This window comes from Rhinolophus sinicus, linkage group LG15, assembly GCF_036562045.2.
Source record: "Rhinolophus sinicus isolate RSC01 linkage group LG15, ASM3656204v1, whole genome shotgun sequence".
NCBI classification, from domain to species: domain Eukaryota; kingdom Metazoa; phylum Chordata; class Mammalia; order Chiroptera; family Rhinolophidae; genus Rhinolophus; species Rhinolophus sinicus.
This window is the reverse complement of record NC_133764.1, coordinates 18,051,720-18,304,465: the sequence shown is the minus strand read 5'-3', so window position 1 is coordinate 18,304,465 and position 252,746 is coordinate 18,051,720. Positions and strand designations below refer to the sequence as shown.

At 39.3% G+C, this 252,746-nt stretch overlaps 1 protein-coding gene and 1 pseudogene across 1 annotated transcript; both read left to right on the top strand.

Moving 5' to 3' along the window:
- Positions 1 to 45,699: 45,699 nt before the first annotated feature.
- Positions 45,700 to 46,268, top strand: LOC109447246 (small ribosomal subunit protein eS7; annotated as a pseudogene).
- A 58,687-nt stretch (positions 46,269 to 104,955) lies between these two features.
- Positions 104,956 to 248,536, top strand: NLK (nemo like kinase). The gene is made up of 11 exons (XM_019731400.2): positions 104,956 to 106,562; positions 185,252 to 185,381; positions 194,965 to 195,020; positions 221,405 to 221,511; positions 222,950 to 223,035; positions 226,777 to 226,986; positions 230,331 to 230,432; positions 238,329 to 238,415; positions 244,832 to 245,030; positions 245,947 to 246,040; positions 248,193 to 248,536. The coding sequence occupies exons 1-11, from the start codon at positions 106,105 to 106,107 to the stop codon at positions 248,245 to 248,247; spliced, it is 1,584 nt and encodes a 527-aa protein (XP_019586959.1). The 5' UTR covers positions 104,956 to 106,104; the 3' UTR covers positions 248,248 to 248,536.
- Positions 248,537 to 252,746: the final 4,210 nt, after the last annotated feature.

Sequence of the window (252,746 nt, the reverse complement as noted above, 5' to 3'; positions counted from 1 at the left end):
CTGATGACAGGAATTATATTTGGATTGGAATCTGCGTTTTGAGTCATTTCATCAAATTACAGCCCCATAACACCTGTCAAAAGAATAAATATGACAGTAATAGGCACGCTTCCTTTCAGACCCATCTATAATTATAATTGAAGAGAAGAATGCAGAATTTAAACTCAGAGCTACTGCCAGTATCATTCTTTGAAAATGAAATAATGCTATTTTATTAAATAGGCTCTCCCCACTCTCTCATGTTTAAAGCTAAAGTGCTTCTCTGAATTGATTTAAATACAAGTTTTATGTCCTGAAAGAAATAAAGATGAGTCTTTATCTTCAGACAAACCCCCTGTTCAATGATGCTGCTGATCTTCTCTCAGCTGATGTCTAAAAGGGAGTTAGGTTGTTAGTGGATAATATTGCTTCTGTTCACGTCTCTCTTCTCTAAGGCTTTTAAAATCTATTTGTAATGAAAAGGCTGATTTCCTTACACAGACAGACTCCATGTGTAGCTGATTTAACAGGACAACTTTTTTTTCTTCTTTTTTCTTTTCCTTCTTTTTTTTTCAAGGAAAATCATTGCTTCCTTGTGGCACCTGTTAATCTATTTTTCTCCTTTTAGGATAAGAGAAGTGGAGGATATTTCTTAACAGAAGTGGTTTTCAGTCTTTTCTCCCTTTTGTTTTTTCTTAACTCCCTGTAGAGTTTTCTCTCCCTTTTTTGTTTTACTTCTTCACCTTACATACTAGCCTTGCTCCAAATCAGGGGGGAGGGGTCCAACCCCTGAAATATACAGATAATTGCCTCAACCTTTCAATTTATTTTTAATATGTAAATTTAGACCAAATATATCTGAAAGATACAAATGAACCCTCATAACTCAGCCCTCTTATTTATACATGCATATTCAGGGTCACATCATTAGTGCAGATTCAATCAATAAGTCATTAAGCTCTTAAAACCCTTATTAGAAACACTCTGCAGTATCACCATCCATTCCTGTTTTCAGCCTTAGGATCACCTATTATTTTGAAGAAATTTCACAGTCCGTTCTTTGGCCCCATCTCCCTTTTGTTCCTAGATTGCTGTGTTCCTGCATCAGAAACATTGTTTTAATACCTAGATCTCATAAAATATTCAAGATGCAAGCTGTTCACTCTACCTCGGAGAGACGGCACCTTCAGAATCACTTGTGCCTCTTCTGTCTTGAGACAATTCCTTACAAACACCAAAGAAAAAAATTAACCCAAAGTGGGATAGGCTTGGACAACAATTTCCAATTTTTTTTCCAAGTCATAATGGTAACCTAAATATTTTAAATAATTGGATTATAATACCTTGAAGTTGACATTAACTTTAGGTTCTTACAACCTCAGTAGTAAAACTAAAGAATTCTTATCAGTCCAAACAGTCCCTAAAATGACACGAGGCTCATAATCTAATGAAAACCCAACCTTTCTTACTACTATGTCATTTTCCTTTATGCTGAAATTTTAGCAGTTGAATGCCCTCATGTCAGACAATACAAGATATTTACAGATAAATGGAATTAAAAACTTTACTTGAAGTATTTGTCACCCAAGAGTTGGCTGTACAGGGGACATATTCTCACAGGGAGTTTATCGACTTTCCTAAGAAATACATCACCACATTCTCTTGATTTCTGACATTATATCATTTAACCTGACAACTGTAGGTTTGTAACCAATATTTGTAGGAAAAGATACAAGTTTTGATACTTCTTCCAGTTTAAACCTGTTTTTAGATTTTAAAGAGAAATGATACATTTGCATCCCTGATTAAATCAGGTTATTGTCTCAAAGGTTGACCATGTAAATAATTCAAATTAATTCATCACTTACAATAGATTTAATAAGCATAATAAACACTTTGAAGAAAACACTTAGGACCCTCGGTCTGCCCTTGCTCTCAACTCCATTATCTCAGATTTCCCTGTGAACAGAATGAGTGGTACCACGTTGTTCTCTTCTATTCAAAATATGCAAAGTTGCTATTTACCAGTTTGCAATTTGCATGTCTCAAATCCTGCCAGCACACAGGGTGAGGGGTTTGGGGTGACTGGTGAATGTGTCAAAAGGGGACACCAGAGTAAAAATGGAAAACCCAATGAACAGATCTTCTCCACCTCAGGGTGCTGTAAAGCATAAATAACCCTCACCAACTACTGAAGATTTGTTTTAAGACAATGAAAATATTGGGTATAAAGATTATGTGAAATCTCAGACATCTAGTGTCTTTTTTCTTTAATTGCTGGGTTGAAGAAGGGGATGAGCAAGGATTTCAAGATTTTTTATAAAAAGGAGCACAAAAGAGAAAAGGGTACAATTGTGACTATTTACAGCATACTCTTAGAGAGTAATTTACAGCCTGGATTTTAAGGCTTCCTGGACCTCTGTCTTGTGTTACTTTCTGCAGCTCCATAAATCTAAACTTGCTGACTGGTAAATATCACTGTATATTTCTTATAGTAATATATTTACAGTGGCTACACATGAGACCACACCGATGATCAGACGTATGTCATTTCTGAATATGTCTCCACTTTTTCATCTCTTAAAAATATGCTCAATGTCTCATGATTTCAGATTATAAATAACATGCACACACACACAATTTTTTGTATAAATCACCTTTGAAATGGATTTTTTCCCCATAAAAAGTACAAGTGAATGCTGGATGTGTATATGGTGATATTAACAAAAGAGAGAACATGCTTGGAAACATTCTTCTTTGCATTTTGATAGCATTTGACTAACGATCGATCTGATCTGTTTAAAATAAACTTGCTCACAAAGTATAATTCTGTTTCCACTGACTACATCTGTGAGTCTTAAGACAGCCACGGGTAAGAATTAATGCTACAATTAATAGAAATGGAGACTACAAAATAATGAATATTAAATAGGATTATATGGAGGAAAAGGAGAGATAGAGGGGTGTAGAAGAGAAGAAGGGGGAGAGAAGAAGACAGAGAGAGAGAGAGAGAGAGAGAGAGAATGAGAAAAAGGAAGGAAGTTGTCCTTTTGGTGTTCTCCCACAGAGAAAGACCTGACACAGTTGAGGGAAGCAGCCCTTAACAAAGGGTCATCATTAATTAAGGGAAACCATGATTCATTTTGACCAGGAAATTAGGTGTCTGGTCAATCAAATATATAGTTAATAGTTACCTTGCATTTCAGTAAACATTTATTGAGATTCCTCCAAATGCAAATCTCCATGCAAAATCCTGTGTCATAGCAGAGTCCCCTGAACTCCCTCTCTCCCACTCCTGATCTCCTGTCCACTTTTTGTTAGAGGCAGATCTGATCTTGTCCCTGTCCTTTTTGAGGCCCCTGAATGGCTTCTCATTGTTCTCTGAATAACTACGCTAAACTTTTTTATCACATGCTACAAGACCCTGTAGGGTCTGGTGTCTTAGGCTTCACCCCATGTTCCTGGTCCCCTGCTGCAGCCAAAATGACCTTTCAGAACCTCAAATGCCCCATGTTCCTTCTACCTGCTCCTCCTCTAGCTCCCAACTCACAGGTCTCTTCCTCAACTTCCCTGATGCCCCCTGTCCCCACTTCCACTCGACATTGCAGCAGAAACCCCCTGCCCCCAGATAGTAGCCTGGAACTTTCTCCATGGCGTGCATCACAGTTTATAATGACTGTATCTACCATAGTTTGGATTCTCCCAGAAGACTCTAAAGCAAGGATTCGAAAACAAGTAGTTTATTTGGTAGATGATCCTAGAAAACACCCAGTAAAGGAAATGAGACCGCGAAGGGAAGGCAGCTCATAAAGAGAATCTTGCCCAGCAAGTCACCACCATGAGCAACTGAGCTTCATCCTGCTGGGGAACCAATATGGAACACACACCACTTATCCCATCCTAGAGTCATGAGAGCTGGGTATTTATACATTGATTCCTGTTAGTTACTGATTGAATGATGCTCTCAGGGGTGCTAAACCCCTGGTACTACTTCTGGCCTTCCATGCTCTTAAGCAAAGAGATTCAGATGCTGGCAGTTGTAAGTTAGCCATGTATACACAATGGTAAGGTTCAGGCACTCTGGGGGCGGTTCTGCTAATTACGTATACATTACATTTGCATATGCTATATTTTCATATGCTACATTTGCATACAATATATTTGCATGTGGCACATGCATATGTATGTATATTATCTTCCCACTACAGCCCCAGGAGAGCAGGGACTGAGTAGCAGTGTCTCTCGCCTGTGCTTTACTGTTGTCTACCACTAAAATCACTCCCGCTTACCAATACCCTAACTCCCTGGTTCCTCTCAGCCTCTGTCACTCTCACTGTAGATGAACCTACCATCCTTCTTCTCCAAGCAGGTTACTGTTGAGAAAATTACACAACAGAGCTGATGGGTTTTACTTTAAATTTATGATTCCAATTTGAAAGCATACTGAGGCTGCCTGGGAGGAAAAGGACTATTTCTCAGAACTCCCATAGCCCACCTCTACCCTCACTGTTAGCTGATGACCTCATAGAAAAGTTAGACACCCTCAGTCAAGAACTTCCTCCTCTTCTCACCACTTCTCCTTTCCTGTTACACTGAGGGAAGTTTCCCTCCACCTTTGAAAAACCAATTCCTCCACAGGTTTCCCTCTGCCTTCCTAAAATCTTTGCTCATATAGTTATCCCCTCTCTCCTCCTCCATTTATCAATTCTGTTCATTTTAAGCAACATACCAAAGTGGTCTAGAGACCTTGCTACTCCAAATGTGGTTTTCATGGACCAATAGCATTGGCCTCACTTGGGAGCGTGCGAGAAATGCAGAATCTCCCACCCCAGACCTGCAGAATCAGAATCCGCATTTAACAAGATCCCCAGGTCATCCCTAGACACATTAAAGATTGAGAAGCACCATGAAATTTTTCCACTCTCTGTCACCACCGAACTTTTATCCACTCATTCAACAAATGCTTATAGAACACCTACCAGGTACCAAGGAGCCTGTTAGGTTCTGGGGAATACAGAAAAATAAAACATTAGCATCGTTGTACACATGTGGTGTCCTAGTGGCAGAGAACCACAAAGAAAGGAAGAAGACATGAGCAGGTCATAAATAAGTTCTGTGCAGAGAAATAAAAGATGGCCAAGTGATAGTCACCAGATGGCTACTTTAGATCACTCCAAAGAGGTGACATTTAAACTGAGACCTAAATGACAAGAAGCCATCATTTGAGTTGTCTACGCTTCTTCATTCTTTCCCCCATTCACCCCTCAGGGGAAACAGTTGGCTTCCATCTTCACAGCACTGAACCTGCTCTTAACAAGGTTTCCGATGGCTTCCCTGTTGTCATACGTAACAGTTCCATCTCTGCCCTTCTCAGCATCCTTGGGTCAGCTGACTACACCTTCTTTCTTGAAAGTTGTAAAATGTAGTCAGTCACCTAATTAACCCTTTCCTTGCCATGCGTTGTTCAGTGTTAGCTCGTGTTAGAAAAAAAATTAAAGACTTTTCTAGGTGAGAGAAGAAAGGGCAGAGAAGATGAAGGGAAAGGAGATAAATGAGATTAATTTTATTCAAGCATAAACATGTAATTCCAAATTGGAAAAAAAATACATTTTATTTTATGATTTTTAAAAACCCTTTGTTATGTCAGATACATCTGGAAACAAGATAGATAACTGCTTTGATCCAGCTCACAAAGGAAAAAGCTGGTTCAACATTCCTTCCAGACCTGCCTCCCTCAGCCTTGTCTTAGCTCTCAGGGAATCTGGGCAGGAAGGAGAGCTGGCAGGGGCTGTGAGGCTTCCCACCAGACCACCAGTTTCAACTCTGTCCTAGTCCTGGAGGGAAGGTTGGTGCAGTGAGGGGTGTAGGGGTGGGGAGGAGGAAAATCACTTGCTGGAAACTACAGAACCTCACCCAAGAGATGGATGGAAGTTATTATTAGCCTGCTGATATATGGAAAGACCTAATTCGGCCCAGGGAAGGTGGCTTAGGGCTGTCAGAGCACAGTATACCAAAGTGTGGGTTCATAAATGTAGAGGACAATCTGAGTACTACATTTACCATACATGGATTGTCCAAACTCTTGACCTAGGTCTTTCTTTTTAATTACCAAATATGGTTCAGTCCATCAGGAGCACACAGCCCCCATGTTGCCCTAGCCCTGCCTGCTGAAGCTTGGTCCTGAGCCCACAGCAGTGATAGAACCACAACGCCCAATGCATGCATATGCCGTTATAGTCACTTGGTGCCCTATGTTTGAGGATCTCTGTCCACTGGATCCAAGCTCATCAGCACGTGGCTCTCTGTGGCTATGGGGATATGGCCAAAGGTAAAGAAAAACTCAGAGGTTGGGCCGGCCCAGTGGCTCAGGTGGTTAGAGCTCCATGCTCCTAACTCCGAAGGCTGCCGGTTCAATTCCCACATGGGCCAGTGGGCTCTCACCCACAAGGTTGCCGGTTCAACTCCTCGAGTCCCACAAGTGGATGGTGGGCAGCGCCCCCTGCAACTAAGATTGAACACGGCACCTTGAGCTGAGCTGTCTTCCGGATGGCTCAGTTGGTTGGAGCGCGTCCTCTCAACCACAAGGTTGCCAGTTCTCAACCACAAGGTTGCCAGTTCAACTCCCGCAAAGGATGGTGGGCTGTGCCCTCTGCAACTAGAAAACAGCAACTGGACCTGGAGCTGAGCTGCGCCCTCCACAACTAAGATTGAAAGGACAACAACTTGATTTGGAAAAAAGGCTTGGAAGTACACACTGTTCCCCAATAAAGTCCTGTACCCCTTCCCCAATAAAAACAAAAACAAAAACAAACTTAAGAGGTTCGGGGATCGTTACAGCTTCACAACATGGCCTGCCCCAATAACAGAGGACAGTAATAACATCAAAAGAAAATGTCTTATGACACATGGAAATTATATGAAATTCGTATTTCAGGGCCCATCAGTAAAGTTTTACTGGAACATAGCGATGCCTGTTCATTTACATATTGTCTGTGTCTACTTTTGTGCTACAATGGCAGAGTTGAGTAGTTGTGACAGAGACCACATGTCCTGCAAAGCCTAAAATATCTACTCTCTGGCTGTTTACAAAAAAAAAAAAAAAAATGTTTGCCGACCTCTGATCTACAGGAAACGATGCGGATGTTTCAGCCTGGATTCTAGGTCTTGCGTAATGAAGCCCTGATTTACCTTCACAGCATCCTCCATAGTGCTTCCTTTTACATTCCTCCTGTAACGGCCATGGTAAACTTCTTCACGTAAATTTCACGCTGTCCCACCTCTGTGTTTTCTTCCTGCTGTTTCCATCATCTGGAAACCACACCCAATACTCTCAATTTGCTTTGATGCCAATTTTCCCCAACCTGCAAGCAGGCCTTCCTGAATCTCTCAATTATAATTTATTTCTCCAGCCCCTTTTTTGCCCATAATTCTTTCTGTACTGTCTCCTGACACACCAGTTTCCTACTTTGCATTAAAATTATTTATGCACATGTTTTATTCCCCCACTCGCCTATAAACTCCTTGAAGAATGCATTGGCTCATTACAAAATTAGCATTCTGAGAACCCTTATTTGCATCACACATAAGATCTCTTGTCTTCAGCAAAAAGGAGTATACTTATGACACATATAATTGGCACTCATCATACAAATCAATGATAATGGGGAACAAGGGCAAGACGGTTAATTAAAACCTACAGCAAATTCCTCTAAAATTCATTTTTGCCTTCCCTATCGCTTTATCAATGTGATATACACGGGTTTGTATTAAATTCCCTTTCTGCATACTTTGTAGATGTGTCACTGCATTGACCATGAGTTCTGGGGGCAAAAAAATCAGAAGTGAATAATCCAGCAACTGAAATCATCAGGCCTCCAGTAATGGAAAGCCTTCGGGTCATTCTGTGTAGTGAAGCTTAGGAGCCTCTGAACTTTCCACTCCCAGGTCTCCATAAAGATTTGAATTTGTGTCTATGTCATTTGGAACTTAGACATGGAACAATAATCTTTTAGTGTGGCACTTGATGTTCAAAACGATAGATGAATTGAATATCAAAAAAGTAAAATAAAATAAAACAATCAAGTTCCCTGCACATAGGTTTCATTAGGCAGGCCAAAGATTCCATCACAAACATGAATTCAACAAGAAATGATAAGGAAATAAAATAAACATGAAAAGTAACCTTGCTTGCCAAAGCAACATATGTGTTTGGGATGATTCTCTGCACCCATGACTAGTGTACACAAATATTGTGTTAAGCCTCTCCTCCTAATAGCCTCATTTTTTACATGCTCTTCAGAGGAAAAAAATGTGATGCTAATTTAAGATGACTTATCCTGCTAAGCACATAAATAAAAAATAGTTCAGAATCCAGAACATGACAGAACTCCCCTTTCATGTCTAATTAAGTACTTTTAATTGGCAATTCAATTGGCAGACTGTGTATTTGGGGCTGGAGAGAGGAAGGCAGAACAGATCCCTAGGAAGATACAACGGAAAAGATGTGGGGCACGTGCAATTGCTTTATCGTATGTGATGCAGAAATGCGGTGTTAGGCATGAAAACAAGGCGACTATCTATACATCTGGGAAGGAATTCGCAGTGAACAGGGCAAATGCTAGAGGGTCTGATCATGATTATAAAATGTCATTTAGAAAGATATTTACATTGTTAATTAAGCAATGAAGCTGATAACTGCTACTCCGTAAATTGTGCTAATTACCTCAGTGCTTTGGAAGGTTTTCTAATCAGCCAGATCAATAGGCTGCTGGTTTATGCTAATAATGCCGTGTCATCCTCCTCCTGAAGTGCATTGCTTACAGCAGTCTGGACCCAGTACAGCTCCGCCCACTGTCCTGTGCTAGAGGCAGCCAGCATTCATCTGTCTGCCCACATCACAGTGGTGAGGCTGATGCCCACTCACCCCCAAGGCCCTCGGCAAGGAAATGACAATCCCACCATGCATTGCGTCTCCATCAATTGTTCAGGAGAGAGGCTTGAGCCTTTGTGCTCCATGAGATTTTTATGTGGCTGCAGCCCTGTTTTTTCCCAACAATTAGAAAGATCACATAGTCCTGAGAGATAAGGGCTACGAAGGAAGACCTAGATTCAAGTCTCAGCTCTGGCATTGACTTAGGGGTATGACCTTGAAGCAGGACATGCCAATTGTTTTGATGAGCCCAAGTAGGAGGGTCAATTCAGTTCAACTACCAGATGGACTTCTAGGGATTTTTTTGGTTTTGTTTCTCACCAAATTAAGTGATTGTTAGTATGAATCTGGTCTTTTGAGCCAGAGGAATCAAACTATGTCTCCCAACATATCATCAGCCTCTCTGGAACCCCAGCATGACAATAAAGGGTCTGAAATATGTAACAAAAGGCAAAGACAGCTCTCAAGTGTTCACCTGGCTCTTGGTCATCTATAAGGACTGGGGAGAGGGTGCATGAAGGAGACTGAGAAATAATTCATTTACTTTGTTGCAACCTATAGTTTCTATCCCCTTCCCCATCAAACCTCAAACAAACAAACAAACAAACAAACAAATCATCAGCTGGTAGCCAAAGTGGCCCGGTTTGAAAATTATTTGCTTTCTCTCTCATTCCTTGGTAGGTGTCCAAATGAATAGTCAAAATCTCACTTGGACAGTAACAGGGTAAAAAAGAGAATTACAATAGCAAAGGGCTTCGGTGATTCATGGGTTGATAAATCAGGCCCCAAAGAACTGAGAGTCGACTGCACGTGAATTTTAAGCAGCAGCTAAGGGAGGGCTTAGAGGTGGAAAGTCAAGGTGAGAGAGACGAAGCCTCACAGTTAGGGCTGGAAACAGCTAGGATCCATTTCTTCCCTTGAGAAGCAGAACTCCTTCTGTGTGCCTCTGCACGGGGCTCCTGAGCTTTCATCGAGAGCGCTGCAGTCCCTGCGGGCAGAACTTCTGAGTTCAAGGCCAGCTCCTGTGCTAGGCTTTGGGATGGAGCCAATTTGTTGAGTTGTTTCAGTGCTTTGATGTGTAAACTAATCATCTGTCATTGTGCTCTAATTAAACCTAAATAGTGCAATGGAGTTGCTGTCATAGAAGTCAGGGCCCTTCTTGGCTTGGGGGAGGGAGAGGCAGCGGCTGTCCACTGAAAGTAACCCCGCCCTGAGAGAGCAGAGAGCAAAGAAATGCCAGACATGAATATGAGAAAGAGCTGGAAACCTTGACTTGGTCCAAGAGGCTGAAGAAAATGTGACAAAGCAGGAACCAAAGCGGGTCTATGATCTCTTTCCTGGGTGATGTCGCCCTTAGCGTGAGCGTCTAGACATAACACGCTCGGGTCAAGTGTGTAATCACAAGGTGACCTTATTGTTTGCCATGGTAACAGACTTCTCATGGGCCTGTTGGCCTGGCATCGTCAAAATGTAACCCAGTGTCGTAAGGTAAATTTGAGTGATTTCCATCTCTACACCCAAACCAGATGACCAAAATGTACAAGAAGGGCAATTTCAGAACTCTTTAGAAAATGTCAATCCTCATGACTCTCCTCCCCCCCAAATATTTGCATTCTAACTCAAAAGAAGTGTTTCTAACATTCTGAAGGGGAGAGTGGGTCCTTCTTATGAAAGAGAACCAGAGGGAAGGGGAAGGGGACAGTGGTGGTGCATTGAAAGTGTGACTTTTGTCTTGGGAGTAGAGTCAATATGGTACCAGATCTGACTCTTCTCTGGCTCCAGTGCATCACCAGAGGGCAGGGAAGAGGGTGTTCATGTTCCTCGTTGCTCCAACATTTTGTGAGACCTCAACCCGGATAATGCTGATTTATCTGTGCTGTTGGCACAATGTCATTGACCAATCCCACTCCATAGACACAAGGTAATGGGATAATGAAAAAGCACTTCTCCTCACCCATGTATTACTTCAGCACTATTGACTGAGCATCTAAGTATAAGGCATGCTACAAGATCAAGGCTGTGCCAGATACAGCCTCTGCCGTGAAAGAACTCATGCCCTCAGAGGATGGATAAGATGACCACATACAATTCGACAATTGCAAGAAATTCAATAGTAAATGTACCTTAGACATTAAAAATAGGTCAAGCATATCATACAGAACTGTCTGGACATCTACAGTAAGGCAGTATAGGAAAAGAAAGGGTGGCAGACGCTGCAGCCACTGATCCCTGCCCTTCCCACACCCCTATATCTGCTCTCTCCTTCTCTGATAATAGAAATGTTAGCCTTAGATGGCTGACCAGATAAAAACTATCTTTCCTAGTCTCCCTTGTAGCTAGATCGGGCCATGCGACTAGGTCCTGGAAATGGGATGAGAAAGAATGTGATGTGTGTGCTACGTCCATGTTGCAACTTCCAAAAGAAAGCAGCCTGTCTTCCCTTTCCTCTGTGCCCCTTCCTACTGGCTCGAACACAGATGTGGTGGTGAGCCACCTTCAACCATGCAGATGAAGGTGACGTACTAGGGATGACAGAGCTACTAGCTAGCAGGATGTGGGTACCCCACACCATATCAGTTTGGACTGCTTCTACCCTTACTCTAACGTGGAAGTGATACACTATCTTGTTTTAATCACCAAAATACTGTCTCTTAGTGTTTTGGGTGTACCCCAATCAATACAGAGTGGTACAAATCAAATAACAGAGAGGTGCAGAGGAGAGGAAAATCATCATGAAAAAATTCAACTATTCAAAACAAAAAAATTTTTTTTTTTTATTAAGCACCTGTTATGTGCCAGGCATTGTTTTATCTCTGGAGATTCAAAAATAAATGAAGCAAAGTCCCTGACCTCAAGAAAGAAACACATGGGTCAGGCATTTAACATGGGCCTGGAAAAACCAGGTTGGATTTTAGTGGTGACGATGAGAGGTGGAAAAGAGGGGAGAAAAATCTATTAGTAGAGGCTGCCTCCTTGCCTGGCTTGCATTAGCCCCCCTGTCTGGAATGGCTACCTGGGAGGCTTTCCTCTCTCTCTCCAGGTCCTAACCATTCTTGCATGCACAGTTTAAAATCCCACCTTCTCTGGAAGATTCCGCGGATCCTCCGTCACTGTGACTCTGAAGGAATAACTCCAATGACATTGGCACCTAACTAGCGACACAAGGCCACATGTCAAGTTATGTTTGCATGATTGACTTCTCTCCCCATTTAGTTTAAATTCCTCCAGGGCTGGAATGATGTTTTCCGAAGTTCTGTGTATGCCGCTCTGCACATGGCACAGAGCCTGCAATTGGGAGCAGAGACCATTGTAAAAAGAACTTGCATTCTGGACTAAGGCTGACAGAAGTTCAACTCCCAACTGTTTGTGTGGGACCTTGAGCAAGTTACTTATCTCTCTGAGCCTCACTTTCCTTATCTATGCAAATAAGAATAACAGAACTTATCTGGAAGAATTGTGGTACCTACAGAATAAGACAATGTTTGTAAAAGTACCTCGCAGGGTGCCTGGCATAAAAAATTCATTTTCCTTTTTAAAATAAATATGTTTGTCCAAAAAATCCTTAACCCTGCACATGTTATATTATTTATTTGAAACCGCAATGCACATTCAGAATGACTCCATGCTGAGAAGTTTGGAAGATTCCAGTATGCAGAGCCTAAATTTAACTGACGTAAGTGTCAGGATCTCGGCCAGTGGTAATCAGGGGAGGTGTGTGCTGAGTGTGTGAGAAGCAGGTAGGGGGAATTTGCTGGTCCTTTCTGGACTTCATTTACAAAGTTGGCTATTTATTAAGCCTTTAAAACCTGCCAGATTGGACCTACAAAGCCAAGATTGTTGTCAGCAGGTCAAGCTAGAAAAATGGATCATCTTTGTCCTGATGCCTCCAAGAGGCATTTCTCTTATGGAGAAGGAAGATTGGGGCATACGGTAGTAATTGCAATTGCCTGGCCTTGAGTTTTTTTGTTTTGTTTTTTGTTTTGTTGTTTTTTTATAAACTTTTAAAATTTATTTTAAGTGTGTTTTTCCAGGCTCCATCAGCTCCAAGTCAAGTAGTTGTTTCAATCTAGTTCTCGAGGGCTCATTTCACACCGGCCCAGGTGGGGATCAAACCAGCAACCCTGGTGTTATGAGCGCTCTAACCAACTGAGCTAACTGGCTGCCCCATGGCGTTGAGTTTTTGATTCCTCCTATATACAGTCACCCTTCCCACTGCAAAAAAAAAAAAAAAACAAAGAAGAAGAAGAAGTCTGTTCCTGCACTGGTCTTCCCGATGTCAACAAATGGCACTACCATCACCCGGTTATCAAAGCCCAGAAGTCATCCTTTCCTCTCCTTTTGCCTCACTCCACTTCTGTCCTTCAGTAAGTCCTGTCGATTCTCGCCCTGATCTCTCTTGAATCCATCCTCTACTCTCCATCCCACCACCAACCTAGTCCCAGCCACCATTGTCTGTCCTTGGAGCCTTGCTACTCAAAGAATGGTCTAGGGGACCATTGGCTTCACTCAGGAGCTTGTTAGAAATGCAGAGTCTCAGGCCTGATCCCAGACCTAGGGAATCAGAATCTGCACTTTAATTCAAGATTCCCAGATGATTCATTTACACATGAAAGTTTAGGAAGCCCAGAGAATACAACAGGAGCCTCCTCACTGCTCAACCTCTCCTCATCCTACCTAACTCCAACCCATTGCTCTAGAACTAATTTGCCAATTCCCACACCACTCAATGTAATTATTTTACTCCACCCTTCTGCATGGCACAGGATTGAATTTCTAGTATCGTACACACATTCTTTCTTCTACAAGACAAAGACAAGATTTCTTATTTCATCCTCAAGCTGGGGAGGGAAGGTATTTAAGGCCATTTCATTGGGTGGGTGAGTGGGGGGGGGAACTCTTCTGAAGCTCCTGCATTTATGAAGGGGTTTCAGTTCTAACTCCCCATTTCAAGTAGGCCCAAGCCTTGTCCTCGACTCAGTACAGGCATGAAATCTCCAGCCCATATCCATTAGCGTTCATATTCTGGAAACTTCCTCTGACCCCACTCCCACTCCAAAGAGCCAGAGTCCACTGGGATCTTCCTGCTGTCTTTAACTTGTCTCTTACTCTCTGACCCAGGGTTATTTGGCTTTCTATCAAACTCAGATATATACTTCAGCTTAGTTTTATTTAGGTGTTTTTGTTTGTTTGTTGTTTGTTTCTTTAATGAAGGCATTTCTATGTATTTGTAGGAGGGAAGGGGAAGGAGTGGGGCTTTTATTAGCCCAACTTACCCTGTTACCAGCCAGAGCTATCTTTTTAAAACTGAGATCAGATTCTGCCATTCCTGTGTTTAAAACAGGTCAGTGGTTTCTCTTCATGATTAGGACAAAATCCAAAACCCTGAGTAGGCAATCTGGTCCCGGCCAACTCAGCTCTTCAGCGTTTGTGTCCAGACTTTCAGCCCTCCTTTCTGCATCTCCCAAGCCAAGGGCTTTCCAGGCTCAGGGCCTTTGCACTGGCTCTGACGTCTGCCCAGAAGGTTCTACCTCCACTTCACACAGCCGATTGCTTCTGCCCTTCAGGTTCCAGCTCTCAGATGTCCCCCTCCTGAGAGAAGCCTCCCTACCCCCTCTGCCCATCATATACAAGCTTCCTACCAAAATCACAAAGAGACAACTGCTCATCACAATCTATCATTACCTTGCTTATTTGCATGTTTACTTGTTTACTATACAATGTCCTCTCTGGGATGGAAATTCCATGAGGTCGCAGACCATATAGGCACCTGGCAGGTGCTTGTATTTGAGAAAAGAAGCTGTTGAAAGAGTTACGGTCTAAAGCTACACTGTCCAGTACGTCAGCCACTAGCTTCATAGGGTTTCTGAACACTCAAAATGTGGCTTGTCCAAACTGAGTGGTGTGTTCAATGCAAAATACACACTGGATGTCAAGGTCTTAAGATGAAAACAAGAATGTAAAATACCTCAATGATGAATGTTTAGATTTATTACACGTTACAATTGTAATATTTTGGATTCTAGTGTAAAATAAAATGTATTTTTAAAAATTCATTTCACCTTCTTAAAAGTAGAGAATTTTAATTGATGTATGTGGGTCACATTACATATCTACAGGACATTGCTAGTCTAACGGTGAAGTTCCTGGAACCGGAAATGATGGCAGGCATCATTTGAACTCACATCTCAGTTGTTTTCTCTGGTAACACTGGATGCTGTGGGGAAGCCCAGTGATTTGGGAAGCAATTCATTCAGCATTGAGCTGACAACTGAGCTCATTTCTGACTGTGTTGAGGGAAGGGCCATCCACTGGGGAAAAACAAACAGTCCCATCAGATTTTGTTCTTAATGCTACTCCTAAATGCTGATGACAGCCCTGCTGGGTCTAGCCTCAGGGGAAACAGTGGGGAACTGATTGACAGCCATTAAGAAAATGGAATTGAACATCTCCGATTAGACATCAAGGCAGAGTCTTTATCAAGCAAGCATCAGGCCTTGTCAGCTCTCTCCAGCTAGGCAGGAAGCACTTTGCTGCTTGTGATTATATGACAGTCGTTATCCTATTTAATATTTTCGGATTGGAATTGTAAAAAGGCATTATTGTGTACTACTTGCCATTCATTAACCACGTGGGCAAGTTAGTTAACCTCCACATCCCTCCATTTTCTCACATGTAAGATGGTGATAATAATTGTATCTACCTCACAGATTTGTGAAGACGAGCTCTCAGCAATGCACTTAGAACAGAGCCCAGCACACAGTAAGTGTTTGATGGAGATTAATTGCTGTTGTTATTATTATTGCTACTTATGTTTAATATGGAAAGTTTTATACAAAGAGCCTTTTTCCGAAGGCTCAAAATCTGAAGCTAACGCTGACAGATGTGCTCCTGTTACAGATACCAGGACCGGAAACGAACCCAAGCGGCACTCAGAGAGTTAGGAGAGTCAGCTTTATTATGCCAGCAGGCTCAGCGGGATGTTCCCAAAGACTGAGCCCCTAGCAAGGTTTTGAGCAGGTTTTTATGGGTTGGGGACTTCCTTGAGTTGGGGAAGGGGTAGGTATCGCCAGGTGATTGGCTCGGGGTGTGGCTTGGAGGGGGTCATGCGGAAGTGGGCTGGGGCTTAGGCTGGGGACTTCTCTCTATGCTCAGGTCACCATTTTAGGTCAGTTCCATGTGGCATGGAACCATTTTAGATCAGCTTCTCCATCATTTCTACCACCCCCACAAACCCAAGAACCACTTCTGGTGATGGGCCCGTCCTGAAATATTTTGCCAAAGGGGATTCAATCTAAGAATCCTTTGCTGCTATAATGGTCATTTATCATGTTGGCTGTCAAACATGCATTTCCCTTCTTAATAGTAGCCCGATTTTCTTTTGGGAATCAAAACTTCCCTCATTATCTATGGGTGGTAATTCCTAGCACCCTTCCCTCTGTAAGTCCAGCTCCTCTCTCTGTGTCCCGGTACAGAGTGGGGCAAGAATGTGACCTAAATTGCTCAGTTGGACGGATGTCCTCTTGAGCACTTCTCCTAAGGAAGGAGAAGCAATGTCCAGGTTAGTCTCTGAGGCCCAAGTGGGCTCACCAGGCTGTCCCTGCAGTGAGACCGTTACTAGGGCTCTCATGGTCCAATCCACAGAGCACTGTTTCCTGTGAGCTGCCCTGCCTCAACAAAACTCTTCTAATCCTGAACTTGGATCACTTGGGGGAAAGTCAGCTCCTGTTGTTTGCAACCAAAAAAAACCCCACTAATAAAATCCTTACTCCTCCCTTTTCTTTCTCCCCTGGTCCCTGCTTCAATCTTCCCTCCAGTGTCACCAGAATATGGAGCAAACTGGATGGTCAGAGGAGTTGCATTTCTATAATTTCTTTCTTCAGAGTTCAAGGATAAGAGAGCATTCCACAACCCATAAACATGGCAACTGAAATGTTATGACCAGAGAAGAGAGACAGAAGAGACCTGGATTCAAATCCTACCACTTCCTGTTTACATGACCTTGTACAATTACTTAATTTCTCTGATCATCTGTTTCCTCATATGTGTATGCATACACACACATTCACATGATTGTGAGGACTGGTAAGTCTGAAATCTGTAGGGAAGGCTGAAACTCAGGCAGGAGTTAATAATGGTGAGTCTTGAGGCAGAATTTCTTCTCTGGGAAATCTCAGATTTTGCTCCTCAGGCCTTCAGCTGATTGGATGAGGCCCCCCACATTATCAAGGGTAATCTCCTTTACTTAAAGTCAACTGCTTATAGATGTTAATTACATCTACAAAATACTTTCAAGCAACACCTAGATTAGTGTTCGTTTCAATAACTAGACACTATTGCCTAACCAAGTTGACACATTAAAACTATCATCAGGATCATAATAGTACTTTATATCCTTGAGGATTAAACAAGATAAATGCATGTAAAATACTTAGCACAATGCCAGACATTCAGTAGCTACTCAAAAGATGGCAGACTTATGTACCAAAATTAATTCAAAATGGATCAAAGACTTAAGCATAAGACCTGACACAATAAATTGCATAGAAGAAAACATAGGTACAAAAGTTATGGACCTTGAGTTCAAAGAGCATTTTATTAATTTGACTCCAAAGGCAATGGGAGTAAAAGCTAAAATAAACGAATGGACTATATGAAACTTAAAAGCTTCTGCACAGCAAAAGAAACCATCGACAAAATAAAGAGGCAACCAACTGAATGGGAGAAAATTTTTGCAAACAGTGCCTCTGATAAGGAGCTAATATCCAAAATATACAAGGAACTCATGAAACTCAACAACAAAAAAACAAACAACCCAATTGAAAAATGGGCAGAGGACCTGAAGAGACATTTCTCCAAAGAGGACGTACAAATGGCAAATAGACATATGAGAAAATGCTCAACATCACTAATCATCAGAGAAATGCAAATAAAAACCACAATGAGATATCACCTCACCCCAGTCAGAATGGCTATCATCAACAAGACAAATAGTAACAATAGTTGGAGAGGCTGTGGAGAAAAAGGAACCCCCATACACTGTTGGTGGGAACGCAGACTGGTGCAGCCGCTAAGGAAGGCAGTGCGGAGTTTCCTCAAAAAATTACGAATATAATTACCGTATGACCCAGCAATCCCTCTCCTGGGTATCTACTAAAAAAATCTGAAAACATTTATCCATAAATACAAGTGTGCTCCAATGTTCATTTCAGCTTTATTTACAGTGGCCAAGACATGGAAACAACCAAAATGTCCTTTGATAGATGAATAGATACAGAAGTTGTGGTACACATACACAATGGAACACTGTTCGGCGGTAAGAAAAGATGAAATAGGACCATTTGTGACAACATGGATGGATCTCGAGAGTATAATGCTAAGCGAAATAAGTCAAACATAAAAAGCAGAGAACCATATGATTTCACTGATATGTGGTATATAAACCAAAAACAACAAAAGAACAAGACAAACAAATGAGAAACAAAAATCCATAGACACAGACAATAATTTAGTGGTTACTAGAGGGTAAGGGGGGTGGGAGGTGGGAGTTGAGGGTCAGGGGGATCAAATATATGGTGATGGAAGGAGAACTGACTCTGGGTGGTGAACACACAATGGGATTTATAGATGATGTAATACAGAATTGTTCACCTGAAATCTATGTAATTTTACTAACAATTGTCACCCCAATAAATTTAAAAAAAAAATGACGGTAGACTTTATTATTAGAGGCAGGAAAAGATGTCATTCGTGCAATGTCCTGTGCACCAGGCTCTAATCTAACAAACAATTTACAAATGCTAACTCATTTAATGTAATCCCCTGACAACCCTAGAAGTTAGGTGGTATTATTTACATGAGGTACTGGAGGTCCAGAGAGGTTTGGTAAGTTGCCCAAGGTCCCACAACTTCACTATGTGGTAAGCCAGGATGCATGTAACTGTCCCACTGAATCAGGCTGCCCCCGAGTGGTCTCCCCAGCATGTACAACTCAACTACAGTTAAAATCCTGAGACAGTATGCTCTGCCTTGTCACTTGAAGTAAAACTCTACCAATCCCACAAACACGGCCAAATTTAGCTGCCAACACACATTAGAAAAATATTTTAGGGAGAACATCACACCCCTCCACACTGCCCCCTCCACTATCACCCCCTATCCATAATGATAAAAAGCCAACACCTTTCCATCTAAGAAAACTTGGCAGAAATCCCCCCACACATAAAGAATGGTTCCTTCAGCCCACTTCCATCAGGAGTGTCACACAACAAATGAACTTTCCAAACAAAGAAATGTTGAGTCAGAAATACAATCACTTGTTAATCGTGGTTTTTCTGGAATGGATGACTAGATAATATCCTAATCGAAAAACTGGAATCCCATTTGCGTTTAGATAAAGGCTTGTTAGGAAAGAGATGAGAATAAAAGTAGGCTCTAACACGATGGGTACCTCTCCCAGTCATGACTGATAGGGGCAGGCAGCCAGCAAGTCTAAAGCTGCCAAATTTTGGTCAAGTCCAGGACTCCATGATGCCCAATGGTGTCTACAAATTCTTTTACTATGGCCAGTCAGGGCATTCAAGCAGCTACCCTCCCGATTTGCAGTTAGCTGGAATTCTCTCTCGTAGCAGGTTTTTCTTTCTTTTTATTTTTTTTTATTTTCAAGAATGTGCTGGAAATTTAATAGTTGGTAAAACAGAGTGCAACGATAAAGATGTTTAAAATCAAGAGCCAAGGAGTTCTTAGCTATGACTGCTTTTATTTGGGCAGAAGTCAATTCCATGTGGCAGTTGTAAGATTGTAAACACATATCCCTTTTGGAATAAGAAAGACCCCACACAGACCACAGGCCATGCTTGGGTTCAACTGTGGAATACAGACATCTTATCGTCAAGTTCCGTGTTTTCTCTCTATCTCTTCTTGTTCCTCCCTGACATCAGGTTTTTTTCTATCCGCTCCAAAAACTGGACTCTGGAGGCCCCAAATCTAGTGATTGGGGTTGTCCAGTTGGGCGAATGGCTCTTCCATATGTGAATTCCAAAAGCTACTCCCCACTTCCGTACAAGGCAGCAGAGATTCATATTCCAGACCACGTGATCCCAGAGCCTAAAGATTAATCTAGTGGTGCTTGAATAATACTGGTTACGCCCTGGGGTTTGGCTTCTCTCTTGTCTTTATCTGTCAATGTCAGTGTCAAATTAGGGAGAGAAATGAAATAGGACAAGCCAAGGGCAGCCTTTCTGGGAGTTGTGCCAGGTTGGCAAGATGAGACAATGTGCTGGCAGGAGGTCACGACCGGGTCAGATGACAGAGAAAGAGGTGTGTACGGGGACAGAGTTGGTGCTTTGAGTCCAGACGAACAAGTTGAGGTCAAAGGTTGGGTAGATAAAATGGAGTCAGCGTTCAGAAATCCAAACTAAGCAGGAAAGGTGTGGGCTGAGCCTGAGATCCAGGCCAGTCGCAGAGAGAAATAATCAAAACGCAACCACACTTCTGGGGCCTGGGCATAGAAACAGAACACATTTCTCTGGTTTGCATCCCTGTCAACTCCTTCAGAGCCAAAAGGCCCCTGCAAAGACACTCCTATCCCACCTTCCAGTCACTTCCAGGGGTCCAGAGGGATTCTCAAGTTGGTGGCCTCTCAAATAAGTGCTATGACAAGCAGGAGGCCCTGGTTTTCCCTCTCCAGGCTCCTTTCTGCAAGGTTCCCTGTTGGAACTTCCACTGTCTTCACAGCAGCAAGCATATGCTTTCCTACCACCAGCTCCCTACATGTTGGACAAGCTGCCGCCAGCTGAACACTGCTGTCCCCCAGCCTGTGCCATGTGCCCGGACCACTGCAGTACCCTCTCCTGGGTCTTACCACTGCAGGCCATCCCTGCACAGTTGCATTTCTTTGCCTGAGGGCTTTCTCTGGTGGTGGGACCCTACTCTCCACACAACAGGAAGCACTGGAGAATTAATACCTCTGCTAGCCACTCCAGCAATGGCCCTCAACCAATGACTGAAGAGAGTAGGTATAACTACCCCAACTTCTTTATCCCTAAGACAAGATAACCTGAAGGTGCATGTTCTACCTACCTTGGTCCCCAGAGTTCCTCAGGAGAATTAAGTTCCAATTTCCCACAGTGGTAACTCCTTTAACGCACCTTTTGTTGACTACTTTCCCTTCCCTGTCCCACTTTCCTGTGTCTCTACTGGCATTTTCTGGACTCCTTCTCAAAGAAACTTCTTGCCCTTAAATGCTTGACTCAGTCTGTGCTTCTGGGTGTAAACCCAATGTAAGCCACCTCCCAGCTTATCCCGCTGTCCTCCCACTGTGGACTCTTCACACAGCAACCTGAGTGGCTTTTGATAACATCAATCAGAGCAGATCACGGCCTGGCTCAACACTTTTCAATGGCTCCTCCCTTATATCTCGAATCAAAAGGCAAGATCCGCTAGGCAGCTGGAAATATTCTCTATCTTGATCTGGGTGGGGGCTCTGTGGACACATACACATGGAAAACCACATCAAGTCGTACACTTAAGATGTGTCTCTACATAAGACGTGTGTAAATCATACCTCAATTTTAAAAAGTGAGAAAAAAGAAGAGAAAGAGGACTATCGACAGAGGAGGACACTGGGGTTTTCTTCTAGAACCAGCTCAGTTCCCACTTTAGGCCTAATATCACAGCTGCTGTGGACATTTGGCAGAGCAGAAAAAGCAGAAACGAACAAAGGCGATCACAATTATTTATGAATTACAAAGGGAAATGGTAACTTCAGAGTAAAGAAAAACCAAATAACCGAAGCTACTAGAGCAAACCAACATCCTGTGCCCACTGACGTGATGCACCAAGGACACCATATCACCTCAGGGATATTTGTGCCAAAAATGGATGACCTGAATCTGATCGTGAGAAAACGCCAGACAAGCACAAATGTGGTTACATTATACCACACAACCATTTTGAATCTTCAAAAATGTCAAGGTAAAAAACACACAAAAAGGCTGAGCAACTGTTCCAGATTAAAAAGACATGATAATTTAATGCAGTGAGTAATCCTAAAGGGATTATAGGCCTAGAAAAAGATCTATAGAAGACACTTTGCTGATAATTGGAAAAAATTTGAATACGAACTGTCGATGAGATAATACTTTTGTGTCAACGTAAAATTTCTTGATGGTGGTGACGTTCTTAGGAAACGTACACTGAAGTATTTAGAGTAAAAGGGACGTGATGACTCCAACTTGCTTTTTAGTCGTTTAGAAAAAAACGCAGAGAGAGAAAACAAATTGGGCAAAATGAGAACACTTGGTGAATCGGAGTAAAGATAATGTGGGAATTCCTTATACTATTTTTGCAACATTTCTGTAAGTTGAAAATTATATCAAAGCAAAAATTTATTCAAACAAACTAAATCAAAGCGTGACAAATTAATAAGCAAATCAACATCTGTCTGTATAAAATTTTTAAAAAATTAAATAAGGGGAGTATGAAGTATCTGTCCCTTTCCTTGTACCTTTGCCATGGAAGCAGAGAGCCAAAGCCAATTTTGTGAAAGATGAAGGGAAGGAAATACCTTTCTAGCCAGGGGTACATGCCTTTCTTGGTTTGAATCAGGAAATGAGAGAGGCTGTCTTGTCTAGCATATCTAGACAAACAAGCAGAACACACCAAACAGTTCAAGGACCCTGACCCCAGCTTTGAGGATTTCGTGGTTAACCTAATATGACATTACAGAATTTTCTTCATTAATAATAGTCTAAAACACCCCTTTGGCCAGCCCGGTGGCTCAGGGGGTTGGAGCTCCGTGCTCCTAACTCCGAAGGCTGCCAGTTCGATTCCCACATGGGCCAGTGGGCTCTCAACCACAAGGTTGCTGGTTCAACTCCTCGAGTCCCGCAAGGGATGGTGGGCTCTGCCCCCTGCAACTAAGATTGAACACAGCACCTTGAGCTGAGCTGCCTCCTGGATGGCTCAGTTGGTTGGAGCGTGGGCTCTCAACCACAAGGTTGCCAGTTCGATTCCTCAAGTCCTGCAAGGGATGGTAGGCTGCGCCCCTTGTAACTGGCAACTGGACCTGGAGCTGAGCTGTGCCCTCCACAACTAAGACTGAAAGGACAACAACTTGACTTGGAAAAAAGTCCTGGAAGTACACACTGGTCCCCAATAAAGTCCTGTTCCCCTTCCCCAATAAAATATTTTTTTAAAAAAACCCGAAAAGTCCTGCAACAAGGGATTAGCTTGAGACAAGTTTGTTTGTTTTGGAGTCAAACCCTGATTCTACCACTTACCAGAAGGATGGCCTTGAGAAAGTCCACTTGATCTCTTTGGGACTCAATTTACTCTACCTTAAATCGAGGCTTTCAATAGAACCTACCTCATAGGGGTGTTGTGAGAAACAAATGAAATAATGAATGACAGGTGCTCCATACTGCACCTGGCATATAGAAAGTGTTCAATAAATGGAAACAAAACTGTAAAAATGAAGTAATCCTAACAGCCAGATGTGTTCAGAACACTGGTTAGGGGCTGAAGTGTTTCCTAAGAGTAACTTATAATGCCTGGCACATGGAATACTTGATCTCATTTCATTTTTACAACCACCCAATGAGAAAAGTGTTATTTCCATTTTACAGATGAGAAAATAAGATCCAGAATGGTTAAGCTGCTTACTGAAAGTCACCCAGCTAACAAGAGTTGAATCCACGACAGAATTAAGGCAGCCTCGTTTGGTTCAAAGACAAAGAGGCTGAGGGGTGATGTGAGCCCAGCTAAGTGTCTGTCTCCGAGGTTGTCCTTCAGCTGGTTACCTGGAAGGTCCTGACCCTTTGAATGGGGACCTAGTGAGTTCCAAGGTCAAGGGAGCTTCCACAACTTTTGAAGAAAGCCTGGGCTCTAGAAACTTAGACCACAACCATCTGTGACTTAGAAATAGGTCTGGTTGCTGCAGGAAATGGTACCCTTGGCACAGATAGAACAACTCTCAACATTGGGCACTGGCAGCCTCAGCATAGAGTTGCTGGGCATTACCCATCATGCAACTTCTGTTGGTATCAGCGGGAAACACCTGGCGACAAGCTGGAGTCAGAAGAATATGGAATTGGGGTGGGGATGGGAGGACAACAGGCCCAGACCAGGGACACATATTAACACCACTGCCAGGGAGGGACTCTCATCACAGTGGGAGAGGAATTAGCCAGGGGTGCCCCCTCACCAGGGGAACCAGAAGCAGAGCAAGAAGAGTATGACTGCTTGGTAAGAGGATCGTTTTCACCCCCTAAAGAGGCTGGAGGATTAATTACAAGTTACATATCAGAGAAGAATTCAGATGCTCAATTATGCCAGCCACAGTAGACAATACCGAGACAATTTATTTTCTTGTTTCTTACATTAGTGAAAGATTTCAAGGTTTGTTTGTCTAATAACAACCTTCATTTTGATCTTGGCAGATAGTCTTGAACGAGAAATGTCTTTACCAGTCTGGGAACATCCCAGATCTGGAAGGGGCTTTCTTAGCGTAAGACTCACCCACTAAACCTCATAGGCACTAACTTCTGCCTCCACTGAGTGGGGGAAACAATCCCACAGACTCTAAATTTTAAAACAGGACTTCGCTATTTTTAAGACCTGCATTATAGGAAGGAAGGAAAATGCTTGCCTGCCAGAGCCCGGGCACCATAATATCAGCTTCTTAACACACTTAGTTTACATGCAGTCTTTCTTAGGTACCTAGGTGTACCTAAGACCCACCCTTACACACATAACTTTCCAGGAATTGTTTTGTGGTCCATAGAGAGAGGGGCCCAGTGCTGGCAAAAGCAAACAAACTCCAGAAAACAAAACTGATAACTTGATTTGCAAACAGCTCAAATATCCATTCATAACAAGGGGAGTCAGGGTATTTCGAAGAAGCAAGAGGAGTGTGATGTTGAATATCTATGCAGCGGTCATGAAGATGGGTCAGAAGAATAAAATATTAAGCATCATTTCTATTGGTTTCATTTTAACTGAACACGTGACATGAAATCCTGATTTTGGAGAGGTTGGTGTCCTCAGCACCTTCTGTGATTCTGTACAATCAAGGATTCATTTTTAGGCTGGATCCTAGCAGAGAGTGACTCCTGGCGGGGATAAGGATGTAAGATGTGCTCCCCCCTTCCCTGCCACAATGGCTCCACGCAGCTGAAGTCACACAGAGTCCTTTGCTTTGGAGCAGAGCCCTGCAAACCCCACAGCCCCAGCTGGGGGGATGCAAAGAGGGAAACAGCCTTCCACAGACAGTCACTAATAGCACTCTAGTTCTTAAAGTCTGGGCATTGAGGAAGTAAAAACCCAAATGCTTGGCTTTAATAATAAAGGTCCAGGAGGGAGAGGCAGGCTGGGCCCCAGCTCCGAGCTTAGGGCAAAGCAATGGGAAATCAAAAAGAGGTTCCTGACTGACCAGCAACTTCCTCCTCAGCCACACCAGGCTACCAGGACCACCATCCCTTTGGGGGGCGGGGACCTGCTGCAGGAATCACTGTGAGCTCATTTATAGCCCATAAATATGTATCACACACTATATCTAGGTCTCATTTCAGAGTGTGGGCTCACTTACCATTAACAAATCCTTTCATCACTTTCAGAAAGTCCCAGCTTAAAGAAACCTTCTACTATTATAAATAGGTACTCACACTCAGGAAGCCATGTCTGGTGGTTAAAGATGCTGGTGGTTAAAGAGGGCAAAACCCCCACCTCCTACCTTACAGAATATTGTTTTAACAAAATTAATTTCTGCCAGGGTGTGCTATATACGTGTATATCACATTTTTCTTATGTCTATTGTGTGTGTGTGTTAGGAATCTTTCAGTTGCCAATGACAGAAAACCTAATTGAAACTTGCTTAAGCAATAAAGTGATTTTGTTAGATCATGTATTCAACAAATATTTATTGATAGCCTCCTATGTGTCAGGCAACTGAAAAGTTTGGAGAAAATAGTAGCTTCAGGCAAAGCCTGATCTAGCAGCTTAAACAGTTTCACCAAGGATTTGATTTGTCTCTTTGGCTCTCTGCTCTGCCTTCCACACGTTCATTCTTAAATATCACGTGATAATTATTCCACTCTCACTTCCCTTCACCCAGCAGCTCATCCTCCTCACTTTACACTGTCATGTAGAAGAGCGTCTCCCCCAAATATCTCCCTCAGAATCCCGAGGAGTCATTCTCTGTGACTATGTGCTTGTCCCTGACCAATCAGGGTGGCTGGGGATGGGATATGCTGATTGGCCTAAACTGATGAAAACCCACCCCCGGAGCTGGGAATGGGGCCACATCCATGCCAGCCACCTGGGGGAAAGAATACGGATGCTATTGGCAGAAAGGGTGAATGAATGCTGGAGAAGCACGAAACCAGTAGTCATTATTGCATTCTATCATTGTTCCAGCTACATGGCAAGTCCTTATAGTGGCTGAGACCACAGACTGGAGTCTGGGTTAGAATACTGGCACCATGCTTATGAGATGTGTGACCTTGGGCAAGTTATTTAACCTCTCCGTGCCTCAGTTTTCTCATCTGTAAAGTGAGGATAATGATAGTACCTGACTCATAGGATTGTGATGAGGATTACATGAGGTCATATTTGTAAAGCAGTTAAAACAGGGACTGGCACTTAACAAGCACTTATAAGTATTTGTTAAATATGCATAAATGTGTTCAAAACTAGTGGAGGATTGTGCACACAGTAGGGGGTCCAATAAATGCTTGCAGAATGAATGGAGTGAACGACAAAGTTGGGAGCAAGTCCCACAACTGTCTAGACTTTGCCTCCAGCCCTACTCTATCTCTCAGGGCTGGTCCTCTTACTCTGGGGTCCATTGTTTAGGAGCTGTTTTCCCAGGAAGCTGGCAGCTGAGTAGAGATGAGTATGTTGCCCCCCACCACCACCATGATTAAGGTGGCACTGCCCTAGAAGACATCATTCAAGCAGCATCTTTTCCTACAAACTGATGAGAAATCCATAGGGTAGATCCCAGGGGCCCATTAAGGAGCTTCTGGAATAAATGATCTACATGTGCCACAACCATCTATGTGGCGATTTAGGACTGGTTTATCCTCAGCCTGTGACTTTTCACGCTTCTCAAGCTGTATAAAAATGAACTGTAATCAGGCTGATCTATAGATAGACAGTTCCTGTTTCTGAGCATCCTGAATGAGGGTGAGTGTGTTTATACATTTGCATAAAGCTGATGGATGTAGAAGGCTATGGTGTGTGTGTGTGTGTGTGTGTGTGTGTGTGTATGTGTGTTAAAGAGGGGGTGGGGTATTCTCCCAGAAGTGGAGTCAGAAGAGGTAAAAATAGGGAAGAATCACAGCTTTTCCAAATGAAAAGGAGTGAGTAATTATAAGATAAAGTTTATCAATTCTCTCTCTGCAAGGAAAGAACAAGCTGGCTTGTAATCAAAGCAAAACTGACCAACAGGTGAATGTGAGGGACAGAGGAAGGAGTGTGTGATCTGACTTTCCTGTCTGCCTCTTCCCTGCCCTTTTCCTGTATATACATAAAGGGAAGATGTAATCTGCTCTGTTTTCTATGTACAGGGATATTTAGATATGCAAATGAGCACAGCTTGTTAATGAGCAGAGGGTGATTACACTGCAGGGAGCTGCCAGCCCTGGCTGAACAATAGGTGGAGGGCGGCCAGGTGTCAGCAAAGGGGGATGGATTGCTCTGAGCACCCCCCTGCCCCTGCCTCAGTGCCTTGGACCTGTCTGCAAAATGAAAATGTTGGGCCAGCTTCTTCCTTATGTTCCCTCTAGCTCCCAGATTCTAAATCTAATGAGTTAAGATGAGGAGTGGGAGACCAGGTAAGACCTGGGTCTGGTCAAGGAATTGACCCAGAGGCTACTGAACTTTACCAGGAGCAGGAAGTGTGCATGGGCAGCCTGTGAAACACATGGCTTCCTCAGGAGGTACAGACTGCCTGGCAAGTGCCATGGAATTGGGATCTATGCAGGAAAAGCACGACCCTGTGGAGTGCGCAGGTCACTTTATGCCATTTGGAGCAGCATTTGGTTGAAAGATGATGATGGCTGGGAATCTGCATGCTTTCCAGAAGTCGGCAAAGTTTTGCAGTGGGAAACAGAAAATAAAAGAATCTGCTTTGGATCTCTACAGAGAGATGCTCAGTGTTGTTGAAAAGGGCGTGTACTTTGTAATTGTACAGACCTGGGTTTGCTGAGCCAGATGCATCGGACCTATTTTATCCATGAACTGTGGCTAACTAGATGCTAGGTGTACAACTAACCTTCCCCTACTGATAAGATACAGCACTTGGCCTGTGACATGTTACTGTCCTCACAAGCACTTGAGGGTGACTTAGTGTAAGAAGCAATCATGGAAGAATCTTATGAAAAACTTTTGTTGCTCAGGCAGATGCCCAGCCTGGATATCCTGGGTGTAGAGGAGTGGTACAAACCCAGCAGCTCAAAGACGATCTGCAATGTACTTTCTGTTTTGTTTGTTTTTTGCAATGCACTTTCTGAACAGTTGTTCTGAGAGCAACAAAATAGGACGCGGTTATTTCCTGTCAGCCTCCAGGTCTCTATGACACCCAAATAAAGAAGCATACGCTTTTCTCCCCAAGTGAGATATCTCTGCTTGAACTTTTATAGATTCCCATGAAAGGCTTGAAGCTGTCTCAAAACAGTGTAGGTCTTTGTTAAAAGTCCCCTCAAATCGCCTGCATCTGCTGTGTGCCTGGATCGCTCCAGGGTGAGGACATGTCCCTAACCTTCTATTAAGGGCATTCAACTTTGCACCATGTGACTACATCACTCAACCCTGTCTATAAATATGAATGCTATGCTAACAAGACTTATTGCTAATTTAATGGCAGTGGAGTACAGGCTTCTGTGCTGCACATACGCACAGAGAATGGTATTGAAAACGAGAAAGATAATTAGAGTTTAATAAATGGTAATTTGCTCCTTGCTGCTTCGTGTGTCGGGGGTTGGGGGAGAATGACATAGACTGGGGCCCTTCCAGAAAGTGAAACGTAGATAGTGAGTCTGCCATGAGAGCTTTATTTTGATTCTAATATTGTCCGGGATTAAAGTTAATTTTCATTTACCTACAGATCCTCTTTCCTGAAAATACCCCCTCTGGAGCATGAGTAGAGGAAACAATTAGATCAGAAATATTTATCACTGGGACCAAATTTTAACTAGAGTCACAGAATGAACAGGCCAGGGCTCCAGAGACAAAGTGAAGCTGAGAATTAAAATGATTATCTGGATCATTCAGGAGGAAAAAAGAAATCATCCTCTTTGCTTGAATGAGTGTCTGAATTATCTGAATAATTGTTCCCATCCTCCATTTTGGTCTGATGGTGAAGACCTGATCAATAGATCCAGTAGCAAAGAATGAAAGTTGTGGAAAAAGAGGACAGAAAGGCTAGTTAAGCCTGAATCCCCTGACCCCCACAGGGTGGGGGGAGGGGTGGACAAAGGCTAGCCCAGTCAGGAGCTGGGGATTCCTTGAGGCTGGTGGCTAGAAAATAAGCAAAACTGAAAAACACATGGAAAAACAAGGTCCAACAAACCGGAAATGCAGTCTAAAGGGACATGGATTTGGTGTGTAAAGCCAGGAAGCTGGAAGCTAGAGCAAAACAGAACCAGGAGCTGTGTGTGTCTCTAGGGAGAGTAAAATAATTACCTACATCAGTGGTTCTCAAACCTGGTTGCATCTCACAGTCACCTGCTAAGCTTCTAAATGCAGATTTTTGGGCTCCATTGGTATAGACCAAGAGAAGTGGAATTTCCTGGGGTAAGGGTGAACTGCTGGTGTGTAAATGGAAGGTATGGTGTTACTTATGGGCTCTGGAAGTCTCTCCTCTTCAAAGACAGCTACTTTACTTAAATGCCTGAATGATCCAACACTTGAGATTCATTCATTGCTCACCTGTGTGTTCATTTGTCAAACACAAATTTCCCTTGGAAAGCAACATAATAGTTTCCAAGCTTGCTATAGAAATTAATAGCTAATTGCAGTGGATTTAAAACTCCACAAATTATTTGATACTCCTCCATTCAAGAGGCGGAACTTAATTTCCCTTTCCTTGAGTCTGGGTTGGACTTAGAGACTCACTTCTAACAAAAAGAATATGGCAGAAGTGATGGTGTATGACTTCCAAGATTAGGTTATAAAGAGCATTGCAGCTTCCCCTTTGTTCTCTTTTGTGGCTTGTTCACTCTGGGGGAAGCCAGCTGCCATGTCGTGAGGAGACTCAAGCAGCCTATAAAGATGTCCATGTAGTAAAGAACTGAGGCCTCCTGCCAACAGCCACGTGAGGGCGTCATCTTGGAAATAGGCCCTCTAGCCCCAGTCAAGCGTCAGGTGTCTGCAACTCCAGCTAACATTTGCAACATCATGAGAGACCCTGAGCCAGAACCATGCAGCTCAGCCACTACTGATTCCTAACCCTTAGAAACTGGTATCCTTATAAGAGAAAGGAGAGAGATTTGAGACAAAGAGACATGGGGGAAAGCCATGTGAAGACAGAGGCAAAGACTGGAGTGATACATCTATAAGCAAAGGATTGCCAGAACCACAGAAGCTGGGAGAGGGGCACTGAAGGGATTCTCCCTCAGAACATCCAGAAGGTCCAGCCCGGCCAACCGCTTGATTTTAAACTTCCGGCCTCCAGAACTATGGAAGAATCAGTTTTTGTTGTTTTAAGCCCCGCAGTTTGGGAAAATTTATTATGGCAGCAACAGGAAATAAATACACCTCCCCTCAGAGGCCCCTGGTTCATGTCAACCCCAAAACTTGGCAGCAGAGTGAGACAGTGAATTATAAAAGCCATATAGTAGCTTACCAAGCACACCTTTTTCTCACTTGGGTCTAAGGACAGCCTGGCAATGTTACGTTGTTACATAGGTAAGGTGGTGTTATCATTCCTTTTTCAAAAAAAAAAAAAAACAGCTGAGGAAAAGAGCCCAGAAATGTTTAAGTGATTTATCCAAGGTCCCTCAACTAGATGGCATAGAGCCCAGAATTTGGGTCTCCAGATTCTAAATCCTGACCTCTTTAGTATACAGGAGGAGGCTGGCAGGAATACAAGGACACTAGTAAAGTGTCCCCATTCACTGTTTATAACTCCTCACTTTAAAACTCAGTGGGGTGGGAGGTGGGGGAGCAAGAAGGTGAGATCAAGCTTAACTCCCTTCTGCCTTGCTCAGAATTACAATAGACCTTTGACAGCGTGTAATAACTCCAATAAACTACAGCAGTGAAGTCTAACTTAAACATTTTAGTGACCCCTTCAGATCCTTAACAATGCTATAAATGCAATCCTGGTGTGATTTATAAAGCTATTAAAATAAATGCTTCCCCTAAAACAAACATTGCTACCTCTCAGCATATGTTTCCTCGCATAATAGAAACACAAACTTCCCTGAATTTGCAAAACCATAAGCAATGATGATAAAGGCAAGATGGGCGCTGCACACACATGAACTGGTGTGCAATGTCTTAAGAGCATCTTCCTCTAAGGAGAGGTGGTCTTTCAGCCTCGAAGCCTTCACCTTGCTTCTTGGTTTGGAGAAATGCCTCCATGGCCTGAGGCCCAGCTGACGCCACTTCCATCCATGAATGTCACACTATGCACAGAAAAGCACTCCTTAAAATGCTCTCCCCAACCTTTCCATGTGGTTCAGCTCACATAGAGAACATAACTTGGGCCTTTACCATTTCTCAGGGCACAGAAATGTCTGCCTGCCCTGCACGCCTGGAGGTGTTGGAGCAGGGGAGGGGCATGATCAGATTTGTTAATCACTTCTTTGAACCATGAGTTTTTGGGGCTCTATCAAAGGAGACATGAACCCAGAGCCTGAATTTAGTTCATCTTCAACATCATAGCTCTTTGATCGCTACATTTGTTCATTATGCGAAAGAGAAGATTTGAGAAGAAATTGAATAGGTCTGAGATGATGCCCAGGGGTCATAGGACTCAATGAAAGAGCAACAGGAAAGAGTTTGCACCTGTCCATCTTATTGCCTATGACATCCTTAGTGTCTACCTAGGGTGCCTGGCATGCGAAGCATGATGGAAGTAAGTATAGAAGAAAGGGAGACAGAGGGGAAAGGGAGGAAATAGAGGAAAAGAAAAGGAATTCTAAATAATCTAGGTCACGAGGGAACCCAGTTTCAAGTCTTGATTCCTCTATTTACTAGCTGTGTGACTTGGGAAAAAAATTGTTAATTTCTCTGAATCTCCATTTCTTCAGTTTGAATTGAGGGTAACAATATAGTCCTATTATTATGAGTCTTACACAATATAACTCATATAAAAATATCTAGACACAGATTAGGTGCTCCATCCCCTAAATGTTTATTGAATTGTTGAATGAAAGAAAGAAGGAATGGAAGAAAGGAAGGAAGGAAGGAAGGGAGAGAAGAGAAAGAGGGGAAGGGAAGGGAAGTCTGGTTGTTTCCAACTGTAGATGGCCCTGGAGCTTGGGCACCTTGAATATGGGGCATGGAGCCAAGCTAACCTCTTCCCGAGGCGTGTCAGTGGAGTACTGCCGGCCTCCTTATTTACTTGCCAGGTTTTCATCACTTACCATACACACTTAGGGGATTAATTCTCTGGAAAGTGCAGCCAGCAACACGCCAGCTAGTCAAACAACACAGATAGCAGCTAAGGTTGTAATTCCTATCCCACCGACAGCCCTTCAACAGAAAGAGGAAGAATGGAGCGGCTGAAACTTCCATTCAAAGTCAGTAACAGTAAAAGTTACAAGTGATGGTGTGTCTGGAAGGCAAGTGAGAGGTGGGAAGGAGGAGGGTGTGGGCCACCGCTTTTGGTGCCAGTTGTGGCACAGAGGACCCCTCAGACTGTGCACCAAGAGCCTGCTTGGATTTTAGGCAAACGATTTAAATTTTCCAACTTAGAAAACAAAAGTTTCAGAGCTTATTTTTTCCTTCTTCTGCACCCAATATCTTTGGAACCTTTAAAATGGTATTACTTGGAATGTAAAATGTTTCAGCTGCTGGGGAAAACAGTTTGGTGGTTCCTCAAAAAGTTAAACGTAGAATTACCATGTGCTAATTCAAAAGAATTGAAAACAGATACTCAAACAATTATATACGTACATGCATGTTCATAGCAGCACTATTCACAGTAGCCAAGTATCCATCAACAGACAAATGGATAAACAAATTGTGGTATAGTCATACAATGGAATATTATTCAGCGACAACAAGGAAAGAAGGACTGATACATGCTGCCAGGGTAGATGAACCTGAAAAACATTATGCCAAGTAAAAGAAGCCAGACACAAAAGATACATTGTATGAGGTCTGACAATGAAATTCACGAACTTGATATCAGAGGGACTATTCATTATAAATTTGTACCAACTGGACAGTTAACCAAGTTTACTATTTGGAAGTGCTGAAAAGGCTGCGTGAAAAAGATGAAAACAACCTAAACTTTTCGCCAACAATTCATGACTCATGTATCACGACAATGCACCAGCTCACACGGCACTGTCTGTGAGGGAGTTTTTAGCCAGTAAACAAATAACTGTATTGGAACACCCTCCCTACTCACCTGATCTGGTCCCCAATGACTTCTTTCTTTACCAGAAGATAAAGGAAATATTGAAAGGAAGACATTTTGATGACATTCAGGACATCAAGAGTAATACGATGACAGCTCTGATGGCCATTCCAGAAAAAGAGTTCTAAAATTGCTTTGAAGGGTGGACTAGGTGCTGCCATCGGTGCATAGCTTCCCAAGGGGAGCACTTTGAAGGTGACCATTGTGATATTCAGCAACGAGGTATGTAGCACTTTTTCTAGGATGAGTTTGCAAACTTAACTGTCAGAAATTCTATTTATATGAAATCATACAAAATTAAATGAAAAATCCAGAATAGGCAATCTATGGAGACAGAGTGAAGATTGGTGGCAGCCTGGGGCTGGTGGGAGGAGGTAATAGGGATAAAGTGCTTAATGGGTAAAGGGTTTTTATTTTCACATAATGGAAATGTTTTGAAACCAAATAGAGCTGCTGAACTGTGAATGTACTAAACGCCACTGAATTGTTCACTTTAAAGTGGCTAATGTTATGTGAATTTTACCTCAATAAATTATTTTCTAAATTATATTAATAAATATAATTACTTGATATATACACATGATACAGAAAATTCCAATCCCACAGATGGGTATAAGTGAAAACTAAGTCTTCTTTCTGCACCTTACCTTTCAGTTCTCCCCATAAGCAATTGTATGTATGTAATACGTATGTTAGTAGCATGCTATCTATACACAGTGTTCTGATGTGAGAATGTTTTCTGAGGACTCTGAATCAGACATACTGAATGAATATTCCAACGCAGTCACTGGTTTTGGAATAACCATAAGTCCTGGGCTAAAAATCGGGTGACGATATTTTGGAACCTCATCGTCTGAGGCTGAAGCATAGCCCACATCGTGAGTGTGATGAGTACAGCCAGGAACCCACAGAAGACTAGGTAGAAGAGCAAGAAACCCCAGCTCTTGGCGGTGCGCCCCAGGAATTCCCAGTGGTCGGGTTGTAGATGAAGAGCTTCCACTCAGCCAGGCTCTGGCTGGAGGACTTCTTGTCCGTCTTCGTCATGGTGGGTGCACCAACATGAGGGGAGCGGCAGCTGCGGGGGTGCAGGCCACGAGGAGAATGGTGCAGCTCAAATGGTGCAGCCCGGCGACGGTCCAGAATGTTTTAAAGGTATAATTTCATGAGCATCAACCCAGATCTACTCAATCAGCATTTTCAAAGATGGGCCCAGGGATCTATTTTACAAAGCTCCCCAGGGACTGTGTATGTGCACGTGGTTGGTGGGGAGGGTGCTGGCCCAGCTGTGGCTTCCCTGCCACTCCTGAGTACCTAGGTCTCCCACCTCCCGCTTTGTTGGCCTCCTGGAGTCTTCTCAGAGCTGGGGACTCCTAAGTTCCCCGGCCCTTACGTTCTCCTCTTCAAATACTCCCCTGTGTTCATCTGCCTCAGACCACATTCTGCCTGCCCCTCCCCACATCCAGCTCCCAGTCTTCTCAGGGCGTTCGCAACAGTCAGCATCTCAGAGTCTACATTTCTACAAACCAGTGAGAACCTTCACTCTGATGCTACCCAATGACTGTGAGATCAAATCACAAAACACTGATTGACAAACCAGAATGTTAATGTGTTTCAGAGATATCTACCATTCATTGAGCCCCCACTGCGTCTCCGGTCCTGAGTCAGGCATTTTTTACAATAGCTCCCTCAGGATAGATTTTATTAGACCCCATTTTACAGATGAGGAAGGAAACAGAAGCCTACAGAGGTGAAGGCAGGCAAATGAGTGGTGGAGCCAGTCTGACTCTAAAAGCAATACTCTTTCCTCTACTCCACATTGCCACACAGTTATGCTGGGAAATGGGCCTTGCCACGAACAGGAACAAGTACATCTCTATCTGGGACATCTCTTCCTGCTAACAAGATCCCCGGGAATTAAATTATAATGTAAAGATGAGCACAGGATGAGTCAAGGGCACGCAGCATCTGGAGGCATTGTCTACAAAACTACAGCCACATTAACCTTGACCCACAACAGAACTCTCATCTCTGGTGACCTGAATATTGGCATCTCCCCAACACAGTGGGCCCTCCCTTTGCAGAATGCTGGGGAGACCCTGGCAGATTTCGGTTTTGTCTCTGCTCCATCAAGGTACTGCCCAGCACCATCAGTGGGGACAACAGACGCTGGTACCCACAAACCTGTGTTCACATCCCAGCTCCTCCGTTTATAAGCCATGTGACTTCAGATGTATCCCTTCTGCTCCATCCTCCCAGGGTTTTTGAAGTTAGTAAATGTATGTAAAACTGACAGCCCACAGCCCAATCATGGCAGGTTCCCCCCTCTCCCTCTTGCAGACGCAGCATTTTTCCTGGCACTTTTCTTTTGTCACATTCCAGTTCTGACGGCTGTCTCCGGTCATGTTTATGGGACTTGGGTGATTCTTAATCCTCTCCCTCCCAGCCCTCTCTCCCCTTTGCCCTCAATCCAAAGAGGCATATGACCAAGTCCTGGCCCAGGCACAGGGTAGATATAAAAAGGACATTGTATCTGAAACTGGGAGCCGGGGTCACTCGCGGGAGGATTTCTACCGCCCACCGCTCACTAAGCAGGCTTGGGGAGTCACATGAGGACCTGTGACCCCCCCGGCCCACATGGTCTTCCATCTCATCACAGACTGAACAAGCTCCTTGGGATATAGCAGCTTCCCACTGCCTGACTCCTAGTCAGACTCATAGTAGGCTTACCTTGCTCTGCTTGACGGTCATCTTCCCAAAAAGTTGAGTAATATGTGAATTCATAAAACAAACCCTCTTTTACTCCTAATGATTATCATTAATTCAAGGGATCTTTATCCTTGGCTTATATTCACCAGATTGTGTCTCCTTCAGTTGTGGGCAGAACTGACATGTATCAAGTATTTACAACATGCTAAGTGGATTGTATGTGAGTTATTTCATTTCATCCTCCTAACAGTCTTGGGAAGTGCGTTTCTATCTCCAGTCTAAAGTCAATTACAATCACGAATATATATATAGCACTATTTAGCAGATGTCATTCTCCTGTTTTACGTTTATTAACTCATTCTGTCATCACTGCACTCCTATAGTGCAGATATTCCAGTCAACTCCCTTTACTGAGTCTCAGAGAGGTTGAGCAAGTGGCCCAGGTCACACAGCCAGAAAATGACAGAGGCTGCAATTCAAGTCCGGGCAGTCTGGCTCCTGAGGCTTCTGACCACTCTGCTCCAGTGTCTCTCATTTTTCTCAAAGCAGGTTCTATATGTAATTTCAGTAGCCCACAGATAACGTTACGAATCGATAGGGTGTGAGCCAGATGAGGCCTGGCTCAGCCACACAGGTTGCTGAGGCGCTGAAGGACAGACCACGCTGATTGATTTCTCGGTTGGGTCTTTAAATGTCAGCATGTGCTCAATGACCACCTTGGACACAGAAATAAAATGCAGAAGGAGAGGGCATTCTAATGCGTGGAATGAGAGGAAAGCAGGGCAGAAGAAGAGCAATGGCCCAAAGCACACGTGCATGCAGCAGGGTAGGCTTCCTGGGCAGCAGGGAGTGGCCCTTAGTAAGCAGTGGGGGATGGGAATGGGGTGAGAGTTGTGCCCTTGACCTTGGGCTGCTGGGAAGCCATTTATGGCATGACACCAACCCGAGAGAGAGCTGGGTCTTAACCTGATTTAGCTCCTCTATCAGTATTGATTGGTCACTGCTAGAAACTGCTCATTTAGACCAGCCAGGCTGACCGCTTGAGCACAGCTCATCACATACGCAGTGTGGAAGAGTAAAGATAGTTTGACCTGCCTCCCAACCCCCAGAATTCACCTGGACACCCTCCTGTCACCAGGCCCTGCTGCATGGCTCTCTGGGCCTGCCCAATTCAATCATTCATTGTTCTAGGAGCTGAGGGGGACAGACACACACATATGACAAAGATGGTCCTACCTCTTCTCAAGCAGCCTGGCGGGGGAGACTGGCAGGATAAAGAAGGTAACAGAAATAGACCTAAGATGAGTTTCAGCTGTGTTGTGTGCAATGAAGAAAATAAAATGAAGTGATAGGAGAGAAGCTTGTGGGGAGGGAAAAAAGCAAGGGGAAGGTAATCCAGGAGATCCTCCCCAAGGAGGTGACATTTGAGCTGAATTTGGAGTGATGGAGAAAGGGGGGTATTCTAAGATCTGAAGGAAGAGTTCTCAATGCAAGGGAAACAGCAGAGACAAAGGCCCTATAGCCTTTGGACCAAGAGAAGCTAGTGCTGTGAACAGCAGAGAGGTGGGTAGTAAGGGAGGAGAAGAGGGTGGGGTCAGAGGGACCCCAACCCCTGGCGCTTTGTCCCTGTGAGACGTCTCTCCTCCATAAGCAGCCCAGGTTCACTATCAGTACTTGACATCAGTGGACCTCTTTCTCCCCTTTCCACCCGTGTCCCAGGATATGACTTTGCTTTGGCCCCTTGCCCTCACCGTTTGGGTAAAAGATCACAGGGAGGTGACTCTCACCCAACCATGAACAGGGGTGTCCAAACTGCGGCCCACGGGCCAACTGCGGCCCGTGATCCACTGTTAATTGGCCCACAGCAAATTCCAAAAATATATTTAGTTTACTTAAATAAACCAGGTGAGGCAATACGTACTTCACCTCAAGTGAGTGGCCCGGCTGTTTGTGTATTTTATCGCATATGGCCCTTGGTGAAAAACGTTGAAAAAAGTTTGGACACCCCTGTTTTAGAAGGAGATCTAATGTGGGAGGTTAGGAAAGGACCCTGGGGACTGGGAGACCAGAGAAACCTCCTGATCTTCAGGGACTGTCTAAGCCTACCACCTTCTCTAGCCCTAGCTCACATCACATCCCCGCTGACTACTCACTCATCCAGATCTGCCTTGGGCTCTGTCTCTGGGCCTGTACTCCCGCTGATCCAACACTGGCAGTGACCTTGCCCCACATTCCACTTAGGGAAATCCCTCTCATTTGCCTAGCATAAATGATTCTGACTCATGTAGCCTTTCCTGACACCCAATCACATTTAATTGCTGGGCTGGTTTTTGTTTTTGTTTTTGTTTTTGTTTCAATGTTCCTCTGACATTTGTTTGACGATCGACTTGATCTTTCATTTCTTTTTGTCTTATATTATAGATTTCTGAATACCTGTCTCTTCCATCATACCACAAAGTCTGTGGAGAGCAGGACTACAAATGTTGGCTCTGCCATGTCCTGGCTGTGAGGCTTTTGGCAAGAAGCTTTACCTTTCCAGATCTCAGCTTCCTTTGATGCCCACAGAAGCAGATCCTAAAACTGGAGTTCAATATCAGAAGTGTACCGGGTGGTGACCTGAGGAAGTTCCAGGAGACAAATGGGGAAGTGGGACAGAGAAAGGAAGGGACCCCAAATAGGATGCATTAACAAGTAAATTACCACACCTGGTCACTGGAGTTCACTCCTGCTGGGCATCTCTGGGTGACGATGTAGATTGTAGGTTCACAACTCAGCTGAACGTTGTAATCGCCTGGGAGCTTTAAAACATACATATGCCTGAGTCCCACCCACAGAGATTTGGATTTAATTGGTCTGGGATGTGGCCTGGGCATCAAAAAAAAATTTTGTATTCCCCAGGTGATCTAATATGCAGCAAAGTTTGAGTCACGGGTGTAGAATACATCTCAGAGCTCTCCTAGCTGAGAGGTGAAAAAACTGGGGTGTTTATCCACCAACTCTCCATCCATACGGGTTGAAGACATTTCTAGCTTATTCTGTGAGTGGTCCCAGCATGCTCCCTTGACCAGAAAAAAAAAAACAAAAAAAAAAAAACTATGCTCAGGTCCCTTGACCGGAAAAAAAGGCCCAAACTCACAGATGTTTGTCATAAGCAGTCTTGGTTGTATGAGGGCAAAAATGAGCAGGGTTTTGGCAGTATCACCACATCCTTCATCTTTAAATGGGGGTAAAGGATTTGTGAACTTTTGTGAGGGTCAGCAAATGTCTCTTAAATGCCAGGCATACAATAGGCACTTAATAAATGTTATGATCTTTGCTGTGGTTATTGGTGAATTCCCTTCAGCACCCAACTAGGGGCTTTGTGGTAGTGGATGCCCAGTAAATATCAGTAACTCTCTGCATCTCCCCTCTAAGACAGCAACACCGGAAACCTGAATCGATGGGACACACATCATTGAATCCTGCAGTTCCCAGGATGCTGAAACAGTGTCAGTCCCTAGCTGATCTAATATTTCTAACCTTGGCAACACACTGGAATCACCCGAGGACTTGACAAGAAAATATGCACGGCTGGGTACCACCCCCAGGGAGTTCTGATTTAATTGGTCTGGGGTGAGGCCTGGGCATTCCAGATTCATAACAGCTCCCCGGGAGATTTTAATGTTGCAGACTTGGTGATTAACCAAGGGTGGAGGGTGGGGGGATGAGAAGGCACAGGGGGATAGTTGCATAATTTCCCCTTCTGTTCCACCCCAATCCTTTCCTCTATGTATCCTGAGGGTTTCGGGAGAATCCAGTATCTAGGAGAGGCAGGCTTGGGGCCTCAGTGGGCGTGAGACCTGCTGCTCCCAGCTCACAGAGCAGCCACTCACCAACACAGGCACCTTCTTGCTCATCCTGACATATATTCTTCCCCGAATCCAGCTAACATGACCCCTGAGCCCATACCAGCTCATCTGGAAACCCCTCCCTGAGTGTCTCCCACAGGCCAGGTGCTAGGAGAGGTACAGAGGCACATGGATGCTTCCGTCCTCACAGTCTCCACTCCCAAGAGGAAAATAACCACCAGTACCGCACGTGCAAGGGCCCGGATGGAAGTCTGCAGTCTGGCAGTAGGGCACGAGGGGCAGAACATTTCCTCCTGGGGTGGGAGGAGAGTGCTTCAGACGGGTTTTCTGGCAGAGCCATACAGAAACACCCCTGAGGTAGGTAGTATCTCTATTTAAAAACAAGGAATTTAAGTCATCAGGAATTTAAGTTTAAGGGACAGTATAAACACTTTCAAGCCTTCATGAAGTTTCCTTCCAGGCCGGGCGCTGGGCATGCTACTACACGTATCATCAATAAAAGTAATAATAGCTCACATGTGTTGTGCAACTCCTGTGGGCCAGGACTCTTCTCGGTGCTCATTTCATCTCGACAACACTGCTACAAGGCAGATACTATTGTTATCCCCATTTAACAAATGAGGAAACTGAGACTTAGACGGGTGACGTGACTTGCCCAGGGTTGCATAATGGTGGAGCCAGGATTGTAACCCAGGCTGGCCTTGCGGCTAAGCCTCCTCCCTTACCCACCACACTGAAGGCCTCCCATCACCCCATTTCATTCTCACAATCCAAAGAAGGAGGTAGCATCATCTTGCTCTTGATCAAAGACAATGAAGATGAAGGAGGCCACGGTCACACCATGGGTAAGGCATGGCTATGAGTCCATCCCAGCCTGCCCAATCCAGAAATCCTTCCCAGTCCTTTGCCCCAGCCTGCTCCCATGGCCCAGCACTCCTTCCGTGGCCCCACCTTGTTTGGGCAGGTCTTAGCTCTCTGAAGCATTTCTTCCCCATTGAAGACCAGACCCCTTATAAAAACAGACCCTGCTGACTGTCTCGCTGGGTCTCAGCCACAGCCAGGGTCTCCTTCCCCCCAGGCTCCTGCAGGAACTCCCAGAGTCATCAAATCAGGCCCACTTGGCACAACACTGCCATCCTTAGCCCCACGAGGATGGTGCCTATGGGTAGGCCCCAAGGGTGGCCTGAAGTTCCTGCTGAGGTGTCTTGCTACATCCCTATTTCCATCATATTTTTAACTAGAGCTCTGGGGGCACCAGGAAGGATGTGTTTTGCCAAAGTGAGCACAGCCCAGCCTCTCTCAGGCACCCACCAGCTCCATGGTACCCAACTGGGTAAATAAAGCAGGACTCTGCCCTCTCCCTCCTCCTAGACTCAAAGCCTTGTCCCTTTGAGAAAGTCCAGGAAGGCTGCTCTGCACTCTGAGAAAACGCTGTCACCAATCTAAGGGCTTGTAATGAACCAAATTATGCTGAATTAATTGGCTGTCGTTAGCAGTGTCAGGGAGGGGGTTGGGGAGCAGCAGCATCCACCAAGGCTGGGAAAGGGAAAGCGGAGGCAGGACAGCCCACAGTACAAAATGCTCTGCACAGCTTGTGTGAGAGAAGAATTCCTTACTGTCAGCTCTTGCCAAAATAGCCAAGGCACCCACTCTCGCCTCTGAGAGCACCTCTATTCTGAAACTCGACTCTCAGCCTTTGGCGTTGAACATGGTGCCTCCAGGTGCATCTGCCCTTGTTCACAGGAGCCATAACACGGCCTTGATGATAAGAATGAGTCTGTATCCACCCCCATTTCCCCACTGAGCTTCAGGGTCAAATTACAAAAAAATCAGGAGGCCCCATCTCTTGGCTGTACATCCTACTTCCTGCCCAGATGGGACAGGCAGGTGAGGAGTCCCCAAGCTGGTAATCACATCTAGTTAAGTATTTGCATGAAACAGAAGACCAAGGCTCAGAAGAGCGCATTTGGTCTACAGCTGGCACAGAATAGAGGTGGTACAGAGGCAAGAGCACCTGCTAGAGGGACCTGAGCCCAGAGGTCTTATCCTGGTTCTGCTATAAACCAGCTGTGTAACCCTGGACAAGTCACGCCCCTCTCTGAGTCTCAGGGTCTTCAACTGAGGGGTGCTGGAATGAAGAGTTCATTTCAATCTGTGGTTCTCAGGCACTGGGAGGAGGCAGGGGTCTTGCAGGCATTGCTAAGTCTTAGGAATCTTTGCATGTACCTTACACTGTTGGTGGGGAAAATAGCTCTCCCGCTTACACGTACTGTTTTCCAAAAGAACATAGGATCTACAATTATTAACACAATGAAAATTTATTTTAAAGCATTCACTGAATTCACAGGAATTTTTGTCATTGTTTTCTTTTTTTAATGATACTTGACCTTTTTAATTTTTTAAATTAAAGTTTATTGAGGTGGCAATTGTTAGTAAAGTTACATAAATTTCAGGTATACAATTCTATATTACATCCTCTATAAATCACATTGTGTGTTCACCACCCAGAGTCAATTCTCCTTCCATCACCATATATTTGTTTAATTATTTTATTGTGGTAAAATATACATAAAATTTACCATCTCAACAATTTGTAAGTGTACAGTTTAGTGGCATTATGTACATTCACATTGTTGTGCAGCCATCACCACCATCCATCTCCAGGACGTTTTCATCTTCCCAGATTGAACCTCTGTACTCATTAAACAAACACTCACTCTCCATCATTCCCCTCTCCCCCCAGCCCTAGGAACCACCGGTCATTATTTTCTTAATCAAAAGACTCTAAAAAGGCAACAACAACTCTTCTCATATGGGGATCTATGTAATAAACTGATGTTGAGAAAGAGTCTTACTTCCTGAAAAGGTAAGAAGCTCTTGACCTAGATGTGCAAAACCCCTGCCTGAGCTGACATTTAGTGATTCTGTGTTTTCTAATTTCAGGAGGAATAAAATCAACCTGTTAATTTTCCCCCCTAGGATGAAGTGATTTTACCTTAATTTTTTTTTCTTTCTATATAGGATGGAATGCAGAGATAGAATCTACACTTAGCAGAGCCATCAGAGCAGTGATTTCCTCTGCAGGGCTAGAAAGGGCACAGGAGAGCCTTGTGGGGAGCAGGAAACGCTCTGTATCTTGATCTGGTGGTGGTTACATGGGTGTGGACATACATAAAAATTCACTAAGCTGTTTGATTAAGATTTATGTACTTTGCTGCATGTATATTATAGCCAGAGCCACATCGTTTTAAGGAGTGAGCCATCAGTTCAAAAGTGTACAAATAACATCACAGAGAGATGTGTAGCCTCCACAGCCTTCCCCAGCCAGGTTGTCAGGTAAGTGTGTACCTTGCTTATACAAGCAGGACAGGATATGTTCTATCCTGAAATAACGCCAGGAAATGAACTATTTATTTATTCATTTGTTAAAGAAAACTGTGGGTGCACTTTCTCTGAGCCAGGCTCTGTGCAAGGCCCTGGAGATACAGAGAAGTTCCCTGGAGCTACATGAGCCCTCGCAGTCTCACTCGTCCACCTATAACGTGCATGGTCAAGTTCTGTTTTCCCTCACCTAGATAGCCCCTGTTGCCATCTAAGCTTATTTCCTCTTCTACTTCCTCAGCAGAGGTCATCGTAAAGATGCTCGGAGGACACATTGTGAAGCTCTGGCCAGATGATCATTAGTGGGGAGTAATCCTCTTTGTCAGGCAAAACAATCTCTGTTCCTTTATACACCTGTCCATCTTCAAACCCTGTGATCAAAGCACCTTAGTTTAACACTAACAAAGTAGGACTGCAATTTATCTGTTTATGTTTCTCTGACCTGGAATTTCTTGAAGACAGGGAATTGCTATATTCATCATTGTGCTAATTATAGTTAGTGAGCACCAAATATGTGTGGAGCATAGTGTCTGGCACATAGTAGGTACTCAAGAGGTTAACTGAATGAATAGGTGAGGTTAAAAGGAGACAGACAAATGGAAGAGCAATAAACCCAGAGTGGTTAAATGACAGGCTGAGGGTCACACAGTAATGACTGGACTGTAAGTGACATTTGTCCTCAGACTCAGACCCATTCCTCTTTCCTTGGCAGGCAACAGCCCACACCGTAAAACTTCGTGTCTATCCCTTTGAAGAGGTGGGTTGATTTACACCAGCCATCAGACAGCAAAAATATAGGCCTTCAAACTTTTATTGCCTTTTTATTATTCCTGATGACGCACAGAAATATCATCTAAAACATTAGCAATGACTTTGAAGGTGCATGTTCCAAAGGTTTGGGAATGGGTGTTTTTTTTTTCTAATTTGATAAGTCAGGGGGTTTCTGCCAGGCAGGCCCAGGGGCACGAGCAGGACTAGAGCTGATTTAAAAGCAGAATTGATCTTTCAAACCTCATTTTCATTTCTATCAGCAGCCTATCAGACACCTTACGCCTGAGCCAGTTCCCATCCATGTATAATTTATACATTTGATTTCAACAGATTAATTTCTGCCTCATTCACAGGGAGGGGCAGAGCAGGGAGAACGCCCTCTTTTATTTTCTATGGGAGTGATCATATATATTTGCACATATTTCATTCTGTTTCCACCTGGAGAATTATTGTTTTAAAGACTAATTCCAAACTCACTCTCATATTTATTAAGTTTTTAAGAAGAGGTCGAATGATGAACATCTATGCTGATGTCTGTGTATACAGGACGTGGGATTGTCCCAGGCACATTAGAGAAGAGACCATTCTATCATCTCCTGCTAGGAATGGCCAACTTTGGGGTAAAATCGAGATGTGAGAGAAGGATGAAGCTACCCTCACCTGGTGTTAGGGGTGAGTGCCCACTGACCTCTGACCCCAGTGTATTTCCCCAGCCCCTGAGTCCCCAGGGCCCTCCTCAAGTAGCTTAAATAGAGTCTCTTTCCTAAACCTAAAATTCCCATAATGCCAGACTATATTGTTCTTCCCTATCTTCATTTTTCTGCCCCATTACCCTCTGGGAGAATCTGATCCAATTCTGGAATCCCAGAATTTCAAGAACTACCTTGGCAGTTATTGAACTCCCCCACCTCATACCTAAAACCTTTTTTCAAGGGACCTGCACTTCTCTGTGCACTAGCAATTTCACCCCTGGAGGTCAAGCCCCAAGCCTTCCTTCTGGAAATTCGTAGTTGGGCAGTGTGGCAGATTGTATTTTCCAAGATGGTTGTAACAAGGTCTCCCATCCCACGTGTTCTTACAAGGTGACACTGATTATTTTCCCGTTAACAGATATGGTCTACATTTCCTCCACTTGAAACTAGGCAGACTTGTGGCTGGCAGAAGTAGTATTTTTGCTTCCATCTGGTTCTCTTGGAACTTTCAGTCTTGGACTAGCTGCCATGCTGTGAGGAAGCCCAGACCACACGGAAAGGTGACACGTAGGTATCTGGGTGACAGCCCCTGCTGAAATCCTAGCCAAAGGCCAGCATCAAAGCCAGTCATGTGAGCGAAGAAGCCTTTGGAATAACTCTAATGCCAGCTACCATCTGACTGCAACTGCCCAAGGGATCCTGAGAGAGAACCACCTAGCCAAGTCCGGTTAATCCACAGAACCATCAGAATTAACAATACAATGATGGCTTCCCAGGCTGGCGCTCACCAAGGAGAAGGCCATGTTCAGTTCGAGGGCAAAGATCATGAAGCTCAATGGTGAGAAGCCAGACGCGTTCGAGTCTGGCATCTCTCAGGCTCTCCTTGAGCTGGAGATGAACTCGAACCTCAGGACCCAGCTTCGGGAGCTGAATATAACAGTAGCTAAGGAAAGCGAAGTTGGTGGTGGTCGGACAGTTACTATGCTCTTTGTTCCTGTTCCTCAACTGAAATCTTTCCAGAAAAATCCAAGTCCGGCTAGTATGCAAATTGGAGAAAAAGTTCAGGGGGCAACATGTTGACTTTACCTCTCAGAGGAGAATTCCACCTAAGCCAACTGGAAAAAGCCGTCCAAAAAATAAGCAAAAGTATCCCAGGAGCCACACTCTGACAACAGGGCGTGATGTGATCCTGGAGGACTTGGTTTCCCCAGGTGAGACTGTGGGCAAGAGAATCCACGGGAAACTGGACGGCAGCCGGCTTGTAAAGGTCCATCTGGATGGACAAAGCCACGTGGAATAAAGTGCCACACAAAGGTGAAACTTTTTCTGGTGTCTACAAGAAGCTCACCGAGAAGGATGTTAATTTTTGAATTCCCAGAGTTTCCGTTGTAAACAAAAATGACCAAATAAAACATCATTCATAATAAAAACAAACAAACAAAACGATAAAATGATGGTTGTTGTTTTAAGTCATTCCTTTTGGGGATGGTTCATTTTGCAGCAATAGATAACTGAAACAGGCATGATTAGCAGAACAAGTGAAGACAAAAGTGGGCCTCTGGCAGCTTCCCACCTCCCCACCTTAAAAGACACCCCGCATTTATACAAAATCACATACAAATGAGTGCTGACAGCCTCTGATCCCCTCTCCCTTGGCAGACATTTGGAAAGGAGAAATAGGTGGGGGAAGAAGAGAAACAATATTCATTGAATGCCAGCCATATGCCAGGTAGGTTACTTCTTACCCATTGTACAAGAAACTAATGTTGGAGAAGTTAAGCGACTGGACTGAGGTCACACTACTAGTAAGTGTGCTGTTTGTGAAGTGAGGTCTGCATAAGTAGCCTGCGGCCTGGGCCACATGTGGAGGAAATACATGCTCAATAAATATGAGTTGAATAAATGAATAAATGAATGAATGAATGACTGCATTCCACTTGCCTTCTGTCTCTAGCCGGTTTCTTTCCTGGTGGCTCAGAGGGCAAGTTGAGCACCTGGTTTGCTATTTCCAGATGGGGCAAGAGAAGGGAGGGAGTGGCTGTGGGTTGAACCTAGAACCCCACTGTGTCTGTTTCCTGGAGAGAGGCTGGCCTTCCTGCCAGGTGGGAGTCATGATCTTGTCTTCCCTCAAGGCCACCTCCTCTGGTCTCAGCCTTCTCGAAGGTGCAGCTCCCTGCGCAGGTTCCCAGCTGCCCCTTCAGGCCCACCTCAGCCCCATCCCGACTGATGTGCAATCTCTGATGTCAGTTCCTGAGGCAGAATCAGTGCTCGGGTGATTGCAACCACAGAGACACAGCCAGGCAGGGTCAGCGGGCTTCTCTTTGCACCTTTGTCTTCTCCAAGCACAACTGGAATCAGAATCCTTTGCCACAGGCATTTAAGGAGGGCAGTAGGTCCTACAACGACACTGCCTTTCTCTTGTTGTTGTTTTTTTTTAATTCACCCTAGAGAATCATATATTTCCAGGAGAGAGGAGGGGAAAGGCAAGCATACAGAGGAAGCTACATTGACCAAGCCATTACCACGCCCCACGCACTGTATGATGTGCATCCATCATCTCATTGAATCCTCATAATAAAGCTATGAGGTACATATTATTACCCCTATTTTATAGATGAGGAAACTGAGGCTCAGAGAGGTTAAATAACTTTCCCAAAGTCACACAGTTACTGTGATTTGGAACTGGATTTCAAGCCCTGTCGAGCCTACATAGCTCTAAAGCCAGTGCCCTTTTCCTCCTTCCCAGGAATCAGAATCCCCTTGCCCCTGACGCATGAGGGACCATCACAGGGCCAGTAGATAATCCCATCTCCATCCCCCAAATATCATGAATGTTACTGTGGCAGCAAACCCTGGCAAAGATCACAAGCAACTTAGTCAGTAAAATCTTTCTGAGCTGCCTCTGTGATTCTTTGCTTTTGTCTGCAAGACAATTATACGTCAGATATTTGGTTCTGGCCTGTACTCGGTCCTGAGCCAGCCGCCTACCCCACCCTGCCTCCCGGAACCCAGACCAAGCCAGAGGAGGAGCTCATGCTCCTTCCCCATATATATCTCATCTAGCTCACCACTGAATTCCATTTCTGCTAAACCCCTAGCACAGTGGTTCAGCACCTAAACTTCAGAAGCTATACTGCCTGCGTTCAAATCCTGGTTCTTAATACTAATATGTCCTCTAGTAAGTTATTCAACCTGTCCTTGGCTCAGTTTCTCCCTTTGCAAAATGGGACTAGTAAGAAAACTCACCACAGAGGGTTGTGAGGACTCAGTGAGTTAGCGTATGGAAAAGCTCATAACATAGTAAGTTGGCTATTGATGCCCTTTCTGGTTTGATTTAGATACTACCTGAGCGCACATCCTCCTCGACCAGAAAGAACCTGATCAAGAACTGCCTGTGCTGCAGAGAGAACAGCGTTCGGGCAGTTCTGGAGACCATACGAAACAGCCCTGCCAGCACCCTCACCTCACCTATCACCCCTCAGAGAACCAGGTAGGGACTGGCCAGGAAGCCTTTCCACCTCAAGGAGAATATTCTTTGACATTGGCCAGTGTTGGCTTTCATAACTCACAAGCCAGCTTCACCCCATTTTCCCTTCATGTGGTACAAACCGCTTCACCACATGCAAGCCTCACCTTGAACCCTCATTTCCTCAAATTGCCTGTGCCCAGCCTGGAGGCAGCACCATCCTCAGAGAGCAGGAGAAGCAGCTGCTCATTCATTATCCCCTCCTCCCCTCCATTAGGAGATGAATCACCTCATGAGATGGGACTGTACAGCCAGAGGGTGAATTTGTGACCTCATTGCTTGGTTCACTGGGTTCCAGGCATCCCAAAATGCCAGTGACCTTTTCCTTCCCTTTGATGAGTTAACGCCAGGTTTCCAGTGGCAGAGATTCCTCCCCCTGCCCGCAGCCCATGGCCCCACTGCGTGTCAAGGGATGCTAGACTCTCAGTGGCACAGGTTAGAGTTTACTGCACGTATTAGTGGTTTTCTCTCATTAATACACTGACTGGGGATAGATAGCAAAGCCAAGTTGAAGCCAGGTTGGCCCAAGTTCCAGAAGCAGAAAACTAATTCTGTTATGCCTCTTCTTTCAACTCAGCCATCCTGAATGCACTGAAGTAACTCCATCCATTCACTTATTCACCCTGCTCCTGTCCACCTGCCCTCTGTATACTGCAGAGGGCACATTCATTCCCTGGCCCCTCTGTCAGCTGACATATATTTGTTCCAGCCTCAGATCTTTTCAAAAAGACACTCACTGAGCTCCTGATTTGTAGCAGGTCATGTGCTAAATGATTGACAGGTATTGTCTCACTTATTTCTCACAAATAACCTGGGAGGTAGGTACAATTATTAACCCATTTTACAGATTTGGAAACTGAGGCTCAGAATGGTTAAGAAACTTGCCTGGATTCCACATCTAACGAACAGCTGAGCCAGGGTATGAATGAGGTCTATGCAAATCTAGAACCCAGCTTGTCAGTACCACACCGTATTCCTCCCTCTTACTCAGCCCTGCGATGTTACCTCACCCTCCCTGCAGATTCATCTTCACACTAGTCCTGCCCTCTCTATTGTTCAAGGCTAAGGTTATGTACCACTGGCATCCCCCACTACTACAGGCAGGCACTTCTTCGCTACTTCTCCTACTTCACTACCTTAAATCACTTGCATAATTCTGAGCAAAGCAGCTTAAGTCTTGTTTTACTGTCAAGAGCTCTGGGTTCCTAGAGAACTCTCTGTGACATATTCATTGACTGGCATTGCAAGAAATACCAATGCTAAAGGCTTTGAGTAGCCCCACCAATAGCTGGATTTAAAATCCACCATCCTGGTACCAGGATCTGAACACCCAGCCTGGTCATATAAACTCAGTATGCAAGGAAAGCACAGATAGTGTTTCTCAAAGTATGTCCTATGGAACCCTTACCCCATGAGATGCTACACCCAAAAAGGGTTCCACAGTCAAACAGGTTTGGGAAACATTATATACTCTAATCCCTGCCTGAAGGTTTACTACACTCCTTAGCAAATTATGAGTTGGAGAAGTTTTTCAGTAAAGAGATCCATTTCCCTTTATTGAACTCAGTGTGTCTTTAATTTATATAATTCCAGAACGCTTTTATCCTTTTTAGGGTCCCTGGAATCAATGTTCCGTGGAACAAACTTTTTAAAACGCTATTCTGGTGTCTCCACCCTTGCCTGAATCAGACCAGGTTCACCTGCAGTTCACCAGCCTTTCTGCCATAGCCACCCACTCCACAGGCAGTGGCAACAAGGCCAGCAGCACATGGCCTTGGCCCATGGAGCACAGCTCAGACTCCTGCCTCTGGCCCACCTCTGTGACCCCTGAACCCTGAAGCCAGCTGCCAGCCCAGCCCACAGCTGACCTCCCTTGACTTGATCCCTTACCTTCAGGTACCTGTTGGAACAGTGGAATCCCCATAGCTTGCAAGGCAAAGACACAAATAGCTGCCAAGCACAAAACGCCTTCACAAACTTATGGCGTGTGAAAGAACCCACCTGTCTCTCCATCACCCCACCCACCAGGTAACACCCGCAGCAGCCACAGCCACAGCAACCACTGCCTCCACCCCCAACAGCCAAAGTCATGTGAATGCTACCAGCCTTTGCCTGTCAGCTCCTAAGAACAGGGCTGGCGTAATGGTACATTCTGTCTAGCTCAAAACCTAGGACAAGAGATCGAGAAACAGTAACGGCAGAGAGTCCCAGGACAGGAAGGGGTGGGGATGTGGGATACGTGAAATCCACACAGTCGTCCGTGCTTCCTCATGAAATCTGTTTTTTCAAGCCAGGCATCCTCTTTTTAAAGAACCTGGATTAATAATGTCCATGACTAAGGATTTTGTGTGCATATGTGCATCTAAAACAATGGCGGGCCCAAGGCTTTGTTGAATGGATCCACAGGTGCATCTGCTTTGCTGATGGGCATACGTGTGTAAGTACAAATGGGAGAAGGAAGTAGAAAACACAGGAAGAAGCCAAAAATAATAGGGTTTTGTTAGAACTGCCTAAAAAAGGTATATATCGTGTTTCCCCGAAAATAAGACCTAACCGGAAAATAAGCCCTAGCATGATTTTTCAGGATGACATCCCCTGAACATAAGCCCTAATGCATCTTTTGGAGCAAAACTTAATATAAGACCTGGTCTTATTTTTGGGGAAACACAGTATATTTCCCAGGATTGATCATTTATCCCTGCATCAATAACTGCTTGCCTTTCTTGCTTCCCCCCAACCCCTGCATAGGTCCCCCCATCCCCTGTCATGAAATTTATAGCCCCTCTCTCAGAATGCTACACTCTGCAGTAAGCATAGGCCCAAAACAATAACTAGAGGGCAAAGCAATTAACCGTTTCCCCAGGCTGAAGTTCCAGCCTCTTATTGCCTTGATAATTTACTCTGTAAAGTGGCAGGCACCTTGGCTCAGAGTCACTTTCCAAATCTATTTAAAAGTCCCTGAATTCTGCTGAGTCTGATTGCACTCTCTGAACAGGACAAAAAACAAAAGGTCTTCAACCCCTCATTGTTTGGTGGTGCTAAATATCACCCATGATACTTATTTAAAAGCCTGTAATTACAATACAAGTTGGTTTTCCTGCAACGCTTCCATTTCCTGGTGTACGAGGAGACAGAATTGGTGGTTTTATTGTTTTAGTGAGTCTTTGGAGCAGTGGACAGAAAATTATATCACTGAGTGTCATCCCTTCTGTACCATGTCTTCCTATTTGCACAGAGACCTTAGAGCCCTCAGACCTAGCCTCATGTTTCTTGTGGAAAACTTGTGGAGGCTATGAGCTTTCAGGGAAAATAGAAGAAATGGAAATGCCAAGACCAGAAAGAGCCAAAATTGTATCACAATCTGTCCAACTCTGAACCTATGATCTCATCATCAGTTCTGACCTCTCCTTGCCCCCAACTGCATTTCCTCCTGTTTCCTATTATTCAGTGAATGGTTCCACCATCCACCACTGGCCGAAGTCACTAATATGGGGGTCACCTGGGTCTTATCCATTCCCTCATCACCACCCTCACGCCATATCCAACCAGTCCCCTAAGTTCTGTCAGGGCCATTCTTTCTTCTCTAGCCCCACCACTACCACCTTTGTTCAGACCATCAACTCTCTTCGAGTTTAACAGGCTCCTAAGGGGCCTTCAGTCTTTCTTCTATCTATCTGTGCTCCAGACTACAGCCAGAATGACCTTTCAGAAGAACAAAACAGGATCATGTCACTGTTCTGCTTAAACACCCCTTAGAAACTACCTGTGTTCATCAGGATAGAATTCTAATCCTAACCTTGGGGCTTAACGCCCTTCATGTTGGCACCTCAGGCCACCACTCTAGCTTCTGTTCTCACCACTCCCTCTCTTACCAAACAGTAAACTATTTGTAGTCCCTAGAATACATCATGCCCTTTCGTGTCTCTAGCCTTTGCATATACTGTTTCCACATTCTGGAACACTGTTCCATCTTTCTCCTGGTTAGGTCCTATCCGTTCTCCAAGATGCAACTTATACATACCTTCATATGGAAAACTTTCTGGAAAGGTAAAAAACCCATCTTCCCCTCCTACACTCCCAAAATGCCTTTTTTTTTAAAAAAAAATCTTAGTCTTATCCTTCTGATATGTTGCAGAAAGTGATGAGAAACTCCTGATGCACAGCACCGGAGGGCCTACCCACCCAGCATCAATTCTCCCTTTCCTCTTTCCTATCAGGGTCCCAATTTGTTCTGATATCCATTCTACCACAAGTAGCTCCACACCTCAGGAAAAACTGACTACACTCCGTGACCAAGAGTGGACCTAACTGGTCCAAGGATAATTCTATTTTCCTTCACAATGATTGTCTCAAGGATGTCATGTGACCCAGTGCTGTCCAATGAGATATGATGTTTCTTCAGAGAGACACCAGAGAGGTGGGAGGAGATGGCCTCCGTTCTTCTTTCACCTCAGCGAGTCTTACAATTTTGTTTGTTTGTTTGTTTTTGTGCCAGGATCCCTTTGGCAGTCAGGTGAATTCTATGTACCCCTTCTTTTTTATTTTTTAAATTAGTTTCAGGTGTATAAAACAATGTAATAGACATTTACACCCCTCACAAAGTGATAACCCCCCAATCTACTAGTCTACTAGCCCTCTGACATCATATACGAGCTGTTACAATACCATTGATTATATTCCCTATGCTGTACTTTACATCCTGTGACCATATATATATATATATATATATATATATATATATATATACATATATATATATATTTTATACATATATATATATTTTTAATTATAGTTGACATTCGATATTATTCTATTTCAGCTTCAGGTGTACAGTGCAGTGGTCAGGCATCTACACAGTCTATGAAGTGATCTACCTGATAAGTCCAGTGCCCATCTGGCACCTTACATGATCTTTACAACATTGTTGATTATATTCCCCATACTGTATTTCATATCCCCATGGCTATATTATGACTACTACTTTGATCCATCGACCTCTGGGTTATGGGCCCATGACTACTACTTTGTACTTTCTAATCCCTTCACCTTCTCCCGCATCTCCACCCGTCTCCCATCTAGCAGCCATCAGTTTTTTTCTCTATATCTCTGAATCTATTTCTGTTTTGTTTGCTTGTTTATTCTGTTCTTTAGATTCCATATATAAGTGAGATCATACGGTGTTTGTCTTTCTCAGTCTGACTTATTTCACTTAGCATAATATTCTCTACGTCTGTCCACGTTGTTGCAAATGTGGACCCCTTCTTAGAGTAGTAATTTTAAATACATAGAACAATTACATGCAAATAATTATAATGTAATATTAAAACAGCATATTTGTGATACAATAATGTATGAAATACTTTATTAACACATTCAATATCAAGATCTAGTGACGGGTATAAAATTACTATAATTTTAAAGTGGGGTTAAGCATAAATGATAATTCACGATGTATTCACAATTATGTTATGTGGAAATACATGGAATTTCTGCTGGTGGCAAAACCACAGCACACTGCTACTACTGAAGTTTATTGCCTACATTCATAATTGAAGGAAATACCAAATTTCAGTTAGAGGTTAGTGGTGTAATTATTTTTCCCACTTAGGTTCGTGTCTCCCTGAGTTTGTCCATGGAGCTCAGTGAAGAACACCTGCTCTGGACTTTGGACTCTCTGGCTGTGATGGCTGGCATCACTGCAGCCATCTTGCAAACAACCTAAGGGTAACGTAATATGGAGGTTGGCATAGCAGAGACATGGAAATGAACTGCATCTTTGATGCTGGTGTGGAACCTCTAAACCACATATAGACTTCAGTTATGAAAAAGAATAAATTTCCTGATTGTTTAAGCCCATTTGACCCAGAATTTCTGTCACTTCCACTAATTTACAGGGAAGGAAGAATGTTTAATTTTATGTCAGAGTCAGTATCACAGGACAGCACAAATGGGGCATCTATATTGAGCCCCCATTCAAAGCAGGAAGCCCCTCTCCTGACTAAACGCGATTTAAACCACCCCTGCTGTGTTCACAATGCAGGAGAATACTGATCCCAGAGATCACAGAAGCCCTGAGCCCTGGGGCAGAGGCTAGCCGAGCGCCTGTCCCACAACACCGTTTGGCAAAGCACGTTGGATGAAGGTGAAGCCTTGCCCAGGAACCATTGACGAGAACTCTCCCTAACCACTTCCCTTTGAGCTCACCTGGAAGAAGTAACTGGTTCGGAATGAAACAGCTGGCCCACAGCGTGGGGCAAGAACAGTGTGGGGACACGGGGAACAGTACGGCTCAAACTACAGTCCTCGGAAAAGAACATCAAACTGGAGGGTGCCTCAGGAACACCTTGGATATGTATCCAAAATATCAGAAATGATTGCAGAGCCCTATCCCCAGAAATTCTGGCTCAGTAGGCTGGCAATGTGCCCTAACATTTGCATTTCCAAATCGTTTGGGGGTATGCTGAGGCGGCTGGTCCAGGGATTACAGTTTGAGAAGCACAGGCCTAGCGGATCCATAGTGCTTTAGAATTAATCCCTCAGCCACATGGCTAGTGATATCACATAGGAAAGCGGAACAAGCCTTAAACATTCTTCAGGTATTAATATGCTGAGCAATTGATCTAGTTCTCTTTACCAAATATGTTTTGAGCTGGGAGTGTGATTTGCCACTATCCTAGGCAGTGGGGTGCTGGAGCCAGCTTGTACTGGCTCACAAGACCCAATTGTTAAGTTTTCAGGAATTTTGCAAGCTAGTTATTAAATACAGCCCTTATTAAAAATTAAATTATACGCACTTATAGTGAAGTAAATTACATTAAAAACAAAGGTAATAAATCCTCAAAACTCATCACTTCCTAATTATTTTACTGTATTTTATCATCATCTCTGTTCTTGAGGTTATTTATGTTGGTTGTGTCTGTAAGTAGAAATACTATATATAAAACTATATTACTATGCATCTCTTCCTAACTCCACATTCAGGGACTTAACGTTGGTAGAATGAAATCAGCCAGGGTGGGAGTATCAACACCATGGAAATTGTCGAATGTATAGCGTTAAGAAACCATGGAGAAGATGTTAATTATGCAAATTCACTTAAACCACATGTTGCATCTATAACTGTTACGTTGTGACTAGCACAAAAAATTAAGGAAATATTCTTCCAGTATTCAAAAACTACTACCTGATTCAGCAAAGAAGTCACTAAGTCATTGATGAAAAAATGACGTTCCAATACACATCTTTGTTGTTTGTCTTACTGCTTAACGCAAACTAAAATATCAAGTGATGTTCACATTGGAATTATAGTCATTCGTTTGGTGGCATGAATGCCTTCTTTGCGGAATCAGATAATAATCAAGCGTTTATTCATTTGTCAAATCACAGTTGAATTGCAACTATAGTTTGGCTACAGACACAAGAGTTCAACAAAGGTCAATAAAAGCATTGTAAGAATCAATTGGCTACATGGAATATATAATAAAGCATTGTGTATTTTATTATTTGTAAATTGTGTGCTATATACCCTTTCTATAAAATTTTATAATAAACATATATCAATTATACTACATTTGCAATAAACACTTTTTATTTTCCCTGGAGAACCAGTTTTTAAACATTTACCAGCACCATCTTTTAATCACCTTTGAATCCTAAATGGGGTGGGCCCTCACTGATTATTAGGGTTATGATTCTGTTGCCCAGAATGAGCAAAACTGGGTGAGCAGCTTTCTTGCAAGATCTGTCTTACCAGGTTTATTTCCTTTCAATGTGCTGCCTATAACAATAGTCTTGCACACTTGTTGAAATTGTGCTTGAGTGAGGACTCTGGCTCTTTCCTTCTCCCATGTGCAGCTTGGTGCACTTCCCTAGGCAGGGAGATGCCCTGAAAGTAACAAAACTTGCAGAACCAGAGCCACACCCAGCCTCCTAGTAGCTCAAAACCTGGCCTTCTTTTCCCACAAGTTGACCATGACACAAAAAGCACACAGCTCCATAGAGAGTCTCTCCATGAGAACAGGACCAGGGAAGGGACGTCCCTTCCTCATGAGAAGTCCAGGGCACTGGAGCAGCATACTAAAGGGTAGACCAGAGACAGGCTGTGCCACAGACAGAGGGCACTCTGGCCAGTGACGACTGTGGGAAACATGAAGCCTTAAACTGGGGGAGCAGAAGGTCTTTCCAGAGCAGCGGAGATGGTGTAAAACTGGACTTATTCACACACACCCTCAAGGACTCCCAGACAGGAGAGGCCCAGTCCTGCAGTTTACTCCGGTAGGGGTAGCCGAGAAGCAACCTTTCAGTTTAATGACTTTTCTCATTTGTATCTCATTTGTCGAGCTTCATTTTGCAGATGAGAAAGCCCATCTCCAGAGAGAGATGACACAACCAAAGAGGTCACATGGTAAGTCGGAGTTCAGTGCTGTAGATATAGCCCTGTTTCATCCAGCTTCTGCTCCAGGCAAGATTGTTCCTTTAAATAAGCAGGGCAAGCATCAGTTCCTTGCATAGAAACTGCAGAGCCAGCTGGCATTTGTGCCTCTCCCAGACCACTAACAGATTCTGGGGAGAAGAGTGCAGGGTGAGGGTGCTCCAGAAAAACGACTTCCATAATGGCCAGGCTGTCCCCACCTTGGCTCATCACTCACAGGTTTTATTTGTCTCTGTCTGGTACCTCAACAACACTGCAAGCTCCTGCAGGCAGGGAACGTGACATACGTGGGCTTTGGCACCAGAACTGGGTTCAAATATTGGTGCTGCCACTTATGAGCTGTGACATCGGGCAAGTTCATTAAATGGAAAAAGAAAAGGAGCAAAACTTTTTGAATGCCTTATGTAAACTAGGATCTTTTTGGCAGTAAGTGACTGAAACCCAATTAAAACAAGATTAAGCAAAAAAAGAGAATTTATTGGCTCAGCAACTGAACTATGATGGAACAGATCTTGTTGGCTTCAGGTGTGACATGACCCAGGGGAATGATGGGCTCAGGACCCATTTCAATCTCTCCATCTCTGGCCTCCACATTCTCCTGTTGGCTCCATTATCAAACGGGCTCTCTACTCAGAGGAGAAAGATGGCTGCCCAAACTCCAGTCATAGATGTGGTCAAACTCAGGCCTAGCAATAAAGAGAAGAGACTTCTCTTCTTAATAACATCCACACAGACCCTCGGATTTGCTTTGATTGGACCAATCTAGGTCACATGTACCCCTGAACCAATTCCTATGGTTAGGTAAACTCAGAGCCCCGATTGGACATGCTTGGGTCACCTACTCCTCCCCTGGAGCAGGGGGATGAAGGCTGGCCTGGAGCACATGAACCACAAATGCAGGAGGGAGTAGAGTTTCCCAAAGAGAAATAAAAGGACAGTTCCTGAAAGAGCGTTGAATTGTGGATAGCCAAAAAGACATCAAATGCCTGCTACACCTATTGTCCGCTAGGAGGATGGTTCAGGACTGTCATCAGATTCTCACAACAATGTAACTTAACCTTTCAGAACTATGGTTTCCTCCTTTTACAATGAGAATAATGATACCTAATAAGAAGAATAACTACCACTTATTTAGTAAGTACAGTATCAGGCACTGGGCTATGAGTTTAATGTAGTTCAACTCATTTAATTATTTATGTCATACATTGTCATTGGACACAAATTAAACAGATGACATAAAAGGCCCTAGCACAGTACCTGGTATATAATAGATGATAAATGTTTAAATGTATTTTATTTGTACCAGCCACTCATCTACTTACTACTAAGCATCTAAGAGGTGCTTATTTCTAAAGTTGAATTAATGAATGAAAGTATGAATAATTTCTGTGTTTAGTTATTTATGCTCTACCTAGTTGCACGAAGGATTTGATATAACATACAGGATATACATTCAGCAATATAGTGCAATATAAATTTAAAAATAAAATCAGAATATGTAAGTTAGAATAGAATAATAAGATAAGTGGGGGAAAGATCCATTCTTGGAGACCATGGCATTAGTTTGTGAATTTGGCTCTGCGTTTCCTGGCAACCAAAGAGAAAAGGGAAACCCCATTAATTACAGTTCTATAATCCAAGAGTGCAGGGGGGAAATATCATTCCTCAGGGAAAAGAATTTAAAGCGTTGGCTTTTGAGATAAAAGAATTTGGGTGGGGGGCGATGGGGTTGGTAACAGGGACAGATACTAATAGATACTGTTTAGTTACAGAACTGTAGCATCTCTAGCACAGAAGGTAATTGGCAAGGTAGCACGTCATCTTTTGTAGGGAAAATACTTTTGATAACAGGATGAGATGCCACTTTTGGCCTCTGATCAGAACTCAATCCCTTGAAGCACAATGCTTCCCATAGCGTTGGGAGGGGTTTCCCTCTGACAAAGTTCAGAGGGGAAGTAGGAGCATTGTCTCCAGGAAGAGGCTAATCCTGAGGGCCTGAGTTCCCTCTTCAAGAAGAGGCAGGAGGTCTCCATGAGGCCTCCAGGGAGGAGAAACCAAGGCGTTCTCACCTAGCACGTCTCCTAAGCAGGACACCTCTTCTTAGCACCAAGACTCTGGCCTACAGGAAAGAGTTAAGTGCAGTGACCCAAATCTGCAGTCCCATTTTCAGCATGCTGAAAATTACTTTTTAATCCTGGCTTTCAAGGCTTGCCTAGGGAGCCATCTGCTGTACCCTCCCCCATCTCGGGCGCATGGGATTACCCCCACCTGCCCTGCCTAACTCGCTTTTGCGAGGCCTAATTCTGTTCCTGCCCATCCAGATAGTAATAATTTGGAGGATGACATTGTCATTTGTGAGGTGGGAAGAAAGCCTAGATTTTAAAACAACAAAAATCAAGGTTTCCAGCCCAGATTAAATTTGAAAGTTCAGAATCCATAAACCATTTGCAGGTCTGATACTCAGACCTCCTAGCCTCATTGCTGTCTGCTGCACGCTTCTTGGGTTGGGCAATTTGGAGCTTAAGGTGTTTTTTTCTCAGCCCAAAAACGTGGGTGCCAGAGGGTTACAAAAGTGGGTGATGCACCCATGACTCTGGATTTGCTCCACCCAAGCAAAGAGCAGAAGTCCCTGAACTCCACACAAGACCCAGAGAATATGCCCTAACTTCTCAGTCCTTCATGAACCAATTTATGTAGGTCACTTACTCTGCGCCTTGGTCTATACCCTCAAGGACCTCACTAACCAGTAGAGGAGGGAAATGAGTCAACAAAGAGGAGCTGGAATGCAGTATGATGTTTGCTGTGAAAAGGGGTCTCTGGTAGCACTGAGAGATCACCAACTCTAAACCCAGACTGGGTGGGGGTTGAGCTGAGCCTTAAAGAATAGTTCACCAGCGGGACAAGATGAGACACGACATTCCAGAGAAAAGGAATCGCAGGGACAGAGGTCTGAGAGGGGATGTTACTTCTGAAGAGGATACAGGGAAGATGGTTCTCACCCACATGGCTGGTAGAAGTACCAGTTGCTTGCGTACTACCTCTAAGAACAATCAGCAGTAATTTTTGAAATTACAAATATATGTATCCTTTCACCCAGAAATTCCACTTCCAAGAATTTCTCTTGCAAATACAACCCCCCATGTGCAAAGTGATGTACAAGGTTATTCAACACAGCATTATTTGTAATAGCGAAAGGTTTGGAATGACCTAAATGTCCACCCACAGGAGACTAGTTAAATGAATGATGGAACATCCATACCGAGAGTACTCTGCAGTGGGCAAAAAAAAAAAAAAAAATGGAAGTAGTTCTAGTTCTTTATTTTCTGGTAGGAAGTGATCTCCAAGAGTATTGTCAGGCAATAAAAAACAAGGGGATCAACCAAATGCAATGTGTAAACCTCCCTTGAATTTTGATTTGAACAAAGCAGCATCTGTTAAAGTGAGAGAGAAACGGAAATAGAGACAGAGACAGAGAGAGACAGAAACCACACCATCAACGAAATCAGAATGCTGACTGGATAGTTTACAGTATTTTCTTTTACATGGGATAGATGTTATGATTGTGTTTTTTGAAAGTCATTCTTTTAGAGATATATTCTGAGGTAGTTATAGATGAAATTATATGTCTGGGTTTGCTTTAAAATTATCAGGGGGAGGGGGCAGGACCGAGGGTGTACGTAGAATAAGACTGGCCCGGTGTGGATAATTGTTGAAGTGGGCTAGTGGCTATATAAGGGGTCACACTGTTTTCTCTACCTTTGTATATGTGTGAAAATTATTGTATAATAAAAAGTTACTAGAAAGCAAGAAACAGACTAGTTCATTTAGTATGCTGCCACTTCAAGTGAAAAGAGCAGAACCTAACCAAAAAAAGATATATTTGTTGAATGAATGCATGCCCTCCTGGGTCCTATCAGGTTACTTGGGAATATGATTAGTTTAAAAAATAATTATAGTATATGTGGAAAATGTGAGGATGCAAAGAAAGACGTGAATAACGGTAAGCAGGGAGAGGGGGTAGTTGAGGAAGGTTCCTCAAGAGGAGATGACGTCTGTGCTACATCCTGAAAGATGCCCAGGAGCTTGCCAGATGAGGAGTGTGAGTAAGGAGTCACGCATTTTGTACTGAGGGAAAAGCAAGAACGAAGGCAGAAAAATTGAAAGAATACAGCATGTTTAACTAAAAGTACTACTTTTGTATTACTGTACTATACTGTTGTCTTATATATAGAACTTTCACAATAGCTCTTTGGTAAAAAACAAACAAAAAAAGGATTTATGCATTCACAAAAAAAGAAAAAAAGAAAAAAGAAATTGACTTGCTTCTTTGCTTGTATCTGTATAACAAACCTCTGGAAGAAAACACACAGCTGGTAAAATCGGTTACCTCCAGGAAGGTGGACTCTGGCTCGATGACAGGGAGGCACGAAGGAGAACTTTCAGTTGGTTTTTTTGTTTTTGTATCTTTTGAATTTTGAGCCAAATGAATGCATTACCTATATTTTAAGTTAATTTTTTAAAAAATATGTAAGATTTGGAATCAGGGAGCAAGACTGTCTTGCTTTTGGTAAGTTATTTAGCCTTCTATGCTTTTGTTTTCGTATACACAGAATGGGGACAATATTAGAATCTGCCTCCTGGCAGCGTTTTGAGATTAAGTGATACAGTGTATTAAGTAAATTAAGTTCCACACAGAGGGCACCCTTATGCACACCAGCTGACATTAATGGCAAGGCCAGGATTCAACCCGTGACTATTTGATTCTATAGTCCGTGTTCTTTCCACTCCAAAAGTTAATCACCAGATCAAGTTGAAGAGGCTGGCCACAGAGAAGACTGGTCCCCAGGGTGAAGATAGGAAAAGAATCAGTGGGATCTTTCTAAAGCTTAGATGCTATGGCCTCATGGGTCTTTATATCGGTGATCAGTTCTGCTAACAAGCACTTTCAGATGCTCACTGGTTTTGTCTCCCCCATGAAGGGTCATTGGAGGACAAATGGATGTATGACTTTGTCTGTATGACCAGGACCAAGTCTTCCTTTCTGAGAGAAGAAATTCTTCCCAGAGCTGCTCACAGGCCTCTGGGTCAGCAAAGAACCCTGGTGTGGAAAACACAAGGTTTGAGACCCAGGGCTGTGAGTCAAGAGGTGTTGGACACTATTGACAAACTACAGAGCCTACATCATATACCTTAACCTCACTGGGCCTCAGTTTCCTCATCTGTAAAATGGGAATAAAAATGCTTGCACTAGCTACTTCTCCAGGATGATGTGAATAGTTAATGAAAAGAGATATATGAAATTACATCTTACATTACATTCTAACTCAGATTCAAGACTATTAGGATCTTCTCCAATTTACTTTATTTACATAGGAAATATATTTGGCTTAAGAGTCTTTAACTGTATGATGGCTCCATAGATATATATTCCCTATATAAGTTTAAAAACATGATCAAAGGGAAGTTGAAAATGCTAATACTGTATTAATAAGCCAGAGATGTCACCTTGAAGTTCCCTAAACTCTCCTCCCCTCCCCTTGTCAAGAGATTACAACACACACATAGGTGGGTGGGAAGGATCAGATGCCTCATAAATACACGTAGGCAATATCCATCAATTTCAAATGTTTGTCCTTGGTGAGATCCGCAGCTGTCTTAATGCAGCTAAATGAAGTAGGGGAAAAATCAGAAAAATGCAAATGAGATTCTTATTTTAGGCAAATCAATCTCTGCAATGCTCATATCTGATCAAGCTTATCTTTAGGACGATCATTAGGAGACTAGATTAATGCAAAGTTTATTCTTGCCCTGCCTGCTGTCAGCCCTTAAGATCCTTCACCTCACATCTTGACTCTGCCAGACACCTCTGACCCCTTACAAGTCAGTCTAGGGACAGTATCCCCAGCGTTAGTGCTGGAGGGAACCCTGGCAATCACAGGGTCCAGCTCACCACAAGGCCATCAGCACCACCCTGCCCCCACCTCTCCTCACAGGACATGAGCCAGCTGCAGGCAGCCATCCCCACACTACAGGGGTTCCCCTTAGGAAGCCCCAGAAAGGTCTTGGAGAGAATGCAGTGAGGAGCATATGCTTTGAAGTCATGCCATCCTGGTTGAATCCTAGCTCTCTCACTTATTTGCGGTGTGACCCTAACTTCCATGAGCCTCATTTTTCTCATCTGGAAAATGGAGATAATAATGACATCTACTTCACAGGATTGTTGTATGACCTAAATAAAAATCATGCGTGTAAAGCACTTTGTGAAGTGTCTGACATGTGATAAAAATGAGGGCTACTGAGCACTTAATATATACTCAGCACCGTCCCAAGTACTTAATGTGAATTGATTAATAACAGCAACAGACTTAGAACAGAGATGTTATTAGCCCCTTCTTTTAAAAAAAATAAAAAAAGAGGAGGAAGCTGAAGACCCTGAAAAGTCGAGTGACACAGCAAGTGGCAGAGCCAAAACTTGAACCCATGGCTCTAGACCCCAAGCTCTTGCCCCACAGCCATTGCCAGCTCACTTTTTGAATTGATAAAGATGGAGAAAGGGCCTTCTTGCTTGGCACAGAAACTGGATTTGTAGTGAACTCTTCTAGAATTCTGTATGATGAGAAAAAGAGGGCACCAGGTCAGGAAGGAAAAGGCAGGTAAAGGAGAAGACACAGGGGTACAGTGCTTTCACAATGCAGTATGAAGAGAGGGGGACAGCAGCGTCTTGTTGGCAGGGAGCCGCTTTTTGGTGTGAAAGGGCCATCACCCAGTTGGAGCCCCCTGGCAACCCTGTTCTGAGCCTGAAGCCTTAGCCCAGGCTCTCTCTCTCTCCTGAATTTTGGGGAAGGGGCTGGAGAAACATCCTAGGCCTCTGTGGAGATGAAAGTCACAGCACACTCCCAAAGCCTTTCTTATTTCAAGTATTAGATCGCTTTAAACCAGAGCCACAGTGGGACTGAAAGGTGGGAGTTAGACTGGGAGAAATGGAATTTGGAAATATCCTCCCTCTGAATTCAAAAATGTCTGGCTATGGAAAAGCCCAGATTCTTAGAAACAGCATAATGACTGAGACTAAGGTTCAGACTTCAGACCCTTTTCAAGTTCCAGTTCTAACACTTACTAAGTCCATGACCTTGGGAGATAATCTTAACCTGGGGGTCTCAGTTTTCTTGTCTATAAAATGGGGCTAATAATACCTACCTCATAGTGTTTGAAGATTAAATAAGAACATGCACAGAGCCACATAGGGCCCGGCATAAAACAAGTGATTAATAAGTAGTAACTAATTATTACATATGGTGGTTTCTAAAAGACAAGAATACATACATTTAGTTGATTGTGTATGTGAAGTTGGGGGTGTATGCATACATAGATATAAACATGCATTTATACATGTTTCCCCAGACATGTCACTGAAAAACCAGGACATTCTTGAATCCAAATGGGATATATCATACTCCCCAGTCCAGCAAGGTGTTCAAGACAGAGATCAGAGACCAGGAATCAGTGATAAGGAATCTAAGGGACTTATTAGCAGTATCTAAGTAGCTTGTTCAAAGTTTCAAGGCTAATCCAATGTCCTCCCAACTCTTTTTCTTAGCCTTCCTGACAATTTGTGCCTGCCCTCCCCCTACCATTCAAATTCTCTGTCAGCTAAAGGATTACGGATTCCCCCCAAACTCAGCCAGCTCATGGGAAGGATATGCTTGAGAAGAGGTGAGAGGAAAAAGAAAGGAGAAGAGGAAGCTGGAGGAGGGTGAGATAAAGGGACGGTGCTCTCTTTGTTACTGAGACCCAGTGTTCTCCTCAAGGCGGTGAGCCTGCACCCACCCACTCTGCCCCGCCCCCCAGCCTTGTGTCTGCCCACACGTCCCTGCCCGGTCCTCCCAAGGGCTGCAGTGATGTCCTAACTGTTCCCTCCACAGTGGGGTCCCCGAGCGGACTCTGGGCTTCTGGGACCCTAAAGTACCTGCCAGCATCTCTGTACCACCCTGATGCTGGCTCCATGCCTGCCTGCCTGCCTGCCTCTGGGCGGCGAAGGGGCTGTGGTCCAGGTGAAATTCCAGGAGGGAACCAGGCCTCAGGAGAGCTACGCTTGGCTGGTTCCTGCACCATCTCCTTCTTGGGCACCTGCAGAGCCTTTGGCATGGGTCACCTGTTCATCAAGTCGTTGCTGATGGGTTTGAATTTCCACCTGAGCGCATGTGCAGAAGCTGCATTCTGACAGTGAAAGCAAAGGTGAAGGTGTGAAGAGAATGATCAGTGTGGTGATTATATGGAACGGGGTATGCAAAACAGCCATCAGAGCCTGGTGCACAGTAGGACTCAGTCCTCCCTCCCCACAAGGGAGCCAAACCTGCATCTCACTTTGTCTCATACACTCCGGCTTCACTCCATGACACGTGGAAATTTGGCTTCATTGATATGAAGGGGCTAATTACTGCAAGAGACATAATTACGAGACAGGAAATGGATTTATAGACGCTGTCAGTGAGAAGGGAAACCACAGCGGCTGCTGGGAGTGCTCTGTGCTCCTAGGAGCCGCGATGACTAGGCTTCTTGCCCTGGGACTTCTGGCTTTCCAGAGACATGCACTCCTAGAGAAGTTGATCCAGTTTTCCCTCTGAATTTGTTCCACAATTGAAGATATAGTGCCACAGGATCCCTTGACATAATAAAAAACATCCCTAAGAATGTAGTTAGTCTTAAAGGAAATGTTTAAAGAGAAAAATGACAGGAAATGATAGATCTTAAAACTAACACAATGAAGAGATGCTGTGTAGAAATTATATGACACTGGTACCTGCTTTTCTCTGGGGTTTGATGAACCCTGAGGAAGAGCTGTATGCCCAGTAGTTTGCCTGATAAATACTTCCTTTTACAGTTCCTTATTGTTTAGGTATTTTCACGCTAAGATAATGTCTTAATTCACACACACACACACACACACACACACACAGAAATATAAACAGACAGTAAGCATAAATGTAAAGGTTCGTCCCTGCTGATAATCAGATAGGCAAAATTAATTATGGCTAATATTTATGGAGCACACACTCTGTGCCAGGTACCGAGCTTCTCACGTATTACTTGTTCCTCTTTACAACAGCCCCATGAAGAGAATGCAATCATCCCTAATTTATAGCTAAGGAACTGAGACTTAGAAAGGTTAACCAAGGTGCCCAAGGTACAAGTTAATACCAAAGCAAGGGTTTGCACTCAGCAAATGTTTGAATCCAGAGCCTGGATTCTCAAGAACAATAAGAAAATCTCCCAGATTAGGAATGATGTATTCCCAAGAATCTGAAGAATATCCCTGTCTGAGTTACAGCATTCAACCCCTGATCTCTTGTCTTTAGGAAATAATCTTAAATATGGAATAAGTTTAATGCACAAAGATCTTTTTTGCAGAACTACTTGGTTATAAAAGGGAAAATATTGGAAACTAAATAATCAACAATAGGGGAATGGTTAAATAAAGTATGGTACATCCGTAAAATGGAGTATTATTTAACCACTAAAACTGAAATTTATGAAGACTTTATCATAATATAAGGAAATGTTTATGTTTTGTGGAATAAAAAATAGCAAGATTTAAAAATTTGTATGCATTACAAGCTCTACAAAAAATATGCAAGCAAAGACAACTGGAAGGAAATACATCAAAATGGTAGTTGGGGCTTTTTTTAAGCGTAAATAAGACTGTAAGAAACAATTTTCTGTCTTTTGTGACAGCGCTTCATTATTTGTATTCTTAACAGCCTTTCCCAGGCCCTGCCCACAATTGTAAGGCCTTTATGGTGAGGTCTTGTTTATCTTTCCTCACAGATGTCTGTTTAAAAGAACCACCATCATCATAATTTATTATTCCCATAACTGTAGGTTTTCACACAATGGGCTTCCCTTAAGCAGAAGATATCTGTGCCAAAGTTGCCTCGTTTGTCCTGGCTGATGACCTCAGATGCAGAGTAAAGGACCTTTATAAGACCAGAGAGGGGGATGTCTAAGGGGGGCAGAGCTGCAGATACCTCCACACCCGAAAGGTCATTGATTCATTCATTCATGCAGTCAGTAAACTTTCACTAAATGCCTGCTATGTGTCAGGCACCAAGCTAGGATCTTGGAATAGGGGGGGGGGGGGGGGAGAAATACATCAAGAAGTTTAAGTCATGTTGGCTCAAGGAGCGTCCCTGCTAATCACATGAGAAAATGGGAGGAAGCTGAGGCCAAAACAAGTAACTAGACTATAGCAACTCACTGACCAGAGAAAGAACTAGAAACCAAGTCACCCAGCACTTTGCATTTATTCCTGTCTTGGTAGAAGGAGAGTTGGGAAATAGAATTCTCCTTGCTGGTCTGGAATGGCAGTTTCTTTGTAATAATACGGAATAATAACAATAATAATAATGATAATAATTTCAGTCAGTAGTGTTTGGAGCCTACAGTGAGATGACAAGGGCACTGACATGAATGGCTTGTCTTCCATGGGGCAGGCTTGTACCTGGGCACTCACAGACTGGGACAACTTATGTCCTGGTCTTCCTAAGACAAATGCCTCTGGCTCACCTAGGGTGATTGAGAGGCCTTTTCTCTCTGGAAGCACCATGTTGCTCCTGCACTTGCAATCCGGTGAGACACTCCGTATCCCCCACCACACGGGGGTTTTCATGCTAGCGTGGAGTGAGAATCAGGTTCTGCCTCCTACTCCACTTCACTTACTAGTCATGTGACCTTGGATCCGCGGGACTAGGGTTGTAGGATAATGAAGGAAAAGCCTGAAGCTAGAGCATCGTTGGAGGAAAGTTCAGTTTATTTATGGATTCCAGGGCTTTCCCCCAGCCCTTTGACTCAGATCTCCAGGGAGGGGCTCAGAATCTGTATATTTAACGAGCATCCCAAGTGGTTCTTACCACATCATGGTAAGTGTTCAATAAATAGTAGCTTTACAAAGTTGTAATTTACATTATCACTATCCACAGTCAGTTTAACAATGATGCCACCATTTCCTTCAAGAACAATGAGTGAGTACAATGTTTTACCTCTGGATAATTGAAGGGACATTCTGAGATTTTTCTTAAAGCAAAAGTGTTCCCCAAAGGTGAGTTAAGATCTCTTAATCTAGTTGCAGAAAATTATGCTCCGTAAATTGTAATTGCTTCTACCTATTAATGTTTCAAAAACTTTAGGGCCTGAGCATATATAGGCAACCTTATCATGTCATGCACTCTGTACTCTGTAGGGCCTTGTATGCAACATTCCATCTTTAGAATATGTTAAATTCACGTATGCAACCTCAACATACATACAATTTTCTATGTGGAGCAGACTCAGAAACATAACCCTTGCGAACCTTGGGAAATGGTCATCTATGTTCTTATTATTCAATTTATTCATCCTTTTAAATCTTTACAGCCAACTGTGATTAATCTCCTCTATCCTTTATAATTATTTTCTGTAATATTTTCAACAAATACTTTGGTATCATTTCTGAAGCATCACTTCTCTTCTAATACTCTCTGGAATTTCAACTTGTTAGACTGATACTTTCTCCTCAGTGTCGAATTGCTGACATTAATGAGGTCTGAATACACCTTCTTAGGTTTTTCTTCCCATATAAATTCTCTGGAGAACCATGAGTCATGACTTCTAGATAAGAACCTTTGCCCAGTTTTGTTCACAGACTCCTTAGATTAAGTTGTCTGTAAGAGTTTCTTTAAGTCAAAGCCTTCAGCTATATCTTAAGGCTTACCCTGTGTTCAGTAGACTACAGGGCTTTTTCATGACTTCTCTGATGTTTCCATCCCCTTTTGTGGTGCTCTCCATCGGCCTTTCATTCCTGCATATATTTTTAAGGGAGAGTCTCACCTAATTGCCCTCCACCACCCTGCTTTGGAAGTCCCTGCTGGTTCCTACCATCTACCCAGACTCCAGCAGAAACAATCGAGGCAGGACCCCCAACCTGGGCCCCTTCTACGAAGAATAGCAATATCAGCTATTCACCTGCATTCTGCTAAAAGCTTCCCCTACATTATCCCATTTCATCTTAAAAATAACCCCCACCCCGAGTGGATATTATCATCTCTATTTTAAGTGTTTGTTCCGAAAGGTTAAGCAACTTGTTCAAAGTCACACAGCTAGTATGTAGCAGAGCCTGGTCATTTGAACTTGAACGACAATGCTTCCGATCTCTGTACAGCTGCCCCAACTTTCTCTCACTTTTCATCCTGTCCCCGTGACCTACTAGAAGCCCTAACTTTGCCAAGGGGAATTCTATAGCCTTTAACACTGTCAGCCCAAGCTTGGCACTGGGGCTTGTCCAGCCCAGCTGGACTTACACCACAGAGAGGCCTTATTCTCCAGCCTCTATGTTCCTCCACTGCCATTCTCTGAGGGATGAGATCATCATGTAATTCCTTTCTGCTGCATTGGGCATTCTCCTGCAACTCCAGCGCTGTCCACACATTCCAGTCTCCCACTGAGAACCATCACTAGGTTGAGCAGGCCGTTGGAGAACCCCAAGACAGAAGAAAACCAAATTAAAAGCCCAGGTAGCAAAGATGCTGTATTATCTCTTTGTGTAACAAGTTACCCCACAGTTTAAAACAAAAGCACCTGTTATCTCACAGTTTCTATGGATCTGTAATCTGAATGTGGCTTAGCTGGTGCCTCTGGTTTAAGTTTTCTCATGAGGTTGGAGTCAAACTGTTGGCCAAGGATGGGCTCTCATTTGAAAGCTCGAGTAGAGCTAAAGGATCCGATTCCAAGCCCAGCCACATGGTTGTTGGCAGGCTTCAGTTCTTCATGAGTTGTCGGACGAAGGACCTTATTGCTTAACCATGACACACCTGGGCCTCTCCAGAGGGCTGCTCACATGGCAGCTTGCTTCCCGCAGCACAAGTGATCCGAGAGAGAGGACACCCAAGGTGTAAGCCATTGTGCCTTTATAATCTAATCTCAGAAGTGTTCTATCACTTCTGTTGTGTTCTATTTGCTAGAAGTGAGTCATTAGTCACTCAAGGAGAGGGGATTAGACAAGGGCATGTATACCAGGAGATGGGGATCGTGGGAGCCACCTTGGGGGTGTACGGGACACAATTAGGTGGATTAATGTTTTACTACCACCAGTCCCCGAAAAAACCATCCACACTAACGTTGTTCCTCTCTTCATAAAGGTTTTGTTTTGTTTTTTGTTTTTGGGTTTTTAATTTTTTTCTCAGACAATAGCTTTCACCATCTCTCCTGCTTGACTTTCGGAGTCCCCTACCAACAGGATAGTATAATAATTGACACCTGTCGTTTGCTTAGCCCCTTCTAAACACTGGGTCAGACAGCTCACAAAACTTGAAAGATACAGAAACTTAGAGAGGTGAAGTAACTTGCCCAAGGTCACATAGCTAGTAAAAAGCAGGCGCCTGATTCACTGTCAAAACCATCTTAACTCCAGAACCTTGTTCATGAAAGCTGTAAAGCAGTGTGTCTGAATGCATGATCCATAGACCACCTGCACGAGATCACCCAAGGCATTATACTCACTAAAATTTAGATGCTAGATTTTCACCCCTGCCTATAATCCAGCATCTCTGGGGCAAAGGAAGGAAGAAGATTAGGAAAGCCATTCAGTACCCTCTTGGTGGGAAGGGTCAGAAAGACCTGTGCATGATCTGGTTCCAGCCAGGCAGGGTGTTATCCTAAGCAAACTGACTGGAAATGCAGGCCTGACCTTGAAACCACTCAAGGTTATAGTAAAGATGTGGAAGGTCATCTTTAAATTCCAATGCAAGAGCAGGGCTAAAAGCAAGAAACAAAACCAATGGGTCAGGAACTCAAAAGAGTCCTTCATCAGTCAAAAGCAGGAGCAGGTAGACAAGGCCCGGATGTACACTGATAACAGAAAGGGGCTTCCTATCTGCGACGCTGGTGTGGTCCTTGGGTGGGTGGGTCAGCCTCGTCTAAAAGTTATTCTTTAATTGTTGCATAATCAAGAGAAATGCTGTTCTAGCCCATCATTTCCCGGGCTGTCACCTTCCATGACTCTAACTCAGATTTGCTGAGATTGACAGAGCTGCCAGAGGAGCCAGCCTGGCTGTCTGGTATGTGTAGTTAAAAATAATCTTTCGAGTTTTCTAAGCTGGCTTCTGAATATCTGTGGCTCTAACTGATGGGTGATCTTCATGCTGTTACATGAATTTGAAGACGACTGCTTCCAGAGTGCATTGTTGCCCTGGCTGTTGTCGGCCATGTCTCCCCATATTGTCCCTGCTGATCCCAGAACACCCAACCTGTCACCTTCAGGGGCCACAACCTGTGTTTTGATCCACTGGGTTTCAAGTCTTCGCTGGCTTACCAATGAAAAGAAAAACAGGGAGCTTCATCACAGCTTCTTATTTTATCTATTTCTTTTTTCTCAAGGATTTCTCTGCTTCAGCTGCCTCAGGGGGCAGGTACAACAAAATGACAGAAAGGAAAACACTGAGCCACATTAAAATGCTTTACCAGCAACTGCCAAATCCTGAGCCTTTGGAAAATAAACTGATGGAAAGTACAGCTGTCCTTCTGCTTGTGACAGGGAGTGTAGGCTCAGATTGATGGCTTTGGGCTTAAGCCCAGGAGTTTAATGATATGATAATGATGATGATTATAATAATAACTAGCTTAATGAGTGCTTCCTATGCTCCAGACACAGTACTAGGCATTGTGTGTGTATATATCTATATCTATATGGATAAAATCTCATTTAATTCTTACTACAATCCTGTGAGGTAGGTAATACTATTATCCCCATTTTACAGAGGAGTAAACTGAGGTACAGAGAATTTCAATAACTTGAACAGAAACCCGACTCAAACAAGCTTAATCTAAGAAAGATTTGTTGGCTCATAACTTGGAAGGATGGGGTGGGGTTAGACATAGCTTCAGACACATCTGGATTCATGGGCTTAAATGATGTCTCTGAAGGCCTTTGTCACTATCTCCATCTCTCAGCTCTGCTTCCCTGTCCGTATTGATCTCATTCTTTGTTATTACAGTTGGGCTTCCAGATTATCACGAGCAACTCCAGGCAGGCCTTCACCCAGCAGTGAGGCTGTGCTCGCCAGTAGGCAAGGCACTGACAATTTAGGACTTGCCCCTTTAATCCTTCCTCTCACAGCAGCCACACCCACAAATCCAACCAAGTCACTCCCTTCCTTAAAACTCATCCTTGCCCCTTCATCATCACCTACCGGATAAAGTCTAATCTCTTTAGTAAGGCCCCAGGGTCCCCATAATCTGGCCCCTGTGTGTGTATGATTTCACCTCCCATGACCCTCCCATATGACTCCACGTTCCCAGCAGGCCACAGGCCACAGCACTGACACCTCCTGGATATGCTTTCACAACTCCATGCCTTCGCTCCTGCTGGTTCCTTGGCCTGCAGTACTGTATTCCTACTTCTGATTCCTCCTGGACAATGTTTATTCATCCTTAAAGATTCATATCAAGCCTTTCTTCCTCCATAAAGCTTTTCCTGTCCGAGGTACAGGTGACCCCTCCCTCCAAGCTCCACATTGCCCCTTGTTGCCACTTTTCTATAGCTATTGAAATTGTTTTTCTGTCACCTCTACTAGACTTAAAGTCCCTTGAAGGCAGGAATCATGTCTTACTTATTTCTGGAACCTGTCGACGTAAGAACGTCCAAACCTTTACAGAATTTTTATAAAAATTTATTTGAGCCAAAAAGAGAATACCCCTGGAAGCAAGATTTCAACAGACTGGGTAAAACGCATCAGAGAATAACAGTTTGCAATTTCTTTTATGCATTTGAAATTAAGGAGGGAATGGTCAGGAAGGTTACATGGAGGTGGGAGAAAGCAAAGTGGGGATTGGATTATAGGATAGTTAACAAGATTATGTGCTTTCTTGAAGGTGATTACAGCTTATTTCAAAGATGTGTTAACCTAGGGCCGGCCCGGTGGCTCAGGTGGCTAGAGCTCCATGCTCTTAACTCTGAAGGTTGCCAGTTCGACTCCCACATGGGCCAGTGGGCTCTCAACCACAAGGTTGCCGGTTCAATTCCTCCAGTCCCGCAAGGGATGGTGGCTCTGCCCCCTTCAACTAGAAACGTCAGACTGGACCTGGAGCTGAGCTGCACCCTTCACAACTAAGATTGAAAGGACAATAACCTGACTTGGAAAAATGGCCTGGAAGTACACACTGTTCCCCAATAAAGTCTTTTAAAAAAAAAAAAGATGTGTTAACCTAGATGCACAGAAACAATGGACAGGTCTTACTTAAGGCAAAGATAAACCTTTTACTAAAGAAGTTATATGCCTGAGATGTGACGACCCACCTGGACTTGCCCAGCTACTAGGAATTTGTGATCAGATCATTCTGTGAGGTTACTTTCCATAGAACCCTTTTTTCCCAACCACAAAGTCTAGTACCTACTATGCAGCCAGCACATAGGATGGTTTTAGGCCATATTTAGGCCAGGAACAGGAACCTTCTTATCTTAAAAGCCATCTTGTCTTATTTTGTACCTTGTACCTGACAGCTTGTGTTTGCCTTAGGCCTGGAGAAGCCGCCTGGAATGTAGAAACCATCTTATCCTGTCTTGCTTTGTACCGTTGTTTGTCTCCTAGGTGCTTGTGATCAGTGGTCCTGGGTGGTCCTGGGTGGTCCAGACAGAGGCGTGGGTGCCAGGAGCTGGAGCCAGAGGGCATGGTAATGCACCAAAACCCTTGGTTGCTAGAGAGAATGCAACAAAAACCCCTTGAAGCACTGAAGGGGGAACAACCTCATTTTCCACCTTCTATAAAACTCCATACCCCTTTTTGCACGGGGAAGTTATGGTCTTTTTTACCCTGACCTCCTGCAGCTCAAACACGCCAAATAAATTCTAATAGACCAATTTTGTTCTCCCGCGACTCATTCCTCCAGCCGTGCCTAACAGATGGTACACTCAATGAAAGTTGAATTAATCAATGGATGGATGGGATGAATGATTAACTTACAATATGATTGTCAGGGCAGCTTTGATATGAGCCAATTTTTCCTAGTGTCTTAGCTCCCTAACCCCTGGTTACAATCATTGTTGAAATCAGTTTCTTGATCATAAACAATAGATTGTTTTTCACCTGAATCATAGAAATCTCCTACCTTCTGATTTACATAATTACTCTAAAACTAGTGATTAATGTCGGTTGACTATTGTATCACAGCACTTTTTCCAGGCCTAGCTCCCAGGTGAACAGTAACCAAATGACCGGTTAACCCAGAAGAAAGGCCAGGCTCCATGAAGCTGAATAATCATGCAGTCACCCTGTGCCAATGGTTTTGAATCCTGCTTCTTGGGCCAACACTTTTAACTCCATTAACTAAAATCTATCTCTCCTCATCTAGGGGCCGTTAGGATACAAGTGATACCTCACCAAGACTTCCAATACATCCCAACCACAGAGGTCAACATGGTCCTCCAGGCAGAATCTCGAGACTCCTTCCTCTCATCTAAGATCAGATAGGACGAGAGTCCCGTGAATCCCCACTAGGCAGGGACAACGGCCACATTCAACGAGAAGCAGACACAGAAGAAGAGACCTCCTGTCCTTCAACTTCTCATAGAGACTTATGGGGATCACATTTCTCAAGGGGAACATGAGGCAGGCAGTTAGAGACAGGAATTGGGTCTCCGAGATGCCTGGATACGTCAGGTAACATTCCTGCAGGTCCAACATAGTCTACGGGAAATAGCCACCCAAAATACCTCCCCTCTCGGCCCAAACTTGCCCTTGTTTACCATAACCATTAACCATGACCAGTCACTGGTATCAGTCAAACAGCCCCACAATTAGAGAGGAGTAGCCAACTCTATTATAGAAGAGAAGGAAATAAAAACTCCAAGTCCTCACCAGTTGCCTCCTTGTGAGCCACTCTGTTGTCAGGCCCGCTCCCGATGTCTTTGGAGTGTAGTTTCACTTCTAATAAACTGCTCTGTCACTGCTGTATTACTGTGTCTCATTCAATTCTTTGCTCGACACGCCAAGAACCTGGACACCGCACCCAGAAGGGTTTGCTTTCTGGTAACAGCTTGACTTGGGAAATAAGGTTAAATGCTGATCTAAGAGTACAACCCTTCCCAAAAGAAAAGAGAGCCAACACAGTAGTTAAGAGCACGGGTTTTAGAATAAAAATCTGGATTTGAATTCTGTCCCTGCTGCTTACTGTGCTGTAATACTTAACTACCATGAGCCTCAATTTCCAAATCTAGAAATTAAGAGTAAGAATACCTCCCACTTGGGTTGTGGTGCAGATTAAATAAGACAATGTACACTTGAAGGAAGACAGAGGAAACTATATCATCTTAACCGACACTAGGAATTTTATTAGGCGGAGAACTGTTTGCTTGGAAACATCCCTAATAAGGAGCTTAGGGTAGAAGATGGGACTAGGAGAGGTGGTGCTGAGACATCAGAAAGGAGAAAAGGAAAGTACTTTTTTTCAAAAATAAACTTTTTGTTTTGGAATAATTTTAGATAGAAAAAGTTGCAACGGTAGTCCAGAGAATTCCTATATACCCTTCACCCAGTTTCCCCTAATGTTAACATCTTACATGATACATTTGTCAAAACTGAGAAATTAACATGGTACAGTACTATTAACGAAACCATAGACTTTATTCAGATTTCACCAGTTTTCCACTGTTCCAGAATCCAGTCCAGGATATCGCATTGCATTTAGAAATTACTTTTCACAAATAGAGAGAGGGAGAGTATGGTGGTTTCAAAGCAAGCCAGGATCAAAGGGGAGGAAAACAGAGGGGAGCGTGGGGTGAAAGGTGGAGAGGGAAAGAAGGAAAGGGGAGATAGAAGAGAGAGATAGCAACTCCAATTACAAAGGGTGTGGCCCTCTCCCTTTGAGTTTCTCTCCAGCCCACATTATAACCTTGGGAATGTTGACATGAGAAGTTCTAGCTGTGGAAATGGAAGAATTTTATGCCTGGAATGGTGTGGCGCAAAAGGGAGGCCACAGAAGAGGACAGAGGAGGCTGAAGGCACACTTGGCCTTGGGAGTACACATCTCCAGTCATAGAGATCGGCAGTGGAGTTTAGACGTCCACAGGCTGCAGAGTTGCCTGGGTGGGGAGCAGGCCATTTTATCTATATCTTGAAAGGCAGAAATGCTCCCTGTTTGGTATCTACCTGACGTATAACCGTGCTCAAAATGCACATGATTAATATTATTAGTATAATTCTCAGGTCCTTTCTTAAGGAGTGCTGCCCAGCTATCAGCCCGACTCTAAAAAGTAGACGCGGTGATTATGTAGGGACTCCCGTTCCTGGTTCAGGATCCTCGCCTTACCATCACCCACTGGGGACTTCATGCAGACCACACTGGACTCACTACCAAGAGAGCCCATTCCATGGACTGAACTACACCCTGGTTACTGACAATGACCATCAGGGCAACTTGTGGGTCCCCAGGGCCCAGCAACAGCAGGAAGGATGAGCAAGTGATGGGGCCAGGGTACCAATAACTATGACAAGGACCACAAAACCTGTGGTTCTGAACTCCCACAGTAAAATCCTGGGTTGCCCTGCCTTCTCCCTCCTCCTAAAGCCTTCCTCTTCCTCCCTGCCTCCACCCGCACTCCTGCCTGAGCCTCTGCCCCAGGAGAGTCCCTAAAGGGCTCTCTGGCTCTCTTCACCACAGAGATGTGAGGACTTTTGCAGAGGACCTAGCCTGAGAGGCCAAGGTCAGAGACTGAGTTCTAAGAGCAGGAATGGAGGCAACCAGTCCAAAGTCAGTCATTCTTTTTCTTTCACTGAATTGATCAGTATTTTGACTACCATGTAATAATAATAATAATAATAATAATAATAATCCTTTGCATTTCCAATAACATCAATTATTCCAAGTGGTATGTTGAGTATGCCCATTTTACAGATGAAGAAACTGTGTCTCCAGAGGGTAAAGGATTGCCAGAAGGCACCCAGCTAATTATGAAGGATCCAGGACCAGAAGCTGGTCTCTCTCTCTCAGACCTGGGCACCCCTGTTAGCTACCATCACCAATGGTTCCCCAGCAAGCGTGATTCCCAGTCTCTCAATGGAAGGCAGGGGAGCTCAGATTCAGAATACAGAGTTTCCCAAATGTCAACATTTTAGCTTTAACAAATCTATTTGAAAACACATTTCTTCAAAATAATTTATTCCTAAACAGTTAATGCAGGGGGGAAAGGCGGTTGTCAAAGAATGAATTGAACAGACAGGATAACAGACAGGTTAAGGGGAATAATTAGAGGCTTTTTTTCTTGTTATTCAACAGCTTCTTTTTCAGGCCTGTCAATCACTGTTTATCACACTTGAACTAAAACAATGATGTTTTTTTTCCCTCTCTGGGGCCAGGAGGACCTTCTGGGGCGATGGTCATTAGCACTGAGGCAGGACCAGTGTGGCGTACAGGCTGGAGATAGGGCAGCTTAAAAGTGTTCACAGCAGCATGGAAACCAGGAGGCCCGGGCCCACAGGAAGGGTTCATGCAGGTAGCTAATAACACACCTGGCAGAAAGGGGAGCACACATTTTCCAAGCTCTTGCTATGGGCTGGCTTTCTTTATTTAAACTCTCAACCCTGCCAGACATAGTCTCATCCCCAGTTCACAGAGGAAGATGCAGAGGCTCATAAGTGTTAAAAAGCACGCACACACACACACACACACACACACACACACACACACACAAACTGTGTAAGGCAAGCGCAAGAAAATGCAATGTTAAATGGAACTGCATCACGGTTCCAGAAGAAATGTCTGTTTATACAACTAAGATGAGTGTCAGGATCCTGATAGCAGGCTGTGGTTCAGGCAAGTCCCTGTCCTACTAGGACCCTGGAGACTAAGGCGGAGCAATCAACCTGCTCTCGGTAAGGCATGAGGTAGAGGAACAGCAACTACTCAACTCAGGGGCCAGGGGCCTAGAGAGGGGGCTCACTCTTGGCAAAATAGGTACCAAAACTGGTTGGAGGCACAGCCACATTCCAAATTCCACCAAATGAAGTCCTCGGCCTTTGGATGGAGCTCATCCATAGACCCATCTTGGAGAAACAGAGCCTGGTAAAAGAAGAAGATGGACTTAACACAGGAGAATCTGATTTGGGAGGAACAGAGAAGACTTCCTAGAGGAAGGGATAACTGAGTTGAATGGTAGCCATGGAAGTGAAAGTAGAGGAAAAGGAAAGAGAAGATAAGCAAAGACACATGTGCCAGAAACATCATGAAGTAGGGAGAAAACTTAGTTGGATGTAACTTGAGTATTAAATTTGAAGCAAGAGGTGGCCACTAATCAAATAATGCCTGTTGATAGCTAACTTCTGTTGAATGCTCACCATGTGCCAGATACTTCAAGGAGCTCTACATATAATATTCATTTATTCATTTCACAAATATTTATTGAGCACTACAGGACCAGCTACATGATGTGCAGGGCTCAGTACAAAGTAAAAATGGGGAGCTCTTGTTCAAAAGGAAGAAACAGCTTTTAATTTTTGTCTGCAGTGTCTCTCTTCACCAGTCATCATATTTGTTATTTGGTATTTAATACTACATTCCTGGAGCACAGAGATTCTGGCAGGACAAGTACAGACAAAGGTGCCCAGTGCCCTGCCCTGTGATTTAGACCATGACTCTGACCCTCTCCTCTGGGGCACAGGGTGGCAGTGGCTGCTGGGCAGGGGCAGAGGAGCAGCTAGACAAGAACCCATCACAAAGATGGGGGGTGTGGCAGAGGCAGAATCACATGTACACTGGCGCTCTCAGGCCCAGAGCATGCTCCCTTGTTCTATTAGACTTAATTTATAAAACACAGATTCAAAGTTAAAATTAGTAAGAATTTCAAGATGGTGACCTCAGAGCATTAAACTTCAAGCAAGGGACCCCTTCTGAGAGTGGGCTCTGTGCAACCTCACTGGTTGTCCGCCCATGAAGCCATCAGTACCACCATATGTTAGGCTCTATTCCTGACTATAAGATAAAGCACTGAACAAAACAAAAGAGATAAAAATCCCACTGTCTTGCAGCTTATATTCCATTGGGGGAGGAGGGAGCAAACCAATAAAATAAATGAGACAGATATATGGTATGTTCAAATGGTGAGAAGCACAATGGAAGAAAATGATGTAGGAAGAGGGTATAGTGGTGCTAGGGAAGGTGAAGTTTTTAAAAGGGGGGCAGAAATAGGCTCATTGAAAAGGTGAATTTTGAGCAAAGATTTGAGGAAGTTAAAGAATGAACCAAGAGTGCTGGGAGGGAAAGACTGTTCTAAGCAGACAAAACAGCAAATACAAGGTCCTTGAAGCAAGAGTGTTCTTGGTTTGTTCAAGGAGATCAGTGTGGTTAGAATGGAGCACATGAGGGAAGGCTGGTAGAAAATGCGGTCACAGAAGAAGCAAGCTGTGCGGATCATGTAGGGCCGTGTAGGCCTTTATAAGGACTTTGGGTTTGGCTTTGAGTATGATGGAAACCTTTGGGAGGGTTTTGAGCAGACCAGCGATATGATCTGCATATTTTAAAAGGATCACTCTAGGCTTCTAGTATGTGAATAAGGAATGTCGAAATTGAGTTTCAAACTTTGGGTGGTAGCAATGCAAGTGAAAGTGGAGGATACGGACAGGGAAGACAGGGAATGAACCGGAGACTATTTCAATAATCCAGGTGTGTGACAGTGTCCTGGACAAGCATGGTAGCAGTGGAGAGCGTGAAAGAGGATCTGATCCTGGATATATTTTGAAAGGAGAATCAACACGTTTCATATGGGGTATGACAGAAAACTAGAACTCAAAAATTACTCTAAGAATTTTGGCTAGAGCAATTGGAAGGATGTTGTCGTCAAATAAGATGTGGAAATATGTGGCTGAAGCTGGTTTTAGGAGAAAATTGGGAGACACGTTAACTTGGAAATGACTATGAGACTTCTAAGTAGAAATAGCAAGTAGACAGTTATATATAAGTCTGCTGTCTGAGGATGATGTATGGACTGAGATATAAATATGGAAGTAGTTAGTATATAAATGGCATTTTAAAATAATGAGACTGGATGAGCTCTCCAAGGGAGTTGAGTATATATAGAGAGACAAGGTTTAGAGACAGCTCTAAGGTACATAGGGGTTTAGGGAGATAAAAATGAACCAGCAAAGGTGATGGAAAAGGGGTGGCCAATGATATAAGAGGAAAACCAGGAGAGTGGTGTTCTCAAAACCAAGTGAAGAAAGTGTTTCCAGAGGAAAGGTTGATCCTCAATGTTAAATGCTGCTGACGGATCAATTATGAGGAATAAGAACCGACCTTTGAATTGATCATCATAGAGTTCACTGGTCACCTCAACAAGAGTAGATTCAAGGTATGTGTGTGATGGGGGGTGCTGGGTGGGTGGGGCATGAAATCCTGATTAGAGTGACTTAAGAAGAAAATTGGAGTGAACCAGCTCGATTTAAAAAAAAAAATTAGTAAATAAGAGGGAAAAATCATATGTTTATTCTCTTTTTCCTCAGGGTAATCAAATAGTTGGTGAGGAGAAGCTAGCAAATAAGGGAGAAATGATAGAATATCATTATATTGCAGCCCCTGCTGAATGAATGGATCTTGACAATGCTTACCATTGGTATTATGAAAAGACACGCACTCCTGAATAAAAAGGAACCTGAATCTGATTAAGCCTCTAGATCTAACTATCAATTTACAAAAACCACAGGGAGAGAGGAGCCCATTTAGCAACACCACAGGGAGGCAATCAGGAAAATCCAGTCTATAAGATGCTCTACAGGAAAAATGGCTGGTTTCTTCAACAAAAATATTGGAAAAATGAAAAAAAAGAGATGGAGGGGGAAACTTATAGATTAAAAGACATTTTAAAGGTAAATCAACAAATTACAATGAATGACCCTTATTTATATCTTAATTCAAACAAACTGCAAAGGTAACCATGACATTTGAAATCATATATTTGAACACTAGTTGGATATTTGATTATGTTAAAGAATCACTGTTCATTTTTGGATGTGATAAGTATTGATATTTTTGGTAAAGAGTTCCAATCTTTTAGAAGTACATACTGAAATATCTGCAGATTAAATGGTACGTCAGGGATTTGCTGCAAAATAATCCAGGAGAAGGAGTGAGAGATATAAAAAGATTGGCCATAAATTGATAATTATTGAAAATTGGAGGATGGGCACATGTGAATATATTAAACCAGTTCTCTTCTGTGTATGTTTTAAATGCCTATAACAAAAAAAAGTTTTGATAGAAAGGTAAAAGAAACAGTGAAATTGGAGACAGTGAGTATAGATATTTTCAAGGAGTTTTGCTGTAAAGGCGACCAGAGACATGAGGCAATGGCTGGTACTATTTTATTTAATTCTCAACAACAACTTTTTGAAGCAGGTGCCATTATTATTACCCACATTTTACAGATACAGAAACTAACATATAAGAAAGTTAAGTAACTTGTGCAGGGATACGCAGTATATGGCAGAGCTGGAATTCACACCCAAGTAGCCTAGCCCCAGAGCTGTCACTCTTAACCATTTATGCTCACTACATTAAATATAGGAAAATAATATAGTCTGGATTTGGATTAATTTGACAGATGGGGGAGGGGTCAAAATTGGCGGCAAGGAAACCAGAAGCTACTATAATAGTCTAGGCAGGAGGTGATGATGACCTAAACCATGGCAGTGGCAGTAGAAATGAGAGAAATGGGAGAGTTGCAGATGTGTGGAGATAACACTAACCAGGGGATTTGTGTAAGGTTAGGAGAACAAGTGTGAAGAAGGCATCAAATGTGGGTCTCAGATGACAGAGAAGATAAGAGGAAAAGGAGGGTGGGGTGAGGAATTCATTCATTTGGGACATATTACATTCCCTAGTGCTCTCTGTAGGAGGAAGGATATCAGAATTAAGATTGCCTCCATTTATTGGCAGAGTTGTTCTCACTGATAAACATCTGCTAGTAACTACTAGAGATGTGTTTCTGGTTGAGGAAGAAGGTGAGCATTATTTTCACCAAATGTCCCTATCATACAAAAAAAAAAGAAAAAGGCGTGGAGTTAACATGGTGCATTCAGATTCTGGCCTGAATACCTGCCTTCTGAATTTGATTTCCCAGGGCCACCCACCCTCCTGTCCATCCAATAGGCACGGTTCCACCCAGATCTTAGCTCCAGCCCTAGGTAAATTTCACATGGCCAAAGGCTACAAGCTTGGAAGTTAGACAAAGGCTGAGGCTGAGTTTGACAGAAGGGGACACATTACCATTACTTACTAACTATGTGATATTGGATAAACTTCCTTAAACTGAGTCTTTGTTTCCCCAGTTGAAAATGAGAATAATGATATTTGTCTCTTAAGATTTAAATGAGTGGTTGGAAGTAAATGACGTAACAGAGGCAGTTAGGTGCTCAATAAAATGTCAGTTCCATTTGTGAGATTCTTTGGCTATGATCTCTCTAAACTCTTGGTGGTGTTTGTGGGTCATCTTCTACATCTGGACAGATCAAGGGCATCAAGCTTTGATGGCCTTAACTGATTCAGGCGCATTTGTCCTGATCTAGGAATACCCCCACCCCACCCCCCATTTGGGGTGCATAAATTTACTAGGTAGGGATCGGCTAGGACTCCAAGATTGTCCCATATATTATGTCTGCCTATAGCTTGTCACTGTGAAGCTTACTGGGAGTGTCAGCACCAAGTGCATGGACAGCTCCTTCCCCAAGCCTTCCTTACTCTAATTCCAGAACCTAGCTTCTGCCCATGGTTCTGACCAGGACTTCCCTGACTTTCTTGCTCTTCTTGCCACAAGTTTAAGCACTGAAGTTAGAGACCATAGGTTTGGTGCTTAGTAATACCAGAAACAAACCTGATTAGACATTTTTTAAATACCTGCTAGGATAAAGAAACCTGTATCACTCTCTTCAACTTTTTAGGAGATGTTTCATTGTTATTTATTGACACTGAATCTGACCTAAAGTTTTTTTTGCAAACAGTGTAACTTTTTAAAGTTTTTAAATGGCGCCCTACTGGGTTGAATGTAATATCTTTTATAATTGCATCTCTTGCTTTATTTTCCATCTTTTAGGAAAATACTTGTGTATACCTCAGCTTTTCACAAGCTTTTGAGAGATTAAGGGTGCATTTCAGGGGACTTGGTCTTCTAGATTTATACTGAGAGTACATAGCTTAAATTATTATTCTCTCCCTCAGAGACAGGTATGTAATAGGGAAGAAGGAGAATAGTTACTGTTGCCATAGGGAATAGTTTTTGTTTAGTTTAAGGGAATTAAACCAATTATATATTAGTAAAGAGAGTAGATTCTTAGGTTTGACATGTAAAGCCGAAATGTCAAAAGCTGCATGTTGTTATCAGATCTCCTTAAGTTGAGGTCTTTTGTCCCTTCACCCAAGTCCTGGGCTGACAGCAGAACTTGGTTATTAGGGTGCCTGGTGGAAGAGTCCTGATGAAAACTTCCTAAGAGTACTTAGCTGATCCATCTTCTGGAAAGTGAGCCAGCATTTACTACATAACTACTTGTACCCAATTTTTAGTCAGATGCTTTACACATGTTATCTCAAAAAGTCCTTATAGCCACCCTGGGAAGTAGGTATTAGTAACCCCATTTCACAGATGTGGACGTTAAAGCTTGAGGAGGGGTCATAACTTACTCGACACTACTCAGTTTGCAAATGGCAAGATTCAAACTCAAGCTAATCTTAACACAAGAGTACATATCTGTGGCTTCAGGGATTCCAACAGGGAAAAGGCATGATAGGGACTGAGTATGGGGCACGGGGCTGCTGGTGGCAGGATGAATGTGGGAGGTTCAGGAACATCCTCCTGTCTGCGAGCCAGTGCCTCTCAAACATCCATCTTAGAAGCACAGGCTGGCACACTAAGATAGCTACATCGGGATCCCTGGTGGCCATGTTAAAAATGTAAACAGTTGAACCCCATGCCCCAAAATTCTAATGCAGTAGGTGTGCAATATAGCCCAGGAATCTGAATTTTTTAAAGACTTCTAGGGGATTCTGATACACAGACAGATTTGGGAACCACTGCTCTTGGCAACCCTTATAAGTCCCAGGCTTTCTGTTTCTGCCTTCAGTCATGAAACAATCCTCAGGGATTCAAAGCCAAGGCACAATTCTGACAGAGGAACAATAGTCCCCATGGATGTGATCACACAGCTCATGGAGCCTGGTTAGGACAGTGGTTTTCGATTATAAGGCATGTGTGTCAATACCAGGGACACTTTTTCAACCCCAACACACCCTCTTCTGCTGTGAACTACTGCAGATCCAATGAGCCTAGAAATGAACTAACTGAGGGTAAGAGACAAGAGATTCCTTGGGGATAAATGCTAACCTCTTCTGCCTTAGTACAAAGCAGCCACTGCATTCTCCACCACCTAGTGTATCTTCCAGGAGGGCTACTAATTCATCTCCAGGGCACTTCCCATGTGTTTCCCCCATTACAACTTGAGGAGGTTTGCCCTTGGAGGTTTACTTTGGACTTTCCTGGCTAGGGGTCTGATGTTTCCTCCCTTCAGTTTTGAGTGTTCTGGGACATGTTGGCTGCTACCTGCACACTAAAGGAAGTCTAAGCGCCAATGACCCTGAGTATAGAAAGTCCATCCATGTCCTGTGTTAGTAGTAGGGACTGAGGCAAACTGTTTAAAGGAAGATGCTGCTTCTCAGCTCCAGTCCATGCTTGCCATGTAAAAGGCAGGCTCAGTACTACCAGAGCTTCTGATTGAAAGAAAGAAAGAAAGAAAGAAAGAAAGAAAGAAAGAAAGAAAGAAAGAAAGAAAGAAAGAAAGAAAGAAAGAAAGGAAGAAAGAGCCCAGAAATCAGGATTTCTAAATGTTGGTTCAAATCCAAATTTAAAAATATCACGTGGGCCAAACAAAACATTTTTGTGGGTCACTTCTGGCCAATTTACAAATCAAACTCAGCAGAAAACACCTTCCTGATTTCTGGTTGGCTTAGAGCAGGCTGCCACACCTGGCCTCGTCTTCCAAAGGAATCAGTTCTATTTTGGAAGCTGCAATCTAAAGCACTTAGTCACCCCATGCGGTGCTGATTTGGTCACCTGTCAGGATGAAGCTTTTAGTGTGGCCTTTGGTTTGAGGGAGATAAAATGGGGGAGAAGGGCTGGGACAGAGCCAACTCCTCCCATCACCAACCAGGCTCTGGTAGGTTGTTCTAAAGCATCTTCCTGATATGCTGATAGACTTAAAATTCCACTGCTAAAAACCACTCATTTCTTACTGTTGTATGACATGGCCAACTCAAGGCTGCTAGAATTCCAACAGTAATACTGCTTCCTCTTGTGTATATTTCAAATCACCCAGAAAAGGATCACCCCCACAGACAAACACCGACTTCTGCAACTGGAAAAATTTGCAGTTGGCATCACGCTCTGCTAAACTCGCCAACCCAGATTTCCAAGTGAATTGGGATATTTGACCATTGCTAAAGAAGATTCAACCTGCAGCTTTGCTCTCTACCACCACAAAAGTGATTATGAACTCATTCACTTTCTTTCACTTTGTAAAACCCTTTTGTCAGTTTTTCCTGTTGCAAAGTAGTGGGGTGGGGGTGGGCTCAGTCACCAGGGAACAAATATTCTTTTGCCTTGCAACTCCCACTTCTACCAGTCCTCTTCTTTCCCACTCTCTGGTGGGTGAGAACTCTGGTGGATAAATGCCTTTCCTGAGAAAGAAAGCCTCAACTAGGTGGGTGGTTCTGAAACAAAAATAGTGGTAAAGACCTAGCTAAGGGATAAGCATCGAAGGAAGTCTTGTGGGATCTTCCTGTCTCTTCAAATCAGCTGGGGCTCAGGATTCAGAGAAAAGGTGTACTTTCTTTGTTACAAGGGTCTCTGTGTCTCAAGTTTCCAGCCACAATCAGTGGCTCCCTTGAAGTATATAAGAGTTCTCACAAAGATGGGGGAGGAGGGAAAAGATTCTCAGAATCACCTGTGGAGCTTATCCAAAATATTCATGCTTGTCCTCTCCACCACCCTAACCCTCTGGTCTATCAGAGCTGGCAGTGAGGTAGGGTGTCAACCATGTAAAGTTCAGAAGAACTCACTACATGATTTTGACTCACTGCCTTTCCCACTCCCACAATACCCTTGCATTTGTTTTACTTGAGAACCATTGAACTGAGAGTTACCCAGCCACTTGGGTTAGTTTGGGAGTATTGTGGCTACGTGGAGTCCATGCATGAGGCCCCGTTGAAATACACACACACACACACAACTTGGACTTTAAATAAGATAATGGATGGGATTAGAAATATGTATAATCCCCTGAAAGACATAGGGGTGGCTCTTCTGTGTAATTGACAATATTAATAGGCCTAAAGAATGTGCCAAGTTGAACAGGTGGGTAGTACAGAGGAAAGAGAAAGATGGTCAGTCAGAAGAACACAGATAAAAGAAAGATGCTGCAGCAAATACGAGTAGTGCTCATCCCCAAAGGAGCCTCAACAATAAGACCTGAAACATCATAGACCATTGGCAAAACCATCACTATGATGAGGAGGATGAATTAGGCCATCCAATGCTGATGTCAGTAGGCATCCATCAATCTATTAGCCCCAGGGGCTAATTCCTTGCTCCTTCAAGCAACCTTCCGACCTTTTCTCTTGTAGGGACAGTGATGGTCTATATTTCTAGCCCCTGAGACAGTGGTCTTTTATGGTTAATGGCTTTCAATTGATCATGATTTGGCCTCCCAGGAAGCATGATCCTGATATGGCTCAAGCTGACTCTTCAACATCATCTAAAATCACTTAAAGTGACATAATGTGACTTCCTTTTTTAAAGGACTATTTAAAAAAAAGTGAAAGTCACATAATATAAACCATTTAAAAAAAATAAAAATAAAAAATAAACCATTTTAAAGTGAACAATTAAGTGGCACATAGTACATTCATGATGTACAATCACCATCTCCAAAACATTATTATCACCCCAGAAGTAAACCCCATACCCGTTATGCAGTTGCTCTCCGTTCTCCCTTTCCCCAGCCCCTGGCAACCCCCAATCTTCATTCAGTCTTTATGGATTTGCTTATTCTGAATATTTCATATAAATGGAATCATGCAATATATGATCTTTTGTGTTTGACTTCTTTTATTTAGCATAATGTTTTCAAGGTTCATTAACATAGTATCAGTACTTCATCCATTTTTATAACTGAATAATAATTGCATTGCAGAATAAACAGTTTGTTTATTCATTCATCCACTGATGGACATTTGGGCTGTTTCCACCTTTTGGCCACTGCGAATAGTGCTGTTATAAACCTAAATGTATGTGTATTTATTTGAGTACTAGTTTTCAATTCGATTGAGTAGATACCTAGTAGTGGATTGCTGGGTCATATTGTAATTCTATGTTTAACATTTTCAGGAAATACCAAACTGTTTTCCACAGTGGCTGAACCACTTTACATTCCCACCAGCAACATAAGAGGGTTCCACTTCCTCCACATTCTTATCAAATTTTGTTATTATCTGTCTTTTCTATTATAGCTATCCTAGTAGATGTGAAGTAGTACATTATTGTGATTTTGATTTTCATTTCCCTAAGGACTAATGATGTTCAACATCTTTTCATATGCTTGTTGGCCATTTGTTTATATTCTTTGGATAAAATTTCTATTCAAGTCTTTTGCACATTTTTAACTTGGGTTTGTCTTTCTGTTGTTGAGCTATAAAAGTTCTTTATACATTATAGATACTAGAAGCTTATCAGATATATAATTTCCAAATATCTTCACCCATTCTGTAGGTTGTCTTTTCACTTTCTTAATAATGTCCTTTAATGCACAAATGTTTTTAATCTTGATGAAGTTTTATCTATTTTTTCTTTTGTTGCTAATGCTTGTGTGTTATATCTAAAAATCCATTGCCAAATCCAAGATCAGGAAGATTTACCCATTTTCTTCTAAGAATTTTATGACTTTAGCTCTTATATTTAGGTAATTTATCCATTTTGAGTTAATTTTTGTTTATGGTGTGAGGTAGGGATCCAACTTCATTTTTGCATATAATCATCTAGTTTTCCTGGCACCATTTGTTGAAGAAACTATTCTTTACTTATTGGATGGACTTGGTACCCTTACCAAAAATCAGCTAGTGATAAATGGGTTTATTTCTGGACCCTCAATTGTCTTTCACTGGTCTATATGTCTATCCTTATGTCAGCACGATACTGTTTTGATTACTGTACCTTTGTAGTAAGTTTTTAAATTGGGAAGTATAAGTTTTCCAACTTTCTTCTTCTTTTTCTATATCATTTTAGCTATTCAAAGCCCTTTTCAATTCCATATGAATGTAAGGATTGGCTTTTCCATTTCTGCATAAAAGGTCATTGGAATTACGATAGGGATTATATTGAATATGTAGATCACTTTGGGTAGTATTGCCATCTTCACAATATTAAGTCTCTAATCCATGAACATGGGATGATTTCCCATTTATTTAAGTCTTACTTAATTTTTTTCATCAGTGTTCTGTAGTTTTCAGCGTGCAAGTCTTTCACCTCCTTGGCTACATTTATTCCTAGGTATTATATTTGGGGGATATGCTAAAATAACCACTTTAAGTCATAAGTAAGATGACTATTCTTGCTGCTGTGTAAAGAATAGAACTTACAGAAGAAAGGGTGGAAGTAGGGAGATATATTGGATATTCCTGGTGGGAGATGATGGGCAATGGGATAATCTTGGGAATGGCAAGAAGAGGTTACATTCAGGATACATTTTAAAGGTAAAGTCAAAAGATAGGATTGGCTGGGATATAAAAAAAGCTGAGTCAAGGATCACTTCAGGGTTTTTGATCTAGACTCTTGTGATTGGTGGTACCAATTACAGAGATGGAGAACACTGGACAAGGTGCAAAGAAACAACAATGAATTTCATTTGGATAAGCTGAGTTTGAGTTGTCTATTAGACATGAGTAGTATTTATCACAATTTGTAATTACATATTCATTTGTTTACTTCTTTATTAACTGCTGTCTCAGTTAATACTGAACAGTAGATATGAGGGTGAGAACCAAATAGTTCTTATTCACAGTTATATACACAATGCCTAATACAATACGTGGCACTTAGAGTATCATTAAATATTTTTTAATAAATAAAATCACAAGTAATAAATAAAATACAAGTTCAGGTCCAGGTGGTCTTTTTTACACACCTGGTTTATAACAGTACTTCCAGATGCACATGCTAATACTTTACTTATTGCTGCATTTCTAGTACTTTTTCTATTTTTGTAAGAAGTGAGATTCTTCTATTCATAATTTCATGAATCATGAAATGGCTCTCACTCCATCGCCTTCCTCTCTCTTTACCTCTCCATCCATGCAACCGCCAGCACAGTGGCATAACTTAACAAATGCCAAGAAAAATTAAAATCTGGTACTTCTCAATCACATTGGCTAATATTTATTGCGTGCAAGCTATGTGTCAGGTACTGTGTAAAATGCTTTATGTCATCTTATCTAATGCTCACAACAAATGTATCAGCATAAAGCCTGAGCCATCTTTTTTATTTTATTTCGGTATGAGGGTCACATGCTTTGGAATGTGAACCTGTGCACATAGCCAAAGAGAACAGCTGAGATGGGTACATTAATTTACTTAAGTGAATATATATCAATGTCATTCAAAAAAAATGCTGACTTGTACCAGCATAAATAAAGCCTTGGAGAACCTTACAATTGGGCAAATGAGTACCTTCAAGTTAAAAAAAAACCCAATCCATTAGTCAATAAACATTTACTGACCCTTCTATATAGGTATTGGTGGAGGTGAAACACAAGATAGAGGATATGGACTTAGTTGGGAAGAGCTGGATCTAGAATGGGGAAAGGTCATCAGCAAGCCCTGGAATTCTGGCTACTGGTGACCTCTCTCACCCACTATTAATCTCAGAGGGGTCAGTAAAGCCCTCTACATCTGAGTATGCTTTGTAAAGACTTTTAAGTAGCAACCTCCTAAAAAGTTCTGATAGCCAACCCGCCGTGATCTGTCTCAGAATAGAGGCTCCAAAAGCAGATGCTGTTGTGAGGTGAGGGTGCCTTGCTAAGGAAGGCAGGAAGCTACATCAAAAGGATGCAGGAAATGTCCTTCCATGCTGAGTGTGGGCTCTGCTTGGTGATTTGCTCTCAAAGAGTACAGTATGGGAGGAGGGGAAGGGGGAGTAACTTTACAATGGAGAAATCTAGCAAATACTATTTCAGCCAGGTGACCAAGGTCAACATCAATAGCAATATGTCATCTTGTTAGCATATGCCCTTGATATGAGCTCATGAGAATTACACTTTACCAAAAACCCATAAAGTCTAACCAGTCTAACCCATAAAGTCCCAGTCTAACCAGGAGAAAAATATCGGGTAAACACAAATTAAGGGACATTCTACAAATAGTTTAACAGTACCCCCTCAAAACCTTCAAGGTCATCAAAAACAAGAAAAGTCTGAGAAACGACATAGACCTGAGGAGGCTAAGGAAACATGACACCTAAATATTTTCTTTTAGTGGCAATTCTTCTGTGGTTCAAGTGTTTAAACTTCTTTAGTGAGAGGTACTAAAGTGTAGCAGTTAAGAGTAAGAACTATACAGTTAACTGGTCCTGGGTTTGAACTTATTAACTATGAACAGTATTAACTATGAGAACATGATCAACTTACTCTTTGAGCCTCAGTTTACTCATCTGAAAACAGAAATAAAATGAATAGTACCAACCTCATAAAATTATCATGATGTTCAAATTAGTTAATTCTTGTGACATACTTGCCATCAGGTCTGGCACATAGTAAACAAAATATGAATTATTATTGAATTCATCTTTCTTTATTTTAGTGAATCATATGATACAGGGATTTACGTTTCTTTTCACCCCAGATCTTTAACTTGTCCCAGCATTTTCTGAAAGATCCGTCATTTCCTAATTGGAAAATGCCAACTTTATAAAATAATACTTACACATGCTTTTATTTGTTAGGGGCTTTCTGTTCTGTTTCATTGATTTGCCTGTTTATTCTTGCACAATTAGCACGCTATTTTACTTTGTAGCTTTGTATAGGTTTGTAACATGTTTTACAAGTACAAGCAGTACAAGTATTCCCATGGTATTATCCTTTATATTTTTATGGTTGTTTTTATTCAAAATTTATTGAACAATTTCCATGTGGAACACTTTCATAAGCTTAGTGAAAGGGGTGCTGGGATTAAAGGATATAGTCCCTGTAATGAGGGTGTGTGTGTGTGTGGGGGGGAGAGAGAGAGAGAGAGAGATTAATTTTTTTCATTAGCCATTCAAAAATATTCCACAAGTATCATTCTCATGCCAGGCACGGTGTTTGGTTCTGGAAATACGGGCTGAATAAGACATGGACAATGGAAGGCCAGAGACAAAACCGTGATTCTAGTCTTGAATAATTGTAGAGGGTGCTGTGGGAGCACAGAGGTGGGTTATCTCAGGGAGGAAGTGACAGCTGATATGAGTTTTGAAGGATAAAACTGAGATTGTAAAGCAGAAGAGAGGTGAGAGTAGGAGGGGGTACAGCTGGAGGGCCCTCTAGGAAGGGGAACAGGTACATGAAGACGTATCAATTTGTGGACAAAGCCAACCTGCTTAATATGATGGAAGGGGACGAGGGAGGTGGGGGAGGACTGGAGTGTATGTGAATATACACATAAAATAACTCCAGAATATTTAAAGGGCAACTGTACTGCCTAAGTTCTAGCTGATGTCCTTTCTCCTCCCTGAAGCTTTTCAGCACACTCCATTCCACAAAGATCTTCTCAGTCCAGATGGCCGAGAGAGAATCATATGATATTTTGACACCTCTTGTTCATTTTTTTTTCTTGTTCATTTTCATGTAATTTCCATTCCTGTGCCTCGAAGGGAGCTTCTAAATATATTTTCTTGCCAGGCACTCCTCTAGATACTGGGCTATAGCCCAATGAACAAAATGAAAATCCTGCCCTCATGAAGTTGATAGTTCTCGTAGAGGGAGACATAATAAACAAGTAAATATGTAGTTTATTAAATGGTGATAAGGGATGTTTTGGCGGAAAATAAATCAGAGGTAGAAGGATAAGTGTGTCTAGTGTAGTACTTACAATGTTGTGTTGTAACTATGTGTGCCTTGCTCTCTACTTGATTATTTTTCAAAGGCATAGATTTGATTTTATTAATCCCTATAGCTTACTGATCCGTGCCTGGAATAGAGCATGTGTTTAATAAAAATAGAGGAGCAATACTGGTTAAACCTGGGGTGAAACTTCCTAGTCCCAATCCAATCTCTGTCACTTGTCAGCATGACCTTAGATAAGGTACTTAGTTCTCTATGTTTGACTTTCCTCATCTTAAAAAAATGGAGACAATGATAGTACCTCCTCATAGGGTTGTTGGGAGGATTAAATGAGGTAATATATTAAAGCACTTAAAATAGTACCCCTGCATAGGTAGTAGTTAACAATTGATAATTGTTATTATTAAAGAGTTGACTGTGATCTGAATATATTCTAACAGCATGGACTTTAGGGCAATTAAAATAATTCATTGTTGTTTGAAAAATATGTTCATGCTAGGATAGGTGTTCAAATTCAGAACCATCTTCTGAATTTACACCAGCATATCATTGCAGCCCAAGTATAGTCAGAGCAGTTTGCCCAGAATATGGAGGCATGAACAGCTCACACAGGCCCTGGCTATCCTTTTGTGAACCTCAGACCCTGCTTTGCATCCAGCATCTCTCCAGAGCTGAGCCTCTCTGCCTAGTTCCTAGGTTTGAGAACATGACGTAAAAAACATGATTGTTCAGATTCATTTGGTGATAACATGTTCTGACAGTATTTAGCCTACAGGCCGTGTACATTTCCATCATCTCTTCTCAGTGAAGAGATCGCCTGGAGCTATGGCATGTGTCTAGAGATATTGCCTTCTCAATTGTCAACAAAGTGAAAAAGAGTCATTTCTTAAACTTGTCTGGGACACTGTAGTTTGCAAAGCACTCTCCTATCCATTATCATTCAATCCACAAGCAAACACTCCAGACAGACAAGACAGGGTGATCATTTCCACTTAGCAGCTATGGAAACAGAAGCTTATAAGGTTAAACTTCAGCCAAGTTGGCTGAGCTTCTTCTCGCTCATGATTCTGTCTCTATACCTTGCACCAGGCTTGCTGGGATCCCCCCAAATATTCAACATATTGACATGGGCCCTTTATCTTGGTATTTACCCATCTCTGTATCTTTTTCAACTTGTCAATACATCCCCGTTTAGAGCTACAAAACTGACAACTATACTTTTCTCAGATCAGGTGAGGCTCACGCCAATCCACTAGAGAATCACAGGCCCTCTGCGTCAATCCCTCGTGGTTCTGTCACTGGGGACAACACTCCTTGGTTAGAGGATAGAGGTTGGAATTCCGAAGTGACTCCAAGCAGGTCCATAGTTGCCCTAAGTAATTACAGTGATAAACAATCTGTTACCACGGCACAAATCTAGGCATACTGCGGTTCTCCTGGAAAATATACTCTACTATTTCTCAGGCCAGTGACTTGTTATTATTATTTTTTAATTGGCGGTGTGTGGTAGAATTAGATAAGTTTGCTAACTTATTTTACCAAACACAGATAATAAATAATAATCATCATGAAATAATAGTAAAGAAATATTTTCATACCAAAAAGGTAGGAGAAATAGAATCTCAGAATAAGGAACAGTACATTTAGCTTTATGAAGAACTCACAAATCATTCTCATATTTCTTGTTCTACAGAGGTCTGTGTGAAACACTTCATCAGGCACTTGCTCTGGAGCTGGCATTTGGAATCACTGCTCTGGGACTTATAACATCATTTTTACACTTTTTGCCCTAGTATCCTTGACTCCTCCTGTGTTCAGAACTGAAGAATTCCAGACCTAAGAAGACACGTGTATGAACTAACAATAAGTTTCTCTGTACATTTGAATTGGAGCCAAGACTTGTGAATCATTCTTTCTGGATATACTATTAAAAGCAGTGAACATGATATAATTAGGTATAATTTGGAACATTGCATTTGTTTTTGTAGTGGGTAGGACAACCTGTTAATCCCAGAAAGTCTTAGCCTGGGAATAATTATGGAATCTGCAGTCAAGAGAGGGAAGCACCTGATTGGATGCCATATGTTCCTGTGATCCACTGAGTTGTCATCTATCAATGAAACCTTTACCTTCCTATGTGACCAACACCTATTTTTAAAAACTCTATTGTGAAATTTTTGCAGACATTATAAATGTCACTATAAAGTCAAAAGTATATTACTAAGAGAAGACAAGGAATGGAAAGAGGGTAATAATATTTTTCAAGTGTCTACTATGTGTCAGATACATGTAAGCAAACCAAATACCATTCACAATCACCTTGAAAAATTAATTAATTAGCTTTATTTTACAAGTGAGAAAATTGAGGTGAAAGATGGAGAACTTGAATAAGGTCACATAGCTGGAAAGTGGCAGAGTTCAAGTCTATTTCGCAAAACCATCCTGTCTATATTATATTACTAGAGAAAATAGAAATAAGGCCCAACATCTTTTAATATGGTGAAATGTAAACAATTAGAACTAAAAGCACAGGTTAAAACTAGAGAGGCACTTCTTGAACTTGACAAAGAGCATCTGTGAAAAATCTACCAGGATCAGCATACTTAATGCTAAAAGACTGAATGCTAGAGGACTGTTTCCTAAGATTGGGAACATGGCAAGGAAGTCTGTTTTCATCATTTCTGTTCAACAGTTCATTAGAGGTCCTTGCCAGTGCAATAATGCAAGAAAAATAAATAAAAGGCCTAAACATTGAAAAGGAAGAGATAAAACTTTTTACTTATAGATTAATAATATTATAGAATCTTCAAGAATCTAGAAAAAAAGCTACTAGAACTAATAAATGAATTTAGCAAGACCACAAACTACAAAGTCAATATCAAAAAATCAATTGTATTTTTATATGCCAGCAATGAATCAGTGGAAAAATGAAATTTAAAAATGAGTACCATTTACAATAACATTAAAAATCTTGAAATACTTCCAGATAAATTTAGCACAATATGTTCAAGACCTGTACACTGAAAAGTACAAAATATTGCTCAAAGAAATGAAAAAAGCCCTAAATAAATGGAGAAATATACTGTGCTCATGGGTTGGAAGACTCAATATTGGTAAGATGTCAATTCTCCTCACGTTGACCTATGGACTAGATGACATACCAATCAAAATCCCAGAAGGCCTTTTTTTGTTTTTGGTAGAAAGTGACAAGCTGATTCCAAAATCTATATAGAAGTGCATATGACCCAAAATAACCAAAAGAATTTGGGAGAAAAAGAACAAAGTTGAGGAACTTAAATTACCTGATTTGAAGATGTATTATTAAGATATACTAATCAAAACAATGTGGTATTGGCATCATGGCAGACACATAATTCAATGGAACAGAATAGAGTTTCCAGAAATAAATCTAGACATATTTGATCAAATGATTTTTCAACAAGTGTACTAAGGTAATTCAATGAAAAAAAGATAATCTTTTCAACAGATAATGCTGGAACAGCTCGATATCAAAATAGAGGGAATCCCCCCCAAATCCTTTGACCCCATCTCACACCATACACAAAAATAAACTCTAAATGAATCATAGAGTTAATTGTAAAAAATAAAAATATAAGAAAAAAAATCTATGGCCACAGGGCAGGCAAAGATTTCTTAGCTGAGACACAAAAGAGTTAGCCATAAAAAAAAAAAAGGATAAATTGTACTTATCAAAATTAAAAGCTTTTCTTCAAAAAATAATTAAGAAAATTTGAAAAGGCAAGCCCCGGACCGGGAGAAAATATTCACAATACATATGTATAACAAAGGACTTGTATACAGACTATATAAAGGACATTGACACTCAGTTTTTAAAATGGGCAAAAGATTTGAATGGGCACTTCACAAAAGAAGCTATACAAATGACCAACGAGAATATGAAAATATGTTTACATCACATCGTTAGTGATAAGGGAAATACAAATTAAAACCACAAAGTGATACCAGTATGTACCCACTAGAATGGCTAAAATTAAAAAGCCTACTGTCCAAAATGTTGGTAAGGGTTAGCAACTGCAGCGCTCATACATTACTGGTGATAATGTAAAAATATTACAATCACTTCAAAAAAGAGTTGGGCTGTGTCTTATAAAGGTAAACATATACTTACATTATGATCCAGCACTCCTATTTCTAGGTCTTTACTCAAGAGAAATGAAAATACCCTTTAACCACCCAAATAAGTGGTTCCTTGGGTCAAGAGTGGGAAGGATTGATTGGAAAGGGACAAGGATAGAAATGTTCTCTATCTTAATTGAGATAGTGGTTACATGGGTGTATATGTTTGTCAAAACTCACTGAACATAAAATATTTATTGGATGCAAAATACAGCTCAATAAAATTGATTTGAAAAGTAACAATAAAGTTTTCAATTGATTTTTTGAATTGAAAATTTTTAGGCATTCCTCATTGTGTCCTTCTACTAACTACTATATATATAAAGGACCGCACAGATGCATTCTCAGGTTGTTGTGCTCTTTATTCAGAAACGATGGCCTGCCTAGGTAGGCATATAGAGGTGAAGTATCTGGCCAAATAATAATAGAAGAATCCCATTGCTCCAAAATGTGGTTTTTATTACTAGAATACTACTTCCAATCTGAATATACCAGCGTGACAGGTTTTGAAGGCAGAAGAGAAAAGTAAAGTCATAGGGATAGCCTATGGAGAGAAAAGAGAAGGCCATGGGACACCCATACAGTGCACGAGGAAAGTCATTAGATGCTCTCAGCTCTTCAATCTTGGAAGAATTCCTAAAAGGGCAAGATTGAGGGATTAAGGAAGAGAGGATGGCCACACTCTGGCAGCCTGGAATTCAGAGGGCATTCCCCAGCCAATTGTCAAGTTAGAGCGAAACATTGTGTAATAGATGGACCCACTAGTAGGCATCGATCCTAAAAGAATATTTGCACGGGTGCATAAGTAGGCATGCATAGGAACACCTGTTGAAGCCTTATTTGTAATAACTAAAAAATGTAAGCAACTTAAATGGGAAATGATTTAATAAGTAAGGCGCGTCAGTTCTGTAGCAGATCCTGTCAGGGTTCTACCCATGTAACCTGGGACTTACCATGTCTGTGCATGCCAGTAGACTTCCAACTGCTAGCACTTGCGTATTCTTGACTGAGGGCTTTCTCTGGCCACCAGAGATCTCTCTGCCCAGGTGCATAGTGAGCCAAAATTTCAGGGGAATTAATGCCTGTCTGAAGCAGCCCTCAACCAATGGTAGATGGGAGCCAATGGATAAATACTCCAGCTCTTTTTATGTAGAAGGTTCTACAATCGTGTTTTACATTGACTCCCAAAGTTCCCCAGTGGAATTGAGCTCTGGTTACCTACATTGACGATGGGCTTAATTCAACATCCATCATTGGCTTCCTTCCCTTCCTTGTCTCACTGCCTCATTCTCCTACCTCTCACCTCTCACATAAAGTACTTGCACCGGAATCCTTACCTCAGGGTCTCCTTTTGAAGTCAGCATTTTGAAAGAACAAAGCAGATCAGTAAATTATTATGAAATGATCATCAAAACATAGCATATTGTTTAGTGAATACCAAAATATATTGTTAAGTGAAAAAGCATGTTATAAAAACCAGATGTATAGTATAATAGCATGTGTTTTAAAAACACAAAAAATAAAACCATATTTCTAAATGTGCCTTTGTGTGTGTGTGTGTGTGTGTGTGTGTGTGTGTGTGTGTGTGTGTGTAAGTGCACACAAAACAGTCTAGCTAGAGTGCATCCTGAACAGATAATAGTGGTTACTTCTGAGGAGAGTAGGACTGGGTGGGAGGGTCAAGGGAGAGTTTTGCTTAAAACAAGATTCTATTCCTGAATTACTTGTGTTTGTCAAAGTAAGTTAAAAATACTTTATAATGTGTTGGATGAGTTCCCTTTACTTCAGCTTAAGAACCCACACTGGGCCCTGGGGATGCAGAGAAAAACAGGCACACAGTCCCCGCCCACAGGGAGCTCCCACAGCACCAGACAGGTAAATATCCGTCATGTCATGTGATACAAGTACCATGACAGAAATAAGCAGAGGGGCTCTGGGAACCCAGAAGAGGGGCCTGGCCAGCCAGCTATAGAAGAAAAAATGTCATTCTTCCCCCACTTCCCTTGTGGAAATTTAGGTAGACTTCAACCAAAATGACTAGGGTTCAATCAGCACAGCTGAAGGTATAACGATTAAAATGAAGTAAATCAAGTGCTTGCCACTCAGTCAGAATAAAGGTGGTTTTAGTAGAACGGTCATGACGTTCCTGGAGCAGGAATTTATCAGTGTTTCCAGAACCACCAGGAATTTCCAGTCAGACAGTTACACTGGCACAATGCCCCTGACTCTTCAGATCACCCACCAGCCTCCTGTCCGTGTCCCCATTCCCACCCACCCCATGCTCTGAGACCATGCTCACGCAACAACCTTCTGCTGCCTTAGTTTTTCATAGAGGCTTGCCTGGCATGAGAACCTGTATGGAGGGGAGGAGGCGAGTATTACAAACTAGCTGCCTGTTTGTTATATTTGTCACTGAAGGGCTATCAGGTGACCTGCTTCTTGCTTCTGAGTCTTGATTATGCGGCCCCTTAATCCAGTGGTTCCAAGCTTTGCTGCACATTGGAATCTACTGGGAAGCTTTTAAAAATTCTAACGTACAGGTCATACCCCATACCAATAAATTGGGTGGGCACCAGGCAATGAGCAGCTGCCACCTGGCTTGGAAGACCCCATTGTCACCAAACTCAAGGGGTTCGCCACTTGGGGTGTTCTATTCAAGATGTGGTTGTTAGGTAGTTTTATTTACTTGCAGCAAGTAAAAGAGACACTGGATTCACATGCAAACCTCTGTCTCTCGGTCTCTCATCTCTCGGAAGGGAGGCTTAGCCATTGTTTATATACACTATTTGGTTAATTACACATTGATTTCTTCTTTGCAGTCGGCTACACTTATCAGGCTGGGTTCCTGTCAAGCTCATCCTGTTTACAGCTGCATCTGCAAAATTCTATGCTACATTTTAATATTTACCAAAGAGTAGCGTTTAGTAAGAGCAGCCCAGACCTTCAGACCCTTGTCCTATTAATACTACCGTGTTTCCCCGAAAATAAGGCCTATCTGGACCATCAGCTCTAATGCAGCTTTTGGAGCAAAAATTAATACAAGACCCGGTATTATATTATATTATATTATATTATATTATATTATATTATATTATATTATATTATATTATATTATTATATTATATTATAGCTGGTCTTATATTATAGTAAAATAAAATTGGGTATTATATTATATATATATTATATTATATATTATAGTAAAATAAGACTGGGTCTGTCATGTGGGGCAGGCTGCAGGGTCTCTGCTCCCGCTCCCCACACAAGAACGCAGGACATGGTGAGGCCAAAAAGGAACACCCACGGAGCCATAGGTAGGGGAGTCATACCACTATACTCTTGCTGGCGGCTGCATTGGAGACACAGGAAGCAGGAGCCACACTATTCGCAACCCTCACTGCACCGCTTGCAGGCTCAGCCACCATCTTCTTGCTAGCCCCCATTTTGCTGCTAGCGTAGCCACAGCAGTTATATTAGTGGCCAATGGCTCACTGGTTATAGCTGACGGCCAACTAGCCATAGCTGATGGCCATCCAATCACAGTTGATGGCTATTTACTACCTGAGCCAGCACCTTTCTATGTGAGACCAAGAGCCTGGAAACTGTTCTCTGGGACTCTGTCCCTATGCTTGCTCACACTCTGTTTTATCAAGCCTCCAGGTTTACTTTGACACTGACAGCTTTAGACCCTGTCACAAAGCCAATAGAGGATAGAGGGCTTAGAGGGGCACTAGAAAATAAGTGGGGGGTAAATAAGAGAACAAACTTACAATTTATTAAGATTTAAGTATCACATCTTATCTTCCCACCCAACTCCCCAAACAAAAGAGCACTGGAAATGGAGACACGCCAGGGGAAAAAACAAATTGATCAGTAAACAACCCAAAGAAGTGGGGAAGGAAGCTATCTGTATTGAGTGGCTACTCTGTGTCAGGACCTGTCCTAGGTGTTTCATATATTAATATATGACCCTATTTAATCCTGCCAATATCCCATCAAAGTAGATATTATATTCTACTTCAGAATAGGTATTACTAACCCCCTTTCATAGTTGAAGAAACTAAAGCTCAAAAGTGTTAAGAGCCCAAATTCACACAGGTAGGACATTTTTCATAGTATCCCCTTTCAATTGAAGACATTTGAATGTCTAAGTTCTTCAGGGGAGGGAGACATCCAGAGGGCCTAGTATCAGAGAAAGGCTTCATGAAAGATCTGAGTTTCCAGGAGCAGAGCCTTGAAAAGTGAGTAGAACTTAGGTAAAAGGAATTCCAGGCCTACAGGGAGGAGTCTGGACATGGAGGAGGTATGACCCAGGAGGGTTTGTGTGCTGAAAGGTCAGAGGTTGGTCCTACTGCGTGCCACTGAGGATTTGGAAAAAAAAAATTGAGAAGGTATCATGGACCCAGTGAGGGAATTCCTTGATTGTCAGGCTTTAAAGTGGAAGAATTTACTGCCTACTCTTCCCTGACTCCATAGCATCGTTTCCTTGGCCATTCCCTCCAGCTGTATGGTGCAATAGTAAGACTACGCACTGCAGAGCTGGCCACTCCCTGGGTTTGTGAGGTTCAAGTTACTTTGCCTTCCTGAGTCTGTTTCTTCATTTGCAAAATGGAATGTAGTGATGATTTGTCATGTAACAGTCACTGAGCAACCAACACTGTTGCATGTGAGTTGCTCTCTTGGTTTCCTTTTAATCCCCCTGGCCTGGCCCAGGTTCTACAAAATCTCCCCTGGCAACTCAAGGGGGAGCCAGTTCTTGGAAAAAAGGGAAGATCACCTCCCACTTCCTGCACATTCTATTTCTGCTTATGCATTCTGATGTCCTTCTTGCTTTTTTTAGGCTCTAAGTGCTATCCTGCTGACTAACTTCCGACTTCTTGTTCATCATGTTCAGCTCCTGAAAATGGAACGGAATGGAAAGGGCCGGATACTGTGCTGTCTGGTGATGTGTTTGAGGGGAATTGGGTGGCTGTTAGGCCAGCCTCACGTGGATGGAATGCTAGGGACATGAGCTGAGCAGTGCCCAAAGTGTATTTCTCATCTGACACTGTAGGACACTCTGCTTTGGATTGTAATACTAATAATAACCACCCCACTTACTATCTCTGATGAGCCAGGCAGGCCCTGACGAGCTCTGTGCTTTCTACAGCTGTCCATTTGAATCATTACCACCACTGGAGAAGTTAGGGATCCTCTCTATTTTATGGACAGGGAAATTCAGACTAAGACAAGTGAAGCAACTTGCCCAAGATCACAGAGCTAGGAAGGGGCAGAGCAGAGATTCACACCCATGATCTAGATCTATGCTGTCTAATATGGCAGCCACTAGCCCCATGAAGCTAATGAGCACATGAAATGTGACTGGTGTGACCAAGGAAATTGATGTTTTAATTCAACTGAGATGTACTGAGATGTACTGTAGACGCAAAAGATACATCAGATTTCGGATTTCGAAGACCTAGTATCAAAATATATATACAGGGCCGGCCCGGTGGCTCAGGTGGTTGGAGGCTGTGCTCCTAACCCCGAGGTCGCAGGTTCGATTCCCACATGGGCCAGTGAGCAGCGTTCTCTACAGCGAAGATTGTGAACTTTGGCGCTCCCTGGAGCTGGGCTGCTGTGTGCTGTCAGGAGCAGCCGGTGGCCAGCGTGAGTGGCCAGCAGTCAGCGTGAGCTGCCATGAGCTGCTGTGAACAGCGAACCGACTCCCAGCGACTGACTGCCTCAGCCATGGGGGAGCGCAAAGCTCATAATACCAGCATGGGCCAGGGAGCTGTGTCCTACACAACTAGACTGAGAAACAACAGCTTGAACCGGAGTGGGGTGGGGGTAGGTGGAAGAAGGGGGAAAAAAGTATATGTATACAACTTTTACATTAATTACATGTTAAAAATGAAAATATTTTTGATATATTAGGTTAAGTAAAATATATTTAAAATAATTCTGTTTCTTTTAATTTTTTAATATGAGTACTTGAACATTTAAAATTTCATAGTGCCTCTCATTATATTTCTGTCGGACAGCACTGATCTAAACTATGAACATTGAATGGTCACTAGACCAGTGATTTCTCAATATTTTTTGATAATTTTGGAGGGTCATGAATCCCAACTTATATATTTAAAGATTATATACATGTACACTACTCTGTGTATTATGTACATTATAAAACATTCACAAAATGGACATTTTAAAAAGATGACATAAAAAATAAGCAGCATTTATTATACTAATTTCCTCCTGGAGCCTATTCCTAGTTCACTTTGCACCACCTGGAGTGTACACACACTAGTTTGGAAATTCTTATACCACACTTCGAGCCCCTGAAGGGCAGAGAATTTAATTCAAGTATCCCCCTCCTCCACTTTTGAACCTAGCATCATGCCTAGATACAGTTCATGCTCAATAAATGTTTGTGGCAGACATAAGTAGCTCTTAAGAGCAAACATTTTCTGGTGGATTGCATGTATTTATTTCACACGCATTGAGTACTTTCTAGGGGCCAGATACTATACTAGGTGCTGAAAGGTAAAAGTTTAAGAAGACTCAGCCCCTTCCCTCTGGCCAGTGCTTTCTCAAACTTTAACACGTATGAAAATCACCTGGATGGCTTGATAAACAGATTCCTGCCCCCATTGCCAAGACATTCTGATTCAGTAGACCTGAGACTTTGCATTTCTAAGATGCTTCTAGGAAACTACACTTTGGAGGAGACTGATATGCATTGGGAAGTTGGAAAGGCATCCCAAATACCATGTGAGGATGGGACTAGGGAGACAGAGTGAAGACATACTAACTTTTACCATTTGCCAAGAACTTTAAAATATACCACCTAATTTAACATCTCAACTTGACACACATATTATCATCTTCATTCTCAGCTGAGGCAACTGAAATTCAGGTTAGTTAAATTACCTAAGTCAGAACTAGTAAACAGCCGAGCTTAGATTGGTACCCACTTCTCCTGCACTCAATAACTCATGCAAATATTGTTGTTTCTTCATCTTTTAGACACTGCCTTAGGAAACAGGCATACAACATTGAGTGGGACAGGCAAGCTTTCTCGCCTGGTCAAATTCAGTAAACAATTAAAATATAGAGTTCTCAGTGCTATGAGGGAGGCAGTGCCACGTAGCTTTATAACAGAGACACATCATCTGCAACAGGGTTGGGGAAAGCTTTCCAGAAAAAAAAAAAGTGAAACTTACGCTCATATGTGAAGACCTGAATGATAAGTTAGAGGAGAGGAGGTTAGTGGGGAGTGTCTTGAACTGAAGATATGCATGAAGCTTAGAAGCAACAAACTGAAGGATTCAAAGAAGTTTAGAATGTCTGAAGTAAAGAAGGTGGAGGTGATAGATAAGGCCCTTGAAGAAAGTGGGAACCAGATAGTGCTGGGCCATTTACATTTACTGACTTTCATTAAGGGTGGGACATGTTAGACTTGTAGTTTTAAAACATTGTGATCCTCTCAATGGAGGACGGAGTAGAGGAGAGCTAGCCTGTAGGCAGGAGGATGCCTTAAAGATGCGAGTGGTGAAAATTTGGGTAATACTGTGGTGACTAGGGGTGGGAGGAGGGGCATGTAGAAGTGTTTAAAAGTATTTAAAATTTGATAGTTGATTAGAAGGGAAGGAGTGAGCAGGCAAAAGAATCAAAGATGATCTCCAGGGTTCTGGGTGGACACTTTTATTAAAATAAGGTTCTGTAAGCTTATTATGCCATATTTTAAAAGAAAATTCAGATAAGTGAGGTTATGTGAAAGTGAAAGATGTTATTTTAGTAAGATTCAATTACTAGAAATTATTGACTTGGAAAATATAGGAGAAAATTACAACATTTGTTGTTAAGTTTATTATTTTTGTTGTTTTAATTTGTATTTGTATCGATAGCCTTACTGTCCATTGAGGGTGGAGTTGTGAATGCTGGAGATAATGCTTCTTTGTGCCAAGATAAGGATTAGCCATGGAGCACCAGCTATAGGTTATGAACTGTTAATCTACTGAGTTTCTCCTGTGACTGTCGTGTTGAGTAACCTTGGACCTTGAGTTTCTGTAGCTTGACATCCCTCTTTGCTCCCCCCTGTTTCTCCACATCTTACGCCTTTAAAAGGGATACTACGGTAGAGGGTTCCCATCAATGGACTAGCGCAGATTTAGACTCCGCCTTCTTCGTCTTTGTCCCGCCCCCTTTTCTTTAGACCACACCCCTTTCACTTAGGCCCGCCCCCTGAAGAGGTCGTCGCTGATATGACAGCGAATTCTCCACAATCCTGACCTATAGGAGATGTGAAAGGTGGGACTGAGGTCAATCTTTTCTTCCATTTGTCAAATCAAGTGTCTATCTGGCCCCAGTCCCAGCCCATTTCATCTTCAAGCCAAGGATTGGTTGCTCTGTTAGTGGTCCCCAGCTCATTATTGGTTCTTTCATTCCACCCTCTCTTCCAGCTCTTGCAGGCGGGATCAGGACGCAGCTTCCTGCGCCTGCCAAAAAAATAAAAGAAGAAAAAAGAAAAGAGGAGAGAGGCGAAAGAAAATGTCACGGAGATCTTTGGTTTTTAATTCGCTTTTAGCCTTGTCGGTCAGGCCGAACTCTGCCTTTTGATTGGTCTTTCTATCTGCCCATCCTGGATCGGGGGCGGGATTTCCCCAGGAGACCTACACCTTGTTGCCACTGGCCGAACAGTGCGCCTGTCTGAAGCTCCTGGCCCTGGATTGGAGGCGGACGCGGACAGGTGGGCGTGGATTGGCTAGGGCAGCCGGTCAGTGTGAGGCGGGGGCGGGGCCTTGGCGGCTGGTTGCGCGTGTCCGCCGCTGGCTCCGCTCTATCCGGCTTTGCTAGGGGAGGTGAGTCCGGCCGCGGCGGTACCGGCGGCTGAGGAGGCGGCGGCTGAGGAGAAAGCGGCCGCAGCGACTAAGGAGAAAGCGGCCGCGGGACGGAAGCCGGGTGGGGGGGAGGGGGGGAGACGGAGCAGCCTTGAGCCCTACGGGGGCCGTCGTGCGGGGGGACCCACCCGCTCTCCCCCCCAACCCTTCAAGCAGAAGCAGCCGGCGGCGGCGGGGGTAGGAGTCAGCCCGCTTCCGACTGCACCCCGCCCGCCTCCCGGGGGCTGCTATTCTTTGGCCCCGGGACCCCAACCTCATCCCGGGGCGGTTCCCTCTGTCTGAGCGTCCGAGTGCTGCCCACCTCTCTTTCATTCCTCTCTGCACCTCCTTACCTTCACTTTGCCCCGGTTCTCTTTCTCCTCTCTGCCCTGCCCTGCCGCCTCCTCTGCTCACTCTGTCCCTTCTGCCTCCTTCCTTGGCTCTTTTCTGTTCAGGAAAGTTTAGTACCCCCAGTCCAATCAGGTCAACCTGACTAGGAGTAGGGGGAGATGTAGGGAGGCCTGAGAGTTCGAGGGGGGGGAAGCTGATTTCCCTGGAAATTTCCCCTCAGCTCTTTCATTCGGGGTGGTTGGAATTTTTTTAAATTGTATTTTTGAGGAGGTGGTAGTGTTTAAAAAAGGATGTGGGAATGGAAGGGGTAGATGAGTCAACCCTCTTACAAGATTCCAAGGGTGGTGTGTTACCTGATCCTTTTCGTGTGTGGAGTTCAGGGGGTCCGGAGGTTTGGCCTTTATTCCCACATTCGAAATTGGAACCGCCCCCAAATTAAGGATGGAGTTTTAGTACCCACTTGTGGCAGGAAACCTGGGGGGAAGGGGTCCCTTTTTCCTTTTTCTTTTTTCTTTTTTGTTTTCTTTTGTTTTTTTGGTAACCCACACCCTTCCACACACGCTCACCCCAAATTTCAACACCAAGATCCTCTTACTTACTTGGATTGACTGATGAAGACGTAAGGCCAGTTACGCTCCATGTTTTTGGAGGTGGAGTGAGTGGTTTTTCTTCATTTTTAAATGGCCAAATGACAGCTTGACCCAGTTTGCTTTCCAATCAAAGAGCATTTTTTTTGAATGTCTCTTTGTGGCGCAAGAGCCAACGCAAAAATGATGGCGGCTTACAATGGCGGTACATCTGCAGCAGCAGCAGGTCACCACCACCACCATCACCACCACCTTCCACACCTCCCTCCTCCTCACCTGCACCACCACCACCACCCGCAACACCATCTTCATCCGGGGTCGGCTGCTGCTGTACACCCTGTACAGCAGCATACTTCTTCGGCAGCTGCGGCAGCCGCAGCAGCGGCCGCAGCTGCAGCCATGTTAAACCCTGGGCAGCAACAGCCATATTTCCCATCACCGGCACCGGGTCAGGCTCCTGGACCAGCTGCAGCAGCCCCAGCTCAGGTACAGGCTGCCGCAGCTGCTACAGTTAAGGCGCACCATCATCAGCACTCGCATCATCCACAACAGCAGCTGGATGTTGAGCCGGATAGACCAATTGGATATGGAGCCTTTGGTGTTGTCTGGTGAGTATCAGAAGAGAGACACAACTTGTCATGGTTTCCTCTCGTGGTGGTGATTGGGTGAGTCATCTCATGGTTTTCTCCAGGTTGACCAAAGTGGAGCAAGCTTCTCCACTTCACTGTAGGAAGACACGCTCACTGACGTGGGAAAGTGCATTGGCTATGTAGCCTTATGCTTTTGAGTCATGACAAATTTTGGTGGAGAACCCTCTGATGAGTAACATACATAAGTTTGCTGTCTACCAAACTTTTTGTTTAGAACCTAAGCAAGCCACTAAATGTGGGATCGATAGTTGAATGTGTAAAATGCTTATTCCTGCAAAGACCTTGGTCATCTCTCCTGTATGATTTGGTTTGAATCAGTTGCCCAGTTGCAGCAAATGTCACCACTGACCCAAACTCAGTTCCTTTCATTCATCTTGCCACGCGGATGTACTTTGCACAACTACTTGGCTATCCTTTCTGTCTTTTCAGTCCCTGATTTGTGATCTTTATCCTCAGAAAGAAGATAGGGTTCATAGTTGAACCAGTTAAGTCATTTCTTGAGTGGTTTATTTTAAATTATAAAGTTACAATTGGGAAGTATGTAGCTTTAGCCTTTTGATAAGAATGCATTAAATATAGCATCACACATGAGTACCACAAATGAGGTCAGTAGACTGTAGCTATGCAGTGGCCCACATTTGGTGTAATGTTTTAGTGTCATTTAGTGCCTCTTTAGTTCCTGTTATCCCTTGGTTGCTGTAGTAGGAAGTATATTAATACTTTTTAAACATGAAATTCCTCTGTCTTTACTAATGCTATGGTATTTTTGAAAGTCTAAGAGCTTCTTAAATGCAACATTTTGTCTATTTACCCTTTGTAGGAAGGTTAGTAGTGTATAATAAAATGTATTTATCATTGTAGGATTCTATTCCTATCAAAACTAGAGTGAACTGAGTTTTTCCCCCAAGGATTAAGTATTCTGGTGTGGCTAGATGAATTGATGTTTTGAGTGTGTTCAAAAATAGATTCTTGCTAATGGCTAGAAAAGCCCCCATCACCACAGGAAAAAGAACGAACTCTTTGGAACTAGCCTGGTAAATGTTTCCTTTCGTCACTGTTTTTCAGGCTATAAGTGATGAGTATCATTTTTGCATTACATTTGACCATCTTTATATATATTTCAGATTTTACTATCTAGGCTACTAAGTGATCTGATTTTTTTTTTTTTGAACTAGTAGAGTCCAGTGTTTGCCCAGGTAGCTCTTTCAGGAGGTTGCTGCTTTAGTGCTCCCTTCTCCAAGGTGAGTGGGATGGTTGGTGGGAAAGAGTATAGCCGGTAATGGTGCCTCTTTAGTCACTCTGCTCAGGGACCTGCCTGTTCTTGCCTCCCTCTCCTTCCTTCCATGGCCTATCCTCAGGGATTGCACTGTGAACTTCCATCTCCTGCCTGACCCTTGAGGATTTCAAAGCTTGGGGGAGGGTGATGAGGGTGGGGTGAGTGGACAGGAAAAATTTTGTTCCTTGCTTTAAAATTTATCACTGATTTACTGAGAATGTATGTGGATTTTCTGAGACCTGGATGCTCTTTCATTCTAGTACTTTGTGTACAATGCTAAGAACTAGAGATACTGACGGGGAAATAGGTTGCAGCATTCTTGATTATAAAGGTGTTACCTATATATCTATCAAATGGTGATGTGATTTGTAGAAGTCTTAACTTTAAGTTGGTGCTAAGGGAAAAGTTTTTATTTTTAAAGGGGAGGGAGGTGAGGAACTGGAGTGCTGAAATATCTCCCACAATGAACGTTCTGGTAGTGGGTATTCTGAATTACTGATACATGAAAATCCGAATGTGTTTGATTTGAATTCACTCTAGATTCGCTGATTGCCCCCTTCTACCGCCTATGGAGTTCATTCCATGTACTTGAAGTACCTCCTTCTGAGCACCATCTTCTATTGTAATACACCAGTTTTGTGTTTGCCTATTTCACTGACTACATTTGTAAGCCCCTTGAGGGTAAGGTCTGCTAGAGTACTTTTTCTCCCCAGCACTTAGCACAGTGCTGCGGCACCTTTGCTGCTTGGTTACTTGATCTGGTCAGGTCCTTCTTTGTTCTTTAGCCAGATTTTTCTAGTTAGCTGCATTGTTTTTATCAGCTGTTACAGGTGAAATACAATTTGGTATGAAAAAAAGGGAAGAGTTCCAGGTGTGTGTTTTAGTATGTAAATGCTTTTCTATTTTTATATTTACACATTGATGACTTGCTGTCTGAATTGCTTATTGTATTTGGAATATAACCGCTGTGACCTGATTAAGATTATTAAAACTAGAGATTTGAACACCAAACCAGTGTGAATTGCACTCGTATTCTGAAACCCAAGCTAAAGATATTAAGTGATGCTTTTTACCCTTTAACTAACTCTACCAGAATTTTTCTCTTTAATTTAGGAAGCACCCAGTAGAAACAATTATTTTCTAAAATGATTAAAATGGAACATAAAAATACTCTTCCAGTGATGCATCATTTGATTCAAAGCACCATATACCTATTTGGACATTGTAAGATTCACTTAGATTCAAATATATTTAATGCATTTTGCAAGTATTTTTCTTTGGCATAGCATAGGAAACTATCTCTGCTCTCATGTCTTTTTATGTATATGCACCCAGTGGCACTGATGGCAAAAAACGTTGCATGTAATCTTGAGGAATATTGTTGTTCCTCCATGTAGACAAGGAGAGAAGTGATGTAGCATTTTACCATTCCGATTTATCACGGAGCAATTTAGTCTACCAGGCTTGATTTCTCTCTGCTGAATTTAACTAGTGGAATAACTTATCAGTATCGGGCAGTTGTGTAAAAGTAGTGAATTACCTATTAGCTTGCTGGTAAAGATGGTGCTTTGACAGTTCAATTAAGGTTTCATTAACAACTGTCTGCTGTTTTTTTATCTCAAAGTAAGGGTTCCAGTTTACCTGGTAATATGATCATGGGGTAGCCTGAATAGCATTGCCAATGATAGAGTATTGTTGATGGATTATCAAAGCATCATATATAATTTGACCTTCTTTATCAGATTGTTAAAATTTCCAAATGCCCACATGGTCATTTTCATAATGCAAAACCAAAACACAAAACAACCCACAAACAGAAACCTCAGTCATTTGGTGAGCATATTATAAATACCTTTTTGTCTGTAGTTCTTCTTTGCTAGAAGAAAGTGAGTATGTTGTGTTTAAAAATGTGACAACTCTGGGACAGAGTATTACAGTATAAGGCTTCAGGGTCTTATGAAGTGTATACTTTTGAGAGTTGGAGGAAGTTGACCACATAAGAGAGGTTTGAGGACTGCTAAATCCAGGCAGTTTTGACATTGGCAACCTGAAATATCATAGATTGAATTAATGGCACATATTGCCACCTTGATAAAAGTGAGTTTTGGAAAAGCTTCTACTTTATAAAATTAGTGTTTTGGTTTTTTACTTACCTGATTCATTGAAAGATAAAGATCCTGGAAGTTGGTCTGGTGCCTTTATACTCCCAAATTGGAGAACTTTGAATTTTATTCTAACACCTTCAGCAGGTTACTTTCATTTAAGTCTTTCACAACTGAAGCATCACTGTAGTGATACTTACTTTATGTGTGATCTTGATAAATTGTTGAACCTCTCTATTCCTCTTCTATAAAGTGAGGAGTGTGATAATACCTATCTCAGAGGATTGGCATGAGGATTAAATGAGGTAATCCTTGTGAACCAATGGCTACACTGTCTAGCACACAGTATTTACTCAATAAACGTTAGCTGTTTTTATTGTAGTTATTGTTGGTAGAAAATCAAACTGTTGTATTAATGTGTATAGAAGTGATTTCATGTATAGTGAGATTTACCAGGTGAAATCAACCTGCAGACTAGTTTTGGAGGCGTGACTTTAAATATCATCGTGTCCACGTAGTTGTGCTAGACGCCAGGGAGATCAGGAAGGTTGGATTTAGAGTTGGGGGGAAAAAATATTCTGTCCTCGTCTCTCAAGTAAAAAAACAAACACATAAAAAATGTATAATATACGTGTTTGTGTGGACCTGGTAGGTGTTCTCGTCAGGTCATCTACACTGTTTTAGAAAGTATTACGGATTTACGTACTGGAAAGGAAATTTTTTTCTACTCAGAATGTAACAAGTGAGAGACATCCTTATTGTCAAAGTTCAGCTGTACTGGAAATTTATTCTACTTGTGTTTGGATGAAAAAGTGTGAATTGCTAAACAAGATCCCAGTGAGGTGGGGAAATGTGTGATTTAATGAAAAATTATTCAGTGTAAATTCTTATGCACGGCAAAGATTGTCTAGCTTGCTCATCTGATGAAAATTAGAGGCATCATTTTTTTTCTGATGTTTTCTCTGGTCCTCTTATTCCTCAAATAGCGAACTATAATTTGGAAAAATGGGGAATGCTTTTGGGATATGTTTGGGGAAAATCCTGGAGTTAGTTGCATCAGAAAGTGTAGCATGCTAAAGTGTATTGTTATTAACTGTGTTTTGCAGTTTGCAGGTTAAGAATTTGTAGTATTGAGAAGTTTCTCTATTGGCCAAGATTAACAGCCACAGCTGGATTCTTGGGGGTTGGGGGTGTCTGCTATGTGAAAAGAGCTTTGAAGAGGCAGAGCCTGCACCATAAAAAGGAAATGATTGCTCTTCTAGACATAACAGAGCATTCGTGTGAAACTAGAAATGTGGAAATCTATATTGTTAATTTTAACTACAAACAAATGTACTTTTAGAAACTTCAGGTTTATGGTCAAGAAAGCAAAGAGAGTTAGAGAATAAAAGTAAACAATCTAATGATATTGAGCAGGTTTCTTGGTGACAGAAACTTAGTTGCCAGTGTCAAAATTGCCTGGGTTTAGCAGTCCTCAAACCTCTCTCTCATGTGGTCAGCTTCCTCCAACTCTCAAAAGTATACATTTCAGAATACTGGAAGTCATTTTGTACTTAGGCTCCTGTCAAGATTACCCAAATAATATTCAAAAACCAAAAATGAAACAAAACCACAACAAAAATGCATTTTATTCTTGGGGATAAATTTCATGTTATGCTATTGAATATCAGCTTAGAAGAAGAAAAACAAATATTTTTTATTTAAAAAAAAGACATTTCAGAAAGAATTGCGTTTTCAAGTAAGCTAAAACAACAGTATGCCTCAGAATTACATGCAGCTTTTTTAGCCATCAATTAGTACCACTGGTGCACGTCCTGAAAAAGAAATAAGGGCAGATAGGGTTCCCTTTCAATATGCTATGCTGGGAAAAGAATATTTGCAAAATGCATTAACTGAATATATGTTTGAATCTAAGTTCTGGGGTTTTAGCCTCAAGACATGGACAACTATAGAAATGTTCCTTGATATAAGGCCATTCTCTAACGGAGTACTGGAATATTTCATTATCTTCACAACTTGGAGCATTAGCGTTTTCACTGACTTTCTATATTGTGGAGTGGCTATTCTTGGTGATTTTTATTAGATTTGTTGATGTATGTCCTCGCAGTTCAAGAATCTACTGTTTATATACTATATGTTTCCCTAATATGCTGATTTGAGATCTTTGGTGGAAATTGTCAAAGGCAAAGAAACTTTTCCATTTGTCATCCAACCAAACAGAAAGAAGCCATTGGGTAGAGGCTCTTTCATTATAAGGTTATAGTTGGGTTTTACTTAAAATTCCCTGTGCATCCATAATACTCCAGTGAATTATTTGTTGATTGGGTCATCTAGTGTAGATCAACAGTGATTTCTTAACTAACGCAATATAGCATGTCAGTTTGACCCTGTAGTTGCTTGGGGGCAACACAGAATGCCTGAGGCAACTGTCAGTATGCATGTGACAAGTCATTGTAGAGCTTGTCTGTAGTTTTAAGGTACCTAACATTAGGAAAAATTCTGGCACTCTGGCATTAGGAACAGATGACTTCTAAGGAAACTATTGAGTTGAACCTGAACAGTTAATTGTAATGGTGTGAGTAGAGGGATGTCTGACGTTGATCATGATTGGTGCTCTTTACCTAAACCCAGTTTCATATCTGTGTTTTGAATTAATTTGGCCAATTGAATCATGTCTATTATCAGACGGTAGAAGGTTTTGACATTGTTGGAACTCACTAATCAGTGTATTTTTATTGTCATCCTGCTACTGACCAGCACTATTGTAAACACTAATGAGGATATTTAGTTCTATAAATAATTTTGCAAACCTCTATCAAGCTTCTGCTGTTATCTGTACTGTTCTTGGTACTGGAATACGGAGATGTTTAAGTCATGATGTTGCCCAGGAGGAGCTTACAGTTAAGTAAACAGTATGAAAAATAATACATCCTCGCTCTCAGGGAGAATTGATGGAGAATTGAAACTAAATTTTGAAACCATTAAATAAAAAAATGTAAAGATATATTATTTTCCCTTGTTCTTACAATACTCATTTATTGTGTGTGTGGACTTATTTCCCAGGCACTGTGCTGGATGATAGGAATTTAAAGGATATTATGACCCATTGGGAGAGAAAGAAATTTGTAAATGGATAATTATCATGCATTGACATAAAGGCAGCAATAGAGATATTTCCTGGATATTACAGGAACATAGAGGAGGGATTTCTGTGGAAGGTATAGATGCTTCCGAGAAGAGGTAATATCTCAACAGAGTTTTAAGAATGGGAGTCAAAGAATGGGGAGGGGCATTCTGGGTGGATGGGCCTATATGCAGGAGACTCCGGGGCTGGAGTTGCCAAAACATAAAGTGCAGTGCGATCGGAGCTAAGGATGGGGATACAAGCTACAGCCAGATCCTGAAGAAGCTGGAATGTCCCGCTGACAAGTTGCGTTGCCATTGGTACTTGGGAGAGGAGTGAAAAACACCTCTTACTCTTTTTATGAATAAAGCACATACATAGATACACAGTGTATCTATGGTATTAAAATTTCATGGGGGGATGATGGGGGAAAAAATGGTTAAAAAACACTCCTTTGTCGTGGTGGGGGTGGGGGTGATAATGAAAAAGGTTGAGACACTGGGAATGGCAACCCCTGAAAGTATTTGAGTAAGAGAAAGAATTGTTCAGATTGATTTTCTTTTTTAAAATATGTAAATAGAAGAATAGAAGTAGTTGAAGTCTGAGCCTCAGGGAATGTTCTCAGTTGTAGATGGAAGAAATTATTGTAGGCGAAACAAAAGGGCAGTCAGAAAAATGTGTTCATGGTGATTGACAACTCAGGCATGGCAGGAGATGGGAAGATGGGAGTGATTTTTGGTGCAGATAAAGGCAAAGAAAATGAAGGTGGAGAAAAGGCCACTGATGCGACAACATGGATGGACCTGGAGGGTATTATGCTAAGTGAATAAGTCAGACTGAGAAAGACAAGCGCCATATGCTTATATGTGGACTCTAAAGAGCAAAATAAATGAGCAAACAAAATAAAAACAGACTCATAGATACTGAGAAGAAAGTGATGGTGGGGGGGCGGGGTTAGGGAGCTGGATGAAAAAGATGAAGGGATTAAGAAATACACATTGGTAGTTACAACATAGCCATGGGGATGTGAAGTTACAGCATAGATAATATAATCAATAATGTTGCAATAACTATTAATATGTATAGTGCCAGGTGGGTACTAGACTAATCTTAGGAAATCACTGCATAAATTATATAAATGATTAACCACTATGCTGTACACCTGAAATTAATATAAAATAATACTGAATGTCAACTGTAACTGAAAAAAGAAATACTTTTAAAAAAAGACCATTGAATTTAGCAAGTAGATCATTGATGGCATTTGAGAGAATGATTGTGTGTATGTATACGTATATGTTTGATTCTAAAGAATATCTTCAACAGAGGTTGGATAGCTTCTAGAATTGTTTAAAGGAAAAATGAGATAAATGTAACCCTGTTGCAGTGTGGTGACTTGACCTTATTGAACAGAACAGTTCTAGAGTCTCTTTGGGCCTTTATTGGGTTGTATGCTTATTTCTGAACCAGTCACTGTCAGTGGAGATAGGATTACTTTTGGTCTACCCCTGGACCTGGAGATGGACAGCCTGTTATAAGTGGGAGGGATGAATTGCAGCAATGGATGCCGAGAGGGCAGGCAGTCATTAATGACCAAGAACGCATTCATCTAACTTACGTCAGACTCAGAAGAACTTGACCGGAGCGTTTATAGAGCAAACTGGAATAATATTCTTTGTAGAGAAGTTGTCCTGTCTGCCCTGAATTATTTGGAGTGGTTTCCTTTTCTATTCTGAAGCTTTGTTTGCCTAAAGTAGCAGAAGGTAAAATTGGTACCTGATCCTTGCCATGTTTGCTTTCCTTCCCAGTTAGATCAGCTATCCCCCATTGATTTCTTTTCTTTCCTCTCTCAGTGTTGTGGTTTTGTTATCTAGATAAAGTTCTCAGTCTTGTTTTCAATTTAAGTGGTATAGAGTTCAGTAATGTCAGGCAGCGAACTCCTTACAGGGGACTGGACAACACAGAAACTTTTGTTTATCCATTTCTTGACCTAAAATTCTTGCTCTGAGCTGCAGAGAAAAGGTGAAGGGAGACATTTGAACAAATAGATAAAATTAGTCATTTGACCCAGATTGTAGCTATTTTTTTTTTCCTCCGTCTGCTTGGATAAAAACCATCCTCAATTTACATAAGCAGGTGATTTTTCTTACATGCTAATTTTCTTAATGTACCATGGCAGAGAGCTGCAGATTTGCAAATTGTGTGAGTAAATTGAAATAAACCAGGTGACTATTTTACTTTATTATCTTACCAGTACAGAAGTACCCAAAGGGTGTAATTATCGGGTGATTGTCTCATTGCACATCTAAGTTAACAGGCAGCCTGGTGCAAAGTTTTTTCCCCCCACTTTCTTCTCCACGTTCCTCTTTTTAATTTTTCAAAAGGAAACTATTGATTTCTATATTTACTTTGACAGGCTAGAATTTTAGTAATCCAGATGTGGGGAAATTTGAGCTTTATTAAAAGTAACCCAGAAGCCATAAAAATTGGCAAGTAATGTGGGTACTGTGCAGAAAAAGACACATGCATACTTGGTTTGAGTTTGAATTGCCTAGGAATTAGGTGAGAATCTTCAACTGTATTTAATTGGTTGGCTTCCTCTGTGTTCCTTTTTCCAGGTTATGCATGTTACAATAATTGGGGTTATTGTAAAGTTAACTGGGTGTGTCATAAAGCCAGTGTTCAAAATAAATACTGATGCATATGCTTTTAAAAATCAAATGAGTTAATTGCAACCCAGTTTAAAATATCATTTCAAATAAAATAGAAATTTTAGAGAGGTACAACAGTTTGTTTTAGGGGCTTTTTTCCCAAAAGATTCATGAGAATAAATAATGTCGATCAATAAAGTACCTTTCTTTATTAAACTTCCCAACATTAAACTTAGTAATTAATGCTATTTAATTCCTCAGATGTTATAATATTATTTACCTAGTGATATGTTAGAGATTAAATTATACTCCCTGTAGCTTTGAAGTAATGACTTAGAAATGAATCATAATTGTAAGCTAGTAAGTTAAAAGTTTGGCCAGTCTTTTTATAGTAGTACTTACATATTTATCTTTAGTTTCAAGAAAAATAGTTCAGAAGAATTTTGAAGGCAAAAACAGTTCAAGAATGGGGCGGCTGCATGGCTCGGTTGGTTAGAGTGCGAGCTCTGAACAACAGGGTTGCTGGTTCGATTCCCATATGGGCCAGTGAGCTGTGCCCCCCGCCCCCCCAACTAGATTGAAAATGACTTGAGCTGAGCTCTCCTGTCGCTGAGCTGCCAGTGGGCGGCCAGATGGCTCAGTTGGTTAGAGCACGAGCTCTTAACAACAAGGTTGCCAGTTCAAATGCTACATGGGATGGTGGGCTGCGCCCCCTGCAACTAGATTGAAAATGGCAACTGGACTTGGAGCTGAGCTGCACCCTCCACCCCTAGATTGAAGAACAACGACTGATGGGTGCTGGAAAAACACAGTTTCCCAGTATTACCCAATAAAAATTAATTAAGAAAAAAAAGTTAAAGAATGACCTGAGGAGGACAACATTTTAAGTACAAACGGACAGTATGATTTAGTAGATTAGAGCCTATACTCTGATGACAGATTGCCTGGATTTAAATCTTGACTCTACCATTAATAAACGGCTAATAAGCTGTAGGCAAATTATTTACCTTCTATGTGCCTCATGATAGTCGTGTGTAAATTAGGGATAGTAATAGTATATCTCTCATAGGATTGTTGTGAGGATTAAATGAATTAGAATTGTGCCTGACACTATGTAAATGTTAGTAGCTATCATAATTATTATTGCCACTTTCAGTATGAGTGAAAAAATAGGGTACCCCTTAAAGCTCACTAATTTAGGGCAAATAATTAACAGCTTTTGTATGATTGTTGACAGGTATCAGGTATGTGATTATACTAGACATTTTTTTGTGATTAACTCCAACTGTTTGAAAAATTCATTCAAATTCTAGAAAGCCTTCCAAATGTAAAATTTTCTTTAGCACATAAAAGGTTTTTTTTTCTCTTTAACTCCCTCCTCCCACCCCATTATCAAAGTAATAATGTTTATAGTAGGAAACTAGAAAAATACAGAAAAGCTGTTTGTAACCTACAACTCAGAGAGAGCCACTGATAGCATTTGGTATATTTTTTTTGTCCATTTTTTTACCTGAAATGTGTGTGTATGTGTTTGTAGTATAATTAGAGTTGGGCTCATGATTATACTGTGCATGTACAATTTAGTGTCTTGTCTGTTTCACTAAAGGTAGATTTTGGCCTTTTTGTTTTTTTGAGGGCTATTTTTTTCATTCTCAAAAGCCTAGCACTCTTATCTGAAAGGAATTATAGAGTTGGAAGATACTTTAGAGTGCATTTAGTGTAACTGCCTCCTTTTATAAATGGGAAAATTGAGACCTGGAGAAGCTAAGAGATTTGTTCAAGGTCACACAGCTGGTTAGAAGCTGAGCCAGAACCCTTACTCTTTTGCTGCTTTACCAGTAATACCTGTCCAACTTAATGCCCATTGAAACTGGAGGAAGTGTTCTTATAAAAACAAAAAAACAGAAACTCTATAAAGAAACCAGGAACAATGCATCTAAAAAAACAGTATTTAGAATACTCTGTTGGTTGCTTTTTGTGTGCCAGTGACTCTAAGGTTTCTGGTAAAAGTTTAATGTCACAAGTTCCAAGGCTTTTGGTGGAAGACAACTCAATCTTTTCACAGTACATGTCATTGTGTATCTGTTTTGACGATATTGTGCTCCTCCCCTTTTTATTTTTGAAAATTTTTAAACCTCAGAAAATTTAGAAGGATTATACAATAATATACCCATAAACCATTCTTCTAGATGTATACATTTTGTGACTTTTGCTTTATCTACTTTGAGGCTATTTTTACAGAATTTGCTGAAACTGCGTTTTGATTAAATTTAGACTTAAAATGTTAAGAAATTTATGGTCACTGCATCAACTCACTGTTCCATGTAATAAATCTTGTAAGTTGTCCAACTAGAGAAGGAACTGGAAGTTTTCAAGCTTGTGACTTTTGGAATGCTATTTATTCTCTTAATACTTAAAACAAAATTCAGTGTGAATCGTGTAACTGAAACATATACCAGTCAAAACTAGGCTTCAGGCAAAGTAGAAATATTCCATTCTGCAAAGTTTTTCTTTTTTGTGGTATTTATCTCAGATTGGGAGTTAAGGGACATTTTCAAAATAAGAACCTAAGGTCTGGTTTCACAATTTTGTAACAGAGGATATGACTGAGAATATTACATTATTGAAGCTAAATTTTAAGTTACTGTAGGTTTTTTTTTAAGTAAATTACTCTAATACAGTCACATGAGCTGATGATGCTGTATTTGTGTCACCCAATTCACTGCTCTGTATTTTTCAGTACCAAATAATTCCTTTGTTAAACTCATTTTCAGTAAATGAGCCATTGTTTCCCAAAGGGTAATGATTATTTCTATATATAGCACAAATCCCTAAGAAATAGATTTTAAAGTCTAAAATATCAGTGTTTGGAAGCGGTTGAAGTTGTCACTCTGTATATCAAGCCACAGCAACTGTGTATGGAAAGGGCTGCTGATGTGTTCACTCCCTGAGCTACAATATGAGGTAGTAGGCTTACTAGAAACCAACTGACAGCAGGTCTTTAAAAGTGAAGTCTTTTGGTTTATTTGCAAAAAAGGGTTGTTGTATTGAGTCCACCCAGCTATTATATTACATAATTTCATAATGTAAACACCTAGAATGAGGTAGCTAGAGTTACAAATCTAAATGCCTTGTGATAGGTAAGGAAATATATAGGCAGCAGATATTGTTTATTTCATGCAGTTGATATCAATATCTGCAAGTAAATTACTGACTTGTTAAAGTACTTCAGCAGAAAGATTAAAATAGGGACATGGCTGTCTAACTGGTGTAGATGCTGAATATCTAGTTACCAACACATATCAGCTTGTCTCTGTAGGTGGGCAAACTTTTTAAATAACTAGTGTTTATACTTTGATTTTTTTTCCCCTCTTAAAATAGATGCTCGTTCTTAGAAGACAAATCAAAATCAGTCTCTCCGTTTCTTTCCCTCTCAATGCTAATAAAAGCAAATGCTTATAACTACTTATACACATTCTCTAACTCACTGCTCCACTGAAAATGATGAGAGCTTCATAGGCCGGGGCCACGTCTCGTTTGTGTCTCCGGAGCCTAATACAGTCCTTGGTGGGAATTTATGAAATGTTTGTTATTGAATTGAAAATTGCTACTGTTTGTATGAGATGGTGACTGTCAAAGAAGAGTACTGTCACTGGGTCTTGCCATTATGTAGATCCCTACTTCCTCATGCAATGGAGGAATTTTTTATGAGAGAACATTTAGAGTGGTGTTTAGATGATCCCTTGGTGATGTTTTGTTTTCTTACATTTGGATTTTTTTTAAGAGTAAAGAGCCCTAACTTAAAAATAGTATATACGTAGTAACCAGCTATTCCTCAAAATAGTCCTTTATTTTGCTACTGCTTTCTATAATATACATTAAATTAAGAATGCTGTTGAATTGTTTAGGAAAAATACATTCTCAATGCAGTACTGTGATCTCATGTTAGAAAAGTAGAAACTGTGTCTGAAGTCTCATCTAATACTACATGAAAACATACCAGGGCAGTCTGTGAGGCTAGCACAGAATTGTAAGCTCCTTACTCTGTTCTATAAACTCACGAATAAATGAGATTCTCTTTAAGTTAATGAGGAAAGAATGGTTTATTTCAGTGGTTTGCTGGTATATATTTAACTGAAAAATAAAAAAGCCCTAGTTTGTAGGGCTTGCCAATTTCTGTGGTGTAAATACTCTTTTAATGGCCAATTTCAGGCTACCAACATGAAGTCACTAAAAACTGAATTGGAAAAAGAAACACAGTAGCACACCATTGTATTTTCACCATTCAGACAAAGTAGATATTAAATAACCCTAAAAGCATAAATCATAATAATAATTGGGAAGTGGTGGTTTTTGAATATGTATTACCTTTATTGTAAATATGATTTATTTCATTGTAAGATTATATAATTTAATTTTTAATAATGGCTATGTTTCATAGCTTGCAAAATTCCTGAAAATGTCTCTCCAGAGCCAGTATGAACCAGCTCCAATACACAACTGGCTTATTTTGTATCTTTGTTGGGATATTTAGCTAGTGGTGGGGAGGGATGAAGTTAGATCCCTGTTCATTATGTACAAAAATAAAATCCAAGTGGATTAAATATTGAAATGTAAAAATAAAAAGCAAAAATGTGAGAAGAAAATACAGATATAGACAACTGTTTTCATCATCTTGGAGGGAAAGAGCTGATTACCTTGACTTCAAAGCAAGAAAAGAACATCAGGTTTGTCTGTGTAGCAATCTGAGATGTGTGTTTGGTAAAATACACCATTAAAAAGTCTAGGAGAGGGTGGACGGATGGCTCAGTTGGTTAGAGCGTGAGCTCTGGGCAACGGGCCTGCCGATTCGATTCCCATGTGGGCCAGCGAGCTGCGCCCTCCGCAACTAGAATGAAGTCAATGAGCCACTGCTGAGCTCCCGGGTGACCAGATGGCTCAGTTGGTTGGAGCGCATGCTCTCAACCACAAGGTTGTTGGTTCAACTCCCCCAAGGGATGGTGGGCTGCACCCCCTGTAACTAACAACGGCAACTGGACCTGGTGCTGAGCTGCGCCCTCCACAACTAAGATTGAAAGGACAACAACTTGACTTGGATGGAGCTGATGAGTCCTGGAAAAAACACACTACTGGCCCGTCCCCCCCCCCCCAAAAAAAAATAAAAGTCCTGGAAATACTGAAAAAATAAAATAAAACAAGATTCTTTAAAAAAAAAAAAAAAAAGTCTAGGAGAAAATACTTTAAAAAAGGGGGAAAATATTGGCAACATATATGACAGATAAAAGTCAATATGTTTAATATTTAAAGAGGTGTTAAAAGCAATAAGAAACAATAGTAAATAACCTAACAAAATGGACAAAACAGGAGAATGAGCTGTTCGTAAAAGAAAAAAAAATTGTTTAAAAACATGAAAAGATTTTCACTTTCATTCATAAAGAAATGCAGAAATAAGATACTATTTTTAACCTGCTAGATGGACATTAAAAAAGAAGTGATAACTCCCCCAATTGTGACAGATATAGTGGAACAAACACAAACTTTTGATGCTAGCATTGATGGTTAGAAACTTTCTGGGAGAACAGTTTCTCAAAATTAAATGCACACAGCCTTTGAAGATACTGAGCTTAGATGATATAAGGATGTTCTTTCACTATTAATTATCGGTTGAAAGCAACCTAAATGTCTATGAATAGTGGAGTGGTTATCTTTGAAAGATGATCATAATTTATTAAGTGAAAATCAGTGTCAAAGATTGTTCCCTTAAAATATAAAAAAAATTTCTCATGTGTTCCAGACAAGTCTGGAAGGATATCTACCAACAATGGTTATTTGAGTAAGGTGAGAGTATAGCATATTTTAACTTAGATTTTATAATAACTTCTACTTTAAAGAAATCCTATGAGTTTCTTTATTATAAAGAATAAAAACCCTAAGGAGATACATGGTAGTGTCCCTATTTTTAGAAGAGGAAGCTGCAGCTCATAGAGATCTAACTTCCCTGAGGCTTCATAGCTAACAAGTAGCATAATAGGGCTTCCGCTCAAATCAGTGCTCTTGAAACAACAAACAATATTGATACACACACGGTTCCCCCAAAATGTACACATTTTAAGAAAGGAAAATATTACAATTGTAATACTCAATATATACCGATAACAAAAGGTGAAGACAAGTCATGTTTGACTTCTGCAATTACAAGAGATGCTCAAAGTGGTTACCATCAGCGTCCAGACACTTCTCATTATGGCGAACTACTGCTTGAGCATAGATAACATCTCTTTAAATGTGTATACATTTTTTGGCACCTCTGGTATATATAAAAGATAAGTGATGGAGGTTACAGAGAATAATAAAAAGAGTATCCATGAGCCCACAACCCACCCTAAGAAATAGAACATAAAACCAACACTGTTAAAGCTACTTTTAAACACCTCCCCCACCCCATCTCTCTTCCTTACCTCCCCAACCATGGGAAAGCCACTATACTGAATTTTATATTATTACCTGCTCTTAAAAAAATGTCTTTTTTGAGATAATTCATATCATACAATTTACCCATTCAGAGCGTACAATTCAGTGGGATATAGTATATTTACAGTAAATTTTGATTTAAATTTTAGAACATTTTCATCACCACCAAAAGAAATTTCATACCCATTAGCAAATCACTCCCCATTTCCCCTGCCACTGGCAACTGTTCATCTTTCTGTCTCTATAAATTTGCCTATTCTGGACATTTCATGTAAATAGAATCATAAAAATGTGTGGTATTTTTTGACTGACTTCTTTAACTCAGCATGTTTTCAAGGTTCATCCATGTTGTAGCATATATCAGCACTTCTCTTTTTATGCCTGAATAACATTCCATTGTATGAATATACTATTTTTTGGCTATTTTGAGCAATACTACTTAGGACTATTGTCATGCAGGGTATCATGCAGGGTCTCAGCTCCCGCTCCCCACATAAGAACGCAGGATGTGGTGAGGCCAAAAAGGAACACCCACGGAGCCACAGATAGGGGAGCCATACCACGATATTCTCGCTGGCGGCCGGGCAAGACACACGAAGTAGGATACACACGATCCGCAATCCGCAGTCCGCTTTTATGCCTGTCAACCAACCAACCAACAAGCCAACCAACGCAGTCACGGCAGTTATACCAGCAGCCAATTTGCCAACCAGCTACAGCCAATGGCCAACCACCACCAGAGCCAGCACCCCCCCACGCGAGGCCGAGAGCCTGGAAACTGCTCTCTGGGACTCTATCCCCACACTCCACCCCTACAGGGTCTTGCCTCACAATCTACGTGACAAGCATCTTCCGCGAGGGGACATGTGCCGTATTAGCCATTAGGCATCCACAGGCGAAAAGAAATAGCAGTCTTAGGAACCAACAATGGGAAATCCCTTCCATCTAAGAGGATACATGCTAGCTTTTTGTCCTGGGAAAGGAGGGTCGCTGCCACTGGCACCTTTCCCGGACTTGTCCTTTAGGCTTTGCAGGAATTGCTGTTCTGGATGCAACTGTTTCCAAAGTTCTAACAAGAGTGCATTGGGTTGTATGTCTATTTTTCCTGATCAACCCCTGCTGCCACAAGATCACGCCACTTCTGTGCGCGTGTTACTCTCTGAGGCCCGCCACCTCGCCCCCTTACTTTTGACTTGGGCTTCCAGGCCTTAACTGCTCGGACCTCCTGTCTTAACTTCCTTTGCTGCCGTCTTTCAACATCCCCTAGGGTGACCATGGCAATTGTAACTTCATGGATCCGCCACCCCACATAGGGCATAAGAATGGCAACCAAGGATCCAAAAGCACTTGCAGGGGCAGTATCCAAAACCAGATCTCTCATGCTGGTTTTAAAATGCCTTTCATCCGGCCCCCGCATATTAGGGTTGAAAAGAGCATGTCTCATACCCATTTCATGGGTGATGAGTAAGTTCAGTATATGATTGCCATTTACTCACGATATCTGGCAGCTCACCAGCCTCTCCCCATACTATGTCCCGCAGCAGTGAGCCTTTCCATTAGAGAGTGGTTGCCCTGGTCTTGGGCCAATCTATGGCAATTCTATAACCTTTGTCGCAGGGACGGATGCACTGTCACGGAGGCTAGCTTTTCCATCTCGCCTGGGGAGCAGAGAATGCTGTCTACCCCTTCATCCCATAAACGCAGTAGCCAAGCCGATACTGGCTCTCCAGGGCGCTGTCTGTACCGCCTCCCCAGCTCCTGCAACTCAGTGGGAGTGTAAGGGGTGTAGGTTGTGAACTCAGTCACAGCTGGGTTACTGGCAGCAATACCCCCGGAGCCCGAAAGGTTGCTCACGTTTTACCTTTTGCTTCAAGATAGGCTGGGCTTGGGGGTTGGGAGCTACACTGTCTCCACTCGCGTCATCTGCCTCTGCCTCAGAGTCTCCACTGTGGGGCTCATCCTCTAAGAGGTGGTCCCGAGCTTCCATCGCCTCCCACCGGGATGCCTGGTCCTGCACCTGGGCTATTCCAGCAAGCGCTTCCTCCGAATTATGAGGCACTGTGGTGAGAACCTCCTCCAACCGACGGTCCCGAGCTTCTAGCGCTTCCCCGCAGGGCTGTTGTTTCTGCACCTGAGCTATTTCATTAAGCGCGTCTTCCATGTTATGACGCAACGCAGTGAGGAACATCCATCCCACAGGTCGGCTGTATCCTTCGTCTCCTCCGACAACTGCTCCGCTAGAACCTGTAGGGCCCTCTCCACGCTGGCCGGAGAGCCATCCATGTCCTCCCACCCCTCCTCGAGGGTCCAACTTCTGAGAACAGTGGCCACCGGGTACCACACACCATGTGGGGGCCACATGTCCTCCTGCCCAGAGTCACGCCATTCCTATCTGGCCGCAATTCTGCTCGCCGTGCCAGGCGTCCGATTGGGTGGAGGCCTCAGTACAAGATGTCCGCAACCCTCGGAGCCTACAGCAGCAGAGATTACCAAAAGGAAGGCAACGCCTTTTATGGTCAAGAGGGTGGTGTGCCATCTGGAGGCTCGAGTCTCCCAGGCAGACTGTGCCTCCCATTCCTGACTCAGCTCCTCACGGGCCTCCCGAAGCTGAGCTTTCATACGTGTAAACTGCTCCATTACCTTACGGAGAGTTTCAGCCGACACCAAACCCTGCTCGCTGTGCCATGTGTCATGAAGGGTGTCATGTGGGGTCTCAGCTCCTGCTCCCTACATGAGAACGCAGGATATGATGAGGCCAAAAAGGAACACCCACGGAGCCATAGATAGGGGAGTCATACCACTATAGTCTCACTGGCAGCCGGGTGAGACACGAAGTAGGAGCCACACTGTCTCGCAATCTGCCACCCGCTTTTCTGCCTGCCAACCAACCAACCAACCAATGAGCGCAGTCAGGGCAGTTACATCAGCAGCCAATTGGCCAACCAGCTACAGCCAATAGTCAACCACCACCAGAGCCAGCACCCCCCTCCCCCACCCCATGCGAGGCCAAGAGCCTGGAAACTGCTCTCTGGGACTCTGTCCCCACATATTCATGTACAAGTTTTATGTGAACATATTTTCATATCCTGGGTATATACCTAGGAGTGGAATTGCTGGGTCGTCTAGCACCTGGTAACTTTATGTTTATCTTTTTGAGGAACGACTAAACTGATTTCCACCGTGTCTGAACCATTTTACATTCCCACCAGCAATGTAAGAGGCTTCCCATTTGAGAATATCCTGTCAACACTTACTGTCTTCCTGATTATAAGCATCTTAGTAGGTGTGAAATGATACCCCATTGCAGTTTTGATTTGCATTTTCCTAATGACTAATGTTGAGCATCTTTTCATGTGCGTGTTGGCTGTTTTGTACATCTTCTTTGGAGAAATGTCTATTAAGTCTTTTACCCATTCATTTTTAAATTGGGTTGTCTTTTTGTTGTTGAGCTGTTAAGTTCTTCATGTATTCTAGATACCAGTCCCTTATCAGATATGATTTGCAAATACATGTATTTTCCCATTCTCTGGCTTGTGTTTTCACTTTCTTGATGGTATCCTTTAAAACATAAAAGTTTTTAATTTTGGTGAAGTCCAGTTTATGTGTTTTTTGGTGCTTGCGCTTTCAGTGTCATATCTGAAAAGGTTTTGCCTAACCCAGGATCATGAGGATTTACACCTATATTTTCTTTTAAGACTTTAATGGGTTTTAGCGCTTATATTTAGGTCTGTGATCCATTTTGAGTTAATTTTTGTATGATGTGAGGTAGGGGTTCAACTTCATTCTTTGTTGTGGGTATTCAGTTGTCCCATCATAATTTGTTGAAAAGATACTACGGTTATTTCTCAATTGAATGGCCTTGGCACTCTTTTTGAAAATCAATTTATCATAAAAGTAAGAGTTTATTTTTGGATTCTCAGTTCTATTCCATTGATTTATAGATCTTTCCTTACCACACCGTTGATTATGATAATGAAATAAGGAAATGGGAGGGTTCCTACTTTGTTCTTTTCAAAGAACGTCTTGGCTATTCTGGGTCCCTTGCATTTTCATATGAATTTTAGGATCAGCTTGCCAATTTCTGCAAAATAGCCATATGGGATTTTGATAGGGGTTGCATTGAATCTGTAAGTCAATTTGGAAAGTATTGTAATTTTAATAACATTATCTTCCAATCCATGAACATAGGATGTTTTTCCATTTATTTAGATCTTCTTTAATTTCTTTGAACAATTTTGCAGTTTTCAGAGTACTTTTTACACTTCTTGTTAAGCTGACTCCTAAGTATTTTATTGTTTTTAATGATATTGTAATTGGAATTGTTTTCTTAATTTCATTTTTGGATTATTCATTGCTTGTGTATACAGTTGATTTTTGTATATTGATCTTGCCCTGCCACCTGGCTAAACTTGTTTTATTAGTTTTAATAGTTTTTTAGTATATTCCTTATGATTTTCTATATATATATAATCATGTCATTTGCAGATAGAGATAGTTTTACCATTCCTTTCCAATCTGGCTGCCTTTTATTTCATTTCCCTTCCTAATTTCTGGGGGAAGAGCAGACATTCTTATTTGTTTCTGACGTTAAGGAAAAGGCGTACAGTCTTTCTCTATTATGTTATTAGCTGTCGGTATTTTGCAGATGCCCTGTTTCAGATTGAGAAAGTTCTCTTCCTAGTTTGTTGAGTGTGAAAGGGTGTTGAATATTAATTCATTTTTGAATGTTGAATATTTTTGACTTGCATTTAAATATTTTTGAATATTGCATTCCTGGGATATATCCCACTTATTCATGGTGTATAATCTGCTTTATTTTATCTTATTTTTGTTTTAAATAGACTTTATTTTTTAGAGCAGTTTCAGGTTAACTGCAAAATAGAGCAGAAAGTACAGAGAATTCCCGTAAACTGACTGATTCTGGACATACACCGCCTCCCTCACTGTGGGCATCCTGAACCAGAGTGATACATCTGTTACAGTCCGTGAACCTACATGGACATAATCATTGTCATCCAAAGTGCATAGTTTACATTAGGGCTTACTCTCGGTGTACATTCTATGGGTTTGGACAAATGTATAATGACATACATTCACCATTGTAGTAGTGTACAGAATAGTTTCACTGCCCTCAGAATCCTCTGTTCTCCATGTATTTGTTTATCCTTCCCCTCAATCCCTGGCAACCACTGATGTTTTTATTGCCTCTATTGTTTCCCCCTTTTTAGTCATATAGTTAGAATCATACGGGATATAGCCCTTCAGATTGGCTTCTTTTACTTAGTGATATGCATTTAAGGTGGTTCTATGTTTACTCATGGCTTGATAGCTCATTTCTTTTTAGTGCTGAATAATATTTTATTGTCTGGATGTACTACATTTTATTTATCCATTCACCTACTGAAGGACATCTCAGTTGCTTCCAAGTTTTGGCAATTACGAATAAAGCTGCTGTAAATATCCATGTGCAGGTTTTTGTTTGGACATAAATTCTCAGCTCCTTTTTTTGCAAATATTTTCTCCCAATCTGTGGTATGTCTTCTCATTCTCTTGATGCTTTATTTTTAAGTTTTATTCTTAAAAGTTAAACTTGTTATTCTTAAAAGAATATTCTTAAAATTCTTATTCTTAAAAGAATTCTATAAAATTCTCCCATTTAAAGTATACAGTTTATTGAGTTTTAGTAAACTTATACAGTTGTGCACCCATAACCGTCAACCAGTTTTAGAATAGTTCAATCATCCCCCCAAATTCCCTAAATAATGTATTGTTTAATTTTGCTTATTTTGGGGCTTTATACAAATGGTAAAGATTAAATGGACGTTAAAGTACTTTGAGCTTCTTAGAGAAACGTGTAAGTAGACAATGCAGTAACTTAATAAGTTTTGGTTCCTTTTTCTAATTAACAGATATGATAAAGAATGAAGGTGAGTTTGTTTCATTGTCAACATTTTAATGAATATCTGAGGGAACAGATGAGTAAGGGTTTATACAGAATCTGTATACTTTAGAGCATGACTGCCCCATTTATTCAAGCTCCTCAAACCAGAGGAAACACTGAACTAGGTTAAATATAAGAGTGGTTCATTGAGGCATTCCTTTTAAATTTTTCACCAGCTAACTTTTTATGATATCCATGATAGTTTTGAAGATATTAGCATAAGTTTCACTACTTTGTTTACCTTACCTTAATATAAAAATAATTCTTTTCTATTATGAAAAACTATTGTATATCTCTTTACTTAAACTAATGATTCTGTTATTTTTTAAATTTCAGTTTTGGGGAATTTCGTTAGGGAATAACCCCTGAATGTCAATACTGAGTACTGGTCATTATTTAAAAGCTGCATCCTCATATAACTAATACGGTGGTAGGAACAGTTAATTTTACATAGACTCCCCAGAGATTCAAGCTGTTGGGATTTGAAAGTTGAAGTACTAGATTTTCCAGTTGCAGTGTTTTACCATTCTTTAATTCTATGAGGTTTTTTTTTTTTTAAAGTTGCCCATAATCTTATAGTTAGAAGAAGATTGAAAAAAGACATTTGTAAAACATTATTTTGAACGATCCCAGAGATGATTTTTCTGTTGCTTTAATTATGATCCAACAGTGCTTGTGATGAAAGTAGCACCAGCTACTTTGTGTGTTATTTCAATATCACTTGAGTTCCTAACTTGAATTTGAGAGTTATATAAGTTATCACATGTTTTGTGGGGGTCTTTACCTCATGGAAGTGTCAAATGAGAGTCCATTCTGAAAACTAGAAATACACTTTTTCCTTAGAAGCTTTAATTTGTAGTTATAGAGGTAGAAGAGACACAAAGATCATTTCATTCAGTACACTTAGTTAATGCTCTAGTAATTATTCCTTTCAGTTTTGGTATACAGGGGATATATTGGATTTCTCAAATTATAAAAATAATTGTGTAGAAAATAATGCCATGTGATGTAGTGGGGAAGATTTGAGAGGTGATGCCTATTGAAATTCATAAATAGGTCATTTGAACAGAGAGTGAGGGATTATAGATGGGGTAGGCTGTTAGTATTTTTTCTTAGAATCCTGCAGTGGTGTGGCACTATAGCCTTCATTTAGTGGCTTAATTCTGAGTTTTATTGCCCTCTTGCCCTTCTGGTCAAAGAGTTCTGTATCTAATAACTAACTTGATGCCCATTTCCTTTCATTTAGCTATCTTTCACTAAATGTAAATACCATTATTAAGCTTCCTATAACATTTACAAAGTTTGGGGATTCTCAAGGTGAATTTATAGATTAAAAGAAAATTCTTATTAAAATCAAAATGTGGAATTATACAATGTTTTAGGTAAGTGTTTAAAATTTACTAAAATGTACTGTGGTATCTTTAGATAATGATGAAAAGTTTAATATTAAAGCCATATGTGTTGTATAATTAACACAATAAACTTAGATAAATACTTTTAGCAAAAATTACTAAATTACGACAAATTAACAACTGTTTTATCTTTAAGACAATAATCAAGCCACCCCTTATCTTTTTTCTGTTTGTTACATTGTCAGTTGGTAACACAACTGGAACAGTTCACCCAAATAAACATCATGGGTGAGGAATATTAATGCCTGATGCCTAATACTTATAAAGCCTCTAAGAAGAAAAATGAAATTGAAGATGATTTAGGTGTCTATACCATTTTTTCCTCGGTTGACTCATTTTCTCAGGGCTTAGGTTTTTTTTTAAAAAATCAGTTGATTTTGTCTTTCTTACTGAACTTTATTCTTTAAAAAGTGTTTGCTAAAATGCTGTCCTGAGAGGGGAGATAATTTTATGATCTAAAAGTCATTTTATGTTTTGTCTATATTTGGCTATGTAAAGAAAGTCCCTAATTCCTTTCTCCAAAGATGTTGTTTGTAGAGTCAAACTTGTGGAAGATTTATCCCCTCCCCCTCATAAAAGTTCAGTTAGTAATATGGAACATTTTATTCTCCACTCTTTCTTCTGGAGCTTTTATGACAAATAGGGGGTTAGCAGAAAGGAATTGTGACAAAATGAGAAACCCTGAAAAGTGCATTTGGAAGCTAATAAATAATTAAACTGAATGGAATGAGAAAAGAGTGTTTATTTACCTGTTGAAAAAGTATAGGCCTTGAGAAAAGTTAAGGCAAAAATAGTGTTTTATGAAAACCCTACCAAATAATGGGTCTGTTCTTTTAAGTAGTTTAAATAGTTGTGATCTCAGATAAAATAATTGGGTGAATGTTCAGATTAAAATGTCAAAATAATTTTCTGAACCTAAATACAGGACTCTGCAACATTTTTATTAAGAACTTGGACAATAACATAGAAGGCTTATCAAATTTCCAAATCAATGGAAGCTAGGAAAGATGGCTACCACAGCAGATGACGAGTATTCGGAGACAGCACTGTAAGAATGATGGGCAGAAGTTGACAAGCAGAAATTTAGTAGGGCTAAATGTAAAGGTCTGAATTTAGTCATGTTTAAGTTAGCAAACATATTAATTGAAGACCTGTGATTCACTCAGTTTTGAGCAGTGATCCACGGGGGAAAAAATTAATATGTTAAATAGGGAAGGCAGACAATAAATCTCTTCAGATAATTTACCTAGATTCACATTCTGCTACTTATGTGGCTCTCAGCAAGTTGTTTTGGCTTCTTTGTGCCTCAATTTCCTCTTCTATAAAATAGGGATTAAAATGGTACCTGTCTCAGACTCGTGAGATTTAAATGAGATGATACATGTAAAATGCTTAGTATGGTGCCTTGCCCATAGCAAACACTCAATAAATATCAGCTGTTTTCATTGTTATGTGTTAGTACTTACCACCTTTGTTTTAACGAGGAAAACAGTGATTATAGAACCCAGCCTAATTTATGAGGCCAAGAAATCTTCCCTAACACATCCCTACCTTGAAGAAGCTTGTACTTGAATCTTTCTAAGCATATAATACTACAGTTAAGATATGCATACAGATAAGCACAGGATGCTTACCTGTGGGAAGACATAGGTGGGATACCCAGGTACTTAGTTTGTGCAATTCCAAGGGGACACTTCTTAACAATCTTATATTGAATGGTCACCCCTATAGTTAGGCAGTGCATTTTATTTTTTTAAAAATTTTGTAGTAGGCCAAATTAGGGAAATGACATCTGAGTTAAATTTTGATTGTGAAAGGTCAAAGGGTGGAGGGGGGAGGACAGCTCAGACAGAAGAAATTTCATGTGCAAAGTCATGGGTACATGAGACCATGGTATGATTGGGCACCTGGAATTAGTTCATTATGACTAGAATGAAAGATGAGATGGATGAAAGAGTGATTGCTAAAAGCTGAGAATAAGAAGGACCTTGTTTGCTATTTTAATGCCGTCAGAGCTTTATCTGAATCTGGGAAGCTATTGAATGAGTTAAACATTTAAAATGATCAGATTTATTTTTATGTTTTTCTTATTGGGTAACTGTGTTTTTTCCAGGACCCATGAGCTCCAAATCAAGTCGTTGTCTTTCAATCTAGTCGTGGAGGGTGCAGCTCAGCTCCAAGTACAGTCGCCGTTGCAGGGGGTGCAACGCACCATCCCATGGGGGAATTGAACCAGCAACCTTGTTGAGAGCTTGTGCTCTAACCAACTGAGCCATCCGGCCACCCCTCTGGCAGCTCAGCGGCAGCTCGTTGTCTTCAATCTAGTTGTGGAGGGTACAGCTCACTGGCCCATGTGGGAATCGAACTGGCAACCCTGTTGTTAAGCGCTCACGTTCTTAACCAACTGAGCATCTGGCCTCCCCCCAGATATATTTTAAAGGTGCTCAGGCAGTACTGAGGAGAACTGTTTGCAGTAGGAATAGGTCTAGAAGCTGGGAGAAGGCAACTGTAGTAGTTTAGGTCAATGCTACTTCTAATGTGGACCACAAACTTTATTATGAGCCAGCAGTGAGGAAGAAAGTACCTTTCTCCTTATTTGCTTGAGGCTCATCCCTAGACATTTAAATACTTTTATGGCAGTTTGACATAGTTCATGGTTTATAAGCTTTGCTGAACTTTCAGTGTTCTCCAGCAAGTCTTACACTTGTCTCAAGTCAGTTTTTTCCTCCACTGCCCACAACAGCTATTTCAAACCTCTATCACTCTCCTCAAGTTCCTACTCCACCTCTTCCTCACTTTCTGCAGATGACTTCATCCTCTATTTCAGAGAAAATAAAGCCAAAGGATGCAGGAACTAGATAATTTCCTGTTCCACCCTCAGACCAATATGTGTGGCAACATTGTGTAGCTTTCTTCCACTTTTCTGTCTCGATCCTATTCTCTTCAGTTTTTCCACGGGCTTTGTTCCATCTCTGACTGTCTCAGATTTTCAACCTCTGCCTCTTTTCAGTACCTTTCCCCAAAGCCTATAAATTTGCTCAAGGCTCACCTCTAAATTCAGTCTTTATCATCCTTTAGATTACCAACCTAACTTCTTTCTTTCCCTTCATAGCCAAGTTCCTTGAAAGATTAGTCTTCCATTACTGTCTCTGTCTCTACTTCACTCCTCCTTTACCTCAATCTAGTGTATGCTCCTTTCTTTTTTATTCCCCTTTCTTCTGCCTCCCCTCCACCCTCCGGTTTAAGCTGTTGTTCTCAGTCTAGTTGTGTAGGACACAGCTCCCTGGCCCATGCTGGTATTGTGAATCTTGAGCTCCCCCCCAGCTCAGGCAGTTGGTCTCTGGTTGTCGGTCAGCTGCTCACAGCAGCTCATGGCAGCTCTTGCTGGCTGCTCACGCTTGCCACCGGCCACTCACGATGGCTGCCGGCCACTCATAGCAGCACACAGCAGCCCCTGGCTACTCACGCTGGCCGCCGGCCACTCACACTGGCCGTCAAACCGGCGACCTCAGCATTAGGAGCACAGCACTCCAACCACCTGAGTCACTGGGCCTGCCCCTCCATTTACCTGTTGATGGACATTTTGGCTATTACAAATAAAATTCCAAGGAACATTTCGTACGTAAATCTTTGTGGACACATGTTTTCATTTGTCTTGAGTAAATACCTAGGAGTAAATATTGAATCAAATGATAAATGTACGCTTAACTTTATATGAAACTGCCAAACTGTTTTCCAAAGTGATTGCAATGTTGCATTCCCACCAGCAATGTATGAGAGTTCCATTTGTTCCACATGGTTCACATGCTCATGAACATTTGGTACTGTCCTTTGACCATGCCCCTGCCCCCTTTTAGCCATTTGAATAAGTATATAGTGCTGTCTCATTGTGGTTTTGCATTTCCCTAATGGCTAATGGTACCGAGCATCTGTCTTTTCATGTGCTTGTTTGCCATCTCTTTATTCTTTCTTTTTGGTAAAGTATCTGTTCAAGTCTTTGTCCATTTGAGTAACTTTTATATATTCTGGATATACTTCCTTTTTCAGATATGTGATTTGCAAGTATTTTGTCCCAGTCTATAGTTCTTTTTTAAAAAATTCTCTTAATAGTGTCTTCCGCAGTGCAAACGTTTTAATTTTGATGAAGTCCAGTTGATCAATTTTTTTTTTTCCTTTTATTGATTGTGCTTTTGGTGCCATATTTAGAAACTCTTTGCCTAACAGGTCATGAAGATTTCTCCTTTGTTTTCTTCTAAAAGTTGTATGGTTTTACTGTTTGTGTTGAGATTCTGTATTCCATATTTGAGTTAATTTCTGTGTAAGGTACAATGTTTAGGCTGAGCTTCCTTTTTTTACATAGGGATGTTTAGTTGTTCCAACACTTGATTGAAAAGCCTATCCTTTCTCCATTGATTTGGTCTTACGCTTTCTCAAAAATCAATTGGCCATATATATATGTCCCATTTCTTTAACCTCTGGATTATTTACAAGTGTGTTTTTAATTTTCAGAACTGATCCTTATTTTCAGGTTACTGCCTTGTTACATTATTTTGTTGTGATTTGAATATATGATCTGCATGATTTCATTTTCTTTGAATTTGTCAAGATTTACCTTATGGCCTCATGTATGATCACTTTTTATAAATATCCTATTGTGTTTGAAACTTACATTTATTCTGCAGTTATTTAGTGTATAGTGTTTTGTGTGTGTCCATGAAATAAAATTTTCTAATTGTGTTATTTAAATATTTTATATCTTATAAAATTAAATATGTAATTAAATATGTTTTTATATGCATTATCTTTCAGTTGATATATTGTTAATATCTTTTATTCTGGTGAATTTATATTTCTCTTTTTCTCTTAAGTTTTGCTTTTATATATTTTGAGGTGCTTATTACATTTAAGTTTAGAATTTATATCCTAATGTTGAGCCTTCTAAATATGTACTCTTATTTGTAAAAATTATTTTCCTGCAAAGTTTATCTTTTGGTAATGCATGTGCCAATTTTTCTTTTTTTAAATTAATCTTTTAATTTCAGTTGTAATTTACATGCAACAGGATATATAGGTCTTAAGTATACAGTTTGATGAGTTTTGACAATAGTTAGCACTACCCTAATCAAGATAACAGAACATTTCATCACCCACGTGAATTCCACCATGCAGTCTCCTCCTGCCCTAGGCAACTACTTTTTTTGTTTCTACCATGTTTCCCCGAAAATAAGACCTAGCTGGACCATCAGCTCTAATGCATCTTTTGGAGCAAAAATTAATGTAAGACCTGGTCTTATTTTACTATAATATAAGATGGGTATAATATAACATAATATAATATAATATTACAATATAAAATAATAGTATAAAATACTGGGTCTTATATTAATTTTTGCTCCAAAAGACACATTAGAGCTGATGGTCTGGCTAGGTCTTATTTTTGGGGAAACACAGTGTCATTTTTTATTAATTTTACTTCTTAGATTTTATATAGATGGAAAAATGCAATATGTGCTCTTTTTGACAATCTTCTTTTATGCTACATGGTTTGCAGTTCATCCATGTTGCTTTCAGGACCTCAAGGTCATGAAAATATTCTTTGGTCTTTTTTCTAGAAATTTTATAGTTTTTGTTTTTATGTTTAGGTCACTTTTCTGTCTCAAATTAATTTTTGTATATGGAGTAAGATAAAGATTTTTTGTTATTTTATTTTTTAATACTGTTCTTATAACACTTTTTGTTGAAAAGACTTTCCTTAAAGTTGAATTGCCTTCTTCTGGTGTGGAAAACAGTTCATTGTGTAGTCTAATCTGTACTTTTATTCTGTTTCATTGGTCTTTTTGTCTATTCTTATGTTAATGCCATACTGTCTTGATTATTGTAGCTTTAGAGCAGGATTTCTCAATCTTCAGCATTTTGAGCCTGATGCTTCTTTGTTGTGGGAGACTATCCTGTGTATTATAGGATACTTAGTTCCATCCCCCAGATGTAACAACCAAAAATGTCTCCAGACAATGCTGAATGGGCAAGGGACAATACCAAATGCTCATGAGCATGTAGAGCAAATGGAACTGTCGTACTTTGCTGATGGGAATGCAAAATTGAAATCACTGGAAAACAGTTTGGCAGTTTCTTGTAAAGTTAAGCATACACTTATCATTTGACTCAGTATTATCCCCCAAGGGGATAAAAATCACCCTCAGTTGAGAACCATTTCTTTAAAGTAACTCTTTAAATCAGTGAAAGTCCTCCAACTTTTATGACCTCATTCAGGATTATTTTGGCTATTCTAGAACCTTTGCATTTCCATATCATTGTAGAATTAACTTGTTAATTTCTATTTACAAATCTGTTGTGATTTTGATTAGGATGATGTTCAATATATAAGTCAAATAGGAGGGGTGGCCGGTTAGCTCAGTTGGTTAGAGCGTGGTGCTAATAACACCAAGGTTGCCAATTCGATCCCCGTATAGGCGACTGTGAGCTGCGCTCTCCTTAAAATAAAATAAAATAAAATGAAGTAAAATTAAATAAAATAAATCAAACAGAGAATTGACATCTTAACAAAATTGAACCTTCCAGTCAATGAACATGGTATATCTCTCCACTTATTTTTGTCTTTAATTTTTCTTGGCAGTGTTTTGAGTTTTCATTATCGAGGTCTTGCACACATTTTGTTAAATTTATTCCTAAGTATTTAATATTTTTAATGCTATTGGAAGTGCTGTTTTTATTTTTAATTTCACCATCTAATATTGACTAGTTGTAGGCCCTCCTGCACCACCTGCACCCTTACACTCAATGAAGGCACTGTGGCACTAGAGGAGATCTCTCTTTCAGCAGTCCTGCTGCTCTATTCTACGGAAGACCCCATGAGAAAGAATTGGCAGAAAAGGCATAGATCTTGGGTCTGGAGATCGTCAACTCGGTAGTCAATGAAACTAACCCATTTTCAGCCAATAATAGTTGGTTTAAATATTTCTGTTTTTTTCTCCTTACCTATCTTAGTGGCCAGTTTGTTCCTCTTCCCACTGGGGATGAAAAGGGCCTTGGATGTTTTCTCTCTTAGCAAGGGCTTATCCCTTTCTGGAATTTAGTTTATTTACGTTTCTTTGAATTCTCAACTTTCATTTAACCAACCAACTAAGGAACCAACCAACCATGATATTGTTGCTTATCCAACCTTTTTTCTTTGTTAAGGAGAAGTATCTTGTTAATTTCTACACCCTAATTGGAAATAGTAAACTCCAGTTTTCTTCATTCAGTGTTGTGGTGTATCTTTCAACTTCTCTTTTGTTATTCTTTTACTGTCAACATTTCTGTGTCCTTATATTGTATGTATATTTTATGTGTCTCTGGTAAACAACATATATTTACTTTTTTTTAAAATCTATCTGACAATCCTTTAAGTAAAGCACTTAATTCATTTACATCAATCGTGAGTGTTGCTCTTTTAAAGTTTATTTCTACCATCTTATGTTATATTTTCCGTATGTCTTGCTTTACATATTTCTTCTCCTTACTTGAATTGCTTAAGATTTCCTACCCCTTTACTCTAGTTTGTAAGTTTCACATTTGATTTCGGTTTTTTCAGTTGCCCTAGAAATTTTAACATTCATATTTAAAGTCCATAGGTAATGTATATAGTATTGTCTATTTTCAAATTTGCCGAGTCAGTTTTAATAGTCTCCCATTTCTGCGTCATACTTTTTATTTTATTTCTTCAAGCATATCGAAAATAATTATTTCATACTGTGCAACTAATAATTCTGTTATCTGCAGTCTTTGTTGGACTAATTCTATAGTTTGCTAGTCATTGACTCTTACTCATAGGTGCTTGTTTCTGTGATTTTATTTTAAATTGTGAGCTCGTGGTCTTTGGAACTTTGTTGTATTTTCTGAAGCTAGGAATCAGATTTTTTTCCTCCCCAGCGATATCTTGAGTGTCTAGGGGCACAAGCTACTTAAAATTTTTGACGTTAGTTTTTCAGGCCACACCACTGGTTTGAATTCTAGCCCCACGGGGGGTGCTTACTTATGGTTAAGAATTTGCAGTGAAGACATGTTTCAGTTCTACCATGAACCAAAGCCAATAAAGACGCTTCTTCCTATCATTTCTCTCTGCAGAATGAGTTTTTTCCTATTTCACCCACTAGGGATGCAGCCTTTTGGGGAGTCTTGGCATCTCTATACAGGTGTTGTTAGTCCAGTCTGTCTCCATTGTAGGGCAGGAGGTAGCCTCTTGTCATCTCAGCAAGTAGACATTAAACCTAGACTTTTGTCCCACAAGGATTGGCCAGTAACTCCAGGGAAAACTCTGGCTATAGTGTTCCTCATTCTTGTGAATTTATGCTTTCTCCCTGTTTCTGCCTTCAGGAATTCCTTTGCTTCCCCCTCAAGGTGAGTACACCCCCCCCCACCCCCCCCCCGCCCCACGCACCTTGCTCTTGGAACTGAGACCAAAACTCTTCTCAACACCATTTTCCTCTCAAAGCATCTAAGGCCCCCTGCCGTTCCCAAAGAGGTACAGAATTGAGTATACAGACTATATGTAGTGTTGAAGGCATCATTTCCCTCTGCTTTGTTGAAGGCTTTTTCTTGATGGTGTTATTGGGGAAGTTAAGGAATTGATTTATTGAAACACTTTTTATCCAGTGTTTTTAGGTACATTTTCAACCTAATTTCCTCTTCTACTCTGCCTTTGGGAGTTACCTCTAGTTGTTTTTGAAGTGTGACAAGGTATAGTATGAGGGGGAAATAAAGTCCATATTCAGTTCTATCTCCAAACTTGGAATGTCCATCCCTGCACTTCCACTGTGGTAAAAGCATCCTACTCATCACTCACTTCAGATATTCATTCCTCTCTCTAGGTATTCTCCCCTTTGGCTGAACTCCCACTCTTATCTGTACCTGCAGATAGAATGAATTAATCTATTTGTTTCCATACTGCTAACCTGTCTGTCTGTCTTCTGTCTGTCTATCTTAAGGGGAGATATCCCTATAGACACAAAGCTAGAGATTAGATTTTATTTGTTTCTATGTCCCTAGCATGTAATAGGCATTCACTAAACTTGGTTGAATTGAGTTCCTAAAATCTTTATAACAAATCTTAAATTTTTAAGCTTTTAGATAGGACTGTTATAACTTAATTTGCTGTTTATTTTTAGAAAATAACTTTTAAAGCAGTTAAACTTTATTCAACAATTGAAAATAAAATAATTTTATTTGGTATTTGGTAAATTGCTTGGACTGGTCATATTTAAGGAGAGATTAAATTATGATTAAAATGTTAATCTGCCTTACCGTCTCCAGAGTGGCTAGGTGATATGAATTTAGAACAAATGGAGATTTAGACCCCAATTATAAATTCTAGTTTACTTTAAGATTATGAAATATGTAGAATTTTCTGGAAGCAGAACTTTGTGTCTGGAATATCAAAGGGAATTTTTGCCTCTAGGGCACTATTTTTTTTTTTTTTTTGAAGGAAGTTTCCTAAATGATCTTGATGGTAGGGGTGGCTGTGAATCGTGTTGTTTCCTGTTGCCTGATTTTGTCTCTTTCTGTGATGAATTAAATAGTCATTTTGTGGCTATTATATACATGTCCTTCAGAAAGAAAAAAAAAAGTGGGTGTCCATTGGAGAAGCTGAGTTTATAAACACATTCCCCTTCTGCCTTGCACTCTTTCCATGTTTGAATATGTACAGGTGAGGAAAAGAAATACGTAGGAGTATGAAAAAGAGATGGAAAGAATACCTGGTAAAGAGTAGAGACAGGCTGGTGAGAAGACCAACTAGAGCAGAGGTTGGGATGATTTAACAATAGAGAAGGCACAGGTCGGAGAAAAAGGCAACAGGCAGTGCCAACACCAGAGTTTGGCGAATGGACAGCAGGCCGGCTCATGTTGCTCCAAGGAGCATGTTTCATGTGTAAACATTTTTCTGATATCCACTTTTTGTTTTAACATCTCCATAATCAGGATGTTTCTTACAGTCAGTCGTATCCCATCGCTTCATAAACAGTGTGTGTGTGTTTCCTTTTTGCTGGTACATAAAACAATGGCACATTTATCCTTACTGACATCTTACAGTGAATGAAATATGGTAGAACTTTACATTGCTCATAAGGAGGAGTATTGGCTATATTAGCCTGTTGGTTTACATTATGTGACCTGGCAGGCAAATCAATGTTTAAAACATTCAGAAACAAACTCACAGCATTAAACTGATCCAAACAACTGACTCTTGATGTTATTCCTATAGAAACCTCCTCTCTCTAAGGTGATTTATGTGAACCTAGCAATTACCTTTGTAAAAGGTCTGGCTGTGTTTGCAATTGCCAGAAATCCTGCATCAAATACAAGTAATCGCTGGACAGAAATGAAAGTAACCTTTCCCCATCCACGGGAGTTGAGGGGCTGCTTCCCGGCAGCACCTACATATTATGTATTAGGCAAGAACAACTTGTGTGGCAACTTCTTACCATTGCTTAGGCAACAACATCTCTGTACAATTTGTGCCTCAAGTTTATCTCTGTTTTATATTCTTGAGTCTCTTCAGAATTTTAACTGTGGGTTTAACTATTGAACCCACAGACTCACTTGTCTTATTTGACAAAATTGGGCATTTGAGTGAACGTGCCTCAACTTAAAAACTACTCTTAGTTTTCCTCTTTCACTTTGGCTGCTGTAAAGCTCATAGCTAAATGTGCAGCCTCTTTGGTTCAGGAATGTAGAATAATATTTAGCTTACGGACCACCATCTAGCACCCCCCGCTTCACATCATAACTTTTCCTACCCTTTTCCCCCTTCCCTAGACTCTTGTTTCCCCTCTCTCTTTTTAAAAATCATACACTGTATGTGTCTTTCTTAGCTACCTCCCATTTGTTTTGGAATGGGGTGGGATATAAATAAGGCTAAAAACATCAACAAACAAAATCTATCTAGAAATGTTTTCCCATGTAGTGAAAACAGCAAATAGAAAGAGGTGAGGGTGGAAAGTACATTTTTGTTTCTAACATTCTTTCTAACTTAGAGACTTAGAGACTCTTCACATTATTTCTAACTTAGAGACTAGGTTTTTGAAGAAAACGATGATTAAAATGTTGAATGATTTTTAAAGTTAGTTACTGTTGATGAGCTGAAATAAGGAGAGAGCTATAATCTTTTCTCCTGGTATTTTGCCTGAGAATGGAGAAGGTAGAAGAATACCCTCGTTTCCATGCATCTTTGTGTGTGTTTTAAGTTGAATGTTATGTGAATAAAATACAGAGAACCCATGGTCTGTAAAACCGTGAAAGGAAAGAGAGGGTTAGCTATCCTTGGCACATGCATTTTATTCAGACACTTGTCCTGTTATCTAACCAAATGGAGTCCATAGTGGTAATTGAACTCATCTCCCTCTTGGCATATTTTGCTCTCTCTCCCTATTTCTTCTGCCTCTGAAGTAATGGTGTAGCACGAAAGATTGAGAATTGTAGGCAGAGCTGTATATAAAATTACACTAATCTAATGCTTTGTGTCTGGCCAGCTCTTTTTTTTTTTTAATTGCTTCCTCTTCTTGGTGCTTTCTTTGGTTAGTATCTATGTCCCCTTTCCTTCCTTTTCCTGTTCTTACCTTTCTTTGCTTTGCCTTCTTTTTCTTACACTAGTTACAAACCTCTCCCTTCCCTTCGTTTCCATTTGCCAGCCCTTGGGGACAAAAGTCGTTCTGGAGAATTGTCTTGGAATACTTAAATTGTAACTATTTCTAAGCCTATTAGGCATCTGGCACTGTAAATTAATCTAAAACGTTAATCTAGAGATTAAAATCAGGCATCTTGATCAGTTTGATGCAGAGAATACTATTATAATTAAACCTTGCATTAATATGGAGGGAATTAATAAGAAAATGTTCAGAAACTTCAGCTGCTTGTCACTGATCTGTTGTTCATTCATACTGGAGAAGAGAAACGAATCTTGGCTTTTCATGTTTTATAACATTAACCTTACGTTACTATTGTAGGTCTCTTTCCTGTAAGCATTTCTCAAGCATTTTATAGTTCAGATTTATGGAATAGAGTTCTTACAAGGATGTTCTGCCCGTAAATGCATGTTTGTTATTTAAACACTGAAAAGAATAAGTAAAGTAGCATTGAATGAAGCTCATTAATGCTTCTAGTTATTCAGTCAGCTAAAACTATTCAGAGTGCTACTGCTTCAATCCAGGAAGTACTGTACTTTTTTATTTTCTCCTAGAAAGCATCTGTGATTATTTGGGGTAAAGGTAACTGAATAGGAGATTAGACCATTGCATAGAAGAAAATTAAAATTTATTTATTAGAAGATTTCCTGAAATACCATGCCTTTTTCTTCAAGTATTGAAGTAAAAATGATAAAATCTTCGTTGATTATATTATAAAATAGATCATGTTATCATTTTAAAAATTAATAGGCTTTGTATTTTAGAGAAGTTTTAAGTTCATAGCAAAATTAAGTGGAAAGTACAGAGTTCCCTTCTATCTTTCTCACCTGCCCCCCCAACTTCCCCACCAGCGTGATACAAATGATGAACCAAGATTGACACATTATCACCCAAAGTTCATACCGTTTCCCCAAAAATAAGACCTCGCCGGACCTAGCTCTAATGCGTCTTTTGGACACATTAGAGCTGATTGTCGGCTAGGTCTTATTTTTGGGGAAACACGGTAGTTTATAATAGAGTTCCCTCTTTGTTATATATTCTATGGGTTTCGGCAAGTGTATGACATATCCAAACTTAAAGTATCATACAAAATAGTTTCACTGCCCTAACAGTCTTCTATGCCCCACCTATGCATCCCACCCTCCCCCCAAACTCTTAGCAATCACTCAGCCTTTTCCTATCTCCATAGTTTTGCCTTTTCCGGAATAATATAATATGTAGCCTTTTCACATTGGCTAAATAAATTAACACATCACCCTTCTTTGTATAACACCCCTAAACATGGATTTGTGTGTAGAGTGTAGTTGGCTTAGTGCTGGACTCAGAGGCAGCAACCTGGCTTGGAGCTACGTTCTGCATTTAGTTGTGTGACTATGAGCGCTTTCTTTTTTTTTCTTTTTCTTTTTTAGTTTTATTAGTTTCAAGTGTACCAAACAATGTAATAGCTAGATATTTACACCCCTCACAAAGTGATAACCCCCTTCCCCCAATCTGTTACCTCTGACATAATATAGCTGTTAGAATTCCATTGACTCTATTCCCTATGCTGTACTCCATATCCCGTGACGATATATATGTATATATATGTATATATATATATATATATATATATATATATATATATATACATATATATATAAAATTATAGTTGACATTCAATATTATTCAGCTTCAGGTGTACAGTGCAGTGATCAGGCATCTACACCATCCCTGAACTGGTCTCCCTAATAAGACAAGTGCCCATCTGACACCCTACAAAAATCTTTACATTGTTGATTATATTCCCCAAACTGTCTTTTATATCCCTGTGGCAATATTGTGACTACCAATTTGTGCTTTCTAATCCCCTCACCTTCTCCCTCACCCCCACCCCCCTGCCAACTAGCAACCATCAGTTTTTCCTCTGTATCTCTCAGACTATTTCTATTTAGTTTGCTCATTTATTCAGTTCTTTGGTTTCCACATATAAGTGAGATCATATGGTATTTGTCTTTCTCCATCTGACTTATTTCACTTAGCATAATGTTCACAAGGTCCATCCATATCATTTTGTTTCATTTGTTCAGTTTTTGAAGAAGAAAGTGACCTTGTTGGCATTTGATAAATGTATTAGGTAGGTGGTTCGACCGGATGATCTCTTAAGATTCGTTTTAGTACTATGAGTTTATAACTCATGATGAGGTTGGGCTTTAGACATGTCACCTTTGTGGTGTCAGTTTGAGAGATTTCGTCCTCAGTCATAAGGTTTATAGCTTAATACAGTGGATGAGTCACCAAGGAGAAAAGGTTACAGTAGTCTGAGAATGCCCACATCAGGAAGTGCTTCGTTCCCTCTCTGTATGTCTCCCTTTTTTCCCTTAGAGTTTAAGGCATCTAGGTGATTTTGTTTTAGAGCTTACTGAGATTTACTGGTTCCATCCATGCAGGCTTGATCACATTCACATTTGATTTTTTTTTCCTTCCTTTTTTGAGTTGTCTTTTTTTGTGATATTAGTGGACATTGGTAATTAATGCCCAGACCCATCACTTTGCTACAGTTTGCAAAGTGGTGATCTTCTGATTCTACCATTCCCTCTTATTTATTAGCTGAAATACTCTTTAATGTGAAACTTCATCTTCTCTTTGACTACCTGTTGGTAGGTATGGTTTGTATAGGAAAGGTAGGATAAATGCATGATTTGTTCCCTTTATCTGTTTTCAAAATAATGAATTGGTTCACTAGCATCCTCCAGCAGTGACTGATGAATATTATTGATTTATGGAGTTAGGCATATTTGATATTTTGATTTCATTGCAGTTATTGTCTTTATTGACGTACAAATTATGCTGTCTTGGCACTGGCCTCCTGAGTCCTTTCAACATAATCTTAGTAGTCTAGATACGGCAAAATGTTCCACCTGTACATTTCCTACCCCAGAACTAGAATCAACCATTTCTCCAAGGTCCCCTGAGCACTAGAGGTATTAATTCCTTTTGGGTTGGTCATTGTTTTCTAAGGCTTTTTCAGTAGACAGATCTTTTTTATTTTTTTTTAAGATTTTATTTGGGAAGGGGAACAGGTCTTTACTGGGGAACGTGTGCACTTCCAGGACCCCCCTCCACGTCAAGTTGCTGTCCCTTCAATCCCAGCCGTGGAGGGCGCCATTCAGCCTCAAGCTGCCATCCCTTCAGTCCAGGTCCAGTTGCAGCTGCTAGCTGCAGGGGGCACAGCCCACCATTCCTTGCGGGAGTCGAAACCCGCAACCTTGTGGTTGAGAGGACGCGCTCTAACCAACTGAGCCATCTGGGAGCTCAGCGGCAGCTCAGCTCAAGGTGCCGTGTTCAATCTTAGTTGCAGGGGGCAGAGCCCACCATCCCTTGCGGGACTTGAGGAATTGAACTGGCAAGCTTGTGGTTGAGAGCCCACTGGCCCATGTGGGAATCGAACCGGCAGCCTTCGGAGTTAGGAGCATGGAGCTCCAACCACCTGAGCCACCAGGCTGGCCGGACAGATCTTTTGAAGATAAAATGACATCAGGAGTTCATACTGATACTTCAAATTGAAATTAATTATTAAAACTCTGATCTTACCCTTGTATCTCCTTTATCATATTGAGAATCTTGGCAGCAGAAATGATAGAAGTAAAATATCACATAAACATGTATTTGTTTCCTCCTGTGGTGCATAGCACTCCGCATACCAACACCAACAATGTGATTAATGAAAACAGGTGAAGATTATTTTTTTTCATCTTTATCAAGATATAATGGACAAGTAAAATTGTAGTACTATAAAGTGTACAACTGGATGATTGATATATATATATATATACATTGTGATGAAAAGATTCCCACAATTAAGTTAGTTAACACATCCATCACCTCACATGTTTACCTTTTTCTCTTTTTTTTGGTGAAAACACTTAAGTTCTCTCTTAGCAAACTTTATATAATACCATGTATTCAACTATAGTCACCATTTATACATTAGATCCTCAGATAATTACTTTTCAGTGCTCAGGAGTAATCTATTACAGGGATATACCACAGTTTTGAGTTATTTCTAGTTTGGAGCTATTACAAATAAAGCTGCTATGGATATTGATGTCTTAGTCTTTGCATGAGCGAATGTTTTCAATTCACCTAGGAGTAGAATGGCTGGGTAGTAATAACTTTTTAAGTTATATGTGTAAAAGTGTATGTGTAACTTTTCATTATACTGTTTTCCAAAGTGGTTTTACCACCTTACCTCTCCAACAGTGTGTTAGTTCTGGTTCCTCCATATCCTTGTTGATACTTAGTTGGGTCAATCTTTTAAATTTTAGATATTTTAATAGGTATTTACTGGTATCTTACTGTAGTTTTAATTTGCATTTTGTTACTGACTAGGATTTTCTATATATATCTTTTTTGGTGAAGTGTCTGTTCAGGACTTCTCTCCATTTTTTTAAAAAGTGTGTTTGTTACCATTTTATTGAGCTTTGAAGAGTTTTTTATTCTCAATACAAATCTTGTATCAGCTATATGATTTTCAAATAAGTTTTCCCAAGTTGGTGATTTGTCTTTTTATTTTCTTAACAGTGTCTTTTGAAGAGCAGAAGTTCTTAATTTTGATGACTTCCAATTTTTCTTTCTTTCTTCTTTTTTTTTTTTTTTAAGGAGGGCACAGCTCATGGTGGCCCATGCGGGGATCGAACCGGGAACCTTGGTGTTATCAGCACCATGCTCCAAACAACTGAGCTAACCAGCCACCCCAGTGACTTCCAATTTTTCAATTTCTATGTGAATCATGAGTATTTTTTATGATGCCATTTTGTCTTACTAGCTTTTTTAACTATAACTTTTTGCTTTGTTATTTTAATAGTTGCTTCCGGATATCTCTAAGTCATCACAGTGTACCTTCAGTTGATATTATACTACTTTATGTATTAGCATAGGAACCTTATAGAATACTTCATTTTGCCCCTTCTTGCCTTTGTGCTATTGTTGTCATACATTTTATTTCTACATATATTTTTAAACCCCACACTACATTGTTGTTTGCTTAAATGGTCAAATGTATTTTAAGGAGATTTTAAAATAATACTAAAAAGTCTTTGTATTTACCTATAGTATTATGCCCATGCTCTTTTATTCCTTTGTGTAAATCCAGATTTTTGTGTGGTATCATTTTTTTGCTGATTTTAGACTTCCTTCACCACTTCTTACAGTGCAAGTCTTCTAGCAATGAATTCTTTCTGCTGTTGCACATCTGAAAAAGTCTTTAAGTTTGGAAAGTTACTTTTGTTAGATATAGAATTCTAGGGTGACAATTTTTTCATTTAAGTGCTTTAAAGATGTTGCTCTGTTATCTTCTGATTGCGTTATTTTCAGTGAGAAATATGCCATATCCTTACCTTTGTTCTTCTGTATGTAATATGTCTTCATTCTCCTGCTGCTTTTAAGATTTTTCTCTCTATTAGTGGTTTTAAGCAATTTTTTTCAGTTTCACTGAGATATAGTTGACAGCACTGTATAAATTTAAGGTATACAGCGCAATGACTTGACTTACATTTATTGTGAAATAATTTCCACAGTAAGTTTAGTTAATACCATCATCTCATAGATTTAAAAAAAACAAAACATTTTTTTTTCTTTGTGATGAGGGCTTCTAGGATATACTTTTATCCACTTTCAAATATACCATACAGCAGTGTTAATTATAGTCATCATATTGTACATTATATCCCCAATACTTACTTATCTTTTAATTGAAAATTTGTACCTGTGACCCCATCCCCCACATGGTTTTAAGCAATTTGATTATGATGTGTCTTGGTATAATTTTCTTCATGTTTCTTCTTGAGTGAACTTCTTGGATCTGTGGGCTTATAGTTTATTTAAATAGTGGAGTACTCGGCTATACATATAATGAGTGAACTAAATCAAGATGGATCAACATGGGTCAATTTTAAAAACAAGGCTGATTGTGGAGGAAAGCGAGGTATATGTAAAATCTTAGGCCATTGTGATGCCATTTATGTAAATTTTTAAAACAGTAATACATGTTTTTATGGATACAGTCATATATCAAAAATTTTAAAGTATGAATATCAAGGATTCACAAGACTCGGGATAATGGTTGCCTCTGGGGAAGAAGAGATTGAGGGACAAGCAATCCTTTTTTTCTTTTCATTTTTTACAATTTATTTATTTTTACATATTCGAGCTTATTCCATATTGACAATTATTTATCATGTTTTTTTCATGACACACGCCAGCATCAATATTTTTCCTGTTACCAAACTTTGCATAATTTTAATGTCTGCATAATATTACATGGATATGCTATAAATGACCACTTTGCTATTACACATGTTTTTATATTGCAAATTTTACACTATCATAAGCAATGCTTCAGTGATCATCCATAGACATACATGTCTTCCTACATTTCTTATGATGTTGGTAATAGTAATGTTATTAACTAACACATATAGTACTTACTATGTGCCAGGGACTGTTTTAAGTACATTACATACATTATCTCCTAATCCACACAACTCTCTGAGGTCGGTACTAGTAGTATCTCCATGATACAGTTGAAGAAAATTGAGCCACAGGTTATCAGAAATTCTAAGGGGTCCAGTTAAGAGGCTCCTCTTCCACTCCCATACAGAACCAGTGCTTACAATGAAAAGTAGTTCTGTAGGAGTATGTTGCACATGTGAATGGTATGTAAACACTGACAGGAACAGCAGTGATCAAGTGACCTGTGATCCAGTTCTGGGTGTGAGTCACTCATCATGTGAGTCCTGAGAAAACTCAGTGTCTCAACTGTACAATGAAGAGTACGAGTTAGGCCGTCTTCATTCATGTTCCTTGCAGTTCTGAGGTCCCTGAATCTAACAATCACGTCTACATTTTTTCGCAAATATCTCTCCTGGTTTTCCTCATACTTGTCCAGCTGGTCTTCACATTTCTAGACTTCTTCGAATGACAAATACCAGAGATCATTCTTTACCATTCCTTCCATTTTAATGTCATCGGATTGTCTTTCTTTAGAAATGCTCTTACTGGAAATTGAAGATTTGATTTCAACTTCAATATGCCATCTGGGTGGGCATCTTGGTGACTCCCTCTCCCCGCTAGCTACTGCTCGTCCCTCTTCTCCAACTGGAGGATCACATCTGGCTCGGGAAGCTGATGTCCCAAGGAAACCAGATTCTGATAGTTCTCCAGCGTCACGTCCTTGTACAGAATCTGCTGAGCAGGGTCAAAAGAGCTGCCACTCCTCCCTGGTGAAATTCACAAGTATGTCCTTGAAGGTCACCAGTGTGTGAGACCTGGCAGTTGGTGACTTGGCTTCCAGCCCTTCTCGTTCTTGGTGATGCTTTCTTGAGTAATGAGAGATCTTGAGAAGGCGAAGCTACCATAAGCCCCAGAAGGTTCGATGGAGAAAGCAATCCTGTCACAATGGCAGCAGCAACAGCTAATCAATGAAGAGCCAGGCCTCCATGGAGGGCTGCGCAGCAGGGTGGGTATGAGGGCTGCCGACAGAGGCACTGGTCTCCCTGTGGTCACCCTCTACCACCACCTGTCTCTCCACATGCCCCCACCCCGCCCACCCCTGAGAGACAAGCGATCTTTTGCTGGATCTATAGCATGTAATTAATGTCTTTACAGAAAGTACCTGAAGCTGTTGTGACAAACATTTTACCTGGGCAGTAAATACTTGAGTGTCTAATTTCTGTATTTACATGTGTCAGAAATATCACTGAACCAAGGTCAGTGAAGTTCTTATAGCTTCTATTGCTTCATTTTATTATATTAAATATAAAATAACTGCTCCCGCATAAATGTCATTCACATGGTTAGTTACTTTTCAGCAATCTGAACCAAAGTATCCAAATAAAAGTTATTCCCATAGATGTCAGACCTATTTCCTAATAGTGTCCTTTAAAAAGTAAAGACTGAAATTTTTATAGGAATCTGTAAGATGAGACTGTTCTGTGGGACCACCCCTTTTCCTGTAGGGAGACCCTTGTTGATTTCACCTTGAGTTTTCCCAGAAGACACATTGCAAGTTTTATAGCATTTAATCCAAGTGAAGTATATCACACTGGGTAATGTCCCCTTCTTAGCCCCCCCCCCCCTTTTTTAGTGCACTTATTATATATCTTCCAAAATGAAAAAGGCTTTGTCATGCTGGCATCAATTTTTTTTTCTTTTGCCAAGTAGCTTAGCTTCTATGTCTTGAATGTCATTTTATCATCTTTTGAAATGTTGCCCATTGTTGAACAAGAAAGACCTAGAAATCATTATAACTAACAATGTACAAGTGTTTCTTAAATATGCTGCCAGAAGCAAAACTTCCGTGGATTGGTGACACGTAGTACCGCACAGTGGCTTTTCCTTCCCGTTTTTAAAGTAAAATGTCCCTGTGTCAGGACCAACTTTCCTTTGGTCTCATGCTTCCAGTCTTAATGCATTAAGATGAGTGTGTTGCTCATAGCTTAAAAAAAAAAAAAGAAAAAAAAAGGAAAGTAGAGGGGAAAGGAAGGATTGTCAGCATTTTTGTCTTTGATAAAAAGGATTTAGATAATTGAAATGGAACAGTCAATATTAGCAGTTTCAGAAAACTTGTGGATACACATATTTCTTTACAACAAAAACAGATCTAGAACTTTTACGCAGTGTGTAGTAATTCTTTCATTTGGTGATATTTGTTTTTGTCTGGAGGAAGCCATAGTTTGCAAGGGAATTTTCTCGTTCCCATTAACTGCATAAATATTTTGAAACAGTATTTTAGGATTTCTTTTTCCCTTATTAAGATTATTCCATCTTCAAGCTCAGTGAACAGTATTTTATAAAACTCCTTGTTTTCTAACCAGGGCTTAAAGCCCTCTCTTTCAACAAACACCTGCTGTGTAACACGTTAGCAGGGAGATAAAGGTGAAACAAAACAGACTATCCTGTCCTTGGGTAGAAATAGCTAAGAAACTAAATGGTTTAATTTTTGTTACTTTTTAAAGTTTTCCTAAGCCAGATTTCTAAGAAATACTCTCTTCCAACTAATGAATAATAACTGTCTGGGAAGGGAGTTAGAGGGAGGAAGGGACATATATTAACAAAGCAAAGGACTTTAGTTTCTTTGAAATAGTCTTGTGACCAAATGCTGGGAAAATATACAATGGGTTTCTTAAATATAGGGCTGGCTCTAAAATACATACATACTTAATGAAACCAAAATTGAGCACTCCTAAAGTAGGCTGATCTATATATAATAGCATGTGCAGAAGTAGAGCTTTTGTGGGTGGTCCCCATTAACTTTCCCTCCATATCCTCCCTGCATATTCCCCTTAACTTACTCCATAGGCTTACCAGATGAGCAGTTTCTAATTTAAAAAAAAAAAAAAGGAGAATTCTGTCAAAGATAGTTGTGGTCAAAAGAAGTCCTTGGAAGATATAGAGTGGTATCGTTGTAATTGCTGCTTCCTGTAACTTCAGAGTTCAGAGAGAGCAGCCTGGTATTAAAAAAAAAAAGAACATACACATTAGAGTCCAACAAATTTTAATCCAATCCCAGTTCTCATTCCCTGTGACCCAAGACAAATTTGTTAACTTCTCTGTGCACCTATTTTCCTTTTTGAAAAATGAAGGTAACAATCTTTGCCATGAAAATTGCATGTCAAAGGCTCTCACTATTTATTTCATTTGTCCGGCTAATTTGTTGATGTACTAGATTCTTTAATGGTTTCTACTAGTATTAATAATTGATGAGCATCGTGTCAGGCTTTATTCAGCTACTGGACTGCCTAAACCAGGATATGGTTTGCATTAGAGCACATTAGGACTTGAACCTAGCATCTCTGACAAGAGAATGACAAGAAAGATTGAAAAAAATAACTATTGCTCAATAACAAGGGTAGCAGAAAGAAGCTGTAATATTTTTACTAGAATATGATAGATTCATAAGTTTTGCCAGTAAGCAGCTATATTCTCATGAGATGATGTGAACAAGTAGAATGATTTGTTTTTGTTTATGTGAAGTGAAATTACACTCGCTGAAAAGGCTATAATTTTCACAACTTCCTAGGGTTTGCTATATAGGGAATGATTAGATTCTTTCTTCAGATTTCCGAATAAAACACCACCAAAACAAAACCAAAAGCGGTTTCAAACCCAAGTAATTTGAAAGTTGGTGTCAGCTTGTTTCTGTCCTAGGAACCTAAAAGCAAGAACACATTTCAATAAGGCTGCCTTTCTCTTTTGCACCTTTGAAATGACCGTCATGGATATATTTATAAATAGTGCGTTATTAACCCAGCTATAGCGACTTGTTCTTTACTGACTGGGTCCAAGACTTACATACCAGAAAGGGAAGTAATAATTGGGAGGGATGAGGGGCGTTCTTGACAAAGGAGCTACTGATTTGCATGCATGGTAGTATATAATGTAAGGTCAGTTGTGAAAAGATTAAATATATGAGAAGGATTATTTATTTATTTTTATTTTATTGGGGAAAGGGAACAGGACTTTACTGGGGAACAGTGTGTACTTCCAGGACTTTTTCCCAAGTCAAGTTGTTGTCGTTTCAATCTTAGTTGTGGAGGGCGCAACTCAGCTCCAGGTCCAGTTGCCGTTGTTAGTTGCAGGGGCGCAGCCCACCATCCCTTGAGGGAGTCAAACCAGCAGCCTTGTGGTTGAGAGGACGAGCTCCAACCAACTGAGCCATCCGGGAGCTCAGCGGCAGCTCAGCTCAAAGTGCCATGTTCAATCTTAGTTGCAGGGGGCAGAGCCCACCATCCCTTGTGGGAGTCGAGGAATTGAACCGGCAACCTTGTGGTTGAGAGCCCACTGGCCCATGTGGGAATCGAATGGGCAGCCTTCGGTGTTAGGAGTACAGAGCTCCAACCGCCTGAGCCACCGATCTGGCCCAAGAAGGATTATTTTACACACTACTATCTCCTAGGGGTTTGCTGGAGGAGTAAATAACAGTGTTTATGATTTTTGAGGTGAAGAGAAGGAGAGAAAAGCTATTTTTATACAGGTGAAAATGAGCATCTAGGAAAGGTTGGTGTAAGAGTTGGTCTCTTGGATTACCTAAGCTCAACTCAGACTCTAGCAAAAGACTTGTTGGCTCATATAACCAGACCACAAGATGGATAGAAGTAGAACTAGACTTAGACACATCTGAAATGTAAGACTTGAATATTATCAGGATTCTGTCTCCTTTATCTTTCTCTGCAAACTCTGTTTATTTTCTTGAATTGTTTACATGGCAGAGGCAACTCTCAGTACACATCCTTACAGCTCTTCTTTAACCAGAGAGAAAAGGGGACCCCTCCAGGTCCAGTTTTTTAATTTCCTAAGAAGTCTTTTTGGATGGTGGAAGAAGTGCTCCGCTTATCAGAACAAGATGAGAAAGAACACTGGGAATGCATAAGTAATAGCCGTCAGGAGCCTCAAATGCAAATTGTTGTTCTGTGTGCTAGAAGGGATTTTCATGGGAGAAGAGACTGGGTGTATGGTGCTGTTAAATGTTACACCACACTCCTGTTGATGCCTCTCTGTCCTACCTCTCCTGTTTTATCTCCCTCTCTCTCTGAAGCAGTTTAGTACCCCCTCAAAAGCTGGAGGGTAGTCATCTTGAACAGTGGCCTGGACCCTAGGAGGAGTTTGCTGACCATTTACATGGTAGTGTATCTGATTCATTCCATTCCTAACTCGGATTACTAGCGTCTACATGTGATGGAATTATTTTACCTTCCCCCTCGCCCCCAACTATAACTCACATAGTTGTAGAAGAAATTTCGAGCTCTTTGGAAAAGATACATCTCTCTATCCAAGTCTCACTTCCTGAGTCAAGGATCCTACTGCTCGGAATTATAGCATAATTGTATAGTCTAATCTTCAGGGGCTTTATTATAAAGCAGGGTGCCAGTAAAAGTCACTTCTTAATCAGTATCATAGGCTTCCAATTTTTCTGCCCTTAAGATAAATATAGTTGTAGTGATTATCCCATTAGGCATCCCGCTCCCCAACCTCTCCCTGGATTGCATCAATCCTTAAAGTTACATATAAAAATTACATCAATAGTACAGCCAGATGGCATTCTGACACTCACTGTAAGTATTCTAGGATTTCCTGAAATAGCTAGCTCAAATAGAAAAGTTATCTTCCCCCAAGTATGTTCCTGTCCTTGTCTCTTAGTTGTGTGTTCTAACTGTTGCAGTTATCTTAAAATCATAAAACCAGAATGGAGAATTTAACATTTCCAAAATTTCTCATGTGTTTCTCCAATTCTCTCTCACAAATGAAGTATAATTGCCTAACTTATTAAATAGTGATATTCAAGAAATGTCAGCCCAAGCATTCTTTTATAGATCAAGAATATAGTTTTTGAAGAAGTTGTAAAAGAATGGTAGCTACTTAACTGATTTCAGAAGAATAGTTTAAACAGCATTCTGGATTTCATACTGACTCACTAAAAATAGGACTTAATTTTGAAGAGGATCGCAGAATGCCTAAGTCCTTGATTCTACTATGTAAAATTATAATTTCATGCATGAGAAAAAAGTACAATATAGTTTACTTTCTGCCCAGTTTAAATAAGCCTAGAGAATGTAGGCTGACCAAAACCTTATAGAACTGTTACTATTGTACCTCATTTTGGTATAGACCTGAATTTTTGAAAATGAAATGTTACGATTTTTAAAATCCTCCTGCAGTATAGCTTCAGATCTCTAGACCTAAAGGGATATAATCAAAGGAGTATTGAAAAAGGAGAACATACTGTCCACCACTGCATTTGTACTGAGAAGGTTACCTGAACCCAATATTGGAATCCTGACACCTGGGCATCAAAAGAGAAACTTTCAGTGGGCCATTGAGCTAAATTAGTAGAAAGCCTATGTAGACACTGAAGACACTGGCCTAGTTCCCCACTCCCACCTCAGTTTCCAAACAGCAAAGAGAAAAGGAAAAAGAGAGAATATTGAATATCTTCATTTTCCTCAATAAAGAAATGAGGCCTTCGTAAAAATTTGCATTTACAGATAACTTGTATCAGGGAAACAGTTTCAGAATTCCCTTACTATTGGAAGATAAAGAATCGTTTCCTTTCCTATTAGAACATAAGAGGCACATTCTTCTCCCAGCAGTTGCCTTGTAGAATATATATAAGTAAGTGAGACACTGTGAGGTCTAAATAGTGATAGGATGGAGTCTTTCCCTTGTTTCATGCTTTGTTTTATCTGTGTCTTGTATGTTGGAGGACCACATCCCATCACCACCATCTCCAGCCAGACTTAATGATAATTTTATTCTTCTTCCATCTAATGGAACTTTGCTTGAGCCAATTGCTTGTATTTCAGTTTGGTTTGGGGTATGATTTAACTTTAAAATGAGGCACTGCAGCCATACAACAAGTTATTTTTATTATGTAACTTCTGAAGGTAACTGCACAAAAAAATGTTCGGACAGCAAAATGATTGATTATGGAAAATTTTAAATTATACTAATGTTATTTATAATTGGCCATTCTTCTAAATGTAATTGTTTCTTCTTTTAAGAAGATTTAGTAAGTGATTTTCATGTATTGTGTGTATGTGTAACTTGTGTTCTTTGGTTGGGCATTAAACAAGTAAAACTGAAATCGTTCTTTGTAGTCAAATTTACAAGCATTTGACATAGGTTGTTTACTTTTTCCTTTGAATTAAGATATGCTGAGTCGCAGGGCAAATTTGTTAGACATGGTAATGTTTGTTAGATGGAAACTCAAGTTGTATTTCGTTTTTATAAATAAATTATCCTTCCTTGATTTGAAAATCTGAACCCAGTTGGACTGGAAAACATCAGGTATGATAAATTATTAACCTTGAATAGCTAGTAGTATATTGCTCTTTTCTGTTTGAAATTTCTTATGGTTGTGGGAGTAGTATTAACTGATGCTGATGTGATTATAATGACAAATTCTTGTACATTTCCACTGTCTTCAAGTAAGATAATTGACTTCAAATCTTAGCAACTAGGAAACCATTGAGGATATATCACTTTTCAGTTGTGATTCCTGCCTTCATTAGTCCCCTTTACAGATTGAATTTCCATTTTTGTGATACAGTGAATGTTCCTTTGGTTTAGATTAAATTCACCGGGATTTAATATTCTATGTGGGCTTTTTTTTAAGTGAATGTTTACAAGGTATACCAAGCTAGTTGACAAAGATTTATTTCTTTGCACTTTGTATTTGCCAATTCTATAATTTTTTAAGGTGTTGACTGATTTTTAATAGACTACTTATCTTTCTTCAAACCAGAGATGAGTCAATCCCATACTCTGCCATTTTCTTTTTATACATAAGGAGCTGAGGCCCAAACACTGTATACCTAAAAAGTGTATATTAGAACCTTCTGTTACTCCTTTATCTATCTTAGGGCAAACTAAGTAAATTATTAAAATAACATTACATTTGTGGGACAGAGCTTTTGGAATGAGATAGTTGCTCATGTCAGATCTTTTGTGATCAGACTGAGTCAAGTCCAAAGGTTCTTTCTTTAATCACCATAAAAATTAGACAGAAATTACAGCCTCATATGTCTGAGATGGGTTGAGAGGGTAGAAATGGTTGATTACTTTTCTTCTAAAGTTAGAAGTCGGACTATTATAGTAGTTACTGGTCACTCTTTGGTACCATAATTCTCACAAGCAGAGGGTAAACATTTTTGTGAAAAATTCACAGGATAGAATGCAGGAAAGAGCATGCAAATTAATGTTGAGTACATCTTCAGACATCAATAAGGACACGTATATTATTGGCCACATCATTTTAATTGGATGGATATTTCATTATTTAACTGATCACCTGTTGTTGGATGTACAGGGCTTTTTTGCAGTTATTTTTCACCATTGTAAAGCTTTCCAGTACCATTTTTGTATATAGTTTTATTTAATTTGTATGATTATTTCTGTAGTAAAAACTCCTAGAAATAGAATTGATGGGTCAAAAGGTCCACTCATTTTTCAAGAGTTTAGGTATACAATGCCTACTTACTCTCCAGAAATGTACTAATCAACACCTTTTATCATTAGTATAATTTTTGCCAAGTCTGTTGAAGAAAAAAAATAATAGCTCATAGTTTCAGTGTCATTCTTTTATGAGTGAAGTGGAGCACCATTTTTTTTTGTTTATGATTGTGTGATTTTTTAAAAAGTTTTATATACCATAAAATTCACTCATTTTAATTGTACAGTTTGATGAATTTGGGTAATTATATACAGTTGTGCAGCTGCCACCACAATGAAGACATAGAATGGATCTCTAACCCTAAAAGTTTCTTTCTACTCCTTTGTGGTTGGTCCCCTCTCCTACCTGTAATCCCAGGTAACCATTGATTTACTTTCTGTCGAAGTAGTTTTGATTTTTTGGTTTGAAACAAATGGAATCATATGGCACATATGATTTGACCCCTTTTGCTTAGCATAGTGTTTTGAGATTCATCCATGTTATTTTGTTTATTAATATTTCATTTGTAATATTGACTTGTATTCTGTAATGTGGATGTGCTAAAATTTGTTTATCCATTCATCACTCGATGAGCATTTGGATTGCACTGAATTTTTGGCTCTTGTGAATTATGCTGCTGTGAACTTTTGTGTACACGTTTTTATGTGGATATATATTTTCACTGCTCTTGGGTAAAACACCTAGAAATGGAATTGCTAGGTCACATGTTAAGGACTCGTATATGCCTAAGTTTATGACATACTGCCATACTGCTCTCCAAAGTGTCTGTATACTACATTCCCACCAGCGATGTATGACAGTTAAGTTGCTCCAAATCCTCACTACCACTTATTATTGTCAGTCTTTTCCTTCTCTGTGAGCTTACATTTTATTAGAACAGAGAAACATGTCCATAATTACAATATAGTATGATTTAGTGCTAAAAATGTCAGTCTTGTTAAACTTTAGCCATTCAAGTGGCTGTGTAGTAGAATCTCAACTGTGGTTTTAATTTGTTTATCTTTGTCTACTGATGTTGAATATCTTTTCACGTGCTTCTTCTACATCTGCATATCTTCTTTTATAAAGTTTGTAGATCTTTTATTAATTTTTAATTTAAAAGCTTGTTAGTCTTTTTACTATTGAATTGAAAGAGATATATTCTGGATACAAGTCTTTGTCAGATGTTTTTAAAAATATTTTCTCCCATTTGGTGGCTTGCCTTTTTGTTTTCTTAACAGTTTCTTTGGAACAACAAAAGTTTTTAATCTTGATGAAGTCCATTTCATTTTTCTTTCCTTTTATAGTTTGTGCTTCTTTGTGTCCTCTCCAAGAAATCTTTCTCAAACACAAAGACATAAAAATTCTCTCCTATTTTTTTCCTGAAAGTTAATTATTTCAGCTCCTACATTTAGTTCAGTGATCAACTTTGAATTAATTTTATGTATAATGTGAGATAAGGGTCATGGTTCATTATTCTCCGTATGGTTGGTTATCCCATTATTCCAGCCCCATTGGGTAAAAACTCTTTCGCTCCACTTAAACTACTTTGGCTCCTTCGTTGAAAATCAGTTGGCATGTTTACGTGTGGGTCTATTTTTGGACTCTACTGTTTTATGTCTGTGTGTCTGTCGTTATGCCAGTACCATACCATCTTGATTTCTGTAGCTTTATAATAATTCTTGAAATAAGGTAGTGTAAGTCCTTCAACTTTGTTCTTCAAAATTGTTTTGCATATTCTCGGTCCTTTGTCTTTTCATGTAAATTTTAAAATCAGCTGTTGATTTCCTCAAAAAAGCCTGCAGGATTTTGATTGGAATTGCATTGGATCTAAAGACCAATTTTGAAATGTTTGCTATTTTAATAATATTAAGTCTTTGAATTCAATGGACATGGTATATTTCTTTATTTAGGTTGGCTCTGATTTCCTTTTGTGATGTTTTATAGTTCTCAGTGTATAGATTTTGCAAATCTTTCATTAAATTTAATCTTAAATACATTACTTTTCATTATATGTTGTTGTCAATGGGGTTGTTAAAATTTTTATCTTTAATTGTTCATTGTTAGTAGTACATAGAGATACAATTGAATTTTGTATATTAACCCCATATCCTGGGACTTTGTGACATTAATTTATTAATTCTAGTAGCTTTATTGTAGTTTCCTTAGAGTTTGCTACAGGCATGATCATGTCATCTATCAATAAGGATAGTTTTACTTCTTAAACTCTCACCCATGTGCCTTTTATTTACTTATTTTACCCCTGATTGCATTGGCTAGGTACTCCAGGACACTGTTAAATGGAAGTGGTATGAGTGGACATCCTTGCCTTGTTCCTGATCTTAGAAAACATTGAGCCTTTCATCATTGAGTATGATTTTAGCTGTCTGTTTAAATTTGGTTGAGAAAGTGATCATCTGATTAATCATGAAAGAGTATTGAATTTTCTCAAGTGCTTTTTCTGCATTTATTCAAGTGATTGCATCCCATTTCTCCTTTATTCTAATATGGCGAATTGCATTGATTTTCAGAAGTTAAATCAACCTTGCGTTTCCAGGTTAAACCCCACTTGATTGTGATGAATTATCCTTTGTATATACCATTGAATTCAATTTGCTAACATTTTGTTAAGGATTTTTTTTTTTTTTTTAACGGAGGGTGCAGCTCACAGTGGCCCATGTGGGGATCGAACTGGCAACCTTGAGGGATGCTAGTCTGTAATTCTCTTTGCTTGTGATGTCTGTGCTTTTGATTTTAGGATAGTACTGATCTTAAAGTTAATTGAGTATTGTTCCCTCCTCTTTTATTTTCTGAAAGAGTGTTTGTAGAATTGGTTTTGTTTCTTACTTAAACATTTGACAGAATATACCAGGGAAGCCATCTGTGTATTGAATTTTCCTTAAGGGAAGTTTTAAAATTATGAATGTAATTTCTTTAATTCATATAAGGCTATTCATGTTATCTGTTTCTTGGGGCAGTTTTGGTCATTTGTGTCTTTCAAAAAATTTGCTCATTTCATCTAGGTTTTTATATTTAGCATTAAAAATTTTTATAATATTTCCTTATATTTTTAATAGATGCATGATCTATAGTGATGTGCCCTTATTCATTTCTGATACTGACAAATTGTCCTTTTTTACTCCTTTTTCCCCTCCCTTTATCAGTATTACCAAAGGTTTAGCAATTTTATTAGTCTTCAATTGATTTCTTTTCTTTATTTCCTTCCTGTTTATTTTGGGTTTCATTTGCTATTCCTTTTCTAGTGTCTTAAGGTGAAAATCTAGGCTATTGAGTTTGTATTTCTTTTTTCTAATAGTCATTCAAAGCTATTAATTTCCCTGTAGACAGTGTTTTAACTGCATTCCAAATTATCCTTCAGTTCAAAATATTTTCAAACTGCTCTTGTGATTTCTTCTTTGACTCACTGATTATTTAGAAGTACACTCTTTAATTTACAGATGTTTGTGTTTTTACTCCTGAACTTACTGTTATAAATTTCTAATTTAATTCCATTGTGATAAAATAATATTCTTTGTATGATTTTAATCTTTTTAAAATTTATCGAAACTTGTTTTACAGCTCAAGATATGGTCTATCCTGGTAACATAGCATATAATCTTGAAAAGAATATCTATTCTGCTGTTGTTGGGTGTGATGTTGTATAAATACCAGTTAAGGAAAGGTCAGCTATGTCTTTTCTGATGTTTAGTCTAGCTGTTCTGCCAATTACTAGAAGAGGTGTTAAAATCATATCTATAATTATGGAATTGTCGGCTTTTCTCTTTAGTTCTGTAAATTTTAGCTGTTATTGGACACAGGCACACTTATGATTGCTATGTCTTTCTGATGAATTGTCCTTTAGTTCATATAAAATGTCTCTTTATATCATGTATAAATTTTGTCTTGAAATCTATTTTATCTAATGTTACTATAACCAGGCCAGACTTCTTATGCTTATTGTTTACATAGTATATCCTTTTCTATTCATTTGCTTTCAACCTATCTGTCTTTATGGTTCAACTGTGTCTTTTACGAACAGCGTATGTGTTTGGTATTATTATCCATTCTGACAGTCTCTGTCTTTCAAATTGGAATTTTTAGTTCATTAATATTTAACATAATTGGTGATATAGTCAGGTTTGGGTTTACCATTTTGTTTCTCATCATCTCCTGTTTTTTTGTTTTTATGTTCCTTTTTGCCAGCCCCCCCTCACTTTTGGATTATTTGAACTATACTTTTAGAATTTGATTTCAGTTTCCCTTTTGGCTTTTGTACATAACGTCTTTGCATTATGTTTTCAGTAGTTGCCCTAGCAATAGCATTATACATCCTTACCATTTTCACAGCCCACCTACAATTAAAATACTACTTCTCATACAATATTGAAATCTTGCAATGTTATTCCCAAACCATCTCATTCTTTATAGTATAGTGCATTATGAACCCCAGAAAACAATGATATAAATTTTTCTTTGAACTGTTTTATGGCTTGTAAAGAATTAAGAGGAAAAGACAAACAGGAAAAAATAAACTTTTGCATTAACCAGATATTTATCATTTTCAGTGTTCTTCATTGTTTTCAAGGATCCAGGTTTTATCAGGTATCAATTCCCTTCAGCCTAAAGAACTTTCTTCAGCATTTCTTATATTGTAGGTCTGCTGCCAATTTTGCTTTAATCTGTACATATTTCTATTTTGCCTTTTTTCTTGGAAGGATATTTTAACTGAATATGTGGAAGTACAGATTGTCATTATTTCTTTCAGAGACACTTCAAAGATATTATTACCTTCTCTTTTGGCCTTCCATGGTTCTTGATGAGAAGTAGTTTGTGAATCACTTTATTTTTTTCTCCCTGTATATAATATGTTGTTTTTCTCTTGCTGCCTTCAATATTTGTGCTTAATGTTTGAATGTCAAAAGTTTGACTATGATGCTTTTCATCAGATTTGGAAAAATAGCAACCATTATTTTTTCAAATATTTTTTTCTGTCACATTTTCTTTCTCTACTCTTTGTAACATTCCGATTACAAATATGTTGGATTATTTGGTCTAATCATATAGGTTCCTGAGACTGTTCTTTTGTTTAAAATTTTTTTCTTTGTCTTCATCTTGGATAATTTTTATTGATCTAGCTTCATGTTCACTTACTTTTTCCCTCCTATTTCCGATTAGCTGTTACAGTTCATTCAATGAATTTTTTTATTTCAGAAAGTGAACTTTTTTTTTAGCTCTAGACTTTCCTTTTGCCTTTTGTTTGTTTTTATTTTTCTACTGAGATTTCTTATTTTTCTGATGAAATTTTCATTCATTAAAAGCATGTTTTGATTTGCTTTGTTGATCATTATATAACCATTTAAAAATTTCTGTCTTTTTTTTAAACATCTGGTTCATCTCAGTCAGACTTGATGAATTTTACTTTGTTTTGTGCATGCAGTTTTTGGTTTGTTTGTTTGTTTGTTTTGTGCATGTGTTCTATTGTCTTGGTTCTTCATGTCTGGTAATTTTGGATTATAACCTGGGCATTATCAATGTTGTGTAGAAAGTCTGGATTCTGTTATTTTTCTCCATTCAGTATTGTTTCCTTCTTTTTAAGCAGGTAATTTTCTTAACTTAGTAGCTTAATTACTTGTAGCTTATTGCATTTTACATCGGGACAGCAAAGTATCTTCTTATTTTGTCAGTTTCCCATCTATTTATCATTATTTATTCTTTCAAATAAATCTTGGAACCTGTTTCAGTTAGCTATTGCTCCAAAACAAAACACTTCAAACTTAGTGACTTAAAACCCAGTCATTTTATATGTTGAAAATCTGTGGGTCAGTCTTCAAGCAGGGTTGGCTAGGAATTCATGATACTGACTAATGTCTTTTGGCAGAATTCAGCTGTGAGTTGGTCTAATTTGAAGGGTCCAAGAAGGCTTCATTCACATGTCAGGCAACTTTAGAGGATATGACTTGGAAGCTGGAATCATCTGGGCACTCTCCTCCATATAGCCTTGGGTCCTCTCCACATGTTCTGTATAGCAGAGTAGTTGGTCTTACTTTTGTGAGCATGTGTTCCAAGACAAGAAGTAGAAACTGCTGGTGTCCAAAGACCTGGGCCTAGAAACTGGTGCAGTGTCATTTTTGCCATATTCTGTTGGTCAGAGGAGGTTTTGTGAAAAGGATGTAGACCCAACTCTCAATGGTAGGGAGGGCATGGGCTAGTGTCCCAAGAATTTATGGCCATCTTTAATCTGCCACAGACTCATCAAATTTTCTCCCAAATCTTATTGGAATGTTAATTGCAATTTTGTTAAATTTGTAGATGAATCAATAATTTACATCCTAATAATATTTTACCACTTAACTATGGCTATGTAACACCACCTGAAAACTTAGGGCTAAAAACAACATTCTCATGAGTCTGCCTTCTGGTGAGGGCTCAGTGAGATAGCTAGTTTCTGCCCATTTGGTGTCAGCCTGTACAGCTCCAAGGCTGAAGGCTAGAATTATCTGAAGGCTTTCTTACTCATGTAAATGGTGCCTTGGCTGGGAAAATTCAAACAGCAGGGTTTCTTTAGGCATCTCTACCATGTTTCCCCGAAAATAAGACCTAGTCGGACAATCAGTTCTAATGTATTTTTTGAAGCAAAAATTAATATAAGACCGGATATTATATTATATTATATTATATTATATTATATTATATTATATTATATTATATTATATTATATTATATTATACCGGGTCTTATAGTAAAAGAAGACCCGGTCTTATATAATATCCTATTATATAAGACCGAGTCTTATATTATAGTAAAATAAGACTAGGTCTTATATTAATTTTTGCTCCAAAAGACGCATTAGAGCTGATTGCAGCTAGGTCTAATTTTCGGGGAAACACGGTATCACTATGTGGTCGCTTCAGCATGGGGCTGCAGCCTGACTTTTTATATGGTAGCTCAGTTCCAGAGAGAGAGAAAGAGATAGGAAGATTTTGTTTGATTTCTGTTTGGGAGCATTTCAGCATTTGAATAACACTGTTAGTCACAGCCAACCCCAGATTCAAGGGAACGGAAGAAGACAGGGCCCTTCTCTTTGTGAGAGGAATAGTGAGGTTTTGAAGAGCATGTGGGACTAATTTTAGGTTGGTGCAAAAGTAATTGCAGTTTTTGCAATTATTTTTAACCTTCTAAACTGCAATTACTTTTGCATCAACCTAATAATAATTATTGTGGCCATTTTTGGAAAATACAGTCTTGCCACACTCTTCTCTTTCAGGAATGTGGTGTAGTCTAAGTCTGTTTATTCAAGTTATTTTTTTGTGTTTTTCAGTAAAATTTTATATTTTTATGTATCTAATATCCATCTATTGCCTATCTTCATGGTTTTTTTTTTAGATTTATTCATTGTGTCTTGGATCATTGAAGATCTTTTTTCCATGTGATTTTTTTTTTTATCTTTAGTATGATTTTGACACTGAAAAAGTCTTTGTTTTCACAAAGCAGAGTAGTAGAACATTTCTAATGTTATGTAAATTTATCCTACCTTCCTTATGTGCTGTGCTCTTTAGAGGATTTTTAAGCACATGCTTAAGAATAGCCATTTGTAAAGGGACTAGAACTCCTGGTTTCTGGTCCAACATAAAGGAGCTTAGAACTTACTATTCCATCCTAAACAACGATGGTGAAATGGAGGGAAGTTTTATTTTATAATATGTGATTCCTTCCCTGTTTCTTGCAAATATATATGTGGTATTTAAATGTGTGAGAGTGACATGATGAGTCCTGTAGATCACTCACTATAGACGTTTAGAAGCCAGACACCATTGAAATTCTGCATTGCATGCCTTTTTATTATGAGTTAAAATTTTTGCATTCACTTTCTAAGGTCATACTTTACCCTTTTTTCTGAACTTTGGAATTTTTGTAATGTGAAAATTTTTGTTTGAACGTTGTTTGTATTCAGCCGTGTATTAAAAACAGTACAAGAAGAGCTGCATCAGATAGTAACTACATATTTAAAGTTCTACAGATTTAATTCGGGGAATTTTTTATGTGTATTTACAGATGAGATAATAACGAATTTGGAAATATGCTTAGATTTTAAATGTTACCTGGTTATCACTGTGGTGGCAAATTAATGTCCGTGATGAACTTTTGAAACCAACTTCTGAGTAAAATACTTTTGAAAATGGGCAAAAATCTAATACGTACTGTTTCCCCAAAAATAAGACCTAAACCGGACAATAAGCCCTAGCATGATTTTTCAGGATCACATCCCCTGAACATAAGCCCTAATGAATCTTTTGGAGCAAACTTTAATGTAAGAGCTGGTCTTATTTTCAGGGAAACACGGTACTTTCTTAAACATAGCAGATTTGTAAGTTTAAGTTCCAAGGGAAGTAGTTTTAAGATTGATAAGCTCTTTGAAGAATTTATTTGGACTTTGCTAGTTTTTTGACTCATACATTTATTTTGTATATTCACATTCTATTTCTTTTTTATTACTAATTGTATTGGGGTGACATTGATTAATAAAATTATGTAGGTTTTAAGTGTACAATTCTATAATACATCATCTGTATATTGCATTGTGTGTTCATCACCCAAAGTCAGATCTCCTTTCATCACCACATACTTGACTCTCTTTACCCTTTTCTATCTCCCCTTTTCCCCTCTTTCCCTCCGGTAACCACTAAACTTTTGTCTGTGTCTGTGAGTTTTTGTTCGTCTTGTTCATTTGTTGTTTTCAGTTTTATATCCTACATATGAGTGAAATCATATGGTTCTTGACTTTTTTCTAACTTATTTCGCTTAGCATGATATTCTCAAGAACCATCTATGTTGTCACAAATGGCAGTATTTCATCTTTTCTTATGGCTGAGTAATATTCCATTGTGTATATGTACCACATCTTTATCTAATCATATTGAAGGACATTTTGGTTGTTTCCATGTCTTGGCCACCGTGCAGCAATGGACATAGGGGTACAAGAAAGATTGCTGGGTTATATGGTAATTTTATTCTTAATTTTTTGAGGAACCCCATACTGTTTTCCATAGTGGCTGTACCAATTTACAGTCCCACTAGCAGTGTGTGAGGGTTCCTTTTTCCCCACAACCTCTCCAACACTTGTTATTACTTGTCTGGTTGATAATAGCCATTCTAACGTGTGAGATGGTATCTCATTGTGGTTTTGATTTGCATTTTCCTAATATCTAGTGAAATTGAGCATCTTTTCATCTATCTATTGGCTGTTTGTATGTGTTCTTGGCAGAAGTCTTCAAGTCCTCTGCCCATTTTTTAATTGGATTGTTTGTTTTTTTTGTGGTTGAGTTGTATGAGTTCCTTATGTATTTTAGATATTGGCTCCTTATCGGAGGTGTTGTTTGCAAATATCTTCTCCCATTTGGTTGATTGCCTCTTTGTTTTGTTGACGATTTCTTTTACTGTGCAGAAGCTTTTTAGTTTGATATAGTCCCATTCATTTATTTTTGCTCTTACTTCCTTTGCCTTTGACATCAAATTCATAAAATCCTCTGTAAGACCAAGGTCCATAACTCATATTCTATTTCCATTATTGGTTGTAGTTGCTACTTAATAAGTTGAGAATTCCTTATCAACTTGAAAGAAAGTCCTCATTGACCCTTTGTCTAATGATGAATATGTTTCCTGCCTGATGTTCACTTTATTAAATTGCTCACTGAAACTACTGTATTCTCTAAGAGCAGGCAGTGATTTTGAGATATGGTCTTAGAATAGAGGTATGTAAAGCTGCTTTTTCTAGCCCCTTCTCAGTTAGACCTTGGCAGTGCCTTATTTCTCTGGCTTGTTTCTCCTGGAGATTTGTGTGACCCAAAAACAAATTGCTTTGTATAAACAATCATTTTTACTTTATCAAAGTGGGAATAGTCAGTAGAAGACAAGGGCTATGTTTTAATTATCTTATTAATAGATGTTGTATGTCGTTTTCAGATAGACTGTTTTTTGGCAAGCAAACTTGACATTTCTCATCCTCATGACTTTGATGGTTGGTTTCATCCTTCCTGAAGCGAAACTGACAACAAGCAAAGCAAGGCTGTCAAGGAGAGATTCAGGATCTGTATGGAAGTAATTTTTAGTAGGAGGCGGTAGCGGTAATCTTGAAATCTTTTTACGTGGAACCCTGTAGGTTCAGGAAAACCTTTATTTTTCCCTTGGATGGTATTTTGGATATAAGTAGCAAAAAAAAATAAACTATTTAGGAACAAACTGATGCAGTCCTAATTCTAAATCCACTTTATGGTTTTCTCATGGCCACCTTCTCTGAACTCCGACTATTAAAACTTGCACCATTGACTCCTACTTTAGTTCCATTTGACTTAGTAGTCTTCCATTTTTCAGGTGCTTTTGTTAGATGTTCTCCTCAGTAAAATGCCAGGCAGCAGATCATTTTCCTGTATTCAGTCACATTCTGCATAACTGTCTGTGATTGCTCTCTTGAATTTTCACCTTGGTCCAAGGTTTTCTGTCTTAGCTAAAAGGAAGGGAAACAGGCACCTCCTTTCACCCAATGTTCTTTTAAATTCATAGCCCAAAGGATTGAAAATCCTTCCACTATGTAATACACACCTGAAATTCTAGCTGTGGTATAACAGGTGGCTTCTCTAACATGGCTAATAAGCTGTGGCTGAAGCAAATGCGTTCCTCCTTACCTGAGATTTTATAGTTTATAATGATATAATCTACATATTATATTAATCTGTGTGTTTTTTAAGCTGGTAATATAAAACTTTTAAATTTGTGTTTTATCCAAATGCTGGTATGCTTCAGATCTAAAACTGGGATGGTATTTTCATCTCTTTCTCTCCAGCTGTCCTTTCAAGTGGGAGAAAATATGGATTACTCTTCAAAGGGTTGCAGGTGTCATTTGCTGGTGAAAAATGGATTTGGGAAAAAATAAGGTCTCAGTCATCAGATACACCCCTGCCAGGTGTTCGGGCAGCCAAGTCCTCCCCCTACCCGTTGTTAAGTGAGCCGTGAAGAAGACGTTGTGATATACCACATAGATTGGGTATAAAAGAAAACCCTTGTTATCTCTTGCTAGCAATATTTGAGCCCATCCCTGTTTCTCTAGGTGGGTCAGAGGTAGACATTGTTAGCTAATTATGATCACCCAGCGCATTTAGAGCTATTTTGCTTGCCGTATCATGCCAGCAGGTGTAAGTGCCCAGAGCCAAGGCGGCCTGCTGCCAGCCCTATGGTAGAACACCAACATATGAAAAAAATTGTTTGCAGTGTTTGGTGTTCTTATTGTGGGAGATTTATTTCATTTCCTTTGTTGTGCTATTTTCCATAATTAAAAATCTGGGTAAAGTAAATTACAATATTTGCCATTGCATTTTTTCCAAAATGTATGTTTTTTAAAACTTATCCAGCATTTAAAGCATGTGTACTGTGGTTTAAGAAGCTAGCATGAAATAGAATAATGATTTGTGTACCTCACTATACCTATTTTATTGAAAATATACCTCAAACAAGATTGACTCGTTAAATTTTTTTAGTTTTTAAAATATTTTTGCATATTCAGCACCTGTTATCCTCAACTAAATTCTATTATATAGTGTGCTTTATTTATATGAACAAAATAGTATTTTCCTATACATTGCCGTTTAAAATCATTTCAGTTCATATATAATGAGTATATATATGAGGTAATGAATATACATATGAGGTCAGACAATTAAGTTCGTGAACTTGTTGCAACAATGTTGCTAATCTTTTTTGATATCAGAGGAATTATTCATTATGAATTTATACCAACTGGACAAACAGTTAACCAAGTTTACTATTTGGAAGTGCTGAAAAGGCTGCATGAAAAAGTTAGACGACCTGAACTTTTCGCCAACAATTCATGCCTCTTGCATCACGACAATGCACCAGCTCACACGGCACTGTCTGTGAGGGAGTTTTTAGCCAGTAAACAAATAACTATCGGAACACGCTCCCTACTCACCTGATCTGGCCCCCAATGACTTCTTTCTTTACCTGAAGATGAAGGAAATATTGAAAGGTAGACATTTTGATAACATTCAGGACATCAAGGGTAATACGACGACAGCTGTGGTGGCCATTCCAGAAAAAGAGTTCCACAGTTGCTTTGAAGGGTGGACTAGGCGCTGGCGTCAGTGCATAGCTTCCCATGGGGAGTACTTCACAGGTGACCATAGTGATATTCAGCAATGGGGTATGTAGCACTTTTTCTAGGATGAGTTTGCGAACTTAATTGTCCAACCTCATATTTATCCCAAAACTTTCTTTGTAAAATTGGGATGTGTTATACACCATGTGTCTTACATGTCAGCAGATGTGTTCCAGATTACATAGCAGGAAACCATGGGAAACAAAAACTAATAAATGCAGAAGCTATGTACAGTTGGAGACAGTAACTCACTATCAGAATTTCAATTCAAATAAACCAAAAATTTATTGCTCTCAGTAATATAATAAGATAAAATTTTGAGAGAATGAAATGGAAATAGCAGGCACATAGGCTTTATTTTAAATGCACAGATTTGAATACACACAATGTCTTAGTAAATACTTTCAGCATAAATTTACATACAACATCCTCAGATTATGGTGCAATACGGTAGATGTGAATAGCAAAACATAAGTTTTCAACCAGATGAAAAAGGGAAATACATACTACAAAAAGCTATACTACTTGAAAGACATGAAAACCCTCATCACTAATTTTTTAGCTTAGAAGGCTAGCAAAGCTAAACTTGCAGTTTTTGTTCAACTCTGCATGTCTACCTCAATAAGAAAAAAATCTGCATTTAACGACCTAGTTAATCTGAAAAGGATCTAATAAGAGAACAGTAATAAGGTAGATAAAATTAAGATGAGAACTACTGAAATAATTTTTATAAATATTTAGAATTTAGACTATAAAAATTTAGAATACTATGCAACTAGATAACTTTTTAATAAGTCAGTTGCAATAGGAAACACAAGAAAATTTGCTGGAATCACTGGTAAATGTTTTTCAACACGTGATACCTATATCATATAAATAGCTACTAAGCACTGAAGGCTACCAGTTTGTTTTTTGAGGCAAACAGATACGGTACTTGATAAAGGCAGAACATAAAAATGACAACCAATCTTGTTGATAAACATAGATGGAAAAACTCTTAAGCAAAATAATGTGAATAGAATGCATATTAAAAAGTATTCAACATTTAAATACTCACCATGACCAACTGAGATTTAGTATAGAAATTTAAGATTGCTTTGGTGTAAGGAAAGCTATTACCATACTCCATTCTATTACTCCAAGAAATGGTAAAATCAATTAAACCAACATTCATTGGGATAGGGAAGATACTATTCTAGACTGAGAAAATACAAAGATACATGTTAGTGGAGTCCTTGCTCTCAAGGATTTATAATTGGCAAATTTAAAAAAATTAGATTATATAACAATGAAAATCATAATGTCCCCAAAATACTTTAAAATATTCTAAAAATATTTTATAAAAATCAACACCTATTTATGAAACTTTAAAAAGTATAGAGGAAGTAGGGTTTTCTCATATATTTGTAGCTAAAAAGTCAACATTAGCCAAAAATGGAGAAGGAGAAGCATCATCCATTTTAAAAATAAATAAAACTTGCAGTTTGCTATAGAATGTCAGCTAATGTATAAATGTTTTTTCAAAAATTAAATGAGGTACAGCTATATGAAAGAAGGAAAGTAAATTATCACAATGTAAATGATAGTTAGATACCAAGAAAATCTAAAGAATACAACAGTATAATAATTGAATTTAGGAAAATTGCAAATTTTAAATTAAAAATAAAGGACAGACAGTATCCAACTTATGAGGATTTAACTTACAGTTTTTCAGCTCTGTGATCGTGCAAAAGCAGTATGCGTTCTGCAGAAACCATACTTCAAATTTTGAATTTTGATCCTGTCCTGGGCTAGTGATATGTGGTAAGATATTCTCTCGTGATGCTGGGTAAAGGCAGTAAGCTGCAGCTCCCAGTCAGACACGAGAGCACAAGGGTAAACAACCAATACTCTACAGTATTTATCAGGACATTAACCAACCCCACCGTAAGTTGAGGAGCATCGTATGTTATTGTATTTTAACCATAGGTTATATAACAATAAGTATATACTTTTTTACAGTGGTACACATTTAAATACTTTAGCTTAATGTGTGTGTATGTGAACAATAAAACTTTAATAACCATAAAAGATGTTTGAATAAAAGGGATGTTGTACCCTGGTTAATGGGAACGCCAAATGTATTAAAGTCCCATGTGTACTATATTAGTGTATTTAATATTTAATAAAGTAAGATATCATCATATCTTAAAAACTTGGCACTATAAATGTGAGCACCACCTGGGAGCTTGTTATAAATGCAGGATCTCAATTCCCCACCCCGTTCATAGTGAATCAATCTACAAAACACTAATATTAAAGTAAAAGAGAAAGAAAATATAATTTTTCTGTGTTTCTTTGAATAAGCTATTAATATGGAAAACTGCAAGGTGTGATCAAAAACCACAGTGAATGCTTAAATTAAAATGTATTACAGTAAAAGACACACTGCCATTAAACCCTCTCAAAATACTCCCCCTCACTTCATATACACTAATCCCATTGTTCTTGCCACTTTCTGAAGCAGTTCTGGAAGTCCTCTTTCATGAGCGTCTTTAGTTGCACTATCGTAGCTGCCTCCATGTCCTGAGTTGATTCAAAACGTTTATCTTTCATGGTCATTTTGATTTTGGGAAAGAGCCAGAAGTTACACAGTGCCAGATCTGGTGAATAAGGTGCATGAGGACACACCGTAATGCTTTTATTTGACAGAAACTGCCGTATACCAGAAGCGATGTGTGACATGGAGTGTTGTCATGATAGAGGATGATTTACGGCACACTTTAAAACACACCTTCTCTCAACCGTAGCTCACACCCAACTGACTGCACCAAACAAGCTGAAACTTATCACACACTGTTACTAAGGTTCGAGGCACCGCTTCCTGTATTGAAGATCCCTGCCTTTCCATTGGATGGCACTCAGCAGCAGCATTCACCGTATTTTTTTATCACACTTCATATATGGATATCAAGGGGAGAAACTATACAGCAAAACATCAGAATAGGGCTTTTTCTACTGACAAGAACCTCCCGTAAAATTTGAGTAGACGTCGCGAGCAAAGACATCTTTTTTTTTTTTAATTGGGGAACTGTGTTTTTCCAGGACCCATCAGGTCCAAGTCATATCGTTGTTTTCAATCTAGTTGTAGAGGGTGCAGCTCACTTGCCCATGTGGGAATCAAACCAGCGACCTTGGTGTTATGAGCACTGCGCTCTAACCAACTGAGCCAACCAGCCGCCCCTGGAGCAGACAGACATCTTTGTCTTGTTCTTGATCTTGGTGGGGGAAGCATTCCGTCTTTCGTTGTGAAGTAAGATGTTAGCTCTATGTTTTTCAGATGCCCTTTATCAGATTGAAAGAGTTCCTTTCTATTTCTAGATTTTTAATGTTTTTATCATGAGTGGGTGTCATGCAGGGCGGCCTGCGGGGTCTCAGCTCCTGCTCCCCACATAAGAACACAGGACATGGTGAGGCCAAAAAGGATCACCCATGGAGCCATAGATGGGGGAGTCATACCACTATATTCTCACTGGCAGCTGGGTTGGAGACACAGGAAGCAGGAGCCACACTGTCCGCAACCCGCCAAGCACTTGTCTCTGCCAACAAACCTCACTTGCTAGCTGCATTCTGCCTTGCCAGCCACCATCTTCTTGCTAGCCCCCATTTTCTGCTAGCGTAGCCACAGCAGTTATATTAGTGGCCAATGGCTCACTGGTTATAGCTGATGGCCAACTAGCCACAGCTGATGGCCATCCAATCACAGTTGATGGCCATTTACTACCTAAGCCAGCACCTTTCCATGTGAGGCTGAGAGCCTGGAACCTGCACTCCTGGCTCTGTCCCCACAGTGGGGGTTAGATTTTTGTTGTTGGATTTGATTTCCTACTCATTTGTTATGGATGTTTTCATCTATGTTCATGAAGGGTATGAAGCTGTAATTTTCATCTCTTGTGATGTCATTGTCTGACTTTGGCCTTATAGGATGAGTTGGGAAGTGGTTTCTTCTCAGTTTCTGGAAGAATTTGTGAAGGACTGGTACTATTTCTTCTTTAAATATTTGATATAATTGACTAATGATGTTATCTGGACCTGGGCTATTCATTGAGGTAATATTTTGAATCATTGATTCAATTTCTTGTTACAGTTTTATTCAAGATTTTCTATTTCTTAGGACATTTTCAGTAATTTTTATCTGTCTTAGACTTTTTCTATTTCATCTGAGTTTCCTAATTTGTTGGCACAAAGTTGTTCTTAATATTCCCTTATAATCCTTTTAATTTGTATAGATTCAGTAGTGATACCCTTTTACTTTCCTGTTCATTTGTATCTTTGTTTTTTCTTGGTCAGTCTAGTTAAAAAGGTTCATCAATTTTTTTGACCTTTTCAAAGAATCAACTTTTTATTTCATTGATTATTTTGATTTGTTTTTGTTTCGTGGTTTCCATTCTGATTTTACTATTTCCTTTTGCTTGCTTTGCATTTAATTTGCTCTTTTTTAGTTTTCTTTAGGTAGAAACTTATATATTACTGATTTGAGACCTTTATTTCCTATATACTGTTTAAAGGTATAAAATTTTCCTCTAAGCACTGCTTTAACTGCATCCAATAAATTTTGATATATTGTATTTAATTTTCATTCAATTAAAAATATTTTCTAATTTCCCTTGTGATTTCTTCTTTGAACCATGGATTATTTAGAAATGTGTAATGTTTTAATATTTGGAGATTTCCAAATTTATTATTTGTAATATAATTCTGTTGTGGGCTGAACAATATATTTTAATTGATTTTAGTTCCTTTCAATATATTGATACTTGTTTTTTTACCTAGCATTTGGTCTTTCCTACAGAATGTTCTAAGTGTGCTTGGAGAAAAATGTGCATTCTATTTTGTTGAATAGTGTTCTGTAAATGTTACTCAGGTCAAGTTGGCTGATGGTGTTATTTAAATCTTTTCTGTTTGTGCTTAATTTCTGTTTAGTTATTCTTTGAGAGTGGGGTATTAAAACCTTCAAATATAATTGTTGAGTTTTCTGTTTCTTCTTGTCAAGTTTTGCTTTGTGAATGTTGGGGCTCTATTTTTAAGTATGTGCAGGCATACCTCAGAGATACTGCATGTTCAGTTCCAGACCACTGCAATAAAGCAAGTAGCACAATAAAGCAACTAACACCAATTTTCTGATTATCCAGTGCATACGAGTATAAAAGTTATGTTTACACTATAGCATAGTCTTAGTGTATAATAACATTATGTCTTAAAAACAAGAAAGACAATGTACGTACCTTAATTAAAAAAATACTTTATTGCTAAAAAATGCTAATCATCATCTGAGCCTTCTGTGAGTTGTAATCATTTTGCTGGTAGGTCTTACTTCCAGTTCCTAGGGGGGGAAAAAAAAGAAAAAATGCAATATCTGCAAAGCAAGGTATGCTTGTATATGTTTATAATTGTTATACTTTCCTTATGTGTTTATCTTTTTAACATTATGAACTGTCCCTCATTGTCTCTAGTAATATTTTCTTGTCTTAAAATCTATTCTGTCTTATATTAATATAGCTTCGCCAGCTCTCTTCTGGGCACAATTTCTATGGTATATCTTGTTCTATCCTTTAACTTCCAACCTATTTTTATTTTTTAATCTAAAGTGTGTCTTTTGTAGATAGCATATAGTTGAATCTTGCTTTTTTAAAATTAAGTCACAGTCTCTGCCTTTTGATTGAAGTGTTTAGTCTATTCACATTTAGTGTAATTATTGATATGATTGAATTTACATTTAAATTTTTAAATTTTTGTATATATTTCAAGGGTTTTTTGTTCCTACACTCTTCCTTCAATTTTTTTGTGTTAAACAAATTTGTATTTCAAAATTGTATTTCCTTGTGTGAAATAATTATTTTTTAGTTGACCATTTTAACTCATCTGTTTATTTTTTTTAATCCTCTTGGTTTTTTTAGTTTTCATTTATTGATTGTTCTACGTATTGTAGTACACATCTTAACTTGTGAACAGTCTGTTTCAGATTAATACTATCTTACTTCTGGTAAAATACAGCAACTTTGCTCCAATATAGCTCAACTCCCTCTCCCTTTTGTCATATACTGGGGATGCCAAAAAAAATGTATACAAGTGGACACTTTGGTTAACATTGCTCAAGTAGTAGTTCGCCATAATCAGAAGTGTCTGGATGCTGATGGTAACCACTTTGAGCATCTCTTGTAATTGCAGAAGTTAAACGTGACTTGTATTCATCTTTTGTTATCGGTATATATTATTACAATTTTAATAGTTTTTTCCTTTCTTAAAATGTGTATACTTTTTTTACACCCTCTGTATATCGTATAGCCCCATCTGTATATTCTTTTTATCCACATATCTGCCATTTCTTTTTTCATTTCTTCCTGTGGATTTGAGTTACCCTCTGGGCTTATATTCTTATGGGCTTGTTGTTGGAATTTTTGTTGTTGTTATTTATTGTAAGGCAAGTCTGCTGGCAACAAATTCTCCCAGTCGTTTCTTTTCTTGGAATGTATTTATTTTGCTTTTATTTTTGAAGTATAGGGCCTTTTTTAACTGGATATAGAATTTTTTCCCATTCTTTCCCCATCACTGCAAATACAGAATTCCACTGCCTTCTGGCCTTTATTATATTGGATGAGAAGTCAGTCATTAATAGTATTGTTTTTCTCATTATTTTCAAGAGTTTATATTTGACTTTATCTATGTTTGACTATGAAGTATCTAGGTGTAGAATTCTTGTGTCTATCCTACATGGAAATTTTTCAGCTTTCTGGATCTGTAGATAGATTGTTTTTCATCAGATTTGAGAAATTTCAAACCATTATTGCTTCAAATATTTTTTTCTACCCCTTCTTCTCTCCTCTTCTGATATTCCCATTAGGTATATGTTGATATACTCAGTGTTATTGCATAGATCTCTGGGGTTCTGTTTATTTTTCTTCAAACTTCTTCCTCTCTGCTCTTGAGATTGTGTAATTTTTAGTTTACTGATTCTTTGTGCTATTTCACATCTGCTATTGGGCCAATCTAGTGACTGTTTCATTTCTAATGTATTTTTCAACTCTAGAATTTTATTTGTTTTTGTTTTTGTAGTACTGAGATTTGTGTTTTGAGATTCCCTATTTGTCAAGTCATTTTCACCATATTTTTCTTTAATTCTTTAAGCACGATTTCCTTGAATTCTTTGAATGTTTTTATAATAGGTACTTTTGAAATCTTTCTGAATACAACATCTGGGCCCACTCAAAACCACTTTCTATTGACTGCTCGTTCCCCTGAGTATGGGTCACATTTTTCTGTTTCTTTACATGTCTTGTAATTTTTGTTTGTTAAAAACTGTGCATATTTGATAATGTATTGTAACAACTCTGGATCTGATTCTTCCCCAGTCCCTTTCTCACCCCTGAAGGTTGTCATTTTTGCTATTAGTATGTATGTTTCTTATAGTTAAGTAACTTGACTGGACTTAATATCCAGAATCTTTCTCTCCTGTGGGGTGCAGCCACTCCAGTCTCTGCTCAGTTGTTTTGTTTTGTTTTTTACTTGCCGTTTTTAGTTGTTAGCCTGGCCTTCTTGGGGTCCCCCTTGTGTCTACATAGTTTAATGGTCAGCCAGTGATTGGTTAAAGGTTGTACTCAGACATCTTGAGCCAGCAAGGCTTCTACCCTTTGCTGATCCATCTGTGAGTGTGTTAGTGAGCTCATCTAGTGTTTCAATATGCCCAGGCTTTTATTTTCTGCTTAGCCTTCCAGTTCTTCCCTTCAAATGTGGGAAGCCTCCCAGCTAGCCATGGATATGTGGACAGCTGGGCCCCCTCCAGTCAATTCTGAACAAATATGAGCATACAGTCTCTACTTAACCAGGGATGTGTGAGAGTTCACCTAGCCCCCGTGGCTCTCATTTCCAGAATCTCCTTGTTACATTTTTGGATTTCTGTTAGTCTACCCCTCTTCTATACTGGGACAGCAGCCTCAGGCTGACAGAGCGTAGGCTTTCTTTGTTCTTTTTCAGTGGAGTTTAGTACTTTTACTCTCAGTGCCATTGGGTGTGTATTTTCACCCTTCACTTCAGATCACATCAGCAACGTCTGACAGTGAAGCTCTTGGTTTTCATGGCCAGCCCTGCTCAGGTACAACTACTGCATGGACTATGCTTGGGTGGGGTTGGGGGATGGGTAAGAAGCAGCCCCAAGCAATAACACCCGGACTCCCACCGTTCTTACCCAGAGTACCACAATTTTTCATAAATAAACACTTTTAAGTTTGTCGTTTGACTTTGGTTATTTTCTGGAGTCCTGAAATGGTTGTTTTTGACACTTTTGTCTAGTTTTATAGTTGTTTTGGTGGGAGATTTGCTGACCTCTTCAGTTTGCCACAGCTGGAAGTTCTGCCTCCTGTTTTGTATTTGCAATATTTTTGGTTTTAGTTATTTTTAAAAGGCTATCTAATTAGAAACCTGAGGCACATCTATCTATTGTAGCTGCTTCAGCATTTTGCTTCACAATGAAGGAAGTTAGGAGATTGTGATTAGATTAGGGGTGGGACTGTAATTCTGCTGACAGCACTCTCCTGTGGAATGTTTCTTAATAGCATATTCTTGTGTAATAATGAAGAAAACTTTTTTTTTTTTAGGCAAGCAAATTCCTTTGGAATTCTACCAAGACATAAGAAAAATATTATGTATATTTCTCTCTACAGAATGAACTAAAAAAGATCTGACAAAATGCATGGGGCTGGTATAGATGTATATTTTTATGAAAAACAGTGGAAAGCATCTTCCTCTTTAAAAATTGCTCATTATACAAATTTAAATCTAAAATGCTTTTTTATGCTTGAAAATTTGACTGGGAAATTTGTCTTTACCTTTTTAGTTATGTAATAACACCCACAAACACACACAAAATAAAATACACAGCTCAGTGATTTATTGCAAGATACACACCTCTGTAGCTGCCATCCACGTGAGAAATAGGACATTGCCAACACCCAAAAGTCCCTTCTGCTCTCCCCTCAGTATCTCCTCTCTTCCCCAAGTTAACCACTATATTAACATTTATGGTAACTGATTCCTTTCTTAATAGTTTCTGTCTCCTAAGTATGCATCCCTTAAACATTAGTTAAACTTTACTTATATTTTTAATATTATAGAAATGAAATCTTACAGTATCTATTCGTGACTGGTTTCTTTTGTTCAAAATTATGTTTGTGGATTAATCTGTTACTTCATGTAGCAATAGTTCATTTTAATTGCTATAGAGTATCCCATTATGTGAGTATGTAACAATTTGTTTATCCATCCTGTTCATGGACGTTTGGGTTGTTTCCAGTTTTAAGAGTATTACAAATATTGCTACCATGAACACACCTATGTGTGTTTTAGTGTATAGACATGCACATTCTTTTTGGGTATATGTCTAGGAATCAAAATGCTGGATCACAATGTATACATACCTTTATTTTAGTATATAAAGCCAATCTGTTTTCCAAAGTGATCATACCAATTTACATTCCCACTAGCAGTCTATAAGAATTGCCATTGCATCACAGCTTCACCAAACATTTGGTATAGGCAAGACTGAAATATTAGCCATACTGCTGGTTATATAATATATTTTATTGTGGTTTTAACTTTCGTTTCCCAAATGACTAATGAGGCCTTTTCATATGTTTGTTAGCCATTTGGACTATCCTTGTTTGTAAATGCCTGTTCAAGCCCTTTTTAGAAATTTATTTGTAGGAGTTCTTTATGTATCTGGATAAAAGCCCTTTGTTCCTCATATGTATGTTGCAAGCAACTTCTACTACGTGGCTTGCATTTTTTACTCTTAGCAATGTACAGATATGAAAAATTCTTGATTTTAAAGTAGTCAAATATATCAGTTTTTTTCCATTGTGATTAGTACTTTTTGTGTCCTATTGAAGAAATCATTCCCTGTTCCATTATCATGAAGTTATTCTTCTATATGTTATCTTCTAAAAGTTGTATGATTTCGATTTTCGCATTTATTCTATAATCCACCCACAATTTATTTTGGTATATGGAGTGAAGTAGGGATGAAGTTTCATTCTGTTTTTCCATATGGATCTCCATTGTTCCAGTGCCATTCATTGAAAAGAATGTTGTCATTGTCAGGGTCCAATTAGGAGAAAGAATTATACCAGTTATTTAAATAGCTGAATATGGGGGGCGGGGAGCGGGAACAATTGCTGATCAGTTGTAAAGTTGTTTGTAACTAAAGTCTAAAGTTGTAGATAACTAAAAAGATAAGAAGAGAGCACTAAAGTGTATCAGGGAAATAGTAGCTACCACCCCTACAGCTGGAGGGATAAAGAGAAGAGGCTGGAACTATTAAGACTTGGAACCCCATGCAGCAGAAATGCAGACATCTAAGGAAAGGAGACTAACTCCCTAGTGCTGGTGTCTAGGGTGGAGGATGCAGGGAGGGTGGTTCTGCAAGTGCTGGGAAAACTATAACTGGGGTCAGCGACTGTTACAGGAAGGCACTACCACTGCTGGGAGTTAGAAGTATTGGTAGGGTGACACAGAAACAAGAGACAGACAGGAAGCCCACAGGAAGGAGCAAAACAAGTCCTTTTTTTCCTCCTCCAGCCTTGCAGCCCCTTATTGGCAGAGCCTAACATGGAGCTAGTTGGCAAAACCAAACTGGTTTGCAGAGTGTATAGACGGATAGGTTTGAAGCTGAGCAACAAAAGCTTAAGGCACAACCTTTCCAACTGCAGAGACAGCTTTATGATAAGCCAGGTGTCTATGCAAGACACTTTCTGGGTCATATTGCCATTTCACTGGTCTACTGTACCAAAATTACTAAATTACTATAGCTTTATAGTAAGTTTTTATATCCAGTAGAGCTATTAGTCCCACCTTATTCTTCTTCGAGAGTGTCTTAGCTTTCCATGACATAATTGCATTTCTATTAAAATTTTCTAACTGATTTGTCTAGAGCCACAAAAGGAAACTCTTTTGGGGTTTTGGTTGGAATTTCACTGAATCAATAAATTAGATCGGGGAGAATTAAAATTTGTACTATGTTGAGTTTTCTAATCCATGAATATGGCATGTCTCTTCATTTATTTATATCTTCAATTTCTAGTATATTTTTCAGTCTTTTTATGTAGATGTCTTGCATAGCTTTTGTTTGCTTTACCCTCAGATTTTTTTTGTGTGTGTGTGAATATTTCAAACATATATTTCCTTTACTTTTGAATAGCTAGGCCCTGTTATACCCACCAACCAGATTCAATAATTATCAAGATTTGCTTCATTTGTTCCAACAGTACTTATTACTGAAGTATTTTAAAACAAATCTTAGACATCATGTCATTTCACCTATATATATACTTGAGTATAGATTTCTAGAAAATATAAACATTTTATTTATAACCGTAATTCCAAACCATATTCAAATTTCCCCTTTTATTTCAAAACTAACTTTTTAGTGGTATATTGGTTGGTATGTTCAGACAGTTTGCTTTTAACTAACAGCATATTGGGACTTACATTTTATGTTAAGTAAATTAATAATTTAATCTGATTACCTTCATGAGCATTCAAATTATACTAACAGTATTTGCTTCCTAAATATTTTAATAAATATTAGCTTAGCCACTAAAATACTGAATGATAAAGCATTCCCTGTGGCAATTAAACATTTTTTTTCTGATGATGTGAACTTTGTTTCTAAATTCATTACAATTTTTGACATCTGCAAAACCATGTTGTTATAAACCTACGATGTGAATAAAACTGTTCTTTTCTTTCATTTGTTATCGTCTATATTTGTAAATCTAATGTGCAACAAAAATTGCCATTCTTCATTTTAAAAACTTTATATTCCTCAGTGTTTCTCTTACTGAACACATATCTTTCAGGAAATCATCAGTGGGATTAAAAGCAAGCACATTTTTGTGTCACGTTGTTTTAGTTTTGGTTACCCTTTGTAACCTCTTCTTGCTCCAAGTGTTAAAATGCAAGGAGGCGTGGTTGTGAATTATTTTTCTTTGTGGCTTTTTAAAGAAACCTTTCCTTCACTGCAACTGCTTCTCCTATCCATACAATATTCATAGGTGTGTTTCTAGGACAGGGCTATGGCTAGTGGGCCATGAAGGCTAGGCTGTGTCATGTTCACCCTCTAACATGAGAAAATCCCCACTGAAAAGATAGTGTGGCAGCTTTCCTGCAGGCGGGTCAGACTCCTCACAGAGATATTTGATGTTGACTGAGGAGGAAGAGTCTCCATGACTTCCCAGCATCTGCAGTAAGGGTGGAACTAATAAACACATGATCTAAAGAACAATAGAATATTCCCAAGACAACAACAATTAGCATAAAGTGATTTCCACCTTTATTTTAACTTAACCAGTGATTACTGGTGAGGTGTTGAGGAGGTCTTAAAAGTTAGATCTTACTCACTAGTAATAAGTATTTGAAAATAAATATGGCAGGCTGATACTGGATGGCTTCACTGCTCCTTATTCATCCTCCCTTGTCAGCACCCTTGGGTGTCTCACTACAGATCACAATGGCCCACCTGCTGGGATCATTGCTATTTATACTTATTTAAACACAAAGGATGTTTAAGTTTATATTTAACTCTGTTAAAGGTAGACGTTTTGCTGCTTCTGATCATTAGTTTTAGGATATGAGACAAAAATGAACTATTTCACTGCTCCAGCTATTGTATAAGGCCTTTTTTCCTTGTAATATCAGATTCACAAATTTAGGGATCATTTTATAAGTATCTTGAAAACAAGAAAAGAATCTCTGATGTAGAGAGCTAACTCAGCTATTATCAAATCTGGATAGACATTGAAAAAAATCTGGAAACTCTGTTTGGTTGGAACAAATTAAATATGAAAGATGAGAATCCTTTTTATGTGTTTTTGGTGGAAGCAGGCAAGCCTAGAAGGTTTGTTCTTCTAAACAGTATGCAGCTCTGTAAATTATGTCAGAGTGCACACAAACTATAGCCTGTTAAAATCCTGGTTAGAAAGACCAGAAAGACATAAAAATAAATTGCTTAATCCAAGGACTAAGGTACAAATAAGATACATTTTCTAGACTTATTTGTTGGCAGAAATTTTACCTCAGAGTTTGCTGTTGTTTTCTCAAGCAGACTTAATCTAAATACAAGTAAAAATAACTTCTAAGGAAATGAATTTCAAAATGAATGTGAAAGCAATAATCTAAATATTTAGAGCCCAGTTAGGAGGTTCTGTTTTTGAGATGTGTACTGTATTGGTACAGTTGCTGTAGTAATTGTACATAAAGCAAACAACAGGATTGCTGATTACAAGTTTATATGAATAGAATTAGAAGAACCCGATTTTCTTAATCCAAGTTGAAGCATTCTCATTATAAGTTATTTGCCTTCAGTAGTTAAAAACATTATCAGAAACATGAACTTTAAAACTATTACAATGTGGGGGAAAGATTCTTAACATAATATGAAAGAGGCGCATATGATTTGGAGATTCTTGCTGACTAGTTACACTAACTTAAAGATGTTATAACGTAGCATTCTAGTGCCTACAAAAGTATCCTCATAAACTCCACTCTTATTTCATTCCAACCCTTCTGTGAGTCAGTAATTTAAGCAGATATGTGGCAACGGTCACAGTTTCCTGGGATTAAGAACACTCTACAACAAAATGACTACACCAGATCTAAAAAGCTTCCTGTTTTGGTATTGTACTGTTTTGATTGACTTTGTCTCTCTAAAGAATGGCTTGTGGGCTCTTCTAGCTGTTTAAAAAAACAGTTGAGCTTGTATTCTAAGTGCAGAGAAGGATTGATGCGCTCAGGGCAGATGTGAGAAAGAAAGGATTCTTTCTCACAATCCTTAAAACTTTATTTTGAATATATTGTTTACAGAATCAAACATTAATTTAAAACTTAGGAAGTAAGTACCGTTAGTATAACTTGAATCTCATGAAGGTAATTAGATGAAATGCCAGATGCACTGTTTTATTTATGGCATCCAGTACTTAGTAGAGAAAGTAACTGACCAGGAAGTGAATTATAAGTAGAAGGATGGCTCCTTTTTTCTGAAATGAGGAAAGTTGCCCTAAATGTTATTTGTTATCTCTGCAGCTGGAGCTTCATTATCAAGTGCAGTTGGAATAACCAGGGTATGACAGCAGGAGAGAAACTAAGCACAGCAAGTCTTTCAAGAACAAAGAAAAGAAAAGAATTCCTGTGTAACAGGCTTCCCATGCTTATCTGTGTTCTGTACTCCTGTTTGTGCTGAACTAAAGCATCTGTTACCTCAAGTTAAGAGAGAACAAACTCAACATGGCGTGAAATTACTGCGCAGCCATTCACATTCATTAGCACTATATTGTTACCAGCCACAGGCATGACTGACTTTTGCATGAATAATAAAATGCTGTTTGTGAATTTTTACCTTAAAAAAACATTTCTAGACACAGCACCAACCTTGAGCCAGGTGCGGGCTTATCTTAGCGCAGCTTTCCCTCACCACAGTAGGGTCAAGACCAGTCAGAAGTCAAGCTGGGAAGGAATAGTTCTGTATGAAGCCGTTAGAAAGGGCACTGTGTTAAGTCAATTTACTCATTTTGTAAAACTAATATTTATTGTACAGGTATAAAAATTACTAAAGTACCATTTGGCAGTCATCGTAGTAATAATTGATTCAGGTGAAAAAAAAAATCATCAGTGGATGCCAAGGGTAGCAAGTCAGAGTTTGATAAGGAAAAGAATATTCGCATAGTTACAAAGGGGAAAAATATAGGAACTTTGCAGTTGAAAAACCTGACAGACACCTCATCCAATTGATCAAAATTAGCAATAGTAATGAAAATTGACATTGTGTGCCTCCTAAATTGATGCACTGAGAAGATATCACTTCTGTGTTATTCCTGTTAAAAGTGCAAAATCATGAGAAAACACCAGACAAACCCAAATTAAGGAACAGTCTACAAAGTAATTGGCTTATACTCTTCAAAAATGCCAGTGTCATGAAAGACAAAGAAATGCCAAATAACTGCCCTAGATTAATGAAGACTCAAGAGATATTGACAACAAAATGCAATGTGTGATCCCAAATTTTCCTTCCTTGCTTTTTCATTGACATTTTTCTCTTCTAGTCTCTAGCTACAGAAGTAGTGTATTTAAACAGAAAAAAAACACACGTATTTAATAATCTGAATTAAATACTATATTCAGTTTCCTTCCTATTTTACTTTTCCAGTTTATATGGATTTTAAGTAATGTGGTTTTGGGTTGCTATTTTTTAAACAACAGTCAAGAATGTTAGGTCTCTTAGCCTAGTTGAATTACATTTCAAGCTGTTAAAGAGTTTAAAATAATTATTATTTATCAAATTTCCAATCAATTGAAGAAAGAAGAGTCCTCATGCTGTTTAAAAATACTAGAATGCACCATTTAAGAGTTTCATGAGCGTTTAGGAAAGGAAGTGGTGATCACTAAGATGAATTTATAAAGAAGGCATAAAGAAGTTTGGTATGGTTTTTAGACAGGTAGATAACAGGAATGCTTTATTTCAGGAAGGCATTTTGATGAATGTCTGATTTCCTTGTGAGCAAGATGAAGAAATAAAATGGAGTGATTGTAGTTAATTAAATAAATAAATAATTCGGCAACCATATCGAAGATTAATGATTGGATGCCAGTCTCATAGATGGTTTCTAGTGTTACATCTGTTGCAGAGATCTGTTCTCAGTTCTGTTCTAAACTTTAATTAAAAACTTGGATAAAGGCATTGATGACCTACAGATCAGATTTTAAATGACACAGATCTGGGGAGGGATAACCAAAGCATTGGATGACTGAAACAGGAACTGAAAGATAATGGTAGCTGGGAATGATAAGTGGGAATCTAGCAACATAAATCTGAGAGGAATAAATTATACGATGACAACCATTCATAGGTGATGGGTGGGAGGAAAAAAGCTTTCTGTTAATTTATGGAAAATCAATTTGCCAAGTGGCCAGTTGGCCAATATTTACCAAATTTATTGATTTTTTTTTTAAACTTTGATTTAATGTGTATCAATTGGGTCCAGTCAGAAAAATGGAAACCGCACTCGTATTTCAAACATAGGGAAGGAAATACAGGGAATTGGATATACAGGTGTTAGATGGCTAACAGAGAAATAAGAGGGACACTGAGCTCTTAAAGAGGTAATAATTGCAGGAGGCAGCTACCACACCAAGAGCTGAGAAACAAAAGGAAAGAGGTGATCGTAACCTAGAAGCTGTTGCGGGAAGCTGACAGTCTTCTCAGGACGGGACACTGTTCAGCTTGTGGTGGTACTGAAATCCTTATTACTAAAAGCTGTTCATTTATGTAAGAAACCAAAATATTCAAATCGTGTCCTCTATGTTGAACCGAACGTGATAACATCTGAGTGAACATCTCGTCCATCTTGAATTTGGCTTTGAAAATCCAGCGTAAAACTAATTTGACCTCAATCACATTAATGTTCTTTACTGCCCCTTTCCACAACTCCATGTGCCATTTTCAAAATGGCTTTGCCACTAATAGCCCTTCCACCTCAGATGTATTGCCAGGTACCCTCTCAGAAAGACTTAGTGTTTATAGACATTTAGACAGGAATTTTTTAAAAAAAGAAAAAAGCGTAACAGATGTGTTGTGTAGGCTAAACAATTCCCTTTGATTATAGGTACAGGTGTGTACTTTTTAAAATCTTTCTCACTGATACCCTTAAGCATTAAGTGGATTTAATATTGCGTTTTTAAGATAAAGGTATTTGTCATGCTCTGAAACATTAAAGAACAAGGTTTGGAATTGATTTCTCTTGTCTTTTTTTTCCTCTCCCCCTGAATATGGCTTCTTTAGGTCAGTAACAGATCCAAGAGATGGAAAGAGAGTAGCACTCAAAAAGATGCCCAACGTCTTCCAGAATCTGGTCTCTTGCAAAAGGGTCTTCCGGGAATTGAAGATGTTGTGTTTTTTCAAACATGATAATGTAAGTGAAACTGGTGTTTGGGATAAACTATTTTCTAAGCATGCTTAATTGTATGAGTCAAGAGCAAAAAAAAAAAAGAAAAAGTTAAAAAGGGAACATGCAAGTCATTAATGCATTTGGAAACCTGCAACGAATTAGATCCTTTTTGTGAACAGTGAGCAAATTTAAGTGAATTCTAAGATTTATTAATAGATAAATATTAATTGATGCAAAGCAAAGGTTAATATTTACCAGGTTGGTACAAAAGTAATCATGGTTTAAAAGGCCAAAATAATTGCAAAAACTGCAATTACTTTGGCACCAACCTAATAGCTGAGGAACAATACTAATATTCAACATAAAAATAGAGTGTAATATGTAGTCTGGGTGATTTAAGTGAAAATAACTGGCCTCTGATTTTAAGTGTTTTATTTTTATCCTTTAATGTTTCTATCAGAGACTGAGTTATAGATGTGGGGAAACATTCTCTTCTTAAAAAATAAAATAGTTCTTAAAGTAACATAGGTTAGCTTTTTTATGGCTGTGTTTAGAGTTTGTCAGGATTCATGGGTGAATAGAATCATCGTGGTTTGAGAGATAGCTTCACCATAATTAATACTGATTGAAAAGTTTGATACATGTAGAATTTACCTGGGGGATGATAGCTTTGGGCTCTTAAAGAGTTTTCAGTTTCATGTGGAAAGAAAAACTGTCTCACATTCTGCATTTGGTACTCAACCTAAGGTATTTTAAAATTGCTGAAGTAAAAACTTTATCAGAAAAATAATAATTTCTTGTGAGTCTCATTGCCTATTTGTACAGTAACTTTTAGAACTTTGGCCCAAGTGTGGTTCTCTCTTTAAGAGAGAAATTTGTGTAAGTTTAAAGTATTTAGTAAAACTAGAAATATCAAACTTTGGTTTATTTGAAGCTCTTTTGTTTGACATATTTCATTTTAATGACTACCCCTCTTGAAATCTATTTTCCTTAAACTTTTTTTAAAAAGTTATTGCTATCTTTCAGCCAGTCAGAATTATCTAGCAATATGTTTGTTTCACTAACTCTCCAAATACCACTCAAATTGCTATTTTAGGACTGGTTCCTCAGATTATGGAAGTGATTTAGAATGATGTCTAGTGCTTGCTTAGTTACTTATTTCTCGAATTTGCATGAGTACCACCCTGCCATCAAAGAGTACAAACCTTGTGTACATTGGTAGAGACTCAAGTAAAGGTATCCACAGTGAAGAAATGTTTTGAAGGTGGCCTCAGAAGTGTGCTTACTAGAGGCTTCAAATGGTTTATTATATTCAGACCTATCTTGGCTTTTTTTATAAAGGAGGGATGGTATGTATAATAGACTGCTATCTATATATATTGGTGTCTTTTCTCGTAACTCATTCCTACAGAGTAACTAATTAAGTCACAAAGACAGTGTCAGAGTGAGTAGTGTAAGAAAAGAAACAAACTGAATTCTTGAAAATCACACCTTATTAAAACATAACAGGGGCGGCCAGTTAGCTCAGTTGGTTAGAGTGCGGTGCACTTAACAACAAGGTTGCCAGTTCGATCCCCACATGGGCCACTGTGAGCTGCTCCCTCCACAACTAGATTGAAACAACTACTTGACTTGGAGCGGATGGGTCCTGGAAAAACATACTTAAAATAAATAAAAGTTTAAAGAAAAAACAAAACGTACCGACCACTGTTTGGAGCTCCTAAGCTCTATCATAAGAGTGGTAGTGACTTCTGTGGAACTATTCAAAAGTGAGGCAGATAGTTGGAGATGAAGAGGGCGCAGCACCACTGTTTTATACGTAATGAATTTATGCTGTGCTCTGAGATCTATCTCCAAAAGCATCTCAGGGCCAGCATACCTGGTATGTGTGGAATGCCAGTCTAAGAGGCAACTGGTATTTGATGTAGTTAAGGGAACAAATGTTTATTAATTGTGTCCTGTGTATAGAATGCAGTGCTACTAGGTCATGTGGAGGGTACAAAAATGTTTTAAAACATGGTCCTTTTTTGAGGGGAGTAGACTAGGTGTTTAACACTTGTTACTATGTGTCAGGGAGTATGCTAGATACCTTATATATATTACTTCATCTAATCCTTAAAAGTCTTGTCAGATAGGGCTTTTTATCCCAGAGGAGTCAACCAAAGCTTAATGTTAAAACTTGCCCAAGGTCAAGGTGGCACAAGTTTGGAGTCTAAATCCATCTTGCTTCAGAGCCCATATTCATTAATTGTGTAAACTTTTATTGTACACATCCTTTATCCCCAAACTACATTAGCTTCTAGGGGTTTCTGCCCTCCAGGAGTTTAGTAATGTGGTAAATACTATAACAGTGCTATGGGAGGACTGCCTGCATGGTTAAACATTTAATACTGGACAGTGTGTTCTCTGCGTAGCAAAAAGCCGGGAAACCAAACCTGGAATTGTATTAGAATCACCAGGTGACCCTTCAGAATGTTGATTCATGGGTCTCATCCCAGAGGTACTAAATTGGGGTCTCTGGAGTTGAGCCCAGGGAGCGATATTTTTTTAAAGTTTCTCAGGTGAATGCTAGCAGATGAGCACCATAATATGAAGGAAAAGAGAGAAATTGTTGTGGACTTAGTAACTCAAAGTTGCTTCAAAAACGGAGAAAGGAAACCTTAAGATGAGTCTTTTGCGATTAAGATTTGATTGAATAGAAGAAGAAAGGAATGTCATGATGAAAATGACATCTGGAAAAATTAACCTGGCAATGCGTTGTAGGAAGGTTGGATTTTAATTTGGATGGTTTTTATATGTCAGAGAATAGCTACAAAGCCCTGGGAGGCTTTGGATTTTCTTTTGAGCAGAACCTACAAAGTCACCCTATCAATTCGTTGATTTGAGGCAATCTGACACACACACACACACACAATTTTTCCCCTTAAAGAACAGGTTGTTTATCATCTTAAAGGATAGTTTCACTCTGATGCGGTAAATAGAAATAGAAATGGGTTGAACTTTCTAAAGATTGATGTTGTTTAGGCTTATCACTAATGTCTACTCAGAATCTGAGCTATTATAAAATCTGGCAAAATATTCTTTACTTCACCCACCTATGCACATGTGTATGCGTGTATACACACATAATTGTCATGTTATTAACACGGAACGGGGATGATTCCGTTTTGTCTCAATCTTGTACTCTGAGAATCTGATGACAGCTATGAACCCTCTTGGAAAAATGCTCATACACACAATTTTTATGTCATTTTAGGCTTTCACTAGTCCTCTAAAGCCCATTCAGGGCCCCCTTAGGCCTGTTGATTCCTGCTAAGAGTCTCTAATACAAGTCTTGGGCTTTTTCTTGTCCTTGGGCAATAGCACTAAGCACACAATAGGCAGTCTTTGAAGAGTGAGTGAGTAAAGGAATGAAAGTGGTAATAGAAAAAGAGAAATCTCAGGGTCTGGAATGATACATAAACTCAGTGATCTCTCTCTCTCTCTCTCTCTCTCTCTCTCTCTCTCTCTCTCTCTCTCTCTCTCGGAGTTACTTTTTCCCAATCTTTTATTTCTGGATTACTCTAGAGAGGAGTAGAGGAGGCAAAGAGGATCATTCGTTTTCCTTTGTATAGTCTGACCTAACTCAGACAAGGCCTCTTTGGGTTCCTACGTAAGTAAGGTAAATAATCATACCAATCGGGGACCATAGGAGCCTTCTCTAAATGCACATGTGCTGTTTAGCTGTAGACATTATTAATGCTGATGCTTCTGCCACTGAGGAGTGTGGAAAGAACTAGGGTGCTGTAGGTTAGTCTACTTTTGAGTGGATTTGTTTCTGTTTGCTCTGTGCCTAAAATGTGTGGTACTGGGCAGATTCTTGATGCATTTAAAATAACACAGTCTCTTTTGGAAAACTCATTGTTGTTAATCAGCATGTTCTCCTCAAGTCAAACTGTATATTCAGTGTAATCTCATCCAGAATCCCAGTAGGATTGTGTGTGTGTGTGGAAATTGACAAATATTCTAAAATTTATGGAAGTGGAAAAGACCTAAAATTCTCAAGACAGTCTTGAAGAAGTTGAACAAAGTTGGGGATTCACACTTCAGGTATTGAGACATATGACGAAACAGTAATCGAGGCAGCACAACAGATGAATGGAACAGAATAAGGCATCTATAAACTGACATACACATATACAGAGGGTGTGAAAGTGTTAACATTTTTGGTACCCCCGGTATATGTTCACCTGATTTACAAGAGAGGCACCTCTACTGCAATCCAGTAGAGAATGGATGGCCATTTCAATAAACAGGAATCAATTAGCTATCCATGTGAAAAACCTCTACTCACAACATACACATAAATTAATTCAAAATGGATCATAAACTTAAATGTGAAAGGTAAGATAATAAATCTCCTAGAATAAGACATGGGAAAATATTTTTATGACTTTGAGATAAGCAAAGATTTATTAGCTGGACAAGGAAAACATTGTCCATTTAAAAAAAAGATTCTTAAACTGGACACCATTACCAATAAGAATTAATTCTCATCAAAAGTTAAGAGAATGAAAAGACAGATCTCAGTATAAATCCAACATAAAAACTTGTTTCCGGAATATATAATGGGATAGAAAAAAAATTTTTAAATAAATATATAGCGTCTGAGGAAGACCATTAGAAATAAATATTTTACTTGACGTTTTTCAAACTGTAAATTCTGTATCTAAAGATACATCTTATAAAGAGCTTCTACAAATTGAGAGTTTCTGCCCATCAGTGAAAGACTTAAGAATTTCACAAAGGAGGATAATCAAATGGCTAATAGGCATATGACAAAGGGCTCCAAGTCTTTAGTAATCAGAGAAATATAAATTAAAACTACAGTGAGAAATTACTACATACCCACCAAAATACCTAAATTAAAAAGCCAGTGTTGGCAAGGATCTGAATCAACTGAAATGCTTATCATTGCTGGTGAGAGTGTAAATTTGTAAAACCATTTAGGAAAACCGGTGATTTCCCCTAAACTTAAATATACACCTACCCAGTGGCCCAGTAATGTACTCCTTGTTATACTCAAGACAGATTATTTATGTATCCACCAAAAGACCTGTGCGTGAGTGTTCATAGCGGTTTTATTCATAATACCTAGAAATTGGAAACAACCCAAATGTTTGCCAACAGTACCTTGGATCAGTACATTGTGTTGCGTTCCATTCATATAATGGAATACTACATGTCAATTAAAGGGATGACCCACTGATCCACATATCAGCACGGATGTGTGGTTAATATGTATGTTCTCCCCAAGTTGAACTGTATATTCAATGTAATCCCAACCATGAATCTCAGGTATAAAGATTCAAATGAAAGAAGCCATACACAAAAGACTCCACTCTTTATAATTCAGTTTATGTAAAGCTCAAAGAAAGGCAAAGCAAATCTATGGTGCTAGAAATGAGAATAGTGGTAACCTCTGGGCAGGGATGGGTTTTCACTCGAAATGGGCAAAGGAGCCTTCTGGGATGTTGAAATGTAAAATCTAGATCAAAGATTTTAAGCATGGAGTAAAAATTCATCATATTACATCATTTGACACTGTGTGTGTGTAAAAATTAATTGACTTATACTCTTAGGAATTGTGTACTTTACTATGTTACAACTCTATTTTAAAAATAATAGTAAAAACATAGTCTCTACCTTAAAGAATTTAAAATCTGTCGGAGGGGGCGAGAGAATGGGGAGGCAGTAGCTCCTTTTTGCTAAACATGGGATTTAACTCAATTCTATGAATAGTTAAAATTTTAGTCTTTATGTTAAGATTGAGATTCACATCAATTGTTTTATTAATAAATAGCTGACTAAAAAAAACTAAGGCATTTACTCATCACGTAACCAATTTATAGTGACTCTTCTAACATCACAGAGGTGAAAATGCTAAAAAGCTACCATAATGAGCATTTGTTTAATTTGTAAAAGATTTGAGAAATGTGCTGAAACACTATTTCATAATGACCATAATTTAAGAATGTAGCTTTAGTTCATTTTTTAATTAGACAAGTTTTCTTATTTTTTTATTATATTTTAGATCCTTTGAAGAATTGGTGGTATTTTGGGATATTTTGACTCTTTACATACAAGTCAAAGTCTTTACAAGCATCCTCCTGTATGTACATTATAAGGGTAATCTCAAGCATTTTATTCCCACAAATAATAGTGGGGTTATAGAGGGACTCAGGCTATTTAAATAGGGAGTCAGACATGACGTTTGGAGTTTGAAACTCTGCTACTATTCTTTCTCACGTACTCACTTCTCACTTCTGAGACTTCTGGATCATTTCTCCTGGTCTTAGCACTGTTTCTGCCACCAGGAAACACTGTGGAATGCCATCTTCTGATAACATTTTGAGGTAGAAAAAAACAGGAGTAAAAAAAAAAACAACAGGCGTTTAAAAAATTCCAGTCAGAGTTGCATCTTTAAAGCTAACAATCACAGCTAAATGCTTTAGTGCAAATGTGTAACCCTATTTTGTATGGCTTTTCTACAAAAAGCCTCATCAAATTTGGAGTAAGAAAGCCTCATTCTTCTCTATCAAGGTTTAAATGTGTGGTTGTCACTTTCCTCTAGATAACCTCTAATTATAGCAGATAGATTTGAAGTGTAAAATAGCTTTGTCTAATGGACGCTGTCACTCATTGCATTCTGTTTTCCTGCAAGACAGGATGTATGTTGTTCAGATACCGATTTTAGAGTCTGAAAGATGTCAAGTAAAACACTAATTTCTAACTGCCTTTCTCAGACATCAACTGTTCATGTTAAAAATTGTTCTATCACACAATGAGAAATGAATTTATATGAATTTGTGACACTAACTAATTATAGGTTTTTTAAAATATAGAAATGAAATATTTTATCTTTCATATGATAAAAATTATTCTTTGAAGAAACTGAAAAATCAGTTATTTTTCATTTATACCAACAGTCTTAAGTAAAAACATTTTAATTCAGAAAGGAAAGATAGACATTCTTTATAAAACATCTATCCTATTTCAAAACCTGTATGTTTAACTGGTTTTAAAGTGAGTGAAGGCTTTTTTATTACAGGAGGTTTTAGTTTAATTTAAAATTTTAAAGTGACACATGCTTGGCCGAGGAAAGAATAACCTTTAAAATGAACATGGTTTCTTTGACACGTAAATTGCAAGGGCAAAAGAAAAAGGGATAGAGGAGAAATCTGTAGGTTAAAACTTGAAAGACATAAATCAGCCATACTATGTAAATTTTGTTTAGCTCCTGATTAGACTAACAAACTTTTTTTTTTTTTAAAGGAAATTTGAGCACTGGATATTTGATGGTATTAAACATTAAATTTTTATGTTTGATAATTATATTATTTTAAAGTTTTTATCTTTTAGAGATGCTTACTGATATATGGCTGAAATAAATCTAGTATTTGCCTCAAACTTATATAGGGAGAATGGAGGATATAGATGAAACAAGAATGGCTATGTATAGATAACTAGTAAGGCCAGGTATTGATTACATGAGTATTCTTTATACTATTCTGCCCACTTTTTTTTTTTTTTTTTTTTTTTTTTTTTGGGGGGAAGGGGAACAGGACTTTATTGGGGAACAATGGTCAAATTGTTGTCCTTTCAGTCTTAGTTGTGGAGGGTTCTGTTCAGCTTCAAGTTGTTGTTCTTTCAGTCTTAGTTGTGGAGGGCGCAGCTCAGCTCCAGGTACAGTTGCCGTTGCTAGTTGCAGGGGGCACAGCCCACCATCCCTTGCGGGAGTCGAACCGGCAACCTTGTGGTTGAGAGGACAGGCTCCAACCAACTGAGCCATCCAGGAGCTCAGCGGCAGCTCAGCTCAAGGTGCCGTGTTCAATCTTAGTTGCAGGGGGCAGAGCCCACCATCCCTTGCGGGACTCGAGGAATTGAACTGGCAACCTTGTGGTTGAGAGCCCACTGGCCCATGTGGGAATCGAACCGGCAGCCTTCGGAGTTAGGAGCACGGAGCTCTAACCGCCTGAGCCACCAGGCCGGCCCTCTGCCCACTTTTATATGTTTGAAATTCTCCATAATAAAAAAACAATTTTTTTCTTAATAAACTAGGCTAAAGATCAGAAAATTTGAACTTGTACCTCCATATAACTTATTTCCTGTTCAATAACTTCTTCCATATCCTTTGAGCCGCATTTCTCATTAGCAAAATCTGTTCAGATTCTTAAGTGTGACATCATAAATGAAACTTAAAAGAGTAGCTAGCCAGCTGGTAGGGAAAGTGGGCCTATTTGTTACATTTCAGTGGCAGAAGCCACATTGGTAGTATGCCGCTTTTATAAGGACTTGAATTTCAGATGCCTTGAAGTCTTTTTTTTCCCACCCTAGTGACTTCTTTTTTTGTACTTAGAATAAAATTCAAAATGCTTAACATAATTTAAAGAAATTTTGTGTGATAGATCCCGTCTTTCTCTTCTATTTTATCCCAGTCTGTTTTCTTCCCACCCACTATGTTCCATAAGCACTGGCATTTGTTTCTAGAATCTTCCTGGTTCTTTCTTGCCTTAGTGACTTTACATTGCCTACTCATTGCCTGACCAGCTCTGGTTCAGCCTTCCACTTAGAGTAGTGTTACTTCAGGGAAGCTTTTTCTCCCCATTCCTCTTTACTTTTTCCGTTCATTTTAATAAATGTCATAATTACATATTTGTGTAACTATTTGTTTAATGCCTTCCTCTTCCCTAGTCACAAAAGCAGGGATATCAGTTTTGTTCAGTATAACCCAAAAGCCTGCCACAGTACCTGCCAGGCGGAGTGCACTTAGTAAACATTTTTTGAACAGAGGATTAAAGGACTGAATTGTAGCTATGGCTCTTCGTGATTTTAGAGCAACACCAGTTGTTAAAAATAGGACATTTCCGCATGCCCGGATACCTCAGTTGGTTAGAGCGCTAGCTCTGAGCAACAGGGTTGCCGGTTCGATTCCCACATGGGCCAATGAACTGCGCCCTCCTCAACTAGAGTGAAAACAACCTGCCGCTGAGCTCCCGGGTGGCCAGATGGCTCAGTTGGTTGGAACACGTGCTCTCAACAAGGCTGCCAGTTTGACTCCTGCATGGGATGGTGGGCTGCGCCCCCCACAACTAGATTGAAAAACAGCAACTGGACTTGAAGCTGAGCTGCACCCTCTGCAACTAAGATTGAAAGTCAACAACTTGACTTGGAGCTGATGGGTCCTGGGAAAAAACACACTGTTCCCCCAATAAAAAAAGTCCTGGAAATACACACTGTTCCCCAATAAAAAGTCCTGTTTAAAAAGAAAAAAAAAAAAGGACATTTCTTTTCAACATTCTCCTATGCAGGGGTTCTGGTAGCATGTAGTATAACCCAATTGCCTCTCTCATTTGGTGTAGGTAGAATTATCTTATAGATAGTAAGTTACAAACCCTCTTAATGTTTAGGACTATGTTTCTTGACTGGTAAATTTAGTTAATCTCAGTGGGCAATTGTAATTAAACCTTAAATCATTACAGTGTTAATAGTATTTATGTACATTTATGTCATAGGTTGTTTCCTTTTTAGTTCTCTAAATTTGACTTTATTTTTTTCCTTTTCTCAGGTACTCTCTGCCCTTGACATACTCCAACCTCCACACATTGACTATTTTGAAGAAATGTATCCTAACCAGGGAATGTGAAAGAAGGGGACAATTTTTTATTAATGTGTTCTTCTAGCACCTTTTGGGGTTCATGACTTGAAGTATATTAAATCTCATCCTTGCAGAAGTGGTTGAGTACCTGGAATCAGGTAATTTTGAAATCTCAAGTATCTGTCAGAGCTTAGTATTATCAATATATCCTGAGTGGTGATAACACAAAACAAGACCTCTGAGCAAGTGTTTTGTTTAATCTCCACGCAGCCTTATGAGATAGGTTGTTATCATCCCCATCTGGCACATGAAACCAATGAGGCAGCTATGTTGTAATAGAACTTAATAAAGTGCTCTTGTCCCTATACAACAACAGTCAAGAGGATAATTCTGCCCTTTTTTCTACCACTTGGGGTAAGATGAAAATGAAAGAGATAATGGAAGTTAAATGTCCCAGGTTCCTTGGAATCGGGGTGGTGATGGTGATGGTAATAGCTATTACTTACATAAGTTTTTATCAGATACGAGGCACAGTTCTAAGTTCTTTACACATAGAAATTTATGTAATCCCTGTAACAGCCATCTGGGGGAAAGTATTGTGCTTATTCCCACTTAACAGAAGGGGAAATTGAGGCACAAAAGAGAAAAAAAACTTGACCAAGCTCACAGAGCTGGTAAATGTCGGGATTGAGGTTCAATTCTAGGCAGTCAGATTCTATAGTCTTGATTTCAACCTCTATGTATGATTTTCTCAGGATAGAGGCTTTAACATTTTCCTGTTACTACAGTTAATGTGTAAAAATAGTATGTTAGGTAAACTAATGCCTGGTAATAACTCCTGGAACTGTGCGTGAAAAATATTAGGACATAAGTTAGCCCAGCTGACATTCTTGATAAAGCATCACTGTTTGCCATTCTACAGTTAACTTGGTGAAGCTTTAAGTGACAGGGAATCCTAAACACTGAATTCAATGAGCTCATGATAGTGCAGTTTATTCATTCAAGGCTTTTTATTGACACTAGGCCTGTGACTCAGAATGGAAACCAATATAATAGCAAGATACTTTTTCAGATTCAGCAGTGAGATCAACAAAAATCTTATTCTTACACAGGTGGTAGGTAATTCCATATTAGAAAATTATCTTTGATAATTTCTGTAATAACTGGGACAATTAAAAACTTCCCAAAGGGAAAGAGAACAGCTAAGCTGACTAGGGATTTGGGAAACTTGTAAGGCGATTGAGTTGTCACTGATCGGCATTGCTGGGATATTTTGATCTGATAAACCAAAAGCTCTTGAATGTTATAACCCTTGGTGATATTTTAACCCACTGGTCCTTTGTGGAATTAATCCCTTTGTAAAGAGTTAACTCAGTGGCCTTAGGGTGCTCCAACCCCACATGTTTCAAAGAAAGGACTGGCTCTTGACTGACTCCTGGCTGATAAGAGTGTCTTTGTATATCGGAGATCTTGGGCCAGGCCAGATGGTTCTGACACACCCGTTTTTTAAAAGTGCAAACTTAACCTAAGAATAGAAAAATTGAGCAAGTTCTTTTCTCCTCAACTGTTGGTCAGTAGTAGCAACTGAGGAGAAAGCAGTAATGATTCCTTTTATCTGGTGGTAAGCGAATCCACCTACTAGGAGGCATTCTTAGGATTGTGTAATACTATTTCTGCCTCTTGGGAAATAAAGTTGCTAACCAAACCTTGAAATTAGAAGAGATCCTCTTTATTGAATAAGAATTTTACTGTTTTACAGGCTGTGTCTTGGGTCCCCAAGATAACCCTCAAGTTCAGTGACTCGCTGAAAGGGCTCACAGGACCATGGAAAGGTGTTCTACCACGGTTACAGTTTGTTAACAGCAAAAGGATATAGTTAAAATCAGCAAAGGAAAAAAGTGCGTGAGGCAGAGACCAGGAGAAACCAGGCGCAAAGTTCAGTTGTCCGCTTCCAGTGGAATTGCACAAATAGTGCTTAATTCTGCCAACAAAAATGTATGACAGCACAGGCAAGTGTCAACCAGGGAAGCTCACCTGAGCCTTGGAGTCCAGGGTTTTTATTGGAAGTCAGTTAGGTAGGCATAGCGCGCCTGAGGGACTGACCTTAGCTGCGCAGTCTCCAGCCCTCCAACTTTCACCCCATCCAAAGGTTAAACTAATGCAGGTGGATCAAGGCCCCAAGCGAACAAAAACAGGTGTGCACCTTAAATCCCATTGTTAACATAAACTGTCTGGTATGGCCAACGCCCTGGGTATACTGAGATACTCTTATGAGGTAGAATATTGCAAGGACACAAAGGTTATTTCCCAGGAACTGGTCAGGGGCCAGTCCTAAAGACTTTTGGAATGTGTAGGTTTTGCTGAGTTAACCCTTTATCGCACATAAGCCTTCTGTGGGGATAGAATGTTTTCCTATGAGATGATTGGTGAATATGGGTATATTTAATAAATGCCAAATATATTTAGATTCTCTTCCACTGGACACTTAGCTAATTCATTATATCCATTTTCTGTCTTCCAATTCAAGCATGAATTTCTTATATCAGGTATTCGTTTTGTGTACTTATGTTTGTCATTCCTTTAAAAACCCAAATGTGCTTCTATAAGCTAGGAGTTCTCAATCACTTATTGACCATAATTTAATTGAGTCTGGGAGATCCTTGATTCGTTATTATTTCAAATACTTAACAGAGCAGAGGTAAAGCTAGCATCGTTATGATTAAAAACCATGAGTGGCATAGGTGGTAGAGTAGCTATTGGTAGCTGATTTCAGCCCATTTTATTAGTTAGCAGAATGCTTCTATGAAATGCCTCTCCCCAACATTGTTTTGAATGTTTAAATAAAAGACTTTGCCATAAAATATTTTTGGAATGCTCTGGTATACCATTTATTTAAATGTATTACTTCTTTATTTTTTTACCTTCAGGTTAAAAAATAGACATTTGTTGCTTTCACAGAAATTAGCTGGCTACAGAAGGAAAAATCTTTCAAACCTAAACCTCAGTGTTCTTGTTTTCTGTGCATAATTTTTAGCTATATGTAGAATGATGAACAGAAAAAAAATATTTTTCAGTGGTGCCATTTGGAAAACACCGAATCGTTTTAACATAAAAAGGAATTAAACCTATAGCTGCCACAGGATTATAAAGACTTTTTAGGAAGGAATGATTTAGCTTGGAGTATAGGATACTAAAAATTTGTGTTTTTAAATGGAAATGTAAGAAATGCCTCAACTATATCTATGCCTTACTTTTGCTGATTCTTTTCATGTCCTAAATAGGAAGTTTTCTGCATCCTGTGCTTTTTAATATACAAATAAATTTGTTGTAGACAAAGCAAAAAAAAATTTTTTCCCTTTATTTTCATCTGAAAAGTAAGACAATAGGTAAAGTCCAAAAATTTTGAAGATTTAATAGGATCTCAAGTTACTATTTGGTTTCAATTTAATATGTTATCTACCTGTGTCAGTAGCTCCCTCTGTAGTGTCTCAGAAATATGGCATAGACACTATATGTGGTTTTAGATGGTGGCTTTTTAAATTGGAGGATTGCTTTGTCTTTACAGATTTTAGAATGGGTAGCATTTTGAGATATAAATATATAATCATGGAATTGTGCTTTGAAGAAACTGTTTTTGAGGTCTGTTTGAGGCTCTTGTTTTAGGTAAATTCTAAGTATGCTGCTATTCATCTAATGGATGTTCTAATACTTAGTTAATGAAAGGAGTCAGTTCACAGAGTCAAAATTTTGAATTTGTCATATTGTTTCAGTTCCAAAGGGTTCAGTTCCTTCCATTATACATACCACATCATTACACTTTTTTCTAAGATTAGAATTTAGGAATGTTGTATTGCACATATAACTTTTAGTAGGCAAACATTTTAAACCAAATGTTTTTAAAACTAATTAATAGTTAATATTTTAGAAAATCTGAGGTCAGGGGACATTTTGATGTAATCAAGTGTACAGTAAATATCAGCATATAGTATCATGCAGTTAATGATAAGTCTTTCCCTGAAATTGTAATGAAATAGTTATATTAGTCCCCAGCAAAAAATTAGGTTGGGTTTTGAGAGACCATGCATCTTTAGATAGCTCCTTAAGCAACTTTTTAAAAGACAGTGTCTAGATTATAACTTTACAAATCTTCCTACAGGGCACAACAGATTTAGCAGGAGTCAGGTATGGAAGACCCATAAATTCTACCATAACCTCTATGTCATCTAGCTGTTGTGTTATCCTATTTTTTAAATCTAATATACCAACCTAGAAAATACATTCTTTAATAATTAAGGAAGATTATGTATTTTTCTGAGTTGAACTTGCAGTTTGTTAAAGGATCGTAATTTTAAACTTTGAGTTTCTATTTGGAAATAGAAATATATGAAAATAGTTTGGCACTTTATTACTTTAGCCTGCTGAAATTTAGTCCAAGAGAAACCAGTTCCAACTGTTTGATTAGAAAACGTTATTTATCAAACTTCAGTCAGGAGTCGGGACTCTATACATAAACAAACTCCTCTCCAGAAAGGCCTGGATGCCTGCTGAATTGGAAATAAAAATGTAGCTTGCTTTGGGAAAAGCTTATTTTTAACTTGAAACATCATCTTATTATTTTATGGAGAGGGATATAGGTGGTGCAGGTCTTCTGTGCTAGAAGCAATTCCAACCTAAAACCAGTGGAAATGAGAAGTCTAATGGGGTGACCATGTGTCCCAGTTTTCCAAAACTCCTAGATTTTACCTGGTATCCTGGTATAATTATAAGTTCTTCCTTTCACTTGCAGAAGTGTTTCTGTTTGGGTAACAGGTTTGGCTTGTGCAGGCAATGTTTAAACAGGAATCTCGTCATAAAGGCAGCAAAGAAGCTTATGTGTCCATTTTTGGCCAGTTAGAGTCCTTGGTAGACAGTCATGTAGTTTTTGGCTCTCCGGATATAGTAGTTTAATGATAGTATTATACATTATATTTTATAGCAACATTTTTTGTTAATTTAAAGAATACGCAATATGTGATTCCCTGGTGCAATTAAACAGTTCCAAAACCCTCAGGGAATCGTACGAGTCAGTGAAGAGCTGAAAAATGAAATGTATATATGCATGTATAAGAGGACTCTGCAACAAGCGTACCATCAAGGACCAGAAAGCTGCATCCTAAGCGCTTTGAAGATTGCCATATTGTTAGAATTTTCTCTTCATTTATTCCATAAACATAAGTATCAATTATGTTCCTAGAACCAGGAATTTTTAAAAAATTGTGCTCACTGTTTTATTCCCAGCACTTAGAACAGTGTCTAACACATATAGTAGGTAAATGTTTGTAAAATGAATAAATAAGATAGTCTGTGCCCTCCAGGTTTGTAATCTAGTCGGATATAATCATATAAATAATAGTTATAATCTAGGTTGGAAAGTATAGCAATAGAAAAGAATCGACATATCCTGAGAGTCCTGGGGGTCTGATTTTCATTCTTTCACATTTTAGTTTCCAATCTGGATTACTTGAAAAGCATTTGATAATTTAAAACAAAAGCTTTCACTTAACCACTGTCGACCAATTTTGGCTCCTTACTTCTGAAGCCTAGGACAAAAAGTCAAAACAAAGGAAAAGTTGCAGAACAATCCTGACTTTAACCACCACTTATTCAATATCTAGTCAGCCTTATTTATTCATTCAGCCAAATATTTAGCACTATTATGTATATAATATTGTATTAATCTCTGGAGGATACAAAGATGAATTGTTTAATTTTTTTTTTCCATTTAATTTGTCAGGTACTGTTGTAAATACTTATCTCCATTTTAGAGATGAAGAAACTACCTGAGAGAGGTAAACAACGTGTCCAAGGTCACTTAGAAATGACAGAGCTGGAATTTGAACCCATGTTGACTGGTCTAGTGGGCCAGGAGGGCTCTTACCCCACTGCTGCCTCTCACGCTTTCCCTCAAGAAAAATGGAGTATGTGGAATGAGATAAGATGCAAAGAAATAACTATCATAGGGTAGAATGTTCCAAAAGGAATATAGGCAGGTGTTGTGGGACTTTAAACGGAGAGATTGCTTCAGGCAGTAAAAACAATAAGACTTAAACGATGAAAAGGCATTTCAGATGCGTATTGAAGGATGAGAAGGACTTGGATGGGTAGCATGGAGGAGGATGAATATTCCAGATGGAGGGCGTAGGTATCAGGAGCATCTTTTAGGGAATGGCACATTATCCAGGTGGCTAGAGTTTAGCATGAAGAATGAGAAATTAGGCTAGCTGGGGCCAGGTCATGGAGGGCCTTGAATGTTGAAATTCGTCTTTATTCAGTAGGAGTCTGAAAGCCCAATGAAAGATTTTTGTGTGTGTGTGTGTGTGGTGAGGACTATGACAGTCAGAAATGTTCTTTATAAACTTAAAGAGTTTCTGTTTGAGATGATAAGAAAGTTCTAGAATTAGATATTGGTGATAGTTGCACAACATTGTGAATGTACTGAATGCCACTGAATTGGTACATATAAAAATGGTTAACATGGTAAATTTTATGTTATATTCTACCACAATTTAAAAAAAAAAAATTTTTTTTGAAACACCTGACTCAGGCTGAGAGGCAGTGGCTGTTGTGAAAGGAGAACAGGATTCTTGGCAATTGACTGGGACTTTTCAGCCATGTACTGAACGGCCTGGGTTTTGATGTTGATGACTAGTTGGGTATTTACAGAGGCCGGACAAAGAAATGAAGAAATCTGGGGGTGCTGCCTAGAACATTACAGAGTAGCTGGCCACATTGGAAGAGAAGTAATTGAAATCAGAAGAGGAATTGGGATGCTCTGAGAAAAAGGAGAGGTGAGAAGCAAAGACAGAACCTTGGGATGAAAGCAAAGAGCAGGTTCAGCAGGCCTAGTAGTATAGTTCGAATTTGGAGATTGTGTTCCAAGAAAGGAATCTGTAGTTAGCACACGTTGTGATCACTTCAAGATAGAAAATAGAGCCATGCTTTGAGGTGGACAAAGTAGAATAATAATGAAAGTCCTTAGAGTTCAGCTGGTTAAGAAACTGAGGGGCAGAGAGTCTCTACCCAGGCTGCAAATAAAATCACCTAGAGAGTTTTTTTTAAAATGAGGATGCCCGGACCCTACCTCCCAGAAATTCCGATTTAATTGGAATTAAATCGGAATTTAATTTCCCGCTACCCCCCCCAACCCCCCACCTCCACCCCCAGTGATCTGAATGTGCCCTCAAAGTTGGGATCCACTAGGCTAAAGCACTGGAGTGATTAATTATCAGCAGGAAAATTATCAGTTACCACCTGAGGGACTTTGAATATGCGAATGTGAAGCAGTTATTTGTGTCATTTAACTAAAGTTGGGATCATGTTGTAAAGGCTGCTAGAAAAGACAAGGGTAAGAGACTATGGAATTAGTTTCTGGTATGTATTTTTTTAAAGGAGAGAATTCTGTAAGCAATAGTAGTGGGACCAACCATAGTCTGGAAAAAGGGTAGGAGAGAAAGAAGCAGCTAACTCCTGCACTTACCAGCTCTTTAAGTGGAGACCATGTTCCCCATCGCCAGGTTGATGCTCTTCGTGTAAATCCATCATAAATGCTTTTTGACAACGATATTAACTGTGATCTACAGATCTTTAAAAACCTCAAGACCTACCCTGTTTCCCCAAAAATAAGACCTAGCTGGACAATCAGCTCTAATGCGTCTTTTGGAGCAAAAATTAATATGTAAGACCTGGTATTGTACTGTATTGTATTGTATTATATTACATTATATTATATTATGCCCAGTCTTATATTAAAATAAGTCCTGGCATTATATTATATATTATATTATATTATATTATATTATATTATATTATATTATATTATACTGGCCTTAATAAGACTGGGTCTTATATTAATTTTTGTTTCAAAAGACACATTAGAGCTGATTGTCCAGGTAGGTCTTATTTTCGGGGAAACACAGTACTTCATCTTCTGTTTAAGCCATAAGAAAGTCAAAATATGTCATATTTAGGCAGAAAGTTCCAATTTTATTTTATTTTGACACATCAGCAGTGAAAAGGGCAGGAATCAAAATGAAGTCTCAGAAGCTTAAGGCTGTATGTGTCTTTATCTCAGACCCTATGCTCATCACCCAAAATCTCTGCTTCATTCATTCTTTAAACAATTAGTGTTTTTAACTTATCATAGAGGCAGAGTCGTGCATTTTACCTGAAGCGTATTGCAGCATGTTTTTTTTAACATGATTAAGAGAGAGAGAGAGAATTAATTTATGCTAACTGCCATTCATTTAGATTATTTTCCAGAGTGAGCTTGAGATAGGAGTCAAGAACGTGCTATTCCAGCCGGTAATTTCAGCTCCCATACACTTCCCATAGTGTTGAGAGAGGTACTTTAATATAGCATGATACTGTAACATAAGCCAGTTGTTTCATATGGGGTTTGATTGAAGAAAACAGCACTCTGTTCCAATACCGCAGAACACAGTACTGCTGAATCTAATGAGAGTGATACATTGGTCTCCAACATAGCATCTTCCCAAATGATGTTTATGTGATCCTTAATGTTCATTTTATGCCCTAACTTTGGAACTTCACCCTCAGGCAAGATGTTCCAGCAGGTAGTGTAGAGTATAATGGCCACTGCTGTTAGCCTTAGGAGTCCATGGTTCAGTGGAGACAAGTGACAATTTTCAAATCATTGTAATACTGGGTAATCAGGGTTAAAATAGAGATATTAACCAAATTTTCTTAAGTGGAAAAAAACTGCTCTGCCCTCATTCTCTCCCTCCCCAAAAAGGTTTGGAAAACTTGTCTGGAACTTAGAATTTTCATAGTATAAGACATTTCACTAGTCCTTTCTATGTCAATCCATATAAGATCAGTTGCTTATTAGTAGGATATAACTATATATTTCAATATTTCCAGTCATGTTTTTAATTTTCCGCAAAATTTTAGGCAGTATCTGATTTCTATTGGTGGGTCTATGTAACCCTTTTTGTATAGCTGTTCCAATTAAATAGCACTGCACAGGTGGCACATCTCAGTGTTTAACAGAGATGCATTCCATATGTGTTAGAAAGTGGGCACTGTGAACAAATGGATAAGGCACTATGTCAGATCTTACCTTTCTTCCAACTTTATTGAGATATAGTTGACATACAATAGATGTAATATCTTGACAGAGGAGGCAGGTCCCTTTAAAATGGACCACCATCGGGGTGGCCAGTTAGCTTAGTTGGTTAGAACACGGTGCTAATAACACCAAAGTCACCAGTTCGATCTCTGCATGGGTCACTGTGAGCTGCGCCCTCCTTAAAAATAAATAAAATGAAATAGACCACCATTTTATTTTGTCTCTTCTTAACTGCCATAGAAAGTACTCAGAAACAGACTTCTCTGATATACCTCTCCTAGATTCTTCTAGATTTTATTCTCTGTACATTTTTAATCCTCTCAGTCCTTCATAACTGTTCTTTTTAATAACTTGGCCTTTTAAAATCTTCACCCAAAAATGAATTTCACTGGTGATGGGTAGCTCTGGGTAGGTAAGGGAGCATCTGTAACTTGGCTTATTGAGAGGTTTGTCCTCCCTTCAGAATGTTGTTTGTGGTTGCTTATACCACTGATAGCAATCTACTCTCGGTTTTAATGACATCATTCTTTCAGCTTTACAATAGATCAGTCTGGAGTAAATTGCTCTCAAATTCTGTTGGGCAGAAGGACATTTGAAACCAGGTTGTCTGGATACAGAAGTAAGTTTTCCACCCTTAAGAAAGGGTGGGTGGATCTAATTTGAGGGCTCATTGTCTCTTGGAGGAAATGTTAAGATTTGTTATGTTGGCAGAAACAAGCCTGATGCATGTTATATGACCGATGTGTGCATCCTTTATCCTCTGAATGGATTAAGAGGTGACTGAAGAATTTGCCCCTTCTCTTCATGAATTAAACTTAAGTAAAATGTTTCTAGACTAGGTAGAGGCTCTTCGTTCAAATGTCTCGTTTTGATATTCATAAAAAAATAGTGACTATTCCAGTCATTCTTTTGGCTTCTATTCCTTAGGTTTGTGTATATAGGCGTTTGCTCTGGAGGGTTGTGATGGTGGGAGATCAGTAGTCACCATGCTTTACCATCTACATTTGACAGACACACAAGGTTGCCTTTGCCTCCTCTAGAGCACTTTGGGGAGAAGAGAGCTGAGGTTTGAAATAACATCATTTTCTCTAGAATGTTCTTTCTGTTTTATTTCATATGTGTTTATAGCCTTAGTGCCAAGGACTCAGCCAACAGATCCTTCTGGGCTAGGCCAGACTCTGTAGAATGACAGCTTTCCAGTTTTTTTTCTGGTTGCAGAATTGATTTTTTGTAGTCAGTTTTAAATTGCAAATTAAAGGTAGTTTTAATTTTTAAAACTTTAACATTCCATACAACAGATTATTTACCTTAAAAAGAAAAGGAATTTGCCTTGGCCTGGGAAAGAGATTGTTGTAGTCAAACATTTTAACAACGTGACCTTTTAGTCCATTGATTTCTGTAGAGAAGCATAGGCATGCTTCAGAAAAGGTCAGTGATTCTAACTGAAGTGCACACGGATTATTTTTCTAGTTGCAAAGGCGCCCATGCTTTTTGTTGGAAAGAAGATGATGAGATTTAGGGCTGTCCATTTGTTAAAAGAGAAAGCACTGCTGTGATGCATTGCTGTATTTCATGTGGAAAGCATTGTTTGAAATCCACGATATCCATAAACCAGATTTTCATTATGCATGCTATTTAATTCCCTCATTTTTATTTCAGAGGCAGTTACATATCTGAAATCTTGGTTGAAATTTCCCTACTCTGTGGACCAGATTTTGGAAGAAAAAAAAATGTGAGGAAAGGTATACTATCAAGTCTAATATTTATGGTTGTGAGATTTTTTTTCTTTCAAACAGGAATGGTAGAGTTTCAGAATTAGTGCTGTATGTGAGTTTAAGCATGTTTTAACTGCCATTCTTGAACTTTTCATGTACATGTAAGAGAACCTATAGCTTGAGGAGCCAGACTTGAGGATCTGCATACTACAATTTATTAAACCCCCCAAAATTTACTCTGTCCTTTTGGGAAACTATCTGACTCATATTTGTACAACATGTATCACACTCATATGAAGACTCTTAAAAAAAAAAAAAATGATTGTAGAATTGTTGACCCATATGGCTCCTACTTGATAAATATTTGATACTGCAAGATTTCTTTTTCATAATCTGGCTTAGTGTTGGTTTCTGTCCAATATGAAATGGAAGAAAGAATGAATCAGTTTTCATTAGCTGAAGTCAGTAAGGACTGTTGAGGGATTAAATTGTTTTCAAAGCTTTGTCCATATTTATTCCGTAGGGAAATAATTTGATACAACAGATTCTCCATTTTCTTCTCCCAATCCAGCTAAACCAGTTAAATACCTTTATTTTGCTATTTGAAAGCTTTTAACATGTTATTAATAGTTTTTCATGTATCAGTCACTCATTGAACACAGAACATTAAATGTGTTCTCAGACTTCAGTTTACATCAGCAAGCAGGCCGGCCTGCTATAGCTCTGAACTCTAGATGTCAACAGTTGTTGAACCTGATACCATGTTTTCCCGAAAATAAGACCTAGCCGGACCATCAGCCCTAATGCATCTTTTGGAGCAAAAATTAACATATTTTATATTATACCCGATCTTATATTAAAATATGACCGTGTATAATATAATATAATATGATATAATATAATAATAATATTATATAACATATAACACCAGGTTTTGTATTAATTTTTACTCCAAAAGACACTTTAGAGCTGATGGTCCGGCTAGGTCTTATTTTCGGTGAAACACGGTAATAGTAATTACATCCCCTAGTAGTAGTAGTCCCTTTATGGCTGCATAAAGATTACCTAGGCTTTGGTGTATTAGCAAATCCTGAGGTGGTTTTAAAGTTCCAACTCACAGTTGGAGTATTTTTCCCTCTGCTTTGAAGAGTCACTGCATAGCTGGAGGAACTTATTCATACCACCTTTTTGAAACACCTGTGTTCCAGATGAAGCCAAAAAATCTGAAGCTTGAATCTACTTTTTTCACCTCTCTCAAAAATAAATACATCTCTAAAATGTTCCCAGCTGGTGAGAGTGAAATGCTCTCAGCCTCCCAACTATTAGTAGAGGGTAATATTGAATAACAGCAAAGCCACACCTACTTTGAGCTGCTGAAAACCCTCATCACTCCATTATTCTCCTGAACTGTTTAACCTTCTGGTTAACCTTCTGATTGTTAGCCTCTTGACATATTTAATTCAGGTGTGAGAGTTCAAGAACGCTCACAGGACTATTTATTTGATCATTTCATTATATCCCACTGTTCTGGCTTTATTTTTTAAGGTTAGTAGACACCAGACGGCGTGTGTTACATGGAAACCCAGAGGTTTCAGAAGTCACTAAATATATTAGACCTGCCTTAATTGGAGGATATGAGGAAGCTGTGGGGCTTTTAGCCACTTCATAGACCACCTGAATCTCCTGCTACCAACTCAGTTTATTTGAGAGCAGTACTTCAGGGAACTTAATAGACCTACAGCACACTAGCGCAAATCTGTATTTCAGCCAAAGTACAATTTATTCACGTACTACTTATATCAGTTTGCCCTGCATACTATATGAATAGAGTTATTAAATATTAGGAGCACTGAATTATACAATTGGTGATGGGTTTAATAATTACATATTTAATGGAAAACCATTTCCTCTTATTGATGCATCACTTAGAAGTGACAAGAGAGCCAAATGGCAGAAAATAGGATTAGGTCAAAGCGGCATTTTTCCAAAGAAAATATGTTATGCATGCGCCAAACGAAGTTTTTGTGTATGTGTTTTTGTTGTTGGGGAAATGTAGAATACTAATCAGCTGTGGGATACCAACCTGAAAGCTCGTTTTTGCCACTCTGGTCTCATGACCTCAGGTTACTAGAAGCCCGTTACCAAAATCAGGCATGCCCTGTGTGGAAAGTTTTCAGAGACTTCACAGAGATTAGTACTTTTAATGGCTCCCTTGAGTTTCCATTCTGTCCAAAACCAACCTAAGTCTCTCTCAAAAATCATACGCCCTGTCGAAAACGTTTCATGATCTGAGAAAAGGTTTCTGTCCTCATATGAAGGAGTGTGACTATCATGGACATACTGGTGTTTGGTGCCCAAAAAACCCGCATGAGACCGCTTAATAAGAAGTGAATAAAATTTTCCTCCTCAGCAATGATGTCCTTTTAAGATTGCCTGGTCTTTCCTTTTAAGGTCAGTAGCTTAAAAGAACTTTTGAAATTGCTTGTCTGTTCTGTGTTTCTTTTTTATTTATATTCTGGGGGGAGGGAGAAATGTTGGGAAGGAATAAGAACACAGTCCTTTTGGCAAAGGCCTGGTCTTGGATATTGAGCAGTCCTGAGTTCAAATCCTGCTCACTCCTCCACACTAGCTTTTTGACCTTGGAAAAATTGTTTGATATTCTTCCCTGAGCCTCAGTTTACTCAGTGATAATTAGAAATAATATTTTTCCTCGAAGGACTATTGTAAGGAATAAATGAATTAATGTAGGTGGGAAATTTGGCACAGTGCCTGGCATATTGATACTTAATAAACTCAGTACTCTTCCTCCCTCCCATAACAACGATGATGATGATGATGATAGCAGCTACTGTGTTTCCCCGAAAATAAGACCGGGTCTTATATTAAGTTTTGCTCCAAAAGACGCATGAAGGTTTATGTTCAGGGGATGTCATCCTGAAAAAATCATGCTAGGGCTTATTTTCCGGTTAGGTCTTATTTTCGGGGAAACACAGTACCACATAATCCCTGTTCACCATGTGCCTTTTTATGTGATTCACATATAACATCTAAACCCTGGCATTAACTTGGCTAATGTTACCAAGCTAGTAAATGGCAGAGTCGAGATTCTAACCAGGTCTTTGATTCCAAAGCCTACACTACACTGCCTCCCACTGCCTAAATCTGTTTAACTCTTCACTTATAAATTGGCTTCCTGGCCTTCTCTCTTCTGAAGTAGAAGTATTGCATTCATCTTTTTTCTGAGGTTTAGTTCATCTTTGGAAAGAGCACAGGTTAAGAACAAAGGCTGGGATCTAGCGTCAAGTCTGCTGAATACTCTGTGACCTTTGGCTGGTTCCTTTACCTCTCTCTAAACCTCTTTGCTTGTTAACAATGGGAATCATAATAGGACTTACTTCTTAGAATAATTAGGAGTCTATGAGGCTAAATACATTTAAAGCTGGATGCCTACCATAAAGAAAATTCAGTAAATACCACCTATTTTTCTTTTCGGTCAAGCTTCTATGGCCATTTGCATTAAACTCTTTTTGCTTTTGTTTTCTGTATTTGATTTTCACGTAATAATCTCAGACTGTTTCTATCCTTTTGAATGTTGCCTTGCTTTCATCTGTATTTTTTCTCTGTGTTGTCACTGAGTTAGTTAGCATGCTCTCTACTCTGTCTTGGTGCCCAGTCAGTATTTATCGATGCTAATGACGATGGTCAAACAAAGATGCTGTTGGCACCAGCCCTGCAGCCTCTGAGACTCCTTGAGTAATCATGACTTCCTAAAAACAAAAGGACTCAATCATCTTACACATCATTAAAGGTCAGAATTTGGTGTCAGCATTTGTTTCTGTGGTGATTGTGTAGCTTTTTCTGCAGAATTACCTCTGACAGTTGGAGTAGTCAGGCTTTCTGGCATGAGGCTGATTATCATGCATTCTTAAATTACTTCCTAAAATAGACACAGCATCTCAGAGGTGGGTTAAACAAATATTGATCATATTACAGATTTGTTTTAATTGGAGCAGGAGGCCAGGGGAGGCTTGCCATTGAGTTGTAGTTCATTCCCAGGCTCTAGATGAGTTTCCTAGTCGTCTTGCCCATAATCCTTTTTGCATCAAAGAAAATTGTACAAAACTTTAAAATTCCAAACAGCCCTCTCTTTTTCTCTGCCTTTCTGGTATATCTAATATATTCCCACCTTGTTTCTTTGATCCTCAGAAGATTCCTTATTTTTGTTTTTTCATGTTTCAAACTCTGTCCTACCTGAACACATTGTCTTCCTCTGGCAGGTCTCCTGCATGTTATGTTGGGGACTGTGCACTGACAACTCTCGTGTTCCTTATTATACAGAATGAATCCTGGTGTGCCTTATTCTGAAGAGTGTCATGTCATTAAAGTTGAATTTATACCCCATTAATGGTGACATGCTACCATAATTTCAATATCCAGATTTTCAAAATAGAAGGAAAGAAATGAAAAAATATTTTTAATAGATGAAAAACTTTGTGCAAAGAAAAAAGAAGATTATAATCAAAAGCAAAATGAATACCCCATCTGTGGCAGATTTCATTTTGTAAAAAAACTAGAAATTATTGTTTATTACCATATGTAATGATTTCCCAAACTTATGTTTTCAACTTAGACATTCCACCAAAGACCTGTCCTATATTACCAGCAATCTCTAGTTCGGACTTTCTTTTTTTTTCTTTTTTTTTCCAATTTCAAGGGCTACTAGTCCTACCCTCCATCCTACCACACACAAAGCAGGGGGTCCCTATTATACAGACACGTGGTAATTTTTTAAATTCTCATCTATTAAAAAAATAATAATAGGGAATCTGAAGCTATTCAAGTAAGCATATATGATTCATAGATACAGGAAAGTGTTTATTTGTCAATTTTAGCTTTGTAATTTGACTAAAGAAGGGTGAAAGGAATACAACTTGAAGAAAGTGAATGCTCAGCAGGTGGAAGGCAACAGAGAGAACGAGGTAGAAAAACTTGCCCGTATGGTTTTTTTAACCTTTGTATTATTTTTCAGTTGTTGACAAGAGGAGTATCATTACTTGGCCTTCAACCTGACATTTCTTCACCTCCAGTCTAGATCTGTTACGTGGGAATAGTCCCAGGTTGTTATGAGGATTAAATGAGGGGACCTGTTAAAAGTGGTACAAAGTAGCCTCAAAAATACTTTTCAGTAAACTGAGATAATTCCTCTGCAAACTGTGGGATTATTTCTTATTTGAGGTTGTGGCCTGGTAGTGACAGAATGAAGACTACAATTCAGGTTATAGAAGAAATGAAGAAGAGTACTTATGTGGATTTGGGCAGTTACTTTGGATTCATTTCCTTCCAAGAGGAAAGACTAAAACTCAAAAAGAGAACAATTAGTTCTTTAGAATAACCTACCGCTTGTGAGAATTCATTGAGGTAATTCATATAAAGTACTTAGAAAGTGCCTGGCCCATAGTGAGAACTCAGTAAATGTTAATTGCTTTTATTTTTATTATTTCTCATGTGTTTTGTTTTTTTAATTTTTAAGGTGAACCATTTTAGAAAACCAAATGCAAGTATATATGTTTTTACAGATACAGGTAAATTACCAATTAGAATGTGCCTGTAATTTAGAAATTCAGTAGGAGCTGAATAAATCTTGATGGTTTCTTACATGTTTAAAGGTTTAAATCTCTATAATTACTAGAATTTAGCAATTCTAATAACTTAGAGATTTATCTCGTTAGAAGAATATCTCGTGGTTGTGCTTTTTGTTGCTTTTATTTTTGTTGGCTTATCTGAGGGCAAATCTGGCGTATTCAATTCCAAAGCAGCGTCTAAGGGGCTTTATGAGATTAACAACCATAATATTGTTGTAATCTTTGAGTGACTGTATTGTAATTGCTTGTTTAATTGTTCATCTCCCTTGTTAGGCTATAAACTCAGTGAGGGCAGGGACACTCTTATAAACCACTGCATTTCCAGTACCTAGAACAGCAGAATATTGAAAAATGGCGAGTGGCTTCCCATTTGAAAACACATGGCAAGGGAGAGATTCTAAAAGCTGCATCGTGTAATGAAGTATTAAGTTTCTAAATTTTCCTTGAAACCTGATTTTTGCAACATGAAAGTAACGTCAGTCACATGAATTTCATGGAAAGGGTCAGACCTCAGAATCTTTACAAACCTAGGTTTGCACCCAAGCTCTGTGTCAGCAGCTTAACCTCTCCCAGCCTAGTGGAGTTACACGTTAGATACTATGAGGATTAAGTGAGGTGACATGGAAAGTGGCACGTCGTAGCTTCAATAAAAAGTGAGCTTCCTTTCTCTTTTTCTTCTCTTCATAGCACATCATTAGAAGTAATTCAGCTTTTCTTTATTTTAAAGTAATCTGCATTCTGTGATATTTGGTTAAGAAAGGGGAATAGTAGGCAAGCTTCTATAAGAAGCAGTTGGGTGGGGTATAGAGAGCACTGAACTAGGAGTCAGGGAACCTGAGGTAGTTCTGTCTTTTTACCTACTGGGAACGTGATCTTGGGTAAAAGAACTTCTCTGCCCTGAGTTTGTGTTTCTATTAAGTGATATTTCCCTGTGATTAATAATATTTGAGAAAGCAGCAAAAGCACTGGTTTCTACCCTGTTACAAAGAAGCTTCTAAAACGTCAATATTACCCCTCCCCCAAAAAAATTAACTCTTTAAAACAACACAAACAGTTGTTTCTCTCAGGCCCCAGAGGAATCAGCGCTGCCGTGCTCCACCCCACCCCCCATACATTTATAATTGTTAATTTGCATCATTCTTTTTTCTGAAGCAAATCAGTACTTTTTGAAATCCATATTTCATGGAGCTACTTAACTAATTGCTGCAATCAGCAGCAATTTATTTTATAGCAGGGCTGTTCAAATCACTCTGAGGTTGGCATACCATGCACAGTGTGTTTTTTTACGATCATGATTTTAATGACAAGTTTTAATAGGACAAAATGGTTGATCTTTTAATATTCTCCTGAAAATCCTAACTTTGGTCCTATATTTTACCTTTACCCAATGGTAACTTAAAAGGCCATAGCAGAGTCGTTGATCCAGTGGGTACATCAGCTATGGAGGGGCTGTCCCATTTAGAAAAACCAGGAGATGGAAAGAGTACCCTGTTTTTCCTCTTGTTTGGAGACCCTCATTAAATTACTCAGAAACAATAATCAGATAGCTGCTGTTCAAGTTAATGGCATCTCTGAGTCCCTGTCAAGAGAGCTTTATTTAATGCACAACAGACCTGGAGTGATGCAGGTGCCTTTTCAGCCCCTCATTTAATTTAAGCTGCTTTAGTTGGCATGGCAACTAGTTGAGACATCTGGGAGAAATTATGCTGGGGATTGAGACTTCAGGGGATTTGTACTAGAGCGAAGCAGAAACCTTCTCATAAAGTGGTGTGTGTTCCTTCTGAATTTCTGTACCTATATTGTTAAATCTTCGAATTCAGGAATTGTATTTTCCAGACAAGTAAATTTGTAAAAGGTCGGCCTGGTTGTTAGCTTGTTTTCTGTGAAGAAAAAAAAATGCTTTACTTGTGGAGTGAAAAATGAAGAATTTACTTTGCTAAACTAAAGCTTGACAAAACGTAATGCCTGTGGATTGGCCGTTCTAATTACTTTGTAAAAATCATACATTTAAAATTGTTCAGTCTTTTATGTTTAAAAGATACTGGAGGAGGAGAAACCATCTCTGTACAAAGATAAACAAAATGGTAAAGGTGGACAGGGGCTTTTTGTGGTTTTGCCCTGGACTTTCTGGTTCCATTAAGAGTTTGCTAACCAATCCCCATTCTTTTTTAACCCAGTCTGTCATCTCAAGAAACAGAGATATGAAAGTAGCACTCTTAAACTCGTCTTTCTTAAGTATTAAAACGCGAAGTTGAATGAAAGGTGTTTCAAGTTCACAGACCCTGAGGACAGTGACGTGATCTAGTCATTTGTGTTTAGCAGAGGGACTATCTGGTGGTTTCTATTTTGAGAAATAAATTATTTTGTGAGAGAAATTAAGCACATATGTATGTGGTCTTAGTATAGAAGAATTGACGTACCATTTGAAATCATGCTCTATATTCACTTGGAACACATTGCTTTTCAATTTTTTGATATCTGGTAATACTTTGCTCTATTTTAGGTTGAACTCTATGAAATTATTATTTTTGTGGGTCAGCAATGGTCCAGAATTCTCGATTCAAATCCAGCTGGTTTAGGGTCAACAACACCCTGATCTGGAAATCATATGTTTCATAATGCTAAATGTAAGAACTTTCTTTCCTGAAATGAGTAATTGTTTATAAAATACCTGGTTAGAACAGGTCCCATGCCAGCCAGTGTTTTCCTTTTTCCCTTTCTTTGAAAATGTAGTCACTATTAGAAGAAAGCATATGATATTATTTCATACTTATTCTTTGTTTTGGGGGCTTTTGTCTCAGTTTTTTCCTTTTAGAAATCAAAACAAAGTTTTTCAAGCATCAACACTATGAATTCAACTTGATAATTTGAGGATTACATTAATCTTATAAGGACATTAAGGGTTAATATGTAAAGCACTCTTACAAGTAAAAATTGTCACCCCAATAGAAAATTGAGCAAAGGACAAGAATAATTCTCTCTCTCTCTCTCTCACTCTCTCTCTCTCTCTGTCTCTTACTCTCTTTTTCTCTCTCTCATACTCTCACATATATGTAGCCAATAAACATAGAAACAGTTTTCAACATGAAAACACAGTTGATAGAACACAAATCTTTCAGTCCTTCCTGCAGTGCCCCTAAAATATCAGTAAAAGGTTAAAAACTAAAAGAGGCAGAAACCTATGCTGGCAGTAGTGAGAACCCAGAAACAGGTTGGTTCTTGCTACAGAACATCAGAACAGCTCAGGAGTTAGAGACATCAAGTATCTCAAAAAGTAGGGATGCAGGTAGGCCTAAACATAGGATTGGTTGCAAGCCTGTGTAAGAAATAATATGTTCAGAGCTTCTGTCCTGCAGAAGACTAAAGCTTTATTCTCTGGAGACAGCATGAACGGAGCTACGGTGTCTTTGGTTCCTTCTCCCACTCATATGGAACCATGACAATCTGGCCTGTGCCTTCTAAAACAGAAGTTTGGAGGGCTGTCCTCTGGAGAAATAGATTAATCCAAGAGAGAGGATCTATACATAATTGAGGATCCCTCATGAAACAGAACTCTAAAGCTCTAAGTCCTCCCACAGAGCTACATTACTGTCAAACAATAATAACCTAAGCGTCCAGTGGTAGGGGATTGCTTATATCTTGATATATTATGTAAAATTACATAAGCACTTAAAATGATAAGAATTATATACCATGGAAAGATGTTCACAAGATGTTTTAAGTGAATATAGTGTGTGTGTGTGTGTGTATACACACACATACTTGGGGTATATATATATATATATATATATACTGGGGGTGCCAAAAAAAATGTATACACATTTTAGGAGATGTTAACCTTTGGTCAACATTGTTAAAGCAGGTAGTTCACCGTAATCAGAAGTGTCTGGATGCTGTTGGTAACCACTTTGAGTACCTCTTGTAATTGCAGAAGTCAAACATGACTTGTATTCATCTTTTCTTATTGATATATATTAATACAGTTTTTTCCTTTCTTAAAATGTGTATACATTTTTTGGCACCCGCTGTGTGTGTGTTGTGTGTGTGTGTGTGTGTGTGTGTGTATGGGGGTGCCAAAAAAATGTATACAAGTGGACACTGGTCAACATTGCTCAAGCAGTAGTTCACTAATCAGAAGTGTCTAGATGCTGATGGTAACCACTATGAGCACCTCTTGTAATTGCAAAAGTCAAACATGACTTGTATTCATCTTTTGTTACTGGTATATATTGAGTATTACAATTTTAATACAGTTTTTTCCTTTCTTAAAATGTGTGTGTGTGTGTGTGTGTGTGTATACACACACACGGTGCCAAAAAAGTGTATTAAAATCGTAATACAATGAATGACGCTGGAATCCGTTGGATGAACAGCATCTTTTGAGCAGACATCATACTACACATTGCTACCATGATTTAATTCAATTTTGAAAAGTAATACATAGATATCTCTTAAATGTGTACATTTTTTTGGCACCCCCAGTGTGTGTGAATGTGTGTGTGTGTGTGTAATATATGATCTACTTTGACACCATAATTCCACTTCAAGGAATATATTGTTAGGAAAATAATTAGATTCACATGAAGCCATACACACACACACACACACACACACCATGTTTCCCCCAAAATAAGACCTAACCAGAAAAATAAGCCCTAGCATGATTTTTCAGGATGCCATCCCCGGAACATAAGCCCTAATGCGTCTTTTGGAGCAAACCTTAATATAAGACCCGGACTTACTTTCAGGGAAACACGGTATATAATGTTTATCTCAGGGTTATTCAAAATAGTTTTTTTAAATTAAGATAACTTGGATTTTCAACAATGACCGATTGGTTAAATGAATTGTAATATCCATACATTAGAACACTATACAGTCATAAAAATTTTGCTTTATTAGAATATTTAATAATGGTATAATGCTTATATTTTAAGTTAAGAGAACAGGCAGCAAAGCTATGTGTATATTATAATTCCAATTTTAAATATACATATATATGCACACAACATTTTCATGCAGACGTTATACATATATAGGTTAATTCAAAGAGGTAGGATTCTGGGTAGTGTTTATATTCTTTGGCTTCTTTGCATTTCTCTAGTTTTCTACCATGGAGGATATTTTTGAAACTATTTTGGAAATTTTCAAAAATACACAGGAGTAGAGACAATAGTATAATAACTACCATATACCCGATACCCAGCTTCAACAATTATTAATCATTTTGCCAATCTCATTTTCTCTATCCTTTTTTATTGAGAAGGGAGGGAAAGGAGGGCTAGAGTATTTTAAAGTAGATTCCAAACATCACATTATTTTACCTATAAATACTTAAATATGCATTTCTAACTGATAAGGATCTTAAAAACATGCATTTCTACCTTCCCTTTCCGTCAGACACCTTTTTTCCCCATTGATTTGTTAGAGAGATTTTTTCCAAGAATGATCAACATTGTGTGTTTGGCGGATTGCTTCTTCATTGTGACTTTTGGGTTTTTATTTCTCATATTTCTAGTAAACTGGTCATTAGAGCTAGAGGATTGATTATATTAAGGTTCTTTTAGAGATGAGTACTTTCTAAGCAGTGGTGTGCATATCATAGGGACATAATATCTTGTCCCACATTAAGTGCTATTAAGATTAAGTGGTGGGTCGAGGTGATGTCAATCTCATCCCTTTCAAGTGGTTTTAGCAGCCATTGATAATTGGTGCCTACATGTGTGATAATAGAGGTTAAAAAACAGCGATTTTTTCCCCCTAACCTATCATAGCTTCTGCATTTATTAACTGAAATTCTATAAAGAATACAGTGAACATTTAGTATATTTTATTACGGTTTTTAAAAATATAACAATATAAAATCTGAAATTGTGTGGGGCCATTGAAACAATTTTAAACGTAGTAAAATCTAAATTTCACTGCTATGTAACCGTAGGCAGGTTACTTGCCTTCTGTTAGCCTAAATTTCCTCATTTGTAATTGAAGATTGAACTTCTACTTTGTAAGATTGTCATGAAAATTAGATGAGATGATATATTTTAAATACTTAGTAGAGTGGCTAGTACCTAGTAGGTGCTCAATAATAATTCATTCATTCAACAGATATTTACAGGGACTTACTATATGCAGGCATTGTTTCTGAGAATTTGAGATAAACTTGTGAATGAAACGGACAAAAACCTTTGCCCTCATGGAGCAGGGTGGGGAGACAAACAATAAACATAATAAGTAAATTACATAGGATAAGTATTAAAAGAAAAAGTAGAGCTGTGCAAGGGGGTAGCAATTGGATAAGGTGTGTAGGACACAGTATTAGAGTGGTCCTGTAAGGCCTCATTTGAAAAATAAGATTCAAGTAAAAACACAGAGGAGGTGAAAGAGTTAACCAAGTAGATATCTGGGGAAGCACAATCCAGGCGCAGGAAACAGCTAGAGCAAAGACCTAAGGGCAGAGGGTATCTAGCGTGTTCAACTAATAACAAGGAAGGAAGTGATAGGAGAGGAGGTCAGAGAAGAAGGCCCAATCAATTACGGCCCTGTACAGACATTTTTAGGTCTTTGACTTTTACTCTAAATGAAATGGGAAGCTTTTGCAGAAGAAGGATGTAATCTGACTTTTATTCTATAAGATTGTTCTGTGGATTGCATACACAAAATAAGATGAATTGATGAATGGAAAGAGCCATGGATAAATGTGTGCTAAAACAAATACGGCAAAATATTAAGTGTAGAATCTAGGTGGTGGTGGTGGTGGTGATGGTGGTGGTGGTGTGTGTGTGTGCGTGTGTTTGATCACTTTAATTCTTTCAAGTTTTCTGTGTGTTTGAAAATTTTTAAGAAAAAAGTTTTAAACTGTTAAGAAGCAAAACTAAATCTAACCTGGATGACGTGTATCATTTTATAGAATGATTGTAACATTCTATACTGTCCTATAAGAAGAAGTTCTACATGCCAAATCTCATTTCCTCACTAATCTTCATTATGAAGTAGAATGTATTTCTTTGGAGAGAATTTGATTAATAAAACCTAGATAAAAAATCATCCCTACGAGCGTAAGAACCTTAAAAATTATGTTTTCTAAATAATAAAGTACTGTCAATATATAGACAAAATAAAAACATAACAGTAAAAAATTTATTCTGACTGCTGTATTTTAGAAATGTAGGGGTCTTGGGCCAGTGTGGTAACAGCTGACATGCTAAGACGTCAAATTCTATGGCTAAATTTTGATAGAACCAATAGAATTTTCTTTTAATTCAGTCATGTGCCATGTAACATGTTTCAGTCAACAGTGGACCACATATAAGACAAGTCATCCTGTAAGATTATAGTGGAGCTGAAAAACTATTGTCTAGTGACATCATAACCATCATAATGTGGCACAACACATTACTCACGTGTTTGTGGTGATTCTGGTGTAAACCAACCTGCACTGCCAGTCGTGGTAAAGCATAGTACAATACAATTACGTACAGCACATGATTCTTGATAATGATGATAAACAACTGTGATACTGGTTTATGTATTTACTATATTTTCAGAGTGTACTTTCGACTTGTTAAAAAAAAAGTTGCTGTTAGACAGTATGCTGTGTTATGCCAGTAGCGGCCTCATACCTCTCATGTTTACCGCAGTTTTTGGTTGCATCATTTTCTCTTGTGCTTGATTTAATCTTGTGTTGTTTTATTCATCATGGCCCCTAAGTGTACAAAATGCATTGCTAGTTGCCAGTGAGAGGCCATGTCAAGTGATTGTCCTGGAAACAAAATTAAAAGTGATTAAGGATTGTAAAGATGGAAAATGAGTGGTGATTATTGCTCACCAGTCAGGCATGTCCCATTCCACCATAGCTGCGATCTTCAAGAACAAGAACAAAGTGATGGAAGCTGTTAAAGGATCTGCTTCATTGAAGGCAACTGGACTAACAAAAATGCGAGAAGGTCCCATATCAGATGTGGAGAAACTTCTAATGAGCTGGATTGAAAACCAGACACAAGAGCATATCCCTCTAACCACCATGACGATCACGGCCAGAGCAAAAAGTTTGCTTGCGATGTTGAAAGAAAAGGCTGGACCTGACTACAATGTTGAATTTACTGCTAGCTCTGGGTGGTTTAAATGATTAGAGAGTCGTTGTTCACTACGTAATATGAAAGTCATTGGTGAGTCTGCAAGTGCTGATGTGAAGGCAGCTGAAGAATTTTTGGAAACTCTAGATAAGCTGATCGTGGAGGAAAATGCCAGCGCAAATACACTAGTAAAGAGCAGTGTTCATGGCACATTACCTGCTTACAAGCAAATCTGTGATGAAAAAAAGCAACTAAGCAAACCACCACAGACATATTTCTGAAAAGCGTGAAACCTCCTCAAGAAGAGCCTCAGACAGGTCCTTTATCCTAAGAGATGACAGCTCCATTCGTGTCATTGCCCCTGGAGACCTTTCAGTGGGATAAGATGTGGAGGTGGAAGACAGAAATATTGATGACCCTCACCCTGACCCTATATGGGCATATTAGCCTATGCACGTAGGCTAATGTGTGTATCTGTGTCTTAATTTTTAACAAAAAAGATTTTTAAAAATTAAAAATCTTAAAAACAAAAAAACCTTGTCAAGTATATAAAGAAAAACAATTTTTGTCCAGCTGTACAATGTGTTTGTAACTTAAGCTAAATGTTATTATGAAAGAGTTGAAAAGTTTTTTTTAAACTTCAGTTTATAAAGTAAAAGAACAGTAAGCTAAGGTTAATTTGTTATTGAAGAAAAAAATATTTTTTTATAAATTTAATGTAGTCTTCGTATACAGCGATGTCCTAGGCCTTCACACTCCCTCACTGCTCACTCACTGACTCACCCAGAGCAACTTCCCGTCCTGCCAGCTCCATTCATGGTAAGTGCCCTATACAAGTTCTTTATCTTATGTACCATATTTTTACTGTATGTTTTCTATGTTTAGGAATACAAATACTTACCATAGTGTTAGTTTCCTACGGTATTTAATACAGTAACATGGTGTACAGGTTTGTAGCCTAGGAGTAATAGGATATATATACACACACTATCATAGCCTAGGTCTAGGAGGCTGTACCATCTAGGTTTGTGTAAATACACTCTGATAGTCGCACGATGAAATCGCCTCATGATGCATTTCTCAGAAAGTATCTCCATTGTTGAGCAGTGCACGACTTCACTTAAATCATAGAATTCACCCAAACTTAGTGAGTAGTTCTTGACTGCGGGCAGGCTAAGACCTAACTCTGTCCTATTCTAGATATAGCAAAAGACATTACCTCTGCAAGAGTTCATCTGCCATGTGTTGGTTGATTGAGCAAAACCCTGAGAGTATAACACAGTACAAAGCATAGGAAACTTAAAGTTTAGTAAGGGCAAAATATATAAAAAGTTAAGTAATAAAAGAATTATTAGGATTGTAGAGACTTGGATTTGAACTAACCATTTTACATGTTTTTCGGACTACCGTACTTTATAAAGTACATTGAGCCACAGTTGATAGGTAAATTGTCATCTTTTCCATTGGTGTCATGGTGGCCGAGGGTGAGACCACCAACTCTCAGAGGACCCTCCAATAATATGTCTGAATAAACCCTGAGACTGTTTGGTCTTTACACTCTTCCTGGCCTGATTTATTTAAAACTACCCTTATTTTCCCTTTTGTAACACGGAGTATAGAGAAGTCACTTGGTTGTTTACTCCACTAACTTTTAAACAGTATATGCTCTAATTTTGGCAGTGTTTCATCTTCTGAGGGCTGGCTTCTCACCTCTATTACACTGTCTAGAAGTTTGTTTGTTTTTTCGTAAGCTTTTTCCAGCCTTAAGAATGCAAGTTAATCTTTATACCTAGTGCCTACTTTGAGGGCATTAGGGGCAGAATTCTCTGAACTCTCCTTAACGTTATCCTCAAGATATGTTGTCACAGAATTGATGCAGAGTGACCTACATAAAATTATCGTCTCTCCTCAACCACTCAGCTCAGATCATGTCAAAGTTTTTCTTTATCAGATTTTGCGAGGTAAGATTTTCTTGATGAAGAAAAAGGTACTGTCGCTGTATAAATGAAATGTTTTGCTTTGCTTTTCATTTGAACTTTTAACTAATCTGACCTTCCAAGGCTTTCTTCTTCCCTAAAGACTTTTTTTCTTTTGTCCAAGGTATATTTAATAATCTCTGTACTTGATGTTAAATTAGAGGCTTTTAAGGTTGGCCACATGGTTCTTATTTTCAGTGATGAAATAGAAGGCCCTGTCTAATTCATTCGGCAGTTGAGTGGGTTAATCTACAGCGGTAAATAAGCAAGATGGTTTGTCAAGCAGCGATGATTTAGGAGATCACCAAGTGGAAAAGGAACTGTGTTTCCTGTGCATGTGGTCCTTCCTTCAAGCCAGCAGTAGGTGGGCCTGGTTAGAGTGTTGGCTGGCATACCTGAGTCCAACTCTAGAAAAACAGAATGGTTCTTAAAGCCAAAGCCTGGATGAGACTGATAGAAACAACCAGCTAAATCTCCAGTCTGGCTCATTAAAGAGGACTGACTTGATAGAGAAGCAATTTGGGCAGACATCATTGGAGTTCTTCCTGGACATTGGGTGTGTCCTTCAGAATTTTGCTATTACAGATGAAGAATTGTTTAAAGCCGAAACAGCTTTCTGACATAGAAAAATATTCCCCTCCCCAAGATTCATAGGATTAAGACATTCTTTATAAAAATTGAAAACCATCTGCCAAAAGGATTAAAACACGTATACATAAAAACTAGAAAGTTCACTTTCCATAGATTGTTGATATTTAGTGATTGGGTGGAGGGTAGAGAGAAAATATTGGATATTAAATCTTTTTTACATTTGTAAAAAATATGGTTTGTTGCTATATTTTATTTAAAAGACAGCCTTGAAGCTGTGACGTTTATCTAGCAGCGCTAAAGCCCCCACCCCCAGTCTTTTAAGATGTCGAAAGTATTTTGAAAGTAATTATCATGTTGATTCTCAGTTGTGGAGAATATTAGCAATAAACCTGGGCAATTTTCTGAATTCTGTCACATCAATGAATGCCTGTCCCAGAAAAAAGATTCCCTGTTGATTAACGGGAACTATTTTGTTGGAGCAGGCTCAGGATCACAGGTTGAAAGTATATATAGCAAAGCTCCACTAGCCTCACTTACGAGTAATTCGAGGATATTGGTATGGTCAACCTTAACTCCAGTGCCTGAAAAGCTTATCTGTACTTAAACCTAAAGAATCTTTTTAATTATAGACATTATCGCTATATTGTATAAACCTTTGATGACACTATTTTACTGTAGCAAAATTATACTGTCAAGCTTTCAAGGATGTTTATTATGCAGTTATTTAAGGAACAATTTTAAATCCTGTATTCTGTTTCTCTGGTTTTCCCCAAATCACTGATTGAGTAAAAGGAATTACATATCTGCAATTAAATCTTGTTTGTTATTTCAGGTTTGAAATATCTCCATTCAGCTGGCATTTTACATCGAGACATTAAGCCAGGGAATCTCCTTGTGAACAGCAATTGTGTTCTAAAGGTAGCTTTTTGGGTTTTTTACATATCTAAGAAAAAAATCAGAATGTCAAGGCAGGTTTTTCATTTTGTTTTCATTTCTTGACCAAAAATTAAAGAACCCAGTTTTCTCTAGCAATATCACTAGTCATGACCATAGTAACTAATTTGTAGTATTGGCTTGTGGATTTTTCATGATATTTTTCATATGTTTGGAAACACTGAAATTGGAATTACAGTGTGACTAGAAACAAGAATAGAGGAGGCGATTTCTTTTCAGATTGTTCCATTATTGAAGGAAGTGTATATCAGAAGAAATTTTGAAAGACTGGTTAGCTTCTATTTATATGAGAATGAAGTACTGCTTTTAAGAAGACTGTTTTTACACGATTAACATTTTTATGTGCTGTTTGACTGATGTAGCAAAAGTAGGGAAGTGGAAACATTTAAAAGTGAAAATACTAAGCCAGAAAGGGGTCAAATGTATTTCCACAATATATACTAGTCAATCCTTAGTTATTCCTCTGAAGGGGAATTGATTACAGGATATAGTTAATAGCTTCAAAATCTCAGGTCATCCATTTCCATTTTACTTTTCCTCCAGTACCAACCCCACCCCATTGTTTTTTGTTAGAGTGACTCACAAATAGCAAAATCCACACATGTGCATTTCCCCACCTCTAATAGAGGTATGTATTAGCAGAACTCCTTAATAGTGAGAGGTCCATCATATTTTTCCCCATCATAGACATTAGAAAAAAGGGCCTTCCTGTGTCATCTCTGTGTGAGAAAATTAAAATTCCACTTGTTTTATGAGTGGCTACAGTATTACATGGTGTTTCAGTCTACCGTAAATGAAAAATCTTAACATTTTAACTGATATATTTGAAAAGGAAAACTTTTTAAAATGTTTTCTACTTTAAAAGTAATCAATGGGGGGTGGGGAAATAAAGGTGAAGGGTATTAAGAGGTACAAACTTCCAGTTATAAAATAAATCATGAGGAGAGCATTTGAGATCCTGCTCCCCGTCAGTTGTCATCAGTTGGACTCAAATAAACTCATAAAAATTTTCTAAAAAAAATATCATGAGGACCTAATGTACAGCATAGGGAATATAGTCAATAGTACCTTAATAACTTTGCATGGTGGCAGATGGTTACTAGACTTATCATGGTGATCACTTCACAAGATACATAATTGTTGAATCGCTACATTGTACACCCAAAGCTAATATAATATTGTATGTCAAGTAGTATAATTTTCAAATTAAAATGAATAATTAATTAAAAATAAAAGTAATCAGACTGGTTATTAGCTCGTTGGCAGTTAGACTAAACATTAAAACCAAATATATAAATGAATTTAATTTTTTTATTTTAAGTGCTTTCTTTAAACTGTGGGCTAGTTTTCTTTAAAAGCTGATATGTTATGCTGCTTTGAATAAAAAGTCTCTATATTGCTTCAAGAATTTTGTTCCTGTTTTAACTCTAAAAGATTAAAAACCTATTTTTCATATTTTACCTGAAAACAACTAATATTGTAATTCAGTCTTTTGTTTCCACAGAGAAACTAATTGTCCCCAGAATCCACTGATGTAAATATTCCTTCATTGAGTTCATTCCCACGCTACCTTACCACTTTTGAAAGATGCAACCTATCCCCATAACCTATTTAAATTTTTAAAAAACTAAAAACCTTATAGGCAGGAATTCTTTGTCCCACTGAGACCAAATCAGTTTTATGACAATTCAAGCCAATTTTTTCTGATTTCAGTTTCTGGTTGGAGAACTTCACAAAGCACTTTATGTAGAACTTGTCATGCTTGATGCCATTAACTGCTTGAAGTCCATTTTCCAAATCGTCTGTTATGGTATTGGTACCTCTGGCTACATGAATAACTAAAGGAAAATGTCGTTCATGAATAAACAACACACAGATCAGAACAAATTGAAATTTTGCTCTGCCCCTTTGACTCGTCTTAGTGGCCAACTTTCAAACACCACAGTAGAGTGCCAGGCTACAACATTGCTCTCTTCTCAAATGTACAAATTCATCGAAAATAATTATGATAAGACATTTCCTTTACATTAGTATCCTTTCATATTGTGAATATATTTTGTTTCTCATTATGCACAAAATGGATAATTTTGCTGGGAATCTCAGTATTTTTTTTTAGTTATCTAATCATACAAGCTTTTTACTTTGAGTGTAGCTTGTCTTCCATGTAACTTGCCAAAAAATGGCTCCTGCTCAGACTGATGTTTTTAACAAAGGACTTGCTTTATAACAGAAACATTTTTAGTTGGGTGGGTGGTATTTTACATAATATATATGTGTGTATATATATATATATACACACACACATATATTCTATATGTATATATGTATAATATGTGTGTATATATACACACACACAGATATACATACATATATACACATACACACTCATAAGATATAGGAAAGTGGGTGTAAGTTGTTTTCTTTGGTCTTATTTTCTTTTAAAAGATATGCTAAAAATTCATGGCCAAGTAATACATTGTAAAATATAATGTGTTGTTGAACTCTAGCCCTTGAGAGGATTTTAATATCTCCACATACAATCATGAATTCATTTAATGTGACCAGACATAGTAAACTAAAGTCTGAGAAGATTGACAAAAATTAGTGGTAAAACTTGTTTTCTTTAAAGCAGTGGTTTTCAAACTTTTGTAAGTTGCCAGACCCATTTTTTTCCAAATAAAATCTTATGTTGGGACCTCAACTTAGTTACTAGAAAACAGATAAAAAATGTTATTTTGTCACTTAGAATATTGATTCATAAAGTTAATCATTGAGAACACTGGAGCTTCCATGGCCATTACTCTCTTATCTCATCTTCAATGCTCCCAGTGTTTTGGTTGCCCGATATGAAGAAAATTTTAATTCCTGAAAATAAGCAAATGTTGCTGTAGCTATTTACTAACAGCTCACCTTGCAATCTCAGCAGTCTTTTCAGTTAAACACAAATAGCAAAAAAAGATTTATTCTTACATCTGCATATAAATTAGTCTTTCTCATTTACTGTTATGTCTTCAGCTTCTAGCATACTGTCTAAAACATACAAGTGTTCAATTAAATATTTATGGCGTGAAGAAATGAATGAACCTAGTAGCACTTGTATTCTACAGTGTGCTACATTATGACATATTCACATATTTGAATGTGAGTTAATATTTTAAACAGATAGCTGATACAGGTGAAGTTTTGGTACAGTGTTTATGGAGCTCCTGAAGTATCTCCTCAGAACTGAATTCAGCAGGACTGTTTGAAACCCATAGCTTTAAAGAAATTTTATTAACCTATATTCCATAAAGATAGTGAACATAGCTTAAGAGGTCTTCAACATACACTTTTTTTTTTTTTAAATATCTTCCTCGATGAGCCAGTCTTGAAAATAGATATCTTGGGTTTTAGAAACCTAGAAATATGCGTTTAGCTGTTTTGGGTTTGTTTTGGTTTTTTTTTGGTTTAGTTGTCAATTAAAAACAGATTAAAGGTGAGAAGCATATTTTATAATACATCGCTTTATATAGAAATGTGAAAGTTTGAGACTTTTCTTCCCTCTCATCCAAATAAGATCAAATTACATATTGACACAAATATTCTCTACCTGCACCATTGAAAACTTCAAAGTTCAGAGGTCTATCAAGATTTTGGTTTTTTGCGGTTTTGTTTTGCTTCTCCATTTGTCGGCTTGACAATATGTCGATAATCTTTTCTATTTAGATTTGTGATTTTGGATTGGCCAGAGTGGAAGAATTAGATGAATCTCGTCATATGACTCAGGAAGTTGTTACTCAGTATTATCGGGCTCCGGAAATCCTGATGGGCAGCCGTCATTACAGCAATGCTATTGACATCTGGTCTGTTGGATGCATCTTTGCAGAACTACTAGGACGAAGAATACTGTTTCAGGCACAGAGTCCCATTCAGCAGGTATGATATCACCTTAAGCTTTAGAAGCTTTCAATTCTATTACAAATTTCAAGGAAAAACCATTTTGCACACATGTCTTTGGGCTTCTTCATTGTACTGTCTGAACTGCTTTTAGCAAATTCAAGTTCACTTAAAATTCAGAAATTTATGAAGTTGAAGATTACAGAGAGATTCATTTTATAACTTCGGAGCTCTTAGCGGGTGTGTTGACTTTATTACAGGCACCGATGCATAGCAGCAGACCCTGCTGCAACAGTTTGCACAGGTATGAACTTCAGTTGTTAGAGAACCTCTGTTCTTTCTAACTGAGTGAGTCTGACTTGAAAATGTATTTGGTGACTTAAGTAAGGTAACTTATGCTTTGTATTTAGAATATAAATTTTGAGTGTTGGTTTCTTTCAATCTGAACATTTAGAAACGTTTCTAACCTACATTATTGGGCTAAAATGTTTAAATATGGCAGAGAACATCAGAAGCTGATTAAAATGTAGCTTTGGGAAGCCATTCATGATATTTTCATTGTCTGCCTTTGTAGCTAATTTATTGCTACACATGTTTTCTTAGGATCATTTCTAAGTATTTTTTATTCATAAATTTTAACAGTAAGACTTGCATGAAAATAACATAACAATGATGAGCTCAGGCTGTAGAATCAAATTGGTGGGTTCAAATCCTAGCTCTGCCACCTACCATCTGTTAAATCTTGGGCAAGTTAAACTGTTCTGAGGATTGTTGTGCAGATTAAATAAAGTAGTAAAGCGGAACATAAGACCTGACACACAGGGAGTATTCAGCGAGTGCTAACCGTTATGACGGGGGTGGTGTGCTGGGATACTGGGGGTACAGCAGTAAAGGCAAAGTTAGTTCCTGCCTTTGTGAAACTTTCACATGACAGAAAATAAATAAGTGTACAAATAAATATAATCCCAAGTAATGATAAGTTCTATGAAGAAAAATTAAACGAGGTGGCTCAGTTGGTTAGAGCACGAGCTCTAAACGACTGGGTTGCCGGTTCGATTCCCACATGAGCCAGTGAGCTGCACCCTCCACAACTAGATTGAAGGACAACAACTTGGAGCTGATGGGCCCTGGAGAAACACACTGTTCCCCAATATTCCCCAATAACATTTATTTAAAAAAAAAAGAAAGCAAAATTAAAGCAAGTTAGGGATAGAGAATGATCATGAAGCAGAGCAGTGCTCAAGTGTTCTCTGAGGGGATAGCACTGGAAGGGTGACCCAAGTGAAATGAGGGAGCAAGATACTGGGGAAGAGTGTTCTGGGGAAAGGGACAACGAGCATAATAAAGCATCTGAGGCGGGAACAGTGTGGCACGTTGAAAGGATGGCATGATCAGGAGGAGCAAGTACAAGACAAGGTCAAAGAGAGAGAAAGAGCCTGACCATGGCCACCTGACAAGCACTTTGGATTTTATTCTCTCCAAAATGTAATGGAAAGCTATATGAAGGTTGTGAGCAAGGGAGTATTAAGATTTGATTGATCACATTTTAAAAGATCACTTTAACTATTATATATCTTTGTATTCTTTATAATTCTTTGTAATTTGAACGCTTGACCAACAATGGAATCATTTCTTTAATGCCCTTTCTACAAAGAATTGTTCACTGATACATTAGAAATTGTATATGCTGTTATCAACATTTAAATTTATTTCTCCACTATATATTCAAAGTTTAATTTTTTAAAGTTTACATCTTAAAAATTGATCCTAGTGATAAAAATCATTATATATAACCTAATGTTGGGTACTGTTGACAGTATCCATTTCACTGTTCAATTTCTTTAGAAAATAGAGTTTAACAGACTTACCTATAAAACTACCATATCTGGATGTAAGAAGCTGCCATACAGAAAAGCTTAAGTACAATTTAAGGGGTTGTTCAAAACCTATATATTAAATAAGGGTCTTAGTTTGTTCCTGAAAAGAATACGGAGGGTGCCAAAAAAAATGTATACACATTTTAAGAAAGGAAAAAACTATTAAAATTGTAATACTCAATATATACTGATAACAAAAGATGAATACAAGTCATGTATACATTGTTTTGGCACCCCATATATAAAGGAAAAGGTGAAGCAACTGGAATAAGTGGTGTTCAGATAACTCAGATTCTGGAGAAATACATGGGTCTTGAGTTTGCCAGTCTGACGTAGCCACTGGAGGAGAACTCAAATCTATCATCAGTGTATTTTGGGGTAAGAAATCAAGATCTGGAATGGAAAAAGAATCTGACTTGTCAACGGAAATAGTTATTTTTCTGTAGCATTTTCTTTGTATCTTTGAGAAATAAATACCCTAGGTACTATATAGTACCAGCAAACATCATAAAAATGTTTCTCATCCATAGAGGTGGGACCCATTTTAAGCAACTTTCTGAAAGTTTTCCATTTGTTTTCATGAGCCAGTCATTTCCTTCTGCCTTTAGGGGATTTATTAGAAGTCCAAAAGTATCACCAACACACTTTTCCCAAAAAGCTTAGAGATCTTTACTTCTGTGGAAAACGAGCTACTTAGATATCTCCATTATCCTGGAGGGCAGTGATCATGATGGTTACCCCTCGGTTTAGACAAGTGCAGAAAATAGTGCTTTCTATTTGGCATCCCCAGCACCAGGAAAAGAAGTATTCTCTAGGTAAGAATTTTCCATTCTGGAGGAAATTGAATGAAATGTTATTGCTAATTAGGTTATAAGGTTAGAACAGAAAATTAAGGTAGTTTGGTACTTACAAAGACTTATTTGTGAGAAGACTGGTTTTTATCAGTCTCTTTTATTGTGCCCAGCTAACTAAATGTGGCCTTATGCACTGTCATTATTAGATTCTAAGTCCCAGAGTTTCCTGTTAGTGTAAGAGATTTCTAGAGTAACTAGAATGTAAAGGGTGTATAACTAGCCCCAACGTTGATGGCTTAGGTTTAATTTCAGCTATGAATGTTCTGGGTATTTACTAAATCGCAGCTTCCTGATTGGTGGGTTAGCTCCTGGAGGAGCATGAATCCGTGTGAAGCATCAGAACCTGTTCATTAACTGTTTGAAAATAACAGTCATTAGCCATCAGTGAAAGAGCAGTTCACCTCAGCAAGGACCCTGGATGCTACAGTATCAAGACACAGGGCAGGTAGATGCAGACTCCTGAAGCACTATAGCCTTAGAACGCCGTGCTTGCCAAAACATATTTTCTGTGTTTCTGTCACATGGGTTCCTAATAAACATTTTTCTGGGGTTTTCGCCTTAAAGTTCATTTCCCCCAAATTTGGTCCTCATCTCTAAAGAAAAGTTGTTTTCCTGAGTTTATTATCCATCTGTACGTTATGTTTCCTTGTAGTTGGATTTGATTACGGATCTCTTGGGCACACCATCACTGGAAGCAATGAGGACGGCTTGTGAAGGCGCTAAGGCACACATACTCAGGGGTCCTCATAAACAGGTAAAAGGAGAAGGCGGGTACCTGTACTCGGTCGCCATCTGTTGGGGCACGATTTCCCTTCCAACAGATTAATGAAGTGAGAATTTTTAGACAGAAACATTACTTGTAAGTTTTATTCATTTTGTATGTCATGGCCATAAGTAAGAAAATGTTAAATATTTGCCAAATCAAAAATATGGTAATTCCCAATACTATTGGAGAAAGTAAATATTATTGTAACACCATTGCTAATAAATGACCCCTGACTTTTTGTCTCCTGGTTTTTCAGTGTGTCTGGGAAAAGTTCCTGGGGGGTGAGGCTTTGACCTCAATGCCATGACCTAATATATATATATGTATGTATGTATATATATATCAAGATGTCCTTTCCAAATATTCAGCCAAAATACCTGGTATCTCTTATTTCAGCGAAGAATGTGAAGCTGTTTCTATTGTACTCTTGCCACTAACACAGAATCAAATGGGAGTGTTGTTAGAAAAGAGGTATGAAGAGAAAGATTGCCAGATTTGCACTGATCAATATTACTTGCAACCAGCCAAGTCACTGCTGAGAGAGACAGGATGGTTTTTATCTCCACCCTGTTGATTTAGCAGCATTTTTCAGAAGCACTTTCCTAATCTCCTTTGGACAGAACATCTTAATGAGGTGAAGACTGAGTAAGGGGAATAGTTTTCCTAGGAACAAACTGAAACAGAAAGACTCGGCAACTAATTTTCTTGGGCTTTGCCGTGGTTTCTTTTAAATTGGGTGATTGGATGATCCGACCGTTCATTAGAAGATCTGATTGACCTAACTGACTGAATGACAGACTAAGTTTGACACTCCTCTCACATTACCAGCCAGACCTGGCCTTGTCAAGCCAAGGCCTTGCCTTTCCCTGCCAGTTCCCTCTATACTTCTGGTGTCACTCCAGTGCATCCATTTTTCACCGGCATACAGAGCCATGGGTAAAGTATGTTAGCTCCTAAAACCAGCCTGAACTAGTAAATAGAGATGTAGATGCTGGTATTTTAAATAGGCCCTGCTGGTTATACCCTTGTATAGCATTTAGTTTAGAGCTAAAATAATTTGAGGCCCTAACTCCCTTACAAGAGCACAGTAAGTCTTAAAAAGTAATGACGCTCAGATACGCTAGAGGAAGGTTCTGTATTAATAGAAGGAACTAAAAATATCTATTATGTTCTATGTATTGGCCAATACCAGGAATTAAACTGATTTATCAATACCTCTTGGTAAATGTATCCTTGGCAGTAGGAAAATAATTTTCCTCTTTAACTGACCACTTTAGGTCAGTAAATCTTGCCTGGCTAAAGGTAGCCAGTAATGAAAAGTAACGACAATCAGATACCCTGGTGCCAGCCTTCCTCAGTGCCACCCTTCCATTTCTAGAGGAACTTTAACCATTGCTAATAGTTCACAGCTAAGTCATCCTTTGTGTCAGGAGTTTCCAGCCTGCTGTTTAGAACAGCTCAAAACGTAACTTACTGCAGCAAAAGTCATTGTGCACTCCTTTGAGCATTTCCTGGCAAGTGAGTCCTTTTTCTACTAGAAATTTTAAAAATCTGTTAGTTGTAAAAACCTAGAACTTTCAATTAAATAAAAAAAATAGTAAATATCATATTATCCAAAACAAAGGGTGGAAGAAAGGAAAATTTTAAATTCCATATTTATTTAACTAGTTAAATAGGTTAAGGTGTTTAACAGAATCCTATCTTAATACATTTTTACATGAATTGGCCTCTTGACAGTAATGTCTCTTAGAGTTTAACATTTTGCTCATCACCAAGTTTAGTGATGACTTTAAGAGAGCACCAAGGTAAAAGTTAGGGGTACCTCTGGCTAGTGTTGGTGTCAGAATATTTTAATTTTGAAGAGAAGACTGATGGAGTAGGAATTAGGAGACCATTTCTGCTAAAAGGGTAGATATGCTTTGCACAGACTTTAAAGTCTTATTTTTAAAGCTGCAGACGGTCTTTCAGGCAGGTGTTCATGGTCTTTGAACACGAACCCAGGTGGATTTGTATAGCGTAAGTTATACTTGCCATATATAATTGAATGTAAATGAACTTAGCATAGTATTTGGTTTCATTTTTTCCCCCAGTATGGAAATTGTTTTCTACCTCCATTTGCTAGTTGATCTTTATACCACCACTGCTCTCAAGAGAAGTTAACAGACCCCTGAAGCTCTTAAGCCAGTAGTCAGATTCTGCCTTTTTCCTTCACACTCCCTACTCCTTCCTTTACCCCATGAAGCATATCTTATATGCTTCTTGTTAGCCTGTTAGCAGCTGCTTGAAGTTATCTCCATTCATGTTATAGCTATTTAGAGCTGAGACTGAAAGACTCATACATACACACCCACACACCAAGTATATTTGGTATGCAGCCACTTGGATTTTTTTTTTTTAACCTCAAAAGATTAATTTGGTCCCCAATCCAATATATACACTACAGCTTGTGTAGTTCTGTACATCATGACAATTTTGCAAAGAGCTCAGTGCTCCGTGCCGGATATGTGCTCTGTTTATGTTTCTCTGGACTGTAGTAATTAAAAGCGGCAGTGGTGTCAGTCTCAGGCTCACCACATTGTACAGCATGTTGAATGATATCCCAGGAGTTGTACACTACAGTTTTCAGGCAGACGGAGCATGAATCCCGACTCTACTAGTAACTCACTTTGTGACACATTAATTACCCTCCGTGTGCCTCAGTTTATTCACCTATAACATGGGAATAAAAATTATTCCTACCTCAAATTGTTATAATAATAAAGAGCGTATGCAAGGAAAGCATAGAATAGTATCTGGCATTCTAAACACTTAATAAATATTAACAATTATATTCTAAAATAGTAGATATAGCTTATGATTTAAAAAAAAATATGATCAAGTGGAGTTTATCCCAGGAATGCAAAGATTAATTAATACATTAAATCCTCACAATACTATAATGTATCATTTATTATTCCTTTTTACAGATGGAAGATGAAGGATTACAGAGGTTAAATAATATGCTTAAGGCCATAAGCCAGATCACAAAAATAGATTTCTCTAAATCTAAAACCTGTATTCTTAGCCAGTCACTGCCTGGCACACAGACCTTCACAGCAGATTTTTTTTTTTATTTTAATTTGTTTATATGCAAGTTATATGTAAGTACATGTAAAATAAAAATTTTACTGAGACTTAGTCATCCCTAGCTACCCCACACACCGTCCCAGAGTCTCCTCTGCATTGATTTGAGAATATCTTTCCAACATTTTTCAGTGCATTTATTTACATATATTTGTACAAACCGAAATATTGTTGGGACTTTGTGAAAAATATATACATATACAGGAGAACCTAATTAGCTGTCTTCTTAAAGTCATAGATTACTGCCTCAAATTAATTTGTGTTGGTTGATGAATATACACACTTCCATGTGGTGTAATCGTCAGGACTCTTCCCAGTGAAACTCAGTTAAAACTGGCTTAAGGAAAAAAGGTGCTTAGTGGCTCATGTAACTGAAAAGTCTTGAACTACAACTGACTTGAGGACCTGCTGGATTCAGGTAGTCAAGTGATGTTTCCTGCCAGGAATTTTTGAGTCTCTTCTCTGTTCTGTTTTCCTGTGTTGGTTTCATTTTCAGACAGGCTTTCCCCCATGTGTTTACAAAAATGGAACCAGCAGTGCAGGCCTACATTCTACTAGCAATATCACTCCTTCAGGAAAGAGCTCTCCCAAATTGATCCAGAAAAAAATATTGGGAAGTTCTCTGATTCAGTTGGGAATGTGTTTGGTTATAAGTAATAGAAAATCTTGCTTACAGTGGTTTATAGGAGTTGATGTTTGCCTCATATCTGGTCCAGAGGTCGGCAGTCTGGAGCTGACACAGCAGCTCAATTATGTCATCACGAATCTGGTTCTTTCTTTTTTTCTGCTCTGCCATCTTTATAATGTTGCCTTCTTACTGTCTTGCTGATAGCCTCATGGTCACAAAATGGCTGTAGGTTGTCCAGATATCATATCCACATTCTAAGCAAACAAATGGATTAAAGAGGGGGCAATAGCAACGTCTGTCACTTTTATCAGGAAAGCAAAGTTTTCCCAAAAGCCTGCCTACCAAACTTCTGCTTATATGTCCTTGTCCAGAACTGTGTAATATGTGGCCTCCCAAATGCAAGAGGGCTAAAGAAAAAAAAAATGAGTATTTTCCATCCCATATAATGAAGGTCCATAAGAGAGAAGAAGACTGGGGGAGTGTGTTGGGTTAGCCATCCATGGCTGTCCCTTACCTGTTTTAGACCATATGCCTGTGCCAAAGCTCAGGCGAATATATTGTTGGATCTGCCAGGCCTGGGTCAGGTGCCATCCCTGGAGTGGGGGCCTGGCCAAACCACTTGATTTGAGAGTGAGAAACGAGTGTTCCCTAAAGGTCAGGGAATGCTGGGCAGACAAAAACCCTATAGTATTTTTTATTTATTGTCTCTTCTACAACTCAGAATCTTGGATGAAGAGAACCTCAGCTGCCATGACCCAAGTACCTATTCAGGTAGATAAGTACTTGTTGAGGCTCTGACCTGTTGATAGGATTGAAAAGTCTAATTTCGTCGTTTGTTCAACTCTTACGAGGTTTAGATCTTCATTTTTCCTCAAGTGGTTCCCAGCTGATTGTGTCAGAAATAGATACATTTTCACTGGAGTTCAAATAGTTCTGTCCCCTGACAGGGACCATGTCTGAACATTGAACAGAATCAGAGTATGGTAGAGAGTTCATTTAGTTCAAACTTCTTATTTTCAAGTGGGAGTTTCTTTTATATAACCCTACAGTGCTTACTGCATGTAGTGCACTGTGCATCGTGTATACTCATTTAACATTGCTGACTGAAGCTCACGGCTCCTTTGCTGCCAAATGAAAACTAATAGGAACATCGAACAGGACTCAAACAGCCTGGCCAACTGCTGTGTGGCCCTCACACTGCGGTTGGCTTATGACTGGCACATCCATTGAGGGCTTCTCATCCACTTCCAGAAGCTCATGCTTGCTTCATTTCACTGACAATCACAGTCATTAATAACCCTGTTTATAACCCTTCCTGTCCTCATGATTCAGCACTGGCACCCACTCACTCCCTCATTGCTAAGTGACTTACAGACTTGCAGAACAAACAGAAAATGGACTGGTGTATTTTAAAGGGGGCCGGGGGAAGGGATGTGTGTGAATGTTAGGGGAATTGGCAAAAACTTTTTCCGAAAGGAGATACTTAGGGCATCTTTCCAAGCATTCTGTTTTTTCTCTTACCAAAATTGATTCAATTACACTTGATGAGAAATACAAACTTCTTGTCTAGTTCTGAGACCCTGGGCCCAACTGGTTTCAACCATAATGGCTGGTGAATTAGAGGGGAAGATAATGGAATTAGAAACGCAGCGTCTCTAACATCGCATCTTTCCTGGGGAGCCGATGCTAGGAACTAAGTTATTAATGGTTATCTTTCTGGGGAGGTATTGGCATCATGAACTGACTCTTCTTTTTTTCTATGTGCCTCTTTTTAACATGCATATAAACACAGCAAAGAAGAAAGCATATAATATGACGGACTCTTCTACGCTGAAATTAAACTTAGCCTTAGTTTGAGTGTATTTGTTGGGGTGTACTTCTGTAAGGAAAGATTGAATTTTAAATTTCATTTGCTTTTCACAAGCTCCCCGTCCCATATCCAGGCGTCTCAAGTCTTACAAATTTTGCCTTCTAATTTGTTCTCTATCTTCCATTCAGTGGCTTCTGGAACTATTTATGTTTTTCTTGCCGACCTGAGATATGTGATTCATCTTTGTTGCCCCCACACCTAGCCCAGGGCCCGGCGTTTGGCGGATGTTAGCTTAGCATTGATGTTGGCAGAAGGCAGGTCTGTACTAGTGCAGCCTCATAGATGAGAAAGCCACGGTTCAAGTGACCTCCCCAAGTCTAGTGATGGCAAAGTCAGAATTTGGACCCACATCTTCTAGTACTCATTCCGGTATTCCCTTTCCTAAGCTATAGCATAACCTCCACGACAAAACTAGGGTGAGGTGGAGGGGTAGGTTTCACATGGGGAGTGGAAAGGAAAGAATTGCTTAGGGTGAAACATTTGAGTCAGTAAGAATTGGCTGGAATTTGACTGCCAACCTGCACAAACCAGTGAAAAAGAAGACGGCTATTCAGTCAAACCAAGAATCAGAATCTTTTAAGAATATCAAATTACTCCATTTTACACAATTAAAAAAAAAATTCTTAGCAGAGGGTGGCCGGATAGCTTAGTTGGTTAGAGCGCAGTGCTCTTAATAAGGCTGCCGGTTCGATCCCCTCATGGGCCACTGTGAGCTGTGGGCTCCACAATTAGATTGAAACAACTACTTGATTTGGAGCTGATGGGTCCTGGAAAAACACACTTAAATAAGTAAAAAGGTCAAAAAAACAATTCTTAGGGGGGAAAAAATTTGTAAATTGAGTTATAAGTTAAAACCTCTTCCTCACACTCTCCACACACCTCATTATCTTGACTAATACAAATTGCAGAACTACCATAGACTTACATATTTTTAACAAAAATACTTTATCTGCAAACATGTAAATGTACCAATAAATAATAGTAAGTTGATATAAAAATATTTGAATGCCAACTATATATGGGTTCTGTGTACAATGCTTTTTATCTGTAGTAGTCCTGTCAAGTCTCATACAATTTTTTTTATTTTATTTTTTTCTGAAACCGGACTCCTCAATTTCCCACCTCTTCTCCAGGGCCCTCAACTGAGGGCTATGACCTCCCCCCCACCCCACTTCTAGGGCTGCGGCTCATACAATTTTAGAATTAAAGTCAACTTAGGAGATCATTTAGTTCTATCTGCCTCATTTAATACTTAAGACTACTGAAATTCAGACATGTTGATTTATCTAATTTGTTAGACTAAGATGAGATGGGAGTTCTAGTTTACTATTACTCCTTGATCCTGAAGAAAACTTCTGTAAGGTGAATAATTACCTCCTGATGATTCTGAGGTATCTTGTTCTTATTGGGTTTTCCTATGTGGCTTTGTTGGAAGGAGGCAGATATGTAAAATACTTGATGTTAGTAGTTGTCATAGCAAGATTCTGAGGTTGTGGTTGAGGTACAAGGAGACCTTTTCGGGTTACTTGTGTGAGAGACAGCAGTGTTGCCATTCACCTCCTCTGTCCTCTGACTCTCCAAGCAGCGAAATGGAGGCTTTATAAGCTCAGGGGCTTCTCAAGTCATCAGAGCCATCTCCTTGCCTCAGTGCAAGAGTGTTAGACATTGGCACGTGGCTATGCCTGCCACTCACAAAGACAGTGACTGAATGAGAAATCAAGTGCTTAAAGGCAAAATAAGTGGGACCAGCAAAAGCAACAGCATACTTGCTTAAAAGATTCTGTAACTTCCTGAATGTCTTACAGCTTCTTTAGGACTCATGTTTTAGCAACTCTGTGGTAATGTTGCCATAAGACATAGTTCACATGTTTACTTTGCACAGTTTACATGCTTCACTTTGCATGTGGCCAACGTATTAAATCTTTTTTCTCCCACCCCTAGGCATTTGGTCTTTCTTGCCAGAGTACTTACAGTATAAGGCTAGAAGGGGCCCCCCCCCATTTTTACAGGACTAGCTTTCATTTTCCATTGGCTCTTTTGTGCTCTAGGCTACAATGGCTAATCATGTAGTATAAAATATGCCACTGGAAGTCAATGACAGTTGTTTTTGAAGACTGGTTAATGAGGGAAATACTCATTCCCTTTGAGTTTAGACTTATGTGCATACATCTTTTGAGCTAGGTACTTATCATAAATTGGCTGTATTCCATATCTATGTACCCAAAGACTCATTTACATATTTGCATTCTTTATTTTTTCACAGCCATCTCTTCCTGTACTTTATACCCTGTCTAGCCAGGCTACACATGAAGCTGTTCATCTCCTTTGCAGGATGTTGGTCTTTGATCCAGTAAGTAGTGTTTGTTTTTATGTTTTTTAATGAATTCAAAATATGTGTGTTCCAAGAAAAACATCAATAGATGTGCAATGTAAATAATGACTTTTCAAAAGAAACTTCAGTCTCCAGTTTCATGTATATCATGTTTACTCATCACGCAGAAGTTTGATTATTAACACATACGAATTGAGGTGAAGAGAGATAAGGAACTGTGTCATCCTTTTTTTATCGCGATATTTGTAAAAGGAACTTGGCACCAAGTTAAATCAGGAGGAAAAAAATTAATATTATTTGAAAAGATCTGCCCATTTACATTGCATAAAGAAATATTTACTCTCTGAGTTGTTGAAATGTAGCTTTTCCAAATGCCATTTCTAAACTTGACTCTTCGGGGACAAAATTCAGCTCTTCATTTATTCATTCATCCAAAGAATATTAGTCACGTCTGTGCCCATAACTATTGTCAAAAGTGGAAGCATTTAGAAAAGAATTTTACTTGCTGAGAGTACAAGGAAGTCATCAAATACAAAAAACAACAGATATTGAAAGGGGGAAAGTACCCACAAACTTACCCGTTATTAAGCTTACATTAGTCTGTTCGTGATGAGAAAACAGCAACTTTCTCAAAGGACTATCAAATCCACAAAGGTCAGAACCGTCTTGAGACATCAGCAATAACAAAACTTAGGGACAGAAATGTTTTGTTAGCGAATCCAGGTTTGTGAGAAATAGTCAAGCTTTTATTTGGTGGACCAGAACCAATCAAGTGACCAAGTTATTTTTGTTACATCTCGGGGTACAAAGTGGATTTTTATTTGTTTAGTGTTTGTTTATTTTTTATTTTCCTTTTGTTTGTTTACTTTGGCATGTGAGGTACTTTAGTGATACAGAAGCAAGACGAAGTGGCAGTTCTGAATTTCACAGTCCCTCCTTGTGGTCAAGTTCCTGCCATTAAGGACTGTTCCAACCACATAAGTTGCTCAAGGAGCTAGTGATTTAGTGTCATTCGTTTGGTATTTTGTTTTATTTGGTAAGTTTATCTACATAGCTCACAGGAGATGTTGACTTGATACATAAAGACCTTTTGTATGGTTAACAAAACTAGAGCCACGAACTTCAGGCTTCAGAGGTATTTTCTGTCTGCCCTTAGAGGATTTTGTCAAGGCCCTGAGATTAAAATGTACTTTCATGTGTCAGAAATACCTTATTCTCTTTATTAGTTCTTCCAGATTAGGAACCAAGAACCATGAGATTCACCCATGTCAGCTTTTACCTGCAGTACTTACCGCTGTCACGTGTCCTCCTTCTCTGAGGTCGCATGTTTATGAACGGGTCCTGACCTGCCAGAAGCTCTTAGTCTTTACAACCCTAAGGCTGGGATGTCCTAAGCCATAGAAGGGATACCAAGCATGGTTTCCTGGGAGGCCTTGTAAACCTCTGTTCTACACGTGAAACATAGTCCTTATTCCTTAATAGTGGGATTGTCACGCCTAATTCAATGAAACTTGTGGTGTGGTCATAGTTATAGATTTATCTGTAAGAAGGAGGGAAGATTTATCTGGTAAGGAGGACAGATTCTTGGTCATTAAAAACATAAAGGAATTTATTTAAGGAACACTGCGTAATATTTAACCATTTTATCATGATCTCGTAGAACAAGGCCAACCAATATATATTATTGTTTTACAAAATGATTATTTTTAAATTGGCCTGATGCTTTATTAGTTTTATGGTTGGTAGTAAGGAGTCTTTCCTTTCTGGTTCTGAGAGTTCAATTAGAACTAGAACCATTTTAAAGAGTCCTTTATTCTGATTTTAACCTGTTAAATTGAGGGTTAGCGATACATGAAGAAAGAAATGATGTTTTTAAAATAGCCATTAAAAATCAAACATTAACCATAGTTAAGTCAAGTTTATTTAGTCCATTTAGTCTGCAGTAATTAAGTAAGTCTTATTTTGTTGATCTCGGGTGAAGCAGTCTATTGCCAGGTGTCTGCTCCTGGACTGAAACCTTCCTGGAATTCCTAACTCAGTTACTTGGTTCAGTCTAAGAGGTGGCTGTCGGTGGTGAAGATATCAGTTACACCCATGAATTTATACCATGAAGACAAACGTCAGAAGTACCTGATGACCGTTCTTCACCGAGGTCCTTGTTAAATTGCTAATGGGAGACTCAATCCTAATCTTTAGCTTGGAGCATGAGCCTTTAGGCAAATCTAAGAAAAAAGCAGAAACCACCAGAGGATAAGAATAAAGGGCTCTGGTGCTTTTATTATAATATCAACAATATTGGAAAGAATGGGGTATAATAAATAATTTATAAAGATGTAATTAACTATTGCCTCAAAATAGTGAAGACATTAAACAAATCTGAGAGACCTTAATTTATCTAAAGTCAATAAGTAGTTACAAGCAATTTTTTAAAGCACAACAATACTTATTAGGAATATAGACAAAATTATTTCCTTTTTTCCCCTTGACAAACAAAACACATGTTATCTTGCATACACAGCTTCCTGCCATCACACATTCTTTTACATTCTTTAAAAAAAATATACGTGTACTTTAACCCAAAGGTATTTATTGGCACATCTGTTTTAACTGTTTACTGATGGCTACTCTACAGTGTATTAATGAAGAGCCTAGGTATATTAAAATTATGTTGTCCAGGTATCTAAAGACTATTTATTAATTCAAATTAGTATTAATAGAGTCTTAATGTTAACTGAAAATCAGGAGATTAAAATTTAAGTTGACACATTAAGTCCTTATGTTGTGTGGCATTCTAAAAACTAATTTCTTTTTAGAAACACATTACCTATTATCATTCATCTAATTTACTTGAATACATAACGTTGAAATTCCATAATTTTAGACAAGAGTGATAATTAGTTTATCTGAAAATTCAAATGCAAAATGATTATGCTTTTTGTGAGAAAACAAACCCACAACTTGTATAAACTAGAATATTTTGCTAGCATTATCTGTACATGACAGTAAAATCAGGGAGAAAACAGTTGTTTTTAAGGTTTTATAACTATTAGACTGATTTGTCCAGAGTCATCTTGCAAAGGAATATCACATGACCTCTTATACAATTACACATTTTGCTTCCTACTTTGTAACCTAGTAACCAAGAGTATTATTTTAACTTACAGATAAAGCCTTTTTAAATCTTTGATTTACAACCTTAGCAAGAAAAAATTTCTAAAGAGCCAACATATTTAATACATAAGGAAGAATAATTAAAAAAAAAATTTTTTTCCATTTCTTTTTACATATCTTTAATGTGTTAATAGTGTTTCTAAAAGCCGGTTGGAATGGGAGTTAGCTCCATTTTATTTTAAGAAATACCATAATATGATGTATTAACTCCCTTCAGAAGTATACAAAGTACATTGATTTGTTTACTTAGAAATATTTTATATTTATAAAATGGAAAATTTTATCAACTCCTTCAAAAGTAGAAGAGCCAATTTTGCTAAAGCAACAAAACTGGGATAGAAACAAGTGTCCGTATCTATTACAAATGTTGACCATTAAAGAAACAAGATATGCACAATATGTAATTAAGATACAAAGGACATAATTAAGCACCATTAGGTCCTTCAAAAGAATACAATTACTGTTGATAACATCCATTTGTGATCAAAACATTTAATAAAATGGGTATAGAAGGAAAATACCTCAAGATAACAAAGGCCATATATGATAAACCTTCAGCTAATATCATAATTAACAGTGAAAAACTGAAGCCCTTTGCTCTGTGTTCAGGAACATGACAGGGCTGTCCCCTATCACCGCTGCCATAATATTCAAAGTCCTAGCCAGAGCAATCAGGCAACAAAAAGAAATAAAAGGCATCCAAATTGGGAATGAAGAAGTTAAATTGTCACTTTTTGCAGATGACATGATGCTATATATAGAAAACCCTCAAGACTCCACCAAAAAGCTATTAGAAACAATAAACAAATACTGTAAAGTTGCCAGCTACAAAATCAATGTACATACTATGTATATACTAACAATGAAATCTCAGAAAAAGACATAAAAAAAAAAAACAATTCCTTTTGCAATTGCAACAAAAAGAATAAAATGGAGTAAACTTAACCAAGGATGTGAAAGACTTATATACTGAAAACTATAAGACATTTTTAAAAGAAATTGAAGAAGACGCAAAGAAATGGAAAGACATTCCATGTTCATGGATTGGAAGTATCAACATAGTTAAAATAGCCATATTACCCAAAGCAATATAGAGATTTAATACAATCCCCATCAAAATCCCAATGGCATGTTTTAAAGAAATAGAACAAAAAATCATCCGAATTGTATGGAACCACAAAAGATCCCAAATAGCCAAAGCAATCCTAAGAAAAAAGAACAATACTGGAGGTATCACACTCCCTGATTTCAGCTTGTACTACAGGGCTACAATAATCAAAACAGTATGGTGTTGGCAGAAAAACAGACACATAGACCAATGGAATAGAATTGAGAACCCAGAAATAAACCCACATATATATGGACAGATAATTTTGGACAAAGAAGCCAAAAACATACAACGGAGAGAAAAAAATAAAAAAAAATACCATTGCTGAAAATTTGAGTAATTTTGTGATTTCTTTCTCAATTTAGCAAGATAGTTAACTTATTTTCCATGTTCATACCTCTTACAAAATGACAATCTCCTTTTTTTAACCTTGTTTCAGAAGTCCAAAGGGACTTTAATTTGTTTAGAGAAATGGAAGTTGATCATTACATGCTAGGGATTTGATTTACTTTTTGTACAAAGGCTTCTCTTAGGTAAGACACTTTAGAAGACCCAGTATGGGTGCTCAAAGATCATACAAACACAGAGCATGCTATCAGTAGTTGGGAAAACACCAAAATCTTTTCAACCCTGCCTTCTCAAATTTCAGAATCCTCAGACAAACAAAACAGACTAACATGGAAACAAACCAGATTACAGCTGTTGGTGGCAGCTGACAGGGACTCGATTTCTGACATCTGCTACCTGACAGAAATGATTTAATGGTGAGAGGATAAAATTAAAACCCAGATTCAATCACTGCTGCCACCAGTGTGGACCTGATCAGCCATGCTCAATCGAAAACGGAAACAGACTTGGCCAGGAACCAGATTTAGTGTGTGAAAGCCGAAGAGCTCACTTGTTGGGATGAGGGGCCCGGTCTTGGGCCAGGTGCACCATCGGCCGGCTTGTTCCTTTTGGTTCTGATAGTCACCCTTTGTCCCAGTGGGATCTCTGGGAATAGCTGGACTCATTGTGGAAGAAAAAGGAAAAGTTTACTTGTTAAGAGTTCCAGTGAATCAGACTTCAGCTGGATCACCAAATATCAAACATGGCAGGGAGCAAAAGGAACAAAACAAAGGTTGTCAAGCTCATATTTGTCTGTGGTGGATAAACAGCAGCTTTCCTTTGTAATGATCAGTCCTGAAAGGTCACGGCATGCCTTTTAACATTAGCATAGCAAAAAGTCAGAGATAAAAATGTTTTTAGGGAATCTAGGTTTATGGGAAATAATTAACATTTTATTATTTGGGGGACCAGAACCAGTCAGGAACACCCAGGTATTTTTTGGTTTAGTTGAATACAAAACGGTTTTCTTTGTTTAAATTGTGTTATGTGAAGTGCTTGATCACAGTGGAAGCAGGGCAAAGGGTCAGTTTTTGTTCTACTCTCTATGCTTGAATCCATCCTTAAATCCTTTAAAATTCACTTTCGGTACTACTAATGTGTCCACTGAGCTAAAGGGAGGCACAATTTTTTCTTTTTTTTTTTTTTCAATGGAGAAATGTTTTTCAGTTTATCAACCTGAAACTAGTATATTAAGTGTTCTGATCTGAAGTGTCAAAAACCACAGGCTGCTGATTTGAAGACTGAGCCGAATACTTAAACATGCCATTCAGACTGTTATCCGCTGCCCAACTCCAGCAACTTTCAGATAGGCTTTTGCCCTAAGTTGATTTGGTATTCTAAGAGAAAAGTTTCAAGCAGCTTTATACAATTGCCACCATGATCACCTCTCTTCTAAATGCTTAGAAAATACAACTGTTACTTAAAATGTAAACTTATCCCCTCCAAAATATTACATATTTAAATACCATGGTATTTGTCATTTTTGACCTTACATACATTTATTTCAAGGTAGGAACTTTTCAGGATCTTAGCAAAGTCATTTCTTAGTGCTTTGTGGTGTATAGTGGTTTCTAACAGTAGTTTCTTGTTCTAAGTCACAAACTCCCTCTACTGCTACATTTCCCACATCTAAATTCAGTTATCCCTCTTTACACAGGAAATACCATATCAGCTGTATAAAGTAGTTACTGTGTCTTGTGAAAGCTCCTGTACGGACAGTCATGTTTATCTGTAGTGTTGATGTGCTGGTCTCTAAATTTGATTTCAGTCCAAAAGAATATCCGCTAAGGATGCCTTAGCCCACCCCTACCTAGATGAAGGGCGACTACGATATCACACGTGTATGTGTAAATGTTGCTTTTCCACCTCTACTGGAAGAGTTTATACCAGTGACTTTGAGCCCATCACCAATCCCAAATTTGATGACACTTTTGAGAAGAACCTCAGTTCTGTTCGACAGGTTAAAGGTGAGTATCTTTTTTGGCCTTTGGCCAGCCAGGATAACTAGTAACATTTTTCATTTTGTGGCTGTGAAAAGCTGAGATCTAGAGGGTGACCAAAGCTCCTTCATGTGTTTATTTTACAACCTTGTGTCTAGCTGTTTGTCCAGGACATATATGCCAAGGAGGCTATGGGTGTTACAAAAACTCTTGATTTAATATTACGTCCAGGGGAAGGTCAGGCAAAGGAATGAATATTTTGTTCGTATTTTCAAAGCTGATTTATTTAATGAGTGTGACTCAATATGTTTAATATGTATTCAGTCAGTGTAATTTATTTCATTGAATGAAACATAGTGGACTTCTTTTTTTGTATAACACCCACTGAGGGAATCATTCCTTGCATGATGACAAGAGAAGGGAATTTCTGCTAGTCGACTCATAAGATTTCCTGACACAATCTCCTATTGGGGTGGGATGGGGGTTAATGACACCCAAAATTCTGAATGATCTGTGTGTCTGCTCTAGGGCATTTTAGAAGAGAGAGTAGTCCCCAAAGTATGTGCCTAAACACCAACTGAGGTTTCTTAGTGATTTTCAAGAAGGTGGTAATTACCAGCAATTTAGAAGAATTCATTCCTAATGCCAACTCTGTGGGGTCACTCTCAAATTTATAGACCATTTTCCTCCTCCTCCTGATGGGATTTCCAGCCCCTATAATGCCACTTTGGGGCGGGGGCGGGGAACAAGGGGGGAGGTTTATCTGTATTTAGCAGCAACTTTCATTTTGGTTTCAGGATATTGCTGCTGGATTCTGCCTGATAGAGGACGGGTGTTTGATTTAACTAAACCAGTGGGAAATGCCGGCTTAGAGTTAGCTGAGAATCCACTGCTCCCAGACCTGCAAATTGGCATGCCTTTATGATGTTTGTTTTCTCCGCAGAAATTATTCACCAGTTCATTCTGGAACAGCAGAAAGGAAACAGAGTGCCTCTCTGCATCAACCCTCAGTCTGCTGCTTTTAAGAGCTTTATTAGGTAACTATATGGAATTCTTGTTCGAATTGAAAGAATGCCATTGTGATTTGGTTCTTCAGCGTATTTCTGTTTTTATTTAGATTAGGTACCACAGATTTTAAAAAGGTCCAACAGAAAGTTTCTGTTAGGAGTTTTGGCTTTAGTCAAAAGCATATTAAAATGTAACCATTAGTGTTTACAGTGATGCTAGTTCACTGTGGTTGCTTTGGCCATTTTCCCCCTATATGACCCATTGTGCTGCCTGACCGTGTACGTAGGGGTCGTCCTGCCCTTCTATAGCAGCCGGGTGGCAGCCTCTCTCCTGGAGTTAGACATGGTCACCTGGGTTCCCACTACCCTCCCCATTACCTTAACAGTAACTGCAAGAAAGAAAATTCTCTTTTATAGGAGGCCTGCTGGTGTGTGCTACTTAGAGAAACAGCCAATGATAGGCTTCCTGGTTAAAGAGCTGTAAACCCACTTTGGAGCCTAGCGAGCGTCATTCTCTTTGTCCTTTCCCTTCTCAGTCTCTTTTTCTCTTAACTCTTCGGATCAATCAAGGTCCAGACAACAGAAAGAAACCACACCCTGTACAATGTAATAATAAGAAGCATTAACTAGGAAAATTACTATACGGCAGGATATGAAAGAGGATTCAGAAGGGTCCCGGATTCAGTAGCAAATGCAGAAAACATGTACCTTCCTCTAGCCTGAGGGAGCGTGAACCAGGAAGAAATGGAGAACTTAGAGGAGGCCCCTCCACCCAAGTCTAATAAGATTTGGACGTCTGTGGAGAGGATATGGCTATCACAGGAACACACAGCATCAGGGTAGTGAAGAAACTTTCAAAAGTGGAGACAGAACTGGTCCATCAAAGAGGCCTGCTGGGTTGCAGAGAAACTCGGCAGAAGGTTTGGGTCAACCAAAGCTGGATCTTTCACGTCAGAAAAAAAACACCAGAATCAGAAAGGGCAGCTGCTTCCTACTGCTGTGGCCTTGTAGGCTCCTTGCTGCGCCTTCTGTCGGCAACGGCTAACATCAGGCTAGGTGGCCAAGGAGAAACGGGAACAAGGTCTGGCTCTGGTGACACCAAGCAGGACAGAGTAGGGCGGGTTTTACCTGAAAGGCCACTCTGTCTCCTTTCTTCGCCACCTGCCTTCCTCGCTCTCCTTTTTCCTCCTCCTCCCTGCGTCTCTTTCCCTTCTCACTTCCATTCTAATTGACCTTCGTGTGGTATTGATGTTGATTGAATTTATTGAACCAAAATGCAGACTTTTTGTGTAGAATTTTTAAATCGGGGTGACTTTCATTTCTTCCACCTATGTTTTCAGTAGAAAGAAGGAATTGAGTTGTACCTTTCTTTCTTCGTGGTTTAAAATTACTTTGTTTTAATACTTTTCCCCTTAGAATCAGTGACCCAGTCAATCAGCTGTTTTAATACCTTTCCAGGTGCAAGTTATTCATTATCCTGGACCCCAGGGAAGCAAAGTGGTTACGCACACACCCTCCTGTTTATACTCTAGTTGGCAGCATTAGAGAGACACATGAAATAACTGAAAAAACAGATCTGTGGATAACAAATGCTAAATGATTACTCATTACTACTCAATTAATACTTGATAAAGAAGGCTTATGAGGCTCATTCAAAATAGGTCTCCACTTCAAGTCACTATATTTTGAGAGGCTACTTCTAAATGGCTAATTCTGCATTTTTTAAGGTTAATTTCCTGATTGATTATAGACATTATTATTTATAATAGCTACCATTTACTTTATATTTTGAAGTAGTCTTTGTGAAAAGCACTTTGCATACATTATCTCATTTATTCATCACAATACTGAGGTGGATAGCATTATCCCTTTCCAGAAGAAAAAAGGATGAAAGAATTTGCTCTATGTCACACAACAAGTAAATGACATGTTGTTTTCAAATCCATGTATAAGCCACTGGACCATAGAGCCTCACAGTAGATACAGACCCTTAAACAATTTGGAAGAAATGCAACTTTAGATAACGTTAAAGAATAATAACAGCAACAATAATAATATAGTAATAATAATCTGGAACTTTACAATTTTTTTTAAAGGAAGAAAGGAAAATAGGCAGCAGTGAATTGCCTTTTGCCCTTTGTGGTGTTACAACTAATTTCACCATTTCTCCATTTTTTTCTAGTTCCACTGTTGCTCAGCCATCTGAGATGCCCCCATCTCCTCTGGTGTGGGAGTGATGGTGGAAGATAATGTACTACTGAAGATGTAATGTAGCTTTCCACTGGAGTCTGGGATTTGCAATTCTGGAGGTTAATCATGCTTGTACTGTAATTTTACTAATGAAGTTTTAAATTAACAACCACTACTTGTATGATATGAATAATATTTAGAAATGTTACTAGACTTTTAATCTTGTAAAGTGGTTGTGCTTTTAGAAGAAAAATATTTTACCCAGAGTTGCACATGTTTTATGAATTTAGTGCAGCTGTTATGGCTCACCTCAGAACAAAAAAGAATTGAACCAAATTTGGGAGTTTGGGGTTTTGTGCTTTTGTTTTGTTTTGTTTTTCTTTTTTAAAAATGAAGTGAGATTGTTCACACATACACACATACAAAGGACAGTCATACATTTTGATATTTGAGCCATTCCTGAAAATTAGGGGTTTTCTAAAACTAAAGAATCTAGAAACCTTGCCTGCGACCAATCATGGGGCCACGTGAGCTGATCGTGGCTGCACCTGGGGGGGAGGCGGGAGGGGCATGCCACCTAATGATCGAGCCCTATAATTAGCTTCTCATTAGAGCCGTGACGGTAATGTGTGCTGTCTAAAATCCAATGTTGTGGGTAGAGAGAATGAGTTTGTGACTAGGAGAGACTAAACTTCTGTTTTCCTTACCCAGTATAAATATATATATATATATTTAATCTATTTTTATTAGAAGTTTTTCTGCTCTTTCTTACATAAAAGAACCCTCAAGCATGCATCTTTCATGTGTGTAAATAATTCATTTCTGGGCTAATTTCAAAAGAATCCCAACATTGCTGTATAGAGAGAGAACTAGCTTGCACATTTTAGGTCTGTGAAATTTTGTGAGACTTTTCCTGCACTGGACAATAAAAATAAATAAGTAAATAAAAGACAAAAACAAATTTTTAAACATTTTAAAGCCACAAAAAAAAAGGCACATAGGGAATTATGTCACATGTGTTGTGTCCTTAGGCAAAGCTGTGGGAGTCTTGAAATGTCACAGTAGTAAATAACTTATTACTTTTTGACAAATTCTTTTTTTCTGTTGGAACACTGAATTCTGTGCATATGTATATATGAATACAAATTGAAGGCCTCTACCTCCTGGAGTTATACAACTTGGCTTGTTTACCTCCACATGCTGATAATGACTATTTTTTTTTTTTAAGTTCAATGTGGAGACTTGAAACTTGAATGTCCCTTCCAACTTTTATATTAAAAATAAAATGACAAGAAAATTGAAGATTGTTTTTCACCTGTACAAGGAATACTAATGGATTGTCTTAAAATTGGTCTAGGAAAAAAACCTTGGTGTGTGTTATGGACAATTAACTGTTAAAGTTATTGTAAGTTATCTGTATTTAGCAGAGTATTTTCATCTTGAGTGATCTGAGCTGAATTTGAAGACTATTAATAAGTTATGTTGGGAAGTTTTAACTTCAATGAAGTAATTATTTGCTGTGAAAGAAACAAACATTGAATTACTAAACAAAGATGGTGCAATATCTTTGTTTTTTTTTTACGAGGCTCCTGAGAATCCACCCAACTGAAGCATTTCAATTCACTTGAATGAGAAACGTGTTTAGTATCAAAAGAGCCCAAGAAGACACTGGTGTGAAAGGTACAATCTCAGAGGTTGGTCAATTACCGTGGCACACTTACTGGTCACTTTGTACAATGTAGATTTGAAGTACAGTGGTGAAAACATTAAATGTGACATTTGAAAAAGATGTGTCATCAGTTTTATTTCAATTCCTTTGTTTTCTCTTCAAGCTTGTATCCTGAATTTGCAAAGTTTTAAGACATTTCCTATTTATATTTCTATTTAGAGCTTTGAGAAAATTAGATGTGCTTTTAAAAAAAATTTTCCCAGAAACTTTAGCTTGCCAAAAACATGTTGAAAACTTAACTAATATCAAAGACATTATGATTTAAATATATCCAATTTGAAAGTCTTTCCAGACTTTAGAGTCTAATGTAGGGATTTTTTTAAGCAAAGAATCTTGTTGCCGTGTTGTGGGGACAGAGTCCCGGAGAGCAGTTTCCAGGCTCTCAGCCTTACATAGAAAGGTACTGGCTCGGGTATTAGATGGTCATCAGCTGTGACTAGTTGGCCATCGGCTGTTACTGGCTGTTAGCCATTAGCCACTGATAAAACTGCCGTAGCTAAGCTGGCAAGGTGTGGCGTGGTGGTGTGGCATCCTGGCGTGTCGTGAAGTGGTGGAGTGTGGATTACAGATTGCAGAGAGGCAGATTCCGGCTAGCAAGTGAGGTTGGTTGGCAGAGACAAGTGGACGGCGGGTTGCAGATCGTGTGGCTCCTGCATCCTGTGTCTCCAACCCAGCCGCCAGCGAGACTATAGTGGTCTGACTCCCCTATCTATGGCTCCGTGGGTGTTCCTTTTTGGCTTCACCATATCCTGCGTTCCTATGTGGGGAGCGGGACCAGAGACCCTGTATGACACATGTATGAAATCAAACTCCAGTATATTAAATAAACGGAGACTGCCCTGAATGAAACCAACTACCAAGGAGACGTGACCCCCTTCCTCCTCTGCCTTTCTGCTTCCAGACCCTGGCAGCCCAGAGGGACTTCCAGCTGGGGAGTGGTGTGTGGTTAAGACCCGACACCAGACTGCCTAATTTCAGAGTACTTTCCCTGAAGCTGGATAAAGCAACATTACTCTTAGGTTTGTAGATGACATGTACTTCTCCATATCTTTTCTTGGTTTAGCAAAATGAATGGATTTTTTTTTTCCTGACTTGGGGTGAGTTGATTATTCTCACTCATCTCAATTAATACAAATACATATATTTGTTAGTAATTGAAAAAAATGTGGAATTTCTACAGCCAGTGGAGTCAGTATGAACAAGTTAGGGCTGTAATCAGGTGCACTTTGTTTGCAATTTAATTTTAAGAACCCAGAAGATGAAGATAATCTCTCGTGATGGCTCATAAATTTGGAGTTTTTATTTTGTTTTTCCTCCATGATAGGTAATTTAAAATATATTAAAATAAACATGTTAAAAGAATAGAATGCAAAATTTGTATGAATTTTGAAATTAAGGTAGCTTTGGGGGGGCTGTTTCCTACTATGCTATAATAACATCTAGACATCACGTTAGTAAACGGACACTTTTTGAGTCTTCTCTGCAGTATTTGACTCTCCACCTCTCCTTCCTTAAACAGTCTTTCCTTTGCTTCTGTAACACCACTGTTTTTCTCTCTTTTGGGGGAGCACAGCTCTCCCTTACAAGCTCCTTCTGCTGAATCATCACGTTTGTGTTCCCTGGGCTGGGGATCAATCCTGGCTTCTCTTCCTACTCTAAAGCCAAGGGTTCTTGACTTGGCTCCTTGGTAGATCACTTGGAGAACTTTCAGGAATCCCAGTGCCCAGGCTGCACCCAGATCAATTAAATCAGAATCTTCGCAGGCAAGGTCAGCGTCAGTTTTGTGCTATAGATTTGCTTTGCTTTGGTTTTGAAGTTCTCCGTTTGACTCCAGCGTGCAGCCAAGATGGAGCTCCACCGCGGGATACTCTCTTCTTGTGACCTCACCTGCCCTTGTGGCCTCAACGACTATAAGAGGATGACCCCAAATCTCTTACCTATATACCCAGATTTTTATACTATGTGCCTATTAGAAATTTCTACTTGGGTATCTTACAGGCACCTCAGCTATGTCAAAAATGAAATATAATGTCTTTCCCCTGATAACTTGATTACTATCAAATCATTCTCACTTTTCTCCCCAGCCCCTTTCTCCCCTTCCTAGATTAGCAAAATGGTTAAGGCTTGTCGTGCGGGGAGGCCTCCTTGTAAGCTATCCACAAGCTTTGGATCCTAAGGCCGCAGCAGACCAACAAAAGGAGGACACCGCCTTCTATGCCCAAGAAGGTGGTGTGCCAGCTGGAGGCTCGAGTCTCCCAGGCAGACCGCGCCTCCCGTTCCAGGTGTCGCACCTCATGGGCCTCCCGAAGCTGGGCTCTCACACGAACAAACCGCTCCACCATGCTTCGGTAGGTTTTGGCTGGCACCATACCCTGCTCGCTGCACCATTTGTCGTGCAGGGAGGCCTGCAGGGTCTCTGGTCCCGCTCCCCACACAAGAACGCAGGATATGGTGAGGCCAAAAAGGAACACTCACGGAGCCATAGGCAGGGGAGTCATACCACTACGGTCTCACTGGAGGCTGGGTTCACTGGACGTGCCACCTGCTGTCCGTTTTGTCTGCAACCCACCGACGACTCTCTTTCACTCTCCTCCACTCTCCTCGGCTCTCCTTCGTAGCCGCAGCAGTTATATTAGTGGCCAATTGGCTCAATGGCTACAGCCGACGGCCAACCAGCCCCAGCCGATGGCCATCCACCATCCGAGCCAGCACCCCTCCACGTGAGGCCGAGAGCCTGTAAACTTCCCTGTGGGGCTCTGCCCCCACAAGGCTTAACTAGCTAGGGCCATCCTCAGCATTTCATGAAGAATTGTGGAA

Bases quoted from the DNA above. Each gene is read 5' to 3' on its own strand.
- NLK (XM_019731400.2), top strand. From the start codon at position 106,105: ATGTCTCTTTGTGGCGCAAGAGCCAACGCAAAAATGATGGCGGCTTAC. The intron at 195,021-221,404 runs GTATCCTAACCA...GTTATCCTCAAG, and splicing joins ATTGACTATTTTGAAGAAAT to ATATGTTGTCACAGAATTGA. The intron at 238,416-244,831 runs GTAAGTAGTGTT...ATTTGATTTCAG, and splicing joins GGATGTTGGTCTTTGATCCA to TCCAAAAGAATATCCGCTAA.